At 49.1% G+C, this 286659-nt stretch overlaps 6 protein-coding genes across 9 annotated transcripts; 4 read left to right on the top strand and 2 right to left on the bottom strand.

Annotated features, from left to right (window-relative positions):
* The first annotated feature begins 57390 nt into the window (after positions 1 to 57390).
* Positions 57391 to 85858, top strand: SMU1 (SMU1 DNA replication regulator and spliceosomal factor). Of its 2 annotated transcripts, XM_065406092.1 has the most exons (12): positions 57391 to 57497; positions 57714 to 57924; positions 58515 to 58667; positions 59376 to 59486; positions 62687 to 62815; positions 64568 to 64687; positions 67084 to 67200; positions 75779 to 75906; positions 78644 to 78770; positions 81207 to 81374; positions 81658 to 81810; positions 85454 to 85858. In XM_065406092.1, the coding sequence occupies exons 1-12, from the start codon at positions 57472 to 57474 to the stop codon at positions 85550 to 85552; spliced, it is 1542 nt and encodes a 513-aa protein (XP_065262164.1). In that variant the 5' UTR covers positions 57391 to 57471; the 3' UTR covers positions 85553 to 85858. The 2 variants fall into 2 exon arrangements, with proteins under 2 accessions (XP_065262164.1, XP_065262166.1); XM_065406094.1 differs by lacking the exon at positions 64568 to 64687.
* Positions 85859 to 101333: 15475 nt separating this feature from the next.
* Positions 101334 to 118959, bottom strand: DNAJA1 (DnaJ heat shock protein family (Hsp40) member A1). The gene is made up of 9 exons (XM_065405862.1): positions 118848 to 118959; positions 118317 to 118458; positions 117854 to 118031; positions 117507 to 117611; positions 117070 to 117297; positions 114189 to 114303; positions 104701 to 104816; positions 102586 to 102686; positions 101334 to 101978 (listed from the first exon to the last, which is right to left on the bottom strand). Exons 2-9 carry the CDS (start codon positions 118446 to 118448, stop codon positions 101760 to 101762), a joined length of 1194 nt encoding a protein of 397 aa, XP_065261934.1. The 5' UTR covers positions 118449 to 118458; positions 118848 to 118959; the 3' UTR covers positions 101334 to 101759.
* A 22-nt stretch (positions 118960 to 118981) lies between these two features.
* APTX (aprataxin) lies at positions 118982 to 152681 on the top strand. Of its 3 annotated transcripts, XM_065405859.1 has the most exons (9): positions 119100 to 119172; positions 127222 to 127358; positions 128836 to 128916; positions 129207 to 129253; positions 133236 to 133571; positions 135548 to 135607; positions 145704 to 145930; positions 151873 to 151976; positions 152336 to 152681. In XM_065405859.1, exons 2-9 carry the CDS (start codon positions 127229 to 127231, stop codon positions 152488 to 152490), a joined length of 1140 nt encoding a protein of 379 aa, XP_065261931.1. In that variant the 5' UTR covers positions 119100 to 119172; positions 127222 to 127228; the 3' UTR covers positions 152491 to 152681. The 3 variants fall into 3 exon arrangements, with proteins under 3 accessions (XP_065261930.1, XP_065261931.1, XP_065261932.1); XM_065405858.1 differs by lacking the exon at positions 128836 to 128916 and having other exon boundaries at positions 118982 to 119213; XM_065405860.1 differs by lacking the exons at positions 119100 to 119172; positions 127222 to 127358; positions 128836 to 128916 and adding an exon at positions 128615 to 128648.
* Positions 152682 to 159490: 6809 nt separating this feature from the next.
* ELP1 (elongator acetyltransferase complex subunit 1) lies at positions 159491 to 268312 on the bottom strand. Its single transcript, XM_065407068.1, has 39 exons — positions 268273 to 268312; positions 267564 to 267690; positions 267263 to 267431; positions 260556 to 260708; positions 255065 to 255146; positions 251788 to 251868; positions 251312 to 251397; positions 247886 to 247985; positions 246415 to 246505; positions 245754 to 245877; positions 245379 to 245472; positions 244365 to 244595; positions 243821 to 243991; positions 237849 to 237939; positions 226410 to 226583; positions 222452 to 222558; positions 220675 to 220778; positions 216339 to 216392; positions 216128 to 216233; positions 214846 to 214958; positions 207027 to 207100; positions 205759 to 205837; positions 203631 to 203710; positions 199853 to 199990; positions 198689 to 198774; positions 197768 to 197916; positions 190054 to 190177; positions 187375 to 187472; positions 186427 to 186628; positions 183920 to 183981; positions 183138 to 183200; positions 182983 to 183043; positions 180323 to 180436; positions 171153 to 171264; positions 170372 to 170499; positions 169735 to 169889; positions 167368 to 167446; positions 164021 to 164132; positions 159491 to 159610 (listed from the first exon to the last, which is right to left on the bottom strand). Exons 3-38 carry the CDS (start codon positions 267410 to 267412, stop codon positions 164065 to 164067), a joined length of 3984 nt encoding a protein of 1327 aa, XP_065263140.1. The 5' UTR covers positions 267413 to 267431; positions 267564 to 267690; positions 268273 to 268312; the 3' UTR covers positions 159491 to 159610; positions 164021 to 164064.
* Positions 159632 to 160882, top strand: ACTL7A (actin like 7A). The gene has a single exon (XM_065406856.1). The coding sequence runs from the start codon at positions 159632 to 159634 to the stop codon at positions 160880 to 160882; it is 1251 nt and encodes a 416-aa protein (XP_065262928.1).
* Positions 268313 to 272036: 3724 nt separating the features above from the next.
* On the top strand, positions 272037 to 274801 carry LOC135879903 (zinc finger protein 501-like). Its single transcript, XM_065405934.1, has 2 exons — positions 272037 to 272115; positions 272817 to 274801. The coding sequence occupies exons 1-2, from the start codon at positions 272037 to 272039 to the stop codon at positions 274211 to 274213; spliced, it is 1476 nt and encodes a 491-aa protein (XP_065262006.1). The 3' UTR covers positions 274214 to 274801.
* The last annotated feature ends 11858 nt before the right edge of the window (positions 274802 to 286659 follow it).

Raw genomic sequence — 286659 nt, 5'->3', positions numbered from 1 at the left:
TGGGGGCAGCAGCAGGAGAGCACAAGGGTAGAGCAGCCTGTGGCCTTTCAACCATTGTGCTCAATAACACTGCTCAATATGACTAGACAACTCAGCGGTTAAAGTACTATCAGCCGCTAGGGGCCGGTCTACTTGGGGCTGAGCTGCACCCGCAGTTGCACGGGGGCTTGTCTACATCGATGCTGTGGCGGTCAATTTAGTGGGTCTAGTGAAGCCCTGCTAAATTGACCGCAGATTGCTCTCCCGTCGACTCCTGTACTCCACAGGAGAAGAGTGGGGAGCGTCTCCCGTCGACATCACGTAGCGTGGACCCCACCGTAAGTAGATCTAAGCGATGTCGATTTGAGTTACGCTATTCACGTAACTCAAATGGCGTAGCTTAGATCGACTTTCCCCTGTAGTGTAGACAAAGGAGTGTAGGTAAGGCCTCTGATCATGTCTCATGTAGACAGAAAGCACAGAGCTAGCAATGCTGAGCACCACCAGCCTGGAATGGAAGAAGAGCAGGCAGAATGGACTTCTCCTGACCCCCTCCTGCACAGGATCACACGGGTGTGGGCATGAAGGTAATCCTGCTGTTTGCACAACTACCCATCCAGCACACCGCACACCCAGGCAAGCAGTGCACCTCAAAGGAAAAATCTAGGCTAGTAGGACCACTGGTCAGCAATTCTTCCTAAGACAGCACTAAAGCAGGTGGTGGCAGCATAGCCACACTCCCCCATCGGTGGTCTCTGTTCCTCTTGCCCAGCCTGCAGCTTTCCATGCTGTGTATGCTGTATTCCTGTGGAAAAGCTTGGCTCTCCGATTTACTGATCTCAGAAGGGTCATTTCACAGCCCCATGATTGGCTGCCAGCTGTCTTTCTCAACTTTTGCCCACATTATCATCAGCTTTCTCATTAATTCTGTCTCAATTTGAAGAGTTCTTTCCAACACTGGAACAATAACCATAATTGTCACAGTTCATACTATTTTCCACAGGACACCAGCCTCATTCAGTGCATCTCAGCAAAATAGAAACAAAACCATGGTTTTTTTCTATTCAAAGACCTATGGGATAACCAGGGTTGTCCCAGAACTGGTCTAGGCAAGTGTTTCAAGAATTTGTCCTGTCCAGCTGTGATTGAGGGAAGCTCCCAAGGGGCTCCAGTCTCTCTGTATTTGAATAAAGAGCCTGTGGGTGAAAGCAAATCACTCCATCAATAAATTAACATTTTAAAAAAATTTAAACCATGCAAAGCGCTCATGATCCACCTGCTAGCGAACAGCCGTTACCCTTCCGCCCTCTATTTGCTCCCCATTCTGTCCCCAGCTCTCCTGCTGGCTGCTGCCCCATACAGGTGCCTCTGCCATCTCCCCAGCTAGGGCCTTGCCCTGCCAGCTGACTCTCTGTCGCTGCCCAGAGCAGTCCCTGATGTAGGACAGCTGCCTACGCCAGCAGAAACGGGATGCAGAGTCAGGATCAGCTCCAGTGCGGGACACTAGGAAAGGCAGTGCAGACGAGGAGGTGCTGGGCTCTCTGCAGTGGTCTCAGTGTCTCCTGCAGGCTGGCTCTGAGGAGTGCTGCTCCGGCCCATGCTCTGTGGTTGCAACGCATCTCTGTGCAGGGGCAGCGCAAGGCTTTGGCACTTCATATTCAGGGTTTACATGGGACTTAAAAGGTGCGTAAACCTTGATCCTGATTCTCCATTGCCTGGCACCGTGTGCAGTCATTCATCCCTGTGCACAGGAGAGTGAAAGGCTCCCGCTCTCATTTTGCAGAGGAGTAAATAACGCACAAGATGCAAGGAAGGGGAGAACCAGGCCCTCCACACCCTCATGCGTTCCATCTGCACTCCAGCAGGGAGCACCCTGCTCAAAGGGCTAGCAATTTAACAGAGAGCCCTGCTCACGCCGCAGCCTTTGTCTCTCCCGCTAGACAGACAGACAGATCCTGAGTGAGAGACAAGCCAAATGGGTAGCAAGAAATTGAAATATTCCTTAAAGAACACAGCGGCCTATTGCTGGTCCGCAGGGCAGGAGCTGCACGAAGAGAGAAATCCTGCAGTCTCACTGATGCCCCACCACGCTGGAGCTAATGCACATACTGTCTGCGTCTGAGAACCCCGCCACGTGGATGCTTTTCTTGCCAAGCTGCCCATAAAAATACAGGCTCCAGTATATAAAAACCAAACTATAGATCTATCAAATCATTAAACAACCTAGCGGGGCTTGCTGGCAAACAGTTTATTTTGTTAAAAAGTCATCGGTCCCATTACCACATTACTGCATTGCACTTTCATGGCTGAATGGTAAACTCACGTCTGGGAAATGACTGCATTATTCCTGGGCAATCTCTTCTCCAGAGGCATCAGACAGCACTGTTCTAGGTGAGAAAGCATGCAATCCAGAGTGCCAAGAGCCTCCCCTCGCTCTTTTGCTAACATACTTCAGAAAGCACTGGATAAAGCTGGTGTGGCCTGGTTGAAAATACTTTACTCTTCAGTCCTGTAGCATTTACATTGTTTTATTTTATTTTATATTTAATATAGAATCTATTATGTCAAAGTGTAGACAAGCCCTCGGTTTATAGACTATATGTAGGAATCAATTCTACAGAAATGCAGCCACTTCTTGGGAGGGTGGAATACAGTGGCTATTTAACAGCTCACAGCAATACTACACATCAGCTTAGGAAATTAAATGAAAAATAATATTGTATCGAAATGAACCTGCTTGGGAACTTCCCAAATTAGAATCTGTCCAGGACAACTGAGAACACATCTACTCTGACAAACCAAAAGCCTCCCACTACAGCAGTGCAACATGCTGAGGCCCTGGCCCAGTGCCAGTTCAGAGGGAAAACTGCCACTACTTAATCACTAACCTCACTTCCAGCAACACAATATTTTTTTCTTGGCAGTCTCCCATCTAAGGACTTGCTACACCCAGCTTTACATAGCTTGATAAAGCAAACAATAGCACAGCTCAAGGTTATGACGCTGCAGATATGATGTAGGCTATGAATTATGTTACACACAATAATCTCTAGTAAAAGATAAGTGATTATTCTAATAAATGGGCCCTATTTACACAAAATGCCTTAAATAATTATGTTCTCTGGTTTGTGATGCATAGCAATATTTCAACACCTAATTTATAATTACACATTAAACTTCAAACCTTTATATAATTTTTATAAGATTTACAGTTTTTTAAAGCTACATTAAAAGAATGTTAACAAGGTTGCAAAGTCAAGCCCTCAAAAGCTAGGAAATGCCAGATTTATAGTTGCCTATGCACCGTTAATTCGGCCCCCCCATGTGCATTGGCATTATGTTACAGTCTATTCTGTACTTACATGATCACATGCTATTTCACACAGGAGCCTGCCTCGTTCAGTGCATGAAGATAGTCTGTCTAGGTGCCAAATTGTTTCTGACTTTATAGGTTTAAACCAACCTGCATAGCTGGGTTCAAAAAAGAACTAGATACGTTCATGGAGGACAGGTCCATCAATGGCTATTAGCCAGGACGGGCAGGGATGCAACCTCATGCTCTGGGTGTCCCTAGCCTCTGACTGCCAGGAGCTGGGACTGGATGACAGGGGATGGATCACTCGATAAATTACTGTTCTGTTCATTCCCGCTGAAGCATCTGGCACCAGTCACTGTTGGAAGACAGGATACTGGGCTGGATGGACCATTGAGAGAGAGAGGGCTGTATACTTGGCATGCCACAAAATATACTAAATACTTAGGCCTGGTCTACGCTACAAAGTTAAGTCACCATAAGTCACTTTGCATTGACCTATTTGTGCATGTCTCTATGCCCAAATTTGTCTGCAGCCTACATAAGCATCCATTGCAGCAACACAGTAAAATCACCTTCGAGAGCCAGGGTTGATCTACTGATGTTGATCCAGTGCGAGTGTAAACACGACGTGATCTGTGTCACCCTCCAGTAGCTGTCACCTATGCCCCATTATCGGTGACAGTGACCACTGGGGTCACAACTGTAAACTCCACTGCCCAGGGGTCATGGAGACTAGAAACTTTCCCCCCTTTATTAAAGCCTCCCATGTACTTCTGAAATGCCTTTTCCTGCTTGCTTTCCTAGGCAAGCACACCTAGCAACTTGCCCTTGTTGTGTGCAGCTGCTCAAGCGACCCTGCCAGCTCCAAGCACTAGATGCATTCCTGTGTGAAGTAGACAGGACATATTGGATCTCCTGCATCTGTGGGGTGAAGAGGCTGTGGAAACAGCTATAGATCAGCCATAGAAACGTAGACATCTACAAAAAGATTGCACGGGGGTGCAGGCAAAGGGGTATGACAGGGACCAGCAGCAGTGCTGCGTGGAAGCAAAGGAGCTGCGGCAGGCATACCACAAGACCAGGGAGGCCAACAACTGATCTGGTGCTGAGCCAGAGACCTGCCACTTTCACAATGAGTTGCATGCCGTACTTGGGGGAGACTCCAGCAGCACCCTGCAGCCACTGTGGATCCCTTGGAGCAGTCCAAGACAGAGATCCCTGCCATGAACAGTGAGAAAGTGGAGGAGGAGGAGGAAGAGGGGGAAACATGGCTGGGGAGGAGGGGGAGTCCAGCCAGGTCATGAGCCAGGATCTGTTTGAGACTCCACTGCAGTCTAGCCAGTCCTGCCAGCCAAGCATGGACAAGCCTGAGGAAGGGGAAGGGACCTTGGGTAAGCATGGGCATGCATTTTTCCTTACAAATGATTACATTTTTAAATGTAAAGATGGTACCCTGCCCATCCCCAAATTAACAGGTATCGACTTTTCAATGCTTAACCGAGGTATCTGCTGTTTGACTCTCCCAACCAGCTCCATCTAGCCTGTTGACTTCTTGCTTCAACTTCCTCACCGCTAGGCCACCCGCCAATACCCCGTGGCCAGTGAGCGTCCTCTCACAGTTAACGGAGCCAAGCGATACCCTTTCTCGTAACAGTGCTGGGATGTTAGGCCAGTCTCTGCTTACAATCACGAGCTAGGGGAGGTCTCTTACCATGCTGGCCCTCCGCTTGCTCATCCAACCTCTATCTCTGCTGTTGGATAGACCCGTGTCTCTCCGTGTACACCTGAAACATGCACTGGCAAATGCTGGTCTATTCTCACCATTGGACGGCTACTCCCCTGAACTAGCCTCTGCCCGCACCCACAGTCACTCAGTCTTCTCATTTCCTGTCCAGCCACCTAGGAGTCTGGAGTATGTCCCCTACCAAGGCAACTCCCCAAGCCACTGACTTGGTTGTCGAAGTCGTCCAAATAGCTGCATGCCATGAGCGGTTGACCATACCAGAAACACACAACTGGATTCTTTTGACCAATTCCCAGGTGCCTTTCTCAGATACCCAGTGACAACTAAGGTGTCGCTACCTCCTCTAGTATCTTAGGTACAGAATTTGTCTAAGAAGTTCTCTCTTGCCGTCCCAGAGCCAGGGTTCTGTCACTTTGCTTCCCTTGGAATAGTCCCCTTGACCTAATCCCTCATTAGGGTGGTTCAGCTTCATCCGCTTCCATACAGGCCTCCGCCTTCACTATGGCCTCATCAGTAGAATTGTCTGAAATCTTCAGACCCAACTTTGGGCTCCAGCAGGCAAATCCTTAGGAATTGTTCCTGGCCTATAAGGTCCAGCACCCTGCTCTAATGAGTTTGTGTCAAGGGGCAACGTTCGTGTTGCCAGGTCTCGCAAACATTGTGCTGCCACTCTAGGGGAAAGGCTCTGTCCTAAACTGGTGGCGGTATGCCCTAGGGAAAGGCTGTCTTAAACTGGTGGTGGTATGCTTCTGTGGTCAGGTCCAGGCTCTCCAGAATGGCCTCTTTTACAATTGTGTACGACCTTGCCTACCAGTCGGACAAAACTTGGTAGCCGCCTGAGGTTCTCCCAAGAGGAACGGGCTACACGAGCTGGCAAAAAGGTGTGCAAAAACACCTGGGCCAAATTTTGCCAGGCCTGGCACTGGTTTGGCAGAATTCTCTTCTCCTAAAACTGCCCAGGGCCCTGGGCTCCACTTTTCTAGGTATTGCAGGAAAGGGAATGTTCTGTTGAGTCTCTTGCTGTTGTTGTTGCCCTTGTAGAAGGTGCAACAAAAGAGCAAACATCTGTTTTTGTTGGGCTGCCAGCATGTGGACTATGTCGTCCATCTGCCCCTCACCCTTAAAGGAATTGATCTCTCCCTCCTTCCTCGGGGGGCAGGGGCGTATGTCTCCAAATACCACTTCTGTTACCACCTGAAAGCGTTTACCCTCCCCTCCAGGGTGCCCCCTTGTGCATGGATGCAGTCTTGCAGGGTGTCTTCGTCACTGGTGGCCGTACTTGGTTCTCCCTCAGACCTGTATTTTCTCTCCCCTCCCCTCTGGGTGCTCTAGGGCTTGGCCCTCCAGCCAGGTCACATAAAAGTCTAACCCCTTCCAGAGTAGCACAAACAAGTCCAAATAAATGTCCAAACAAATCTTCAGACTAATAGCCCTTCTGCCGCCTCAGGCTTCAGTGAAGTTCCCTTGTGGTTCTAACCTAACCCTGTGCAATGGTGTTCTTCCTCTGCTGTCACCTGTCTATTTAAACCCTATCTCAGGGCTTCCCTCCACCAGAGACACCCATCGCCTCTGTAGTCTCTCCCCAACTGAGCCCTCTGTTTACTTATAAGGCTGAGTTCTCCATCCTCTGGCCAGACGGCAATGAGTTGATTATCACACCCTAGGTGTGGAGCATGACTAACTGTAGTTCTTTCCCTTGTCTTGCAGGTGATGGGAGTTAAGCCTCATCACTGGCAGCTTTTCCTCCTTTGCCTCACAGATATTATGGAGGACACAGCAGGCAGCTGTAACCATTGGGATATTTTTCCCAATTTTGTGAGTGAACACCACCAGCGTCCCTTCAGTATACCAGAAGCTGTCATTCTGCACCTGCACCTGCTGAGCTGGCGGTTGAAGGTCTCCTTGGTACTGTTGAGGTGGCCAGTGTATGGCTTCATGAACCAGGGGTAGACTGGGTCCCCCAGAATCACTATTGGCATTTCAATATTGTCAATGATAATCCACCAGTTGAGAAAGAATATCCCAGCTTGCAGCTTCCTGAACAGTCCTGTGTTCTTAGCAAAGCGAGTGTCATGCACTGCCTCTGACCAGTCCACATAGATACCAGCGAAGTGTCCCCAGAGACCCACTAGCACAGGGGTGGGCAAACTACGACTCATCCAGCTGCCCTCCCCTCCAGGCACCGCCTCCCGCAGCTCCCATTGGCCAGGAACGGGGAACCGCGGCCAATGGGAGCTTCAGGGGAGATACCAGGAGGCGCAGCAAGGGCAGCGTGTGGAGCCCTCTGCCCCCCCCACCAGGGGCTGCAGGGACTTGGTGCCGGCCGCTTCTGGGAGCGGCGCAGCGTGGGGCCAGGGCAGGCAGGCAGGGAGTCTGCCCTGGCCCCAGTACACGCCGCTGCCAACCCGGAGCTGCTCCAGGTAAGCGGCGCCAGGCCGGAACCCGAACCCTCCTGCACCCTGCCCCGCAACTCCCTGCCCTGAGCCCCTTGCCGCACCCCACACCTCTCCTGCACCCCAACTCCCTGCCCTGAGCCCCTTGCCGCACCCCGCACCGCTCCTGCACCCCCACCCCCTGCCCTGAGCCCCCTGCTGCACTCCGCACCCCTGCTGCACCCCAACCCCCTTCCCTGAGCCCCTTCATATGCCCCGCACCCCTCCTCTGCCCCAACCCCTTGCCCTGAGCCCCTTCCTGCACACCACACCCCCTCCCACATCCTGCACCCCCTACCGCACCCCAACCGCCTGCTCCGGCCCTGCATGCAATTTCCCCACCCGGATGTGGCCTTCGGGCCAAAAAGTTTGCCCACCCCTGCACTAGCATAACCATAGAAAACTAGCCCTTTTCTGTTGATGTACTCTGTGGCAAGGTGGGATGGGGCCAAAATAGGGATATGCATGCTATTGCTCCACCACAGATCAGGAACCCCATTGCTGCAACTCCATCCACTATGTCCTGCACATTGCCAAGAATCATAGTCCTGAGTAGCAAGAGATGATTAATGGCTCCGTATACTTGCATCACACAGTGGATTTCCTACTGACCAATAGCAATCCAGCATTGCAAGCTTCCAGGGTGCAATCAACATTCATTTTTCCACTGTCAATTCAGCTCTCATTCTGGTGACCAACAACCCATGAGGCAGGCCATCAACATCAGTAGTCCTGGAGGGAGAATTCGGAAGATTCATCCAGCAGATGCTGATTGCATTACAATGTGATCCCACCAGGCAGTGCTCTTTTCTCCAGCCCAGAAGCAACACTCCACCATTTGCAGCTGCTCCATGAACACCCACAACAATCCTGACTTGTTTTTTGCTATGTCCCTCAGCAAACTGTTCTTGAAGAAATTGCCCATTGCCACAGTACTCCCTGTGAATCTACACATACAGGAGGATTGTACGTCCTGCAGTTGTAATGTTCACGAGCATAGTGCAGAGCGTTCCACGCTTCTGTCAGAGATGGGGGTCACCAAAAAGTGCTATGCTGTTGGGTAAAATCTGTTTCTGACCTGTTTTATGAAATGTCCATCTTGGAGTTGTGAAAGGACAGCCTAGCCTCCATCTTGGATATCCTTCTCCTCAGATGATTTAGTGCCCTTTCAGCCTTTTTCAAATCAAGGAGGGGAAAGGTCAGGGCAGTTAGAGTCATGTGACAGCCATAATCTGCCTAGCAACCACAGGTTATTTAGTGAGTGGCACACCTGTCACTCAGGGCTGTCCATCTGGGTGGCAGCCAGAGTCCCACACAGTTCAGCTAGCTGCCAGGAGCCCCCAAGGGACCAGGACTCATAGGACTTTGGATTCTTGGTCTCTATTAACGTACTTGCACTCAACTGCTACACACCATTAGTGAGCGCATGCATGCACTGGACTACGAGGTCAAGCAGAGACTGCCTGGGAAAGCACTGAAGACCTACCTGAGTGAGAAGACCTGCCCAGAGGGAGAAGAATACCCAGTCCCTCGGTTCCTGTTTGGTGTCCAGCGCCCCTGATTTTCACCACTATCCCTGTCGGTAGCCTGAGTCTTTGTCATTGTGTCCCTGTCTTCAGGATATGGTATTGTAATACCCATTGCGGTTTTCCTCTGTTTTACATCCATAGGTTAAGGGGGGTTAAGGGCTCTGAGCTTCACGATCTGGTACCTGTTAACAACAGACTGTGTCTTGCTTAGGTTGTTTATTGTCTGAAGGGGTCCTTGTCTGGTTTACTGACTAGTGGCATAATAAATATGTGTGTGTTACATCTTATTCTGCCTCTGTCTTAATAATGCACCCGATGATAGATGCGGGAGGGGGTGGGATCTGCAGACAGCCCATCTTCTGATCTGTGTAGATCATAGTTAAATGGTTTTGGGCTAACAGTTAAATGTTAAATGTTTTGGGCTAACAGTACTGGTGACCACGGCAGGACCCCTGTTTGATTTTATTCTATGATTTGTGTGATTTTTTTTTTAGTTCTCGGCTCTGTTAACAAGCAGCCAGAAGGCTGAGTGGGAGGGTTGCTGGTCCGAGAGTGCCAGACGGTGACCGCAGAGAGGCCGCTATAAGCCAGCGGTTGGTGGGCCGTTGGAATTGCAGGAGTGGCAGTGTGCCACTAGGTCTCTGGCCTGGCCACCGGCTTAGAGCTTAGTACCCTGGGGTCAAGCTTGAGCATGTGCAACGTGCGTCGGAGGTGCATGTGTGTTGGCCCGTGAGCCACAAAGTCTCTGGCTGGCTAGTGACCAGAGAGGGACATTGAGGGCAGCCTTGGTGCTGCAGGAAGAGGATTTTTCCACTTCCGCACGGTGCAAGGTGTGCCGTGAGTGTGAAACTGCTTGCTGGAATCCAGACCCAGTGCATCCAGAGTAAGCAGGCAGACTGCAGTAAAGGAAGCCCGGATCTATGTTGTGGCTGAGGCAGAGGCCCAGTCCCCGTAGAACATGGTTAGCCCAGTCTGTGGTAGGATAGCAGCAGCGGTCATTGGAGTTGAGCAGGAGAGATCCTTTCTCAACTAGTGCAGGCGGAGCCCTTAGCCTGTGCAGAAGCCACGCTGCTATCTGTCGGCAAGACTCAGCCACCACTGATTGCCGATGGTGCTGTAACCAAGCGAGGTTGCGGTAGGGAAACTGTGAGTTTCTCGGCCCATATCTGTTCGAGACTACCTCGTTCGAGATGAGCACTCAGGCCTTTGGAGCGTCTGGTTGGGTTCTGGAGCATAATAAAAATTCACTTGCCTTTTGTGTGGATTTCTTGGGAAAGGGCCAGGATCCCTGGGTAGGGTGGCTGCTCAAGGGAGGCAAGGCTTATTCCACTCTGGTTACCACCTGGGAGAAGTACGTCCAAGAGAAACCTAAGCCCAATAATAAACAGCAGAAACGGACACTGATCTATGGTCTTTACGCAGCATGTAGGGAGCCTCATGAGTTTGGAAAAGCTCAGGAAGCTAAGGTAGCTCAGTTGGAGCAGCAGGTAAAGACCACAGAATCAGAGGTAGAGAAATTGGGCGGACGAGTGGAGGGCCTTGAGGAACAGAATGCCAGCTATATAACCCAGATCAGCAGGCTGGATGGGCAAGTCTGGGACCTAAGCGATCTGGTTGCTAAGAAAGATAAGGAGCTTCACCTTGCAGGTGTGAAGCAAGAGGAGACTCAGGCAGCCATCAGGGAACTAACGAAGGAGCTTCGCTCTAGCCAATCTCAGCAGGCAGAGCACTCCAACTGCCAGGCTGAGCTCCAAAAGCTGCGTTACAAGCTGCAGCAGACTCGGGGTCTCCTACGGGCGGTTAGTAGGGAGGAATCCCTTGAGGAAGAGCTCAGAAGAGGCCAGCAGCTGTAGCTCAGATGATTCTGAGTGCAGTTCAAGCAGTCAGTTGGAGGCGAGGGAGGTAATGCGGAGTAAGCAGCCTTCCGCTCCCCCTGAACTGACAGTCCAGGAGGGGAGTAAGCTACCCATGGCACCGATCACCACCACTGTAATTAGTTACGGTCCTGACTCGTCTCAGCCACTAGAGACGCGGCATGAACTCAAGACATACACCCCGGAACAGGCTCGTGCGTGGGAAAGGCCCTTGGACCACTGAACAGAAAGAATGCTCTGGATTGGCTGGCCAAGGCATATTCCCTACCTGGTATTAGTAAGGAAGACCTAGCCATTCTTATCAGGGAGTGTATGTCTGGAGAGGAATTTGGCGCCCTTACAATTGATTTGCAGGTAGCTGATGTGGAAACCAATCGTCAATTGTTCGAAGGTGTTTTAAGATTTTACTTCCCACATCAGAACTTTATCGGGAGATATTACTCCGAGAGACAACAGCCTTTTGAGAGGCCGGAGAAATATCTTAGCCGTCAAAGACTGCTGTATTGGTTAGCAGGGGCGACCACCTGTGATGTTCCAGAGTTCCGTGAGTCTGTCCTGCAAGGGCTGTCCCCAGTTCTGAAGGTGGCTTTAGGACCAGTGGACTGCACGATTACGACCCTTCGAGAGCTAGAGGACAAGCTGCAAAAAGCACATGAAATCCAAAGAGAAGCTTTTCCAACCTCTGAAGCTAAAAGGAAGGTAACAGTGGTTACCACCAAGAGCCATCGAGGAAAAGAGTTCAATAAGGGAAGCCTGAAGTCACCTCAACCTAACAGGAAGTCTGCTGCATATCTGAGCAAGAACAGCCAGCCAGATGGACTTAGGAGGGTCATTTGGAAGGAGTTGATTCAGCATGAGGCACGAGAAGGCATAGATGGTTTGCCCACTGAGGAGCTTCTAGTGAGATTGGCACGGCATAAGAGCAGAAAGCATCAGCAAAAAGAGTCTGTAGATCTACTATGGTGGGGCCGAGATTCCCCTCTGGCCCCATTAACAGCACCCATAACCAACAACCCATGGGGCAGGCCATCAACATCAGTAGTCCTGGAGGGAGAATTCGGAAGATTCATCCAGCAGATGCTGATTGATACGGGTGCTTCGGTTTCCATTTGGTGTATAGCTGCTGAGCCAAAAGCCAAAAAAATACCCATCAAGGAGACGAAAATTTTGGAAGGCTTCAACGGGGGTGAGAGTGTGGTCCCATTTACACAGCCTGTCATCTGCAAAATCCACACTATTTTAGCCAGAGCTACCTTCGGTCTTCAGGACCTAGGAGGCCAGGGTATCCTGGGCATGGACTTGATCTCTAGTATGAGCCTTATTGTGGACCTGCCTAACAGGAAATTTGTTCAAGACAAAAACAACAGACGTCATGAGATCATACCTTCATTTCACAGGGTGGCCACGGTGAAAGCACCTGAAACCTTGGAACTGCCACGGTGGGAAAAGGATGTAGCTGACGTCGCTCTCAAGCATCAGGAGGTGTTTGCAAGGAACAAACTGCAATGTGGCAAGACATCTGAGGAAGTCAGAGTTGATGGACCTGACCCGAAGCCACAAAGTCAATATCGGTATCCTGTTGCTGCAGAGGAAGGCCTTCTGAGCACCATCAAGGCATTAGTCGAACAGGGAGAGTCCCTGTAATTCACCCATCTGGCCTGTAATGAAAGCTCACGGCAAGATTTGGCGTCTCACGGTGGATTACAGAGAACTGAACAAGGTAACTCCGCGTTTGGCACCTGTAGTTGCCAAATACAACGAGGTAATGGCTACAATTGCATCGGGGCTAAATGGTTTTCCGTATTGGACTTGTCTAATGAGTTCTTCTCCATTCCCCTACACCCCTCCGCCTGGCACAAGTTTGCTTTCACTTATAGGAATAGGCAGTATACATTACATCTGCTATTGTGTGGCCAGGGAGGTTGAAGTGTTCTTCTACAGGTTTTTGTATATTGTCATTCCTGATATCTGACTTGTGTCCATTTATCCTCTTGCGTAGTGACTGTCCAGTTTGGCCAATGTACATAGCAGAGGGGCATTGCTGGCACATGATGGCATATATAACATTGGTGGACGTGCAGGTGAATGAGCCGGTGATGTTGTAGCTGATCTGGTTAGGTCCTGTGATGGTGTTGCTGGTGTAGATATGTGGGCAGAGTTGGCATCGAGGTTTGTTGCATGGGTTGGTTCCTGAGTTAGAGTTGTTATGGTGCGGTGCGTGGTTGCTGGTGAGAATATGCTTAAGGTTGGCAGGTTGTCTGTGGGTGAGGACTGGCCTGCCTCCCAAGGTCTGTGAAAGTGAGGGATCATTGTCCAGGATGGGTTGTAGATCACTGATGATGCTTGAAGAGGTTTAAGCTGAGGACTGTAGGTGATGGCCAGTGGAGTTCTGTTGGTTTCTTTTTTGGGTCTGTCTTGTAGCAGGAGGCTTCTGGGTACACGTCTGGCTCTGTTGATTTGTTTCTTTATTTCCTTGTGTGAGTATCGTAGTTTTGAGAATGCTTGGTGAAGATCTTGTAGGTGTTGGTCTCTGTCTGAGGGGTTGGAGCAGATGCGGTTGTACCTCAGCGCTTGGCTGTAGACGATGGATCGTGTGGTGTGTCCGGGATGGAAGCTGGAGGCATGAAGGTAGGGCCATGCGGGTGCCCATGGCGGTGCCACTGGTCTGGAGGTATATATTGTCACCAAATTTGAAATAATTGTGCGCACATGCCAACTCTGCCCACATATCTACACCAGCAACACCATCACAGGACCTAACCAGATCAGCTACAACATCACCGGCTCATTCACCTGCATGTCCACCAATGTTATATATGCCATCATGTGCCAGTAATGCCCCTCTGCTATGTACATTGGCCAAACTGGACAGTCACTACGCAAGAGGATAAATGGACACAAGTCAGATATCAGGAATGGCAATATACAAAAACCTGTAGGAGAACACTTCAACCTCCCTGGCCACACAATAGCAGATGTAAAGGTAGCCATCTTACAGCAAAAAAACTTCAGGACCAGACTCCGAAGAGAAACTGCTGAGCTCCAGTTCATTTGCAAATTTGACACCATCAGATCAGGATTAAACAAAGACTGTGAATGGCTATCCAACTACAGAAGCAGTTTCTCCTCCCTTGGTGTTCACACCTCAACTGCTAGCAGAGCACCTCACCCTCCCTGATTGAACTAACCTCGTTATCGCCATACTGATTTATACCTGCCTCTGGAAATTTCCATTACTTGCGTCTGATGAAGTGGGCATTCACCCATGAAAGCTTATGCTCCAATACTTCTGTTGGTCTTAAAGGTGCCACAGGACCCTCTGTTGCTTTTTACAGATTCAGACTAACACGGCTACCCCTCTGATACTTGGTAAATCCTGTTAAGGCTCAGCTTGTGTGCTCAGAAGTCACCTACCTGGGCATAACCATTGGAGAGGAAGACAAGCGCCCAGACACTCAGCGTGTCAACCTGATTTGTAAGTTACCTGTACTGCAAGACGTATCAGGACTAAAATCTTTCCTGGGTCTTACCGGGTTCTCAAGGGAATTTATAGAAGGATACGCTGAGATGGCCAGACCATTATGCACCCTGTTGAAGAAAGACCAAGAGTGGCAGTGGAATGAGGAACATCAACATGCTTTCTGTGACCTGAAACAGGCTCTCACCAAGGCACCAGCGTTAGCCTACCCAAAGCCTGAGCAGCCATTCCATCTAAGGCTGGTGATGTCCAACAGGGGCATAAGTACTGTCCTCATGCAGGACCATGGAAATGTCCTTCGACCTGTGGCTTATGGATTGAGGACACTCAGTGAAGTTAAAAGGAGGTTCAACAGCTGCGAAAAGGAGGTCCTGGCATTAGTTTGGGCTATCGGACACTGGGAATACCTTATAGGTATGGCTCCAGTGGTCCTGAAAACCATTCACACTCCACTCAAGTATATCCTCTCAGGGCTCATCAATGATGGGCGAGTATCCAGCCCCAGACTGGCTAGTTGGACGTTAAACCTGCTCAACAGAAACCTGGAGATAGTGAAGACTCCTCAGTTAGCTGTCGTCCCTTATGCACTGCTTAGTGAAGGACAAGATCATGAATGTCCACTTCCCAAGCAAGAGAGTAATCTGTCCAAGTCACCTTTCAAGCTAGAGAAGAACTACCAGGATGCGAAGGACAAGGGTCTCAGAATATGGGTGGTAGATGGTAGCTGTTACCACAAAGACGGAAGACTCTGTGGGATTATGCGGCATTGCAGCCCGAATCCCAATGTGTCTTTCAGGAAACGGTTCATTTGCTCTCGGCTCAGGCAGCTGCATGGAGAAGATTCCGAAGTTGACATCTGTATATGTTCAGATTCCAGCTGGGTGATCCAAGCCTTTAGTGAATGGATGCTGATCTGGATTCATCAAGACATGAAATCTGCGGATGGACGACCCATAGCACATGCAAGATACTTGCTGCACGCATGGGAATTAGCCACTGCAAGAATTGGCGGCACAAACCTGTTAAAGGTGAGGGCTCATCATCGAGACTTCAAGGAAATTTCCAAACTCCATAATAAGGTGGACCAACTGGCAAAAGAAGCAGCCTTATTGGAGGAGGAAGCACTCTGGATCCAATCGGAAGGGAAGGTGGCACAGGTGGGAAGTAAAGCAGAAGATCTTACTGACCAACCAGATCTGAAGGAGATGCAGAAGAAAGATCCAAAAATTCAGCAGGTACTGGAGAAAGGGGATTACAGAAACTATGAAATCTTCCAGGACAAGCATGGTCTGATTCTGGCTCTGAAGAAGGACATACAAGACCTGACACCTGTCTTGATATTACCAACATGCCTATGTCAAGAAATGGTCAGCTTGGCTCATCAGCAAGGCCATTTTGGCATAGAGAAGACAGTGCAGCGAATAGTACAAGTGGCATGATGGCCTAGTGTTGCTCAAGACACAACCAAGTACACCAATGGTTGTTTGGCCTGTGCAAAAAACAACCCCGATGCTAAGGTCACCAAAGGTCCGATGCATCACCAACCTATTGTGGAGGACCCTGGACTCGCCTCCAGGTGGGCTTCATTGGTCCCTTACCTAACACTGGTAGAGGCCACAAGTACTGTCTCGTTGTAACTGATGCCTTTAGGAAGTGGGTGAAGGCCTACCCCACGAGAAACAACACAGCGACAACAACCGTTAGAGTGCTCCTAGAACAGACTTTCTCTAGATTTGGCCAGAGTGTATCGACTCTGACCAGGCACCCCATTTTGTGGGTGAGGTTACTCGGGCAATGTGTCAAGCTTTAGGCATACAGCAAAAGCTACACATTGCTGGCCATCCCCAGAGCTCGGGCCTGGTAGAGCATACAAATCGTACCCTGAAGACAGCGTTGAGAAAGGTTGTCAGCTTACAGGGGAAGGACTGGGATTTGAAGTTGCCATTAATACTCATGGCGCTTAGATCCACAGTAGCATCTCATGGGTTCACACCCCATAAGGTTATGACAGGTAGGCTTATGAAGTCCCCGGAGCACTGGTGGGTAGGTGGGACCCCACCTGATAAGTATCAGCCTAGGCTGAAGGTGGACGGTTTCACGCAGAGGGTGTGGCAGAATATTAGCTCCATACAACGCCAAGTCGCCATCCAGATGAAGTCCAATGTTAAATCTATGGACAAGAGATTGGGCTCCCTTAGACCTATAGAATGGGAAGTCGGGGACAGGGTGTTGTATAGATACTCCTCAGAACAAGGACACACCCTTAGTCCCAGATGGGTTGGACCCGTACATATTGTTAATAAGGCCAGTCCTACTGTGTACGAGGTGGAGCTTAGGGGACCCAAGGGAAGGAAGTCCAAATGGTTCCACTTGAGTCAGCTGAAAGCATGGAAGGGTGGTGGGAGGTAACTCTGCATCGCCTTTGCCTCATGTAACTGTACCCTTTTGTTGTTCATCCCATAGGAGCGAAGATTCCTCCATCGTCTTTTGTGGGTGGCCATTACTGTAACCATGGGAGGAACCTTATAGATGGAGGAGGGAGAGCACTATTTTTGCAGTATCGGAAAAGTAAAGGGTATAAAAGGGTCTGAGTTAACCGATAAAGAACCTATTAAAGGATGGGGTGTTTACCACGGGCCAGTAGTTGAAGAGGATATTGGGCCCATCATGATCTTTTCATACAAGAATGGTCCAAATTGCGTCTTAGTTTGGAAGGAAGAGCTGGGGGATAGATCCAATATGGCCTCAGCCCAGTATAGTGCCCAGATAAATCTTTTGAATAAAGATTCAGAACCCTTGGGCAAAGTAGTGACGTTTAAACAAAGCTGTGTTTGGGACCTGCAAGATCGTAAAGTGGTAAACTGTTCAGGTGGACTTATCACCAAGAGTTCACTTAGATGTGCCTGCATGTCCACCAATCTAAAGTTTAGAATCCAGGAGGGGACATTGCAGTTAGAGACCTTTTTGAGTGCTCAGATCAACATACCCATCCTAGGGTAAGAGTACATACTCCTACCCGAACCATGTTCATCCGTCTAAATTGTACTAGTGCTCATGCACACCGGTGTGACACCTACGGGAATGTAAATTATTTCTGCCCATTGGGCAAGGTTGTATTTGTGACAAGTTGTTACAGTACTACAAACATATCTGTTGCATTTAATGATTCTGGGAGGTGGTATGTCTCAGGAGTATTTGGGGTTAAGCTTCGACAACAAGTGACTGTGATCCCAAAACCATATGGCTGTAAGATAGGCCCAGTAGTAATTAAACAGGACCTAAAGCGTCTACTTATTATCAACCCCCGTTATGCCTTAAAGAAGGTTGTTATTAACATGCAGCTCTCCGCACAAGATATTCAGCCTGAATGTACACCCTTTCTGAAACCATATCTCATGGGATGGGATGCATGGGTAATTAGCAGTAAGCCTACGTACCCCAGAGTGAGAAAAGACTTCACTGCAAAAGTCTTGAGAGGAGTTGGGGCAGGGTTAGGCGTAATCAATGCTATGAGCGCTGGTACCCTAGCCCAACGCACTAGTAATGTAGGCCATGATATAGCAGCATTGGAACAACCCTTGACTACTCCTTTAAATCAGATTAGTGATTTCTCATACAACATAATATTCACTATGCGTAAATGGTTAGATGCACAGAAACTAAGTCAATTCCAAATAGTGCAAGCCATAGGTGTCCTACAAACCAATTTATCATGGGCACTTACCTGTCTACAAGTACAATCGTGACTGCAAACTGTGGCATCGGGCATCCTCAGGGTTGGATACCAAGGAACCATCCCAGTGAAAATTAAGAATCTGATGATGGGTGATGTTACACCTTTTGAGAAGGTGCATCATCAGTGGTGGCGGCTTCTGAATTTTGTTTATAATCCAGACTCAAGAGAAATCACGGCTCACGCCTTAACTATTGCTAATGCCAGCACTAATTGGGTATATCCCCTGATCCCCTTGGGAATAATAGTTAATAATACCATAATGACACCCATAGATATCCCTAAGTGGGCACTCAAAGAGCAAGAGAAATATCACTCTGACAATCTAGATGCATGTGTCTGGAAAAAGGGACATGGATACATATGTTCCACAGAGGTTTAGCATATCTGCCTTAATAGCAATCAGGGCAAGTGTCATAATAATCTGGAACTCCATCAAGGCAACCAGTCTCAGGTCATTGTAATCAACAGTAATTGTTTGTGTATGAGAAGTTTTTGTAGGAAGTTCCTTGTGAACTTCTTTTACCCTGTTAAAAATTATCCAAATGTGCATCTCTGTCTATGTTTTGTACTTGTTCATAGAATCATAGAATCATAGAATATCAGGGTTGGAAGGGACCTCAAGAGGTCATCTAGTCCAACCCCCTGCTCAAAGCAGGACCAATTCCCAACTAAATCATCCCAGCCAGGGCTTTGTCAAGCCGGGCCTTAAAAACCTCCAAGGAAGGAGACTCCACCACCTCCCTAGGTAACGCATTCCAGTGCTTCACCACCCTCCTAGTGAAATAGTGTTTCCTAATATCCAACCTGGACCTCCCCCACTGCAACTTGAGACCATTGCTCCTTGTTCTGTCATCTGCCACCACTGAGAACAGCCGAGCTCCATCCTCTTTGGAACCCCCCTTCAGGTAGTTGAAGGCTGCTATCAAATCCCCCCTCATTCTTCTCTTCTGGAGACTAAACAATCCCAGTTCCCTCAGCCTCTCCTCATAAGTCATGTGCTCCAGACCCCTAATCATTTTTGTTGCCCTCCGCTGGACTCTTTCCAATTTTTCCACATCCTTCTTGTAGTGTGGGGCCCAAAATTGGACACAGTATTCCAGATGAGGCCTCACCAATGTCGAATAAAGGGGAACGATCACGTTCCTCGATCTGCTGGCAATGCCCCTACTTATACAGCCCAAAATGCCGTTAGCCTTCTTGGCAACAAGAGCACACTGTTGACTCATATCCAGCTTCTCGTCCACTGTGACCCCTAGGTCCTTTTCTGCAGAACTGCTACCTAGCCATTCGGTCCCTAGTCTGTAGCAGTGCATGGGATTCTTCCGTCCAAAGTGCAGGACTCTGCACTTATCCTTGTTGAACCTCATCAGGTTTTTTTTGGCCCAATCCTCTAATTTGTCTGGGTCCCTCTGTATCCGATCCCTACCCTCTAGTGTATCTACCACGCCTCCTAGTTTAGTGTCATCTGCAAACTTGCTGAGAGTGCAGTCCACACCATCCTCCAGATCATTAATAAAGATATTAAACAAAACCGGCCCCAGGACCGACCCTTGGGGCACTCCGCTTGAAACCGGCTGCCAACTAGACATGGAGCCATTGATCACTACCCGTTGAGCCCGACGATCTAGCCAGCTTTCTATCCACCTTACAGTCCATTCATCCAGCCCATACTTCTTTAACTTGGCGGCAAGAATACTGTGGGAGACTGTATCAAAAGCTTTGCTAAAGTCAAGGAATAACACATCCACTGCTTTCCCCTCATCCACAGAGCCAGTTATCTCATCATAGAAGGCAATTAGGTTAGTCAGGCACGACTTCCCCTTGGTGAATCCATGCTGACTGTTCCTGATCACTTTCCTCTCCTCTAAGTGTTTCATAATTGATTCCTTGAGGACCTGTTCCATGATTTTTCCAGGGACTGAGGTGAGGCTGACTGGCCTGTAGTTCCCCGGATCCTCCTTCTTCCCTTTTTTAAAGATGGGCACTACATTAGCCTTTTTCCAGTCATCCGGGACCTCCCCCGATCGCCATGAGTTTTCAAAAATAATGGCTAATGGCTCTGCAATCTCATCCGCCAACTCCTTTAGCACCCTCGGATGCAGCACATCCGGCCCCATGGACTTGTGCACGTCCAGTTTTTCTAAATAGTCCCGAACCACTTCTTTCTCCACATAGGGCTGGTCACCTTCTCCCCATATTGTGCTGCCCAGTGCAGCAGTCTGGGAGCTGACCTTGTTTGTGAAGACAGAGGCAAAAAAAGTATTGAGTACATTAGCTTTTTCCACATGCTCGGTCACTAGGTTGCCTCCCTCATTCAGTAAGGGGCCCACACTTTCCTTGACTTTCTTCTTGTTGCTAACATACCTGAAGAAACCTTTCTTGTTACTCTTAACATCTCTTGCTAGCTGCAACTCCAAGTGTGATTTGGCCTTCCTGATTTCATTCCTGCATGCCTGAGCAATAGTTTTATACTCCTCCCTGGTCATTTGTCCAATCTTCCACTTCTTGTAAGCTTCTTTTTTGCGTTTAAGATCAGCAAGGATTTCACTGTTTAGCCAAGCTGGTCGCCTGCCATATTTACTATTCTTTCTACACATTGGGATGGTTTGTTCCTGCAACCGCAATAAGGATTCTTTAAAATACAGCCAGCTCTCCTGGACCCCTTTGCACTTCATGTTATTCTCCCAGGGGATCCTGCCCATCTGTTCCCTGAGGGAGTCAAAGTCTGCTTTTCTGAAGTCCAGGGTCCGTATTCTGCTGCTCTCCTTTCTTCCTTGTGTCAGGATCCTGAACTCGACCATCTCATGGTCACTGCCTCCCAGGTTCCCATCCACTTTTGCTTCCCCTACTAATTCTTCCCTGTTTGTGAGCAGCAGGTCAAGAAAAGCTCTGCCCCTAGTTGGTTCCTCCAGCACTTGCACCAGGAAATTGTCCCCTACACTTTCCAAAAACTTCCTGGATTGTCTGTGCACCGCTGTATTGCTCTCCCAGCAGATATCAGGGTGATTAAAGTCTCCCATGAGAACCAGGGCCTGCGATCTAGCAACTTCTGCTAGTTGCCAGAAGAAAGCCTCATCCACCTCATCCCCCTGGTCTGGTGGTCTATAGCAGACTCCAACCACGACATCACCCTTGTTGCTCACACTTCTCAACTTTATCCAGAGACTCTCAGGTTTTTCTGCAGTTTCATACCGGAGCTCTGAGCAGTCATACTCCTCTCTTACATACAACGCAACTCCCCCACCTTTTCTGCCCTGCCTGTCCTTCCTGAACAGTTTATATCCATCCATGACAGTACTCCAGTCATGTGAGTTATCCCACCAAGTCTCTGTTATTCCAATCGCATCATAGTTCCCTGATTGTGCCAGGACTTCCAGTTCTCCCTGCTTGTTTCCCAGGCTTCTTGCATTTGTGTATAGGCACTTAAGATAACTCATCGATCGTCCCTCTTTCTCAGCATGAGACAGGAGTCCCCCCTCTTGCGCTCTCCTGCTTGTGCTTCCTCCCAGGATCCCATTTCCCCACTTACCTCAGGGCTTAGGTCTCCTTCCCCCGGTGAACCTAGTTTAAAGCCCTCCTCACTAGGTTAGCCAGCCTGCTGGCGAAGATGCTCTTCCCTCTCTTCGTTAGGTGGAGCCCGTCTCTGCCTAGCACTCCTCCTTCTTGGAACACCATCCCATGGTCGAAGAATCCAAAGCCTTCTCTCCGACACCACCTGCGTAGCCATTCATTGACTTCCACGATTCGACGGTCTCTACCCAGGCCTTTTCCTTGCACAGGGAGGATGGACGAGAACACCACTTGCGCCTCAAACTCCTTTATCCTTCTTCCCAGAGCCACGTAGTCTGCAGTGATCCGCTCAAGGTCATTCTTGGCAGTATCATTGGTGCCCACATGGAGAAGCAGGAAGGGGTAGCGATCCGAGGGCTTGATGAGTCTCGGCAGTCTCTCCGTCACATCGTGTATCCTAGCTCCTGGCAAGCAGCAGACCTCTCGGTTTTCCCGGTCGGGGCGGCAGATAGATGACTCAGTCCCCCTGAGGAGGGAGTCCCCGACCACCACCACCCTCCTCCTCCTCTTGGGAGTGGTGGTCGTGGAACCCCCATCCCTAGGACAGTGCATCTTTTGCCTTCCAATCGGTGGAGTCTCCTTCTGCTCCCTTCCCTCAGATGGGTCATTCTTGTTGTACAAGAATGCGACGTTATGTTTACATCTGAAAAGTTAAATGTGCAAACCATCACTAAAGCCTATCAGCTGTATAAACATGTTAATCCTACAAACATAGGGGTCAACATCGATGCACTACAACAATTAATACAGCATCCAGAATTAGAAGCCTTAGTGAAAGACCTGGAAAAGAAGGGCAAGAGTTTAATATCAGTGCATCACTCCACTCCACAAACTGAGCAAGTGTTAAAAAGAGTAATAAAAAGTTCAAATTTTGCCCATTGGTGGGAAACTCTGTTTGCCACTTCCACAGAGTTGTCCCAGGCCTGGCACATTTTGCTGCATCCTTTTGTGGTTATTTTGATTATTCAAGGTCTTACCCTTATCCTTGTTTTTGTGGTGATAGGATGGGTAAAGTTAAAGCTTAGAAAGATGGCTAACAAGTCTAGATACAGGCGAGTCTCATCTTACGCGCATTTAACATGTGCAAATTCAGCTTTGCGCAGTCAGCAAAAACAAAAAAATACAAAAAAAACAAAAAAAGAGAAAAATAACAATTTAAATACCGTACCTTTAGTGCGGGCAATTCCACCCGCCATTACACTCAATGTAATTTTGACTATACGCGATTTTCGCTTTACGCGCTGACAGCGGAACGTAACCCCAGCGTAAGATGAGACTCACCTGTACTCCAGAGTACCTGTCGCTTGAGTGATACAGGTGTGAAGACAGTTATTTGTAAATCAATAACGTCTTCAAGGAGGGGAAATGTTGGATAAAATCTGTTTCTGACCTGTTTTATGTAATGTCCATCTTGGATTTGTAAAAAGACAGCCTAGCCTCCATCTTGGATTTAGTGCCTTTTCAGCCTTTTTCAAATCAAAGAGGGGAAAGGTCAGGGCAGTTAGAGTCATGTGACAGCCATAATCTGCCTAGCAGCCACAGGTTATTTAGTGAGTGGCACACCTGTCACTCAGGGCTGTCCATCTGAGTGGCAGCCAGAGTCCCACACAGTTCAGCTAGCTGCCAGTAGCCCCCGAGGGACCAGGACTTATAGGACTTTGGATTCTTGGTCTCTATTAACGTACTTGCACTCAACTGCTACACACCATTAGTGAGCACATGCATGCACTGGACTACAAGGTAAGGCAGAGACTGCCTGGGCAAGCACTGAAGACCTACCTGAGGGAGAAGATCTGCCCAAGAGGGAGAAGACATGCCCAGAGGACCTGTCCAGAGGGAGAAGAATACCTAGTTCCTGAGTTCCTGTTTGGTGTCCAGCGCCCCTGATTTTCACCACTATCCCTGTCGGTATCCTGAGTCTTTGTCATTGTGTCCCTGTCTTCAGGATATGGTATTGTAATACCCATTGTGGTTTTCCTCTGTTTTACATCCATAGGTTAAGGGGGTTTAAGGGCTCTGAGCTTCATGCTCTGGTAACTGTTAACAACCGCGTGTGTCTTCCTTATGTTGTTTATTGTCTGAAGGGGTCCTTTTCTGGTTTACTGACTAGTGGCATAATAAATATGTGTGTGTTACATCTTATTCTGCCTCTGTCTTACTAAATCACCCGATGATAGATGCGGGAGGGGGTGGGATCTGCAGACAGCTCATATTCTGATCTGTGTAGATCATAGTTAAAATGTTTTGGGCTAACAGTGCGAGTTTGTGAGCTTTTGTATAAAAGGCATGAAAATTATGGCTTTATGAGATGAAGAATGTTGCATACTGGGAACTTGACCCCTAGCTCTCAGATATCCCTGGGTGAGTCAATTCTATCCCACAACACATTGCAGAAATTCCCCAGATGGCATTACACCAGATGACAGAGCATGGCACACTGGGATATCTACCCATAGTGCACTGCACTTTGCATCAACACAAGCACTCCTGGTGAGTACGCGCAGCATTGACGCAAGCAGCCAAGTATGCACACAACCAAGTGATATACAAACATTGGCAGCTCTGTGCCAGTGTAACTTGCGATAACAGGTGTGTGTAGGGGAGCCACATGGGGTCCCCCACCAGATTTCTGCCAGGGTTTGCTGGCCGGGTCCCCTCCCTGTGTGGCAGCTCCTGGAGCTGGGAACCTGCAAGCTGTGGCCATGGGGAGAGACAGCAGCAAACAGCTGGGAGCTACAGGGAGGGGCCACTGAGGGTAAGAGCTTGGGGCATGCCAGGGACGGTCGTGACTCAAGCTGTTTGGGGGGTGAACATTTAAGCTGTGCCCCTCCACTATCAGCAGGTACCAGTCATCTCTGTTGCAGTGTAGACATGGCCTTTTATAACGCTTCTCACCTTCAAAGTCAGGCAATCATCCCCTTTCTACAGAGGAGAAAACGGAAGCGCAAGAGGCAAAGTGACTTGCTTGGTTATGCAGTGGATTATTGGTATAGCCAAGAATGGAATTCACATTTTCTGGCAACCGTACCAGCACCTCTCCCCACCTCAGGCCTACAATGCCTTGTGCTGCTGAGGCTCTAGTTTGGAATGCATACTCAATTCCAAACTGTGCAATTTGCACCTCTTGCTTAGCTTCAGAGGTAACAGACCATATCTTGCAGCTCATGCAACTAAAGAACACTGTGTAATGTGCAGTTTGCAAATGTTTGCAGTTCACAGATGATCTGGGGATGAAGAATTATTCGCTGAAGAAATGTGTGACTAATTCAGAATAATGAGGATTTTGCAATCTGCTTGTGTACAATCTGCAAACAGGAGAAGAGGGGAAGTTTGTCTCATGATTTACTGACTAGGAATGATTTGCTCAGCTCTGATAACAAAGACAGCAGGGCTATGCTAGGAAGGATGGATTAGAGCACTATACTGGGACTCCAGAGATCTGAGTTCAATTTCCAGTTTTGCTACAACCCCCCCGTGTGATCTTGGGTTAGTCACTTAATCTCCCTCAATTCCCCATCTGTCCAATAGGGATAATAACACTTCCCTCCGGGAAAGGGACTGGTTTGTCCTACGTGTGCACAGCAGCTAGCAGAATGGGGCCCTGATATCAACTGGAGCTAAGTGCTGATGTCATAAAAATAATGACAACCTTAGAGGCAGGGCCGGCTCTGGCTTTTTTGCCGCCCCAAGCAAAACAAAAAACAAAAAAAACAACCTGCGGCGCAGCTGGAGCCAGGGTGCAGGGGGACTCCCTGCACTGCAGATGTGTCCCGGCTAGCGGGGGGGAGGAGGAGGGAGCGGGAGGAGAGAGAGAAGGGGGGTGGCCAGGGCTTCAGCGGGGAGGGAAGGACGCATGCTGCCCTGCCGGGCTTGCGCAGGGCGCTCCCATCCTCTGCGCCGCCGCCCCCTACAGGGAGGCCGGAGCGGAACAAAACAAAAAAAAAAAAAGCGGCCGTGCCGCCCTGGGATTGGGCGGAACGCTGCTTCCTACAATCTGCCGCCCCAAGCACCAGCTTGCTCGGTTGGTGCCTGGAGCCGGCCCTGCTTAGAGGGGTTTAGAGATTGCCTCATTTGCAGTTTATCTGAGCTAGAAACATTCAACTTTGCTTTGCTACAGCCTGGGCCAGAGCTAATGGTGGTACCTCCAGCAATGAAAATGCCTGTGTCCCCAGGGTACAACTACACCTGGAGTGACTGACGGATATCAAGGCATTTTACTTGACAGTCGCATAAGAATTATTTGGAATCAGTGAGTTCTGATCATTAAAAGGGAACAGCTATGTGAAAGATGTGATCGCAGCTCAGTGTGTGCTCCAGACACAGAGCCAGCTAGTATAATTTTGTTGATAACTTTCCATTGATTTGGCTCAGCTCAGGGGACAGAGACTTGGAAGAACAGTTTTCATTGGCACAAGCACACCATTTCTCACACAGCGTTCATTTTTTTATAGCAAGTCTAGCAAATCATGCACCCAGCCAATACAAATAGCAAGAGGGACTGTGTGAAGGGGAATTAATGTGCCATTGTGCTGGCAGACAGCTTGGCTCTAGTATGAGTCACTTAATGCAGCGCTTTACTGCTAGCAGCACGCTGGAGAGACAACAGCAGCCAAGAACCATACAGACCATCTGTGCCCCAGGACATTCTCCAGTTGAGGCAGCCTCTTTCCTGGGACTCTGCATACACCTTATTCACCAGCATGAGGGCTTGGCCTCAGCTCAGCCCCAGCATGTTGTCCCTGCCTTGGTGGGTACAGGCGAGTTCAAGAGGAACTGGCCTGTTGCTGCCAGCTGCCCAAGGGTGAACTCACCCCAGAGCCTTCCCAGACTGGCATGGCACCCACCCAGCTTCCAACACCTCTGGTACTTCGTTAAACCACAAGATTTAACATTTTGCTGGAAACTAACCATAAACATAGGCCCCATATTTGGGGTCAGGAAGGAATTTCCAAGTAGGTCAGAATGGCAAAGGCCCTCCAAGGTTTTCGCCTTCCTCTGCAGCATGGGACATGGGTCACTTGCTGGTTTGAACTAGAGTAAATGGTGAATTCTCTGTCACTTGAAGTCTTTAAACTAGGGTTACCATATTTAAACATTAAAAAAAGGGGACACTCCACGGGGCCCTGGCCCCACCCCTTCCCCGGCCCCACCCCAACTCCGCCCCTTCCCCAAAGTCCCCACCCCAACTCCGCCCCCTCCCCTGAGCACCCCGCATTCCCCCTCCTCCCTCCCAGCCACGCGAAATAGCTGCCCGAGCGCTACCGGCTTCACGGTTTGCCAGGCAGCCCCCAGACCTCCAGACCCTGCGCCCCCGGCCAGGCGCTTCCCCAGCGCAGCCGGAGCCCGGGAGGGGAAGCGCCCGGCTGGGGGCGCAGGGTCTGGAGGCTGCCCGGCAAACTGTGAAGCCGGTAGCGCTCGGGCAGCTCCGCTCTTCAGCTACACAGAGCTGAGGTGTCTGGGGGGAGCTGCAAGCGGATTCCCCCACAGCGGTGGCGGTGGCTGCTGCTGCTCCCCCCAGACACCTCAGCTCTGTGCAGCTGAAGAGCGGAGCTGCCCGAGCGCTACCGGCTTCACGGTTTGCCAGGCAGCCCCCAGACCTCCAGACCCTGCGCCCCCAGGCGGGCGCTTCCCCAGCGCAGCCGGAGCCCGGGAGGGGAAGCGCCTGGCCGGGGGCGCAGGGTCTGGAGGTCTGGGGGCTGCCCGGCAAACTGTGAAGCCGGTAGCGCTCGGGCAGCTCGGCTCTTCAGCTACACAGAGCTGAGGTGTCTGGGGGGAGCAGCAGCAGCCGCCGCCGCCACCGCGGGGGAATCCACCTCCAGCTCGCAGCCTGCCGGAGCCGCTCTAAGGTAAGCAGGGGACTGGGGCAAGGATACCGGCAAAACAAAGCTGGGAGTATTTTCCTGGACATGTTCGGCTTTTTGGCAATTCCCCCCGGACGGGGATTTGAGGACCAAAAAGCCGGACATGTCCAGGAAAATCCGGACGTATGGTAACCCTATTTAAACCATGATTTGAGGATTTCAGTAACTCAGCCTGAGATTAGGGGGCTATTGGAGGAGTGGGTGTGTGAGGTTCTGTGGCCTGCAATGTGCAGAAGGTCAGATTAGATGGTCACGATGGTCCCTTCCTGGCCTTGAAGTCTGAGAGCCCCATAAGCTCCCACTGAGGCTATTGTATAGGGAGGGAACACACTGTGTCCAATGGGAATCACAACAGCTCAGCACCCTAGTTATAGTGACTGGCTGCAGAGGACACCAGTGGTAGGTTGCCCCCCCCCTTTCTATTCCCATTGTCCCTCCCCAGCAGGGAGCTCTGTGGGGTGGGGGGTTAGTGGTGTCAGGGATGGGCCCTGGGCAGCCTGTGCGCATCAGTCAGTTACCAAGTTGCAGGTGGGAGGCAAGTAGCAGAGTTGGGGTCGAGCCAGGTCAGGATACCAGGGAGTCGGGTGAGGTACCAGGTTACAGATATCAGGCAAGTAGCAGAGTCGGGGGCAAAACAGGGTCAGAAGCCGGAGTGTGGGGTCCACGACAAGGCAAGGTCTGGAGCAGAGGCAAGCAGCAGCCTGCATCATTGCTCACAGCTCCCCATGATGGGTTACTGGTTTATATACCAGCATGAGCCAATCAGTGGGCTGCAGGAGGCCACCCCTCTGGCCTGCTGGGCAGTACTTCCTGCAGGATCTAGCTTCACAGGGGTGGGTTTTCCCATTGTCCCTCCCTTGCAGGGGTCTCTGTATGTAGTGCCTTGTTGGCAGTCACCTGCCCTGAGTCGCATAGTGCTGAGGGTCAGTTTTTGTTCATCTCTGCACCCCTGTGCTGTTGTCGTGTGTTGTGCTTTGTTTTATAGCAGTGTTTTTCAAAGATTTCAGCTTTGCGAACCCTTATTTGAAATCAAAAAGTTTCAATACCCCTTTCCATTTGCTATAAAAAATCAGAGTAAACATGGATCAACAACAGGGCCAGATTAACTTTTTGTAGGCCTGGCGTAGCCAGGTTCTAACATCAGGGGGAGCGAACACATAAAAAAAGGCGCCACCCATTTTGGAAGGCTAAAAATGCCCCGGATGTGATTAATTAAAAAAAACTGTCCACACGGCAGCCAGGTCATTTTGAAAACAAAATTCAAAATGTCAGAATTTTTGGAAATTCTGAGTTTTCACTAGCTCCAGGTGAAATTCTTCACAGAAAAATAAATTCCCCAAAAAATCTCTATTCAGAGACATCCCAATATTTTGCTTGGGCCTCTTTTCATTGAACAGAAACATTTTAATTTTGGTTTGTGTAGTCAAAATGAAATATTTCATTTTCAGTCAACAATCTTTGTGTCCAACTGAGCAGCCATCGCGCCTCAAGGAAGTTATAATTCCAGTTCCCTCATACTGCCTTTCTCCTTTACGTGCCTTACTCCCCAGCTACACTGTATCTACCATGATGCACCACAGTCTCTCCCTGTGATTGAGCCACCACAGTGCATCGTAAGACTCCCATCAGGCATGGACCATGACAAGATATGTAACTGGCAAAAAAGTTAACCTTCTTCCTAAACAGAGATTAACGTTATTCTTGGCCACTGCTGCTATCTAAATATCCAGATCAAGGTTTCCCAGGTTGTAAACATGAGTAACAAAAGGTAGGCATAGTCCTGCAGGTAAAAGAACTGCTGTAAATCTCGCCACTTCTTCTGGCTGATTCCCCCAGACTACCACTAGTATTTCTTATTCAAATGAAGAATAAGCCAGCTAATTCACATCTAAGTACCCATCTCTGTTAGAGACTGAGAAGGCTCACCTCATGTACTGTATAAGTCACTGTGGCGAGGCGGTGGGATACCCTTGCTCCTGGCTGTCCGTGAAGTACCCCAGGCCTCCACCAAATTCTCTCCCTTCGAGCTGTTGTATGGCCGTCGTCCGAGGGGACTGCTGGATCTCATGAGAGAGACCTGGGAACAAGCCCCGTCACCCATGCAGGGCCTTCTCCAGTATGTCCTCCAGCTTCAGGGACGTCTAGCACAAGCCGGAACTCTAGATCGAGAAAATTTGAAGGCCGCGCAGGAAGCTCAGGCCCAAACATATAACCGAGAGGCCCGAGTCCGCGAGTTCCAACCCGGCGACCGGGTTCTACTTCTTTTACCCTCCTGTGAATCCAAGCTACTGGCTCGGTGGCAGGGGCCATATGAGGTGATCCGGAAGATCGGGCCGGTCACCTATGAGATCAACCAGCCAGACCGCCGAAAAAAAGTCCAGCGGTATCACGTCAACCTCCTGAAACCCTGGCGGAAACGGGAAGGCCTCTTAATTAATCCCTGTCCACCAGAGCCCGAGTTAGGGCCCCGGGTTACACCGACCGAAGACCTCACAACACCTCAGCTCGGAGAGTCCTTGACTGTGGAACAACGGAAACAGACCGGGTGCCTCCTGCAGGCGTTCCGTGGGACGTTCACCGCCCAGCCGGGCTACACGACCCTCGTACACCATACCATTCAGACGGAGCCGGGGGTGGTGATCCGAGAGCCAACTAGACCCCTACCCTATCGTATGTGGAAGGTCGTCGAGGAGGAAGTCCGAGCGATGCTGGAGCTGGGTGTCATTGAACCATCACAAAGCGAGTGGCGCAGCCCAGTAGTCCTGGTTCCCGAACCGGATGGCACGCAACGCTTTTGCATCGATTTCCGCCGTGTTAATTCTATCTCGAAGTTCGACGCCTACCCAATGCCTCGGGTAGATGAGCTGCTGGACCGTTTAGGCAAGGCCCGCTTCCTCACGACCCTCGACCTACGCAAAGGGTACTGGCAGATTCCCCTCGACCCCACGTCACAGGAAAAAACTGCTTTCGCCACCGCCACGGGCCTCTACCAATTCACCCGGATGCCCTTCGTTCTCCATGGTGCCCCCGCGACGTTCCAGCGGCTCATGGACCGCCTCCTTCTTCCTCATCAAGAGTACGCGGCTGCGTACCTGGACGATGTTGTCATTTATAGCGACTGGTGGGAGAACCACCGGAGCGGGTAGCGGCTGTCCTGAGGTCCTTACGAGCCGCAGGGTTAACCGCCAACCCAAAGAAATGCCGTATCGGGTGGCAGGAGACCACCTACCTGGGCTACATGATTGGAGGGGGACAAGTGAAACCGCTTGTGGGAAAGATTCAAGCCCTAGCGGCATGTCCACCACCCACTACGAAGCACCACGTACGCCAATTTCTGGGACTTGTGGGCTATTACCGGAGGTTCATCCCTGATTTTGCCTCCATCGCAGCCCCTTTAACGGAGCTCCTCACCAAAACCAGTCCCAAACGGGTGGAATGGACCCAGGAGTGTGACAGCGCCTTCCGGGCCCTCAAAGACTGTCTCTGCCGCAAACCCGTCCTGTACAGCCCCGACTTTAACCGAGGGTTCGTCCTCCAGACCGACGCCTCGGAGGTAGGACTAGGGGTGGTCCTGTCTCAGGAGGTGGATGGGGAGGAGCACACAGTTATATATCTCAGCCGGAAATTATTCCCGCGAGAGAGGCACTACGCCGTAATAGAGAAGGAGGCCCTGGCAGTAAAATGGGCCTGTGACGCCCTGCGTTATTACATCCTAGGGGCCCCCTTCATACTGGTCGCTGACCAAGCCACGCTTTAGTGGTTAGCCTCATATTATTGTTCTTCATTCGGGCCAACGCGGTGGTACCTGGCACTACAACCCTATGCTTATACCATCCACCATAGGGCCGGTAAGGACCACGCGAACGCGGACTTCTTGTCCCGCCTGGGAGAGTTGGACGGGTCTGGCCCCGAGGGACGGGAGCCAGCCTTGAGGGGGGGTGTGTAGCGAGGTGGTGGGATACCCCACAGCCCCGCTGAGGGCCGAACCTCCCCTAATACCAACGTGGGCGGAGCCACCGTGTCCGGCGCCCGCCCCTCAGAGGGCACGGTGCCGACCCGGAAGTATAAAAGCCCGCCTGCCGAGCTCAGTGGAGAATAAGCCGGCGGAGAGAGCAGACGTCTGTGGCCGGGCTCCCGCTTGGGAGACAGCAGCAGGCCACGACCGGCCTGCTGACTCACCAGGCCAGCCAAGCCTACCCCGCGCCCGTTACCCTGAGGAGGACTGGCCAAGAATGCCCCTTTCCTGCTATCCCGAGGAGGGGCCGAGCCTGCCCCTTTCCTGCTATCCCGAGGAGGAGCCGAACCTGCCCCTTTCCAGCTACCCCGAGGAGGAGCCGAGCCTGCCCCTTTCCTGCTATCCGGAGGAGAAGCCGAACCTACCCTTCGCTGCCTACCCGGAGGAACCGATGCTGGTGGAGAGCACCAAGGACACTAGTACGGCCCAGGTACCATACGAGGGGGAGTGTGGAAGTAGCATAGGGACAGCCGACCCCAGTCTGGCTGCAGCACTGCCAGAGCCTGTGTCGGTGTGTTGCGGCCAGGATCCCCACTGACAGCAACAAGTTTCCGCCGCTGTTAGAGCTCCGGGCTGGGACGCAGTGGAGTGGGAGGGCCTGCGTCCCCCCTGCCACCCACTCCTTGGGTGGCAGACTCCCCCTTTTCCCTGGCCTAGAAAGGCTGGGTTCCTGCTTGCCTATTTGATTGCTGCCCCGCCCTGACCTAGGGCCTGGGTTGCTACAAACATTGGCTCAGCCCCTGCTTAAGGGCCTGAGCCCCTAACCGTGTGTTTGCTGTCCCACACTACCGCTGGACCAGGACTGACGGTGGACCAGAGCGAGGCGGTGGGATACCCCACAGCCCCGCTGAGGGCCGAACCTCGGCCGAGACTACTACAGTCACACAAAATGGAGATGCAGAACTGTGTATCATCTGCATACCGAAGGCTCAACAGCCCACTAATGGTGATATATACACTGAACTAGAGAGGTGAGAGAATAGAACCACCTCGTACCCAGCATGAGAATTCCCTCAGTGCAGATGAACATCTGCCCCAAAGCTGTCTCTTTGACAGGCTAGAATGGAGCTACTTGAGAGACACTCCTTATGTCCCTGCTCCGGTCCTCAACCTGTCAGCAAATGGTGTCTAAAGCTGGTAACATATATAAAAGAATTAGAATGGGCATCTGAGGCCAGATCCTCAGATGATGTGAACTGGTGTAGCTCTATTGACTTTAGTGCAGCTACACTGATTTACACCAGCTGAGTATTTGGCCCATTATTTTAAGCCATTCTTAGAAGGACATCAAACATTCACACCAATGTAGCCTGTGTGTCACATCCAAGCCTAAAAACAGATTGACAGTGACCAAGGAAATCTTTGGACTCTGGATTTGTCAGAGTTGTCCTTTCCACATAACCTTTCCAATTATATTCCCAAGAAAAGGGAGATTAGAGACAGAAGATAATGGGCTGAATTCTGAGAATCAAGGTTTTTTCAGCAAGGGCCAACCAAAGGAAGGGATTGACAGTCTCCTCAAAAAACAGATTCCGTACTTCCCTACTTGATATTACCAGCCTGGCAGGACACGGGTCAAGTCTGCAACTCAGAGCTCAGAGCTCCCCAAGCACTTCTAGCTCCTCCATGTATAACAGAGGCTTATGGTCAAACAGGCAAGATTCACATTTGTCTGTACCAGACATGACTTTGCCTCCACAGAGATCATAAGTCTGGTCAGATCATAAGTCTGGTCTGATGTATTTATCTTTCTCCTCAGGGGATGGAATGGTGCAGTTCACTATTTCAATAAAGAAAATAGACAGCTCCTCACAACAAGAAACATTCAACTGTTTCTGAACAAAGTTCAAGTTTGTTCAAGTTTGTGAACCCCAAGTTCCCTAAGGCTATTCACCAACCTTCATGGGACAGGGACTCAGCAGTGTACTCTGGGATTAGCACCCTCTGGCTAAGTACTCCTTGTGGGACAGCTCAGACATCAGACCACTCACATTTCACCAAAACGGAGATGCTGATGTATTTATCTTTCTCCTCAGGGGATGGAATGGTGCAGTTCACTATTTTATCCCTCTAGATTCAACTGCTGCTTTCACTTACTTCAACCCCTGGTTAATTTGATCACCCATCTAATTCTATAAGCACCTCAGGAGCTCAGTCATATGTGCTAACAGGAAGACAACTTCCACCCTTTCTTTTGATCAATGCCGATCCCTTCAGGAAGCTATTACAGGATAATTTGATCATTGGCCGTAAAAGAAGCAGCCATTTAATTGCTGAGGGTCAGATCCTGTTCTCAGTGACACTAGTGAAAACTTGGAGTATCCCTGCTGTCAAATTCTTTTGTGGCATATCTGGGCAAAGCTCCATTGGCTTCAGTGGTTTTGCACAGCTGAACACGAGAGCAGAATCCAGCCCTAAGGCTGAACCGTAATTCTGCAGTTAAAGAAGAAAGAGACCAAGGAAGCCCCTGAAAATAAAAGACAACAGAATATGACTAACAGGCATTGGAGTCTGGAGGACATTCCCCAGTAGGTCAGGACCTTTTGAAGGTAGAGCCCATTTTGGGGCTCTGCAGTATTGTCTTTAACTTTCTGGGGTTGACATGAGCAGCCTGCCCTATTCGATGAAAGGCCTGATCCTGCAAGATGCTGAGGGAGTAGCAGTTCCCAGGCTCAGCCCCCAGCAGTCTATTCCAAGAGACCCCCCGACTCACTATCCAAAGCCAGTAAAGTCAAGGGGAGTCTTTCAGCTGACCTCAGCGGGCTTTGAGACTCAAACCCTATTATGATGGACTGAGCAGGATCGGGGGATTTTTGCTCTCCCTCCTTCATTCCATGCTGCAATGCTGGCCATGCTGTTAATTATTATTTAGCATTACCTCTCTCCTCCCTATTCCCCCACCCCAAATGTCAGCTGCATCTGAACATTATCCATAGCGGTGAGGCACTCATACCTTCATGTAATAGCCATCAGGCAGGGATGACGACCAGTGTCATTTGTCTGCCACCCTTCCTCCTCAGAGATTGCATCTCCTCTGTCAGACTCACAGCAGGACTCCAGAGCTAGTTGGCTCAGATCCTCAAAGGTTTTTAGGCACCTAAGGCCCATTGGGAATTAGGAGCCTAAATACCTTTAAGGATCTGGGCTGTTGTTCTCAAACCCACCTCTCTCCTGCAGGGGAGAGCAGGAGTTTACTGAAGAATTAAACAAGAAAACGTCCATCCCTAGCTATTTTGGTGCCCTAAGCAGCACCCCTGTGGGGGGGCTGTGTGGGGCCCCAGGTCTCCATGGGGGGCTGGCCCCAGGCCTTCGCAGGTGGGAACAGGGGGGCAGGCTGGCCCCAGGCCTCCGCGGGTGGGAACGGGGGGGCGGGCTGGCCCCAGGCCTTCGTGGAGGGGAACGGGGGGGCTGGTCCCAGGCCTCCGTGGGGGACGGGGGCAAGGGGGGCTGGCCACTTCCTGCAGGAAGTGGAGTGACCCGGCCCCAGCCTGCTCCGCTCCCCTGGCTCCCAGCCGCACCGCCGGCGAGTGCTGCGGGGGCGGTTCCCCCCCCTCCCAAGCCTGGGAGCCAGGGGAACGGAGCAGGCTGGGGCTGGGTCACTCCACTTCCCGCAGGAAGTGGCCAGCCCCCCACGGAGGCCTGGGGCCAGCCCCTCCCTCCGCCCCACGGAGGCCTGGGGGCCAGGGCCTCAGCCTGCTCTGCTCCCCTGGCTCCCAGGCTTGGGGGGAGGAGGGGCGGGAACCGCCCCCCCAGCACTTGCCGGCGGTGCGGCTGGGAGCCAGGGGAGCGGAGCAGGCTGGGGCCGGGTCGCTCCACTTACCATGCTGGCTGCAGTCTTCAGGGGAGTGGGGGCGGGGCGGGGCTGGGGCCATGGGGGAGAGCCGGAGCAGGGGCTGGAGCAGGCACCCAGTGAGACTCGGAAGCAGCGCCGAGTGAGTATGAAAATTAAAAAGGTGCCTGTAGCGAGGCGGTGGGATACCCCACAGCCCCGCTGAGGGCCGAACCTCCCCTAATACCAACGTGGGCGGAGCCACCGGGTTTGGCGCCCGCCCCTCAGAGGTCACAGCACCGACCTGGAAGTATAAAAGCCCACCTGCAGAGCTCTGTGGAGCCCACGCCGGCGGAGAGAGCAGACGTCTCTGGCCGAGCTCCCGCTTGGGAGACAGCCGCAGGCCGCGACCGGCCTGCTGACTTACCAGGCCTGCCGAGCCTACCTCTCGCCCGGTACCCTGAGGAGGACTGGCCAAGCCTGCCCCATGCCAGTTACCCCGAGGAGGAGCCGAGCCTGCCCCGTGCCAGCTACCCCGAGGAGGAGTCGAGCCTGCCCCGTGCCAGCTATCCCGAGGAGGAGCCGAGCCTGCCCTTCGCCACCTTCCCAGAGGAGCTGATGCTGGTGGAGAGCACCGAGGACAGTAGGACGGCCCAGGTACCGTACGAGGGGGAGTGTGGAAGTAGCCTGGGGGCAGCAGACCCTAGTCTGGCTGCTGCACTGCCAGAGCCGATGTCAGTGTGTTGCGGCCAGGATCCCCACTGACAGCAGCGAGTTTCCGCCGCTGCTAGGGCCCCGGGCTACCCACTCCTTGGGTGTCAGACTCCCCCTTTTCCCTGGCCTAGAGAGGCTGGGACCTGTTGCTACAAACCCTGACCCAGCCCCCGCTTAAGGGCCTGGGTACCTGATTGACTATTTGGAGTGTTGCCCCGCCCTGACCTAGGGCCTGGGCTGCTACAAACTGACCCAGCCCCTGCTTAAGGGCCTGGACTTCCGATTGACTATTTGATTGTTGCCCTGCCCTGACCTAGGGCCTGTGTTGCCATAGACATTGCCTCAGCCCCTGCTTAAGGGCCTGGGTCTCCGAGCTACGGGCTCAGCCCCTGCTTACGGGCCTGAGCCCCTAACCGTGTGTCTGCTGTCCCAGACTGTCGCCGGACCAGGACTGACGGCGGACCGGAGCGAGGCAGTGGGATACCCCACAGCCCCGCTGAGGGCCGAACCTCGGCCGACACTACTACACGTGGTACCAGAAGTAGGGACCTCTTGCCCAGAATGTGGGCACGAGCCCTTGACCCCTGTGAGGAAGGGTCTGGGGGGGGAGCGGTCCCCCACAGGAGACATGCATTTAACCAAGCTCTTCACGCTCCTGACGGAGAGCCAGGAGCGACAGCAGGCGGCCCAGCTTCAACAGCAACAGCAGCAGCAGGCCACCCAGCTCCAACAGCACCAGCAGCTCGTCCAGCAGCTGGGAGCCCAGCAGCAGCAGCTGATACAGGACCTGACGGTGCAAAACTGGGAGTGCCAGCAACAATGCTTACAGCAGTTGGCAACAGCCCTGCCCCGGCCCGCGGGGCCCCAGCCGGGAGACCCGGACGGGGCTCCCCGATTCACCTTGCCTGTAAGACTGACCAAGATGGGACCACAGGATGACCCCGAAGCCTTTCTGGTGACCTTCGAAAGAGTTGCGCACGTTGCCGGGTGGGCGCCAGACCAGTGGGCCACCCTCCTGGCACCATACCTGACGGGGACGGCGCAAACGGTCTACCGGGGGTTATCCATGGAGGATGCAAGAGACTATACCCGGGTAAAGGTGGCAATTTTAGACGCCTTAGACATCAGCCCGGAAACCTTCCGGCAGCGGCTCTGTCCTACACCCCAGGTGCCTGACCCCGGTTGGTGGCCCAGGAGCTGAGAGACCTGTGTCGGCGATGGCTACAACCCGACAGGCGGAACCCCGAGGAGCTCACTGAGCAAATCCTGTTGGAGCAGTTCATCCACATCCTCCCGTCACGGGGGAGGGCTTGGGTCCTCCGCCACCGGCCTCCAACTGTAGCGGCTGCCGTCGCCCTCATGGAGGACTTCCTGGCAGCGGAAACCCCAGTCGGGCTGGTTATGCGGGGCCACACTCCAGGGCTCAAGCGCCCCAACCCCGAGAGACGGACGAGCACCCCAGCCGAACCACGGAATCCCCCGTGGAGTCAGGAGCCCCGGTATAGACGTCCCGAGGGTCCCCTTCGGCCTGCCCCCACGGGGCCCGAGACTGGGACTGGCCGTGGCCCGCGGAGTCCCCCTAGGAACCAGGGAGGAGGCTCAGCCCGACCCGGGCAACCCGAAATCGGGCCCTGTTTCTCCTGTGGGAAGCGGGGGCATCTCCAACGCGACTGCAATGAGATGGACTGCAGCTTTGGGCACGTTTGCGCCGGAGAGAACCATGCCCGACCGCCGCAGGCTGCCAAGGTCACCGTGCCCGTTGTTGTCGGAGACTTCCAGACGCGGGCCCTGGTTGACTCTGGCTGTGGACAAACCCTAGTCTGCCAAAGCCTGGGCTTCCCTGAAGACCCCAGCTGGGGAACATCCTATTGCAGTGCATCCATGGTGACATTCAACCTTACGCCAGTGCCTGAGTCCCACTGACCGTCGACAGTGTCACGCGGACCATGGTGGTTGGCCTGGCCCCGTGACTCGCCTACCCCGTGATCTTGGGGCGGGACTGGCCAGAGTTCCCGTGCGTCCTGGGTTCCCATGTGCAGGAGAGCCCTGATATCACTCCAGCCTTGGAGGGGGACTGCTGCGAGGACCCCGCAGAGGAGGCTGAAGGAGCGGGACATCGGAGCCAGGAAGGCGTGCCTAAAGACCTCCCACTAACATCGACAGATGACCCTCAGATCGGCACGGACTTCTGCTGAGACCAGAGGGAGGATCCTACCCTGAGTCGGGCGTATGAACAGTTGGCGGCGGTAGACGACGCTCTGATTGATCCCGCCTGAGCCAAGGTATGGCCCCGGTTCGAGTTATGACGTGACCGCCTCTATCGGGTGGACCAAGATTCCCGCACCGGGGAGGTCCAGAGACAACTGATGGTGCCGCGGTGCCACCAACGAGCGGTGATGAAGCTCGCCCACAACGTCCCTGCGGCCGGGCACCTGGGTCAAGAAAAGACCCTCGCCCGGATTCTGTCCCAGTTTTTCTGGCCTGGGGTGCACCAGGAGGTGCGAAATTATTGTAGCTCCTGTCCGGAGTGCCAGCTCGCCGCTCCCCCACGGACGGCCCCGGCCCCACTAGTCCCCATGCCCATTATGGAGACCCCGTTCGAGCGGGTGGCCATGGATTTGGTGGGACCCCTCCCAAGGAGCCGGGCCAGGTTTCTGTACATCCTGGTCATAGTGGATTACGCTACCCGCTTCCCCGAAGCCGTCCCGCTCCGGAGCATCACCGCCAGGACCATTGCCGACGAGCTCGTCAAGGTCTTTGCCCGCGTGGGCCTGCCCCGGGAGATCCTCACCGACCAGGGCACCAACTTCACCTCCCGCTTGCTGCGGCAGGTCTGCAGACTCCTTGGGATTGAGCAGCTGCGCACCGCTGTGCACCACCCGCAGACCGACGGCCTGGTCGAGCGGCTCAACCGCACCCGGAAAGCCATGCTGCGCAAGTTCTCCCCCGAGGACTGCGCCGATGGGACCGGTTGATCCCACCATTGCTCCTGGCTGTCCGTGAAGAATCCCAGGCCTCCACCAAATTCTCTCCCTTCGAGCTGTTGTATGGCCGTCGTCCGAGGGGACTGCTGGATCTCATGAGAGAGACCTGGGAGCAAGCCCCATCACCCACTCAGGGCCTTCTCCAGTATGTCCTCCAGCTTCAAGGACGCCTAGCACAAGCCGGAACTCTCGCTCAAGAGAATCTGAAGGCCGCGCAGGAAGCTCAGGCCCAAACATATAACCGAGAGGCCCAAGTCCGCGAGTTCCAACCTGGCGACCGGGTTCTACTTCTTTTACCCTCCTGTGAATCCAAGCTACTGGCCCGGTGGCAGGGGCCATATGAGGTGATCCGGAAGATCGGGCCGGTCACCTATGAGATCAACCAGCCAGACCGCCGAAAAAAAGTCCAGCGGTATCACGTCAACCTCCTGAAACCCTGGCGGAAACGGGAAGGCCTCTTAATTAATCCCTGTCCACCAGAGCCCGAGTTAGGGCCCCGGGTTACACCGACCGAAGACCTCACAACACCTCAGCTCGGAGAATCCTTGACTGTGGAACAACGGAAACAGACCGGGTGCCTCCTGCAGGCGTTCCGTGGGACGTTCACCGCCCAGCCGGGCTACACGACCCTCGTACACCATACCACTCAGACGGAGCCGGGGGTGGTGATCCGAGAGCCAACTAGACCCTTACCCTATCGTATGCGGCAGGTCGTCGAGGAGGAAGTCCGAGCGATGCTGGAGCTGGGTGTCATTGAACCATCACAAAGCGAGTGGCGCAGCCCAGTAGTCCTGGTTCCCAAACCGGATGGCACGCAACGCTTTTGCATCGATTTCCGCCGTGTTAATTCTATCTCGAAGTTCGACGCCTACCCAATGCCTCGGGTAGATGAGCTGCTGGACCGTTTAGGCAAGGCCCGCTTCCTCACGACCCTTGACCTACGCAAAGGGTACTGGCAGATTCCCCTCGACCCCACGTCACAGGAAAAAACTGCTTTCGCCACCGCCACGGGCCTCTACCAATTCACCCGGATGCCCTTCAGTCTCCATGGTGCCCCCGCGACGTTCCAGCGGCTCATGGACCGCCTCCTTCTTCCTCATCGAGAGTACGCGGCTGCGTACCTGGACGATGTTGTCATTTATAGCGACCGGTGGGAGAACCACCGGAGCGGGAAGCGGCTGTCCTGAGGTCCTTACGAGCCGCAGGGTTAACCGCCAACCCAAAGAAATGCCGTATCGGGTGGCAGGAGACCACCTACCTGGGCTACATGATTGGAGGGGGACAAGTGAAACCGCTTGTGGGAAAGATTCAAGCCCTAGCGGCATGTCCACCACCCACTACGAAGCACCACGTACGCCAATTTCTGGGACTTGTGGGCTATTACCGGAGGTTCATCCCTGATTTTGCCTCCATCGCAGCCCCTTTAACGGAGCTCCTCACCAAAACCAGTCCCAGACGGGTGGAATGGACCCAGGAGTGTGACAGCGCCTTCCAGGCCCTCAAAGACTGTCTCTGCCGCGAACCCGTCCTGTACAGCCCCGACTTTAACCGAGGGTTCGTCCTCCAGACCGATGCCTCGGAGGTAGGACTAGGGGCGGTCCTGTCTCAGGAGGTGGATGGGGAGGAGCACACAGTTATATATCTCAGCCGGAAATTATTCCCGCGAGAAAGACACTACGCTGTAATAGAGAAGGAGGCCCTGGCAGTAAAATGGGCCTGTGACGCCCTGCGTTATTACATCCTAGGGGCCCCCTTCATACTGGTCGCTGACCACGCCATGCTTTGGTGGTTAACCTCATATTATTGTTCTTCATTCGGGCCAACGCGGTGGTACTTGGCACTAGAAGGCGCCCGCCCCTCAGAGGTCACAGCACCGACCCGGAAGTATAAAAGCCCGCCTGCAGAGCTCTGTGGAGCCCACGCCGGCAGAGAGAGCAGACGTCTCTGGCCGAGCTTCCGCTTGGGAGACGGCCGCAGGCCGCGACCGGCCTGCTGACTTACCAGGCCTGCCGAGCCTACCTCTCGCCCGGTACCCTGAGGAGGACTGGCCAAGCCTGCCCCATGCCAGCTACCCCGAGGAGGAGCCAAGCTTGCCCCGTGCCAGCTACCCCGAGGAGGAGCCAAGCCTGCCCCATGCCAGCTACCCCGAGGAGGAGCCAAGCCTGCCCTTCGCCACCTACCCAGAGGAGCCGATGCTGGTGGAGAGCACCGAGGACAGTAGGACGGCCCAGGTACCATACGAGGGGGAGTGTGGAAGTAGCCTGGGGGCAGCCGACCCCAGTCTGGCTGCAGCACTGCCAGAGCCGATGTCAGTGTGTTGCGGCCAGGATCCCCACTGACAGCAGCGAGTTTCCGCTGCTGCTAGGGCCCCGGGCTGGGACGCAGTGGAGTGGGAGGGCCTGCGTCCCCCCTGCCACCCACTCCTTGGGTGGCAGACTCCCCCTTTTCCCTGGCCTAGAGAGGCTGGGACCTGTTGCTACAAACCCTGACCCAGCCCCCGCTTAAAGGCCTGGGTACCTGATTGACTATTTGAGTGTTGCCCCGCCCTGACCTAGGGCCTGGGCTGCTACAAACTGACCCAGCCCCTGCTTAAGGGCCTGGGTACCTGATTGACTATTTGGAGTGTTGCCCCGCCCTGACCTAGGGCCTGGGCTGCTAGAAACTGACCCAGCCCCTGCTTAAGGGCCTGGGTATCTGATTGACTATTTGATTGTTGCCCCGCCCTGACCTAGGGCCTGGGCTGCCATAGACATTGCCTCAGTCCCTCCTTAAGGGCCTGGGTCTCCGAGCTACGGGCTCAGCCCCTGCTTACGGGCCTGAGCCCCTAACCGTGTGTCTGCTGTCCCAGACTGTCGCCGGACCAGGACTGACGGCGGACCGGAGCGAGGCGGTGGGATACCCCACAGCCCCGCTGAGGGCCGAACCTCGGCCGACACTACTACAGTGCCACTTTTGGGGAATGTGGTCAGGGGGAGCAGCCCTTGCTCCCCCCCAGCTATGCTACTGGGTGTAGTGTGTGGTTGCTGATGAGTATTTGCTTCAGGTTGGGGGGCTGTCTGTAAGCAAGGACTGGCCTGCCGCCCAAGGTCTGTGAGAGTGAGGGATCGTATTCCAGGATAGGTTGAAGATCATTGATGATGCACTGGAGAGGTTTCAGCTGGGGGCTGTATGTGATGGCCAGTGGTGTTCTGTTATTTTCCTTGTTGGGCCTGTTCTGTAGTAGGTGATTTCTGGGTACCCGTCTCACTCTGTCAACCTGTTTCCTCACTTCCACAGGTGGGTATTGTAGTTTTAAGAATGCTTGATAAAGATCTTGTAGGTGTTTGTCTCTATCTGAGGGATTGGAGCAAATGCTGTTGTTTCTTAAGATTTGGCTGTAGACAGTGGATAGTGTGATATGTTCTGGATGGAAGCTGGAGGCATGTAGGTAAGTATAGCAGTCAGTAGGTTTCCGGCATAGGGTGGTGTTTATGTGACCATCACTTATTTGCACTGTAGTGTGCAGGAAATGGATCTCTTGTGTGGACTGGTCCAGGCTGAGGTTGATGGTGGGGTGGAAATTGTTGAAATCCATGTGGAATTCATCAAGGGCATCCTTCTCGTGGGTCCATATGATGAAGATGTGTAGTGAGGCAGTGTGGCTCCCCGGCACCCCAAAGGGGGAAGAGCCCATCCGGAGGCCACAGTGGGCGGAGCCAGGGAGCTCTGAGCCCGCCCCTCCGGGGGTCAGGCAGCGACCCGGAAGTATAAAGGCTGGCCCTCAGAACTCAGTCAGGCCCCAGCCGCCGAAGAGACCAGACGTCTCCAGCCTAGCTCAGGGCTGGGAAACCTCTGCAGCCTGGGGCGGCCGCTGGGAGCCGCCGGGCCCGCCCAGCGCCCGCTACCCAGAGGAGCCGCCGGGCCCGCCCAGCGCCCGCTACCCAGAGGAGCCGCCGGGCCCGCCCAGCGCCCGCTACCCAGAGGAGCCGCCGGGCCCACCCAGCGCCCGCTACCCAGAGGAGCCGCCGGGCCTACCGAACGACGCCTGGCCGGACAAACCCATGGTCCAGGATCCCCCCGAGGCCGACACCGGCCCCCAGGTAGGCCCAGAGGGGGAGTGTGGAAGTAGCCCGGGGGCAGCCGACCCCAGTCTGGCTGCAGCATTGCCAGAGCCTATGTCAGTGTGTTGCGGCCAGGATCCCCACTGACTAAGCAGCGGGCCTTCTGCCGCTGCTAGGGCCCCGGGCTGGGACGCAGTGGAGTGGGAGGGCCTGCGTCCCCCCTGCCACCGAACCCGTGGGTGGCAGTCTCCCCCTCTCCCAGGCCAGTTGAGGCTTAGTTTGTACTGTTGTTCAGCCCTGGCTGAGGGCCTGAGGGCCTGCCCCAGCGTTTGTTGCCCCGCCCTGACCTAGGGCCTGGGCCTAAATACTTTGTACTGTTGCTCAGCCCTGACTGAGGGCCTGAGTGCCTGCCCCAGCGTTTGTTGCCCTGCCCTGACCTAGGGCCTGGGCCTAAATACTTTGAACTGTTGCTCAGCCCTGACTGAGGGCCTGAGTGCCTGCCCCAGCGTTTGTTGCCCCGCCCTGACCTAGGGCCTGGGCCTAAATACTTCATACTGTTGCTCAGCCCGGACTGAGGGTCTGAGCCCTGATATAACATTTGTGTCCGCCCGAAGCTCGGGTCGGGCTTATCGTGTCTCTCAGGGCAGCGCGGACCGACGGGGAACCCGGCCGCCGGACAGAGCGCCCAGCCCCAGTGTGGCTCCCCGTCTCCCGGAGAGGGTCGAGCCCCAGCAAACTCTTGTACAAGATGTCATCAATGTAACGTAAGTAGAGGAGGGGCGCTAGGGGATGAGAGCTGAGGAAGCGTTGTTCTAAGTCAGCCATAAAAATGTTGGCATACTGTGGGGCCATGTGGGTACCCATAGCAGTGCCGCTGACTTGAAGGTATAAGTTGTCCCCAAATCTGAAATGGTTGTGGGTGAGGACAAAGTCACAAAGCTCAGCCACCAAGTGTGCCATGGCCAAAATTTTGTCATAAATGCAGTCTCCAACCAATCCATGGTTTCAACTAATAAGTTTGCCTCTGCTTGTGTGTCACTCTTCAGCAGAGTCTATCTGCATCAAGAGCCTAAAGTACAGATTTGCAGCTTTTGTAGTTGCATGATAAACTGCAAAGTGCATCCACTCGAGCTGACCACCTTGTGTCACTGAGGTGCTTTAGGAAAAGTTTTCTCTTACTGGCCTTAGATGTCTCCTCATTCAGAGAATCTCGCAAGAGGCCCCAGCAATAAGTTGATCCTGAGAAAAACACATACAGATTTTGGACAAATCCAAAAAATGTAATTGCATCAGTGCATGACTCTGCAGCAGCAACACCACATAGGTTAAGTGAGTGGGTCATTCATGGGATGTACACTGCTTTCTCATTGACTGCAATTACCCGAGCTTGCACACCAGAATAAGTGTCAGACATGTTACTAGCATTGTCGTATGTTTGACATCTGCAGTCCTTTAGATTGATATTTAGTTCGTCACTTAGGGTTTCATTGATAACATTAAACAGATGAAGACCTGTATGCGATGCAACTGGAACAAAATTCAAGAAGCATTCCATAGGTGTGCAGTTATTCAGCATGTAGCGCACAGTAAATGTCAGCTGATCAGTATGGCTAATATCCGGTGTGGAATCAATGCTGAAGGAAAAATAATTAGCCATTTTTAGCTCATCCACAATGTCCTGCTTTGCATTGTCAGCCATGAGTTTGATGAACTCTTCACAGATTGTTGATCATAGATATGATATTGTGCCATGACCAGCATTCCCATACTTGTTGTGGTGGTCCAGGAAAGGGTCGTATTCTGCTATGAACTCTAAGCAGCCAACAATGTTGCCATTATTAAGACTGCCAAAGGTTTCATTAGCCCTCTCAGTGCCAGAGCTCGTGTTGTCAGAAATGTTATTGCTGATACGACTCGCTTCAACATTTCTGTCCAGTAATTTCTTTAATATGTCCATCTGTTATATGTTTATCAAGGGTTTGAGTCTTCGATAAACACATTATATAAGCGGTGAGAGCTTGTCAGTGCTCAGTAGAACTTTCATGGTCACCAAGTCTGCCAATGTGATCCTATGAATCAAATCCTCTCTTGGCTAGTGAAGATGTGCTGTTCGGAGAAAACAATTTGCACACAAAACAGAAGACACAGTCAGTTGATGGTGAGTATATGAGCCAGAGCCTTTCAGTAGTTTCACCATTCGAGGACACTTGATTGAAGGCTGTATCACAGAGTTTCCTAAAATAAAAAACCATTTTAATATTAATGTATAATCGCCAACATTTGTGATGAATACAGCTGACCCTCGGCTTGAATCCTGGTTCCTGATTCCAGCTCTGACCTTTGACTCTGATTGCTGGCAGCTGACTCCTGCTCCAACCACTAGGCATGACCACCCACACCCCAGTCATGACACAGGCTTTTGTGAATCCCGTTCTTAGGCACTAACACTCCTCATGCATTGTGTAGGGAGCCTGGGCAACTAATTCAGGGCTCTGAATTCCTCTGGCTGGCAGGGAACCTAAATGTTAGATGCTGCAACACTGAGCCTAAGTCCCTTTGGCAGATCTAATCCCTAGTGCAACTTTCAGAATCTCAGTAAGTGCCTAACTTCCCTGGATTTCAAAATTCCAGTAGGTGCAGTCTATAATTTATTCTGTTAGTGAGGGATACCTGGCTTTTTTGATCAGGTTTATCAGCTGGTCAAATACAGTAATGAATCCACCAAGAGGTACCTCACCTTGGATCAGGATCACAGCATTTTACAGGGCCAAAGGGAAGTGAATGGCTTATACAAATTCTGCAAAACCAGAATGATACTGATGAAAGCTGTTGTTTATCAGTGACATCTAGTGGCCAGTACAGCTAATATAAGTAAATATTGCAGACTGCTGTTCCAGAAACTGTTCTACACTTGGATGGGATGAAGAGAAAGAACAATGCTCCTGTTTTATAATTAACTGAAAAGAAAAACCCTGTCCAGTGATCCTTGGAGCTGCTGTCTGGCATGGTCATTGTTCAAAACCAGGCACTTCACATTCCAGTGTAGGGCTGAAGGCAGCACAGTTTTGAAGACATCTTGGTCTTTGGAGCTTACTGTATGTTCTCTATTGTCTATCTCTATGTTCCAGCAAACACAGAGAGGTCAGAACAAAATATGCCATTTGCTCCAATTGGTCTCAGGTCAGTTTTTCTCAAATCCCCACTTTGCTTTGTCTATGGCCTGGTCTACACTACAGAGTTAGGTCGACGTAAGGCAGCTTACGTTGACCTAACTCTGTAGTGTAGACCAGGCCATACCTAGTGTACCTCTGTAGTGTAGACCAGACCTAACTCTTTATGTGTCTACATTAAAATGTAGCTCCCACCGATGTAACTTGCCCATTCCGCTGACTTAACTCCACCTCCACAAGAGGCGTAGTGCTTAGGCCTATGTAGTTAGGCCAGTGCAGATACTGTATTGCTTACATGGACTGTTGGTGCCTTTCAGAAACCATCCCACAATGCCCCACACTGGCAATTAAATCGGTGCAAGTCCTCCTGGTGAGGACACGCCCCCCCGACACAAAGAGCATAGTGTGGACGTGTAAAAACCAATTCAATGACTGCGGTGGCTGTACGCCGATATAACTTAGGTCAACTTAATTTTAGACTTTCCATATGTGTAGGAGCATAGTTTGCTTGGTTTATTCCTGTGCCATCCCAATGGAATCAGTGGGGTTGCACAGGTGTAACTAACAGCAACATTTGGCCCATTTTATGTATTTATTTCAGTTTCTTTTTTTTTATACAAGTGACAGAACACACACACAATCCAAAAAGGGTGGCTGAAAAGCCACTGTCACCACTGCTGCCTAGGAAGCCTGAACAGCCAGATTGCTGTCATAGGTTATAAAACTAACCCCCTGATCAATTAAGTGCACCTTGCAGACTGTCAAACCCAATCCATTGGGAGAGCAAGTTCAAATGGCAGAAATCTTTGCTCCTGGCCTTGGAAAGGTCAATCCTAGGAACTGGCAGCAGGAGAGTCTCAAAGGATCTTTACTGCTCCATTGGAATAGAAGGGACTCGGACAACTGGGACCCACAGCAGAGCTCAAGAGCCGCTTCTTGTGCTTGAATTTTTCTTTCTGACTGCAATAAGACCAAATTGCCATTACTGACAAGAAGAAAAACATGGATCACAGACCGTCATGCGTCTCCCGTGCACACAGATGTACAGTACTTAATTCTTCATACCTATCAACTCTACTTGAGAAGGTCAGTGTTATTTTAAAAGAGTTTTAGAAAAGATAAGAATGAAACCCTAGGGACCTGGCTAAAAAAATACAACATACAGTTGCTGTCAATTGTTTAAGAACATAAGAACGGCCATACTGAGTCCGACCAAAGGTCCATCTAGCCCAGTAGCCTGTCTTCCGACAGTGGCCAATGCCAGGTGCCCCGGAGGGAATGAACAGAACAGGTAATCATCAAGTGATCCATCCCCTGTCGCCCATTGCCAGCTACTGGCAAACAGAGGCTAGGGACACCATCCCTGTCCATCCTGGCTAATAGCCATGGATGGACCTATCCTCCATTAACTTATCTAGTTCTTTTTTGAACTCTGTTATAGTCTTGGCTTTAACAACATCCTCTGGCAAGGACTTCCACGGGTTCACTGTGCGTTGTGTGAAAAAATCCAAAAGTTTCTGAAGACAAAAGCAATATACGTGGCAAATGCAAAGACTTAATCAAATTGGAACTTGTATTTTAGACACTATAATGCTAAGTAAAGTTTTTTTACTGTCATGTGTCTTCCACTGTGACACACTCTCAAAATAAATGAACAAGCGTGAACAGCAGAATGTAAAATACACAAAATATTGCAGTGACGTTGCACCCCATAATGCTTTATGGAAATATGCTTATGAACGTAAATATGACATAACTGGAATATATTTTATGCTAGATATGCCATGTAACATATCTCTGCAAAGGTTATGATCTACTGGATAGATTCATCCTATTTGTACACGTGTATAATTTTTGTATTCGAAGTTATGAATATTGGTTATGTACTTGTTTAATTTTAAGTAGCCCCAGTGAAGCAGTTGGTCAGCTTCCTGAGAAAAGACTATTCTCACTAAGTGCCCAATAAAGAAACACTTAAGCTAACAATGAACTTGGAGATGCCAATCCACATCTGAGTTTTCCTGGGAATGTGGCCTGGCTGGCAAGGAACTCAGTCATGCATGGACATGTGACTTGCCCATGTGACTCCAAAACTCCATCTTGGAGCTGGATTCTGCATAGGAGAGAGGAGGGGTCTTCACCCACAAGAGAAAGTCTATTTAAGCCCGTGGGAGACCCCTCCATTTTGTCTTCAGCTGGCTCAAGAGATAGCCTCTCCACCCCCAAAGGATACCTGAAAGAAACTGGAACAAAGAACAGTAATCACAGGGGTGTGAGTGATTGCTGGACCCAGACTAGAAGGAGGCTAGTCTGTAAAAGAAACTTACTGGAACATCTCTGAGGCTATTTTCATCTGTAATCACTTTCTTACTGTTTTAGCCATAGACTTGCATGTTTTATTTTATTTTACTTGGTAATTCACTTTGTTCTGTCTGTTATTACTTGGAACCACTAGCCGCCCCGTTCCCATTAAATTAAATTAACCCCCCTGTTTTTAATTTATAAGGGGGGATCACACTTGGAGGCTTGCTGTGTGAAAGGGGTCACCAATACAAAAAGTTTAAAAACCACTGTACTAGATGATCACAGTGGTCCCTTCTAGCCTTACTAACATGTCAGCTACCCACAGGTTTTAATTCAAAGTTTAACACGTTAAAAACAGTATGCTATATCTACACTAGACTTCTAAAATGTCTTAGCTAACATCACACCTTAAAACCTAGTCTAGATAAAGCCTCAATCCCATGTGACAAAGTGGGAATTTTATGTAATATTTTTGTGAGTCCTGTGTGTGCCTCAGTTTCTCCCATATTTTGCATTGCTACCAGTGGGGGGGAAAGGACTGTTTGCAGACTAAGAGACACAGATGTGTGTGGCACATCACTGTCTGGGATGAACAGAGTCATTAAGAAACTGGCTGAAACTAACCCAAAGAAACAGCTGTGTGCTGATTGGGCTGCATGTGGCCCACGGGCCGCAGGTTGAGAACCACTGCTCTGTGCTACCCTAAGGACTTCCAATGCTGTGTTTCGCCACTTGAATAATAAATCTGACTCTGTTTTGAAAACGCTGTTTGGGAGTCACTGCAAGTACTGGCTGGGCTGCATTAGTCCCTGAAGAGTGTACAAGTCTCTACTGGGAGTCCATCTCAGTTGCATTCACTGAACACAGCTCATGATGTGAAGCAGAAGTGCAGAATCCCAGAGGTGGTGAGCTGGTGTGGCCTGCTCTGAAGGAAGAGTAAGACCCCTTGGGGGCCTGGCACACGAAAGGGGCCCCTTCAAGAAACTGTTTAAAAGCTGGTGTGCAGCACAGATCCTGTGGCTCCTTGACACCCCAGCGCAAAATAGGAGTTACCATCTTGATCTGTTTCAGAGGGGTAGCGGTGTTAGTCTGTATCAGTGAGAACAACGAGGAGTCCTTGTGGCACCTTAGAGCCTAACAAATGTATTTGGGCATAAGCTATCGTGGGCTAAAACCCACTTACCAGATGCATGGAGTGGAAAATACAGAGGCAGGTATAAATACACAGCACATGAAAAGATGGGAGTTGCCTGACCAAGTGGGGGGTCAGTGCTAACGAGCCAATTCAATTAAGGTGGAAGTGGGCTATTCTCAACAGTTGACAAGAAGGGGTGAATACCAAGGGAGGAAAAATCACTTTTCTAGTGCTAATGAGGCCAGTGTAATAAAGGTGGCCCATTTCAAACAGCTGACAAGAAGGTGTGAGTATCAGCAGGGGGAAATTAGTTTTTGTAGTGACCCATCCACTCCCAATCTTTATTCAGGCCTAATTTGATGGTGTCCAGTTTGCAAATTAATTCCAGTTCTGCAGTTTCTCATTGGAGTCTATTTCTGAAGTTTTTTTGTTGAAGAATTGCCACTTTTAAGTCTATTGTTGAGTGTCCAGGGAGATTGAAGTGTTCTACTGATTTTTGAATGTTATTATTCTTGATATCTGATTTGTGTTCATTTATTCTTCTGCATAGAGACTGTCCGGTTTGGCCAATGTCCATGGCAGAGGGGCATTGCTGGCAAATATCACATTGGTAGATGTGCAGGTGAACGAGCCCCTGATGGTGTGGCTGATGTGGTTAGGTCCTATGATAAGCAACAGAGAGTCCTGTGGCACCTTTAAGACTAACAGATGTATTGGAGCATAAGCTTTCGTGGGTGAATGCCCACTTCTTCGGATGCATGTAATGGAAATTTTCAGAGCCAGGTATAAATATGCTGGCAAGAATCAGTCTGGGGATAACGAGATTAGTTCAATCAGGGAGGGTGAGGTCCTCTGCTAGCAGTTGAGGTGTGAACACCAAGGGAGGAGAAACTGCTTTTGTAGTTGGCTAACCATTCACAGTCTTTGTTTAATCCTGATCTGATGGTGTCAAATTTGCAAATGAACTGAAGCTCAGTAGTTTCTCTTTGGAGTCTGGTCACGGCTACCCCTCTGATACAGGTCCTACGATAGTGTCCCTTGAATAGATTTGCGGACAGAGTTGGCAATGGGGTCTGTTGCAGGGATTGACTCCAACGAGAAACTGCAGAACTGGAATTAATTTGCAAATTAATCAAATTAGGCCTGAATAAAGACTGGGAGTGGCTGGGTCACTACAAAAAGTAATTTTCCCTCTGTTGATAGTCACACCTTCTTGTCAACTGTTGGGAATGGGCCACTTCCACCTTGATTGAATTGGCCTCATTAGCACTGACCCCTCACTTGATAAGACAACTCCTGTCTTTTCATGTGCTGTGTATTTATACCACCCTACTGTATGTTCCACTCCATGCATCTGATGAAGTGGGTTTTAGCCCACGAAAGCTTAGGGCCAGATAAACGTGTTAGTCTCTAAGGTGCCACAAGGACTCCTCGTTGTTTCATCTTGCTCTGGTACCATTCTCCAGCATTTTGCACGAGTCACCGAGGACACAACGGCGGGGAGACTCGGGCGCATCCTGGGTAGACGAGAGCAGATGTTACCTGTCCTGTTGTGGGCTCTCGGGCAAGCCGGGAGCGTGGCGGGGCTGTGCCCGCCGGCTAGGGTGACCAGACGTCCCGATTTTATCGGGACAGTCCCGATTTTAGGGGACTTGTCCCGCATCCCGATCTTACATGGGTCGGGACGCACTTTGTCCCGATATCGGGGGCACCACGGCAAGCCGGCTCCGCCGGCGCCATCACCTCTCCTCCTGGGGGGGCCCTGGGGCAGCGCAGCTGAGCTCCTGGCGCCACGGCGCCAGCTGGCAGGAGACTGCAGAATGCAGCCCTGCCCCTGCCCCAGGCACACAGAGGCTGTGAGCAGGAGGTCTCCGCTCCGCTGCGTGCTGCAGCGGGACGGGGCTTGTAGACGCGGACAGCAGGAGCCGGGGGGCATAGCCCCTGCCCCTGCCGACCCCCTCAACCCGACCCGCGTGACCCTAGGAGCCAGAGGGACCTGCCTGCTGGATAGTTCCTGGGAGCCGCTCCAGCCTCCTGGTAAGCACTGTGCCTGGGCCTGGGAGTCTGGGACTCACCTGGCTCCCTCTGGCAGGGTCCCTCGGGGGGGCCCGGGCTCCTGGCCAAGCAGGTGTGAAACCTGGCAGCCAAAGGGGGTGACACCCAAGGGGGAAGGGTTCGGGGAGAAGGGAGCGGGGCCGGGAGACCGGGACGCACTTTGTCCCGATATCAGGGGGCGGGGGCCGGGCCAGGGGGACCGCACCATCACCTCTCCTCCTGGGGGGGCCCTGGCTGGGGCAGCGCAGCTGAGCTCCCAGCGCGGCGGCGCTAGCCGGCAGGAGCCTGCAGAATGCAGCCCTGCCCCTGCCCCTGCCCCAGGCACACACAGGCTGCGAGGAGGTCTCCACTCCGCTGCGTGCTGCAGGGGGGCGGGGGGCTTGTAGACGCCGGCAGCGGGCAGCGGGTGCCGGGGGGCAGAGAGTCCCTCCCGCCCCCCCTCAATCCGACCCGACCCGCGTGACCCTAGGAGCCAGAGGGACCTGCCTGCTGGATGCTTCCTGGGAGCCGCTCCAGGTATGCACTGCTGGCAGGTCCCTCGGGGGGGGCTCCTGGCCAAGCAGGGGTGAAACCTGGCGGCCAAAGGGGGGGACTCCAGAGGGGGAGGGTTCGGGGCGAAGCTGCGGCGAAGGGAGCGGGGCCGGGACGCACTTTGTCCCGATATCGACGGGCGGGGGCCGGGCCGGGGGGACCGCACCATAACCTCTCCTCCTGGGGGGGCCCTGGGGCAGCGTAGCTGAGCTCCCGGCGCGGCGGCGCTAGCCTGCAGAATGTAGCCCTGCAGGAGCCTGCAGAATGTAGCCCTGCCCCTGCCCCAGGCACACAGAGGCTGCGAGGAGGTCTCCGCTCCGCTGCGGGAGGGGGGGCTTGTAGACGCCAGCAGCGGGCGCCGGGGGGCAGAGAGCCCCCCGCCCCTCTACAATCCGACCCGACCCGCGTGACCAGACGGACCAGCTGGATGCTTCCTGGCCAAGCAGGTGTGAAACCTGGCGGCCAAAGGGTGGACTCCCGCGGGGGGAGAGTTCGGGGCAAAGCTGCGGAGAAGGGAGCGGGGCGGGCTCGGGGAGGGGAGACCAGCACCAAGCCACTTGCCTTTCTCCCTGTCTGCAACAGATTTGGGTTTATCTTTATATTAAGGGGCGAGTCACACTCCAACTCAATCTGCTTTAGTGGCGAAAGGAGTAGCTATTCTGTCTGTTTTTAGAACGAGAGGTCACCAAATTAAATTAATAGGCAGCAGGTTTAAAACAAACAAAAGGAAGTATTTCTTCACACAATCAATCTGTGGAACTCTTTGCCCTAAGATGTGAAGGTGAAGACTAAAGAAAGGAAAGAATGTGACCAGCAGAATAAGGACAGTGCACTTCAAAAAAAGCAGACTTCAACAAACTCAGAATTTGTAGGGAAGAAAATGGGGTGGGAGGAAATCTTAAGAGAAGTAGGAGTTCAGGAGAGCTGAGGGTTTCTCAAGGAGACAGTATTAAAGGCACAATGGCGAACTATCCTGATGCACACAACACACAGTCAATCTGTGGAACTCTTTGCCAGAGGATGTTGTGAAGGCCAAGACTATAACAGGGTTCAAAAAAGAACTAGATAAATTCATGGAGGATAGGTCCATCAATGGCTATTAGCCAGGATGGGCAGGGATGGTGTCTCTAGACTCTGTTTGCCAGAAGCTGGGAATGGGCAACAGGGAATGGATCACTTGCTGATTACCCGTTCTATTCATTCCCTCTGAAGCACCTGGCATTGGCCACTGTTGGAAGACAGGCTACTGGGCTAGATGGACCTTTGGTCTGATCCAGTATGGTCATTCTTATGTTCTTTTCTCTGGCATAGCCCTGGTCTACATTTAAAATTTAGTTCGACTTAGATCTCTTAGAGGTGTGAATTTTTCACACCACATAGCGCTGTAATTAAGCCAACCTAGACCCTGGTGTAGACACAGCTAGGTCGACAGAAGAATGTTTCCAGTAACCTAGCTGCCACCACACTGGGAGGTGGTTTACTAGAGTGATGGAAAGCCCCCTTCCATTGATGTAGAAAGTGTCTACACTATGGTGCTGCAGCAGCAGAGCTGCAGCTATGTAGCTGTAGCACCACTCCCGGCAGTGCTTACTTGAGGTGGCTCCCAGGAAGCGGCTGGCAAGTCCCTGAGGTAAGTGTCAGAGGCTGCATCCTCCTCCCCAGCAACGTGTGTGCAGACCGGTCCACCTTGCTCATGGCAGAGCCAAGGAAAGGAGGCACCTCTGCACATGCTGATTCTACGCAGGGCAGGCTGGGGCTGAGCACTGCTAGGCTGCTGCCCAGTTCACTTACCCACATTAGCAAGCAGGGATTGCACCTAGCAGCATACATCTGCTTAATGTACAATCGGGCGCCATTGTCCCGATAGTCAGGTAAAATTTTGCATTTGGTAGTGAAATAGAAAATTAGATGATTGGGAATGTCCCATTAAACCCAACTGTGATCGGTTATCTACTGGCATTTTTGTTTTTTCAGGTTGTTTTCCGGTGTAACACAAATTTACAGTAGTTTACAGTTCTGAACCACAGTGCATACCGTAGAACAAACTTCAGTGGGCACGTAATAACACATAAGAAGCACAGAGACTGCGCAGTTCTTTTCAGTGGCTAGCTATCTAGCTAACGGTCTTCAGCCGAAAACCCCACCTGAAATGGCAACGGCAAGGGAGGAGCCAACTACCAAAAAACAAAAAAGACAGTGCAGATATAGGAAAGAATGGGAAGCCACTTACACCTGGATTCGGAAATCCTATGAGTGTGATTCAAAAGCCTTTTGTAAAGCAGGCAGGAAGGAATTTACCATTTGCCATAGTGGTGAGTCTGATGTTAAGCATTATGCTGAATCAAAAAATCATGGACAAAACACCCAGACTCACAAGAGCAATATCCTGGTCTCACATTTTTTCAGCAAGCCAAATGAATCCTTCAATAACAAGGTTATCGCTACTGAGCTAACTCAAGTTTACCACACAGTAGTCCATCAACACTCCTATCGCTCGTGTGACTGTGAACTTAAACTGGCACCTACTTTGTATCCAGATTCAACGATTGCAAAGCACGTCAGCTGTGGCCGGACTAAAGCGGAGGCATTGATCAAAAATGTGCTGTCACCACTCTCAACAGAATTTTTAAAAGACCTCAGCAAGCCAGATGGTCCCTATTTCTCAGTTGCCACAGATGCATCTAACAAGGGCAATGTGAAAACTTTCCCCTTATCACTGAGATACTGGACACCTGAACATGGGGTCCAAGATAAACTGTTAGACTTCTATGAGCAAAGCGAAGAGACCGCAGAGGCAATAAGCAACACATTACTTGAAAAACTTGTGACACACAAACTAGACCTAAACAAAGTGTCTTCCTACTGTGCTGATAATGCAAACGTGAATTATGGAAAGCGACAATCAGTGTACCAGAATTTAAAAAAACAAAATGAAAATATCTTGCCAGCAAACTGCCCTGCCCATGTTGTGCACAACGCCGTGAAACATGGTAGCAATACCCTACAGGTTGACATTGAGACTCTGGTGATTAAGATGTTCAATCATTTCAGCAGTTCTGCTAAGAGAGTAGCAGCATCGAAGGATATGTTTGACTTTGTGGATATGGAGTATGCCACTTTATTGCGCCATGTTCCGACGCGCTGGTTGAGTCTTTTCCCAGCTGTAAACAGGCTTGTAAATACGTGGCAGGCTGTTAAGTGCTACTTTGTTTCTCTGGGCAGTGAGAAGTGCCCAAAATCTCTGTGGATGCTGTTCTCGGACAGGGAAAACGGTGAACAAGGTGAGGGGCCTAGCAAAGTTGGGGTTCATCTGTTTTTCCTCCAGAATGTCCTGAAAATCTTCAATGATACTGTGCTCTGTTTGGAAAATGAGAGTATGACAGCATGTGAAGTGTATGCCATAGTGAGTACTCTGAGAATTAAACTTCAGCAATGGAAAAATGACATATTCTTTGGCTCCAAAGTTGAAAGTGCATTAACTGAGATGTTGCCTGTCACTGCTGCATGTCTCCAGAAAGACTTCCTGAACTTTTACGATGTGTCGATCCTATATTTGGAGAAATGGTTTGATTTTTCACCAGCTGGCTACTTGTTCAAAACCCAGTGCTTGAACACCAAAGTTAATAGGGTATTCGAATTCAAGGAGCTGTCTGCAGCCGTGACAGCTGTAAACCTTCAGAAAAGAGTGGATCTTGATCAGCTCTATGATGAATACTGTATCATCAAAGACATCAACTCCAAGTTGGAGCCTGGAAACTATTCAGTTGGGGAACTCTGGTCTCAAGTGCTGAGAAACAAGGACAGCAGCACTGAATTCCTGAACATGGCAAAGCTGGTGTCATACGTGCTCAGTATACCCGTAAGCAATGCATACTCAGAACATGTATTTTCAATCATGAAAGGTGCATGAACTGATGTCCGGAATCGAAGCAGCATAGACTTGGTGCGGCGTGAAACCCTTGTCAAAATGAATTTCCGGATGAGTTGCAAGGACTTCTACAGCTTTGTGATTGCCCAGAGCAAGTTATGGCTATGGCAAAGTCAGCCAAAAAGTACTAGACTTCTGGCATATCTGAGAGATATGCAAATTGGGAAGTTGATTTATTGACTGAATAAAAAACCCAGCCCTTTACCCCTGTTGTTTGTTTAGTGTACAAATAAATCTGTATGTTTAAATATGTATTACGACTAAGTCTATAATTTAGACTCACTGATTCCAGCCCTCTGTCAGTGGCTGAAGCTGGGGCTGAAGGCAGGACTGGGGGCCTCCCCTCTGTGACTGCGGCTGGAGCCAGAGCTAGAACCAGGACCCTTCACTCCCCTGCCCTGCAACTGGATCTGACTTTGCAACCAGGATCTTGCGCCCCTGTCCTGCAGCTTCAGCCGGGGGCTGGAGCCAGAGCCCTGTGCCCCTGGCTTCTACTGGGGGCTGGAGCTGGGGCCATGAGTCCTTGACCTGTGGTTTGTGGTGTGGGCTGCAGCAGGAGCCGTACAACCCCTCTCACAGCTTCCTAGGGTCCCCTCTCATGGCTCTGTGCACCTGTCTGTCTTCGTCGTCTTCCCCCCCCCCCGCTCGCCCAACATGTCCTGATATTTCACTCTTGCGATCTGGTCACCCTACCGCCGGCAGCCCCAGGCTAGTCCTGCACAGCAGCCGAATGGCAGCTCGACAGGGGGCGAGGAGACACCAGCTCTGCCCCCCACGAGCCGAGGGCCCGCACGAGCCCAGTATTCCCCCCCCCCCGAACTAATGGAGCTGGATGAGAAGCCCCGCCCCTCGCCTTGCCACGCCCCTTTGCCTGGCGGCTCACCTGGGCTCGGGATGCGCTCAGCCGGTCACGTGAGAGTCTCCATTAGGCTTCTTTTTTTCTTTACATCAGATTTAAATGTTTAATAGTCGCTGGTTGCGGGTTTGGGGTTTTTTTTTTAATTTCCCGTCGCCGGCCGTGATTGGTTGACGCTCTCACTGTGCGCATGCGCAGTGAGGAGACCGCCGGCCGGGGCGGATGCACATTGCACTGCACTGACTGCGTCTGTCTTTTGCGCATGCGTGCTGCGCACGGAGCGGGAGAGAGCGCGCTCCGCCTGTCTACCCCCGGCCTCTGTTTTGCGCATGCGTGCTGAGCAGTGAGTGACTCGGTCCTGGCCCACCCACGGAAGTGGGTATGCGCGAGGCCGGAAGTGGCGCCGGTTGTTCTGTCCGGTGGGAGCTGAGGGGATCCTGGGAGGTCCAAGATGTCGATAGAAATCGAGTCCTCGGAGTGAGCGCGGAGCGGGGGGTTCCCGAGTTGGGGGGGTGGCTCCGTTCCCGTTCGTTCCTGGGTTGGGGCGAGGGGTGGCTCCGGCCCCGTTCCCGGGCAGGGGGTGTGATTCTGGGCCCGTTCCTGGGAGGTATCGGGTTGGGGGGTGACCCTGGGGCTGTTCCCTGAGGGAGGCTTGATCCTGACCCCTGTCTGTCCCTGTGCCTCCCCCCGCAGTGTGATCCGGCTCATTATGCAGTACCTGAAGGAGAACAGCCTTCACCGTGCCCTGGCCACCCTCCAGGAGGAGACCACTGTGTCCCTCAACACTGTGGACAGCATTGAGAGCTTCGTGGCTGATATCAACAGTGGACACTGGGACACAGTGCTGCAGGCCATACAGTCCCTCAAGCTGCCGGACAAGACCCTGATCGACCTCTATGAACAGGTGGATGTGTCACCAACACAGTACCAGCCACACATCCCATTGTGCATTTATGAACACCACTCTGCTGCCATTAACCACAAAATCAAATCTATCAGAATGTCACAAGGAAAAATCATGAGCTGGTTTTGGGTGTCCTGGGCCAGAATGCGTGCTCTGCACCATTGGATGAGTGCCACTAAGCGAAAAACTAGGGTTGTGGAAAAGAAACAAATTGCACATCTAATTGTCAAGATCTTTCTTCCCCCTGTGATGTACTGCTCAAATCTTAAAAGCTTTGGTTTGTAGAATTACTTTATAGATAGGAAGTTCAGTTTTGGACGTGTGTCAAATACATACCTTCAGCATCAATAGTGAACAAATGATCCTTGAAGTTTGAGGTGGAAAATATTTCTTGCATCTATATATAAAATCCTATCTCCATTTTAAAAAACAAATTTATTCAAAGCAAGGAGAAATAGTTTGTGAAGAATTTATTTTTTAGATCATATTCACACTTTGCAATAGTAAATACTATCCCATTGTTTAACTTTTAACATAAGAGTTGTATTTTATCTTGTGGATATTAACCATGTTTCTTTATGTTACTCCAGGTTGTTCTTGAATTAATAGAGCTCCGTGAGCTGGGTGCTGCCAGATCCCTCCTAAGGCAAACTGACCCTATGATCATGTTAAAACAGACTCAGCCAGAGAGATACATTCACCTTGAGAATCTCCTGGCTAGGTCCTACTTTGACCCTCGTGAGGTAAGTTGTATTTGTGGAATTTTTTAAAAAAAGTTATAGTTATATGACTTGGAGAATTTGTAACTAGCATAACTGTTTTGCACGGCACACTTACTCTGTTTAGTATTTTTTTCTGTGTAAGCCATCCCCATCTCTCAAATTCTGTATTTGTGGTTTCAGTATTGTTTTTATTCTGTTATGATACTGCAGTTTTTAATATTTTTTGCAATTTTTATTAAGCACTTCATGAATACATCCTTTTTTAAGATTCACAAGTGATTAAAACACTGGACTGAGACTCAGGCAATCATGGTCCAGTTCTCATTTCTGCCACATTGTTCTGGTATGATCTTGGGCAAGTCACTTAACCCCTCGGTGCCTCATTTTCCCATCTTTAAAAAGCTGGAAACAATACTTGTCCACTCCTGTAGATCTGAAGATGCTTTATATATAAAAAAGTTATAAAATTGCCAGGTATTGTCTATAATATATTTGTTTTAGACTGGGTTTGTTTAAATATAAACTTAATCCCTTTATTCAGGTGTGTTTTGCATCTAGAATTTTCTTTGGCCACTCAATATGCTTTTGTCTTTTTTTTTTTTTTTTAATTCTCTTCGCTCCTTGACCCCTTAACGACTTGTAGTCGTATCTTATTTTTGGTCAAAGTGACATTGGTCTATGACAAAATTCTTGCAGGAAATGATAATTTCACATGTATCTTCTTCCTAGGCATACCCAGATGGCAGCAGCAAAGAGAAACGGAGAGCTGCTATTGCACAAGCTTTAGCTGGAGAAGTCAGTGTAGTACCTCCATCGCGTCTTATGGCATTGTTGGGGCAGGTAATTTTTGAAGAAAATATATTTACTAACTATACCAATTTGTTTCTAGACTTGTAATGTATGAGACTGAAATTTGGGTGGCCTATTCCTAAGCTCTGCCACAGTAGAACCACATTAATCTTACACTTTATAAATAGTACACGCAGATAAGTCTCTTCCCTCTTCACATCAAAATTTTTCACTAGGAGGGTGGTGAAGCACTGGAATGGGTTACCTAGGGAGGTGGTGGAATCTCCTTCCTTAGAGGTTTTTTAAGGTTTTTTGACAAAGCCCTGGCTGGGATGATTTAGTTGGGGATGGGTCCTGCTTTGAGCAGGGGCTTGGACTAGATGAGCTCCTGAGGTCCCTTCCAACCCTGATAGTCTATGATTCTATTTAATAGCTATAGTAAGAGGTCATATTCCTAAAATTGATATTTAGGGGTTTTTTTGTGTTTGTTTGTTTGTTTTATAAAATAGGTTGCAAATACTTACTGGTATTAATAGATGATAATAAATAAAGCTAAAATAAACTATTCAAATAAATTATATTTCATGAGATTTTGTCCCTGCTTTTTAAATTGATTATTCCTTTTCAAAACTCAGTGACTTGCAATGGACTTCCTGGTGAGTGTGAACTAATAAAGTTCTACTGTAACTTTTTTCATTGCTTAAATTTTATTTAAAGTAAATTAAAGAAAGAGATCTTGGAATCATTGTAAATAGTTCTCTGAAAATATCCACTCAATGTGCAGCGGCAGTCAATAAAGCTAACAATGTTAGGCATCATTAGGAAAGGGATAGATAATAAGACTGAAAATATCACAATGCCTCTATATAAATCCATGGTATGCCCACATCTTGATTACTGCATGCAGATCTGGTCACCCCATCTCAAAAAAGATATATTGGAAATGGAAAAGGTACAGAGAAGAGCAAAAAAGTGGTTAGGGGTATGGAACAGTTTCTGTATAAAGAGAGATTAATAAGACTGGGATTTTTCAGCTTGGAAAAGAGACAAGTAAGAGGGGATATGATAGAGGTCTATAAAATCTTAACTGGTGTGGAGAAAGTGAATAAGGAAGTGTTATTTACTTCACATAACACAAAAACTAGGGGTCATCCAATTAAATTAATAGGAAGCAGGTTTAAAACAAACAAAAGGAAGTACAGTAACTCCTCACTTAACGTCACCCCGGTTAACCTTGTTTCATTGTTACATTGCTGATCAATTAGAGAACTTGTTCGTTTAAAGTTGTGCCAATGCTCCCTTATAACGTTGTTTGGCAGCCGCCTGCTTTGTCCACTGCTTGCAGAAAGAGCAGCCCGTTGGAGCTAGCTGGTGGGGGCTTGGAACCAGGGTGGACCGGCAGCCCCGCTATCAGCTCCCCTAAGTTCCCTGCGTGGCAGCTGCCCTGCAGGCTATCCCCAGGCAGTTCAGATATCCTTCCCCCCACTGCGGTGTGCTGCTCCTGTCCTCTGCCTTGGAGCTGCTCCCGGAAGCCTCCTGCTTGCTGTGCAGGGGGTCGGGGGAAGAGCGGTGCTAATGTCAGGGTGTCCCGCTCCCCCTGCTCCTGTACCCAATCTCCGTAGAGCGGGGGGGACAGGACAGGGATCAGGACGGAGGGAGCTTGCTGGCAGCAGCTGCTGTCTCAACTTGCTTAAAAAGGCAGTGTACTCAGAGTGGGGTCAGCGTACTTAAAGGGAAAATGAGTCTCTCTCTCACTCACTCACACACACACACACACACACACACACACACACTGCGTGTCTCTCACATACATGCACACACACCTGGCACTTTGGAAAGTGGAGGGAGTGGTGCACTCCAGTGGGATAGCATGGGTTCATCATCACATTCAGTTTCCACAGGGGAATGTTTGCAGCCACTGCCATGCTGTATCTCCTCCCTCCATTCCTGCTGCCTTGTAGAGTGTGAGGCTACATTAGTAACAATGTATTAACCCTTGAGGGCTCAGCCGAGTGCTAGTTCATCATTTAGCAGTGAGGCATTCCCTGGGAAATATCCCACCTCTGACTCCACCACCTCAATCAAACTTCACAAGCATCATTGCTTTAAGTTGTTTGTTTAAAACTTATAGTGTGTGTGTGTGTGTGTGTGTGTGTGTATGTATGTATATATATATAGAGAGAGAGAGAGAGAGAGAATGTCTTTTGTCTGGAGAAAATTTTTTCCCTGGAATCTAACCCCCCCGTCCCTCCCCATTTACATTAATTCTTATGGGGAAATTGGATTCGCGTAACATCGTTTCGCTTAAAGTAGCATTTTTCAGGAACATGACTACACCGTTAAGCGAGGAGTTACAGTATTTCTTCACACAATGCCCAGTCATCCTGTGGAACTCCTTGCCAGAGGATGTTGTGAAAGCCAAAACTATAACAGGGTTCAAAAAAGAACTAGATAAGTTCATGGAGGATTGGTCCATCAATGGCTACTAGCCAGGATGGTCAGGGATGCAACACCATGCTCTGAGTGTCCCTAGCCTCTGTTTGCCAGAAACTGGGAGTGGATTACAGGGGATGGATCACACTCAATGATTGCCTGTTCTGTTCATTCCCTCTGAAGCACCTGGCATTGGCCAGTGTTGGAAGACAGGATAGTGGGTTATATGGACCACTGGTCAGACCCATGTGAGCGTTCTTATGTTCTCATATATATTGATTTGAAGTAAGTATTATGTCCTGTGTTGGGAAAATGATTATTCTACTGTAGTGGCTGTGTAGGACTTCAGAATAAAGTAAATTTTATTCTTCTATCTGTTCACAAAAGGACTATCAAAGCTCCTTTACTTTTATATGTAAATAGTTCTTTGCCAGCTCATTCAGAACTAACTACTAAATGTATACAACTTCATATTTATTTCATCCTTTGTAAATAAAGTACTGAAAGGAAAACAATTAGGGAGGGCCTGCAGCTATTCTCACTTGCTAGGAACACTTTGAAATTACAAAGATATGCTCAAACCTTTGCATTGGTTTCCAGAGTTCTGGCAACAGCATTGCTTTGAGTAACTAATCTGAAAAATCTTAGAGTGGCCACTCAGTTCAAAAGTAGAAGTGCTAAGTTTATTGAAGATTTCTAGGAAAAGCTTGCTATACTAAGGAATTTGGTGTAACACAGCCCCTCCTGAGAGGATTACACTGACTGAACTTACTTCATGAAAAGGATCTCTAACTATAATCATTTTGGCTTCTCATAAGGCACTGAAATGGCAACAGCACCAGGGACTGCTTCCTCCGGGGATGACAATTGATTTGTTCAGAGGTAAAGCAGCCGTGAAAGATGTAGAAGAAGAAAAGTTCCCCACACAGCTGAGCAGACATATTAAGGTAGAATTGTACTAACTTTTTTCTGTATAATGCTTGGTAGTACTTGCTGTAGTTACCTTAAGCCAAGACTTTCATTTTAACTCCCAGTCTTCACATGCTCATAGCTTTTTGAAAATTTATCCTTTTTACTTAAATTTTTCCATGCCTGGTCTTGGCCCAGAAGTACATCTGTGGAAGGTTTGATGAAAACTCCAGTTAAGGGTGGGAGAATGCTAATTACATTTCAGGAAAATATAGATGTTTTTCCAATTTCAGCTGGCTTTGAATTTTAAAAGCTGTTGTGTTCTGGTTGATTAAGGCTCTCATTATCTACAGGAAAAAAATTTGGTTTTGTGCATGCATGTTAGTAACTTCCATTAATCATGGGAACTTTGATACTAAGTGCAGCACTAAGTTAATATTGTTGTAACTAATCTCTTTGTAGAAAGCTTTCAGCAACAAGAACAAAAAGCTTTTCAGACAGATTTCAATACAGAAACAGATTCTGCTCTGAAATGTCTGTGCTCCTGCAAAGCTTGATTTACAGCAGACGGCTTTTCTGTTGTGGAGTTTCCAGGGTTTATAGGTGAACTCCATAAGCCCAGTAGTTCCAGTTCATGCTCATTAGCCCTGCCAGTTTTCTCTGCAAGCTACCTGTTCTGATAATAAACAGAAAATGTGGTTTACAGGCGTCTGTGTGTCAGTGACCTGGACGTGAGCAGTCAGGTCTAGTGGTTGGAGCAGGAATCAATACCCAGAAATCGGAACCCAGGGTCAGAGATAGAGGCCAGAGCCAAGGGTCAGAAGCTGAGCTGAGGATCAGAACCAGGTTACCTGCAGTGAGGCAGGAGCAGGATTAGGAATAAGTAGGTGCAGGAGATATTGCAGCCCTGGGCAAATGCTTTGAGCAGCTGGTGAACTGCTGCTGTGCTTAAGAGCCAGTCTGCTGACTTTGGCTACACCACCTGATTGGTAGGAAATCAGGCAGCCTACTATAGGTAAGCTGCGCTCGTTAGGTTGCCTGGAAACTGGCTCTGCTGCTTGCTTGTGTTGGTATATTTCTACCAGTCACTAAATTCACTTACTTGTAATTGCTAGAATGAATCAAAATTTTCATCAACTTTTTTTGACAAAAACTGCATTTTCAATCATAATGATTATTGTTGTGGAAAAAAATAATTTTGGTTCAAATTTTGTATTATGACAAATTTTGAAATGAAAAATTTTGTTACACTTCTGAGGAGGAGAAAAACTTTCTCACTCTTGTACTTCCCTTACCCCCTTTTTTCTAGTATGGGGGCGGGAGAGGAAGTGAAAAGTGGCTTTTTCTCTCTGAATTTTTTTCATGTAACAAATAGCATTTCAAACAAAACAATTTTTATTTCTTTTGATTTTTTTCAGCTGTATTAAGGTTACTTATGTTTGTTAAATAGACATTGTAAAGGTCTCAATTGACATCCATGATTGCAAAAATTAATGAAAACTAATCTGACTAATTTTGAAAGCATAGACTGGCTGGCATAGAAGTGTAAAGCAGCTGCATAAATAATTCTTGATAAAAAAGGAGTGTGTTTTTTTGTTTGTTTTTGTTTTGTTTTTTTGGTTTTTTTAGTAGGCAGCCCAGTAGAGCTGGCAGCTGTTTTCCACCACTAACTTAAAATAAATTAACCTTTAGCCCTGGAATATATCATATACTGGCACCAAAGAGTTAACTTGATTTAAAATGAAACTGACCTCACATTAAAATCCTATTTTTATTTCATTTGAAAACAGTTTGGCCAGAAGTCACACGTGGAATGTGCTAGGTTTTCTCCAGATGGTCAATATCTGGTAACAGGCTCTGTGGATGGATTCATTGAAGTGTGGAATTTCACTACTGGAAAGATCAGGAAGGTAAATTAGTTCTGGATTCATTTGACTGGGATGTGGATTGATTGGTGGTTAGAGAGTGCATTTTTCAACTCTGAAACCAGGTTTCAAATCCAGATGAATCTAGCTAAAATGAGTTTGGAGAGGAAGGCTAGTCCCAGTGCTGACCTGGGAGGTGCAGATACAGGATCAGTTCTGTGCTGTGCCACAGACACCCTGTGTGACCTTGGACAAGTCACTTAATCTCTCTGTGCCTTAGTTCCCCATCTGCAAAATGGGAATAAAAGCACTGCCCTACTTCACAGAGGTATTTGAGGATGAGAATATTAAATTGTGAAGTGCTCAGATACTATGGTAAAGGGGGCCATATAACGTACCCTTAATAGACATATAGAAATAATTATTGCAAAACCACTACATGGTTTGTTGTAGTTAGCAGTCTCATCTGGAGAAATACTTGGGGTTGAGCTGGTAAGAAGACTAACCAGTTGCCAGAGTGATCAGTCCTGTAGGCTGGTGCCATTGATTGAACAGAGCTGAGCATGTAAGGTGGAAAACTGAGGCATGAGTCCACCCAATTCTTGCTTTTATTTATGAATTTTAAAAAAATTGTCACTTATAGTTTCTGGTCATATACATATGACATCATAAAACAGATAAGATTGAACAGATCGGGGTCCAAGTTATCAAGTTCTGGGGTACCAGGAAGCTTTTCTTCCCTTCTGAGTTTCTGGACTTGGGCCCTTGTTCATTTGGTTTTTGATACCTTCCCATAATACATATTCATTAGCTTTCGTCCAATCAACATTAAGATAATGCTTATATAACCCATACATGGGCAGGCTTCAATTTATCTAATGTTTGCTGTCCCCTCTTTTTCGTGTCTTCATGTCACCTTACCCATGTTTTTCCCAAAATAGGGACTTTTTAGCATTACGTTTTGTATATTTTATTGTATCGATTAACTTTCTCTTATGTACGTCCTCCAATATGATACATTCCATGAACAGAACATCACCTTTGTCTTGTCAGCTGTAAGCCTCATTTAAGCAAATCTACATAAGAGAGAAATTGGAAGACAACACTCTTGTCAAGTAAAGACTAGCAAAAGCCTTAGCATAAGTATTACTGTGGCCTATCCAAACTCATTCACTATACATAGTTTAATGTTAATAATTTAGGATTAATACAATATAGCCCTTATTTTTGCCATTTAACAATTTTTCATCTTTGGATATCATAGTTCACAACATGTGTATCATCCTAAATTATTCATTAACATAACCTTTATTTTTGTTATTTGATTAGGATAGCTATGGAGAACGACATGCCCTGCTATCCGAATATTCTTATCTTTTTCAACTTGGATTTCCAGGGGACTTTTTGCTCAGAGTTTAGCACCACACTTGTAAATCATTAAAAAACCTTGTCAGTAATTTTGCCTGTTGCATTTTGAGGTGCTTTATTCAGTGTAGGGCCTAGGTTTGTGTTTGGTCCTCAATACTCCTCTCTCCGGCGCTCTTGGAAATGCAGTATTCTCAAGGGTGTGACTTATTTTACATGATGGGGTAGAGTGCACATTCCAATGCTGGGTCTTTTTTGCCAGTCTTTAATATATGCTGTATTTTATAACACATTATAAGCAACGAGGTAACTGTTAACACTTTCATCTGAAGAAGTGGGTTTTTGAACCACGAAAGCTTATGCCCAAATAAATCTGTTAGTCTTTAAGGTGTCACCAGACTCCTCGTTGTTTTTGTGGATGCAGACTAACACGGCTACCCCTCTGATACTTATTAACACTTGTGTACATAACAATATTTTAAAACTAAATGCTACAACCAGGTGGTACCCAAATGTGTTTGTTTGATCCCACCATCTGATTGGTTTTAATATTTGTTTTATGTGATTATTTGCTGTATTTAATTTTTTTATATGAACTAAATGCTTTGTATTTTGCAGTGAAGAAGAATTTAGGTATATATTTAATTTAGCAATGGGTACTATAAAGTTAGGAAGCAGCCTCAGAACCAAAGCTTGGTTGACTTGTTATTACTACTGGTTCAACAAATTTGGGTATAGGTATGATTTTGACTGATTCAATCATAGTTTTGAATTTAGAAATAAAACATCTGTTGGACTGATTAATTGGGGATTCTTTCCCTCCATAATTGTATTTTAGTTATTATGTGACCACACAGTATTCTCCATTCCCCACATATGTGGCACAGGTTTGTTGTTCAAATTGCAGGTGCCAGATGGAATGTGGCCTGTTCAATTTTCATGAACATAATATGCCACCTACAGTTGTGAGCTGAATTCTTCCATGAACCGATGGCAATTAGCTATTGCTGTTTAGTTTTAATTCTCTTTTATCCTCCATTGCTGTGACTGACAGATCTTCTTGCTGTTTCATTTAGGATCTGAAATACCAAGCACAAGATAACTTTATGATGATGGATGATGCAGTTCTGTGCATGTGTTTCAGTAGAGACACAGAAATGTTAGCAACTGGAGCACAAGATGGGAAGATCAAGGTACAAGTTTTAGGACATAGAAACTGTTAGGAAGTGCAGAAAGATGAGGCTAAATCAAATGTACGCGTTGCACCCTTTAAATTTGAGGAGCGTGAGGTGGAAGAGGGTCTAATACTCAGTTCCTATGGATAATTTCCCCATGCACTGAAAACAGATTTCTTGCTATAATTCCATACTCTCCAGTCTTAAAGTTGGCCTACAAAGGCACTTTTCAACACACATTTGGATTATAGTATTGTGCCTGTCTTGAGAAAGGAATTGATTTTACACTCAGGGAATTGTGGGTTTCATGCCCTGTGATCTTGTTACACAAGGCTGCTAAATATATAATTATACAAGCTAGCGGTCTGTAAAGGTCCACTTGTCTTGCTAGTTTGGGAAATTTTTCAAATCATATCCTCTAGAAAAGGAGATGAGTATGCATGTTCAATAACTACTGTCCTTTAGACTTGCATAAGGCATTTAGTATGTGCAGTGCATTCTGTATGGTAGCCTCAGATATGAACAAGTATAATGTCTCTATTTGTGTATCTAACACTCTGGTTTTGAGATGCTCCCACTGTGACCCTCTAGAACAGTGGTTCTCAATCTGACACCTCTGGGGAGTTGCCATCTGGAGTTGCAAGCTCACTACTGGAAGACTTGTGTCATGTTTCAGGTCAACTGCACCTCTGTTCGCTCTCTGTGGTTCACCAAGGGCACCCACTGTCAGGGTTCTGGCTCCCCAGCTGTCACTCTTTTGGGTGGAGATCTGTGTCTCACTCCTTCCTGAGCGGGGTATTTCCAGGCTGCACAGGTCCCTGTCTACACTGAATTTTCCAGCAAGTCAGACAGCCTAAGCAGGCCTACTTTTCTTTCTCCTCATAGGCTGTAACAGTGTAATTGCCCATAGTTATAAAGTACCACACAGCTCTTCCTAAGCAAGCACACTTCCAAAGATGAAAGCATTACTGGGAAAACATACTAAAACAGTAAAAGTCACCACAACTCCAACAAGGTCTCTGGTAGGAGTCAGTCCTTCACTACCCACCAAGGGGTTTTACTGTGGTTACCAGTTCGTAATTGTCTTGGCTCAGAACAAGCACGCTCATGAATAAATCAGCCCATCCTTTTTTGGCTGGGGTCTTTGATCTAGAGATTCTGGGAGCAGGTAATCAGTAGCCAATGGAAAAGGCTGAGGCTTTGCATAACTGGTTTGGAGGGGTACATTTGCATTCACCTCCTCCTAGATATTTCCTAGGAAACCCACTTAACCAAAAGTTCATTTGCTTCTGGCACATTCTTTAAACAAGTCCTTTGAAGCTGATACCACTTCCCAGTGTTTACATTAGTCATGTCTGCCCACAGAGAGGTTCCATACAATCCCACAATAATACATGAACATCTGCATTTTGAATACAATGAACTCCTGTGATACTTAAACTTAATTCAAAACGGTTTAACTTAATTCAGTGAGGGTTGTGCAGGACATTGCAGTGTCTGTCACAACTTGTACTCTAGTCTTTCTTTAGTTTATTTCATGACTTTCCCCCCACCCCAGGTCTCTGCCTCTCAATGTGCTAATTAGCAAAACAGTTTAGAGCATCATAAGTAGTTGGGATCCAACATTTAGGTTGTGTGTTAACTTAGAAAAATGACAAACCCTAATGGGAACGTTTTCATGACGTTTGTTAACTGGCAGGGAAAGCAGATGATTGGTTGTATGCCCTGCAGCATTTGAAACCCTGCCATGGCAGAGCATACTGTTAATGCATGAGTACCCGAAAGTAACTAGAAACACAAATGAAATTAGCCTGTCTTCATTGTCTTAATATGAATAGTCCGAAATGTAAACAGCATAAATGATGGAAAACAGAACTCCTCTGTTAATCGGTGTTAATGCAAATGAGGGGTTTTGAGTGACATTTACCCTCTAAAGGGAAAGGAAAGGATAGCTCCAAGGCAAAATTTTATTTTTTGTTCCAAATCAGTGGCCTTTTGTTCCTTTCTGGAGGAGGAGGGGGTGGAAAGTCTTTTACAGCTTTAGGCCAGGCAGCCCTCCGCCCTAGTAGCAGCCCCATTGCTGACAAGTGCAATCCTTCTCGTATAGCTAGGCTCGTATGGCTGATAGGAGTGCTATGGCCATCAGTGTTCCGCACCAGGAAGAGCTGCCAGGACAGATGAGTTCAGGCATCTGTAAAACCAAACCCAGATAACCTAGAGTTCTGCAGTCTCAAGTAGGAAACTGCTCCTAAGTTGGAGATCAGCTTGAGGGCAAGTCACTTATACAAGGAAAGGGGAAACTGATGTGGAATAGATAAGAACATAAGAACAGCCATACTGGGTCAGACCAAAGATCCATCTAGCCCCAGTATCCTGTCTTCCAACAGTGGCCAATGCCAGGTGCTTCAGAGGGAATGAACAGAACAGACAATTATCAAGTGATCCATCCCGTTGCCCATTCCCAGCTTCGGGCAAACAGGCTAGGGACACCATCACTGCCCATCCTGGCTAGTAGCCATTGATGGACCTATCCTTCATTAATTTATTTAGTTCTTTTTTGAAACCTGCTATAGTCTTGGCCTTCACAACATCCTCTGGCAAAGAGTTCCACAGGTTGACTTGGTGTTGTGTGAAGAAATACTTCCTTTTTATTTGTTTTTAACCTGCTGCCTATTAATTTCATTGGGTGACCCCTAGTTCTTGCGTTATGAGAAGGAGTAAATAACACTTACTTATTTACTTTCTCCACACCAGTCATGATTTTTATTGACCGCTATCATATCCCCCCTTAGTCGTCTCTTTTCCAAGCTAAAAAGTCCCAGTCTTATTAATCTCTCCTCACATGGAAGCTGTTCCATATCCTTAATCATTTTTGTTGCCCTTTCCTGAACCTTTTCCAATTCCAATATATCTTTGTTGAGATGGGGCGACCACATCTGCACACAGTATTCAAGATATGGGCGTACCATGGATTTATATAGAGGTAATATGATATTTTCTGTCGTCTTATCTATCCTTTTCTTAATGATTCCCAACATTCTGTTCACTTTTTTGACTGTTGCTGCACTATCCACAATGACTCGAAGATCTCTTTGAGTAGTAACAGCTAATTTAGACCCCATCATTTTATATGTATAGTTCAGATGATGTTTTCCAATGTGCATTACACTGCATTTATCAACATTGAATTTCATCTGCCATTTTGTTGCCCAGTCACCCAATTTTGTCAGATCCCTTTAATTCTTCACCATCTGCTTTGGACTTAACTGTCTTGTGTCATCTGCAAATTTTGCCATGTCACTGTTTACCCTTTTTCCAGATCATTTATGAATATGTTGAATAGTACTGGCCCTTGTACAGACTCCTGGGGGACACCACTATTTACCTCTCTCCATTCTGAAAACTGACCATTTATTCCTACCCTTTGTTTTCTATCTTTTAACCAGTTACTGATCCATGAGAGAACCTTCCCTCTTATCCCATGATGGCTTACTTTGCTTAAGAGCCTTTGGTGAGGGACCTTGTCAAAGGCTTTCTGAAAATCTAAGTACACTATATCCACTGGATCCCTCTTGTCCCTCTTGTCCACATGCTTGTTGACCACCTCTACCAATTCTAGTAGATTGGTGAGGCATTATTTCCCTTTACAAAAACCATGTTGTCTCTTCCCCAACAAATCATGTTCATCTGTGTCTGACAATTCTGTTCTTTACTATAGTTTCAACCAATTTGCCTGGTACTGAAGTCAGACTTACAGGCCTGTAATTGCCGGGATCACCTGTGGAGCCTTTTTAAAAAATTGGCATCACATTAGCTATTGTCCAGTCATCTGGTACAGAAGCTTATTTCAATGATAGATTACGTACCACAGTTAGATGTTTGTAGGGGAAAGTCCTAGTTGCTGGGTTGATTGGAATCTTTCAGATCAGCCAATCACTTTCAAAGGAGGGGTATGGTGAAGATATTTGTAGTTGGGTTGAATCACTGCAATGGACAGTAGCTACCTATGTGATGAGCCTGCAAACTAATGTCCCCATTTCTATTGTCAGTGACCCCCCATAGTTCTGTTTTAACATGGCTTTAAATTAAAATAAAGTTGGGGTATTGGAAGGGTTTGACTTAAACACAGAAAGCCAAAGACATTGAAATTTAAGGCTTGACACTGGGGGCAGAGTGGGGGGGGGGGGGGGAGGGGAGGGCAGAAGTGGGTGGCTAAACTATCTCCTGAACCACATGTAGGTCACCTGCTGTCCTTAGTCTGGCCTGTCTCTATACAGGGTTCTCTGTCCAGCACTTTGATTACCCCAAATGCTACCATATGTAGGAGCAGCAGAACTGAAGATGGTAGTTTGGGGCTAACTGAACCCCCTGTGTGGGTTCAGGTGAGAATCTGTTACTTACATAATCTGCCAAATCAGCCTCGAGACTAAATACTCCCCAAAAACTTTTAGCTTTTTTGAAATCCTTTGCTTTGTCTAGCACAGCCGAAACTCCGCCCTCTCTTCTGTTGCTGAGCAGGACTGGAACAAGCAGATTGCATGTAGGCTGGCTTTCCCCATTAGGATGCATGTTGAATAATACATAAACTGTGTTACGAAGCAATTAGGGCTGCTGTTGGTGTACCTGATACAAACCCACAAAAACAAGGCAGTGAAAAGTTCAACCACCTAACAGTCTAGACCAGGGGTCGGCAACCTTTCAGAAGTGGGGTGCCGAGTCTTCATTTATTCACTTTAATTTTAAGGTTTTGTGTGCTGGTAATACATTTTAACGTTTTTTAGAGGGTCTCTCTCTAGAAGTCTATATTATATAACTAAACTATTGTTGTATGTAAAGTAAACAAGGTTTTCAAAATGTTTAAGAAGCTTCATTTAAAATTAAATTAAAATGCTGATCTTACGCCACCAGCCTGCTCAGCCCGCTTCCAGCCTGAGGTTCTGTTCACCTAGGCTGGCAGTGGGCTGAGCGGGGCCTGTGGCCGGGATGCCGGCTGGCAAGGGGCCGGCAGCCGGGACCCCAGACCTAGGGGTGTGGGGGGGTGTTCAGGGGTCAGGGCAGAGGGCTAGGGGTGTGTGTGGGGGGGTGCAGGGCAGAAGGCTGGGTGTGTGGGGGGTTCAGGGGTGATGGCAGAGGGATGGGGGCTGTGGGGGTGCAGGGCAGAAGACTGGGTGTGTGTGGGGGGTCAGGGCAGAGGGCAGTGGGGCTGGGGGGGTTCAGAGGTCAGGGCTGGGGGTGTGTGGGGGTACAGGGCTGAAGGATGGGTGGTACAGGGCTGAAGGGGCCGGCAGCTGGGACCCCAGACCTAGGGGTGTGGGGGGGTGTTCAGGGGTCAGGGCAGAGGGCTGGGGTGTGTGTGGAGGTGCAGGGCAGAAGGCTGGGTGTGTGGGGGGGGTTCAGGGGTCAGGGCAGAGGGCTGGGGTGCTCGGCTCGTGGGGGTGCTCCCAGCCCCCTGCCCTGAGCGGCTCATGGCAGGGGGCTGGAAGGGATATGCCCTGTTCCACCCCCTTCCCCAAGGTCCCGTCCCTACCTCTTCTCTGCCTCCTCTACGGAGCGCGGCTCTGCTCCGCTCCCCCTCGCAAGGGCCATCAGCTGATCGGCGCAGGGAGGGGGGTAGGAGGAGGGGCAGGAAAGCACCACGCTGGGGGAAGAAGCGGGGGAGGGGGGAAGCTTGGCTGCTGCAGGACCAAGCTTCTGTCTCCTGCCCCTGCAAGGGAGAGCGGTGGGCAGGGGGGCTGAGTGGGGCTGGGGGCCGGGACCGAGGTAGGCAGCAGCGTGCCGTAGGTTGCTTACCCCTGGTCTAGACCCTCTATTCCTCCACTCACAGGCACCAGGGTGGATTTGATTTAAATCACTAGTCAGGAAGACTCGATTTAATCGGGGTTTTCTACATAAAAGTACATTCTTGTTGGTTGTTATAACCTTACATATTCTTCACAACTCAGAGATAGATGTAGGTTTCATTTTTAGAAGGTACACACTATACATTTTTAAACAGTGATTTATTTTTTAAACTTTTCAGATTAGTTTTACAGCTATATCAGGAAATGAATGATTGTTTGGTTATTTCATTTACCAAAGGTAATTGAAGCAGATATTTATGAAGTCATTGGGAAGTGAACTATCTCCAGTTCAACAGGTTAATCATTAATATTTGGAGGATTTTCTTGCCATGCTGTATTAGGAGGAGAACATCTCCAGACAAACATTTAAATTGCTTTATTTAACTAAAACAACAATGTTAAATATTCTGGATTTTTTTCTTCAACAGCAAACATATAATATTTTAACAAAACAAGCATATGTCCTTCGCTTTTCACATTTATCTCCAGACTTCTTCTCCTTGTCCAGATCCATTCCGCCCCCAATTCTATTCACTGAATTTTTTGAAACTTTGCACTTTTAGAGAGAGGTAAGGGATTGACTCTGTGTACACAAATTTGCAGAGGGACAATAGAGTTGAGGTCTGTTATTTCTCACCTCTATATATTATTTATTTGTTTAAAAACATTTTTGCTGTTAACAAGCATGTTACCTTTGGAGACACAAATCCACAGTTTGAGAACTGCAAAACTAAGCATCTCTGATGGTATCTTCTAGACTGAGCACTGAGTCCCATCGGGTAGATAGAAAGATTAACCTAAATAATCTATACAGAAGCCTGTGGAACTCCATAAGATTGGGTCCCTAATCCATCAACTGTTGGAACTCATTTTATAAAACTTTTCTTAAACATTACATGAATATATTGTCTCATACTATAGAATTAGAATTTATAATCCCTATTCCATGATGAGATATCTTTGAGCTATAATGTATCTTGATTTAGATAGGTTTTTATAAAAAAGCAGATTTTTTTTTTTTTTTTAATCACTGATTTTTATCCACCCTGACAGGCACACACCTTACCATACCACAACAACCACCTACTGCAACCGTAGCTCTGCCCCCTTTGCTCTTGTGCACACACCCCTTTACCTGATTAGTTTTAACCCTCCCCAAAACACTAGTACTTGGATGTTTGGTGTAATAGTGTTGGGAGAGGGTAGTTTACTAAAGGGCTGTGTGCAGAAGGATGGTTGAAGGGGGTGCTGGAAGGCTGGCGTTACTAGGAGATAGAGCTACATGCATGGTGTACAGTAGCTGTGGTATGGTAAGGTGTGGGCGTGTGGCAGGAAGAGCAGAGGGTATGTACTGCTAGGTGGCTTAACTTTTCATTGTCTTACTTTTGTAGGTTTGTGTCTGGCATGGGGTTGGTGGGTGTGTATGTAGCAAGCATGGCTGCTACACAGCAAAGTTTTTTTGAATGTTTCCTAGGTTTTTTAAATAGTTAATTAGGGAGGAGGGTTGGACTAGAGGTAGGATCAGCGGGGTGAGGCAAGTGCAACTACAGACAGCCTGTTTATCTGTCATTTCTTGTGTCTCACATGCCAACAGCTGGGCACCAGCCCTGCTGTAGGATCACATCTGACAGAAGTGTAACTCCTAACAGAGAAGGCCTTGTGTGCCCATGCTGGCTGCCTCCAATCGGGCTTGTGTCTGCAGTGCATAAACTTCCAATTAGAACAAGAATAAAAGCTAAACATTTTTATTGGAAAAAACCCCCACCACCCTACTTGTTGCACAAGTTCTAGTCAGAATCCACTGCCTTTGCCAAATATGGAGTAGATGCCGTGTGTAAGAGAGAGTGGTCAGCAGCTAAAAGTAGGACAGGAAAGGAAAACCTTACCCAGAGCCCAAATTTAAAGAAATCCTATGAAGAGAATTTCAGAAATCAGATTAATTCAGTGACACTGCACACTGCCTGGTAATCTGCTTGCAGAAAACAAGGAATTTATGCTCCATTTTTAACCCATCCCTAACTGTGGAGTGCTCTCAGGTAATTCCAGAATTTGTGTATTTTAGGGTATGAAATAATATTGAAAATTTGACAGAATTGGTCAGCCCTGGAATGGGGAGGGAAATGCAGCCTGTTTCATGATAGATCTGTCACAGCAGAGTGCAAGGAGAAAAAGTTCTAATGGCAGCTACTGTGCTGGGACGATTCTGAATCTGAACCTGAAGTTGTAATAGTTATTCACAAATATGAAATTAATCTGAAATTTCAACAGAAACGTCATCTTCCTGACTCAGACTGGTGCAGTGGTGTAATGCCACAGTGACCGGCTCACTATATGGGGTTTGTTCTGGTTTTATATTAACCTTTGGATGTAGCCAAACATGAAGCTGCTTTTTGTGTCCAGTAACAGAGAAGGGAGAAAGCAGGCATACCACACAACATAACTATTCTTGTGTGTAGCATCCATACAGTGGACCCCTCAAATCAAGACCATCCCCTCTCCCACATCAGCTAGAAACTTCAGCACTCCATTTGCCAAAGTCTTGTTTGAATGCAAACTGAGTAGAGTCATGCAGGTGCCTCTTAGATACATGTCCCACAGCGTTAAATATTTCATGGGGGGTAAAAACACCACCTCCAGTGCTATTCTAGCTTAGCTTTTGATCCTGGATACTCTTCAACTTAGTCCTGGCTATCCTGTTAATTTCACTTGATTTAAGGGGAGTACTTTTTCTAACTAGTATTTTGGATGTCCCTCAGGTGTGGAAGATTCAGAGTGGGCAGTGTCTGAGGAGATTTGAACGAGCACACAGTAAAGGTGTCACCTGCCTCAGTTTCTCTAAAGACAGCAGTCAGATTCTTAGTGCTTCTTTTGATCAGACAATCAGGTAAGTTATACATTTGAGGGCTGTAATGTACAAGAAGCTCTAATAGAAGTTCCAAGTATTGTTTCTTCAGTCCACTTGCCTTAAACTCTTGGATGTTTTTAGCTTACATGAAAGCTAGTCCTTAATGTTTTTAACATTAATAAAATTACTTGGCTCTTTCCTCTTGAACAAATAGTTTAAATTTTTGCCCTTTCAATTTTTGTAACTTATTTTTGTGTGACCCTATTTTCATTCCAGTGTTCGCAGCAGGTGCTAGCCACGATGTATTGTTTGATGTTTGTTTAAAAGCATTTCTGTCCTCCGATTCAGCAGCAGCCATTTCAGTACTTTTACACCTGTCCCACATCCCAGCAAGAGAGGCCGGCTGAGCAGCGCTCACTGGCTTACATTCAAACTTTAGAACAACTGTTTCTGAAACTGGCTACAAGGCCAGTACTGCGACCTGATGGTCCCTGCAGATAATGGGATATGGGGCCGTTCTTGAGCACCACTTCTGATTGAACCCAGTCACTACCATTTGACAGCTGCCGGTGGGTTATATGCAACAGTGGTCATCTCAGTTCATTTTCCTTGTGGATAAATGTAAAGTAATGCACATTGGAAAAAATAACCCCAACTATACATACAATATGATGGGGGCTAATTTAGCTACAACGAGTCAGGAAAAAGATCTTGGAGTCATCGTGGATAGTTCTCTAAAGATGTCCACGCAGTGTGCAGAGGCGGTCGAAAAAGCAAACAGGATGTTAGGAATCATTAAAAAGGGGATAGAGAATAAGACTGAGAATATATTATTGCCCTTATATAAATCGATGGTTCGCCCACATCTCGAATACTGTGTACAGATGTGGTCTCCTCACCTCAAAAAAGATATACTGGCACTAAAAAAGGTTCAGAAAAGGGCAACTAAAATGATTAAGGGTTTGGAACGGGTCCCATATGAGGAGAGATTAAAGAGGCTAGGACTCTTCAGTTTGGAAAAGAGGAGACTAAGGGGGGATATGATAGAGGTATATAAAATCATGAGTGATGTGGAGAAAGTGGATAAGGAAAAGTTATTTACTTATTCCCATAATACAAGAACTAGGGGTCATCAAATGAAATTAATAGGCAGCAGGTTTAAAACAAATAAAAGGAAGTTCTTCTTCACGGCAGCGCACGGTCAACTTGTGGAACTCCTTACCTGAGGAGGTTGTGAAGGCTCGGACTATAACAGAGTTTAAAAGAGAACTGGATAAATTCATGGTGGTTAAGTCCATTAATGGCTATTAGCCGGGACGGGTAAGGAATGGTGTCCCTAGCCTCTGTCTGTCAGAGGGTGGAGATGGATGGCAGGAGAGAGATCACTTGATCATTGCCTGTTAGGTTCACTCCCTCTGGGGCACCTGGCATTGGCCACTGTCAGTAGACAGGATACTGGGCTAGATGGACCTTTGGTCTGACCCGGTACGGCCTTTCTTATGTTCCTTCTCCACAAAAGAGGGCTCCAGGTAGCTGCAGCCTGAGGAGAGTTTAAAAGGTTCTGTAGGGTCACTTGTGTCTGTCCTCCCAGGAGCAACTGCACAGAAGAAAGGCTGTGGCCATCGCGAACATGTGACATCACACCTGCCACAACTTTCTATAACCTCCCTCAGTCAGTGAGAAGCACCTTGCCAACAGAGTTCCATCCTCTCTGCTTCCAGCAGGAAGCGTTGTGAGACCCCCCCACAGAGACACACACCTCCAGGAAGCAGCTCAGACTTTAACACCCTGGCCCAAGAAGCAGCTCCTCACTTACACCTTCTAGGAATAAGTGGAGTGGAGACCTTCCCCTACTGCAGGAAGGGCTGCACCTCTCTTACCCAATCCCAGACAGCCCAATGCCCCCATGACTGCTCTTGTTCTTGGAGCAGTGAAACTGTCCTCTTCGGAGAAGGCTTGTGCATGCTGGGCCTACTAGACTATGGGAACTCACCCTCGTAAGGAAGAAGTGACCACAAAACCAACCTTTTTCAAAAGTAAATGGCAAATTCCCTCCTTCAGCTTAGCCTTCTCTCAAAGCATCTACCACATGTGCGTGCTTTCACACCTCATAACTGCTCTATAAATTAGTCAAGCTAGTTTTTCTAGAGCCTGGGAATGAAAAGAGTTTTGATTTTTTAAGTAGTTGTTGGTTGCTTAGATGCTAATGTGACTGGGGCCATGTAAGTACCTAGATTAGGGGCTGGTGTCCATGTTACCAAAAACCTTAAGCATCAGTGGAATTCTCTTGGCAGTGTTAGCTGAGAGGTTAGGCATGAACTGTCCTTTTCATGCTCAGATTACTCCCTTCAGAACAGAGTTCTAGCACATTGTACTGCTTCTGCTGCCTAGGATAAACAAGACTCCAGGGTTCTCAGACTGGTGCTTTTCATGATCGCTAAATTCACCTTAAAACTAAAACAAAAATCTGTATTCCCCTGCCCATTCTTGGGGTTTTGTGTATACCTGAAACTACCTTTAACTAACTTTTTTTTTTAATTGATTAGATTTCAAGTTGCTGATGTCCCTTTACATTTTTCATGGTCAGATATTATATTTGGGGAAAGGGGTTTGTGATGACAAATGTATTATTCTAGATGCAGCCGTGTTAGCCTGTTTTATTACTTGCTCTGTACATCAGACAACAAACTAAATTCTTCCTTTATTTTACATCTCTGAATTGTACCTCTCTAGATTAATTATTGTATTACCATGTTTTTTTTAAATATTGTAACAGGATTCATGGCTTAAAATCGGGAAAAACTCTGAAGGAATTCCGTGGTCATTCTTCATTTGTTAATGAAGCTACTTTTACACAGGATGGTCACTATATTATCAGTGCGTCCTCTGACGGAACAGTGAAGGTAAAATGGCCACTTGCTTCTACGAGCCATGTATGGGATTGTGTTGTTCTGTTCTGTGTGTTGTAGCAAACTGGGGCATTTATTCTTAGAGATAATTTCCCTTAAAGGTACTTTTATCATAGCCAGGGCTCAGGCTTTGTCATTGGGCCCATGATATGTAGATTCCTGGATGCTACAAGGTGGTGTAGGGTCTAATGTATGCATTTCCCCTCGTTCAGAGAGTGATAAACACAATAAGACAAGTCTGGGTGATTTTAATAGCACCAGCATGGCCCAGACAGCAATGGAATCTGGATTTGATTACATGTCACAAGGATTAGTGGAACCTCTACTGCTGAGACTGGACTTGTTGACACAGCAAAGAGGGAAGGTTTGTCACCCGGACCTTAGGTCCTTCTCTGGGCTGCATGACCTTTAGCTTTGGTAGAAGAAAGACTTTTGAAGTACAGAATGTACTGTCGTATTGTAGAAAAGAATTCACATGGATGTGCTATAGTCTTAAATGGAAAAGGTTTTTATTGTGGATTTTCTGGTATAATGTGGATTCTTATATGGCTCCAATTAAATATTAGAGTATTTATTGTATGTTAAGAAGACACCTCTTTCATTATCTTCAGTTAAGTTTCATCTCTCAGCCTTATCAGAATGTCATGTACCTGTAGAGGGGAAAATCCATTTTCCTAATGATATGGTTAAGAAGTTTTTAAAAGACCCTAATAATTTATATCCTCAAGTAAGAACTCCTGTGTCCTCCTGGGATTTGAATGTAGCACTAGCAAAATTAATGAGACCTCCCTTTGACCCTTTGGGGAGCTGTTCTTCATGTCATCTATCTGTAAAAACAGTGTTTTCAATACAGTCACTGCAGTGAAATGCATAAGTGACTTGCATGCATTAATGGCTGATCCACCATTCAGTGTTTCATAAGGATAAAGTTAATCTTCACATTCATCCTAAGTTTTTACCAAAAATAGTCTCTTGATTTTCACATAAATTAATTGTAATTTTACCCGAAACCCTATACTCATAATGGGGAAACTAAATTACATGTTAGATGCGAGGAGAGTGTTATGTTTTTATTTCGACAAGACTAAATAGTTTAGACAGTCTTCAAGGCTGTTTATAACTTATGGACCAAAAAACAAGGGAAAAGCTGTTTCTGAACAGACTCTTTCTAGATGAGTTAGGTATTTATGACATTTAAAAATTGAAAAGATTATCCATTCCTCAAGGCATCAGAACTCTTTCAAATAGATCGAAGGCAGCTTGCATGACTTTATTTGGACGTATTCCTCTGGTAGAAATATGTAGAGCAGCAACCTGGAGTTCTGCCCACAGCTTTACTAAACATTAGACTTTAGATTTGAAATCAAAATCAGATGGAAAGTTTGGTAGGGCAGTCCTGCCCTCCTTATTTGACAAGAACTCCAAGTCCCACCATCCTCGGGCTAGGTCTACACTGCAGCGGGGGTCCGACCTAAGATACGCAACTTCAGCTACGTGAATACCGTAGCTGAAGTTGCGTATTTTAGGTCGGCTTACCTAGCGGTGAGGACGCGGGAAAGTCGACCGCTGCCGCGCTGCCGCCGACTCCGCTGCCGCCTCCTGCCGAGACTTCACTAGACGCGGTAAGTCGATCCCCGAAAAACCGATTGCTACCCGCCGGATCGGCGGGTAGTGAAGACAAAGCCTCGATCAGAGTACTGCTTATTAATCTAGCTCGTGAGCGGGAATATGCAGAGGACGCTTAAAGGAAGAAACGAAGATTGCTTACCTATAATTGATATTCTTCAAGATAGACTCTGCATATTGACACTCCCCCCCCCCCCCCCCCCCGGCCCCCTTTCCCCACTACCTTGGAGTTAGTCCTGCTTACCGAAGGGCTTGGGGTTGGAACTGAGGCAATAGAGTGCCAGTCTCCTTTTAAACCCTGGCCCTAGAATGTCTGGAGTTCAGTGAAGGGAGGCAAGGGAGGTATGTGGATGTGCCAACTGCTACCATGAGTAGAATTTTACCATTCAGGCTGCACTGGTCAAAGCACCCCCTGAGTGGGACTGTTCAGAGTCCATCTCAAAGAACCTCAGCTACAGGTAAGTAACCTTCATATTTGGATATCTTTCTAAATAAACCTGTTCTTGTTCACCCCGTAGTTATTAGGCTTGATTCAGGAATTGCTGGGTAAAATTTTCAGGCCAGCGCTATACAAGCAATTGGCCTAGATGATCATAATGGTCTTTTCTGGCCTAAAAATCTTTGAACCTATTGAATTACTGTTTTTAGGGTTCATTACTCTTTTCCCTCTAGTTTCAATAGACATTTTTTAAATGCTGAAAGCTACGTCCATAGTATCTCCTCCAAAAGCGTGGTGTCTTTTTAATTAAAATGCAGAAATGTGCCTGATCATAAAGTGCTTTCATTTTGTATTCTGCTCAATAGATTTGGAATATGAAGACAACCGAGTGCTCCAACACCTTCAAATCTCTTGGCAGCACTGCAGGAACAGACATCACCGTGAATAGCGTGGTTCTGCTGCCTAAAAATCCAGAACACTTCGTCGTTTGCAACAGATCAAACACAGTGGTCATCATGAACATGCAAGGACAAGTATGTGATCCCAGGCATGTCCCTTTGAAGCAGCTAGGAAAGAGCTTAACAAGTATTAGAATCAGGAAAAGATTTGTGACCCTTCCAAGCAGTGTAGTGGGTGAAATCCTGATCTCTCCTTTCAGTGGTAACTGCTGGGTACTCACTCTGCCCTTCTGAAAATCAGGCTGATTATTTAGGCAACTAAATTCATGACCCCAGTATCTAATCGAAGCTAACTTTGTTAGAGTAGCGCTGTTGCTGTCACATGTGAATCCAGTTAACCTTTCTTTGGGTTTTATAGATTGTAAGAAGCTTCAGCTCTGGTAAGAGAGAAGGAGGTGACTTTGTTTGCTGTGCTCTTTCACCACGTGGTGAATGGATCTACTGTGTGGGTGAAGACTTTGTGCTGTACTGTTTCAGCACAGTGACTGGCAAGCTGGAGAGAACTCTGACAGTGAGTACTTAGCACAAGCTATTTGAAAGTAAACATGAAGTAGAATCTGTGTTCTGATCAGTTCTAGAATATTCATGCAAACATAAATTCCATAGTGACCACTTAAAGTAACTCCTCACTTAACGTCGTCCCAGTTAACTTTGTTTCGTTATGTTGCTGATCAATTAGGGAACATGCTTGTTTAAAGTTGTGCCAATGCTCCCTTATAACGTCGTTTGGCAGCCGCCTGCTTTGTCCACAGCTTGCAGAAAGAGCAGCCTGTTGGAGCTAGCTGGTGGGGGCTTGGAACCAGGGTGGACTGGCAGCCCCCCTATCAGCTCCCCTAAGTTCCCTGTGTGGCAGACGCCCAGCAGGCTATCAATTGCTGGGCAGTTCAGCTGTCCCTCCCCGCACTGCCCTGTGCTGCTCCTGCCCTCTGCCTTGGAGGTGCTCCCGGGAGCCTCCTGCTTGCTGTGCAGAGGGCGGGGAAGAGGGGTGCTAATGTCAGGGTGTCTCCCTGCTCCTGCACCCCATCTCCATAGCGTGGGGGGAACATGACAGGGCTCAGGACGGAGGGAGCTTGCTGGCAGCAGCTGCTGTCTCAACTTGCTGATCTACTTAAAAAGGCAGTGTACTTAGAGTGGAGTCAGCATACTTAAAGGGGCAATGTGCGTCCCTCTCACACACGGTGTGCGTCTGTCTCTCTTACACACACACACACACACACACACATATATATATATATGTGTATATATATATATATATATACACACACACACACCTCTCTCTCTCTCTCTCTCTCTGCCATGCTGTGTCTCCTCCCTCCATTCCTGCTGCCTTGTAGAGTGTGAGGCTGTCTTAACAACATGTTAACCCTTGAGGGCTCAGCCGAGTGCTAGTTCATCATTTAGCAGTGAGGCATTCCCTGGGTAATATCCCACCTCTGACTCCACCACCTCAATCAAGCTTCAAAAAAATGTCACTGGAACCTTAACACTCCCCCCCCCCCTTCCCCATTTACATCAATTTTTATGGGGGAATTGGATTCGCTCAACATCGTTTTGCTTAAAGTAGCATTTTTCAGGAACATAAGTACAATGTTAAATGAGGAGTTACTGTACTCCCATGACAAGCGCCCTCAGGTGGTGGTTGTAAGGTTAGTCCTGAGTGCTTAGCTAAAGGTCTGGGTTATTTTGAGAAAAATGCATTTAAAAATAAAAATAGATAGGTTTAGCTAGAATGTAGCCACAAACTCCTTAAAAGATTTTTGAAGTAGTTGTGATTATATACTGTGATTTAACCCTGCACTTTCCACAAGTTAGTGGGAGTGAAAGTGCACACACTTCTATTACAGTTTGTGTTTGCACCCACATTAGGGGTGTGACTCTTCCACTTTGCATTCTGAGTGGCTGGGTTCCATAGACTGGCTCTTGTTGTGGGTGGGCGCTCAGATGTAACCCGGAGAGCGCTAGCTGCTCTAGAGCCACACCTGGAGTGGAGAGGGGAATCGGGCCAAACAAGGTCCTTGACTGGGCTGGAGACTAGGCACAGAGCACAAGCTGTGGCAGAACAGAGCAGGACCGTTCCCCACCATACCCTAAGAGTAGTTTGGGATAGCTCTGGAAAAACAATCAGTTAGAGTCTAAAGTCAGAAGGGACCATTAAGATCCGCCAGTTTGCTCACCTGCATAACATAGGCCAGAGAATTGTACCAAGTGATTCCTGCACCAAGCCTTTCATTGCTGGTTGATCTAGAGTAGCTCTCTTAAAAAGATCCAGTCTTGATTTGGAGAGTCCCTCACACCCAGCTAAACTGCTCCACTGGTTAGTTACCCTCCAAAACAAATTGTGCTTCACTTCCTGTTTGAATGTGTCCTGCTTCAGCTTCCCGTCTGCAGTGTTACTCCTCTACTGTCAGAAAGTTTACCCACCCTGTTCTAAACCATGATCAAGTTATCTCATAACCTTCTCTTGGGCCTGGTCTACACTAACCCCCAAATTCGAACTAAGGTACGCAACTTCAGCTACGTGAATAACGTAGCTGAAGTCGACATACCTTAGTTCGAACTTACCGCGGTTCAGACGCGGTCCACACGCGGCAGGCAGGCTCCCCGTCGACTCCGCGGTACTCCTCTCGCCGAGCTGGAGTACCGCAGTCGACGGCGAGCGCTTCCGGGATCGATATATCGCGTCCAGACCAGACGCGATAAATCGAACCCGGAACTTCGATTCCCAGTCGCCGAACTAGCGGCTGGGTGTAGACATACCTTTGGATGAGCGAAAGAAATTGAGCTACTTAAATGTCAGACCATTTTTGCCCAGAATAATCTTGATCTTAATAATGGAATGATTTGGACTCCTCAGACTTTCCAGAGACACTGAAATATTGTGCATTTTAAGAAACTATTTTTGGATGAATAGTAACTTTTTTTTTTTAATTTCCAGACAAATACAGTAAAATGGATTTAAGGTTGAGAGTACATGTAATGTAGTGTAAAATACATTATACGAATGGTGTAATGGTCCCCAGACAAGCCTTATAAACCCAGAGGTTACAATTTGTATTAAGGTTCAATTTATAAATAGTTTATAAAGGATTAATAAATGATAGTTGCTATAAGCACATTACAGCTATGAATAGTTATAAGCACACCATCAGAAGAACAGATTTAAAGATTATTATTAAAGCTAACAGTTAAATCATATAATACACAGGTTAAGGAAAGAGTGTCTGTACATCTGGGTATAGTGCATAAATTATCCAAAAGTACAAAGTTTGGTTTAAAACTCATAAAATACATGTTGTACATAATCTGCAATAACCCAAATTTAGGCTAATAAATTTAATGATACAGTTTAGATATTAATATCCAAATGTTTAGGTACATCACTCATAAATGTTTATACTAAGAGTTGGTTGTGGAAAGCAAATATAGTAGATTGTCCCTCAGTAATCGAGCATTTAGAGAAGTATTCCAGTTACTTTCCTGACTTTGCTTCTCCACGGCATTCCAGCTCCTCTCTCCTGGTATTGCCAATGTCCAGTGATGTATTCTAAATACATGTCCCTCGACTACCTGATGGCATCCAATACCATGAGTTGCCACATCAGCCAAGCGTAGCGCTGACAGATTCCGCATTTCCGCAACACTCGCTCATTACTGGGGTCCCATGTGCCCAGGGCTCCGACAGTCAGTGTGTGTGTTTGAACCTCGTAACCCCTAGCTCTAAAGGCGTTGGCGAGAGTGGCGTATTTCTCCACCTTTCGAGCTCGGGCGTTGCAGAAGGCCAGGGTCCTGTTCTCAATGGCCACGGTGATGTCCACACCATGACTATCTGGTCGCAGTTGGCTGTCCATTCCAGGGATGGCTGAGTTCACGGCCACCTTCCCCAGAGGTGGTGGGATGGCTCTGACTAGGCAGTCTTGGATGGCGTTGTGTCACAGCTGCCTGTCATTGGTCTGGAATGGGGCTTGCAGCTACACAAGATGTGGGGTGGGGTCTCGTTGGCATAGCCACACTTCCTGCGTCGCTTGGCCCTAAATTACTGACATGCACTCTGAACCTTTACTCAACTTACTGTTGCTTTTGCCTGAGAATATTATTTGGTTTGAGGCGATGTGTAGAGAAGACTTGCATCAATTTTTTTTCTGTTCATCCTGTAGGTTCATGAAAAGGATGTAATTGGCATCGCTCACCATCCCCATCAGAACTTGATCGCTACCTACAGTGAAGACGGCCTCTTGAAACTTTGGAAACCATAACTGTTTTTAACTAGCTTTGGAGCATGCTTCTTAAATGAAGGGCTGAATGTGTTTGTTCATGCTTTTATGAGTCCAAATATGCTGAGTATAATTTTCAGTTCAGGAGCCCAGAACTGTTTTTCAGTACTTGGTCTAAATTAGCAGTACAATGTCAGTGGATAGAACACTTTCATTAACCCTGTATCTGGGTAGTTAAAGCAGTTTAATTGCTGTAGAAGTGATTATTCTGTCTTGTGAAGTCTGTACCTTTCCTTTGTGCTGTTTATAGATGGAAAAACAACCATCAATTTATAAATGATTGACTTTCTAAAATGTGTAGCAGATGGCTCATTTCTTTCTTTCAGGGAATGAGAATGGAATAAAGAGGAGGAGAGAGTCTCCACCTTAGCAAAGATGGATTCTATTGATCCTAAGCTACCTTGCTTTTTCAGGACAAAAGTCTTCTAATACAGTGGGGTTTTCTGCTGCATTTATATTATACCAACTATCTAACTTTGATCCTCATTTAACAAAGTATCCTTCTGGCTTCTATGCAGCAGAACCACCCACTTTGGAAACCATAACTTACATGACAGCTTACATGACAAGAAGCTGCACACGTGGGCTTTGCTCCCAGCAGAGAGGTGCATAACTGCATTCTGACTACCTTAGAAAACAGGTTGAAGCCACCCTGAAGAAAGGATCAATACAGGCTTCTGTGTGCATCTTTAATAAATTACTTCCAGCTGTCCCATCACTGTATTACTAGGTCTAGCAGCAGCAGCACTCCAGCTTCACACCCCCCGCCCTCCTCCTTTTCTCTTCTCTCCCCCCCCACCCTCCCAAGCTAGCTAGTTTGAGCTTAAAGCACCACTTAATTCAAGCTAGATATTTGTGTATGGGATAGGATTCAGGTTGGGGCAACATTCAAGATCTACTTCAAGCTAACACTGCAGTGAAAACAAGCCTTTAGACCTGTCAATGGGTACGTCCAGACTACCTGCCGGATTGGCGGGTAGCAATCGATTTATCGGGGATCGATATATCGCATCTCATCGATGTGATATATCGATCCCCGAATGTGCTCCCATCGACTCCGGAACTCCACCAGGGCGAGCGGCGGTAGCGGAGTCGACGGGGGAGCCGCAGCCGTCGATCCCGTGCCGTGAGGACGGGAGGGAAGTCAAAATAAGATAAGTTGACTTCAGCTACGTTATTCCCATAGCTGAATTTGTGTATCTTACATCGACGCCCCCCCCAGTGTAGACCAGGCCAATGTAACAAACTGTGCGCTGTTTTCATTTGAGATAACGCAGTTTCCTGCAAACAATCACCAATGTCTTTAAAAGCGGTCTACAGTTCTTTGTTTTCATGGCAGTCTTTTCTATGCACTTGTTCCAAAATATAGATTTAATTTTGTTTTCACACACAAACATTTGCTTGGATCTCTAGTACACTATTTCCTGTCTTCATCTTTGTATTGAATGCTTTATTCCTAAAGGAGTCTTTGGAACCACAATAACTTCCCTATAACTAATAGACAGTAGGTCCAGTTCAGACTGTCATCTGCTGGGTGGTATTATTAAGAAGGCAACTGAATTATCAACTTCTGATGGACCCCTTTGAGTTGTTACATCCCCAGCGGCTTTGTCTTTTGGTTCATACTGAGCTACAAGAAGATGCACCAGAAGTACTTCATCATAAAGAAACTATCCCCGTTGGAATAGGCCCTGTTCATTAAAACTGTAGTGTTCAGTTCCTGTTCGTTTGTATGGTTCTGGTTTAAAAGGAGTTTTTACTTCATCAGACATAGCAATATTTTAGAGAGCAGAGTGGTTACTTTCCTACCTCTATAATTGGTAATTTAGACGTTTCTGGGGATATTTATGCTCTTTTACATCAGCCAGTCATGGAGCTGAAAATGAAAATATTTAAGGATCATCTGTACCTCATGTGTCCTTACTATGCTTTAACACAGGGACCTGCAAGCCCTTAGCCTTCTTTTTGGAGAAAGCCCCCTAACACACTGTAAAGTGCCCTTTCTCTTCACCCCTCCCCTGGTTCTTGTCACGCAGACAGCAGAAGTCCAAAGTGCATCTGGTCACCACCTGTCAAAAAGGGTAGTGCAGAATTAGAGGAGTGATGAGAGAGGAGGCAAGAATGATCAGGACAGTGGTTCTCCCCAGAGCTTGTCTTGATGGCCATGTAATAAAAAAAATCTCCTGGGTTTGTGAAACCATCAACTTGAAGAATTCATTGAGTTCTTTGGTACAGACGGATGCTTGATCTCCAAGTAGCTCAGTGGTCCTTCCTTTACTGGCTGTGCCTGTAGCTGAATCGTGCCAGCTACTGCCACAGCCCCTTTGGATTACTGCAGTAGCTGACAAGCAGTTGGAGGGGGTGCTTTGCAATGAGTGCTGGAAAGGAAATTCAGGCTGCAGGTGAAAGATACATAGAAGGGTGACGTTCCCCTCTGATGTTATCCGGTGATCTGCTAGGTCACTCCAATCCTTGACTCTGGGAGCCAGCCTTACCCTGCTCTGCTGTGAGAACCCCACTCCTGGGCTGGTCACGCACAGCCTCTGGCATGTAACTGCTCCTTGGATTGTGCAACCGAATGACATCAGCCAATATCTCCAGTCCCAGACACAACCCTAGGAAACTCTGTCTTGCAGTGTCCAGTTATCCCTGCTGGACACTGCAAGCTTATATGAGTTCATCAATTTACCAAAGAAATGTATATGTACCAGGCTTGTTATCCCAAGGGGAGTCTCTGACACGCTTTAAACCAAACGCACTGCTTCAGGTAGAACAAACAAACAGATTTATTAGCTATAAAGAGATTTTAAGTGATTATAAGTCAAAGCACAAGAAGTTGGATGTGGTCAAATGAAATAAAAGCAAAACACATTCTAAGCTGCTCTTAATACTTTCAATGCCCTTACAAACTTAGATGCTTCTCACCACAGGCTGGCTGGTTGCTCTTCAGCCAGGAGATCCCCTTTGATCAGCTCTTGGTGGGGGTGTCTGTAGATGTAGGTGGGAGAGAGCATGGCAAACGTCTCTCCCTTTTACCATGTCCTTTCTTCCCTCTTGGCTTTGCGCCCTCCCTCCCCCCTTCAGGGTCAGGTGAGCATTACCTCATCGCAGTCCCTGACTGACCAAAAGAAGGGGGGTGACTCACTTGAGAGTCCAACAGATCCTTTTGTTGCTGCCTAGGCCAGCGTCCTTTGTTCCCCTGAGGCTGGGCTGGCTTTGTCCCATACATGCCCTGATGAGGTGTGAACTGCCTCTCTGCTATATACATGAAATTACAACCTGTAACATCACTGTAACAACAATGCTCAGTGCGTCATGAGTCTTCCAAAGACACCTGACATGACAAACTTTGCATTGGATACCACACAATCATTTTACAAGGATGAACATGGGGGTGTAGGGTGTTCCCCTGAGGTACAGAGCGTCACACCTCCCCCCTTTGTTTACTGCAAGAGGGTTAGTCACTGACTAGCTTGAAAGCAGTTTATGTTACAGTTCTCTTGGCACCCAGCCATCAAGGCCATGAGACAGCATGCCTCAGTTTCCCCATTCACACACAGCAAGCCAGGTTTTTAATGGTTTCTCTGTTGTGATAAGCTTTAAGCCTGTTTACAGATATTAATTGAAAAGTAGCATTAGCATAAGGTTTAACATCCATGTCAAAATTCTTATCCCCAGAACTTAACATTAATACCAAAATTTTTATCACAGATGGGTATTTACAAGCATCTTTATGATGCCACGCCCTCTGTTCAGATACTGTAGTTTGAGGCTATTTTGTTCATTACCCAGGGTGTCCTTCGATGCTTTCCCATGTAATCAGTCACTGGCTTTTCTTTCCCTCCAGTGTTCCCTTCTGTGTGGGCTCGTCATTTAATCATATTTCTGGCAGTTTGATATCGCAGGGTCTGGCAAGGTAAGGGTCCAGGGGGAGCCTGCACATTGACTGGCCCTTTGGGGAGCAGTCTCCCAACCCCAGGACCGTATATATACAGAAAATCCAGCTCCCTTTTGGGGGTTCCCTGCCCCCTAGAGGGCTGTGATCTGTGCTCTCTGGGCTAGGTGTGTTTACCCTTCAATCAGATGCACCTTTTCCCAGCAGCTTTCCCATAACTGCTCTCTGTGTCTCATCAGCCTGGGGGAAAACACCCCCCTCTCTGTCAGTTGGGTCATTTGTATTCTGGCAAACTACCACCTGGCAATTTCCTGGTCCCAACTCCTCTGTTATCACAGGCATTGGAGCTGCATCTTGATTTAAAGAAACACTTTCCAAAAACTTTTCAGAAATAGCATCCTGAAAAATGAGGACCTGGATTGGGGTACCCTCTGCCACCCACTTCTCTGTCCCTGAGAAGTGTGACTGCTCCCCTCCAGGAGGTCAGGTACACGGTTCCTTCTCAAAACCTGGGTCACAGGCTGAGTGCCTGGATGCACAGATCCTGACCCAGCCATACTCCTAGTGTCCTGGGCACCCTGCCCCAAGTGACTAGTGAGGAGACATTCTTGTACCCCCACTATTCCTTCCCCAGTTTCCTCCTCTGGGGCCCCTCCTAAGGAACTTTCTCTGTGCTCCCTAGGAAGGGTTCTGTCTCTTGTTCAGCAGCCAAACTGCCAGCTAACAACTGGGACAGTTTCCTTAATCACTGACAGCACCTCTCCTGCCCCTGTGCCTGAGGAGATGTTGTCTTCTGCGGGAAAGGAGCTAGTCTCAGCCTCTCCCATACTTGGAAGAGCCCTGCTTCCCTGTGTTAGAGTCACAGGCCTTGGCTACACTTGCAAGTTACAGCGCTGTAAAGCCACCCCCAGCGCTGTAACTCACTCCCCGTCCACACTGGCAAGGCATTTGCAGCGCTGTATCTCCGTGGTTGCAGCGCTGCATGTACTCCACCTCCCCGAGAGGAATAGCGAGTATTGCGCTGCCACTGCAGCGCTGCGGCGCCAGTGTGAACGCCCAATGCGCTGTGAATGGCCTCCAGAATTATTCGGCAGTATCCCACAATGCCTGTTCTAGCCACTCTGGTCATCAGTTCAAACTCTACTGCCCTGGCCTCAGGTAACCAACCATGTGACCCGCCCTTTACATTCCCCGTGAATTTTAAAAATCCCCTTCCTGTTTGCTCAGCCCAGCATGGTGTGGAGTGCTATCAGCGAATCTTTCCAGGTGACCATGCCTCCATGCGCCAAGTGAGCCCCAGCATGGAGCAGTGGCAAGTTGCTGGACCTCATCGGTGTTTGGAGGGAGGAAGCTGTACAGTCCCAGCTGCGCTCCAGCCGTAGGAATTACAATACCTTCGGGAAGGTATCAAAGGACACGAGGGAAAGGGGCCATGACCGGGACACCCTGCAGTGCAGGATTAAAGTGAAGGCGCTGCGGAGTGCCTACCGCAAAGCCCACGATGCAAACGGCCGCTCGGGTGCTCCCCCCAGGACCTGCTGATTCTACAAAGAGCTGGATGCGATACTTGGGGTTAACCCCACCTCCACTCCGTGCACCACCATGGACACTTCAGAGCCGGGGGGGAGGAAGAGGAGGAAAACAGAAGTGATGGTGGTGGGCCGGATGGAGCCATGCAGCCAGGAGCTCTTCTCGAGCCAGGAGGAAGGTAGCCAGTCGCAGCAGCCAGTACTTGGTGGAGGACAAACAGAAGAGCAGGTTCCCGGTAAGTGGTTTTTTTTTTCCAGGAAGGAATTTTTTCAGTGCAGGCTCTTTGGGAGAGGAGGGTTAGGCATGCATGCCTAGATGCGGAATAGTGCATTGATGTGGTTTATCACATCGCGGTAATCGGCCTTGGTAATCTCCTCGAATGTCTCATCCAGAACGTGTGCAATGCGCTTGCGCAGGTTTATCGGGAGAGCCACCGTGGTCCTTGTCCCAGCCAGGCTAAGGTGTCCGCGCCACTGTGCCGCGGGGGTACCATTGCTGCACACAGGCAAGCTGCATATGGGACACGGCGGAAGCCGCATTGCAGTAGAAAACCCTCCCTTGCTTCCCAGGTCACCCTCAGCAGCGAGATATCATCCAGGACGAACTCCTGTGGAAAATGTTGGGACAGTGTTCAGTGTAGGTGCCCCCTGAAGCTGTTGGCTCTCCCCAAGGCACAGAAACCCAGAGGACAGTGCAGCCCTGAAACAATCAGTCCCCCTTACTCACCATTTTGAGGCTCCCGTGGGATATGTGTGCTCTGTTTCGGACGGGAAAATTATGCTATTGTGTAGACCCTGTGTGTTTTCTACTCCTTAAGTGCGGAGGGAATCATTACTTTGTCTGGTATAAATTAGGCTGCCTCTGTTAAATGTTGCATTTTGCCTATACAGCAGCATCAACCTTGAGACCTCAGCCATCCCTCTTATCGCCTGCTCAGAGACTGCAAAGACTCAGGAAGAGACCGCGAAAAAGCAAAGAAGACATGCTGCAAGAAGTGATGCGGCAATCTATTAAAGAGAATGAGAAAGCACAGAACTGGAGGGAGAGAGAAAGCAGGATCCGCCAGGAAAACGCAGCACACCGGCGGCAAAGCACGGAGCACCGGCAGCAAAGCACGGATCGGCTCAAACATCCTGGAGTGCGAAGCAGATGCTATCCAGGAGCTCGTAGCCATGCAGAAAGAGGAGCAGTAACGCAAACGCCACCCCCTCCCTACAGCCCTTGTCCCAAAACTCTTTCCGTTGTGCCCCACTGTCACCTCCAACCCACTTTCCCCAACTTCCGTGTTCTTCACACCACCCGCTGCCTCCAACACCAGTATCTTCACCACCCAGCCCTGAAAACCACGACCCTTACCCTCTGCACTCAACCCCCATCACCATGCAGTATAGCTGTGCAGTGAGTGCTGTGCAGCACTCACTGCACAGCACACCAAACAGGACATACGCGAATCTGTGATTGTACCGTTCCCCACTCCACCCCCTTGTTTCTTTTCAATAAATGGATTCTTTGGCTTTGAAAACATTCTTTATTATTGCATAAAGTAAAAGACTCCTTAGCCCAGGAAATAAACAGGCACTGGGCAAGTCTGCTTAGCAGACACTGATTCCTAAAGATTGGAACTACTGCACTTCACTCCCGTGCAGGGCACCAGATATCACTGCTGGTTTTCAGCCTCAAATTGCTCCCTCAAGGCATCCCTAATCCTTGCAGCCCCGGGCTGGGCCCCTGTAATAGCCCTGCTCTCTGGCTGTGCAAATTCAGCCTCCAGGTGTTGAACCTCGGAGGTCCATGCCTGAGTGAAGCTTTCACCCTTCCCTTCACAAATATTATGGAGGGCACAGCACGCGGATATAACCGCGGGGATGCTGTTTTCGGCCAAGTCCAGCTTCCCATACAGAGATCGCCAGCGGCCCTTTAAACAGCCAAAGGCACTCTCCACAGTCATTCGGCACCGGCTCAGCCTGTAGTTGAACCGTTCCTTGCTGCTGTCAAGGCTCCCTGTGTAGGGTTTCATGAGCCACGGCATTAACGGGTAAGCGGGATCTCCAAGGATCACAATGGGCATTTCAACTTCCCCTACCGTGATCTTCCGCTCTGGGAAAAAAGTCCCGGCCTGCATCTTCCTGAACAGCCAAGTGTTCCCAAAGATGCGTGTGTCATGCACCTTTCCGGGCCAGCCTGTGTTAATGTCAATGAAACACCCACGGTGATCCACAAGCGCCTGGAGAACCATAGAGAAATACCCCTTCCGATTAACGTACTCGGATGCTAGGTGGGGTGGTGCCAGAATAGGAATGTGCGTCCCATCTATCGCCCCTCCACAGTTAGGGAACCCCATTTGTGCAAAGCCACCCACTATTTCCTGCACGTTACCCAGAGTCACGGTTCTGAGTAGGATGCGATTAATGGCCTTGCAAACTTGCATCAACATGATTCCAACGGTCGACTTTCCCACTCCAAACTGGTTTTGCGACTGACCGGTAGCTGTCTGGAGTTGCCAGCTTCCAGATTGCAATAGCCACCCGCTTCTCCACTGGCAGGGCAGGTCTCAATCTCGTGTCCTTGCGCCGCAGGGTGGGGGCAAGCTCCTCACACAGTCCCATGAAAGTGGCTTTTCTCATCCGAAAGTTCTGCAGCCACTGCTCATCATCCCAGACTTCCATGCCGATGTGATCCCACCACTCGGTGCTTGTTTCCCGAGCCCAAAAGCAGCGTTCCACGGTGCTGAGCATGTCCGTGAATGCCACAAGCAATTTCGTGTCGTACGCGTTACGCGGCTCGATAGCATCGTCGGACTCCTCACCCTCACCCTCACTGTCACTTTGGATCTTAAGGAATAGTTCGACAGTCAAACGTGACGTGCTGGCGAGACTCGTCAGCATACGCCTCAGCAGTTCGGGCTCCATTTCCCGCACACAGATCACGCTGCACAGAAACTGTTGAAAGATGGCGCCAAAGGTGAACGGAAACAAAGGGATTTCTGGGATGCGAAGCGATGCATCACGGGGCATTGGGACAGGACCCAGAATGCCCTGCACCCACGCCCCCTTCCCACAACCCACGGCGCCAGATGGGAAAAGGTGCTCTGTGGGATAGCTGCCCATAATGCACCGCTCCCAACGGCGCTGCAATTGCCGCAAGTGTGGCCACGCCAGTGCGCTGGGCAGCTGTCAGTGTGGACAGACTGCAGCGCTTTCCCTACTCGGCTGCACGAAGTCGGGTTTAACTCACAGCGCTGTACATCTGCAAGTGTAGCCAAGGCCACAGGAATCCTCACCCACCTCAGTGGTTTGTGAGATCCCCTGTCCCTTCTCTGGGCTCTCCTCTGGGACACGTTGCTCTCTGCTCCCTAGAGCTGGTTTTGCCTCTGGTTCAGCTGCGACCTGCTGGCAGCTAACAGCCTGGGCAGTTCTCTCCCTGGCCGGCATCACACCCCCATCCCTTCCGGAGGTGGTGCTGCCTCCAGGTGCAGTGCAGGAGTTGGTCTCTCCCACCTGGAAGCATGTGGCTTCCCCCTGCTGCAGACTCTCCCATTCTCTCAGCAGTTCCTGAGACCCACCTTCCCCTTCCCCTCGGGGGTCCCAGCAGAACACTCCCTCCTGCTGCAGGCAAATACTTTAACCTGAGCTACACAGAAGAAATCATTACCAAGAAGCAGATCGCCTAGGAGGTGTTCCATTACCCCCCCAGTCAAAACACTTTCCAAACCTTCCCACACCACATGGATTTTAGCTAGTGATATGAGGAATCTGCTTTCGCCCACCCCCACAATCTCTGCCATTTGGCCAGGCAACATACTGGCCTTTGGGACCACACTCTGCTTAACCAGAGAGATCTGGGCCCCTGTATCCCTCTGCCCCAAGCATTTCCTGCCATCAGTTTGGCCAGCCTTAACATGCTCCATATCTGGTTCTGCAGAGGCTAACCTCACAGAACCAATGTGATAGGTTTCAATTCCCTGGGGGGTTTCTGTGTTGAGGACAGCAGAACTAACATGAGCTATTGGTTGCCTGCTTCCTCCTAGCACAGGGCATTTATTCCTCAGGTGATCAGTGGAATTACACTGATGGCACCTTTTGGGCTCTTCTGCTTTTACAGGAGATTTGGGATAGGAATTACCAGTAGAGGAATGTTTTTGGGTAAGAGAATGTTTAGCTCCCAACCCCCTCCCCTCTTCCCAGGGGCAAAATGGGATCCTCCCTTCCCACCAGTTTTAAACCCCTCTTTCGGTGGCCTGCCCTCAATAGATGCCTGATTCTGTTCGATGGCATCCGCTAAAAAAAGCCATCTCCTCCACAGACTTTACATCTTTGTCCCATAGACACTGCTTCACATCAGCCTTACACATGCTTAGGAAATGCTCTTGAGCAACAAGATCCAACATCAGGGCCGGCTCTAGGCACCAGCAAATCAAGCAGGTGCTTGGGGCAGCACATTTGCAGGGGGCGGCATTCTGGTCATCCTTTTTAAAAAAACAAAAAAACAAACAAAAAAACCTCACTTCCTCCCCTCTCGCAATGCTGCAGAAGTGGAGAACCCATGGGATCCTGGGAGCTGTAGTTCCTTGCCTAGCTCCCTGCCTATAGAGCCAGCCCTGGAGCAGGGAAAGAACTACATTTCCCAGCATTCCCTTGGCAGCTATCAACAGGAAAGGGAGGGGGAGGGAGTGAGGTAGCTGAGCCATGCTGCAGCTTGCTGTGAATGGAGAGCTGGCTGCTAGAACGGGGTGGCACTGTGAGTGGGGGACAAGTGTGCCCAGCCCAAGGAGTAGAAGGCTTTGCCCCAGATATCCCCTTCAGAAGGCTTCCCCAGACTGGATTAGGGACACTGGTGTGACCTCACCTTGCAGCCCCCAAAGAAGGAATTGGGTGGACTAAAGGGACAGTGCACCTCTCTATCTGAAGCCTAGCAAGGGAGGTACGTGGATCCCACTAGAATTTAAAATGAAAAGTAAGGGAGGGGAGGCTCTGGACCTGGGCAGCTTTAGATACAGTACCAGGCACATAGGATGATTTACACTTCTGAGCCATGGAAGCAGAAATTGACTTTTCCTTTCCAGATATAGCTAATATTCAGAAAGGGAATCTAGCACCTGCCTTCCAGTTTGAACACCCTCAAAATTCAGGAGTGCTCAAGCTCAATTTGGGCAGCTGTTACTTCATTTCTCCCAAATCAAATATACTGATCCACTGTAACTTGCTGTAGAAAAGGTAGAATAAATTGAGCAAGAAATGCTTCCCAGTGGTTATTAGGACTGGAATTGCTATTTTCAACAGCCATTGCTTTTTTTTAAATAGTTTTATTTGTTTAAAAGGAAGACAGTGATATTGCATTGGCAAATTCCCCATCGAAACAAAGAATGGAACAAAAGAATAATAAAGGCACCTCAACTTTTCCTCATTTATATAGGACAGTCTTATAATATGCATCCAGACATCCTCCAATCACACAAGCTGAAAGTTGTTCCACTTTACTGCAGTTCTGTAACCATATGGGAACCAATCCTGTCTGTGTTCTGTGCACATCCAAAATTCCTGCTGAATGAGCCGCCCTGGGAGCGAGTTACCAGTGACCCAGGGCTGGGATAGCAGGAGGGTGCAGGTTGGGGGGGGGGGGGGGGGGAAGAGCCCAGGGCTGGGGCAGCAAGGAGTGGGGGAGGGGGAGCCCAGGGCTGGGGTGGGGCAGCCAAAAATTTTTTTGCCTGGGGCGGCAAAAAACCTAGAGCTGGCCCTGTCCAACATTCCCTCAAAACTTTCCACCTGTTTATCCCTCACCCATTTTCCCAACTAATCTTTCATTTTGTTTACATATCCCCCATTACTCGTACCAATATCCCTCTTAAGAATCCTAAATTTAACTTTCTCTGTTTCAGGGTGTGATAAAGTTCCTCCTCTGCCTTGGTGGGTTCTGCGCTTTCTGGCGGATTTGCTCAACTCAGAGGTTCACAGCAGTCCTCAGTTTGGCTCCTTTCGTTACTGGCACAAACCTGCCGTTCACTTGGCTAACCTCATCACTGGCCCGCGTGGGGAAAAGGAGAACAATCCCCAGAGTCTCTGCTGGCCCACCTAATAGGTCAGGGGACAGGCCAGAGACCTTCCCCTCTGGTTGGACCCACAGTCCATATCAACTCCTCTTATATCAAATAGGGAGTTGGGGGGGGAACCCAGGCCTGCCCTCTACTCCGGGTTCCAGCCCAGGTCCCTGTGGATTGCAGAGGTCTATAGTGTCTCCTGTAACAGCTGTGTGACAGCTACAACTCCCTGGGCTACTTCCCCATGGGCTCCTCCCAACACCTTCTTTGTCCTCACCACCGGACCTTCCTCCTGATGTCTGGTAATGCTTGTACTTCTCAGTCCTCCAGCAGTACACCTACTCACTCTCAGCTCCTTGCGCCTCTTACTCCCAGCTCCTCACATGCACCCCTCACTGACTGAAGTGAGGTCCTTTTTAAACCAGGTGCCCTGATTAGCCTGCCTGTCTTAATTGATTCCAGCAGCTTAATTGGCTCCAGGTGTCCTAATTAGCCTGTCTGCCTTAGTTTGTTCCAGCAAGTTCCTGATTGTTCTGGAACTGCCCCTTACCTTATACAGGGAAAAGGGACCTGCTTAACCTGGGGCTCTTTCTATCACTCTCCTGTAGCCACCTGGCCCGACCCTGTCACAAGGGGTAATCTGAAAACTTCCCAAAACAGTATCTTTAAATTTACAATAGTCTAAAGCCTCTTCAATGGGCATTCCATTGAATACATTTTGAGCTTTACCAGTTCATTTCACAATGAGGATAAGAACTCTCTCATCGTCAGGGATTTCATGTATTACACACAGCCTTTCGAAGGTAGTCAGATATTCAGCAATATCCTCTTCACTGTATTCAGGACATAATTATTCCCATTTGTGGATTTTTGGAGTGACGAGAGTCATGGGGGGGGGGTGTTGGTTCAGCTTCTCTTAGGGTTACCATATTTAAAAAATAAAAAAAGAGGACACTCCACAGGGCCCTGGCCCCGCCCCTTTCCCACCCCCGGCCCCGCCCCAACTCCGCCCATTCCCCAAAGTCCCCGCCCTAACTCCCCCTCCTCCCTCCCAGCCACGCGAAAAGGGCTGCCCGAGCGCTACCGGCTTCACGGTTTGCCGGGCAGCCCCCAGACCCTGCCCCCCGGCCGGCGCTTCCCCAGCGCAGCTGGAGCCCGGGAGGGGAAGCGCCCAGCCAAAAATTGCTTTTTGGCAATTTCCCCCGGACGGGGGTTTGACTGCCGAAAAGCCGGACATGTCCGGGAAAAACCGGACGTATGGTAACCCTAGCTTCTCTAGCAGGTCCAGTTGGTGTTTTTGCTCTTCTACACGCTCTCTTACTTTCTTCTCTCTCTCTTTTTCTTCCATAGCCCTTCTGTGTGCAGCCTCCTCTCTGGCTGCCTCTGCTGCCATAGTTTCCCTAGCTGCAGCTGCTTCTTTGAGCCTCATTTCTGCCTGCCACATTTGAAACTCGCAGTCCTTTTCCTTCTCTGCAGCTTCTAGTCTGGCCAGCAGTGGCGGGTTTACAATGGCTCCATGGAGCCGGGCCTATGCTCAGAAGGGACCCCGGCCTGCTCCGTTTGCACTGCACCCCGAGATGCCACTGGCTCCCCCCGCCCACCACTTGCTCCTCTCGGCCTGCCTGCCGGCTGGCTGAGGGCTCCTCTACGCCCCCGGACCTCACCCCCTGCTCAGACCCGTGCTCCTCTGGCTCTGGGCAGTCTCTGCTTCCCACCACCTGTGGTGCCCCACCTGTCTCCCTGGAGCTGAGCCACCTGGGACTGGTGCAGAAGCCTGGCCAGTCTGAGCCAGGGGAGCAGAAAGACAATATAGGGGAGCTTGACTGGGCCCATCCAGTCAAGTGCATCTTGAGGGAGCCTGGCTGATCACGCCACTCCCGAGGGGTCAGAGCGATTTCCGGCCCTGGGACCAGCCCAGGCTGCGCTGCCGGCTCAGCCCGGCCGACAGTCACCTCCCAGCAGGAGCGGTGAGCGTGGCTGGGAGGCAGGGTGTGCGGGAGTGGGTCTCTTGGGGAACTGGGGGGGAGGGAAGGTGTGTGTGTTGGGGCATTAGGAAATGGGGGTTCTGTGTGGCAGGTGCTGGGCAGTTGTAGTGGGGCTGTGGGCAGGGGTGGTGCTGTGCAGGGTGCTGTGCATTTGTGGGTGGGTCAGGGGGGCCACTGGGCATAGTGGGTCCAGGGGGCTCTGGCCATAGGGAGTTGGGCATAGGCCTGCCTCTAAGGGGAAGGGGCATGCTGGCTGCACAGGGCCAGGCAGGCCACTGTGTGTCTGGCAACTGCCAGTTTGTAAATAGTACCCTCACATTGGGCAGAATGGGGCTGCCCCTGCCATGGCCCATAGCCTCTGGCTCACCCCTCACTCTGGGAACTGACCTCCCCGCACCATGCTCCACTGCCTCCATAGTGGCCCACGAGTATGTTTGGCACTAGGCCCACAAAAGGTTAATCGGCCCTGCTGGCCAGCTGTAGTTTTGTAGCTGCCTCACTGGTAGTCATTTTTCTGCTTTCTTGTGATCATTTCCCTCACCTACAATAAACAGAAAACAAAACTGTGACCGCCTCCTGACTGTTCTTAGCCACTGCACTTAAGACTCACTTAAAAATCACAGATATCAGTGCTTAAAGTGTGAACTTCACTTGGTAACAAGCTGCACATAGACCCTGCTCACTGCACCACTGTGATGTTCCCCTCTGGTGTTATCTGGACCAATGAGCTGCTAGGTGACTCCAATCCTTGACTCTGGGAGCCAGCCTGACCCTGCTCTGCTGTGAGAACCCCACTCCTGGGCTGTAAACTAAGCTACTAAACAGAGAATGTATCATAGCATGTAACTGTTTCCATTACCAGAAAGCATTAAAGATGAAAATGTTCCTGTGAACTATGTAGTTAAGCCAACAAGTGATGGATACACTATCGTACAGGAGAAATGGCTGTGGAGCAAACTAACAACGTTTAGATTCACCTATGGAACAAACAAGTACATTATTTTCTCCAGGTTATTGCATGGCAGCTGGTTTACAGTCCTACTCCACAGCAAACCTCTTGCTACTGCCTTTCTTATGCTCTTAGAGCTACTGCAACGATCATTTTTTTCTACTTCGGGCTGAATACCATCCAAAGCGTAAGGACCCTCCCTCAACCAGCTTGTGTGATGTGGCTACAGTGCCCTCTCCTCACTCCTTGGAATTACACTGCTCACTTAACTAGCAGGGAATGGCTTTCCCATGCAGTGGCAAGGAAATTTTTCAAGGTGTATGGTTGTCAGACAAACATACAAACACACCTCTCCATTAACTTTAACTGAATTCATCTATAACAGAGTGGGTCTACAGTTACTGGACCGCTACAATGAGAAAGCCACTATCAGTAAATCTGCTAGATTTGTGAAAATATACAAATCTGAAGACAACAGGGGGCAACACCACCAAAAGTTGGTACAATAAAATACATTACTTCACCCACCTTGTGTGTCTAGTGTATTTTAAGTAGGTAGTTTGACTAAAATGTGCCACTTCCTATTTCAATACGTGTGACCTGAGTTGAACACAGCCCTCTTCAGAAACTTTGTGCATTCCCCTCCAGCCTGAAAGTAGACCATTCTACCCCAAAATAGGCTCAGGAGCCATTGAATAGTTTTGTAATTATATTGGGAAAGTTTTGCCTACAATAACTGGAACAATACAGAGTCTTTCAAGAATTAGATTAAGATTATGCACATAGAAAGAGGAGAATTTTGATAAAAATACTGGACTCTCAATTGGTCATCCACTCTTCTGGTTAATATTGAATTCCAGATACAGGGTCATGCATCTTCCACCTTCACTCCCCAGTATTGAGTCTGTGCTACTTCCTCTAACTTAATGCATCAAGTTGGAGGTCAAACTTCACATCAGTAGGCAGAGGCTACTTTAGGGATTTAGAATAGCAAGTTCAGTTGTTCTGCTTGCCTCACTCACAAATAAGGACTATAGGATTAAAATTCTAGCTCTCCTTAATTAGGCAGGTTAATGCAGTCCCACTGTTCACTAGTGCCTGACAAGTTGCCTGTGCTTATAACAGCAGGAAGCTTCACTTTTCATCCACTAGTGGGTCACAAAAGAATGAAGCTGGCAAGCAAAAGGATCAGTAAAACCTCAAATCCAGAAGGCTGAGGGAGCTGGTGCATCTGCCAGGCATTTAAGTGGGCATGTGAAGATTACCTCACTCTGACAAGGATGCTGTCAATCAGTACAGTACTGGGCAGCTGCATTAGAGTAAGTCCTGATTTGATGAATAGCAGTACAAATCCAAGACAGTCACAGGTTATAGTCTACAGTCTGATTAGAACAAACTTTAATTGATCTTAACATGAATTATAAATAAATACATGGGTATACTTCATTAACAGGGCATAGAATCTAAAAGACCACCACTCAATCTTAATCTAAGCCAGTGCATTTGCACACAATTAAAATACAAGAATTACAAGGCCTGAAATAAAGACAAGCAGCCAGGGGTCAACTTCATGGTCAACTTCAGCTGAGCTTGCAACCTGAACTTTACATAAATTGCAAAGTCAGTGTGTGGTTTTCTAATATTATTGATTTTATTCATTAACTTGTTTTAAAAAACACAACTATGGTTGAATATTAAAACAAAACAATAGCAAGGAGTGAGCGTGAGCTGCTTGTAGTTCACTCATCCACTAATGCATACAAAACAATCACCACAATAGGTATTCACTGGCCATTTTAAGATGTCTGACACTGAACACCACCTCTAGGATGATGCTCATCGTCTTCATAGGCTTCTCCATTGTAATGCTGTCTTCTTTCTTGAGATGGGTCAAAGTCCACCAGCTCTACCTGATCCATTTCTTCAGTTTCTTCCACTTCCTTCCTTGCAGGTAGCAGTTTTTCCAACAGACAGAGCTTATCAGAGGAGAGGAAGCCACACTCTGGGAAGTTTACCTGAAAATCAGTAAGAATGGCCATTCGTGAACTTTGCTTGTACAGTCTTTTCTCCACCACAGTGTATTATTACTGCTTTGAGAGGTGTGTGCTACCTTGCTCCTACAAGCATCAGTTCCTGGCAGAGTCCTAGGGCTCTTGATAGCTCTAGGCTCCCAAGCAGAAACAGATAAAACAAAAAACCAAGCTAGCAAGTAGAATGCATTTTTACTTCATTGTCCAACCTCTCATACAGTCTGGCTGCCTTCCATTATCAGGTTTTCCAGATCTCCATCTATGCACTATGTTTTGCCTACAAGATGACCGTTCCAATAAAGTAGTTTCCAAAGAAAAAAGTGTCCACATCCAAGATCCTCTCCATGCTATTTTAGGCACAAAGTTATTTTTAAAAGGTCAGTATTTCAGCTTTATTCTAAGCAGTATAACCCTGTCTATTGGATTAGCTTACACAGCCTTTTGCAGAACTGAATGCAGAAACGAGTAAAGATTGAGTGCCTCACTGTCTTCTTGCCCCCATTAGAAACAGAAGTCAACTTTAACCAGACAAGTTTCCACCATGTTCAATGTTAAGCCATATTTAACTATACAAAGCTGACTGAACTTTTACCTTGAACTCAATGATCAGGCGCCCTTTTTCATATGGTCTGCGATAAATTGGCATCCCCTCGTTCAGCACACATTTAATATCTCCATGCTTGACGATCTGACCTAAAGCAAAAACCAAGGCACAGAAGATAAGCTGTTATAGTTGCTACGTTTGTGTGATCTCCCCTCAACTCCCTTTCACACGGTGTTTTCTGGGCTAAGATTTATGAAACTATACTGATCCAGATCCCACTTCATTAAGGCTGCTAAAAACCTGGTTGCCTGTAAATGGTAGTGCCAACTCTCCTCTATCCAGAAGTGGTCTTAAAAGGCTATATAATGTGAATGGAGAGACAAGATGGGTGAGGTAATATCTTTTATTGGACCAACTTCTGTTCATAGAATATCAGGGTTGGAAGGGACCTCAGGAGGTCATCTAGTCCAACCCCCTGCCCTTCTGTTGGTAAGAGACAAGCTTTCAAATCACACAGATCTCTTCTTCAGATCAGGGAAAGGTACTCTTAGTGTCACAGCTAAATATAAACAGATAGCACATATTCTAAGGGACCATTCAAGGTGAAGTGGCCCGTTAACACCCCTGTAGTCATAGGGTAAAAAGAGTTGGTGGGTTACAGATTGGTTAGATACTGTATTTGTGGCTTATTAAAACAATCTATGATTTTCAGTATCTAGCAAAGTTATGAATTTAAGCTCCCAGGCTCATCTTTTGAAGTGTTGTGCAGGTGTCCTTTGTGGACGACAACTAATGGTCAGAAAGTGATCGCTTTGTAAAAAGCGTTCACTCACAGGTGACTCTTTTTGACTTTATCATTTTACGGTGAGAGTTCATTTGAGTGTAGCGATTGTTTGGTTTCATCTACATAAAAGTAATTGGAGCAGTTAGTGCACTGAATGAGGTACACCGCATGTGTAGGACCCCTATATCTTGAAAGGGGTGTTGTGGGAGCTGTTATATGTCTGTTCTGGTTGTATCTGGTGTTGCTTTAAGTTGGTGTCCTGGTCTGTGGGGTGCTTGCTTCTGTTGAGCTTGGGGGGGTTGCTTGAAGGCCAGAAGTAGGGGTTCAGGAAAAGCTTTTTCAGGATGGGGTCCTGATCAAGCATGGGTTGTAGCAGTTTGATGATATCACCCCACACTGGAACCCGCATGGGGTAAGTGACAACTAGGGGTGTGTGGTCGATCCATGGCAGCTGGAAGCTGGGGGCACTGCGGTGCTCTGGGGCAGTGGCGTGTGGCCCGGGACTGCCACTGGTGCTCTGGTGGTGGTATGAGACTATCCCAGCAGCCCTGGGGTCAGTCACACCAGCCACTGCAGAAGTCCCAGAAAGTTACAGAATCCGTGACAGACTTACCTATGACTACAAGGGTGTTAACAGGCCACGTCATCTTCCCTTAGTTTTAGCACAAGTAGTTACAAAATTGAACAGATAGCATCACAGCTAAATAGAATATGTCCTGAGTAGATTTCCGAGACCTGAAGAGCTCTGTGTAGATCAAAAGCTCTCTCTCACCAACAAGTTGATCCAATATAACATTACCTCACACACCATGTCTCTAATATCCTGGGGCCAACACAGCTACATCACCACTGCATACATATGCAATTGTTTGTTCATGCATCCTGAAAGAAGCGCTCTTATGCAGTATGTTCTGACTGAACAGACACTATTCCATGAATTCTGAGCTCAAGAATTCCAGTTTTCACAGGAGTTGGGGCCTTCATAAATTCCCCCCACATATCTAGTCAAGTTAAGTTAGAAACAGCCGTGCATGTAATAGGGTCTTATCTGTTGTGGAGTGGAGTGAAGTTAGTTATGAAAGTTGTACATCATGGTGTACAAGTTGCATCTTTCATTAGTTTGAGTTATTAATCCAATGCTTCATCCACCAGAACATACTAGTTAAAACTTAAAAAGATTAAGTAGAGTGTTTTTACAGTACAAGACTTTGAACAAGAGATTTACACTTTCTGGCCCAAATTAATATTTTTTTAGATACTTTAAACCCTAATACTCTTACTTGAAATGCTCTTTTGGTCCCTTTACTATACAACTGGAGAACTCAAGGATAATTTGCTAGCTGCACAAGTTTAACAGCAATACTTTTAAACACACTTACCAGGATGAGAGGTAATAATTATAGTTCTGTTATCCAGCGTTGCAATAGGTTTCTGAAAGCCACACAGTGCCTCAACCAGCTGTATGTCCATGCACATGAACAGGTCTTCACCTCGCCTACAGAACAGTTTATATTTGAATAAATACATCACATGCAAGAGCTCTGAAAATTTTGGGAAAATCTTTGCTAACACTAGAACTGCCTAGTATGTCTTTGCAGAAATCTGATTTTATTCCAGAAGTTAGTCCACCCTTTCCTCCCCACACAGATTAGTTAATTACAGGAAGATTATACAGAAGCTGTATACCACCCAAGAGACTTTAACCTGGCTTTGGCCAGTACAACAGACCCAATTAGCCCTACTCCCACATAATGAGTGACTAGATTGCATACACTATTGTCTGCCCTATGCCAAATTTGGGGAAAGCCAAGTATGCTCCTAGTGCCACAACTGGCTAAACTGTTAAAGAGCTGTGGATGATTTCAACAAGCTTACAGCAGTGTGGTGCTGGTTCTCTTTAATTTAAAGGACAGACACTGCTGTTCTTTTTGTTCCACTTGCACTAAAGGCTAGTGCTAAGGGGAGACAAAACAGTTACCTTACAGAAACTGCTTCTTTAGAGGTTTTGTCTGTAGATCCCACTTGGTGTGCATGCACCTCAGGCATGCGAGATCAGAATCTTTTGGCTAGCAGTGTCTGCTGGAGCCACACCTACACACCCTTTGTGCTTGTGCTCCCTCACCCAAGGGGGCAGCGAGAATAGCAGCCCAGCCACCTCAGTTCTCTTGCTAATCCAGAGTCTCAAAGCAGAGATGGACTCTGAAGGAGCTGGGATGGAGGGTGGGACATAAGATCCATATGGAGAATTCCTGAATCAGTTATTGTCAGATCAGTAAGTTCTGAGTCTGTCAGGGGGGATTCTGCTCCATCAGTCCCCAAATAAATAGAAAGAGCATCTGAGCAGTCCTAGCTATAACTAGACAGACTGCAGAACTCTTCCAAGTTTGGACTGATCTAGTCACCAAATCCAGGGTGTAACTGGTAAAGGAATGGGCTGAGCTCAGGGGACTACTCAACAGATTCCTTCCTACAGCAGTATTTCTTAGGCATATGAGGAAGCTGCCTGGGTTTAGTTGACTTGGCCCTAATGCCTGAAGAAAGAAGTTTAGCTACTAGTTGGTAAATTGGGATGCACTGAGTGATCCACTTGAATAGTCTATGGTAAGAGATGGCCAGACCTTCAGCCTTCCTTAGTGCTACAAACAGGGCAGTTTCCTGAATGGCTTAGTTCTGTCTAAAGAATTAAAAAAAAAAAAAAAAAAAAAAAAAAAAAGACAGTTACGTTTTTCTGTAACTGGTGTTCGAGATGTGTTGCTCATGTCCATTCAACTTAGGTGTGTGCGCGCTCGCCGCATGCACTGGTGCCGGAAGTTTTTCCCCCTCAGCAGGATCCCTATGGGACCGGCCCCCATATGCCACAGCATATAGGGCACCGCTGGCCCCCTCCACCCTCAGTTCCTTCTTGCCAGAAACTGACAGTGGGGAAGGAGGGTGGGTTATGCAATGGACATAAGAAACATCTCGAAGAACACCAGTTACCTTTTTCTGTAACTGTCTTTAGTTCCAGTGATTGCTCATGTCCATTCAACTTGGGTGACTCCAAGCAGTACCCATGGAGGTGGGTACGGAGTTCACGGACATGTAGATTGAAACAGGTCTGCTGAACCCAGCATCGTCCCTGGCCTGCTGCGTGCTGGCAGAGTGAGTTGTGAAAGTGTGTACCAAGGACCACATCACAGCTTTACAGATATCCTGGATTGGAACATGTGCCAGAAGTCGCCAAGGATTCCTGTGCTCTAGTTGAGTGGGCTCGGACAATCGGTGGCGGTGGGGCCCCTGCCAGCTTGTAACAAGCCTTTATGCAAGAGGTAATCTAGTTAGAAATCCTCTGCGTGCACACCGGGAGGCCCTTCATCCTATCCGCTGTAGAGATGAAAAGCTAAGTCGATCTATGGAAAGGCTTTGTCCCATCTAGGTAGAAAGCCAGGGCCCTTCTTATGTTCAGCATGGAGGTGCCTCTCTTCACTAGTCTCATGGGGCTTGGAGCAGAAGACTGAAAGGAAGATGTCGTCAGGAAAGTGGACATCACCTTGGGGAAGGCAGGCCAGGTGGGGCCAGAGCTGGACTATGTCCTTATAGAAGACCGTGTACGGCAGTTCCGAGGTCAGGGCACGCAGCTTGGAAACACCTTGCTGACATCACCGCCACCAGGAAAGCTACCTTCCATGATAGGTGAGACAGGGAGCATGAGGCCAAAGGCTCAAAGGGCAGGCTCATGAGCCTGGACAGAACCAAACTGAGATCCCACTGAGGGACTGGGAACTGAACTTTAGGGAAAAAATCTTGAGACCTCTGAGGAACTTGGCTGTCATGTCATGGGAGAACACAATCTTCCCCTGGACAGGCAGATTAAAGGTGGAGATCGACTGCACCGAGAACGCGAAGGGGAGATGCCCTGTTCGGCCACCCAGTGGAAAAACCTTGTCCACTTTGCCAGGAAGGTCTGTCTAGTCCAGGGTTTTCTACTCCCCAGCAGGATCTGCTGGACTCCCTCTGAACAGATCCATTCTTCAGGGTTCAGCAATGCAGCATCCACGCCACAAGGTGGAGAGACGTGAGGTAGGGGCGCAAGAGGCAACCATGGTCTTGTGACAGCGGGTCCGCTCAGTTCGGCAGGGGCCACGGGGGGGGCCGGGGGGGGACTGCTACCAAGCTCAACAGTGTGCCAAACCAATGTTGGCGCATCCACGCTGGGGCAATAACTTGGGCCCCGTCTCTCTTGACTTTTGCCAGGACGCTGCTCACAAGTAGGATCGGGGGAACGCATACATCAGGCTTTCTGCCCAGGACAGGAAGCCCTTGCCCAAATCCCATTTGGGCAGAAGTCGTGGCACTTCCCATTCTGCCTGATGGTGAACAGATCCACTTGGGGATATCCTCACTTCTCGAAGACCAAGCAGGCTACCTCTGGGTGGAGTGCAAACTCGTGGTGAGAGAAGTCCCTGCTTAGGTGATCCGCTAATGTGTTCTTGACCCCCCCGGGAGGTGACACGCTTCTAGACTGATTCCGTGGTCAATGCGGAAATCCCAAAGATTAAGTGCCTCTTGGCATAGGTCCGAGGATCAAGCTCCTCCCTGTCTGTTGATATAGGCCATCGAGGCTGTCTTGTCCGTCAAGATTGACTACTCTGCCAGACAGGTGAGGAAGGAAGACCATGCATGCCCTGCAGACTGCCCTGAGGTCCTTGACGTTTATGGGAACTACCTCTACCGCACCCAGCTGCAGTAGACCCACTACCTCCTGCGTGAGAAGACTCATGAGAAGGGTCCCCGAAGAGGGACAGGGTGTGAAGGAGGAGTGGAGGGGGGGTGGGTAGAAAGTAACTGAAGGGTGTAACCCTGCGCCACTGTATTGAGGACCCATCGGTCCGATGTTATAGATGCCCACACAGGGAGGAAGGAAGAAAGGCGGTTGGCAAACAGATGGGAGGAAGGATCCAGGGAACAGCCTGGTAGGTCACCCTTGTGCGTACCCTCAAAACGGGCGCTTGCCTGTCTGCTTACTGCAGGTTGAGCCCACCTGGGATGTAGATGGGGGTTGGTGGCCAGGGCGCCTCTTGTAGTCCCTAAAAAGAACAGGAGTACTTGTGGCACCTTAGAGACTAACAAAATTTATTTGAGCATAAGCTTTCGTGGGCTACAGCCCACTTCATCAGATGCATCTTGTAGTCCCTGGATTTTTTAATGGGGAGGCTCCTGCCAAGGGTGGCTCCCCTGGCTCCAAGGTGGCTGCAGCTTAAACCGCTCACAGGAAGGGCCAGGGACGTACAGGTCCAGTGTTTTCAGGGTCCTGCGGGAATCTTTCAGGCCACTGAGTTTATTGTCCGTCTGTTCTGCAAACAGAGCGTGCCTGTTGAAAAGGAGGTCTTGCATTGACTGCCGAGCCTCCGAGGAAAGACCGCAAAGGAGCAGCCACGAAGCCCTGAATGAGATACTGATGCCACGGTACAGGCGGCAGTGTTCGCCACGTCTAACGCCGCCTGGAGAGTTGCTCTGGCCACAGTCTAGCCCTCATCCAGGATAGTCTGGAACTCCTTCCTAGAAGCCTCAGGAAGGGCACTGTTGAACTTGGTCATGGCCTGCCACATATTAAAATCATAGCTGCTTAGGAGGGCCTGATGGTTGGCCCACCGCAACTGTAGACTGGAGGCCAAATAAACTTGATGCCCAAACAAGTCTAGTCTCCTTGAGTCTTTATTCTTAGGGGTAATCCCTGGTTGACCCTGTCTCTCCCTGTGGTTGACCGCCTCTACCACTAGGGAATTGGGAACAGGATGGGTATAAAAAGGTACTTGACACCCTTGGATGGCACAGAGTTCTTGCACGCCACCCTCTTGGAGATCGCAGGCAAGGAGGAGGGGGCTTGCCAGAGAGCATTTGTAATTTTCACAACCCCCTCATGTAGGGGCAAAGCTACCCTAGCTGGGACTACGGGGCAGAGAACATCAAAGGAGTCTGCAGGCTGGCGGTAAGGGCAGACTCTATAAGGAGTGCTTTCAAGTGAACGTCATGCTCCTTCATCCTGGGCTTGAAGGACTTGCAGATTCTGCACTTAATATGACCTTCACCCAATCACCGTAAACTGTTATGTGGATTGCTAATGGGCATGGGGGCCTTTTACAGCGATCACAGGGCTTCAAGTCTCTAACGAATAAGGAAACTAAAACTAGAGGGAAACTACACACACCCACACACACATACACACGAGGTAAATGGGTTCGAACGAACGAGAAGCAACAGCGCTAGCTGAAGCAGCAACAGTTACATGCGCTGCCACTGGCGGCAAGAAGGAACTGAGGGTGGATGGGGCTGGTGGCGCCCTATATGCTGTGGCATATGTGCGCCACTCCAGGGGCGCAAGAGCTAGTCCCCTATGTATACTGCTGAGGGAAAAACTGGTACCGGTGCATGTACCAAACATACACCTAAATTGAATGGACATGAGCAATCACTCGAAGAAGAAAGAAGGGCTCTGGAAACAGCTACATGTTCAGCCTGTCTCATCTGAGGACAGCAAGGAGTCTGACAGTTTGATTTAAGTGAAAATCTGACAGCATGCTGGTGAGGAACTTCAGGGATCTCAGCATCACCATATCCCTATTGAAAACAACGTAAGAGGGTCTGCCAACAGTGCTTGAATACAACTAACTCCTCTGTTAGACAGGGCAGCCACCAAAAAGGTGGTTTTGAATGCAAGATAGTGGAGAGAGCAGTTCAATAAAAGTTCAAAGGGGGTTCCATAAGAACTACATATAGGTCCCAGGAAGTGGCACACAAATGAGTGGATGGGTCAGAACCAGTCACCATATAAGCTTGAAAAGGAATAGGGGCTTTTAAAGCATGAGTGCTGTGAAGCCCAGACAGAAACTTTTCTCCTTTGATCTGCAGAGGGCTTCCTGCTCTATGTAAGTATTTACTGGACCTCTGTAGAGCAGTCCCTGTCTGTAGGGCTTAGGGAGCCAATTTCCAAGCAGTCAGATGTAAAGATGGGCCTAGATGGAGAATGTCCCCCAGTTTCCTAGAATAAGTCTGGCAGACTGGGGAGAGAAGTTGGTGGCTGTGTGGATGGATACAGTAGGCCCACGAGTTGCTGTCTGGCCCAACAAGATGCTAGGATAATTACTCTGCTAGCAAGTCTGATAGATCTTCCTTCTGAGCTATGGCAGTGGAGGGGGAAAAAAAAGGAACAAAAAAACCAAACCAAACACACAAAAGATAGAGAAGACCTTGAGACCAAGGAACGAGGAAGGCATCGTTGAGGGAGCCTTAGCTGTCACCTGCCCTGGAGCAAAACTGTGGGCATTGCCACAAACAGGTCTATCAGGGATGGTCTAGGTCAGTGTTTCTCAACCTTTTTGAGACCAAGGACTGGCTTGCCACCTTCCTAAACCTATTTTATCACAGGGAGTCATCTGCTAGGCTTGAGAACAAGTCTCCAGTGACCATTAATGGTTGGCTGAGTAGTGTCTGGTGAAGAAATCTGTTCTATTGTTTGTTCCTGGTAGGTGAAGTGCCATGGAGCCAAGATGTGGAAGTGGTTCCACCTTCACAGGACAATTGCTTCCTGACAAGTTGGGGAGGAGGGGGTGAGTTGGCACCCCCACCTGTGGATATACATTGTAGAGGTGCTGTCTGTCAGATCTGTACAGTAGTTCCTTCCAGTAGCAGTACAAAGGCTCTGGAGGGTAGTCCACTTGTCTGGAGTTATAGCACACTGAAGTGGACTGAGGATTCTTTCCAAAATTACATGTATTGAACTTGCAGGTGGTTTAGATGGGCCTCTCCAACTTGCCATGGATGCATCTGTAATCAGTGTTGCAGTGTGAGGTAAGGTACAGATTACAGAATGGTACCCCTTGCACACTATCAAGGTCATCATCCAGTTTAGGGAAGCTAGTAATCCTACTCCTATTAGGACCATGAAGTGTGTCCCCATATGCTGTTTGATGGGGTCGTAAACAGACCTCAACCAGCCTTGGAGAGAGTGGAGGTGAGGTCTGTCAAAAGTCATCATGTAAGTGCTGTGTATGTTTGTCTAGTCATCTCAGGTCCAGCACAAGATGCATCCCTTGTTCTTTGGGGATATGGAAGTATCAGGAATAGAAACCTTTCCCTCTGAACTCCTGAGTACTTATGATGCAAGGATTCCACATCAACAATCCCTCAGGTTGTCATGTAAGGTGGGTCCCTTAAGAGGAGCAGGGAAGTGGGGAGGTGAGGGGCCAGGACTGGAATTGTAGATTAAGAGATGTATGTTTTCCACTGGTCTGTAGCAATCCCAGCCCATGCCTGAGAAAAATAGGAAATGCAGGAACCAAAAATGGGGTAGACATAAGGATGCTCTAGTGGGACTGATACATGGCCCTGAACCCAATTGAGAAACCAGCTGTTGGGAAGGGAGGTGGCTCTCTGAGGGAAAAAATGAGACATGGAATAATCAGCACCTTCCGGTGCCAATGGGAGAAAGGTCTGTGTGAACTAGCCTGGATACATTACATGTTTTCTCCTGACAGCAGGTCCTGTGCCCCTTTAGGGTACGTAACTCATCCTTGCAGGAGCTAACAGATTATCAGTCAATGGAGAGCTCTTTGATAGTTGTTTGGACTTCTCTAGAATCCCTGTGGATTGTAAGCAGAATGCCCTTATTGTGTTGATGGCTGGAGTCATGGAATGGGCTGTCTTAATCTGAGACATGCATGGCTAGAGCCAGGCAAACAACCAAACAGGCTGCATCACCAGCAACTCCATGAAAAAGGTTTTGTTCAGATCAAGCCAAATTCACTGTCCTGATGGGGCCCCCAGAATGTCCAATAAGGCAAGGGCGGGAAGCTGAAGGGATCAGATCCCCAAAGTGATGTCTGCTAAGGGATGTCAACATGTTCTGGGGGATTTAGGAGCCTGAGTTAACCCCTGAAGTTGGTTGGCGTGATTGAGGGGGAGCTGTAAATTACTTTACATCATGAATCCCTGGCTGGAGGGGGATGTCTGGTGAAGGGTCTGATTCGGCAGAAAGTGTGCAGGGGAAGATGAACAGCAAATCTGTTCTAGGGGTTAGTGCTGACCTCAGTGGTAGGATAGGGGGAAATACTGGTACCAAAGGATTAATTTTGGTGGCATACTGGGGTTGGTGCTAGGGGTGAAGTATCAATAGTCAGTAAGAAGTCTGCCAGTAGCATAAGGAGTCTGGTACTGGTTCCAGAGTCAACATGAGGGAGTCTGACCCACTGAGAATTCTGCCAGTACCGGAGTAGACTTAGTTCCACAGGCTGCTTGCAGAGTAAGGTAAAGAACCCTAGGCTAGGAAGCTGATTATCAGGCTCTGTGCTCAGTTTAGAATAATATCAGCATTGAGTTGCCCTTAGAGCACTACTCAGCTCTGTCCTGCCTTGATGCAGTAGCAGACTTTGGTGCCAAGTGTCCAGCTGGTGCTGTTTGGAAGACAAAGGATGGCTGACTGAAGGGGTTGCAGCCCCTCCCTCAATAACTTGAGTCTTTAGGGTAGAGTCCCTACTTACTGGGCACTGAGGAAGTGGGATCTCTGGGAGAGAAGTCCCTTTTGCAGCCAGAGGCAGGTCTTTCCAAATTAGGTGTTCCCCTCAAGCTGCTCCACCACATAGCACATTAGCCAAGTATCTCTGAAGCAATAAGTTCTGTTGGGGAAAGAACGGCCCATAAGAGTAATGGTTCAGAACATGGCTCTTGCCCAAACAGAAGAGACCAAATGTGATTCAGATAGTGGGATAAGTCCATCCCACAATAGGTGTGGACTGAGACTAGAGGGCTTAGGCTTTGCCATTAGATAGGAGGGTGCCTTGGTGCCAAGCAGTTCAAAAGAAAACAAAGGGACTGTCAACAGGGTAAAGAAGATCCCTTAACTAACAGTGCTAGTATTTACAAAATGGATTTTAAAAAGGTACTACAGGGTACCAGGCAGACACCACTGAGTTCCAGCTCCCTGCCACTGGTAAGAGCAACTGAAAGATAGTTGTGGCTGCTCTGCTTAATATGCCCTCCAGCTGGGGGGGGGGGGGGGAAGAAGAGAAGAAAGAAGAGGAGGGAGAAGAGAGACATGCAGTACATAGGCACCACCTCAGACAATGCTGGTCAAAAGATTCTAATTTTGCAAGTTTGATGAGCACAGGCACCATAAGCAGGATCCACATGGACAAAGACTCAGACCTGAGGTTTAGTTTCATTTTTCTTGAAACCAGGCTTGGTTGTCTGTCTAACAGCTATGGCTTAGCAAAGAAGTAGCTTGAAAAGACAGCTAATGGAGTAGATTGATATTTGGTAACATCTTGCAATAATCGCTGCAGATATTCAGAGCAAGTCAGCATGAAGGCACGTGCTGAACACTCATGGAAACTCATGATTCTGACCCTGATTTCTGTAATAGCCTACTCCCAACTACCCACTCTTTGGTTGGTCTATAAGCCATTTGGAGAGATCTTACATCTGCAAAGCAACAAGTGCAATGACAGCTATAAGACTAATTGAACAAGTATCTGCAAATATTCTGAAACTCAGTGGTGCCCAAACTCTTCCTGTTGAGCTCCCCACCCCACCGTAATAGAATCTGTCTGTGCCCCCCCTTTACTGCACAGTTGGCTCAGCAGCAGCTGGGACCCCACTGCATACCCTGTCCCGCAGTGTTTCTCCACCGTTCGGGGACCACTGCTCTAAGGAATAAGCCAAGTATTCATCTGACTCTATAAACCAGCTTACAACAATTGAACTCTAAACTCAACCAGCTCTATCCAACTAAAAACCTATTGGAAGTAATCACACATTAGGACTGGGTTAAGTTTCTGGACAACACAGAAGCATCTCAAGCATGTGAGCTTAGGACTTTCAGCTAGATCTTTACCTTGTAAATGTTGAATGGTCTTTTTGATCCAAGACAATAATGATGTCTCCTGGCTCTAGTCCTGGTTCTTGGTCCCCTTCCCCATGGAATGTTATCTTCTGACCATCCTTCATTCCTATTGCAAAGGCACATGCAATTAGAATTTAAATATCTACAATACAAAAATAGCATCACTTTAGCAGGCTCTAACCTGTGCTACAAAACAGATGCAATATCAGAACCTACCAATTACAACTACTTCTCCCCCCCAAAGCACTACACATGACTAACCAGCTACATTTCCAGAGCCTTGCATGAAGGCAAACTGCTGGGCACACTCTCAGCTTAGTTGTCAAGCAGCCCAAGTCTAGTCAGGATTGCCACCTATAAAGGTCACTCCTCAATGAAAGCAGAACAGCGGAGATGACTACTTACAACCATCACAGTCCCAAGTGGTTTGCTTAAAGCCTCCCTGTATTTCCACCTACTGGCTGTTTTGTACATAGCTGCTGCAGAGCTACTAGGATTAAGCATGATTTTGACGCTGTAAGTGTGTGAATAGGAAGCCCTCTTCATAAGACCTCCAGTTCTCTCACACATCAAAAAGCCACTGCTACACAACCAGGCAGGTCTTTCCTTTTGGGGTAACACCCTGCTTTTCTGATTTAGCACATCTAAGTCCCTTCATTTCAACTCTGGTGGAATAGTCTACTGATCATAGAGAACCCACGGGGGGGGGGGGGGAGGGGGGGGAGGAGAAGATTAGCAGGTGCTCAGCACCCACCAGCAGCCAGATCCCCTCCCTCCCACCCACCATGCACCAGCTTTTGACAATAAGGAGCACTGGAGGGAGGGGAGGAGCGGGCAGAACAGGGTGGGAAGAGGTGGGGAATACACGGGGTGAGGGCAGGGCACAAGCACCTCCCCCCCCAGGAAACCATGCTTTTGATATCTGCTTGTCCAGATGCTATCGGGGTGGGCAAACTACGGCCCCTCGGGGCTTTGGATCCGGCCCCTCGGGCCGCTGGCATCAAGTCCCTGCCGCCCCCAGGAGGGGGGGCAGAGGGCTCTGTGCCTGGCCTCCAGGCACCGCCCCCCCCAGCAGCTCCCATTGGCCAGGAATGGGGAACTGTGGCCAATGGGAGCTTTGGGGGAGGTACCTGGAGGTGCAGCAAGGGCAGCACACGCAGAGCCCTCCGCCCCCCCAGGGGCTGCAGAGCTTCTGGGAGTGGCACGGGGCCGGCAGGCAGGGAGCCTGCCCTGGCCCCGGTGCGTGGCGGTGCTGCGCCAGAGCCATCCTACACTCGCACCCCAACCCCCTGCCCTGAGCCTCCTCCTGCAGTCCACACCCCTCCTGCACCCCTGCTCTGAGCCCCCTCGTACAGCCCGCACCCCTTCCTGCACACCACACCCCCTTCCCTGAGCCCCTTCCTGCACACCACACCCCCTCTCACACCCCGCACGCACCCCAGCCCTGCATACAATTTCCCCACCCAGATATGGCCCTCGGCCCAAAAAGTTTGCCCACCCGTGCTCAGACTTTGAAGTAGTCTACAAAACAATGCATAGAGATGTATACGCCTGAAAAAAAGCTCTGTGTAAACTTGAAAGCCTGTCTCCCACCCTCCCAGAAGTTGGTTCATTAAGATATTACCTCACTCACCTTGTCTCAGTGTATGGACAATCAGTCTAGAAACAGTCAAGCACAGAAATGAACTGTAATCAAGTGCAAGAAAGTGGAATCCTACAGTAATTTAAGCTTGTGTTTTAGGATTTCATACTATATGCTGAAGTTCTCTATTCATACATGAAGTGACCATACAGGCAGTAGTGTAGTCTTTGCCATACTGTATTACCAGTATTCAATCCTGACTGGATGCTCAAGTCAGAACTCAGACCCTGGCTTCAGAGACTGCCAGGAGTGTTAAGCACAGTAATTTGTGATGTGGCTACTTGTCCAGAAAGGTTTACTCAACACCAGCTGAGTTGACAGCAAACAGCCAAATTGTAAAGATATGGCAACAGTGTAGAGATTCAGGGTGGTATTGTCAAAAGGCATGCAACTCCCTTAGGCACTAAGGAAAAGCCCTCTGCACCCTGGAGGCCCGCATGCTTCAACCATGTTAATAAGAACAAATTTAGGTCTGAATTGTTCAAGATGAAGATACTAGATCCTGGAAGTGTTGCATGTATCTTAGTGCCAATTTCTGCACTTCCTGTCCCCCGAAACTGTTGCTTCAATGTTCTCCCTCCTTTAAAATTCTGGGCATATTACAGAGAGAAGAAATGGGGACTGCAGGATGATCTCCCACCTCCATGCAGCCAGGGGCCTGTGCTCCCCACTGCCATGCTGGAGCCTCTGTATTTATTTATTGACAAATAAAGTTTGCAGAATTTTAAAAATATTGGGCACAGAATTTTTGGGCACAGAATTCCTAAAGGAGTAATACTAAAGCAACTTAATTCATCACCAAGTGTTCCACTTGCTTGTTTTATTTTAAAAAATGTCAGTAATTAGTCAGCATTCTGGCATTAGTCTGCTCATCAGTTTCTCTTCACTGTGAATCAATCCACTGTTTGCATATCCAGTAATCAATATGCAACTAACATGACACTAGGTGTAGTAAGTTAATGCTTACTAAACAAGTGAGCAGTAATTTGCACTGACATTAGCCATGAAGATGTATGTATTTGAAGCCAAATCTACCCTTTAGAGCTCTGCACAGGTTTTACCATTTAACAGTAAGCAATACTATTGCTACGCATTTTAATGTGCATGTAACACTGCCACTGGGTAATAGCTCTTTTTCAATTACTGAAATTTGTATAATGCAAATCCAAGGTTAATACAAATCTATTAAGATATTACAAAACTCAGCCAAGTTCTCCTTGAAGGCTTTACCTTTATCAATATGAACTTCTAGAATCTTCTTCTCTCGAACAATCTTCCTTCCAATGCAGCTTTTACACCTGTCCTTAGGACTGATACGCTCCCCATGTCCCTGGCATTCCATGCACACAGACTGGATTTGCTGAACCATTCCTGGTCCTATCTGGTGAATTCGTATTTGCATGCCTGTACCTCTGCAATTGGGACAGCATTCTACTGCACCTTTCTTACCACCTCGGCCTGATGACAAGACAGCAAAGTCTAATTAGAATTGATTTTGGTTTTATCTCTAAAAGGAACTTAAAACTAGAAGTACATTTACAATTTACCTAGAACAAAGTTACCCTGGATTTAGATGGTTTCTTTAAACCCGAATGAACAGATTTTAATTCCAATATTCAGTTATTTGAAAAAACATCATAAAAATCCAACAGTAAACATTAACGTACCTTCACATTTGTCACAGATCACATTCTTCTGCAGAGCCAGTTTTCTTGTTGCACCATTATACAAGTCTTCCAAAGTTACTGACAACTGATGAACAACATTTTTACCTGTAAAGAGCATAACGTTTTACTTAAAATGTCATTCGCTTGAAACCAGATACGGTTTCTAACCATTTTAGACACTGTTGCACAGCATTAACAACAACAACACTGTTTAGATTGTAAAAAGTATTTTACAGCAGTCAGTGTCCATAATCTTACACCATACTCTGAACAGTTACATATTCTACAGTAAATACTTCAATAGTAAATGGTCACTTTAGGTAGTATCACAGAAATGGTCAAATTACCTCTCCTCTCTCTCTGCATTCTTCCACCTCCTCCAAAGAACATATCAAAAATATCCATGGGTGACCCAAAACTACTGCCAGTACCACCCTCTTTAATAGCCTGTTCACCACCTTTGTCATACAACTCTCTTTTCTTGGGATCAGAAAGTACTTCATATGCTTGAGAAATCTGCTTGAACTGTAAGAAACAGATCAGAATAAGTGTTAAGCGATAGTGACTACATTGCAACTCACCAGTATCCCGCCAATAACTACTAGGAATAAACTGCTTAACACTAAACCTCTTTTGAGACTTGTAAGTGCACTGGAAACTCCACACACCTCGATGTTAGGCAGTTCCAGCTACATGCACATGACCTACATTTCTACAGCCTGTAAAAGGGAGCCCGGTCGGGAACCCAATCCCACGTGCAGGGGCCAAGCTCCCCCCTCCCGCCGCCTCGGGGCCGGCAGGGCCACTTGCCTTCTCGCCCTCGTTGGGGTTCTTGTCGGGGTGGTATTTCAGCGCCAGCTTGCGGTAGGCCTTCTTCAGCTCCTCCTGCGACGCGCCGGGCTTCACCCCCAGCACATCGTAGTACGTGGTCTCCTTCACCATGGCGGCCGGCCTGCGAGAACCGACCGTGAGCCCCGAGACACGGACCTCGGCGCGGGGGCGGGCGGGCAAGAGAAAGGGCGGCGGCGGGGGGCTGGACGGAAGGGGAGCGGCGGGGACCGGAGGGACGGACCGGCGGATGGGAGGGACGGGCCGGGAGGCGCGGGCGGGGAGCGGGGCGGCGGCCGGGAGGGGACCGGGGCGGCGGGGGCCGGGAGGCGCGGGCGGGGAGCGGGGCGGTGGCCGCCGGGAGGGGAACGGAGCGGCGGGGGACGGGCGGGACGGGCCGGGAGGCGCGGGCGGGGACCGGGGCGGCGGGGGACGGGCGGGACGGGCCGGGAGGCGCGGGAGGGGAGCGGCGGTGGGGCACGGGCCGGGAGGGGAGCGGCGGCGGCCACTCACCAGGCAGGCGGGGGCTAGGCGGCTCCGGGAGTCTGTCTCGGCTACTCGAGCTGCTCCTGACTTTTCTAGAAAGTTCTTTCCGAGCCGGTCTCTGCTGCAGTGCATCCGGGGAGTTTTGTAGCCGGCGAAGCCTCGCCCCGGAAGTCCCGCCCCTCTGTTGCCAAGACGAATCAACGCTGGGAAAGGAATGCGGGGAGGAGAGAGGAGAGGAGAGCCAATGACAGCCCGTGACCTCTTCTCGTCCCTCCGGGGCCGGCCTGCGAGACTACAGCTCCCAGCGTGCCCTGCGAGGCACGCACCGGCGTCTGACGATAGCACCGAGAGGGTGACTGGCTCTTCCTCGTGGGGAGGGGCGGGGGTGAGGAGGTTTGTGAAGGGGGAGTTGGAGCGTGGGGAGGTTTGTAAATGGGGGGGGGGCTGGTGGAGGAGGGGAGAAGAGGGGGGGCTGGTGGAGGAGGGGGGGAGAAGGGGGCTGGTGGAAGGGGGGGCTGGGGCTGGTGGAGGAGGGGAGAAGAGGGGGGGTTGGGGTATGTGAGGAGGGGCTGGTTCTGTTTTAGTACAAGGTGGAGTGTAATGTGCTGTGATTGAGGCCTGGCCTGTACAGAGCTGCCCCATTCTAAGGCCTTGACCAGGTGGGACAGTTCTACTAAATTCTTTGGTGTAGTTATATAATTTAGGTTAAGCTGAATAGGAACAGGTTTAAACTAAACCAAGTTTAAAGTGTCCAAGCAGAGGTTTGCACCAGTTTAACTGCATCACTAAGGGCACGTCTTCACTAGCAATGTTAAAGTGCTGCCGCGGAAGTGCTTTAACGTGGCTGTGTAATCGTGGCACAAAACCACCTCCATGAGGGGAATAGCTACCAGCACTGGTGCACTGTCTAGACTGGCACTTTACAGCACTGAAACTTGCAGTACTCAGGGGGCTGTTTTTTCACATCCCTGAGCGAGAAAGTTGCAGCGCTGTAAAGTACCAGTGTGGACAAGCCCTAAATCTGTTTTAAAAACAAATGATCTAAATTGCTTACATTGGCAAGCTATAGCAGTGTAAGTTGAGGTGTGAATTTAAACTGATATAAACAGTTATCCTGTTATAACCCCTCCCCCTGTTTGGACAGTCTCATTCTGGCTTTTTTTCAGTTTAGCTTAAATTTCATAAGTTAACCCCAAAAAGGTGTTTCTGTAAGTGTGTCCCCCGTTGGGTTTTATCAGTATAACTGGATCAGTGTAACTTGGGAGGAGCCCTGACGCTGCTGTCCTGTGCTGTGTGAGAGAGAGAGCACCATTAACCCTCCAAAAGACCCATTGCATTCATGTTAGCTACGTCTTCACTGCTAAAAGAAGTGGGGTTCTCAGGGATCAGTGCTAGGCCCAATGCCATTCAATACTTTCAGTATTGATCTGGAAGTAAATAGAAAATCAATACTGATAAATTTTGCAGTTGACAAAAATTGGCAAAGTAGTAAATAATTCTAAGGACAGGCCTGTCACACAGAGCCATCTGGATCACTTGGTAAGCTGGGCCCATTCAAACAAAACATGTTTTAATGCAGCCAAATGCAAAGGTATACATCTAGGATCAAAGACTACAGGTCAACCCTATAGAATGCGGACCTATATCCTGGAAAGCAGTTTTCCTGAAAAGGAAGTAGGGGCTATTGGAAAGTGTAGGGGACAATTTCCTGGTGCAAGTGCTGGAGGAACCAACTAGGGGCAGAGCTTTTCTTGACCTGCTGCTCACAAACAGGGAAGAATTAGTAGGGGAAGCAAAAGTGGATGGGAACCTGGGAGGCAGTGACCATGAGGTGGTCGAGTTCAGGATCCTGACACAAGGAAGAAAGGAGAGCAGCAGAATACGGACCCTGGACTTCAGAAAAGCAGACTTTGACTCCCTCAGGGAACAGATGGGCAGGATCCCCTGGGAGAATAACATGAAGGGCAAAGGGGTCCAGGAGAGCTGGCTGTATTTTAAAGAATCCTTATTGCGATTGCAGGAACAAACCATCCCGATGTGTAGAAAGAATAGTAAATATGGCAGGCGACCAGCTTGGCTAAACAGTGAAATCCTTGCTGATCTTAAACGCAAAAAAGAAGCTTACAAGAAGTGGAAGATTGGACAAATGACCAGGGAGGAGTATAAAAATATTGCTCAGGCATGCAGGAGTGAAATCAGGAAGGCCAAATCACACTTGGAGTTGCAGCTAGCAAGAGATGTTAAGAGTAACAAGAAGGGTTTCTTCAGGTATGTTAGCAACAAGAAGAAAGTCAAGGAAAGTGTGGGCCCCTTACTGAATGAGGGAGGCAACCTAGTGACCGAGGATGTGGAAAAAGCTAATGTACTCAATGCTTTTTTTGCCTCTGTCTTCACGAACAAGGTCAGCTCCCAGACTGCTGCACTGGGCAGCACAGTATGGGGAGAAGGTGACCAGCCCTCTGTGGAGAAAGAAGTGGTTCGGGACTATTTAGAAAAACTGGACGTGCACAAGTCCATGGGGCCGGATGCACTGCATCCGAGGGTGCTAAAGGAGTTGGCGGATGAGATTGCAGAGCCATTAGCCATTATTTTTGAAAACTCATGGCGATCGGGGGAGGTCCCAGATGACTGGAAAAAGGCTAATGTAGTGCCCATCTTTAAAAAAGGGAAGGAGGAGGATCAGGGGAACTACAGGCCAGTCAGCCTCACCTCAGTCCCTGGAAAAATCATGGAGCAGGTCCTCAAGGAATCAATTATGAAACACTTAGAGGAGAGGAAAGTGATCAGGAACAGTCAGCATGGACTCACCAAGGGGAAGTTGTGCCTGACTAACCTAATTGCCTTCTATGATGAGATAACTGGCTCTGTGGATGAGGGGAAAGCAGTGGATGTGTTATTCCTTGACTTTAGCAAAGCTTTTGATACGGTCTCCCACAGTATTCTTGCCGGCAAGTTAAAGAAGTATGGGCTGGATGAATGGACTGTAAGGTGGATAGAAAGCTGGCTAGATCGTCGGGCTCAACGGGTAGTGATCAATGGCTCCATGTCTAGTTGGCAGCCGGTTTCAAGCGGAGTGCCCCAAGGGTCGGTCCTGGGGCCAGTTTTGTTTAATATCTTTATTAATGATCTGGAGGATGGTGTGGACTGCACTCAGGGCCGGCTCCAGGCACCAGCCCACCAAGCTTGTGCTTGGGGCGGCACCTGGAGGGGGGCGGCGCGGCGCTCCGGCCGCCGGGGAGAGCGGGGCCACAGCCGGGCTCGCCGCCCTCCCCCCCGGCGCTCTGGCCGCCCTCCCCCCCGCGCCCTCCCCCCGGCCGGGGCTCGCCGCCCTCTCGCCGCCCTGCCCCCTGCGTTCTGGCCGCCGGGGGGAGAGCGGAGCCCCGGCTGGGGCTCGCTGCCCTCCTCCCAGGGCTCCGGCCCGCCCCCCCCCCCCCCCCCCCCCCCCCCCGCAGGGCCGGCCCTGACTGCACTCTCAGCAAGTTTGCAGATGACACTAAACTGGGAGGCGTGGTAGATCCACTAGAGGGTAGGGATCGGATACAGAGGGACCTAGACAAATTAGAGGATTGGGCCAAAAAAAAACCTGATGAGGTTCAACAAGGACAAGTGCAGAGTCCTGCACTTAGGACGGAAGAATCCCATGCACTGCTACAGACTAGGGACCGAATGGCTAGGTAGCAGTTCTGCAGAAAAGGACCTAGGGGTCACAGTGGACGAGAAGCTGGATATGAGTCAACAGTGTGCTCTTGTTGCCAAGAAGGCTAACGGCATTTTGGGCTGTATAAGTAGGGGCATTGCCAGCAGATCGAGGAACGTGATCGTTCCCCTTTATTCGACATTGGTGAGGCCTCATCTGGAGTACTGTGTCCAGTTTTGGGCCCCACACTACAAGAAGGATGTGGAAAAATTGGAAAAGTCCAGCGGAGGGCAACAAAAATGATTAGGGGTCTGGAGCACATGACTTATGAGGAGAGGATGAGGGAACTGGGCCTGTTTAGTCTCCAGAAGAGAAGAATGAGGGGGGATTTGATAGCTGCTTTCAACTACCTGAGGGGAGGTTCCAAAGAGGATGGAGCTCGGCTGTTCTCAGTGGTGGCAGATGACAGAACAAGTAGCAATGGTCTCAAGTTGCAGTGGGGGAGGTCTAGGATGGATATTCGGAAACACTATTTCACTAGGAGGGTGGTGAAGCACTGGAATGCGTTACCTAGGGAGGTGGTGGAGTCTCCTTCCTTGGAGGTTTTTAAGGCCCGGCTTGACAAAGCCCTGGCTGGGATGATTTAGTTGGGAATTGGTCCTGCTTTGAGCAGGGGGTTGGACTAGATGACCTCCTGAGGTCCCTTTCAACCCTGATATTCTATGATTCTATATAGTGGACAAGCAACTGAATGTGAGATCTCAGTGTGATGTTGGGAATAGTGAATAGGAGTAAGGGAATCATTTTACTTCTGTATACAGCACTGGTGAGACCAATACTGGAATACTGCATCCAGGTCTGGTGTCCACATTTTAAAAAGGATGTTGAAAAATTGGAGAGGGTGCAGAAAAAAGCCAGTAACAAAGCTTTGAGGTCTGGAGAAAATGCCTTACAATGAGAGACATAAATAGCTCAGGCTCTTTAATTTAACAATAAGAAGATAGAAAGGTGACTTTATTAGTGTATAAGTACCTTAATGGGGAGAAAATACCTGGTACTAAAGGACTCTAATCTAGCAGAGAGAGGCTGGAAACTGACACCTGACTAATTTAAAATAAATATTAAGACACAAATTTAGAATAACTATTGGAACAAACACCAATGGAAATGGTGAATTCTCCCTCTCTTGATGTCTGCAGATCAAGATTGTGGATCCCTTTCTGGAAGATATGCATTAGCCAAACACAAGTTAATGGTCTCAAGACTGCAGCAACACGGTGAAATTTAATAGCCTATGCTATATAGGAGGTCAAACTAAATGTCATTTATGGCCTTAGATTCTATGAAAGCTATCTCAATGTGAAAACACTATCTCAGTGTACAATCCTAGTAGATTTCAGAGTGGCAGCCGTGTTAGTCTGTATCCGCAAAAACCACGAGGAGTCCTTGAGCTACCTTAGAGACTAACATTTATTTGGGCGTAAGCTTTCGTGGGCTATAACCCACTTCATCAGATGCATGGAGTGGAAGATACAGTAGCAGGTATAAATCCTAGTAGAGACAAAGCACAGGTAGCTTTTTCTCAATGTAGCTAGTGTTGAGGACAACCTTATTACCCCCCCCCCTTTTTCTCTACCCTCCCCACACCTCTGGTTTACCTCAGTTAGCTACATCGAGATGAAAACTACAGTGCCTTGTTTCCCCTAGGATTTTACATGGAGATAGCCACTGTCTCTGAATCAGGAAGACGGTGTGTCAACATACCCCACTTGAAGTGATTCATACCCACCGAGGAGGTACTGATCCCTTAACTTTTGCAGTCCCCCCCCATTCCTATCAGTACAATAAATAGGTAATATATAGTGTAGAAACACCACCTAGTGCTGTAAAATATAAACTAACATAACTTCTCTCTGCCCCTAACTCTTTGGTCTAGTCAACATATCTTGGGGCTGAACAGAGCCCTTCTTTCATGCTTGTTACCCAAATGAAATTTCAATTGACGTTAATCAAAGTTCTGCTTGAGTAGAGCATGCTGAATTAAGACCTTTACTCTATTTTGTAAAATGCAATAGTAAATGATTAAAACTAACAGTGATCTGCTTTGTGTGTCACCAGATGAGCTGTACAAACCAAGTATTACTCAGCACTGTGATGATCTCTCTTCCAGTTTTATATCTCTGACAGCAGTGCTGCATATTATGTCCCTTCCTTGTAGGTTGAAAGCTATTGGAATAGACATTCTTCTAGCGCAGCAGTTCTCAAACTTTAGCAACCTGAGGACCCCCATTTTGATTTAGAATTTTTCAGGGACCCCTAAGCTCCCCCGCTCAGCCCCTGCCCTGCCCCCTTCCTGAGGCCATGCCCCCACTCACTCCATCCCCCCTCCCTCTGTCTCTCACTCTCCCCCACCTTCACCAAGTTGGGGCAGGGGGTTGAGGGGCTGGAGGGGGTATGAGCTCTGGGAGGGAGTTTGGGTGCAGGAGGGAGTGAGAGGTGTGGGTTCTGGGCTGGCAGTTTGGGTGTGGGAGGGAGTTTGGGTACTGGAGGGGGCTCAGGACTGGGGCAGGGGGTGGGGTATGGGAGGGGGTGAGGGGTGTGGGCTCTGGGAGGGAGTTTGGGTGCAGGCTCTGGGTAGCGGTGTGGGATGGGGTGAGGGGGGCGGGTGCTTACTTACCTCTTGCGGTTCCCAAAAGCGACCGGCACATCTCTGGCAGCAACTCCTAGGTAGGGGGTCTCCACATGCTGCTCCTGCCTGCAGGCACCGCACCCACAGCTCCCACTGACCGCAGTTCGTGGCCAATGGGGGTGCAGAGTCGGCAGTCAGCCAGGGGCAGCATGCGGAGACCCTCTGCCCCTGGCCACAGGGACGTGCTGACCGCTTCCGGAAGCGGCGCAGACGGTACCTGCTCCTCCCCCTCCCTCCCAGCACCTCCTTCACGCCGGGGAACTGTTCCCCAGCATAAAGGAGGCAGTGGGAGGGAGAAGGAGTAGTTGATCAGCGGGGCCCACAGACCCCCTGGAGTACCCCCAGTTTCAGAAATGCTGTTCTAGTGCACCATCAGCTGGCAAGGTCTTCCCTGTCTTAGTCACTTGAGTTCATTTTTATTCATGAAAATTTTTTCTTTACTCAATATAGACACTGAAGTACCATGAAGTACATCATTATGCCTGGATAATTAAAAAAAGGTTTCTAACTATCAGAGGAGTGAGGTTCTGGGACATGCTCCCAATAGTAGTGGGGGCAAATAACCTAAGTAGTTTTAAGAGGGAGCTTGATAAGTTTGTAAATAGGATTATATGACAGGGTTGCTTGCAATTGCAGAGGACTGGATTCAGTGACTCAGAAGGCCACTTGCAATCCTATGTTCGTCTGATAATGGCACTTCTTTGGTACTTGATCCATATGACATGGTAACTGATTAATGTTAAAATTAACTGCTCTGTTTTGAATTTTGATACAAAATCATCTGTAAAATAACAGCTATCCAGTAATCTGTGCCACGTTAAGATGCCACCAGACTCCTTGTTGTTTTTGTAGCTATCCAGTAAGGTATGTCAAGTAAAAATGAAATGGTTACCGGTAATTTATGTGAGGTTTTCCAGAGAGAGAACTTTCCATGCTGGATAGTAGTACAGACATAATTAGCTGTTTGGGAGGTACTTTCTATAGTCTGTCAAACTTTGTCCCTTTTAGATTTCAACATGATTAGGGTTTTTTCGAGTAGGAAAATTAATGCACATCATAATTTGAGTGAGATGATTTAAGATGTGCTTATATGTGTAGTTTAAAAAAAACCCACTCACAATACAAATATGTAATTATATTTAGTCGCTTGACTTATTCAGCATAATAGGTAGCAGTTGTCCTGCAGCCATGCAGATGGATCAAAAATGTGGTGGTGGGGGGGGGAGAGGATGACAAAAAGAACCTTTAATCTATAGTTCAGGTTGTAAATATGCCCCAGTAATTTCAGGATGACCCCATCCTGGGAAAATTGCATCAGAGTCTTGCATGACTTAATCAGGGTCATCCAATGAGTGATTTAGTGGAGTGGTTCTCAATCAGAGGTCTAGGGGCCCTTGGGGGGGCTGCAAACAGGTTTCAGGGGGTCTGCCAAGCAGGGCCGGCATTAGACTTGCTGTGGCTCAGGGCGGAAAACTGAAGCCCCATTGCATGGGGCTGAGGCCCTGAGCCCTGCCACCCAGGCCTGAAGTCAAAGTCTGAGCAATTTAGCTTCCTGGGGCCCCCTGTGGCATGGGGCCCCGGGCAGTTGCCCTTCTTGCTACACCATAATACTGGCCCTGGCTTTTATATGCAGAAAAAACAGTTATTGTGGCACGAGTGGTCCATGGAGTTTTTATAGCGGGGGGGAAGGGCTCTGAAAGAAAAAGGTTGAGAATCCCTGGTTTAGTGGGAATAGAACCCAGGAATTCCAAGTCTCCTGTCGTGGTCCCTAGTGGAGATGCAGCTTACATTGGCATAAGGAGATATTTTGTTAATATAGTAAACCACTTCTAAGAATGACACAGGTTATATCAGCAAAGGGGCTGTTTTGCCATATAGCTGCCTCTTCAATGTGTATTGTGTGTTTTGTTTTTTCTATGTTGAAACAGGGGGCCAACAAAACTCTGTAGTGTAGACCTGGCCCAAGAGGGGCTTTTTCCCCCCTATCTGATGTAAGCTAAACCTGAAAAATTCTCATAATCCCTATCTGAATGTAATCCTGTCAGACAATCTCCTCTTGTTTTTTTTCCCCACAGTGCAATAATGCAGGTGTGCTGGCTAGTGAGGAAAGATAAATGCTGTCAGCGAATCAAACTGCCACACTTAAAAACAGTAGTGATAGGGCGTGGCCCAGAGACAGAGATAACAGACAAGAAGTGTTCACGGCAACAAGGTAAGTTACAGCTTCAGTTTACGTGCAACTGCTGGCTTGATGACAATCCAGCAGTTCCAAAAAAAGTGTAAGAAACCTGTGAGGTACAAGTATAGAAATTCTGTGATGGTGTCATGTCAGATTGTGAGATTCATTTCGGTTTCATTGTTCTTATGTTTGGTTACATTATTTTGATAGACTGTAAACTCTAAAGCCCAGCTGGGGTTTAATCTTACATTTAAGGGATGGGCAGTTCAGGTGGGAACTACAGCTTCTCTCTGAAAACCAAAGCAGGCATCTCTCTGGCTTGCTGTGTAATGATCAGTCTTGGGGCTCCAATCCAGTGGGTCTTTTAGCCACAGAAGATCTCTGCTCTCTAGGTAGAGCTGCTTACCTGTTATAGCTATTCTGTTTATAGGAGCTCGCAAAGGGCTGGATAATCTGACAGACATGAGGGAACATGGCCTTTCTGTCACCAGGAGGAGTAGAAATTGATCTTTATAAAACAGTCTTATACATAGTCTGTTGAAAACCTGTAAACTCATATAGAGAAGAGTGTTTTGAGTTTGACATTCTCTCCAGGTTCCAGTGAATTTGATTTTTATGTATTGTTCATGTTCCTAGAAGTACCAGTAGGTGCATTTCATATATTGAAAAGTAACTATATGCATTTTGTAGTAAGGGTAGCAGTCTCTGTTAAATTCTATAGAACAGTGGTTCTCAAACTAGGTCCGCCGCTTGTTCAGGGAAAGCCCCTGGCGGGCCGGGCCGGTTTGTTTACCTGCCGCTTCCGCAGGTTCTGCCGATCGCGGCTCCCACTGGCCGCGGTTCGCTGCTCCAGGCCAATGGGGGCTGCAGGAAGGGCAGCCAGCACGTCCCTCGGCCCGTGCCGCTTCCTGCAGCCCCCATTGGCCTGGAGCGGCGAACCGCGGCCAGTGGGAGCCGCGATCGGCAGAACCTGCGGAAGCGGCAGGTAAACAAACCGGCCCGGCCCGCCAGGGGCTTTCCCTGAACAAGCAGCGGACCTAGTTTGAGAACCACTGCTATAGAACTCTATAAAAGGTTCTGTAGCAAGGATATGATTTAGTCATAGTTTCCTTGGTATCATATCTTCAAGTACAACTATAAAATACCAAGTGGTGCTAGCTGCAAATTTTTTAAAGAAGCTCTGTTGAATATGTTACAACCAAGCTTAGCTCTTTGAAAAATCTGTAAAAGCTTATAAGAGTGGACGCGTGGGATGACTCTAATCTATTTCCTCCTTTGCTCAGGCACATCAGTCAGTTGCTTATGACTGGAATCATTATACAGGTGCGAGTCAAAAAGCCATATGGTTTATAAGCCACATGTGACCTCTGGAACTTTAGAAAGGCCAGTGCTGGGAAACTTTATTTCATGTACATTAATAGAAATCCCATTGATAAGGCAGGACAGTCGTTAAGTAGTGTCATTGTAATTTCTAGCAATCTGCTGTGTAGATGCTTGTAATTTTGTCTAGGGAGAAGAATATTAGCAACACCTGTTGACACAACTTTAATACAGAAATCTGGGATTTCAGAAAATGTGAACTCAAAACAAGGTCGGTGCTATGTTTGAGCTGCATACAGTTTAATGTACCTGTCAAGGCTTCTAAATAGATGTGTTGACTCTCAGTATTATTTATTAATTGTAAATTAACTGAATAAACTGAACCAGTGAGTTCAATTAGGATTTATATTTCTATCTTCACCCATTTGATGAAAGCTAATAGGAACATACATTGTGGGCCAGATCCCCAGCTGAATTTGGCTTCAGTAGAGCTGTGCCAATTTACTCCAGCAGCCTGACTCCTATGTTTAAGTAATTCTCTGATGCTTTGTTTCTTTTCAGTGCAGCTAAAAGCGGACTGTAATAAAGGGTATGTCAAGATCAAACAGGTATGTTCATTTATGGATGTCCAGTATTACTTAGGGTTGTCATTGTGCTTGTCGCTTTACAAAACATGGCAGATGACACAATCCCATCACAGAGCTTGCAATCTAAAATGTCCAGACACTGGAGAAGGGGTCAATCAGGGAGTTTAGTGGATAAGCTAATGCCGTAATACTACTTCTGTATGCTGCAGTGGGAGGGCTGTTTCACTCCTCTTCCCTGCACCGGGTAACATCCTGGAAGGTGGCTAAGATTTATGTCTGGTCCAGATTTAAAATTTAGGTGGTTGTGGCTACGTCGCTTGGGGTGTGAAGAATCCACACCCCTGAGAGCTGTAGCTATGCCAACGTAACTGCTGGTGTAGATGCAGCTAGGTCAACAGAAGAATGCTTCCATCGACCTAGCTACTGTTGCTCAGGGAGACGGTGCTAATACAGTGATGGGAAAAACCCCATCTGTCACTAAAGGGCTGTGTCTACATTATGGCATTGCTATGGTGCTATAGTCCTGTGGTGTAGACATGGCCTAAGATTTCTGCTGCTGCTCGTGTTGCTTTCCCCCCCCCCCCTCCCAATTGCTGGGGCCTGGGGGTGGCCTCTCTCTGGGCTGTCTAGATTTGGAGAATAGGTAGTGTTTTAATTAACACAATTTTAAATGCTACTTAGCATGCAGGGTAGACAGGGTTTAACACCTTTACTAGGTTCCTCCCCCAGGGTTAGCCGATATATTTAATAAAACAACCTGTTTTCCTAGTCTTGACAAGGCCTCTGTTTGTTTGTCTGGGTTTCTGGGTGTGTTAATCATCTTGGGAGTTATCCTTGCAGTCCCGTCTAACACTTGACTGCTAGGGGTAGAGTTGAGATCAAAAAACTTATTTTATTCAGGCCATCTAATGGTAATTAACTTTGTCACAACTAATTTGGGTCCAAATTAGACTGGTCCCCTACCAGAGAGAGAGACTGGCTTTTCGCAGAAATCGTTACACTACTGTACTACAAATACCCTACTCTGGATGCAGTGGCCTACAGGTCCAAAAAGCACCACTGCAGTTTCACTGAGCTTGGTTAGAAACAAATCTTTCTTCCAAAGACCCCAGCTGCTTGATAAATGTTTTACACTTGGCTGCAAACTATATTCAGTGAAACCCCTAAGGGATCAGCAATCGCTGGTTGCCTGGTGAGTAAGCTTTAATTACAATTTGAATATAACTGTACAAGAAACATTGGGAACACGGTGACTGTATTCAGATAGGCAGTTGCCGCTGAAGATGGCGCTTAGTGCAAGTTTCACTGTATACGAGGATTGCTTCTGGCCTGAAGGAAGTGCAGTGCTAGGGTGTCAGGGAATAGCCTTTAAACAGCACATGGTTCAGGATGGAAAGTGAAGAAAATTTTATTCAGCTGAAAATTTAGGGCATTATAATTCAGCAGAATATCCTGGGATTCCAGCTGAAATTTGAGAAGGGCTAAAACCTCTACTCATGCAGACTGCTCCAAGTCATAGTGCCATTGTGTGGACCTTGCAGGTATCCAACAGGAACTCTGCTAAAGAGAAACCTGGAGGCAGTGTTTAGAGGCTGAATCTGGTTTTGTCCAGTGTTGATTGTATAATTAACTAAAAGCATTTCATGGAAGTAGGGAATCCAGTTCCTCAAGAATACAAGTAGCTCAACCTCAAGTGAACTTGACTGTAGTATAGTCTTCTCCAAGAGCTGACCCCTCTCTGTTTTGTCCCCCTCTCCCCCAGCAATGCTGGGGTATTGGTTATAACTAAGGCTATGATTATGTCATGGAGGTCACGGAACCCGTGACTTCCATTGACCTCTGACATTTTCTGTCCCAGGACTGGAGCTCCCAGCCAGCCCCGCCCCTGCAGCTCCCAGTCCCTGCCCTGGTGGGGGAACCCCACAGCTGCCCAGCCGTGGCAGGGGCTGGGGGACCCCGCAGCTGCCCCGCTGTGGCAGGCAGTGGGGTTACCCTGGAGCTCCCACACAACACCGCAGTGGGTACTGAACCCGCCTACCCCTTTTGTCAGGGCTATTTTTAGTGAAAGTCAGGGACAGGTCATGGGCTTCTGTGAATTTTTATTTATTGCCTGTGACCTGTCCATGACTTTTTTACTAAAAATATCCATGACAAACTTAGCCTTAGTTATAACTGACTTAGAGAGGACAATGCTACCTCTAGAGCCACCAGCAGAGCTTCTGGAAGCACTTGAGTTTTCAAAACACTTTTTTGGGGAAGAAACACACAAGGATTATATAGATTTGTAAATAGCTATGAAAGAAAAGGTAGGTCAAAGTTTCAGTTTAACTCACCTTGTGAGTGTACCTTTAATAGGGCAGCTGTGAAGAGCATTGCTGAGTTTGCTGATATATGCCAGCAATGCCCCTCTGCTATGTACATTGGCCAAACCGGACAGTCTATACACACAAGAATAAATGGACACAAATCTGACATCAGGAATTATTCAAAAACCAGTAGGAGAACACTTCAACTTCCCTGGTCACTCAATAACAGACTTAAAAGTGGCAATTCTTCAACAACAAGAACTTCAAAAACAAACTCCAACATGAAACTGCAGAACTGGAATTAATTTGCAAACTGGACACCATCAAATTAGGCCTGAATAAAGACTGGGAGTGGATGGGTCATTACAAAAACTAATTTTACCATACTAATTTCCCCCTACTGTTACTCATACCTTCTTGTCAACTGTTTGAAATGGGCCACCCTCATTACCACTACAAAAGTGATTTTTCCTCCCTTGGTATTCTACTGTTAATTGAATTGCCTTGTTAGACTGACCCCCCCCCACTTGGTAAGGCAAGTCCCATCTTTTCATGTACTATACACCTGCTACTGTATTTTCCACTCCATGCATTGGATGAAGTGGGTTATAGCCCACGAAAGCTTATGCCCAAATAAATTTGTTAGTCTCTAAGGTGCCACAAGTACTCCTTGTTATATTTTTTCATTGTTTTTTTTTATTTGAAATATTTGTAACATGGGGCTCAGTTCTGCCCATGGCATTACTCCTGTGTAACTGAGGGCAGCATTAGGCCTGTCATAGTTGTTCTCACACATATTTGGAATGGCAAAATCTTCTCACAGAGCTAGTCACCAATGAAATAAACCAGCTTATGCTAAGAATCTTCCAAAGATGCCATGCAGTTGGAGCACAGTAAGACAAATATCACTATAAAGGAGACTGATCAGAAAGTACAATTGTTTGGAACCAAGGTGCTGGTTTCTGATGCTGAATATCGGAGTCAGACTTGATGCAGCTGCTATTTATTTATTTTCCAAGCACCTAAAAGTATGCCAAAGGCCTTAAAACCCAGGTGAAGACACATCTCGATCCTGCAGCCAATATCGCTAACATGGACCCTGTACCCATGTGGAACTGACCTCATGGGGGTCATGGGCTCCATGGCAGTGTGAGGTCACAGCCAGCACAATTAATGTGGACCCTGTACCAATGTGGGACCAGCTCCATTGAGGTTACAGGGGCTTCATGGCAAGGCAGGGTCACAACCAGCTCCACCAACCTGTACCCATGTAGGATCCCAGTGTGGCTGCATGCTTTGGTGGGGTCACAGCCAGTGCCACCAACCCAGACCCCAGTGGGGTGCAGGGCTTCATGGTGGTATGCGTCCCAGCCAGCTCTGCTAACACAGACGCTGTTCCCATGTGGGATCCCATTAGGCTCATTAGGGCTTCATGCTGGTGCAGGGTTTGTTCTAGCGGTTCTGATTGCAGGATGAGGCTCTAAATCTATACCTCCAACTCCAATTTTTGATTTGCATTAAAATGGGCCAGTATGTGGAGCGGGGTGGAGGAAATGCCATGTACTCTTCTCTCTCTGCGTTGCAGGGACAGGGGTGTCTTAGAACAGTTTGGAGTAGTTGGGTTTTAGTATATCTGTATTTAGGGTCTATACTTGTATGCCAATTCCTACATTGTGCTTTTTTCTGATTATCCAAAGATGGGAGTTAACCCAGCCAGTGTTGATTTGGTGGATATTGGGAAGGATGAAGAAGTGAAGCTGAAGCCAGGACAGGTTCTACATCTTGTGAATAAACGTTACCCCTATACTATACAATTCTTGGAAGTCACAGGGGTGCCTGGCGCACAAGCAGAAGGGAAGACAAAAGCAAACAAGAGGCCATACGTAGACTCTGGGAATAGTAACATGAAAAACATGTCTGAAAAAAGTATGAAAATGGAGCAATCAGACTTGCAAGATGGTAGTTCAAGCTGCAAGCCAAACCATACCAGCAGTTCTTCCTCCTCTCCCCATGACGGCTCTTCCAGCCACAAGGTGAGCCGTCGAATACCCTGCCCTAGCACGCCCATCATTGCCAGCACTGGTGGAGCTGCACTGGTGCTACGGCAATGGTGGGAGAACATCAAAAGCTCTTCCATGTAGACTGAGCCTCAGTGTAGTCAGTCAAATCAGCTGACTGTAGAGCAGAAACCAGTTCTACTTGAGTGACTCCTGTTCGCATGGAAAACCCAACATAGCTTTGGGGGAGGAAGCTGAATTCCCTTCTGGCTTGTACATCAGCCACAGAATTGCTAACTAAGGCTTCGATCCTGCAGTCTGATCTACATGGGCGGACCCCTACTGAAATCAGTGGGGCTTCACATGGGTGCACACAGCTGCCTGCAGCAGACTGCGGGATCAGGGCTTTGGTTCCAGCTGCAAAGAACCTTGTTGGTGGGTGATGATGTGAGCCAGAAGAGCTCAGCTTGACTCTGATTTTATGGTGGGTTTGCGGGGTTGGCAGCTAGGAAATCCATTGTTTCTCTTGGAAATAGAGGAGATTTGACCTGGAAATAGTGAGTGGGAACCAATGAAACCCCTTGATCTTTTCCCAGTCACTTTTCAGAGTAGCACACTTAAATTAAGCGTCCATCACATACCAAAAAACTACGTTAAAAGAATGGGAGTTTGTCCCTGCCTCTGCCCACTCACTGAAACCAAACTTTCCAGAAGTCGCCACTAACTCTGTGTTCCTCGTTTTCTGGGTGCCATACTTGGGGCCTGGTTTTTTCCCCCCACAAGACCTGAGCACTTCTGCTGGCAGGAGCACAGGGCTGGGAGACAGGGAGACCTGTGTTCTTCTAATCCTGGCTTTGATACTCATTCACTGTGTGGCCTTGGGCTACTCACTTTGCCTTTGTTTCAGTTTCTCCATCCATAAAATCGACACAGTGGTTCTCAAACTGTGGGTTGGGACCCCAAAGTGGGTCCTGAACTAATTTTAATGGGGTCACCAGGTCTGGCATTAGACTTGCTGAAGCCTGCGCCCCACCGCCTGGGGCAGCTAGGCTCGGGCTTTGGCTTTTTCCCCCTGCCCAGGGCAGCGGGACTCTGGTGGGCTCAGGCTTCTGTCCCCCATCCTGGGGTCGTGTAGTAACTTTTGTTGTAAGAAGGGGGTTGTGATGCAATTAAGTTTGAGAACCTCTGAAAGAGCAGTAATGCTTACACACTTGCCTCATGAGGGGGTTATGAGGGTTAACTTGATGATATCTGTGCCATGTTTTGAATATATAGAGTGCTATAAAATGCTACATATTCGGAAAAAAATCAGGCCCAAGTGTCTCAAACCGGGCACCCAGTCATTGAGAGACCCAAAGTTAGTAGAGGTTTTTGCTAACATTGGCGTAATCTCTCAGTGCCTGAGCACCGTCTGTTTAAAAAAACACAACTCACCCACCCTAGCCCATATTGTTGTTGAAGCTACATATTAATGTGTGTGAGGTTAAGATGTTATGGTAATGGGTGCAATAGAAATGAAATTAAAGTGTTGCATTCAGTAGAGGGTTTGAATGGTGGCATAGAGCAAGGCCTGGGGCCATCCACTGAATGACAAAGATACAAAGAAATATTAATGGCTGCCTTGTTCCCAGAGCACCGTCTATCCTGTGCATTGAATGTTGCAGAGTCCTGTAGAAAAATGGCCTGTGATCATGTAATTAAGGGCTGTGTCATAATGCAGATGTATAAGAGGGCCAAACTAAAGTTGCCTGGGTAACTCTAATTCTGGAATTTCCCAACTGAAAATGTTTTACTTTGCAAACTTTACTTAAAAAAAAGGTTTAAAAAATATTTCCTAGTTTTTAAAAAAAGAAAATACATATACATACCTGTGTTTAAAATGGTATCAGCAAAGCAATATTGGAGTTATAATAAAAAATATTTAATTGAAGACTTTGGATTCTGCTTAAATATCATTAGATTTTTTTTTTTTTTAATTTCTTCTGAAAGTGCCTATTCTATTTATACTCTAGGAACATTTAGGACATTGGAGTCAAGGACTGAAGATCTCTATGCAAGACCCAAAAATGCAGGTGGGAATGATCCACACTATACTTGGAATAATTTACCAGTCCACATTCAATGAGCATCCCATTCAGAATGCTGTTGAGCCAACTGCATGTTAAAATTACCAAATGTGCATGTACTGTATGTATATCAACCTGTTTTCTAGATGCATTAGTCCTTTTCCATGAGGCCAGCAGGAGACCTCTATAACCTTGGAGAGCCATTGTTAATATGATGCTCCCCAATTGCTTTTCTTAACACCTGTGGTTAAGGAGAGGTAGATTCTGTGACCCAATTAACAAAAGAGAGTGTGGGTGGAATTTCATGGAATCCAAGAACGCTGTGACAGTCGTGTCCTCTAGCACTAGAGTTTCCTCTGTTATGGTCACTTGGTTTCATTTATAGCTTTGTGCATAAAGCATGTATCACTTGCTTCAACATCTGGATCCAAAAAAATAAATCTGAAATGCAATCACAATACCATGCTTAGAGCAGGCACTTATGAGACCCAGGGACTAATTAGGAGAGGTCATCGGGCTGTTAAGTTGACCAGTTGTGTCCCCTGGGTCCTCCAAGGTTCTGGACCCACATTGGCTGGTGAAGAAATGAGACACTGTATTAGTGCCGTACATTTTATTAAAACACAAAAACTAACAAAAATAAAACCAAGAAAGCTTAGCTTCGGTGATAGGTTATCATCAGTAACTAGAAACAAAGCATTACCACTATCCAATCAAGATTAAACCAAATTAGTCTAAATACTAAGTATCAGAGGGGTAGCCGTGTTAGTCTGAATCTGTAAAAAGCAACCGAGGGTCCTGTGGCACCTTTAAGACTAACAGAAGAATTGGGAGCATAAGCTTTCGTGGGTAAGAACCTCACTTCTTCACTTGCATCTGAAGAAGTGAGGTTCTTACCCACGAAAGCTTATGCTCCCAATTCTTCTGTTAGTCTTAAAGGTGCCACAGGACCCTCGGTTGCTTTTTTCTAAATACTAAATTAGAGTTAACTAATCAAATTAGCACCAAAAATAATCAGACTTTATAGTCTAAAAAGGTGGATCTCATTTTTGTTATAAATCAAAATCCAATCAAATTGATAACTGGAGTGTTTAAGTATCATAATACTGAACCTGTTGCCTAACCAGTGTCTCTTCAAACTTCAACTCTTATGTGGTGGTGGCTACCCTCCCTCCCTCCCCTCCACCTCCCGAGATATTATCATGCAGACTATAGCAGAGTGCTTTTGATAAGCAGAAGTTTGACTACTCTTATTAGCTGAAACAACAGATGATGATCTTGAGTCTCAAGACTTTGTCACAGATCACACTTTGAGTAATTACACAATAAGTAATTTTATGAGATGGAGACTGGAATCTCCATCTTGATGGAGGAAAATTACTCTAGCAAGATGAAACCTAGGTAGCCCCCTGGCCTCTAGGTGTGCAAGAGGGTGAAGATCCAGTATTTCTGAGCCCATTCTTAGACAAGAATTTGCTCACATCCCAGCCAACCATAAACAAATGCCTGAGTGGGTGAATAGTTGGACTTTGCACTAGGTCCTGAAGTTCAACCATCTTGGGAACGCCAGCAAGGTGGGTGCGATCAGGTGAAAGACAATCTTGGTGGAAGGTCCTTGGAAGACAGTGGCTTCCTGCTCCTTCTGAGACCTTCCCAGCTGAATTACCTGGAGTTGCCCCTACCATTAGACCAGGGAAGGAAAGGGCTGGCTGGCACTGACTGGTGCCTTTCTGCTAAAAGGAGTTGCAGGTGGGTGTTTCCCAAAATATTATGGAATACAGCATAGGAGAGCGCTGCTAGGATCATAGCTGCTTTAGTTTGGACTCACTTATTCTAGTATTTGGCCCTCTTGACATCACATAAGTTTCCCCTCACTTTGCTGTTCTCAGCCAGAGGAAGATTTGCCAAACTCACTTGGATTTTGACCCCCTTCGGTTATATGATTCTACTGCATCAAGAGAATGAGTTCTAGCAGAAGCCTGGATAGTTTGTTCGTGGATCGCTTACCTCACAAATGCAAGTCTTTCTCCATATGGAAGAAAACAGCTATTTCAGTGCTGATTCATACCCTAAGCAAGTGGCTGAGAATATTGTATTGATAATCAGGATACCTTACCCAGAAAAGGATAAAGTGTTGTTAAAACTGCTACACAATTAAACAGCTAATTGTTGTTTGAGGTTTTACATCCGATTATTGCTGGTTCACTTGCTTTGTAACCACAATTAAAACCACTTAACTTTTTTATTAAATTCAGCCCATGTCTATGCTACTAACTCAAGTTACGTCGACATACAGCCGCCACAGTCAGTACATCATTTGTGCGTGTGCATACTTGGCTCCTTGTGTTCATAGGCACCAACTTCCCTTCTGCCCCATGTGCGCTTGACCCCTGGCCCTACCCTCACTCCACCCCCTTTCCCCAAGTCCCTGTCCCACCTCTTTACCGCCTCCTCCCCGGAGTGTGCCGCGTCCCCACTCCTCCCACTCCGTCCCGGAAAGTCCTAAGCGCTGCCAAACAGCTGTTAGGCGACGGGCAGGAAGCCCTGGGACGGGGAGAAGCGGGGACGCGGTGCGCTCGGGGGAGGAGGTGGGGGTGGAGCACCCGCTAATTTTCCCTGTGGGTGCTCCAGCCGTGCAGCACCCATGGAGTCGGCGCCTATGCTTGTGTTAATGGTGTGTATATTCACCAGGAGCACTTGTATCGATGCAGGATGAGGTGCACTATGGGTGAGTATCCCACTATGCAACTTGCCACCGTCCAGTGCACTGTCTTTTGGCAATGCATGATGGGGCCAAAGCAAGTCAATTGGGATGACTGGAAGCATGGGGTCAACTTTTCAGTTTGCAGCTGTCTCCATCCCTTAATGTGATCTATATCCCATGATTTTTGCGCCTTTTTTCAAAATCCCACAAACCCATGTGGCATGGAGCCTGCGTAGCTCTGCACTACTGTCATGACCGTTGCAAGAACAGGGTGCAACATCCTGCAGTATTTGCAGAGCTGAAAGAAGAGATGCGGGGAACATGATGATTCCTTGGAGGACAGATTGCTGTGGGACATAGCAAGACCCGATTCAAGGTGGTGGTTGGTGGTCACGGAGCAGCTGCAAGATGGTGGAGCGCTGGTTCTGGGCCTCAAAAACAAGCACTAACTGGTGGGATCACATTATTATGTAGGTTTGCATTAACACACACAGAATTTACCACATGATTCTGTATATACAGGAATATAACAGGAATATAACATTGTTAATGCATCCTTTGATTTTGTTTGTGAATGAAAGCTGCAAGCAAGGACTTTCCTTCCCAACAGGTAGATTACCATTGGTGATGATGAAATGCTGAGAGTGATCCTGAGCAACTCAGCCTACCCCTTCTTCCCATGGTTCATGAAGCCGTACAATGGGTACCAAGGAGCACTTCAACTACTGGCTCAGGAGGTGCAGAAAGACAGTCAAATGAGCGTTTGGTTGCTGGCATTGTTTACTCACAAGATTGGACCTCAATGAGAAAAATATCCCAATGGTCATAACTGCCTGCAGTGTCCTGCATAATATCTGTGAAGCAAAGAGGGAAAACTTTCCATGGGGTGGAGGGCAGAGGTGGAGCATCTGTCTGCTGAATCTGAACAGCCAGATACAAGGCCATTAAAAGAGCTCAACGTGGAGCTGTACAGTTCAGGGAAGCTATGAAAGAGCATTGTAACTGTGAGCCAGAGTAGTGTACAGTATAGTGGTGTGCTCCACCTGGCTCTGCTCTTTTGCAGCCCACTATGAATCATGTGGTAAATTCTGTGTGTGTATATACAGGAATATAACATTGTTAATGCATCCTTTGATTTTGTTTGTGAATGATCTTCTGCACAGTAACAAGTAATTGGACGCTTTCAGAACTGCTGAGTGCCAGCCACTATATGTTGAGAACTAATAAAGAAGAATTTTGTTCTGAGTAATAGAATTTTATTCTGTAACAGAATCTGCTTTGGTTCAGGACAGCGTTTAAGACTTTGCTGTCTGGACAGGCTGCTGAATAAAGGACCAGCAGCCTGACTTCTCCAAAGCTATGTCATCCACAGCTTAGTTCTCAGTGGTAGCAGATGACAGAACAAGGAGTAATGGTCTCAAGTTGCAGTGGGGGAGGTTTAGGTTGGATATTAGGAAAAACTTTTTCACTAGGAGGTTGGTGAAGCACTGGAATGGGTTACGTAGGGAGGTGGTGGAATCTCCATCCTTAAAGGTTTTTAAGGTCAGGCTTGACAAAGCCCTGGCTGGGATGATTTAGTTGGGGATTGGTCCTGCTTTGAGCAGGGGATTGGACTAGATGACTTCCTGAGGTCTCTTCCAACCCTAATATTCTATGATTCTGACTGATTGGACTATGCTGGAGTTAAAAACAGGTCCTGGCTTGCTGCGTAGCTGGATCCCCTGGTTGTCTGTCCCCCATCCTCCTTTTCCTCACAGTTTATGGCAGGGGCCTGTGACTTTGGCTTCTCGGATGAATCCCTGGTGCTGTTGGGAGTGGTGGAGTCTCCACTGAATAGGGCATTCAGCTCTTTGTAAAAGCGGCAGGTCTGTAGCTTGGCACCAACTTGATTGTTGAAGGCCTTTCTGGCCTTCTGATGTGCCTGCCGCAGCAACTTGGCTTTCACACAACACTGCTGCTGGTCCCTGTTGTAGCCCTTCTGCATCCCCTGAGACATCTGCTTGTAAATAGCCACGTTTCTAGGGCAGGTTCTGAGCTGTACCCTGCACAGCCTCCTTTCCCCACAGGCCCAGGAGATCCAATATCTCCTGTCTACTCCAGTCAGGAGTGTGTCTGAAGCATGTAGCTGGCATGGTCAGCTGGACAGTTGCACTCAACAATGGAGAGATGCTAGGTGTGCTCACCAAGCCAGGCAACCAGGAAAGGGAAGTTCAAAAATTTGCAGGGCTTTAAAGGGGAGGGTTCTTCTGGTCTCCATGACGGCTTGCCAGTGGAGTTCACAATGATGACCAGAGTGTTCAGTGTGGGGCATTGTGGGACAGCTGTTGGAGGACAGCTACAGTCGCCCTAAGTAATGCAGCGTCTGCACTCACACTGTCGACCCAAGAAGATCAACTTTGGCTCTATGCCGCTCTTGGAGGTGGTGTTAAGTCCGGGTAAAAGGGCACTTACATCCACAGGAGCCATATTTAAATGTAGACATGTGCAAACAAGCTGACGCAAGGCAGGTTTCGTTGACCTTGTTAACTTTGTAGTATAGACCAGGCCTCCCCGATAAAGAAGGGAAACAGTTAAAGTACTTGAAACTTAAAAAGTTGAGTAAAAGTTTATTTTTAACAATTTTTCTGATTCCTTTTTTCATTTGTTGTATAGAATTTTTATTGGGCGAAATCTCTGCTAGCCAGCTTTGGGTGGTGTTAAAGATGGCATTATCTGTCCTAGCTGCAGGAAGGAGAGTCAGTTTTGTACAGTCTTGAGTTGTTGAACTTTGATTCTGTTTCCTTTAACCCAAAGCCAGGAAGATGTACACACAAGTATAAGAGGAGGATAGCAGGGATGGAAAACCAAGCCTGTCTCCTTGGCAGCCTCCCTGCAGGGAGGGCAAAGACACAGCATGCAATCTTACTAGCCACTTCAAGACCTGGCAAGCTCTTACCAGGGTCGGGCTGGCTGGCCTCTGTTCACAGCAGGGTTGTAAAAGGTGGCTTTGTCTTGGTTGGCCAAGCCAGACTCTGCTTGGGCAGAAGGCAAAGATAGGCAAGAGGAGAAATTAGATGGGGGAGGAAAATGCCATAATAGGGAAGGGGCAACAGTAGGAACTTGAATTTTACATCTCCCCAGGAATTGTGGAGGATTTAGCTGAAGCTGGTGGAGGTGGTGATGTCATTTGTTTCCCCCTTTCTAGTTGGTATGGCTTTAAAGTTCAGGCCAACAAAGAACCGGTGGTATGATGGTAGTTCCCAGGGTCCCAGTCAAGGGAGGAGTCAGTCAGGATGGTGAAACTCACTCCCTCAAGCTGTTGGGTCCACAAGTCTTAGTTATTCAATCCAGCAGCTGCCAATAAGTGATCTCTCCTTCCCACACTAGAAAAGCAATGCCCAAAAGGGGATTGGAACCTCCTCCTACTGGAATTGCCTAGTGAAGACATGAATATAATTGGAATTGGAGTAGACCTCTCCTTTTGTTTCTAGAATCCCTTGGCTCATTGGTATGACAATCTGTGACCTCACCAGGAGCCCTGAGTCACAGGTCTCCCAGCCTGAATGTGCTTCCTTCTCTTTGTACTACAGTCAGTCTACAGCTTCTGCCTGTTTTATTTAACAGGCTGACTATTCTTTTTAATGACAGGTTTCAGAGTAGCAGCCATGTTAGTCTGTATCCGCAAAAAAGAACAGGAGTACTTGCCATACTCTATCAAAGAAACTGAAGAACCACCTGATCAGCATCCTATACAGCAAACAGAAAAACATCAAAAAAGAGCTCTCCAACCTGGAGACTCTCATAAATAACCAAACTTCCACACAAATGGACTTCGCTAAAATAAGAGAGGAGATCTACATTACACACTTCACCTCTCTACAAAGGAAAAAGGACTGTAAGCTGTCTAAAATCCTACCTGCCACATGGGGCCACAACAGTGGTACCCCTAACCCACCCAGCAATATCGTCAATCTATCCAACTACACACTCAGCCCAGCAGAAGAGTCTGTCCTATCTCGGGGACTCTTTTTCTGCCCTGCCACCCCCACAAACATGATACAGTTCTGCGGCGATCTGGAAGCCTACTTTCGCCGTCTCCGACTCAAAGAATACTTTCAAGATAACACTGAACAGCACACTGATACACAGATACCCTCCCACCAACAGCACAAGAAGAAGAACTCCACATGGACTCCTCCTGAGGGTCGAAATGACAGTTTGGACCTATACATAGAATGCTTCCGCTGACGTGCACAGGCAGAAATTGTGAAAAAACAACATCGCTTGCCTCATAACCTAAGTCATGCAGAATGCAATGCCATCTACAGCCTCAGAAACCACCCTGACATTATCATCAAAGAGGCTGATAAAGGAGGTGCTGTTGTCATCATGAACAGGTCTGACTACCAGAAGGAGGCTGCCAGACAACTCTCCAATATCAAATTCTACAGGCCACTTTCCTCAGATCCCACTGAGGAATACACTAAGAAACTGCACCATCTACTCAGGACACTCCCTACACTAACACAGGAACAAATCAACATACCCTTAGAGCCCCGACCGGGGTTATTCTATCTACTACCCAAGATCCACAAACCCGGAAATCCTGGACGCCCTATCATCTCTTGGCACCCTCACTGAAGGACTGTCTGGATATGTGGACTCCCTACTCAGACCCTATGCCACCAGCACTCCCAGCTATCTCTGTGACACCACTGATTTCCTGAGAAAACTTCAATGCATTGGTGATCTTCCAGAAAACACCATCCTAGCCACCATGGATGTAGAGGCTCTCTACACAAACATCGCACACACAGATGGAATACAAGCTGTCAGGAACAGTATACCTGATGATGCCACAGTGCAACTGGCTGCTGAGCTCTGTGACTTTATCCTCACAAACAACTATTTCAAATTTGATGACAACATATACCTCCAGACCAGTGGCACCGCTATGGGCACCCGCATGGCCCCACAATATGCCAACATTTTTATGGCTGACCTGGAACAACGCTTTCTCAGCTCTCGTCCGCTCATACCCCTTCTCTACCTACGCTACATTGATGACATCTTCATCATCTGGACCCATGGGACGGAGACTGGAAAAATTTCACCACGATTTCAACGGCTTCCACCCCACCATCAACCTCAGCCTGGACCAATCTACCCGGGAGGTCCACTTCCTAGACACCACGGTGCAAGTAAGTGATGGTGACGTTAACACCACCCTATACCGAAAACCCACCGACCGCTACGCCTACCTTCATGCCTCCAGCTTCCATCCCGGACACACCACACGATCCATTGTCTACAGCCAAGTACTGAGATACAACCGTATCTGCTCCAACCCCTCAGACAGAGACCAACACCTACAAAATCTTCACCAAGCATTCTCAAAACTACGATACCCGCATGAGGAAATAAGGAAACAGATCAACAGAGCCAGACGTGTACCCAGAAGCCTGCTACTGCAAGACAAGCCCAAGAAAGAAACCAATAGAACTCCACTGGCCATCACATACAGTCCCCAGCTAAAACCTCTCCAACGTATCATCAGTGATCTACAACCCATCCTGGACAATGATCCCTCTCTTTCACAGACCTTGGGAGGCAGGCCAGTCCTCGCCCACAGACAACCTGCCAACCTTAAGCATATTCTCACCAGCAACCACACACTGCACCATAACAACTCTAACTCAGGAACCAATCCATGCAACAAACCTCGATGCCAACTCTGCCCACATATCTACACCAACACCACCATCACAGGACCTAACCTGATCAGCTACAATATCACCGGTTCAGTTCATCTGCAAATTTGACACCATCAGCTCAGGATTAAACAAAGACTGTGAATGGCTAGCCAACTACAAAAGCAGTTTCTCCTCCCTTGGTGTTCACACCTCAACTGCTAGAAGAGGGCCTCATCCTCCCTGATTGAACTAACTTTATTATCTCTAGCCTTACTCACTCTTGCTTGCATATTTATACCTGCCCCTGGAAATTTCCACTACATGCATCCGAAGAAGTGGGTATTCACCCACGAAAGCTCATGCTCCTATACGTCTGTTAGTCTATAAGGTGCCATAGGACTCTTTTGCTGCTTTTACAGATCCAGACTAACACGGCTACCCCTTTGATACAGGAGTACTTGTGGCACCTTAGAGACTAACACATTTATTTGAGCATAAGCTTTCGTGGGCTACAGCTCACTTCTTCGGATGCATCTTTTTAAATCTCTCACCTGCTTTGGACAACTAAAAATACAAGCCTCTGCACAACATTGTGGTGCTTGCTTTCTGTTTGACAAGCAATAAATGGCAAATTTCTGTTGGAGCATCCTCTGCTGAAATGTTTGATGAAAGGATTCCTTCACCCTCCAGAAGTGTGTCCTACGCAGCCAAGCGATCTCAGTCTGACCTCAGGAAATATAGAGACTTCAGGGAGTTAGGGATGTGTTTTCTACATCCTCTCCTTGCAAGTGGCTTTCTGGGTGAAATCACCTTAGCTGGGTAAGTGAGCACCAAAGGCTTTGACAGCTTTTTGCCTCTTCATTATTTCTGTTAAAGCAAGGTGGTCATTAGTCTCCTCCTAGAACGTTTGCTGAATGCAGTCTCTGAGCGTGTCTGCTGCAGCCTAGTGGCTCCTTACCTTAGGCGGCCAGTCTGCATAAATCAAGATTGGATGTTTCTCTAAAAGATCCGTTCTAGTTCAAAGGAATTATTGTGGGGCAGTTCTCTGGCCTGTGTTATACAGGAGGTCAGACTAGATGCTCATAGTGCTCCCTTCGGGCCTTGGCATTTATAGATCTATAAACCAGATGTGGAAAGGCCTGTTTGTTATCTCACTGCAAATGCAAGTTTTTGTAAATTATCTTGGTTATGCTGCCTGCAGAGAAGTGCCCAGAGGGTGGGATATATTGATCCAAATACTTCACAGGTGGTAGTAAAATGTGTTGAGTATGGCTTATAGGTGACTTATATAGTCAAATAGAAAATCTCAAGACTCTTTCCACCACTGTCTCTCAGATAAGTGTTTATTGCTTGGTAATCAGTCAATGTCGATCTCTGGAGGTATGTTTATGATGGGGGAAAAAATAGTGTACTTAACAGTCACTGGAGAGCTCCAAATGTATTTTCTCCACAGATCCGTACTCACCCTTCCTACATCCCTGCTTTGGAAATAAGGAGTAAGTTTAGCCCTGCCTTGTTTCAGAGGTGCACTCTGTACATCTGTATGTACATTGGCCCCATACCACACTAACTGCTTTTGAATGGTTCTGCGACACTAGCATGGAGCATATAAGTGTGGATTAGTGAAGCCAAATATTTAGATAATTCAAGTTGATTATTTTTATTAATGATGTTCCAGGAAACCCCAGTCAATGGTAAATAACCTTGATTTCTCTCTCTCTACTAGGTTTACAAAGATGAAAGGGTTGTAATCATTAAGGATAAATATCCCAAAGCTCGTTACCACTGGCTAATCTTACCCTGGGACTCCATCTCCAGTCTAAAATCAGTAACAAAAGAGCATCTTGAATTACTAGAACACATGCATGCTGTTGGGGAAAAGCTGATCCAACAATGCCTGGATAAAGATCGCTTGGAGTTCAGATTGGGTTACCATGCAGTTCCCAGCATGAGGTAAGGCTAGATTGTTCAGCCAGTTTTATTTCTGTCATCTGCTGGAGGTGGTCTAGATTTCATGCCTATATAGCCAGGTTGTGTACTGGACTCGAGCCTTTTTGATTTACTGAGATAAGGCCTTATTTTGAAAATTTGCAAAATGAAATTCTCTTGATTTATGATGTGTTTGTGTCTCGAGAAACAGGAATGTTGGATGTCATTAAGAGGTGTAGAGTCCAGACCATTTAAACCAGGGGGTCTCAAACTGGGGGTTGAGACCCCTCAGGGGGTCGCAAGGTTATTACATGGGGGGTCACGAGCTGTCAGCCTCCACCCCAAACCCCACTTTGCCTCCAGCATTTATAATGGTGTTAAATATATTAAAAAGTGTTTTTAATTTATTAGGGGGGGGTCGCACTCATAGGTTTGCTATGTGAAAGGGGTCACCAGTATAAAAGTTTGAGAACCACTGATTTAAACCATATAAAAGTTAAACAGGTGGTATTAGCTATCCTTTATTATTCTCAAGATTTTTTTTTTTGCTTACTCAAAAATATATAATCACATTTTTAAAAGTAAGTAGAAAATTTTTATAAGAAAATGGCAACTTTTTATTAATCTTCTAGAAGTCAGAAGTAGACTTTTCTTTGAAACCTACATGAAGGCTTGCTCTCCTAACACTGGTAAAAATTGGAGCAGAGTGGTGAATGTTCCAGTTTATGGTGCAGACTGGTTCTTTGAGTAGATTTAGCCGTGTATGCATCTAGCACGTCCGAGCTGGAGAATTTTGCCTAGCAGTACTAATAAGGGGGCAGCACTTGCACCTTGTGGCCATAGCCCTTCCCCATGCTACATGATGTGGCACTATCTCGACCCCCCCTTAGTTCGTTCTTACCGTCCGTCCCTGGCTGGAATGGGAGTGCTGTGTAGTTCTTAACCTCACAATTCCCCATCCTTTGACTTAGTTGCATATAGTTAGCTGGTACCCTTAGTATTAGTGTTAGCTGGCTTAGTAAAGTGTTTTCCCTGGTGATACCCTCACCAGGATTTAAACATCTGTTGTGTGTGGGGGGGGAATCCCCAACAACGACCCTCACACAAGGTGCTTGCTCTGCTTAGGCGAGGCTCACGTCAAAGAGTGGTTTTCAATTTTGTAAATTGTTCACAAAATGGACTCAAGTGGCTAGAGACTTTTGCGTGAAGCAGAGCCTTCTCAAGCAGGCCACGAGGCCTGTTTCAGTACCAAGGCCTACGTCAGATCAGAGGTTGCCATCAGTGAGTGGTACTGGCTCATGCTCTGGAGCCACTGCCTCTCCAAAGAGGTGTAGAAACCACTCTCCTTTGAACGCGCCAAAGAAAAGATCTCAAGACCAAGCATGACCACTCCAGACCTCAAGGAGACTCTTCTTACTCCTCCAGGAAAAGTATGGCTACTGCTGGCACGCGGGATGGAGCATCTGTTCAACCACTCCCTAGTACCACATAGGGATGTGAGAGGCCCCGTATCGCTGACTCTGGTTCCAGCACCAGGGCGTCCGTTGAGTCCGGTGCTGACATTGACGGTGTCCACATCAGCAGCATATCAGGTGGCAGCGATGGTGGACCTCCTCTGCCTTTCCATCCCGAGCTCTGCTTTGGTTCAGGACTTCTCCAAGGCTATGTCATCCGCAGCTTCGCTGTCCGGACAGGCTGCTGAACCTTTGGGTCTGTTGGTACTGCATCCTGATGTTGCCTTACCACCAACTGTGGAACTGAGTCTGGTGCCGGGCTCAGCACAATGGATCTCGTTGGCACCAGAAAACTCCTTAGCACCGCTGCATGTCATGCTACTGATATTATTGTGGTGGCACTCCCTGCCCTCCACCTCTGCACTGTCTGCTGCTTTGGTACTGCTGCTGATTTTGGGACTGATGTCACTCCCAGCACTGGAGACAATGGAGGCATACTGACTGCTGGCTGTGCCGTTTTCACTGTTGGCACAGGTTCCTCCCTTGCTTTGGATGATGGATGATTGGACCGGTTGCTTGCACTTTGGGTCTGGCTCCAATCACTTGGCCTACACCGGGAACTGTTCTGTTCATGTAGCAGCATGGATACAGAGATAGGCACTCTTCCTGCAGTCAGGACAGGGGCCCCTGGCCTGGTGCCCACTGGTCACCCATGCCTTACCCTTATGCCCAGTGACCCCCATGGAACCTGTGGGACACTCCTCGTTCAGAAGTTGCGCTTCTATTCTCACTCCTAGGCAAGATCACCAGGCATGCTGTTGGCTGAGACTGTTGACCCACTGCAAGTTCAGGCACCAGTTGTCCTCCCCTTGTGGAGCCTCTGGAATTGTCCCATCCAGGTCCGCCAGTTCATCAACGGGACCTGTCATTCGCTCAGTTAACTGCCTTTTCATCATCCCTGAACAATTCAGCCGTGCCTGGCTCTTCCTCCCCTTCAATGCCTGAGGACTTCAAGGACTACCGGGACTCTCTGCAGCATCTGGCTGCTTCCCTGGGCATCCAGGTGGAGTTCCTGCAGGAGAACACCCATTAGTTGCTGGACATCCTGCAGCCATCTGCCCTAGGGAGAGTGTCCCTCCCCATTAACGATGCACTCTTAGAGCCTGCAAAGGTTCTTTGGAGCAAACCGGCTTCAATGCTGCCTACAGCGAAGTATTTGGAGAAATGCTACTTTGTCCTGATGCAGGGGTTTGACTCCCGCCCAGATCCTAATTCTTTGGTTGTAACTGCAGTGAATGACAAAGCTTGGCAGGGCAGATTTAAGTCTGCTCCTAAGAATAAGGACTCTAATAGAGTGGACTTAGTGGGTAGAAAGAACTACACCACCTCTTCCCTACAAATGCGGATTGTCAACCAACAGGTATTGTTGTTCAAATACTATTTTGTAAATTGGATGACTGTCTAAATTTACAGACCAGCTGCCTGAAACTCCAGGGAGGAATTTCGGGCATTTATTGCCGAGGGCTTCTTGGTGCCCAGAACGTTGCTACACTTTGTACTAGATGTAGTGAATACTTCAGCCAGAGTGATGGCCTCAGTGGTAACCATGAGGAGGGCACCCCGGCTGCAAAATTTGGGTATTGCTCCAGATGTGCAGCAGGCTATATAGGACTTGCCCTTCAATGGTCAGGTCCTCTTTTCAAATAAAACTGAAATCCTTGGAGGATTCTAGGGCTACTGTATGTTCCTTGGGGGAGTATACACAGGCAGTGCAAAATTGCCAGTATGGTGGTCAGCAGCAACAATCCTGCCTGCAATGCCTCTTTGGGCAATCTTTTCCTCCCCTGAGAAAGTGGAACTACCCCAGAAAGGGGCCTAGGTCCAGGGGCAGAGACATTCAGGTTCTGGGTTCAGCCAGTTGACATGCTGTCCCCAAGCACCCGTTTTGACTCGTTTGTCCAGAGCAGCGGTCCAGTCGTGACTTCCACTGCTCTGGTCCCTGCCATTTGGGGACAGGCTAGCTCACTTTCACAATGTTTGGTGCTCAGTTACCACCGACCGCTGGGCCCTAAACACCATCACATTGGGCTATGCTATCCAATTCTCCTGCACCCTGCCTCCCCACTCTCTCTCTCTCTTCCTCCTCAGGGACCCCTCTCATGAGATACTGCTCCTCGAGCAGGTCTGGTCGCTACTGGCTTTGGGAGTTGTGGATGAGGTCCCTCTGGAGTGTCAGTGTTAAGGTTTTTATTCATGGTACTTTCTGGTTCCCAAATCTGGTTCCCTATCCTCAATCTCTACAACCTCAACAAATCTATCAGATACCTCAGGTTCTGTATGGTCCCCCTCAGCATCCCTCCCCATGTTGACTCAAAACAACTGGTTTGCTGCTCTGGACCTTCAGGACACTTACTTCCATGTGGCGATTCTCCCAAGCTACTGAAGATTTTTCCAATTTGTCATGGTGAACCACCATTTTCAGTGCATATCCTTCCTTTCAGTCTGTCTTCTGCTCCTCCCAGGTTTTTACCCAATGTATGGTCGTGGTGACAGCGTACCTCAGGAAGAAGGGGGGGTATCCTTGACTTCCCGTATCTGGACAACTGGCTACTAAGGGGCAGGTCCAGAGAAGAAATTTTTTCTCACATACACGTTATGCTGTGCTTACTCAACCCTCTGGATCTAATCCTAAACACTGAAAAGTCAACATTGGTCTCCACTCAGAAAATTGAGTTCATTGGGGCCCTAATAGACTGAGAGTTCGAGAGCATTTTTGCTGACTGACCATTTTCAGATGATTTGGTGCCTTTGTCTCAGTCTGCAGTCTCAACCTTCCATGACAGTTCGGAAGTGCCCGAAGCTCTTGGGCCACGTCTGCATTCACTCAGGTGGTTGCGTCTTCGCCACCTTCAAATGTAGCTCAAGAGCAGCCTACCGTCCAACCCTTCACCCTTTGGGCAGTTTGCTCTGCCTCCCTCCATTGATCCTAGACTCCATCCTGGCAGATGGTTCAGGACGTTCCCTTCATCTGGCCCTTACCGAGGGGTGAAGGTAACATAGAAGACTTACCGGTGTGGGGGCCTGGCTCCAGCCGCTTTTAAATTGCTGGGTCCGGGGCAGCTGCCCGTCCCCCGTTGGGGGGGGGAGGGCAAAAGGCAGCGCTTTAACGTTGGCTGCATATGGGACGGTACCAGCAGCCACTTCTTACCTGTACTGGCCCACTTTCACCCCTGCCCTTACCCACTAGGATTGTTGTCACTGATGCCTCCCTCTGGGGTTGCTGAGAGTCCACGGTCTGTGGTCGGGGCAGGAAGCTTCGCTCCTGCATATCGATGTGCTGGAGCTTTGGGCCATCACGATACCTGTTACACTTTGCTAGACTGCATCAGGGGCTCAGTGGTTCATGTATTTACTTACCATACAACTGCGATGTATTATTATATAGGCAAGGAGTGTGCTGTGCCAGGAGGCAATCAGGCTGTGGCTGTTCTGCATCGCAGAGTACCACTCTGATAGTCGATCCCTTACCCCACTTCCTGAGAGTGGTGCTTGCGAGTCACTAAGTGGAATGCATGGCTGTATCTACTCAAAGAAGAAGAAATGTTTACTCGTGTAACTGTTGTTGTTTGAGATGTGATGCAGACGTGTATTCTACGACCCAGCCTCCATCCCCTCTGCATCTATGGGCATTCGGTGTGAAGGAAGGGTCAAGGCAGCACCACTTCATATAGCCAGAGGAGGGGGTATAGTCGTAAGGCGCAAGTGCCGCCCCCTATGGGTACTGTTAGGCAAAATTTGCTGGCTCCTGTGCACTGGGCATGCACACACCTAAGTGGAATACATGTCTGTATCACATCTCGAAGAACTACATTTTGTCTTGAGCCTTGACCAAGTCTTTAACCCGGTTACAAAGCACAGTTATGGTCCAGGCTCTGTACTACAAATTACAGCTGGTTTATGGGATGACCATGTTGCAACCAGGTTGTCAGAGGTGGTTGAATTTGTAGTACAGATAGAGCCAAAGGCTCCGACTCAAATATAAACTTGGGCTAAAGTGCTTTCCTAAGTCCCCCGACGTAATGTTTCCAGCAAAGACGTGTGTGTGTGTGTGTGTGTGTGTGTGTGTGCGCACACACACACACCCCCACACACCCTCCCCGCTGAGTGTGTGGCATTCATTGGAGTTGCACTATTAGTAATTCTGGACTGCACTCCTTTCTGCCTCCGAATCACCTTGTTTTATCCTACACCACCTTGTGAGTTGCCTTCCTTGCTAACGCCATCTTCATCAGTGCCTAAGTTAACTCCCGGTGAGTTACCATTTACAGCTGTTTGATCCCCACATGTAACTAACATCCCTGACGAATATGTCCCCGAGACATCCCGAGGAGCTGGATCTGTTTAGGGCAGGTGTGAACTTGTGCCACAGTGCTTAGTAGGGAAACACTCTTATCTAGCTAACGTTGGTGTAATTCTTTTGTAAATGTAAAATCATGATTACTTGTGTTTCAGTCACGTACATCTCCATGTAATCAGCCAGGATTTTGATTCCCCTTGCCTTAAAAACAAAAAGCACTGGAATTCTTTTACTACAGAATACTTCTTAAACTCTCAAGGTAAAGACTTTATAAAATTTACTCCATGATGTATAATTTTATCATTTTCATGTATTTTCAAAGCTAATGTAAATCTTAAACAGTGTGTTAGAAAAAGTGGAAGGTCCTGCTTAGTTTTGGATATTGGGTAACATTGGTTTTCTGATAAAACTAACACAGCATTTGATTGGCTTATGTTTAATAATGGGACAGGCTCTTCTAATTCCAGGTGGAATATCTGAAGAAAGAATGTGGAATGTTGGGGTAGAATAATCCTATTCTGCAGTGATAAAATGCTGTATAGGTAAAGCAGTGTGCACACTCTTCATAGTGCTGAGAGTGCACTTTGTTCTGATACCAAATGTCTTTGTTTCTTTCAGATGTGATAGAGATGGTAAAGACCAAAGAAAAAGTTCTGGTTAAAGATGGGACTTCTGAGCTCCTCAAGTTGCCCCTCAGATGTCATGTGTGCAAGCAACACCAGTCTACCATCCCACAGCTAAAGGAACATCTCAAGAAACATTGGCCAAAGTAACTGTAAAAATCACTCTGAAATCTGATCAGTCTAAGGCTAAAAACAATCCCCCAAAACTTTTTGTCAAGTTGCATAGACTTTTGTGTTAGCTGAATTACAAATTCAACACTGGAAAGGTTCCTCGCTAGTACAAACGGCATACGACTGACACTTTTGTAACAACTTTTCAGAAGACAAATAAAGCAGCCTCAAGTTCAGTATTTTGTAGATTCGTTGTGAACTATCAGTCCTGCAGTGTATCTGACTGGGAAGTCTCTCAAGGGTTTTCTGGGGGTAAATGTGGCGGCTTCTTATGCAAAATTCTGCTAAGCACCTGATACAGATTTAATAGATTCCAAGGCCAGAAGGGACCCTTGGGATCATCTAGGCTGACCTCCTGTATAGCCTGGGCCAGAGACCTGCCCCACAATAATGCTTAGAGCCGAGCTTTTAGAAAAAATATCGCACCTTGATTTAGAAATTGTCAATGATGAAGAATCCACCACAACCCTTGGTAGGATGTTCCAATAGTTAATTATGCTCACCGTTAAAAATGTATGCCTTATTTCCCATCTGAATTTGTCTAGCTTCAACTTCCAGCCTTTGGATTGTGTTACAAGTAGGGCTGCCAAGCGATTAAACAACAAGAGAATACCATTTGTTTTAAATATTTTTGGATGCTTACTACATCTTGAAATATATTAATTTCAGTTACAACACAGAATACAAAGTGTACAGTGCTCATTTTATATTTATTTTTCATTACAAATATTTGCAATGTAAAAAACAGAAATTGTATTTTTCAATTCACCTCATACAAGTACTGTAGTGCAATCTCTTTATCATGAAAGTTGAACTTACAAATGTAGAATTTTGTACCAAAAAAACTGTATTCAAAAACAAAACAATGTAAAACTTTTTAGCCCCTACAAGTCCACTCAGTCCTACTTCTTGGTCAGCCAATCACTCAGACAAACAAGGTTGGTTGTAATTTGCAGGAGATAATGCTGCCTGCTTCTTGTTTGCAATGTCACATGAAAGTGAGAACAGGCGTTCTCATGGCACTGTTGTAGCCGGCGTTGCAAGATATTTACGTGCCAGATGCACTGAAGATTCGTATGTCCCTTCATGCTTCAACCACCATTCCAGGGGACATGCGTCCATGCTGATGATGGGTTCTGCTTGATAATGATCCAAAGCAGTACAGACCGACGCATGTTCATTTTCATCATCTGAGTCAGATGCCACCAGCAGAAGGTTGATTTTCTTTTTTGGTGGTTCGGGTTGTGTAGTTTCTGCATCAGAGTGTTGCTCTTTTAAGATTTCTGAAAGCATGCTCCACACCTCGTCCCTCTCCGATTTTGGAAGGCACTTCAGATTCTTAAACCTTGGGTCAAGTGCTATAGCTATCTTTACAAATCTCATGTTGGTACCTTCTTCGCATTTTTGAAATCTGCAGTGAAAGTGTTCTTAAAATGAACAACATGTGCTGGGTCATCATCCGAGACTGCTATAACATGAAATATATGGCAGAATGTGGGTAAAACAGAGCAGGAGACCTACAATTCTCCCCAAAGGAGTACAATCACAAATTTAATTGACACATTATTTTTTTTAACGAGTATCATCAGCATGGAAGCATGTCCTCTGGAACGATGGCCGAAGCACGAAGAGGCGCATGAATCGTTAGCGCATCTGGCACATAAATATCTTGCGACGCCAGCTACAACAGTGCCATGAGAATGCCTGTTCCCACTTTCAAGTGACGTAATTAAGAAGCAGGCAGCAGTATCTCCCGTCAATGTCTTAGCGATTGGCAGAATAAGAAGTAGGACTGAGCGGACTTGTAGGCTCTAAAGTTTTACACTGTTTTGTTTTTGAGCGTAGTTATGTAACCAAAAAAAAAAAAATCTGCATTTGTAAGTTACACTTTCATGATAAAGAGATTGCACTTCAGTACTTGTATGAGGTGAACTGAAAAATACTATTTCTTTTCTTTATCATTTTTACAGTGCATATATTTGTAATAAAAAATAATATAAAGTGAGCACTGTGCACTTTGTATTTTGTGTTGTAATTGAAATCAATACTGAAAATATAGAAAAACATCCAAAAATGTTATAAATTTCAATTGGTATTCTATTGTTATAAGTGCAATTAATTGCGATTAATTTTTTTGAGTTAATCGCGTGAGTTAACTGCGATTAATTGACAGCCCTACTTGCAACCTTTCTCTGCTAGATTGAAAAGCCCATTATTAAGTATTTGTTCCTGGAAACGGACTCCCCTTTCCTCTCCAGGGAGACCCCGTGTGGTAAGCCCGCTTGGTGAAGTAAGCAGCATGCGCATCCACCAAGGTACTTTCACCATGTGTGTTTCTTTGTCTCCTCTTACGTTCCAGGTACAATACAACCATAGAGCAGCAGTAATGAGGAGCCTCTTCCTGCTCACTGGGTTAGCCTTTTATACTGCTTGGGTTCTTCAGTGGCTAAGCCAGTTACTTGTGAACATGTCAGGCTGTTAACAATGCCCTGTCATCCACCTCCTTCATTTTGTTTCCTCAGCTTGGTTAGGGCCCCTCTTTTCCACTAGGGCTCAGTTTTCTGTCTGACTGAGCTCTACCTTCCTTATGGAGGCGGCGATCTCTCACCGCCCCTGCAGTTCTCTAGTCTGCTTTTTCATGGGCCACCCATGGGGGCTTCCATCCTCCAGCCACAGAATAAGCACTCCTTAGGTGGGGGTTTACCCCACAACTCAATTTCCTCCCATGGGTCATCACACCAGGGACAGCCTACAGATCCTGGCTCTGGATTTGCTCCTTCCTTTGTAGAGCACACTGGGGTTTCTTCCCCAACAGACCCCTCCCACTCCAAGGGTCTCTGAGCCCCCTTAAGAGGCTTTGGGGGGTCACTCCCTCCTACAGTCCCCCTAACTGGGGTATCTGGGTTCACTTCCTGCCCTTTCTTCAGATTGTCCTTTATTTGGGTGACCCCTACTCCTTCATCCCCTTTTCCAGCTTCTTTGCCTGGTATTCCCCACCTAGGCCTTGCTTTCTTAGCTTGTTGGTATTTTTCTAGGGTTTTCGCTTTCCTGCTTCTCCTTTGCCCAGCCTTTCTGACCCACTTTCTTGTTATCTGTTTAGGGTTTTCTCAGATCGCACCTCGTGGGCTCTGGGTCCATGTTTAATCCCAGCCCCTCTTTTCCTCACTCCCCATTGAGGTTCCTTTCCCCAGGCCTCCTTTCTTCTCCTTAAAGGGAATGTGTTCCACACAGTCCCCATGACCACAGGATGGGGCAAGGTTTCCACTACCCTGACCCCTTTCTATTGGAACCTCCCACGTACCTTCCATGGGACTACTGCCACTGGATGATATTTTTTCTCCCTGTGTATGCATTCCACATATAGGGTTTCGCCCTCCCCAAACCACTGTGCTTTAATCAGCCTGAGTGAACAACCAGCTGCTAGGTCAATATCCTATAGCCTACGGCCCACCCTTACGGGGATTGTTTTCACACACTTCCTAGATGTCTCCATCACCCCAGTCTAGCTGCAAAATTCCCCCAGTCCACATTACATATAAGGGCAGTCCCACTTAATGTAGCATTTCCCCCCAGCAGTGGTAGCAAGTAATATCCCTGCTGGTTGACATGGCCTTTTTCTCCTCCTGTCTCTCACACCCAGACCTTCCTGCTTGAGGGATCTAGTCTCTCCCCCCTCACATTCCCTTCTTGTGGGGGGCGAGCCACTTTCCTGGGAAATTCTGCTTCAGCACACTTGGCCAGTTTTACTGCTGCATCCATTCTCTGGTTGGCCTCCTCATCCAGACCTTAGTGGTATCTGGGAGGCTCTGCATAAATTGGTCTAATATAACGGTATCCATGACCTCTTCCAAATCTTGCCCCTGTGGACTCAGCCGTTGGTTGGCCCAATCTCTCAACTTCTGTACGAAAGCTTTGGGCCCAACCCCGTAAGTCCATGTGGCTTCCCTAAATTTCTGTCTGTACCTTTTGTCCACAAGCCTACATAGTCCAGTATAGCACCCTTTAACGCTTCGTGATTTGTGGCCTGCTCTTCACTCAATGCCATGTAAGCAGATTGCGTTTCTCCCACCAGATAAGAGGCTAACCCCATAATACTTTATCTCAGCTTGCACTAGCAGTGATTCTCTCGAACATCCATAGGAACACTGGATTATCCCCAGGGCTCATTTAAAAGTTCAAGGCCTGCTCCCCCTTGGCAGGAATTGTTATGTTTTGTAATAACTGCTGCTGTACCTGGGTCTGCTCCTTCATGAACTCCTGAAACACATGCTGTTGCTCTGCCTGCCATCCCAGCAGATTGTCACTTGGTCTGTTGGAATGTCTGCAATGTCCTCCGCATCCCCTTCTGAGCATGAACTCCTCCATCTTTTCCAGATTGAGCCTGTCCTGTCACAGGCCACCTCTCAAGCCTTCCTGGTTGTGGCTGACAGATGGATCCTGGACAAGCCCACACTTGTGAACGGGCTTCCCCCTTCCTCTCCAAGAAAACCCTGGCTGGTCAGCCCACTTTGTGAATGAAGCAGTGCACAGGTCCACCAAGGTACCTTCACCTTGTGTGCTTGTTTGCCTCCTCTTACGCTCCAGGTACATTTCAACCACATAGCAGCAGTTCTAAGAAGCCCTTTCCTGCTCCCTGGATTAGCCTTTTTTATAGTGTCTGTTTTCCTTCCTGGGTTCTTCAGACGGTGGGCTAATTACTCATTAACTTGTCAGGCTACCAGCAGGTGTAAGTGCGCTCGTCTATTTCAACCGCACCCAGTACCCTAGGTGGTGTTGGTGATCAGGGTGCTGGCTTCCATAGAGCTTTGATCAGCACCATTACAGTTCCCCAGGTAGGTATTTATAGATTTGCGTGTATGGTGTGAGGGCACTTCCCTGTGGCTCCCAGTGATGTGTAAGTTGACTTCTCTCTTGGCTGTGTTCCTCTTACTGGGTCTGGCATGGTGATTGCCAAAATATTGTTAGAAAGTGATGTCCATTCAATCAAATGAAATCTCGGCTAAAAAGCCTCTGTGCCACCATACAAAATACCTAATGTAGCTCACTAAGATCATGCATGCTTAACTCTCACATTTAGCTGGGCAGCGGGCCTGAAAGTTTAACCCCTGCAGCGGTCTCTAGCCACAAGACCTAATTCTGAGAGGTGTTGAACACCCACAACGCTAGGCTTTAAAATCTGCCTGTCTTGCGTTTGATGTAGTTTATAACCCTGTTGTTTAACAAAGCATACCTTCTGCTGTAATAAGGGGGTCTGGTCTCTTCCTTTAGAGGGGCTCAATTCTGCAGTATTTTGTCAGAATCCAGGGCATTTATCCTCGTAGGACTCCTGCCGGAAGCCATGTATAGAACTTGTCTACATTAGACTGAGCAGGATGAATTGGTAACGCTATTGGCTTTGCCATTCACAGCAAAAGATTGCTTAAAATAACACTAGCTAAGACTAAGATACTGTTCTTCTGCTTCTTGTGAACACTGCAGAGGAATCATCCAGCCCAAGGGACCGATATTCTTGCACTTCTCATCAAGGACTGCTCTAGCCACGCACTGGCACTAATGGACTCTGAAGAGAGCCCCATCCTCCTTAGACAGCAGTCCCATGTCCCCTTCCCCTTTTAGACTGTGTAGAAACCAGTACTGGATCTTGCTGAAGGTATGTTTCATATTGATGTTGTGATGGACAATGGTGCTGTTCAGTAGGAGGCCGCCTCATTTTGGTGGTTTACAACAGTGTCCCTGTTGTACCTCACTGCATGCCAAACCTCTTCATTAACTCTGGCTGTTCGGGCTCTGTAGTTCTTAGTGGCAAACACGTAGCTGGCAGGAATGGGGTGATAAGGCTACAAAGGGCTATACAGCACAAGTCTGACTTTCTGTATTTCAGCATGTTCTTAAGCAAATCAGCCATGCCCCATCAATGTGACAGGGTCCAGCAACACATGGGCTGTCTCTCACCATTGTTTTTTTTTTTTTTTAAATTACCACAGTCACACAGTTCGAGAGATGGAAACTTGTTGAATATTAAACAAATCAGGCCCAAAAGGAATAGTTGTTAGTGAAACACTTAAAAATTACTTTAAAAAGATCTAGACCTTCTCAGGAGGAGGCTGGGGAGGAAGTAATTTCCTTGGAAAAAAATGTAGTGCTAGACATGTCCTAGAACAATCCCGGTTTTATGTGCATTGCAGACATGCCTACTTGCTGTATCTGCACCCATCATCGCTCCACAGCCAGTAGCAGCAGGGGGGAATGTTGGCATAGACCAGCTCCCTTGTCACCTACTACTACTACTCAGAGCCGCTTTAGGATATATGGTGGTAGAAACAGCTGCAGCCAGACCCCAGTAGCTCTCTGGTATGCTAAACAAGCAGTGTATTTCCCCCAAAAGTCCTCAAGTAGAGAAGAGTTCTGAAATACTAAGCCCGGGATCGGCAGCCTTTCAGAAGTGGTGTGCCGAGTCTTCATTTATTCCTTCTAAGTTAAGGTTCACGTGCCGGTAATACATTTTAACATTTTGAGAAGGTCTCTTTCTATAAGTCTATAATATATAACTAAACTATTGTATGTAAAGTAAATAAGGTTTTTAAAATGTTTAAGAAGCTTCATTTAAAATTAAATTAAAATGCAGAGCCCCCCCGGACCTGTGGCCAGGACCTGGGCAGTGTGAGTGCCACTGAAAATCAGCTTGCGTGCTGCAGGTTGCCTACTCCTGTACTAAGCTGTAGCCCCCAAAGGGCAGCAGACAGCTGATGGTCTCAAGTTGCAGTGGGGGAGGTCTAGGTTGGATATTAGGAAAAACTTTTTCACTAGGAGGGTGGTGAAGCACTGGAATGCGTTACCTAGGGAGGTGGTGGAATCTCCTTCCTTAGAGGTTTTTAAGGTCAGGCTTGACAAAGCCCTGGCTGGGATGATTTAGTTGGGAATTGGTCCTGCTTTGAGCAGGGGGTTGGACTAGATGACCTCCTGAGGTCCCTTCCAACCCTGATAGTCTATGATTCTATGTCACAATCAGTGATGTCAGTGGCATGAAAGTTCCAAAATTACCCCTGGTATTTCTCGGCTTGCCATGGCTTCTGCCAGCACAGTCAAAGGGAATCAACATCTATGACAAAAGAAAAAGGAAATGTCAGTCAAAGGAAGCACCAGTTCTGTAGCAGTAGCAACAATCCAGGAAGGTCCTGCAAAACGGGCGGTACTAGTTAGGGCCAGTAAAAAGCCTAAAGAGGATAGCGCTTCATCAACTCAGAGAAGCCCCAAGATTGTGAAGGAGACTAGAGCAGTGATCATAGACATTGGCACAGGTTACTGTAAGTGTGGATTTGCTGGAGAGCCTCGTCCCTCCCATGTTATTTCATCTACAGTGGGCAAGCATTTCCAGCAGACTGCTAAAACTGGGGACAATCGCAAAGAAACCTTTGTTGGAAAAGAACTTCAGGATGTGAAAATACCCCTAAAACTTGTCAATCCCTTGAGACATGGCATAGTGGTCGATTGGGATTGTGTCCAAGACATTTGGGAATACATTTTCCACAAAGAGATGAAGATTCAGCCAGAGGAGCATGCTGTCCTGGTATCAGACCCTCCACTGAGTCCTACCACCAACAGGGAGAAATATGCCGAGATGCTGTTTGAAACGTTCTGCACTCCTGCCATGCATATCGCCTACCAGTCCAGATTATCTATGTATTCATATGGAAAGACCTCCGCTCTTGTGGTAGAAAGTGGCCATGGTGTTTCATATGTGGTCCCTATCTATGAAGGTTATACTATGCCAAGCATTACTGGACGAGTAGACTATGCTGGATCAGACCTCACCCATTACCTCATGAAGTTATTAAATGAGGCTGGGAAAACATTTACTGGGGAACAACTAAGTATGATAGAGGACATTAAGGAAAAGTGTTGCTATACGTCTCTGGACCTTCAGCATGACATGAGTTTGCCTCTCCGGAAACAGCAGGTTGATTATGAACTTCCAGATGGGCACCTAATTCCCATTGGCAAAGAGAGATTCCTGTGTGCTGAAATGCTCTTCAAACCATCCTTGATAGGATCACAGCAGCCAGCACTTCCATTGCTGACAATGACCTGCCTCAGTAAATGTGATGCTGATCTCAAGAAGAAGCTGATGGGCAATATCTTGCTGTGTGGAGGCTGTACCATGCTGAAGGGTTTCCCTGACCGTTTCCAGAGAGACCTGACCAAGATGTGCCCCAATGATGACCCCATTGCAGCAGCATCCCCTGACAGAAAGTTTTCTGTCTGGACTGGAGGGTCAATTTTGGCATCACTCAATGCCTTTCAGAAGCTCTGGGTTTACAGAAGAGAATATGAAGAACGGGGTCCTTTCTTCATCTACAGGAAATGTTTCTGAGTACAAAGTGGACAAGATTGAGCTTAGAATCAATACTGCCACCCTGAGGGGACTGTAGATGTCTAAGAACCTCTGTTTCTTTCTCAGATACTGGTAACAAACCGAGCTGCTAAAATGAAGTTTGGATCTGTGTTCCACTGTGGCTGTATTAAATGCTCATAGCATTCTGTGTTGCACATTAACAGCTTTTTCTCTCATCTGTTTCATAAGAATTTTCACTGTAGCCTATTTGACAAAAGGATTTACCAGTGTAAAAGGGATATAGCAGCTGGTACAGACCCACTGTCTATTGCAGTGGTTTTCAGCCTGTGGTCCAGGGACACGGGGGGGCCACAGACTAGAATCATAGACTATCAGGGTTAGAAGGGACCTCAGGAGGTCATCTAGTCCAACCCCCTGCTCAAAGCAGGACCAATTCCCAACTAAATCATCCCAGCCAGGGCTTTGTCAAGCCGGGCCTTAAAAACCTCCAAAGGAGACTCCACCACCTCCCTAGGTAACGCATTCCAGTGCTTCACCACCCTCCTAGTGAAAAAGTTTTTCCTAATATCCAACCTAGACCTCCCCCACTGCAACTTGAGACCATTGCTCCTTGTTCTGTCATCTGCCACCACTGAGAACAGCCGAGCTCCATCCTCTTTGGAACCCCCACTCAGGTAGTTGAAAGCAGCTATCAAATCCCCCCTCATTCTTCTCTTCTGGAGACTAAACAATCCCAGTTCCCTCAGCCTCTCCTCATAAGTCATGTGCTCCAGCCCCCTAATCATTTTTGTTGCCCTCCGCTGGACTCTTTCCAATTTTTCCACATCCTTCTTGTAGTGTGGGGCCCAAAACTGGACACAGTACTCCAGATGAGGCCTCACCAATGTCGAATAAAGGGGAACGATCACGTTCCTCGATCTGCTGGCAATGCCCCTACTTATACAGCCCAAAATGCCATTAGCCTTCTTGGCAACAAGAGCACACTGTTGACTCATAGGTCCTTTTCTGCAGAACTGCTACCCAGCCATTCGGTCCCTAGTCTGTAGCAGTGCATGGGATTCTTCCGTCCTAAGTGCAGGACTCTGCACTTGTCCTTGTTGAACCTCATCAGGTTTTTTTTGGCCCAATCCTCTAATTTGTCTAGGTCCCTCTGTATCCGATCCCTACCCTCTAGTGTATCTACCACGCCTCCCAGTTTAGTGTCATCTGCAAACTTGCTGAGAGTGCAGTCCACACCATCCTCCAGATCATTAATAAAGATATTAAACAAAACTAAGATTTTCAAAGGGCTCCCCAACTCTACTTGAAATTTTTTATAGATCTGCAAATGAAAAAAGGTTAAACTCCTGATTAAGTGATATAGAAAAACAGCACCACTTCCAGCATCTACAGTGAGTCTGCTGCTGACCACCAGCTATGGTCACAATGGAATTTTTCTGACTAATAGGTTACCCCTTAGTGCCCCAAATGGGTCCGGGCTGGTAGACTAGAGTTTCAGATTAACTGAACATGTAGCTCCATGGTCCACTCTAGGTGTGCTCACCAGGTCTCCAGCAATCACCTGGCTCTGGGCAGGGACCTTTGTCCTACTCCTTTTGAGTGGGGGGTTAAGGGTGCACAGCCCCTGTTTTATGTTGTGATATCCTCAACAAGCCAGTCTGCCTACGGGCCTGCACCCCGGCACTGCTTTCTTTGAGGCCTATGAACAGGGTATAGCCAGCACTTACAAGTCACCACACAGCTCCTTCAGAGCAAGCACATTTACAATTACAGCTGAAACATCATAAAAAACAATAGCTGGATTTAAACACACACTATAGGGCCCTAGTACACTGAAGTCTTTCCAACCCTTCCACGAGGGTTGAGGCCCCTTGGACAGAAGGTCTTGTCCATTTGCTGGATTACAAAGAAGGCCCTGTGGCAGTTTAGATGCATCCCTTTTACACCAAAAGCCCCTTTCTTTGTCTGCTGGTCTCAGGAAAACCCAGTAGCTGCAAGCTGTCTCAGTTACGGGGGGGGTGGTATGGCTTGAGGGGGGAGGGGGCTGTTTACAGCTTGAGTGAGTCACAAAAATCACCCTCCCATTTGTAGAGCCTTGCAGAGCTGTGGCAACCCTTCCCTGTGGAGTGGCACACAATCTCTGGCCCAGTAGTCCATAAACCATTCATAACCTACATGCAATTGCAATATCTGTCACCCTCAGACTGTGGAGTCCTGCTAGCCAAGTGTGTGAAGTGTACAGGAGATTTGTTAGCTGTCGATTTATTCTGTCAGCCTGATAAAAATGGTAAGTCCGTCCCTCTTTTAGCACATCACTTGTACCTGGAGATGGCTTGTGTGCGCCAACCCTTTCCCCAGGATGCCAGGGGAGAACATTCATAGACCGCAGCCATGTGACAGCTCATTCCTGTATCCAGGAGGCTGGGGACAGTCTGATTTGAAGTGCTCATGCAAAACATTTGTCCAACAAACAGACTCAGGGCAGTTTGGAGATACAGTTTAAGCAATATCATCTTTATTCTGCTATGTTTTGGTAAGAGGAGAAGTTGTGTACAATAATCACTCTGCCACAGCGCAATGTGCCATAGTCTGCTCTAATGTACAGCAGTGTAAGCCTAGGGCCATATTTGCTGCTGGTGTAAACTGGCAAAGATGCGCTGAGGACCTAGCTGCGTAGAGTACAGGAGCTCTACTGCAGTCAGTGGTGTGACCTGAGATTGACTCTGGTGTAACAAGACAGAATTTGGCTAATGTCTTGTAACAGCCATCCAGCTTTAAACAGTAAAACAAAGCTCAGGGCAGCAGGGAGACTGGTGCTCTGTTTAACATTCTTAAAAAATGCATCAGCTGGACTGTTAGGGATACAGGATCCAAAGAGTAAAACCGGGCTATTTAAAATGACTGAAATGTCATGGCAGCAGTGATGTACTGCAGCCAGGAAGGCTGGCTTGGAAACTGTCTTAGGGACAATGCACCAGAGCTGCCAAAGGACAGAGGAAGAGAGTTGGCAGATGTCCAACTCAGACAGCACCAGTAAGGGCTTCTCTATGGGGACTACCTCTCTTGTTCTTTAAAGTGAGAGAGAGAGCGAGAGAGAGAGTGTGAGTGAGTGAGTGAGAGTGAGAGAACAAAATGAAGGGGACATAATGAGCTTACAATAAACTACACTTGAGTGTCCAGCAGGATTTCTTGGCCTCAGGTTACTGTAAGAGATTCAGTTTCCACTGGATGTTTTTATTGAGTTTTGGAGGAATAAGAAGTTCTGCATCTGAAAAGCAAGAGAAGAGAAGGTTATCTGAAGTTCCCTTAGGAGCTGAACACTGGAAAGCCTCCATGACTCCTCTTTCGCTGCCCATCAATGGTTGCTGACAGATGAGAGTTTCTCTTTTAGGAGACTGGCCTAAGGGGGTTGAAGGGAAGTATGTCTAAGTGGGGCTCAGCAGGACCACTCCAGTTAGAGGGCCTCCAGGGGCACGTGACACATGTATCAATTTACAACTTGGCCAATCTAACTCTTTTGGGACTGAGGTGGGTTTGCCAGATTTCACCCCAAGCAAAAGCATTTCTACAGATCCCATTGTGACGCTAGTAGAGCAGGTGCCAGTTGAGCTCTGAAATGTAGCTGGAAACCAGACCAGCTCACGTGTTCGTATTGTTCAAGCCTTGGATGGGTGTGTTTGGACTATACAATGCTTGTAAGTTGCTGCATGCAACTTGTAATGCTTGTATCCCAGGCTATAAGGTAATATGTACGTTTTGCTTTATAACTGTAAAAATGCCTGCTCTGAACTTGTGAACCGAGGTAGGAGGAGTGGCTCCCCCACCCCTCAAGGAGGACTACCAAGATAATGGGTTCCTGTGAAACAAAGACTGGGTTGATGGCCCTCTTACACCCATGAAGGTGCTATGTGCAAGAAAACTCATCCCATCAGCTTGAATTCTGGAAGGGAGGGAAAAAAAGATAGCTGACATGAAAATTCTTCATCTCTTGCTGTTTAGACTGTCACAGGGCTGGAGCTAGGAAACAAAAGCAGAGATCTCCAAGCTCAACCTGCATTAGCCCTAAAAGACAATCAGTGCTGACCGATTAATGCAACTTGTCACCTTTTGGAACCACAGTCTAACTCATTTGTGTATATATGTTGCCTTCTTTAACCTGTAAATAACTCATTTCTTTTTCCTAGTTAATAAACCCTTAGTTTACTATAGAGTTGGCTATGAACGTTGTCCTTGGTGTGAAATACAAACTGACCTGGGGGTAAGTGACTGGTCTCTTGGGACTGGGACCAATCTGAATCTTTTGTGATTCTTGGTGTAAGTGACCATTTATCACTTTAGTCCAGCTTGCCTGGGCGGCAAGATAGACTGGAGTGCCCAAGAGGACCCTCTGTGACTCCATGGTAAGACTACTGTAGTGCTGCAGGAGTTCACATTTGTTACTGGGTTGGTGAAATCTAATTCTAGAACATACCACCAGTTTGGGGTGTCTGCCCTGCTTTTGACAGTCTGCCCTGAATAGGCACACACAGTCATGAACAGCTCCGGATAGTGCGACAACCATCACCACCAGTAAACCCTCTTTGTTGCAAGGTAAAGAAATGCTTTCTAACAAAGCCCATAAAATATCCCTGCCCCTGACATTTTAGTTTTTCATTTTCCTCTTGAACGTGCACTGCTGCTCTGAAGAGGAAATCCAAACATGGCATTGTGGAGTTCTAAGTTCACCAGCTCAATTATTCCACCTCAAACGTGTCCACTTACACAAGGAAAACATTTCTGTTGACAGTAAGTCTGCAAACCCAATGTGGGACCTAGTCAAGTTGGATTCTTTCCTTCTTGTAGATCTCGCTAGCAATACATGCTCTTCAGGCCAAAGCAAATTCTTCAGGACCCCAGTGCAAACCAACACTGCAACAGGTTAATACAGGTGTAACCAGTAGTGGGAGGATGGAAGAACCCAGCTCACCCTCCTCCATTGTGTGGGTTCTGCAATGCTAACACCCAATAGTTAGCGCAGAGGAGTAGGAAAAGCATTACACAGCCTTTCCGTGCGAGTAATGATGAAAGGGGTCCTGGCTAGTGGTCTTTACAGGCCTATTACTCTAGCTGTGGTAGATAAGGTCTCAGTGGAGAAGCAACACATCATAGCACACGTTAACACAACCAGCTTCTTGTTGGACGTCTCCAGTGAGGATGTCATGCAGCTAGTTGGCATGAAGACACAGCTATCCTCTCACCTGAAGCCCTTCCAGAAGAGGGGTGCGCAGCATGGAGGGGGTGCTATGTCTGCCCTATAGGTAGAGGACTCCACTGATCATCATCTAACACCTTCCATAGCATTGATGATCATTTGGATAATGTTCTGAAGGAGCAGAATGATGCGGTGGAATGGGCTGGGTTCTTTTGAGCCAATGCTTATTCTAGTAGAGATCTCCCCTGGCAGCAGAAGGCTCAGGAATAAAGTTGAGCGAATAATGGATTTTTTGGTGCAGGGATCAAATAAAAAAAAAAATATCCAGTTTAATATGACACCAAACCAACTTTTTCATTCTCTCTCTCTTTCCCCCCCCCCATCAAATGAAAGACTCAAATTTTGTTTTCAATCGACTGAAATGTTTTGGGTCAATTTGAAACTAGATTTGGGGGGTTGGGGTGTTTCAGTTAGTTTGTTTCAAGTCAACCAAAACATTTTAGATGACTAAAAATAATTTCCCCCCCAACCTTTTTGTTTTGATCACTTATGGGTGTTTTTCTACTCTTTTTTAAACAGGTCACATTTGAATTTGACACAAAACATTTAGACTTTTTTTTTTTTAATTGTGTTTTTTCTTGGCCAAAACAATTATTCATCAGCCCAAATTTACAGATAGCTTTGGGGCACCATATGCATTTTTTGACTAAAAATCTTGTGTGTCAAAAAAACATCACCCAGCTGTGCTCAGGAAGCCTATAGTTCTGATTTCTCAAGGTCCTGACCCAGCAACGGCCAACACTGGTAAACATTCACCCAGGAGTGCATGGGCAGTGTCTTCTTTTTTCAGCATTTCACAAGCTACTTTTGGGTTTCTTTAACTTGGTTGCATTTCATCTTAAAACAACATTAGACAGGTTGTGGGGGGAACTCTACCAGGTGAGTTTTTATTAGTGAAAAAGAGCAGGTATAAATGATTTATGATTTAAGTCAGACCACAGAAATAATCTCCCTTCTCTTTAGATTTCCAACTCCTGTGAAGCAGGAACATGGTCTGTCTAGTCAGGCGTAAGTGCCATGCACTCCTAGCACCACAACATTGCCACAGGAATTCATAAAGGGAGAAGTGTAACCCTTACAAGAGACACATCTGTTTAATGCCAAGAGGGAACATCAGAAACACGACTGACCTACCAAATCAATCTCCAAACTGCATCACCAGGCCATATCTCTGTAACATTGCTAGCCCTAGTGACGTTACCATTGGAGATATCCTGCACCTATGATTAGTATGCCGTATGCTTCAACTAACCTTGTACTGCAGGAGCTGCAATTCTTTGCTGTTGATAGGCGGCCATAATGCTATTTGCAGTTGAATTGGGGCCCAGGACCTGTAGAATAGGCAATACTGGCACATCAGCAATATTCAAGTCCTTATAACAATGAAGTAGAAGATTCCAAAACCAAGCTCCCCAAGCTCCACCCAACTGGCAGTTCTGCCTGTTGCCACTGAAGTAGTTAGTGCTCCCTTTGCAGGATGGGAGCTTGCTTGATATTGCCATTGGATTCTAAGGGAGATCTGCGCTCCTGCTCCTCCCCCCATGACAATGCTTGGCATTTTCGGCAGATGATGCTAATAGCACGTATCCATCCATCTGCAGCTGAGCTCATGGCTGCCCAGACAGCTGCTATCAGATTCAGAACCAGTGCAGGGCTCTGTGACAAACTGTGTGATGGGACTGTTGCAGAGAGGCTAGTGCAGGGAGGTAAAGCTGCACGACACTGCTGCAATCTGAGGGCACCACTAGAGGAGACAGAGCACCCTGGGAGCCACACAGATCACTGACAGAAAGAGCTGGTGGTTAACATTGAAAGAGCCTACTGAAGCCCTGTGCAAAGACAGCAGTAGGGACTGGCAGGAATGGCATCTTTGGAGCACCTGGACTTCAGGACCATGCGTGAGATCTTTTCCACACCCCCGTGCCAGCCCCCTTTGCTGTGGCAGTGTTGCCAATTCTTGAGATTTTATCACAAGTCTTGTGATATGTGTCTCTGTCTTAAAGACCCAGCTCTTAGAGGCAGGTGACTGCAGGAGAACCTCAACTTGCATTAAAAATAAGTTTCTAGCCCTGGTGCTCAGGGAGAAAAGTTTCAAAATGTGACCTGAGTTAACCCTAAAGGCTGGGAAACCAGAAAGCATGGGAAAAAATTTCATATTTTTAAAGAGTTTTGTGATTTTTTAAGCTTGTCATGATATTGACCACGTGGGGCTGCCAATACTGTAGAAAGTCTGATTTAATTCTCCATCTCCTCCTCTTTCTGTCCCATTCATCATGGGGCATGTATATATTGTACAAGAGCAAGGGCACTACGGAGACTAAAGTGATTGTATTGGTAACTGTAGCGAGGCGGTGGGATACCCCACAGCCCCGCTGAAGGACAAGCCTCCCCTAGCACCAACGTGGGCGGAGCCAGTGGATCCTGCGCCCGCCCCCCAGAGGTCGCAGGACAGGAAGTAGAAAAGCCCAACTGCAGAGCTCACTTGAAAGCCAGCCCCCGGAGAGGCCAGATGCCTGTGGCCTAGCTCTGGGTTGGGAAACGCCAGCAGGCTGCGGCCGACCCAAGGACTGGCCGGGCCAGCCAAGCCTGCCTCTCGCCAGCTACCCTGAGGAGCAGCCGAGCCTACCCCTCGCCAGCTACCCCGAGGAGCAGCCGAGCCTACCCCTCGCCAGCTACCCCGAGGAACCGATGGTGCTGGAGACCTCCGAGGACACCGCCCTAACCCAGGTACCGTACGAGGGGGAGTCCGGAAGTAGCCCGGGGGCAGCCGACCCTGGTCTGGCCGCAGCACTGCCAGAACCAATGTCAGTGTGTTGCGGTCAGGATCCCCACTGACACAGCAGCGAGTCTTCTGCCGCTGCTAGGGCCCCGGGCTGGGATGCAGTGGAGTGGGTGGGCCTGCGTCCCCCCTGCCACCCCACTCACGGGTGGCCGTCTCCCCCTCGCACCAGACGCTAAAAAGCCTGAGCTCCTGACTGTTTGCTGTCCCGCCCTGACCGAGGACCTGGGCCCATAGCGAACTATTGCGAGGCGGTGGGACACCCCACAGCCCCGCGGAGGGACGAGCCTCGGCCGAGCCCTTCTATAGTAACGTTAACATTTGAAGTGCAGTGGAGGTAAGACATGTTAGCGGTTAATTCAGGATGTTAACAGTTCAACCATTATAAAGATTTCTTTGCTCAATTATAAACATATAAAGGAAGAGTATATTGCACTGAACTCTGCAAATTGCTTCACTTAACACAAAGTTTTAATATGAAGTCAGTGCATTGAATATGGAAGGAACACACAAGCCATCGAAGTCCCCTAGCTCTATCGAGACAGTCGGATCACTCCTAACCAGCACCGGAGATAGCAGGCAGTGCACATGCTGGCTGGCAGCCAAGGGTCTGAGCAGTGGGAAGATGCAGCACCCCCCCAGAAATACACTGTCTAAAAGGTTTATCTGACATACTGCAAAAGGGGCAGATCTGGAGGCCTACACTGCCACCGACTCCAGTCAGAGTTTGTCTGAGTTAAAGACTCCAAGGTTTGTCTCTATAAATGATACCACAGCACCACAAATACGTAAGTTGCAAACAGCGACTCAGGTCACAGCCATCAGGGAGCAAGCACCTACTGGGCTAGCAGGATTCTGTTGCAGGTCTCTGGTCCAGATTTCCGGGAGTGACCTCTCTATCAACTGCAAAGCCTCTTCCAGGGCCTGCTGCAGCTCCCTGGCCAGCTCATCGTAGCCAAAGAGCACAAGCCCCTTTAATAAGCTATGCACTTCACCTGCAAGGAAGAGATCAGAGCAAGCTCCATCACAGCAATCAACCAGATTCACTAAGCAAGCCGTGGTGCTGTTCTAGCACTGGGGACGGGGCGAAAGGAGCAGCAGAACATAGCTGCTGTTTTCCTGCTGTTACCCCTGGTGCCAGGTGGGCTCAGCATGAGGGGAGCTCTCTTCACATTAGCACAGCCCAGCTCATCTCACTCTGATTCTTTACACCTGGGGCTGGGACTATTTTTTACTCATTAGAGCAGTGACAGCTCAGAGGTTTGGACTAGCAAAGCCAATCAGTAGTCCTGATCCTGGCTCCTTGCCAAGGTGTCTCTGGGGAAGAGGCTGCTCTCTTCAGCGACCCCCTCCCCCACTCTCGAGGCTTGGGCAGTAGCTACTCTTTGCATCCCAACCTTCAAGATCAGAAGGTGGCATCTGGCCTCAGACAGCTGCACAAGCCGGACGCTGGCTTGGCTCAGTCAGGGGGTCTTACCCTTCATGTTCTCAGTAGTGCGGATATTTTCTCCCAAGGCCTCTAGAAGGGCCAGGTCCTCCAGAGGGCTCCCTTCCTTCAGACTGTGCCGCTTGCGCTCTGCCTTGCGACGGTTCTTGGAGGATCGGCTAGAAGAAAGGAATGTCCAATATCACCATGGGCAACAGAACAGGACAGAGCAACCAGCATTTCTTTTTCCTCTTACAAGAGGAAGTCATAATCCCCAGCCGCCCCCCGGTACCTGTCCCGCCCCCCCCCATAAAGCCTGCAAACAAATGCATCTTAACGCGGTACGTACACCTCTTGCTAAAACATGCCAAAGACAGGTGGGCTGCCAGCCAAGGCACAGAGGGCTGGCTTCCCACTGCCCCCACTGCCCGCTGGGGGTGGCTGCCAAGGAGCTGGTCCTGAGGATGGTCTGTGTTTGCTGTGGTGCTCCCTAGAGTAGCTGAGCAGCTGCTGTACAGGAGCTCTACCAGCTTCTATGGCAGCTGGACAGATCCAGCGGCTTGCGTCACTGGAGTGGCACTAAGGGGCTGGACTGCAGCAGAAACTCTGACCCAGCCTGCAGGACCAGCTTTGTCTGCAGCACATTTCTTCTTTTTAAACCAAGTTCTACAACTGCTGGTGCACTCTCACGTCTGCACCCATAGCCCCGTAGTAGCGAGAGTCCACCGCTGCGTAAGTGTGCAGATGGAGTTAGATCCAGCCGTGCACTCCACCTCTCGTCCCCCCAGTACAGCATGAACAGCTGCAATCTGGTTTGAGGGCAGGGACATACGCAGATATCCTCGAGTTACTGTGCGAGTATTTGCCACTCATGTCACTGGCTGTCACGATGCTGCTGGTTTCGGAAAGAAGGTCTGCCTCCAGACAGTTGGGTGTCTCATCGTCTGCAACACAAATTAGCAACAAGTTAGACTTTCCCCCGATCCCCAATGAAGGTGGAGGTTATTTTACAAGCACCAGAGTTAAAAACAACAGCACATGGTGACACTGAGAGCAGGCGATGCCAAGGGGCAGTCCAGGGGAGGGACACAGGACATCCTAGTTCCAAGCAGGGTCTGTCTGGAGAAGTCGAAGTACCATGGAAATATGGAGAATGGGACCATTCTCCATTTATCTCCAACTTTCCCTCCACAAGAAACAGTCTTACCTGGGACCTCTACTGCTGGACCAGTCCCCTGGTGGCACTGGGAGAGCCTCTGTCCCACCGTCAGGCTCCCCCAGGACATGGCAGAGGTGAAGAGAACAGGCGCGGTAAAGGGCAGGTGTAAGATATGGCCCTCATCCCCCTACCCTTGGTGGTGATCATGATCTTTCAACAGCGAAGTCAGAGGGAACAGAGACTTAGCTGGGCTACGTTTACCCCTGCAGCAGGACGAGGAGGTTAGTTACCTGTACAGTACCTTGAATTCAAAATGTTTTGCTGGTATGAGTGTTCCCCAGAAGGATGTGCACGCACCTATACACTCTTGACGGGAGACTGTAAAGCAGTGCGGGCCTGGCAGAGCCGCTCCTCGTGGTCCCAGAGAAGGGCACATAGGGAGGTGCAGACCCACTGCCACTCAGTTCCTTCTCAACCACGAAGTCAGACACACCACAGCAGAGGGGAAGGAGGGCAGGAGGCGGAGCACCCATTGGGATAAAACACCTTGGAGAACTCATTCCCGTGCATGTAAGTAATCTCTCCTTCGAGTACGTGTCCTTCTGGGTGCTCCATCGTAGCAGACCCCCAAACAGTAACTCAAGGTGGAGGTGGGTGGTGAAGAGGCAAATCCAAGGCAGACTGGAGGACTCACCAAGTGACATGTCAGCTCTGAAAACTGGTAAAATAGCGCAATGCTTGGCAAATGTATGGATGAGGACCAAGTTGCAATCCTGCAGATTTCCTCAACTGCAACATCTTTCAGAGAGGCTATAAATGTGGACTGAGCTACCAGGGAGTGTGCTGTCACTTTATGAGGGGGCTGTATTCTGGCAGTCTCGTAGCATGTTAAAATGCAACCCGAGACCCACGTTGATAATCTTTGCATTGAAATGGGCTGTCCTTTCATCCTTCCACAAAGGATACAAAGAGTCTGGGAGAGGTACTGAAGGCCTTGGGTCTGTGTAAGTAGAAGGCAAGAGTCCTTCTGACATGTAGTGTGTGCATGTCTGGAGGCATAAGGCTTTGGATAAACACTGGTAGACTAATTTCCTGATTAACATGGCATTCCAAAGAAACCTTAGGGAGAAAATGAGGATAGGACACAGATTGACCATATCCTTGTAGAAAGTAGTCAATGGTGTGTCTGCCATGAGTGCACCAAGTTCTCCCATTCGTCTAGCTAAAATGAGAGCTATAAGGAATGAGGTGCAGGAGAGTACAGATAGTTACTGGTTTCCTTAAAGTGCTGAGTATGAAATTAAGGTCCTATGGGGTAGCAGGTTCCATACAGAGGGAAACGAGATGTATAAGCCCTTAAGGAACCTGGTCGTAATAGGAAGGGCAAACACTGAAAAGCCCTCAATGGCCAAGTGGAAGGATGAATCTGACTGAGCTCACTGACAAAACTGGTGTCTAAGTCCAACAGATAGTCTAGGATCTCGGAGAGAACTTCTGAGGCTTGACAAGAGTTAAGAGAACATCAGGGATGGAAATGTTTCTGATTCTGCAGGTAAGTTTTGCAAGTAGTAGGTTTACAGGACACCCTTCTTGAGGGGAAGGCAGAGAGGTGTTGTTACTGAAAGGTGAAGGAGGTTCGAGAACCACACCTGGCGCAGCCATGACAATGCTATGAGAATAAGCCTTGCTCTTTCCTGTCTCAGTTTGATCAAGGTCTTGAGAATTATAGGTGGAGGCAAGTAAATGTACAGCAGAATATGGTTCCACGGTGTTATCAGGGCATCTCCCAATTAATTGCAGTCGTGTCCTCCCTTGGAGCAAAGCTGGTTGGGGGAGCAAAGATGTCCGCTCCGGGGAGACCCCACTTTTGGTAAATGCTCTGGAAGACAGAATTGTTGAGTTCTCACTAATGGTGCTGATGCAAGTTCCTGCTTAGGGAGTCTGCAATTGTATTCTGGAGGCCTGGTAGAACTCTCGATGGCTTATCTATCTGATGGGAAAAGCACCAGTTCCAATTTTAGCAATTCTACACCTAAGGAATGGGAACTTGCTCTTGCTGTGTTGGTTGATATGACACATTTCTGCCCTGTTGTCCAGCATTATCCTGACAGAGTGGCCCTGTATGTCGTGAAGGAAGTGTTCGTGAGCATAGCAGATGGCTCTCGGTTCAAAGGGTGTTGATGTGAAGCATAATCTCTTGTGAGGACCACCTGCCCTGAGTTGTGGCCCCTGAAGGTGGCCTCCCAACCCAAGAGAGGAATCCATTGTGAGGATTTTTGATGGTGGAGAGTGTGAAAATGGGGTTACTTGCAGCCTTGCAATGGGTCCCTCCACCAGCTGAAAGCCCAGAATTCAGGGGTACGGTTAAGCACGTGGAGAGACTGTGCCTGTCCACATCTGACGGCAGCTGAGGCACGGTCTTGCAGAAGATGCGACGAACATGGATGCTAACACATGGCCTAGGAGCTGTAAGGAGGCCCTTGTAGTTGTTTGCAGACTGCCTTGTACAGTTTAAACCTGGACATGGTGGAGAACCTTTCTTTGGATGGGCAGGCTCTGGCAGTTAGGGAGTCTGGCTCCAATGCAGTGTATCCTCTAGACTGGAGTCGGTGTCGATTTCTTCAGACGGATACAAAGACCCAGGGAATGAAATAGGGCTAGTGCCTTTGAGGTTGCTGATTGGCCCTCTACAACTGATGGACCCCGAGGAGCGAGTCATCCAAGTATGGGACTTCTGTGATGATCCCCTGACGTAGATGGGCTGCTGCCACCGAGAGGACTTTGTAAAGGCCCCTGTGAGGGTTTACGCCCCTCGTTACAGGGCAGCACGGCCTAGTGGCCAGAGTCCATATAACCGCCCCTGGTTGCAGGGCAGCACGGCCTAGTGGCCAGAGTCCATAGGATAAACCCTGGTCACAGGGTAGCACGGCCTAGTGGCCAGAGTCCATATAACCGCCCCTGGTTGCAGGGCAGCACGGCCTAGTGGCCAGAGTCCATATAACCGCCCCTGGTTGCAGGGCAGCACGGCCTAGTGGCCAGAGTCCATATAACCGCCCCTGGTTGCAGGGCAGCACGGCCTAGTGGCCGGAGTCCATATAACCGCCCCTCGTCACAGGGTAGCACGGCCTAGTGGCCAGAGTCCATATAACCGCCCCTGGTTGCAGGGCAGCACGGCCTAGTGGCCGGAGTCCATATAACCGCCCCTGGTTGCAGGGCAGCACGGCCTAGTGGCCAGAGTCCATGGAACAAGCCCTCGTTACAGGGCCGTAGGACCTTACTACTGGCTCAGCGGGGGGGTCCTACCGAAACACGCTGAGGCTTACCGGGGTCAAGGTACCAGTCCGTCACCTCCCCCGGGTCGCTTCCTACCGGCTTGGGAGTTGGGGTCTCCCACGGATCCCAGGGTTCTCCGTGGGTCTCCGGGTCCGTCGCCTCCCCTGGTTCCTCCCGCAGTAGGGGTCCGTGCCGGCCTGTAGAAGCCTCTGTTCCTGGCAGCTTCAAGGGCATCGGCTGGTCCTCTGCAGGAGCTTCCCAGTTGGGTCCTTCCCCTGCGGCCGCCAGCCCAGATTGAGCTGAATTCCCTCCCCTTATACTCCCTGAGCACTTGGAGCATGCCCAGTACGAACAGGGCGGGACTTCCTCCGTCAGAGCTACCGGCCTGACGTCGCTGGGGCTAGTGCGGGGCGGGGCTGCCCCGTCACAGCCCCAAAGGGGAGGACTCAGCACTGGTAATGATCTGAGCCTATTTGGAAATGTAGAAAACGCTTGTGGAAGGGGAGGATCACTACAAGAAAGTAGGTGTCCTAGAGATTGAGGATGACGAACCAGTCCTCCAGACCTAGGGATAGAATTATGGTGGCTGGCGTCACCACCCTGAAGTATTATGAAAGGACACGGTATTCAATTTTCTGAGATCAAGTATTAGGCTTGACCATCTGCCCCATTGGGAACTAGGAAATAGTTGGAATAGAAGCATTGGAATAGAACTGAAACTCAGGGGGAACTGGCTTGATTGCCCCCAAGAACAGGAGAGATTGGACCTCCTGCTCTAAGAACTCCTCATGAGAAGGGTTCCTGAAGAGGGACGGGGCAGTGGATCGAACATTCCACATCAACCAGCTCTAGATTCCATTTTTCTGAAGTGATGTGCTTCCAGGCAGACAGGAAGTGGGATAATCAGTCTCCGAAAGGGGGGTGGATGGTAGAGAGCAGAGGATCTGGGGAAATAGGCTGCTCAATTCTCTTGACCACATTGTCAAAACTGTCTGTTAGAAGGAGGTGCTGACTGGGTAGTGGTAGGGGGGTGAGGTTTGGATCTCCCCCTCAAAGGCTCCGAAGGCCTAGGAAAGGCCTGCTGTGGGTGGTACTGGAACCGTCTGGAAGGCTGTGTGTTTGAGATCTGCTAAAATGTCTTTTTGTCATAAATTCCCAGTGACTTGAATCCTTAAGGGTACGCAGTGAGGAGTCTGTATCCGCGCTGAAGAGCTTGGGCTGTTCTAATGGAAGGTCTTCAACAGGGCTATGACCAGTACTGTCTGCTCGGAGTGTAAACGGATGCCAGCCACATCTGCAGGGGTCTGAGGCGTGGGTGTGTGTGCTGGGCCACGTCAGTACACGCTGCAATGTGGCCTAGCAGCTTGAGGCATACCCAGGCGGTTGTGAGCGAGTTTGCCCTGACGTGCACAATGAGGTCCAACATGGCTCAGAATTGGGACTCTGGCAGGAAGGCCCTGGCCAGGGTGGAGTCGAGTACTGCTCCTCTAAACTCTATCCACTGAACAGGGGTCAGAGTTCATTTCTGCTCGTTTATAAGCAGGCCCAGATACTGATAGGTGGACCGCACTAAATAGAGGCTGTGCTGAACCCCGGCTTGTGACCTGCCTCTAACAAGCCCGTCGTCGAGGTATGGGTAGATCTGCCTCAACGTCTCAGGAAAGCGGCCACTACTGCCATACACTTCGTGAAGCCCCTCGGAGCATATGAAAGGCTGAGGGGCAGTGCCGTGAATTGTTAATGGCGTTGGCCCACTACAAATCAGAGGAATCTCCTGTGCCCATGGGCCCGGACAATAGAAATATAGAAGTAGGCATCCTTTACGTCGAGGGCAGCGTACCAGTCCCCTGGATCCAGAGAGCAGATGGAGGCCAAGGAGACCATGTGGAACTTCAACTCCTTGAGATATTTGTTGAGGCCACGCTGGTCTAGGATGGATCTGAGGCCCTCTTTGGCCTTCGGGATAGGAAATATCAGGAATAAAACCCCTTTCCCCTCATATCTTGAGGAACTTCCCCTATGGCCCCTACACGTAGGAGGGTTTCCACCTCCTGGATGAGGAGATGCTTATGAGAAGGGTCCCTGAAGAGGGACTGGGGAAGGGAGTGGGAGGGAGGGAGGGAGTGAGGAAAACTGCAGGGTGTAACCAGTGTTACAGTGTTGGGCACCCAACGGTCCAAGGTCACCTGGGTCTATGCAGTGAGGAAAGGAGACAAATGGTTCAGAAACGAATGGGGGAATGGATCCTGAGGCCAGACTGGAAGACTGTCCTCGGGCATACCCTCAAAATACCTGCCATGGGCCATCTGGGTGATGTGTGGGGCCTGACAGGGCAGCCGAGGAGGACGGGGTGGGTCAGTAGGGTTTAAAGCCTCTGTCTCTTTTCTTGTAGGAGCTCTGCCACGGTGGACCCAAAAATCTAGGCGGTGGAAGTCGCCGGAAATGTTTCCTAGAGGCCTTCGGCGGGTACAGGCTCAAGGAGCAAGGTGTGGCACGGGAATCTTTCAAGCCATGCAGCTTGGTATGTCTTCTCTGAAAGCAGAGCATTGCCCTCAAATGGGAGGTCCTGAATAGACTGCTGCACCTTCTGAGATGGCATGGACACAGTGGAGGCCATAGAGCTGGCCACTGAATTGGCCACATCCAATGCTATCTAGAGAGGGGCTCTGGCCACTGGCTTGCTCTCCTCCAAGATGGATGCAAACTCTTGTCTGAGCTCCTGTGGCAGGGAGTCCTTACATTTAGCCATGGAGTCCCAGATATTATAACTAAGGCTGCGAATCAGTCACGGAGATCACGGAAAGTCACAGCTTCCATGACTTTCCGTGACCTCCGTGAATCTTGCAATGCTGACCCCAGGACCAGCCCAGCAGCTGGGGAAGCCTAGGGCCCAGCCGCACCGGCCGCTGCTCCGGCAGCCCCAGGCAGCCGGTCCCTGGCACTGCCCTGGAGCAGCAATCCAGGACCACCAGTGGTAGCGGGGGGGCCCCGGGCATCACCTCCATATTGGTGCACATAACAAAATTCATGTGGCGGGGGTGGGGACGAGGGATTTGGAGAGTGGGAGGGGGCTTAGTGCTGGGGCAGAGGGTTGGGGTGCAGGGGGTGAGGGCTCTAGCTGGGGGTGCAGGCTCTGGGGTGGGGCCGGGGATGAGGGATTTCTGGTGCAGGCTGCCCCGGGGCTGCAGAGGGGAAAGAGGACTCCCCACAGCCCTCTCTCACCACAGCAGCTCGGGGCCCCTGTGCAGAGCTTAATAGGCAGCTGCATGGCCACGCAGCTTAGAGGGAACTTAAGTCGGAGCCTCCCACTGTCGGCTATGAGCGGGGCCGGGGAGCAGTGCCGGGTGGAAGAGATCAGTGCTGAGACAGCGGAGAGTGACACGGAGTCAGGGATCAAGGCGTTGGAAACCGGTGCCGAAGGGTTGGTGATTGGCGCTGTAGCGTCAGCGACCGCTGCCGAGAGGAGGACGACCAGTACCAGAGAGACTGAGACAAACGTCGCTGGGGCTGCGGTGTTGAAAGCACCACCAGGTGCAAGGGTCCCCTACCGCTCCTGGGAGTCAGAGGTGGTTCCCTTACTGGGCTTGGAGCCCTGGTGGAGAGGCTGCCTCTTGCCACTCTAAAGAGAGCAAATGGCCTGACATGGGTCCTTTGCCTGCCACCCCTTCTTTGTCTTTCTTTAGCGCAGGGAAGCGCCCTCCATCTGTGCGCTGCTTCCTGGGCTGCTTGCTCGGCAACAGTGATGGTGAATGGTGCCGAGGTGAGCCTGGTGCCAGTGGAGCACTCTGTACCGACATCGACGTGCTCGGTGCCGAGTCAGAGTGGGATGGTTCTGAGGATGGTCTACGGTCATCAGCAAGGCTTTTGGATGTATCTCTGTGTCCTTGGCCTGAAGCCCTTACAAATTCTGCACTTGTCTTTGATGTGCGTCTTCCCCAGACACTTTAAACAGCTTGCGTGGGAGTTGCTGACTGGCATAGGTTTGTGACAGGCGGAACACAGTTTGAAGCCAGGGGAACGGAGCATGCCCCATCCCTGGGACAATGTCCCTGAATGGACTACTAACTATCTGAACTTAACTAACTACTAACACTAAGAACTGTAGAAGAAAAACCACTAGGCACACTTGCTGTCATAAAGGAGAAAGGCGTTCCAGCAACCGTCATGGGCAGTAAGAAGGAATTGAGAGAGCGCACGGATAGCAAGAAGGAACTGAGAGGAACTGGGGGAGCCTCATATAACGACACATGAGTGCGGGGCTCCAGGGGGCGCCAGAGCTGGCCCTACAGATTCTTTAAGGCAAAAAATCTCTGGCAGCCACGCACGCACACACCTAACATGGAATTGACATAAGCAAGCACTGGAAGAAGAATAAATGGACATGCAATCGGTCTGCCTCAATCTTTGAGAAGGTTTTAAGAGGCAGCTGGGCCACACTTCCTTATCTGCCCTCGTCTGGGAGCACCAGGAGCTGCACTGCACAGATGTGGGCCAGCGGACACCACTTTACAGTCTCCAGTTCATAGGTGCGTGCACATAGGGACACAAACTCGAAGAAAGAGGAGTAGCTTTCTTTTAAAATAATCCCCATGGGCTTCCCTGAACTGGCAAAAGGGGAGTGAACCAGAAACCTCACCTCTAACAGGTGCTCTACAATGCAGCATGTGTCCGGATCATGACTAAACCCCAACTGGCCAGTGTGGAAAGGAAAACATGGTCCTTTCTTGTGGGGCTTTTACATGTATGTGGAAGTGTTTAACTCAGGAAAGCTGCCACACTGACAGCTCTGTAGAAGAAAAAATTTAAATTGTAAAGCAGGAAATGCAAAGATTTCACACAAGGTGAATGAAATCAACAGGTCACATTCTAATTCTCTGACTCTTGAAAAAAATTTGTTATAAGAAATATCAAACCAGGCGGCCACTTTCACAAGCTACAGCAGACCCCCAGCACAGCCATTGACATTAGGGCCTAAGGAGAGCATAGGAAGACTGTTTGGCTTAGAAAAGAGACAACTAAGGGGGATAGAATAGAGGTCTACAAAATCATGAATGATGAAGACAAAGCAAACAAGGAAGTGTTATTTACTCCTTCACATAACACAAGAGTCACGAGTCACCCGATGAAATTAATAGGCAGCAGGTTTAAAACAAAAGGAAGTATTTCTTCACACAACGCACAGTTGACCTGTGAACTCGCTGGCAGGGGGTGTTGTGAAGGCCAAAAAACTAGGTTCAAAAAGAATTAGATAAGGTCATGGAGGATAAGTCCATCAATGGCTATTAGCCAAGATGGTCAGGGACACAGCCCCTTGTTCTGGGTGTCTAAGCCTCTGACTGCCAGAAGCCAGGAATCGATGATCGCCCTGTTCTGTTCACTCCCTCTGAAGCACCTGGCACTGGCCACTGTCAGAAGACGGGATACTGGGCTAGAGGGACCATTGGTCTGACCCACTATGGCCATTCTTATGCTCCTATGGGGAAACCACTTCATTGGTGTTTTCAGGAATTCATTAAGACATCGTTAGTTATTGACACTAGTTATTGACCTGCATTGGTTCAAAAACATACCCAGTAGCCCTTGGCGGGCTTGCTCCTTCAGCTCTCGAACCACCAGGAGGCGCTTTCTGTGGCGAGTGAACGTTGTTTTCTGAGAATCCAGAAACACCAAATAATTTCTCTGAGCTGCAGAGAGAGCAGATGGTGCCAAGGGGCCAGGAAGGTGTTAGGTTCAGGCCAAAGATAAATAAGCACATTCTAAACTTTAAAACCCTTTTTCAATTCCCTTTGGAAGCAGAGCTAGGCTAGGTCTACACTACAGCGGGGGTCCGACCTAAGATACGCAACTTCAGCTACGTGAATACCGTAGCTGAAGTTGCGTATTTTAGGTCGGCTTACCTAGCGGTGAGGACGCGGGAAAGTCGACCGCTGCCGCGCTGCCGCCGACTCCGCTGCCGCCTCCTGCCGAGGTGGATTTCCGGAGTCGACGGCAGAGCGATCAGGGATCGATTTTACCGCGTCTTCACTAGACGCGGTAAGCCGATCCCCGATAAACCGATTGCTACCCGCCGGATCGGCGGGTAGTGAAGACAAAGCCCTAGAGTCAACACGTGTTCGTATTGTTAACATGTGCTGTGTTCGTTTTCTGAAGCCTAGGAGCCCAGCACAGTGGGGGCAGAACTGTTCAGAAATCACATAGGATGGATGGAAATTCAAAGCTTAAAAAAAGCCAACAGGAGCTTAAAGGTAGTTTGCTAAACCCAGAGTGCCAAAGGCATCCATGTGCCTAGCCTGGGGTTTAGAAGCCTAACTTGAGGATCCTGTTTGTAAGGCTCGTGGCCACAGTAGTACTGACCCTTCTTCTATTCCCCTTTCATTAAGATGGTCCAGGAGAACAGAGCACCCAACTCCAACACCAAGAGAAGGAGAATTCTCCAGCAATATCAGCCCAGCCTTCCTTTAGCCCTCAAAGCAGGAGAGGGAAGGCTAAGCCACCTTGAAACTCCTCCACAGAGGAGCTCCATATACATACACTTTCCCTGCACACAGCTCTGTCAATGCGCTTCCTTTACTAACCAACAATATTCCTACTTTTCCAGCCTGACTCTCCCCCATGCACATAAATCCCATCACACAGCACTGTTGTGGTCAAAGACACCCACGCAGTGATTTTAGTTCAAAGACTCAAGCCTGAGGCCAGTTTATTGACATACATACCAGTGCACTGGGGTGCAGTCCGAAGACTGACACACTGAGGACTGCTCGCAGGCGGCTTTTATTTCATTAAACCACAAGCAAAGTACAAACAATACGTCATGAGTTAAGAAATTAGGGTTGGGGTCAGTCCCTCCCCTAAACCGCGAGTTAAGAAACTAGGGTCGGGGTCAGTCCCCCCTCCCCCTTCTCCCCTGGTACCTTCCTCATTATTTTCCGAGAATTGGGTGTTTATTTGGGTAGAGGGGCGCTTGGTGGTTTTCCCCAGGGGTGGTACTTGGCACCAGTTTGGGTACATTTCTCAAGAAACGTTATTTTCTTTTGGTTAAAGATTGGGGGGGGGGTTTTCCATGGGACGCCTAAAGAGGATCTATGATTGGCTATTTTTGCAGATAGCTGGAATCACGGCGTGGGTCACAGATCACCCAAAGGAGAAGCTGCATGAGTTAAGAAATTGCATTTAGCTAAAATTCCCTATTGCTTCACACAAGTGGTTATTATATTTCATTAGTCATGAACATATTTCATTAGTGCTGCTGCTGGGGCTTTTTTTTATTCTTTTATTCTTTCCCTCCTTGCCCCCCCCTCCTCTGGTCATGACCCTTGACCGAGTTTGGCAGGGAATTGTGCAGTCTAGTCTAGTTCAGGCCCTGGCCTGGGCCCTGGCCTGTACTGCTTTGTGTAAGGGTAGTTAGCATAACAGATCTCTGTTGGAGGGTTTATTTCGGGGCCTTCAGATTCACAGCTCTGGCTATTAAAAAGAAGGCCCCCCTGTTCTATTTCCCCACAGCACTGATGTCTGGGCAAATTTTGCCACTGATCTCAAGGAGGGCAAGATTGAGTCAAAAGTGCTTGTCACGTTGCTGCATGCTAAGCCGTGCTGAGCAGAGTCAGATGTGAATATGTAACCCCCACACCTCCTGGGGTGGTGCTCTGTCCTATCTAGTGGCACCGACACCACTTAGCGAGAGATTAATGAGTCTGCTACAGCCTTAGCTAGCGGCCATGTGGCTTTTAGCTCTGGCAGTAGAGGCTCATGTATTTAGCTCTAGATGTCCCAGGTTCAATCCCGTCTGCCGATGAACGGGGTCTGTCGGTGTTACAAGTGGGGGCTCATCCAGGATTTCAACTGGGAAGTCTCTGAAGCTCAGGATACACTTCCTCATCTAGGGGAAGTATGTAACCCACACATCTCCTGGGTGTGGTGTCCTGTCCCATCTAGTGGCACCAAGACCACTTAGAGAGAGAGAATGAGTCTGCTCTACAGCCTTAGCTAAAGGCCACGTGGCTTTTAGCTCATGCAGTAGAGGCTCATGTGTTTAGCTCCAGAAGTCCCATGTTCAATCCTGCCCGCTGTCGGTGTTACAAATAGCCATCCACTTGTAACTAGGCAGAGCCAATGAAACATCTTCCAAACATCTTCCGATGCCAGGTCTCATCACATTCCCTAGGACTCCATTACAAACAAGCAGAGAGCCCTCTGCATGGAGGACTCCTCACAATAATAAGAGACTCACCTTCTAGGATAGCAGGTTTGAAGTTGGTCTCCAGAATGTCTAGTCTGCTGTATTTGTGAATCTGGGGAGAGAGCAAGGTGAGGAAGGGGAGAGTTCTCTCAGGAGATAGACACACTAGGAACTCTCTAGGAGTTAGTACTTTGGAATGCCCTTACTAGTCTTAAGGCTTCTTCCCAGACGGTCCCTTCCAAGAGCAGGAGCACAGCCTCTTCGTAGTCCTGGGGAAAGGAGACCAAGGACGCAATGATTACTGTCCTACAATCAGGCGTTACTTCTGGCATGGGGCATTGGGCTCCTGGATTGCAACTGCTCAAGCACAGCTCCCATCACAACTGTACTGCAGTCAGTGCCAGGAAATCCTGCCTGAAGCCAATCTACATATTTTCAGCATAAGGACATCTTAACTCCAAGTTTTGTTGATTTTCTCCTCCACTATCCTACCTGCCATCCCAAAACCTAGCCCGGCAATGCCAGGGCCAGCACCACTCCTGGGCACTCGCTCACTCCACAGGCATGTGAGAACAGAGACTGGCTTCAAGTTCCTGACAGCAGAGGGCAAAAATCAAGTCTACTTAAGTGTCTGTACAAGTGTGATTTAAACTGCAACACATCCAGTGCCAGTATTCTTCAATAGCTATTGCAGCAGCAGACACGGATGTGTTCCTTTCAGGACTCCTGGCAGCCAACTGAAATTTATTACACCCAGCTCAACCATACCACTGATAAGTCCCCCCCATAAACACTTGGGAGCACACCACAGGCTTTGCTGTCCTGTCCTATAGCTTCTGCTTAGCTCCTATTCAGCCCCAGGCTGGTTAATCTTTTTGTCAGAGGTGCCCAAACAGAGAGTCTATATGACAGTGAGGGGACATAAGCCCTGGGTCGAGAGATCAGAACGAGGGCAGGCAAAAGGGAGGTGCACCAGGGTGCACGGTACCTGTGCATACTGCTCCAGGAGTATGGCTGCCTCAGCATGTTTCCTCTGTTCAACTAGTTTTCCTAGAAAAGAAGGACAGAATTAAGCATTTCAGGAATAGCTGGAGTTTGGGTCCAGACAAGAGACCTGATCTAAAAGTGGAGGATGCCCATCATTGGGGCTAATGAACCCGCAGTGTCAGTCTGTAGCATCCATGAGCCCACTAATACTAATTCTTCTGGCTGGCTGAAGGAAGCCTGTTTGCATCCATTTTCCCTATGCCCAGGGGAGAGAGAGACAGGAGAGAGAGAGAGAGAGAACATGAACATGTTTGCGTGTAAGTAATAGCAAATGGAGGTTTCCTTTATTTAAACTTGAGCCAGACCTTACAGATCTTCCTCATGCAGAACTTGCCCCAGCCTTCCCACTGCCAGCACGAGGTCTGCAGGAACAGTCATCCCTTCTCTGCTCAATGAGCGCTCATCTCTCAGACCAGAAATGGGTGTCAAGGAGAGAGAGGAAAGGCAGCTGTGCCGTGAAAATTCCCCAGCAGCTTTGCCATCTAATCCTCATCAGTAATAATCACGTACATGACAAGAGCACCCAGAGAGCCCAACTGAGACTGGGGCCCCATGATGTCTGGTGCGTCACAACCAGCCTGCGGTCTGCACACAAAGAGAGGGAAAGGAAAGGGAAGAGATGAGAAATGACTTCCCCAGGCTCACCCAACAGGTCAGGGGCAGGGCAGGGACCAGAACCCAGGTCTCCTGACTCCCAGCCCACTGCCCTGCCCTCTGGGTCCCAGTGCTGCACTGTCCAGTTAAGCTTTTTAGAAAGCTGTTTTAAAACCAACAGCTTCTAATAAGAGTCAAATTTTTAAAGTCTGAAGGGGCCACTGTGATCATCTTGCCTGCCCTTCCGTGTAACGCAGGCCATAGGACTTCCCTGAATTAATTCCTAGCCGAACTAGAGCATCTCTTTCAGAAAAGCTCTTGGTTTAAAGCTGCCAGTGATGGAACACTCAGCGTGACTCTTCGTAAGGAGGTCAAATTAGATGACGACAATGGTCCTGTTTGGCACTGAATCTATGAAAAAAAATGGTTCCAATGGTGAACTCCCCTCACGGCTCACAATTTACGCCTTACTTCCCACCACTGGATCTGTCAGACCTCTGTCTGCTGGACTGAACAGCCCGCCACTGTCACAATCCCGTTCCCTACGCGGGGAGCTGCATTAAGTCACCATTTAAGTAACAGGAATAACAACCAATGAGAGAGCGGGCACACAGGAGCCAAGGGTTTCCGGCAAACCAGCAGGGAGGAGGGTGCACTAGAGCCATGCCACCCTGCTGGGGCCAGCCCCACTGTATCACAACACACAGTTACATTTACCGGCCCTGGAGGAGGGTGGGGTCTGCAAAGGAGTCATTTTGGTCACATTGTGAGTGGGGAATGGGGGAGCAGATTGTACAGGGACCATTAGACCCACTGATGTGTTATTGGGGCAATTTCTAGAACTGTGGTCCCAAACTTTTGAGGGTCACCTCCACCTTACCCCGTCCACACCCCCCTCTAACCCCACGAGCCAGGAACAGGGCCACAGCTGGGGGCGGGGACATGGACAGGGGTAAGGGGCCGAGGCTGGGGCCACAGCTGGGAGCGGGGCCGCGGCTGGGGTCAGAGCTGCGGCCAGGCTGCGGTGGGGGCCTGCAGCCAGGCCCACGGCCAGGTGCGCCTCCTCTCCCAACCTTGCCCCCAGCTTCAGTTCTAGGCCAGGAACAGAGTGGCACAGGCTGGGGGCTGGTGTGGGGCCGGGAGTGGAGTCATGCCGAGGCTGGGAATGGGGCCAGGAGCTGGGGAGGCAGCTGGGGGCAGGACCAGAGCAGGGCTGGGGGGGCTCTGTCCCCTCCCGTGGGGTTGGCCCAGGTGTTCTTCTGCACCCCGCTAGGGAGGCATGCCCCACACTTTGGGGACCTCTGTTCTAGAACAAGCGAGTACGCTTCCTTCCACAGCCTTTCCTCTCACAAGCAGTCCTGTACGTGGGGATAGCGCTGAGCCGCGCACGAGCTCTACCCATTCTCATTAGGCCTGGACGAGACATGGGGCTTCGCTGCTGCAGAACTGTGTGAAAACTAAGTGGTTTTGGCAAAGTGTGTCAGAAGAGAAGTTCAGCACACCTCCACCAGAGGAGGATGCAGAAGACAGCTCGCTGGGATTGTTTGCTCCAGGCTAGTGGTGCATCCAAGGGTATTCCCCCATGATGGTCCTGGCTCCTGCAATGAATTACATGCCTCCCCAGCAGCTAAACACACCAAGCCTGGGTAAGAATGCTGTGGCATGGCATGGCACACCTCTTAGCAATATTTCAGCTCTATGCTCAGCCCTTTTTCCCTGAAGGTCTTGGCCTCTGAAAAATCTACCCTTTTGCTCCAAAAAGAATCTGACATTCCCAGTGAAGTGCAGAAAGTTCCACACTGAACCAGTGACTCCAGATGGCCACCTGTGCTCTGTGCACCCAACGACTCTTACCTGCCAGGCTCCTTGCAAGACCAGCCAGCTGATCCACCGTATAACCAAGCCGAGAGGCCATGCAGAGGGCCTGCTGCCAGCTGCCACTGCTCAGAAAGGCATCGAGGGCTCTCTCAAATGCACCGCAGCGGGCAAAGATCAGTCCAGCCTGCTCATACAGATGCTTCTGGTTCAAGTGCTCGCCAAAGGCACTGCCGACAGCCTGCAAGAGTCAGACCAAACAACGAGAATGGAATCACCAACAGGCCTGAAGAAAGAGGAGCCAAGGAAATTGGTCCTGGTTTAGCTCACAGTAGCCAGCTGGCTCAGGGCTCGGAGCTTACCCTGGCCAACGTCCCAGGGCACAAGAATGCACACGCGCTCTCTGTCACACGTGACAAGAGCGCACGGGCATGCACACGTGCATACTGCTCTGCACCTCCTGGGGCTGGGTAGGTTCTCAGGGCAGCTGTCATGCAGGCAGTGTGAAGCCCAACGGCAAGATCCCATGAGGCCAAGGCCTGGGTTTGGTTGCGGGGCAGCAGTTCTCTGGCTGCTCAGGATTCCTGCCCATAACAGGTCAGTTATTGCACAAGCTGCAGGGTGACTTCAGAAGGGCAAGGGGGGGAGGGGGGGAGGGAGGCAGGTCTCTCAGGGAAAACATTGGGGGGGGGGCAGGAACAGCAATGCTGCAAAGGATTGGGATCTGAGCAGCAGCCCCCCAAATGAGGGAGACGGGGAGCATCGCAGACACTTCTCATTATTAACATCCCCTCCCCCACCTACCAAGGGGCAGTAAGAGCAGCTGCAGTTCACCATTAAACAAAACAAAACAGTTTGGAAGTGCAGTGCAGAGAACAGGAGTTCCTGGTTTCAAGCATTCCATATTAACCCCTTGCAACCAGCAGGGGCCAGCATTCCATGAGCACAGCAGAACCACTCCCTAGGTTCACAGCACAGGTCACGCACCTGGTGTTCTGGAGTATCAGGTGGATACAACTTCAGGGCTTCGTTATACAAATTCTGATCCTTCACCAAGTTCAGAAATTCAGAGAAGTGCTCTGTACCTGAGGAAACAATTCACTGTCCTCCAGTGGTACAGACACAGCATGGCAGGGTACACGACTCTCACCAGTTCACTTGCACTGCGGGAAAGGCTGGCTGAGCTTTGGGGCCATAGCACAACTTACCAGCTACCCCAGTGATGCTCAGACTGAGGCTCGCGAGCCACAAGGGGCTCTTTGCAGCACATGATATTAAAACACTGTGATTTTAATTATTAACCAATCAGGAGGCTTTTACTATGGTATTAACTAGGGCTGTCAAGCCATTAAAAAAATTAATCGCACAATTAAAAAAATTAATCGCGATTAATCGCACTTTTAAACAATAATAGAATACCATGCATTTAAATATTTTTGGATGTTTTCTACATTTTCAAATATACTGATTTCAATGACAACACAGAATACAAAGTGCACAGTGTTCACTTTACATTTATTTTTGATTACAAGTATTAGCACTGTAAAAAAACAAAAGAAATAGTGATTCAATTCACCTCATACAAGTACTGTAGTGCAATCTCTTGATCATGAAAATTTTACATTGGTAAGTTCAACTATGTTAAAAAAATGCATTAAAAATGTAAAATTTTAGAGCCTGCAAGTCCACTCAGTCCTACTTCTTGTTCAGCCAATCGCTCAGACAAATGGGTTTGTTTACATTTGCAGGAGATAATGCTGCCCGCTTCTTGTTTACATCATCTGAAGTGAGAACAGGCATTCTCACGGCACTGTTGTAGCCGGCGTCGCAAGATATTTATGTGCCAGATGTGCTAAAGATTCATATGTCCTTTCATGCTTCAACCACCATTCCAGGGGACATGCGTCCATGCTGATGACAGGTTCTACTCGATAACAATCCAAAGCAGTGTGGACCGACCCATGTTCATTTTCATTATCTGAGTCAGATGCCACAAGGAGAAGGTCAATTTTCTTTTTTGGTGGTTCGGGCCCTGCAGTTTCTGCATTGGAGTGTTGCTCTTTTAAGCCTTCTGAAAGCATGCTCCACACCTTGTCCCTCTCAGATTTTGGAAGGCACTTCACATTCTTAAACCTTGGGTCGAGTGCTGTAGTTATCTTTAGAAATCTCACATTGGTACCTTCTTTGTGTTTTGTGAAATCTGCAGTGAAAGTGTTCTTAAAATGAACAACATGTGCTGGGTCATCATCCAAGACTGCTATAACATGAAATATATGGCAGAATGCGGGTAAAACAGAGCAGGGGACATACAATTTTCTCCCAAGGAGTTCAGTCACAAATTTAATTTAATCATTTTTTTAATGAGCGTCATCAGCATGGAAACATGTCCTCTGGAATGGGGGCCGAAGCATGAAGGGGCATATGAATGTTTAGCATCTCTGGCACGTAAACACCTTGCAATGCCAGTTACAAAAGTGTCATGCGAACACCTGTCCTCACTTTCAGGTAACACTGTAAATAAGAAGAGGGCAGCATTATCTCCTGCAAATGTAAACAAACTTGTTTGTCTTAGTGATTGGCTGAAGAAGAAGTAGGACTGAGTGGACTTGTAGGCTCTGAAGTTGTACATTGTTTTGTTTTTGAGTGCAGTTATGTAACAAAACAAAACAAAAATCTATATTTGTAAGTTGCACTTTTAGAACAAAGATTGCACTACAGTACTTTTATGAGGTGAACTGAAAAATACTATTTCTTTTATCATTTTTGCAGTGCAAATATTTGTAATAAAAAATAATATACACTTTGATTTCAAGTACAACACAGAATACAATGTATATGAGAAAATGTAGAAAAAATCCAAACTATTTAATACATTTCAATTGGTATTCTATTGTTTAACAGCACGATTAATATTTTTAATCAAGATTAATTTTTTTGAGTTAATTTCGTGAGTTAACTGCGATTAATTGACAGCCCTAGTATTAACCAATTGTAGTTGATAAAATAATAATACTTCGTCAGTCATTTTGCTGTAAGAATTGATTGTGTGTGTGTGTGTGTAAGTTAAATATGTCCTCTGTCATACTGTTTAAATATGAATCTTTAGTACTACAGTAAATGAAACAAGGAGTTCACACTCCTGTGCGGATCGCTAATTTGGCTCCTGAACCACTGAGATCTGAGTATCACCGAGCTACACCTTAGCTTCTGTAGGACATGGGATGCAGGCCTGGCCCCACCACAGCCCATAGGAGCTTTGTCGTAGGAGCCAGGATTGTTTCCTGGCCACAACCTGAACAATAATAAAGTGATCTGAGCCATTCAGGACACAGGAACTAATGACTGTGCCATTATTTCAGCCACACAACGCCATCTCTGCATGCCCACAACAAACAGAGCCTAATGATCAATGTGCTTCCTTTACAAGCCACTTTTACGACAGAACTTGTGCTTCAGCAAAAGAACCCTCCATAAAAAGTATCTTTCCAAAGCAAGGTATAAAATCAAGTAACAAAGTTAATCTGTGCAACAGCAACAAAGCCAAACAAGGATCCCACACTGGCTTCCTGTGACACTCATTTTCTTTTTATCCTATTCTGTAGAAGGTGGTGAAATGCTACAACAGAGAATCATGTCCCAGAGACACAATACATGCAGGGCACTTACCACATTTGCTGAGGTGGCAGAGTGCCTTCTTGTATCTTTTCAGGTATTTGTCTATAGTGTAGTGTTGATAGTTGGTTTCCATTTTCTGGAGGGTGTTTAAGAACGGCAGGTACTCCTTAGGGTCCTGCAAAGCACATCAGATAACTGTGTTGCCGCTTATATGTCAAACTGCTCAGTCAAATAATACCCTGGCAACTGCATCTCCCGCAACATGCAGCCCATAATCAGCAAGAAAAGCTGGAACTATCAATCAAATCTGCTAGCTTGAGAGTTACTAAATATCACTCCCTCTGGATGGTTTACGGCAGTGGCTCTCAACCTTTCCAGACTACTGTAGTCCTTTCAGGAGTCTGATTTGTCATGCATACCCCCAAGTTTCAGCTCAACTTAAAAACTACTTGCTTACAAGATCAGACATAAAAATACAAAAGTGTCACAGCACTAGTACTGAAAAATTGCTTACTTTCTCATTTTTACCATATTATAAAATAAATTGATTGGAATATAAATATTGTACTTACATTTCAGTATATAGAGCCGTATAAACAAGTCATTGTCTGCATGAAATGTTAGTTTGTACTGACTTCGCTAATGCTTTTTATGTAGCCTGTTGTAAAACTAGGCAAATATCTAGATGAGTTGATGTATCCTCTGGAAGACCTCTGCATACCCCCAAGGGTACACGTACCCCTGGTTCAGAACCACTGGTTTATGGTTTTAGGCCCTTCTAGCTAGTTCATTACTGAGATTTGAAAATCAACTCCCATTTGGATTTTAGCAGCATGTCATGGGCAGACAGAGGACGGCTCTATTTTCAGTTTATAATTGTGTTAATTTTTGACGTCCTGATTCATCAAAACTGTTTCCTTCTCTGTCTCGTCTGACTTTTTGCCAGCGAGTGGATATTCCAGAATCTCACATTTCATTTTAAAAAAGTGTTTCCAGCCTTAATGGTTGGGAAGAAACCCCTAACACTATAAACAGTGTTTTTACTTGAGGGCCAGCAGCAGCTCCTTCCCTGAAGTTGGGGATCTCTGTGACGTACCAGCCAGTTCCGAAACAGAGTGCCATGGAGAGCCTCTCCAAAACGAAACCCAACTGGAAAATTCACATGCACACATGCTGTCACTCAGCTGAGGTCACAGTACACCATGTACCTGATCACCTCAAAAGCACAGAAGTGGAAAAAGACGGTTACTCACCTTTGTAACTGTTGTTCTTCGAGATGTGTTGCTCATATCCATTCCAATTAGGTGTGTGCGTGCCGCGTGCACGATCGTCGGAGAAATTTTTCTACCCTAGCAACACCCGGTGGGTCGGCTGTGGAGCCCCCTGGAGTGGCACCTTCATAGCGCTGGATATATACCCCAGCCGATCCAGTGCCCCCTCAGTTCCTTCTTGCCGGCTACTCCGACAGTGGGGAAGGAGGGCGGGTTTGGAATGGATATGAGCAACACATCTCGAAGAACAACAGTTACAAAGGTGAGTAACCGTCTTTTCTTCTTCGAGTGCTTGCTCATATCGATTCCAATTAGGTGACTCCCAAGCCCCACCTAGGCGGTGGGGTCGGAGTGAGACATTGCCGTGTGCAAAACCGCTGATCCGAATGCAGCATCGTCTCTGGATTGCTGTACAAGTGCATAGTGAGTGGCGAATGTGTGGACTGACGACCAAACTGCAGCTCTACAAATGTCCTGGATCGGAACTTGAGCCAGGAAGGCAGTCGAGGAGGCCTGGGCCCTCGTGGAGTGAGCGGTGAGGCGCGGCGTCGGGGCGCCGGCCAGGTCGTAGCAAGCACAAATACAGGACCTGATCCAAGAGGACAGGCACTGTGAGGAGACCGGTAGGCCCTTCATCCTGTTGGCTACTGCAACGAAAAGTTGCGTCGTCTTTCGAAATGGTTTCGTACGTTCAATATAGAAAGCAAGGGCCCTGCGCACGTCCAAGGAGTGCATACGCTGGTCTTGATGCGTGGCGTGCGGCTTAGGATGGAAGACCGGGAGGAATATATCCTGGTTCACATGAAAAGCTGATACCACCTTGGGAAGGAAGGCAGGGTGGGGGCGAAGCTGCACCTTGTCTTTATGGAAGACTGTATACGGAGGCTCAGACGTGAGCGCCCTGAGTACAGAAACACGCCTTGCTGAAGTGATGGCTACAAGGAAGACTGTCTTCCAAGATAGGTAAAGGAGTGAGCAGGTAGCCAACGGCTCAAACGGGGGTCCTGTGAGCTTGGAGAGGACCAGATTAAGATCCCACGCCGGAACAGGTTGGCGTTGCTGCGGGTAAAGGCGGTCTAAGTCCTTGAGGAATCGGACAACCATCGGGTTAGAGAAGACCGAGGAAGCGTGTTCTCCTGGGTGGAACGCCGATATAGCGGCCAGGTGAACTCTGACTGAAGATATCGCCAAGCCCTGCTGTCTCAGGGACAGGAGATACTCGAGTATGAGGGGAATAGATGCCTGCAAGGGGGGCGTAGCCCGCTGTTCGCACCAACAGGAGAACCACTTCCACTTGGCTAAGTAGGTGGTCCGTGTAGAGGGCTTTCTACTTCCCAGCAGAATCTGTTGCACAGGATGTGAGCATTGCAGTTCTGTCCGATTCAGCCATGGAGCATCCACGCTGTAAGGTGGAGCGATTGCAGGTCGGGGTGACACAATCGACCGTGGTCCTGGGAGATCAAGTCTGGGCACAAGGGGAGCGTGATCGGAGTTTGAATCGATAGCTCCAGAAGCGTGGTGTACCAGTGCTGTCTTGGCCAAGCTGGAGCGACTAGAATCATACGCGCCTGGTCTCTGCGTAGTTTGAGAAGTACCCTGTGGACCAGTGGGAATGGAGGGAAAGCGTAGAACAGCTGGTCCTTCCACGTTAGAAGGAAGGTGTCGGACAGGGAGCCCGGAGATCGCCCTTGTAGGGAGCAGAACGCGTGGCACTTCCTGTTGGCTCGAGATGCGAACAGGTCGACCTGGGGAAATCCCCACCTCTGGAAGATGGAATAGATGATGTCTGGGCGAATCGACCACTCGTGCATCTGGAAGGATCTGCTGAGACGGTCCACCAGAGTGTTCTGGACTCCAGGGAGGAACGATGCCATGAGATGTATCGAGTGGGCAATGCAGAACTCCCACAGGCGAATGGCCTCTTGGCATAGGGGAGACGACCGGGCTCCTCCTTGCTTGTTGATGTAGAACATGGCCGTGGTGTTGTCTGTGAGGACTAATACGCAGCGGCCATGTAGGAGACCGAGAAATGCCTGACAGGCTAGGCGCACCGCCATCAGCTCTCGAACATTGATGTGCAGAGCTAGTTGGGATGCGGTCCACAGGCCTTGGGTATGGTGCTCCCCGAGGTGAGCCCCCCAACCTAGAGATGAGGCATCCGTGACTAGGTGCAGGGAGGGTTGTGGGGCGTGAAACGGCACTCCTGCACAAACCGCCTTGTGATCCAGCCACCAGGTGAGAGAGGTCAAGACCGAGCTCGGAATCGTGACCACCACGTTCAGGCTGTCCCGAGAAGGGCGGTACACTGACGACAGCCAGGCCTGAAGTTGACGAAGCCGAAGTCTGGCATGTCTGGTTATGTAAGTACAAGAGGCCATGTGACCCAACAGACCGAGACACGTCCTTACAGTGGTAATCGGGAAGGCCTGGAGTCCGTGGATGATGTTCGCGATGGTGCGAAACTGAATGTCTGTCAGAAGAGCTCGGGCGAGTGTGGAGTCTAGGACTGCCCCGATAAACTCTATTCTCTGGGTTGGCTCCAGAGTGGACTTCTCTTTGTTGAGTAGAATGCCTAAGTCGTGGAATGTTTGTAGTATTATGTGAACGTGCGCCCGAACTTGCTTCCTGGTACGGCCGCGGACCAGCCAGTCGTCTAGATACGGGAACACCTGTATCCTTTGTCGACGAAGGTATGCTGCCACGACGGCCATACATTTGGTGAACACTCTCGGAGCCGCGACAGTCCGAAGGGAAGGACGGCAAATTGGTAGTGTACCTTGTTTACTACAAAACGAAGGAAGCGCCTGTGAGGGGGGTAGATCGCTATATGAAAATAAGCGTCCTTCATGTCGAGGGCGGCGTACCAGTCCCCAGGATCCAGGGAAGGGATGATGGTCCCCAAGGAGACCATGCGGAACTTCAACTTTACTATGAATTTGTTGAGTCCGCGTAAGTCTAAGATGGGTCGCAGACCTCCTTTTGCTTTGGGGATCAGGAAGTAGCAGGAGTAAAACCCCTTGCCCCTTAACTCTGGGGGAACCTCCTCTATGGCCCCCATAGAGAGGAGCCCCAAAACCTCCTGTATAAGGAGATGCTCGTGAGAGGGGTCCCTGAAGAGGGACGGGGAGGGGGGGAACGAAGAAAACTGGAGAGCGTATCCCCTCTCCACCGTGCGAAGGACCCAACAGTCCGAAGTTATAAGGGACCAAGCACGGTGGAAACGGGAGAGGCGATCCCGAAAGGAAGGAAATGGATCCTGGGTAGTGGCTGGTGTGCCGTCCTCGGGCGCAGCTTCAAAAGTTTTGCCTAGGGCCTGAAGGCGGCCTAGGCGGGCCCTGATTCTGACCCTGTTGAGGGCCGGTCGACCTCCGTCTAGCACCTCGTCCCCGCCTTCTGGGGAAGTCCTGTCTCAGACGAGGAGGGTAGAACCTTTGTGGCTGGGGCCTAAATGGCCTGCGTTGGGGTCCTGGGACATGCATCCCCAGGGAGCGCATCATGGTTCTCGAGTCCTTGAGGCTCTGTAACCTAGAGTCCGTCTTGTCCGAGAACAAGCCTTGGCCGTCAAACGGCAGATCCTGCAGGGTCTGCTGCAGTTCTGGCGGCAACCCCGAAACCTGGAGCCAGGAGACACGTCGCATGGCTATCCCCGATGCTAGTGTCCTGGCGGCCGAGTCCGCAATGTCGAGGGAGGCCTGTAAGGAGGTTCTAGCCACCTTTTTGCCCTCCTCCACCAGGGCCCCGAACTCCTCCCTCGAGTCCTGGGGGACCAACTCTTTAAATTTCCCCATGGAGTTCCATGAGTTATAGTTATATCGACTTAAGAGCGCCTGTTGGTTTGCGGCCCTGAGCTGCAGACCCTCCGCCGAATAAACCTTGCGTCCAAACAAATTAAAGCGCTTAGCGTCCTTTGATTTGGGCGCTGCCGCCTGCTGGCCATGGCGCTCTCTGGCGTTCACTGATGAGACTACCAGTGAACACGGTGGGGGATGTGTGTAGAGGTACTCATAGTCTTTAGAAGGAACAAAGTACTTCCTCTCTACACCCCTGGCAGTGGGAGGGATGAGGCCGGGGTTTGCCATAGGGCCGTAGCGTTAGCCTGAATTGTTCTGATAATGGGTAACGCCACCCGGGTTGGGGCATCAGATGAAAGGATGCTCACCACCGGGTCCTGCACCTCCACTATCTCCTCAGCCTGTAAGTCCATATTTCGTGCCACCCTACGTAACAAGTCTTGGTGGGCACGAAGATCTATAGGAGGTGGGCCTGCGGGTGTTGTACCTGCCACTGCCTCATCTGGGGAAGATGAGGAGGACGCCTCAGGGGGTAAAGGACCTGTGTGGGGGTCCGGCTCCATAGGACTCGGAGGTGCAGGATCCCCTGCACCAGGGTCTGGCTCCTGCGTGGGCGTCGGGGCCAGAGCCTCCATACCCCCTGGGGGAGGATGGGAGATGGTGGCCTCAGGAGCCCTGGGCTCAGAGTGAGCTGAGCGAGAGGTTGCTAGTGGAGCCCCTTGAGCCTGGTGATACGCCCAAGGGGTCCAGAAAGACCAATGCGTAGGGTCTTGTCGCAGGTTTTCTGCCCCCTCCTGCCAATGACCCAAGTCGTCTGCAGCTTGACCCTGAGCAGGGTACGCTGAACGGGGGGCCCCTTCAGACGAGTGAGACGCCGATCTCAAGGGCCAGGGCGGTGCCGAGCGTGGGTGCAGAGAATCGTCCTGGTACGGTGCTGAGCAGTGCCGATCCAACGGCGAGAGACCTCTGCGTGGTGCCGGTGAACGGTACCGGGATTGAGAATGGTGCCGATGTCCATGTCGGTACCGGGACCCGGATCTGGATGACGAAGACCGTCTGTAACCTCGGTGCCGGGAGCGGCCTCGCGAATGTGAGCGGCGCTCATACCGGTGCCGGGAGCTGCGCCTTGACTCCGACCGGTACCGATGCTCGGGTCGGTGCCGAGAAGGAGACCGGTGCCGGGAGGTAGATCTGTGCTGCGAGTACGACTGGTGCCGAGATGGAGATCGGTGCCGGGACTGCGAGCGGCGTCGAGACCTGCTCCGAGACCGGGAGCGGTGCCGCAAGTCCACGCCCGGAGACGGTGGGCGTATCAGGGCAGGCTTGCCCCTGGACTGCACTGTACGAAGGGCATGCGGTGCCGCAGGTTGAGAAGGCGCCGGCTCCGTGAGGGCGATGAGGTCTCTCGCCGTGGCAAACGTCTCCGGTGTGGAAGGGAGACAGGGCTCCACCACTTGACAAGGCGGTGAGCCAGTCCGCGCCGGACTCAACGGCTCCACACCCGGTGCCGGAGTCAACGGTGCTGATGTTACTTGCACCCTCTGGCGTTCGGAAGCCGGGCGCGGCTCTACCACCGGTGTGGGGGGAGCTGGTGCCTGTTGGGCGGCAGCGTCCTGAGTCTTACGGGGCCTTTTATGTCCCAGAGACAGGGATCGGCGCCGAGGGGCTTGCGGTGGATGCGGTGCCGAGGCAGGACGGTGCCGTGGCGCCTTTTCCGCGTGCAGTACCGGAAGGTGCCGCTGGGGCGCTACGCACCGAGACGCTCGGTGCCGGAACCTGGCGCGCCGAAGGAGGATCCGGGCTAAGTGCCACCTCCATGAGGAGCTGCTTAAGCCTGAAGTCCCGCTCCTTTTTCGTCCTTGGCCTGAAAGCCTTGCAAATCTTGCACTTGTCCGTTTGGTGAGACTCCCCTAAGCACTTTAGACAGGAGTCATGGGGGTCTCCCGTTGGCATAGGCCTAGCACATGTCACGCACGGCTTAAAGCCGGGAGCCTTGGGCATGAGCCCGGCTGTGCGCCAGGGGGGAAAGGGGGGAATAAGAGCCCCCTTAACCCCCGCTAACTACGAAAACTATTTATAACTATTAACAACTACTAATCTAAAGAACACAATTAACAACTATCTACAAAAAACAACGGGTAAAGCTAGGAGAGTGGAGAACAGCTATGCCGCGCTCCAGTTCCAACGACCGTCACGGGCAGTAAGAAGGAACTGAGGGGGCGCTGGGTCGGGTACGGTATATATCCAGCGCCATGAAGGCGCCACTCCAGGGGGCTCCACAGCCGACCCACCGGGTGTTGCTAGGGTAGAAAAATTTCTCCGACGATCGTGCACGCGGCGCGCACACACCTAATTGGAATCGATATGAGCAAGCACTCGAAGAAGAAGCCAAGATTTCTACACCTCTCCTCACTAGTGGCACAAAGTCAGCACCCCATTAACTCTGCACTCCAAGGACAGAGAACCCTTGCCCCAGGGAGGGTGTATTCCCCAAACCTGAGCGGGTGGTTTCCCAAACAGTGCTGAGGAGACAGTCAGGGGCTGGCCTGTGAGGGCGCTTGGACTTTAGGGCTGGAAGATGGGTGTCTGGACTGGTACAGAGTTATGGTTCGGAAACAATGTGTCAACTGATCCACCTTTGAAACTTTGGTAATTTTGTTTTGAAAATTAGAAAACGGTAAGAACAAGTAGTGTCACAATGACCTTCTGAGACTTCTCTGCCACCATGACAACCAAATCAAAGTCGTATGTGCCCAGGGAGTGATCGTACAGTTCATTGACGTCAACCAGGAAGAGCAGATACTTCAACGCTGCTTCTGCAGTCACCCCCTCAGCTGCTGGTGAAACAGTCTCTGTAATCGTGGGAAACAGAGCCATCAAAAATCACTTGTACCTTGCACCAATCAAAGGCTGTTCCCGTGAGCTCCAGGCACACCATGAGAACGCACGCTCACTTAGCTCATTAGAAACAGCACGGTCTGATTTCAGAGACAGACTGGCAGTCCCCCTGCTCTAACGATTCATAGAACCTCAGGAGATCATCTAGTCCAACCCCCTGCTCAAAGCAGGACCAACCCCAACTAAATCATCCCATTCAGTCTTGTGCTTGAAAGAGGGGATGCTGGGGATGCCTGCCTCAGCTATTCACGTAGTAACCTGAACAGCAGCATGGCAGTCTTCAGGGCCTGGCCTAAAGCAAGGGACAACACAACTTGCATCCTGCTTATATCACTGCAGAATGACATCAAGTGTGCCACGCTGAGGGACCAGCGACAGGCATGGGGCACACAGAACACCCATGCAAAAAACAGGGGTCGAAGAAGGCAGCTAAAACACCCAGGCTCATTCACAGATATGATTAACCAATCCCTGACTACAGACTAATGATCACAACACCAGGCAACAGTAACCATATGAGACTCTGTCTCTTCTGTGCTATCCAATGCTATTTCATTGTGACAGCTAACTTCATAGACTCTGAACTGAACTTTGTGAGGCCTGGACAAATTTCTGTTATTCAGAGTCAAAAATCAGGGGTAAATAATGCTAATAATCAGAGCTACTCTCTGAACTCTCCCCAGATGTGCAGCCCTTTCCTTGCCATCTGAACTAGGAGCACTGTACCTCGCAGCTCATGCACTTTTTGAAGGGCAATTTCCAGTTCTGGGGTGCTTTTCTTCACATGGGATGTCAGTATTGAAAGACAGTATCTGAGGGAAACAGACAACAAGAAACAAAGCAAGAAACCAATCAGAAGGAGAAGATCAACAATCTACAGTAGAACCTCAGAGTTATGAACACCAGAATTACCAGTCAACCACACACCTCATTTGAAACCGGAAGAACACAATCAGGCAGCAGCAAAGACAAAGGGGGGGGGGGGGGGGGAGACGAATACAGTACATTACTATGTTAAACATAACCTACTAAAAAAATAAAGGGAAAGTTTAACCTTGTCAAATCTTTTTTTAAGGAAACTGTTTCTGTGCTTGTTTCATTTAAAGTAAGGTTAAAAGCAGCACTTTTCTTCTGCATAGTAAAGTTTCAAAGCTCTATTAATTCAATGTTCAACTTCTGAAAGAACAACCATAACGTTTTGTTCAGAGTTACAAACATTTCAGAGTTATGAACAACCTCCATTCCCAAGGTGTTCTCAACTCTGAGGTTCTACTGTATTTTTTAAGTTCTATTATTGACTATTTTAGTGTAGTCTTTGCTTTAATGGAAGGGTTGGGATTTGGGGATTTTGTTTTTTATTTGAAAAGAATAAAGGGTGAAGAACATACCAAGGAGGAACATTTTGCCCAGGATGATCCCTGGGATACAGTACATATATAAACTCTGATGATGCCTTAATTAAAACAGAAAACTAGCTTCCTCACCACATCAGCCTTTACCTCTGGACAACAGAGCTGAGTGCAAGTTACTAAAGCTAGTCAACTTTTTTTTTTTTTTTTTTTTTAAAACAAAGTTTATTGTTGAAAAATGGCCTTTTTTCTGAAGTAAAATTTTTCACCAAAACATTTTCCCCACTGTCAAAAATTGATTTTTTGTTAAAAGTTTTAAATAAAATTTCTAAAAAAATTCAGTTTTTCACTTATCAAAAGCTAGTTGTCAATAAGTGAAGAGAGTCTTACGTTTTCAGATTTAAAAAAAAAAAAAAAGAAAAGAAAAATAGGGCTTCACTTCAACCCCTCTGAAATTAAAATTTTTCTTACTTTTTAGCCAGCTCTAAAAATGACTTTCTATTACTGTTCTGTTCTAAACTGCAGATGGCATTTCACTTACTTTTGAGGATTGATGTTTTCCATGGCAGCTCTCATTGCATCACAGATAAGGTCTACTTTTTTCTGATCAGGACACTGTTGTAGCGGGACGTTGCTGCTATCTGGAGATGGGTACATAGTCTTTGTGAAGTCTTCTTCTCTAAGAAGAAACATGCACTATAAATACCAGTTGGGCCCCAAGTCACAGCCCAGCACAAATACTCGTGCCAGAAGACATATACAGTAACTCCTCATTTAACAGTGTAGTTCTGTTCCTGAAAAATGCAACTTTATGCGAAATGATGTTAAGCAAATCCAATTTCCCCATAAGAATGAATGTAAATAGGGGGGGGTTAGGTTCCAGGGATATTTTTTTCACCAGACAAAAGACATTATGTACATATACAATATAAGTTTTAAACAATTTTAAACAAACAGTTTAATATTGTACACAGCAATGAATGACTGTGAAGCTTGGTTGAGGTGGTGGAGTCAGAGGGTGGGATATTTCCCAGGGAATGCCTTGCTGCTAAATGATGAACTAGCACTCGGCTGAGCCCTCAAGGGTTAATCCGCTGTTGTTAATGTAGCCTCACACTCTGCAAGGCAGCATGGACTGAGGCAGGAGGGAGGAAACACAATAGATGCAGGGCAGTAGCTGCAAACACTTCCCTGCAAAAACTGAACATGATGTTGAGCCCACGCTATCCAGCTGGAGCGCAGCACTCCCTCCTCCTGACAGCACATGCACGGCTGCACAGGTGCTGACTTTCCAAAGTGCTGGGGTGTGCGTGCATGCATGAGTGTGAGATAGCAACGTGCATTGCCCCTTTAAGTACGCTGGCCCCACTTCAAGTACGCTGCCCTTTTAAGCAGATCAGCCAGTTCAGACAGGAAGCAACAGCTTCCAGCAAGCTCCCTACTTTCTGTCCCTGAGCCCTGTCCCCAACCTCTGCTTTGTGGAGAGGGGGTACAGAGTGAGGGAGCAGGAGGACATCCTGATATCAGCACCCCTCTCCCCCCCTTCCCCAGCAAGCAGGAAGCTCCAGGAGCAGCTCCAAGGCAGAGGGCAGGGGGGGAGGGACAGCTGAACTGCTGCTGGGCAGCTGCCGAGCTGAGCCACATACCTTACAGAGAATTTAGGGGAGCCTCCCCGCAAGGAGGGGCTGCTCTTCCAGAGAATCCTGCAAGCAGTGGACAAAGCAGGCAGCTGCCAAACGACGTTATAATGGAGCATTGCACAACTTTAAACGAGCTCGTTCCCTAATAGATCAGCAACGTAACAACGAAACGTTAACCTGGACAACGTTAAATGAGGAGTACTGTACAATACTGTACAATGCACTTTAAGATTACTAGTACTCTCTCTTCTATGTAGTTCCTTATCCTGTCATTATCTGGCACAACTGGAAAGGACTCATGAAGTGGATTAATATCCATCATGCATGGTTTGTTCTCTTATCCTTTCCCCAGGGAAACATAAAACTTCTACTCTACAAGTGATACAGGGCAATAGGCAGACTCCATTTCAAGATGATTTTTTCTTTGTCAGACAACTGGAACGCCTCAGGCAGGAGGAGGGCTCAGACACTTCTGACATGAAGATGATTGGCACTTTTGAAAATTAAGCCATTTGTTTAGGTTCCCAAACAAAGATTTAAGGCTGAGATTTTCAAAATGAGACTCCACACTCTATGTTTAGGTATCTAAAGAAGTGGCCTGATTCTCAGAAGTGCTGAGCAAACCAGCAGCTCCCAGTGCCTTTAAAGGGAGCAAATCATACTCAGCCTTTTGAAAAATCACTTAGTCAGGAGCCTGAACAATAATAGCCTTAGAAAAAAAGGGTTTCTTTATTCCCCTCTGCAATTCCCACAGGAGACCCCTAAATCAGAGGATGTCAACTACTGAAGCAACTGGTGAGATTTTCTCAAACATTCACATGGCAAACCAGAAAAAAATACAAACTAGGGCTGTCAAGCGATTAAAAACAGTGCGATTAATCACACTGTTAAATAATAATAGAATACCATTTATTTAAATATTTTGGATGTTTTCTACATATTCAAATATATTGATTTCAATGACAACACAGAACACAAAGCGTACAGTGCTCACTTTATATTGATTTTTGATTACAAGTATTTGCACTGTAAAAAAACCAAAAGAAATAGTGATTCAATTCACCTCATACAAGTACTGTAGTGCAATCTCTTTATCATAAAAGTTGAACTTACAAATGCAGAATTATGTACAAACAAGTTTGTTTACATTTGCAGGAGATAATGCTGCCCACTTCTTGTTTACCATGTCACCTGAAAGTGAAAACAGGCATTCTCATGGCACTGTTGTAGCTGGCATCGCAAGATATTTACGTGCCAGATGCGCTAAAGATTCATATGTCCCTTCATGCTTCAACCACCATTCCAGGGGACATGCGTCCATGCTGATGATGGGTTCTGCTCGATAACAATCCAAAGCAGTGTGGACCGACGCATGTTCATTTTCATTATCTGAGTCAGAGGCCACCAGCAGAAGATTGATTTTCTTTTTTAGTGGTTCGGGTCCTGCAGTTTCCGCATCAGAATGTTGCTCTTTTAAGACTTCTGAAAGCATGCTCCACACCTCGTCCCTCTCAGATTTTGGAAGGCACTTCAGATTCTTAAACCTTGGGTCGGGTGCTGTAGCTCTCTTTAGAAATCTCATATTGGTACTTTCTTTGCATTTTGTCAAATCTGCAGTGAAATTGTTCTGAAAATGAACATGTGCTGGGTCATCATCCGAGACTGCTATAACATGAAATATATGGCAGAATGTGGGTAAAACAGAGAAGGAGACATACAATTCTCCCCCAAGGAGTTCAGTCACAAATTTAATTAACGCATTATTTTTTTAATGAGTGTCATCACCATGGAAACATGTCTTCTGGAATGGTGGCCAACGCATGAAGGGGCATACGAATGTTAAGCATATCTGGCATGTAAATACCTTGCAATGGCAGCTATTAAAGTGCCATGCAAATGCCTGTTCTCACTTTCAGGTGACATTTTAAATAAGAAGAGGGCAGCATTATCTCCTGTCAATGTAAACAAACTTGTTTGTCTTAGCAATTGGCTGAAGAAGAAGTAGGACTGAGTGGAACTGTAGGCTCTGAAGTTTTACATTGTTTTGTTTTTGAGTGCAGTTATGTAACAACAAAAAAATCTACATTTGTAAGTTGCACTTTCATGATAAAGAGATTGCACTACAGTACTTGTATGCGGTGAATTGAAAAATACTATTTCTTTTGTTTATATCATTTTTACAGTGCAAATATTTGTAATCAAAAATAATATACACTTTGATTTCAATTACAACACAGAATACAATGTATATGAAAATGTAGAAAAACATCCAAAGTATTTAATAAATTTCAATTGGTATTCTATTATTTAACAGTGCGATTAAAACTGCAATGAATCGTGATTAATTTTTTTAATTGTGATTAATTTTTTTGAGTTAATGGCTTGAGTTAACTGTGATTAATCGACAGCCCTACTACAAAGTGCTACAGCCAAACAAAATGTAAGTCCCCAGTTGGCCAAATCAAACCAATAGTCACAAGTGAGTCCATCTTGCATCCCTCTGCCTGGATGGACCAGGCCCACAGCCAGCTAGCCTGGCAGTTGGAAGCAGTCACCATCCACTTGGTCAGACTGAATCCTCTGGTTCTTTGAGACCCAGCCCCCATTCTCCAGCTTCCAGAACAATGAAACTGCAGCTTTATTTACCAGGTGTTCTTTTATCAGAAGAATAATACTTACTTTAACTCGGTGAAAAATAAGTTGATGTAATTCACAGAATCTATTTGTTTTATGAAGGTTTCCACATTTTCCAGAAAAACCTGAAGTGAACAAAACCCTTTCAGTGCTGATGCTGTTATTTACAGGCACATTAACACAAAACACACAGAGCGACTTCAAAGGGTCATTTAAATGTGCACATGGGCATATCCAACTCTAAACCCGAGTTACCCTACTCTTGCCATTTGCACACGCTATAGTTCTTTGCATGCAGACGGTATGAGCTGTACAGCACTGGGTACCATCCTTAAGAACCTGTGTACCCACCATGCCCCAAGCTCTCATGCCAGCTGTTCAGTACAAGGCAATGCCAGCTCAGGGGAGATAATTCTGTTCCATGTCACACTTGGAAGGTTATCTTCACAGCCCTAGGAGCTCTACCCTTCACTCAGATCTGTGCCCCTCTGCTGAGAATCCATCCACATGGATCCACTTGCAGGATCAAGGCCTTAGTAGATACAAGCAGCACAGGCTCCACTAACATTGCTGCCTTCGGCCTCCTCTGTTGCCAGGAAAAGCTTCCTCCCCTCATTGGCCAGTGGGATTCTGATGTGGTGTTGACAGAGCTTTATAAACCCTGATTACATAAGAACGGCCATGCTGTGTCAGACCAATGGTCCATCTAGCCCAGTATCCTGTCTTCCGGCAGTGGCCAATGCCAGGTGCCCCAGAGGGAATGAACAGAACAGAGAATCAAGTGCTCCATCCCCTGTCGCCCATTCCTAGCTTCTGGCAGACAGGCTAGGGACACCATCTCTGCCCATCCTGGCTAATCATAGAATCACAGAATATCAGGGTTGAAAGAGACCTCAGGAGGTCATCTAGTCCAACCCCCTGCTCAAAGCAGGACCAATTCCCAACTAAATCATCCCACCCAGGGCTTTGTCAAGCTTGACCTTAAAAACATCTAAGGAAGGAGATTCCACCACCTCCCTAGGTAACGCATTCCAGTGCTTCACCACCCTCCTAGTGAAAAAGTTTTTCCTAATATCCAACCTAAACCTCTCCCACTGCAACTTGAGACCATTACTCCTTGTTCTGTCATCTGCTACCACTGAGAACAGTCTAGATCCATCCTCTTTGGAACCCCCCTTCAGGTAGTTGAACGCAACTATCAAATCCCCCCTCATTCTTCTCTTCTGCAGACTAAACAATCCCAGTTCCCTCAGCCTCTCCTCATAAGTCATGTGCTCCAGCCCCCTAATCATTTTTGTTGCCCTCCGCTGGACTCTTTCCAATTTTTCCACATCCTTCTACAGTGGGGCCCAAAACTGGACACAGTACTCCAGATGAGGCCTCACCAATGCCGAATAGAGGGGAATGATCACGTCCCTCGATCTGCTGGCAATGCCCCTACTTATACAGCCCAAAATGCCATTAGCCTTCTTGGCAACAAGGGCACACTGTCGACTCGTATCCAGCTTCTCGTCCACTGTAAACTCTAGGTCCTTTTCTGCAGAACTGCTGCCTAGCCATTCGGTCCCTAGTCTGTAGCAGTGCATGTGATTCTTCCGTCCTAAGTGCAGGACTCTGCACTTGTCCTTGTTGAACCTCATCAGGTTTCTTTTGGCCCAGTCCTCTAATTTGTCTAGGTCCCTCTGTATCTGATCCCTACCCTCCAGCGTATCTACCATTCCTCCCAGTTTAGTGTCATCTGCAAATTTGCTGAGGGTGCAGTCCACGCCATTCTCCAGATCATTAATGAAGATATTGAACAAAACTGGCCCCAGGACCGACCCTTGGGGCACACAGCTTGATACTGGCTGCCAACTAGACATGGAGCCATTGATCACTACCTGTTGAGCCCGACGATCTAGCCAGCTTTCTATCCACCTTATAGTCCATTCATCCAGCCCATACTTCTTTAACTTGCTGGCAAGAATACTGTGGGAAACTGTATCGAAAGCTTTGCTAAAGTCAAGGAATAACACATCCACTGCTTTTGATGGACCTATCCTCCATGAACTTATCTAGTTCTTTTTTGAACCTTGTTAAAGTCTTGGCCTTCACAACATCCTCTGGCAAATCCCACACTCCCTGGGAGGCAAAAAAACATGCAAGGGGAGGTACAAGCGCGACTCAAACTTGCCTTGGGATTGTGATCATAAAGAAGGTTGAGGTTGATTCTCAGCTTCCTCATACATTCAAATGCTTCTTTAAACATGAGCCTGTTGGAATGGGTCAAATACAGCAGGTTTTTAGAGGAGTGTGCACTATAATCTAATATACACAGGGAGGGAGGGGAACAGTTGCCAGACACTAAATAAACCTCTATGGCTTAATTTTCACTGCCTTCCCTCTGCAAAGCAGGCTGGCTGTGCCCATGCCTAGTTCCTGTCCTGGCCCAGACAGACATCACACTGGGGTAGCATTTAACCAGGTGTGGGCCAGTTTTGAAGAGAGTTACATTTGGGTTTAAATATAACAGTGTATTGGTCACAGATAGAGCTGGGCAGATTTTTCCCCCCGTGAATAGTTTATTTGCCCAAAATTCGTTTTTCAGATGAAAAAAATATTTTCAGAAATTCAGCAGTTTCAGACACCTAAATGAAAAAAACTAGAAAAAGTCCAAACAGTTCATTGACATTCTTGAAGTGAAACTTCTCAAAACTATATTTCACTTTGAAATTTAGCCAGGAGTTGTTAAAAATTTTAAAAAGTAAAACACACCCAGAAGCATAACAAAAAAATAAAATCATTTCATTTTGGAGAGGAAAAAGTGAAAAATTTCAGTTCCAGGTTTAACCCGAAATCATTCCCCCTCCGCCCCGATTTTTTGGTTCAATGGCTGAAAAAAAACAACTATCCATTCAGCTCTAGTCTCGGGCACTTTTCTATTCCATTAGAACAGTGACATTTAGCAAGGTTTTATTCCATGGGACAGTCTTGTCTTCTAGGATAAGTTATAATTATGGGGAGGGGAAGAGATGGCATTTCTCCCAGCTTGTTCTGCAGTGCTGCTCACAGTGAATCCAGATGACCTACACGTAATTTGCCTATTGTTGTTCCTGTCCCCTAACCTCTACCTACTTGTCTGTCCTTTTGATTAACAAGCTCCTTGCAGCAGGGACTAAAGCACGTAGCACGAGCTGTACATCAATAAGAGAAATGTTGAGATGGCTCTGCTTGCAGGTGGCAGTTACCTGGAGTTCCCAACTGCCAGAACTGGTTTGTTTCCACTTGCTAAGTCATAACTATTTGTGAACTCTCCTGAAGCAGTCCCCCTTTCACTCTAGCTTAATGCCCTCATTCTGCAGGTCCCGGTCAATATCCCACCAGGACAGTGCGACCCTCCTCCAGCTGCTCACCCCACAAGAGCCTGGGGGATGCACGCTGATACACATTAGTGACACTCACCTGTCCAGCCACTTCCGAATCTGGGCCAGAACGAGGGCTCGGTGGTGAACAGTCTCCAAGTTTCCTCTTGGCATCTAAAAAATTAATCCCAACAACAATTTCTCCTAAGTATGCTAAGAGCTCTGCACCTCAAATCCTGGTCAGCCACGGCCAGGCCAGCAATTCCCAACTCCCCCTCACCCCCAATGAGGAAACGGGGGCTTCATTTTGACTGCCTGGAAGGGGAGGCAGGACCTTCACTTTGAAGAAAGAGTTTTACTCAATCTAAGAGATGGTTTCAATGTCTTTACAGTTCAGTAAGACATCCCCCTCCCCACAATGGCTGCAGAGGGAGAAGGAATGGGATGGAGCCAAACATCACAGTGCTGTGCTAGTGCAAGAGACCCCCAGAAGAAGAGCAACCCTAAGAGGAGGTTGAATCCCAAGAGAAGACTCAGTGCAAGCAGAGAAATGCAGGAAGCAGACCGTGTCAATGGCCAGGAGGGAGTCCAATCTCTGACGGGTTCGGTGTCTATGATGTAAAGTGCTATCTACCCTAACAGCAGGACTGCAACAGGCAGACAATGTTTTCCTGGAACACCCCACACTACTACTGTTGGCAAAGGCTGGAGCAGGCTCTGCCGACTCTCTGAGGCAGGCAGCTCCTTACTCTGCCCAGACAGACAGGAGCTGGGAGTGAGTCTGTAATGAGAAGATCTAGGGCATGGGCTGAGCAGGGTCTGAGACAGGAATCCTCCAGCAGCCCAGCCCGGGGAGAAGGCCTGGGCTAGCTTTGTTCTCCTACTGGCAATGAAACCAAGCCCCAGGAAGGGGCAAGCTGCACAGGCATTTGAGCAAGCAGGTTCCCTCGACTTTACAGAAGGCTTTATCATGTGTCTGACGCACGCTCCACGGCTTTTTCATAAAACTCAGAAGAGATTTAAGGGGGAAATGTGACACCTTCTAATCAAGCCAGGAACCGCTTCAGGGAGCAACTTTCTCGGGCCCTGGGTTCCAGCAGCTCATTCCGATTGCTGCCAGTCTGGTCTTTAGTGTACCTCTTACTGGACACTAACAGAAGCCTTTGGGACAAAGCATCATAAGAACAGCCATAGTGGGTCAGACCAATGGTCCCTCTAGCCCAGTATCCTGTCTGTATTCCACATGTGGGTACGCATACATGCCATGAGTCTGAGTCTGGAAATTCTTTCAAGCAGTGTCCGTTGGCCCACACGTGTGCAGTAGAGCTCCTCGTGCTTCTGACAGAGAGCCAGAGGGTGCAGGACGACACCTCTTCAGTTCCTCCTCTTACCATAAATACAACAGGAACCAGAGCAGCGGGGACGGAAGACAGGTAGTGGAATACAGATAGGGACCACACCCCTCAAACAACTTTCAGTTACTGTAAGTAACCACTACTACTTCGAGTGCTGGTCCCTATGTATATTCCACACGTGGGCGATTGGCAAGCAGTGCTCTGACTGTAGGTGGTGCGAGGAAGCCATCAGCAAAGATGCTTGCAATACTGCTGATCCCACAGTTGCATTTGCAGCTGAGGCATGAACTAAAGCGTAACATGTAGCGAACGTGTGGCTAGAACTCCAGGTGGTTGCCCTGAAAAGGTCTTGTAACAGGATGTCATATGGGGATGCTGTGAAGGTGGCCTGGGCTCTCGTGGAGTGAGCTGTGACACCCTGCAGGGGGAGGGATGTGTGCTAACCTGTAGCACTCTAGGATGAATCCCCAAACCCACTTAGAAATCCTTTGGGAGAATATGGCTTGCCCACGCAATCTCTCTGCCATGGGGATAAAAAGACTTGGAGACTTTCTAATTGGTTTGGTTTGCTGCAGATGGAATATCAGGGCACGCCAGACATCAAGAGTGAAGTATCCTGTTTTCAGCAGAAGTGTGGGATTTTGGAAAAAATACAAGTAAATGAATACTTTGATGTGGAATTCAGAAACAATCTTGGGTAGAAACATGGGATGTAGATGAAGGGAAACCTTTTCCTTGTGGAAAAACTGTATACAGAGGGTCTGCTGTGATGGCTCTGAACTCGCTGACCCTTCTGGCCGAAGCGATAGCCACTAAAAATGCAACCTTCGTGGACAGGAGGGTCATGGAACACACCAAACCAACCTTTGAGCCCTTGGTGACAAGTGTTGACAAGATGAGATTAAGGTCCCATTGAGGTGCAGGTTTGATCACCGGTGGGAAGGACCTGACTAGGCCTTTCATAAATTGTACTGTAGTTGGAAGAGGGAAGGCAGGCACTAACCGCTGCAAGGTAGACTTGCAATGAACTAATGGCAAGACCTGAGGTCTTCAAGGACAGGAGATAACCTAAAATGATGGGAATATTTGCAGCGGCTGGAGAATGTTGACTGAGCTGTGCCCAGGCCGACATGCCTCATTTGGCCACATAGCAAGTTCTAGTCACATCCTTCCTATTTTGGGTAACGATAGCCTGAACAGGAGCCAAGCAGGAATGTTCTATTTCTGATGCCCATCCCAACACCAGGCCATGAGATGGAGTGAACATGGATTAGGGTGCTTGATTCTTCCCTTGTCCTGGGTCAGGAGGTTCAGGAAGGGGCTGATCTTGATTGGGGGGCAGGCAGATATTGGCAGAAGCTCCAGGAACCAGAACTGCCTGAGCCAGTAGGGTGCTAGAAGAATGACACTGGCCCCATACACTGACATATTTTCCATATGACCTGTGGAAGCCGGGGAACAGGCAAAAAAAACCTATCTGAGATAATTTTTCCATGATAGCAGGAGGGCGTCGCCCTGGGAACTGCGACCCACTACTACCCTGGAGCAATACAGTGGAAATTTTCCATTAATTTGGGACACAAAGAGGTCCCATTGAGATGCACCCCACTGTATGGCTATCTCACTTAGGATGGAATTGTGGCTCTCCTATTCGTGGTCTGCCGAGAAGCGTCTGTTTAGTTTGTCTGCTAGGGAGTTGTGGTACCTCCTGAGAGGTAAGCAGCCTGGATTGTGATGTGGTTCCTGATGCACCTGCTCCAGAGTCTGACTGCTCCCAGGCAGAGGGGACGAGCTCTCACTCTGCCCTGTTGGTTTATGTAAACCACAGTGGTGACATTGTCAGACAACACCTGGACATGGAGTGAGCGTATGATTGGATTGCATGCGAGGTGGACTGCTCTCAGTTCTAGTATGCTGATGTGTAGTCTGGCCTCCTGTGGGGTTCAGGGACCTTGCACTGTGTGGTTGTTCAGGTGAGCACCCTACCCCAGGAGAGAGAGGTCTGTCACAACGGTGGCACTGGAGTGGGAGTACTGAAGTGAAAGCCCACCCTCACCTTTTCCAGGTTCAACCAGCTGGCAAGGGACCCAATGACTCTGGTGGGAATGGTCACTGCGAAGCTGATGTGGTCCTTGTCCGGTAGGTAGATTGAGTGGACCCAGGCCTGCAAACATCGCAAATGAAGCCTGGCAAACAGCATCACGTAGGTGCACACAGCCCTTTGGCTTAACAATGTAAGGCACTTTCGCACTGTAGTTCTTGCTCTGTGGGTAATGCACGCAACCAGGATGTTCGTCATCTGAAATCTGTCTGCAGGGAGCAATGCTCTTGCAGAAACAGAGTCCAATGTCGCTCCGATAAAGTTTATCATCCTTATGGGCGACAAAATGGACTTCTCTCTGTTTATGCCAATACCTGGGGCTGCAAGGAGCTGTATGAGAAAAAATGGTTACTCACCTTTGTAACTGTTGTTCTTCGACATGTGTTGCTCATATCCATTCCAATTAGGTGTGCGCGCGCCGCGTGCACGATCGTCGGAGAATTTTCTACCCTAGCAACACCCGGTGGGTCGGCTGTGGAGCCCCCTGGAGTGGCGCCTTCATGGCGCTGGATATATACCCCAGCCGACCTAGCGCCCCCTCAGTTCCTTCTTGCCGGCTACTCTGACAGTGGGGAAGGAGGGCGGGTTTGGAATGGATATGAGCAATACATCTCGAAGAACAACAGTTACAAAAGTGAGTAACCGTTTTTTCTTCTTCGAGTGCTTGCTCATATCGATTCCAATTAGGTGACTACCAAGCCTTACCTAGGCGGTGGGGTTGGAGTAAGACATCGCTGTGTGCAAAACCGCTGATCCGAATGCAGCATCGTCTCTGGACTGCTGTACAAGCGCATAGTGAGCGGCGAAGGTGTGGACCGATGACCATACCGCAGCTCTACAAATGTCCTGGATCGGGACATGAGCCAGGAAGGCAGTCGAGGAGGCTTGGGCCCTTAGGGAGAGTGGAGAACAGCTATGCCGCGCTCCACAGTTCCAACGACCGTCACGGGCGGTAAGAAGGAACTGAAGGGGCGCTGGGTCGGCTGGGGTATATATCCAGCGCCATGAAGGCGCCACTCCAGGGGGCTCCACAGCCGACCCACCGGGTGTTGCTAGGGTAGAAAATTCTCCGACGATCGTGCACGTGGCGCGTGCACACCTAATTGGAATCGATATGAGCAAGCACTCGAAGAAGAAACTCTGTTGTCAATCTGACCTCCTAGTGGGAGCGGCCTACCAGGAGCCAGTTGTCTAGATATGGGAAAACTGTGAAGCCCTGGTGTCTCATCTGGGCTGCCACCACAGAGAGGACTTTTGTGAATACTCTGGGTGCTGTCACTAGTCCAAAAGGGGGATTTGAAACTGGAAATGTTCCTGGCCTACCATAAAACACAGGAATCTCCTGTATGAGGAGTAAACGTCTATGCGGAAGCATCCATACTTCATGTCAAGAGCTGCAAACCACATCATCTTCTGAAGGCAGAGAATTATTGATGCCAATGTAATCATGTGGAATTTTGACTTTCGAATAAAGATGTTGAGTTGCCGAAAGTCCAGGATGGATCTCCATCCTCCATCTCTTTTGGGAATTAGGAAATATGGAGAGTAGAACCCCCTCTCATAATACTGAGATGGGACATGTTCTGTGTAGGAGGGATTCTGCTGCCTGTTGAAAAATCATGAGAGAGGTCCCTGAAAGGGGACTGGAAGGGGGCATGAGAGGAGGGAAGGAGGGGAACACTATGGATTATCCCTGATGAATAATCTCCAAGACCCAACTTGCCTGTCGTGATCATCCTCCATCCGTGAGTGAATAGCATGACACAGCCCCCAAAAACGATGGGAGAAGAGGTGGGTGGCATCAGTGGTGGCAGGTTGGTCTTGACCAGTATGTTGAAAGTGGCCCTTAGCAAGTGCCTGGGAATGGGTAGAGGTCATGGCAGAAGAGGGGTCTGAGAAGCGAGGCCTCTGAATGCCCTGCCATTTTTGTGTAGGCTCAGCTGAGCCTATACAATAAGATGCATGAGGAGGGGATAGCCTTGGTCTATAGGACGGTCTCTGGTGTTTCCTCTTGGGGTCTGGAGTCTAAATCCCCAGTCAATCTCGAATCCTTTACTGAATACATGAACTCGTCTGTTCTTTCATTAAAACAATTCGACTCCTCAGAGCAGAGGTCCTGCAGGTGTTCTGTACCTCCCTAGGAAATCCTGACAATTGTAGCCAAGAATCCGTTCTCATGAGGTTCTGCAAGCTGTGTCTACTGCTGTGTCTACTGCATCCACTATGGCCTGGAGAGCGTTTTTTGCCACTAGCTTTCCCTCCTCTTTGAAGGTCTTAAATTGGGCTCTGTCCTCCAGGGAAGCCTGCCCATAAAGTCTGCAAGCTTGCACTAAGTCCTGACTTAGGACGGAAGAATCCCATGCACTGCTACAGACTAGGGACCGAGTGGCTAGGCAGCAGTTCTGCAGAAAAGGACCTAGGGGTTACAGTGGATGAGAAGCTGGATATGCATCGAAAGAGTGCCCTTGTTGCCAAGAAGGCTAATGGCATTTTGGGCTGTATAAGTAGGGGCATTGCCAGTAGATCGAAGGATGTGATCATTCCCCTCTATTCGACTTTGGTGAAGCCTCATCTGGAGTACTGTGTCCAGTTTTGGGCCCCACTGTAGAAGAAGGATGTGGAAAAATTGGAAAGAGTCCAGCTGAGGGCAACAAAAATGATTAGGGGGCTGGAGCACATGACTTATGAGGAGAGGCTGAGGGAACTGGGATTGTTTAGTCTGCAGAAGAGAAGAATGAGGTGGGATTTGATAGCAGCCTTCAACTACCTGAAGGGGGGTTCCAAAGAGGATGGAGCTAGGCTGTTTTCAGTGGTAGCAGGCTTTCTGAAAGTCCAAGTACACCATGTCCACTGCATCACCCTTGTCCACATTTGTTAACCTTCTCAAAGAATTCTAATACATCGGTGAGGCATGATTTCCCTTTACAAAAGCAGCTTTGACTCTTCCACAACATACTGTGTTCATCTATGGGTCTGATAATTCCATTCTTTACTATAGTTTCAAGTAATTGCCCAATACCGAAGTTAGGCTTACCATCCTGTAATTGCTAGTATTGCCACTGGAGCTTCTTTTAAAAATCTGTGTTACATTAGCTATCCTCCAGTCATCCGGTACAGAAGCCGATTTAAGCAACAGGTTACATATCACACTTAGTAGTTCTGCAATTTTATATTTGAGTTCCTTCAGAACTCTTGGGTGAATATTACTTTTTATCGATTTGTTCCAAAACCTTCTTTACTGACACCTCAATCTGAAAAAGTTTCTCAGATTTGACACCTAAGAAGAATGGCTCAGGTGTGAGACTGTTCCTTGAATTTTCTGCAGTGAAGATGGATGCAAAGAATTCATTTTGTCTTTTGGCTTCCTTGAGTGCTCCTTTAGCATCTTTATCAGCCAGTGGCCCTAGCTGATTGTTTGGCAGGCTTCCTGCTTTTGATGTACTTAAAAAAAAATTCCTATTAGATTTTGTGTCTTTTGCAAGTTGTTCTTTGAATACTTTTGTGGCCTACCTAATTATACTTTTACACTTGACTTGCCAGAGTTTATGCTCCTCTCTATTTTCCTCAGTAGGATTTGACTTCTAATTTTTGAAAGATGCCTTTTTGTCTCTAACCACTGCATTTACCCAGTTTAGCCATGGCAGCTTTTTTGGTCCTTGACACTTCTTTATTTGGGGTATACATATAGTTTGAACCTCTATTATGTGGTTGTTTTTTTTAAAAAGTTTCCATGCAGTTTGCAGGCATTTCACTCGTGACTGTTCCTTTTAATTTCCATTTAACTATCCTCCTAATTTTTGTGTACTTCCCCTTTTTGAAGTATCAAAACAGGTGGGCAGGGGCAAGAGCATATGAAACACACACAACAGATGGTATCAAAGCAGGTGGGCAGGGCGAGAGCATGAAGCACACAGGACAGTTTCATTTTCATGCAAATGAAGCCAAGAGGCCATCTACCTCCCATTCACATGGGGCTGGAGTTCAAGAGTGCTCAGCAGAATGGCAGAGGTTTGGGGGGAGGAGGGGGGGAATTCACCATCCTCAATGGGTGAAAATCTGGCCCTAAGTGTGGATGTTCAGCCCTCTTGAAGCAGGGCCTTTACTACAGACAATAAGCACCAAGAGCTCACCCTCTGACCCTGTGATTTACTGAGGTGCTTCAGTATCACCAAGAGCAGCCACTGAAGACTTATTTATTTGAAAAGCCCTCTCCTGCCAGGGGCTCCCAGAGAGGCAGCATGAGCTGTAATAATTAGGATCCAGTAGGATCAGGATCTACAGTTCAGCAGGTTTGTGAGTGATGATCCCATAGCCTGGAAAGCAAGAGCAGCTGTTACACGGTATTTGACAATATATAGCTCAGCTAGCTACTACCCTCTCCAACCAGCTGGGTGCTGCGTTATGGTGGTGCTTCCCTAGCGTGGGCTAACACATGGTGCTGCAGCAATACCATGAGAGCTGACCTGCAGGATGAGCTTGGTGTCCTGGGGTACAACGGTGACGATGCGGGAGCCCCGCTCCACCTTGCGTAGTGTCTCGTTGGGAGTAGAGGAGCTGCTGAAGCCTGCCTGCAGAACTGAGAATGGCAGAGGTATCAGCAAGGGTATGATAAGTCCCTACATACAGCGCAACTTCCCCAGTCCAGCCACAGGGTGTCTGCTGAGTTTCTGCTGGGAACCCACCCATTGTTAGCAACGTTCTAGTAGCGCCCCCAGGTATCAGTCAGGTTCAGAGTCCCATTGTGCCAAGCACCATCACACACAGACTAGAGGAGACAGCCACTGCCTGAGGAGCTGAGTCTAGACACCAGGCAGACACAGACACACACAGACACACACACGCAGCTGCCAGAAGCACAGAACATGTACATTGCCATTCCTCCTCATCCTTTTGCCCCTCCATGACACCCCCAAGCTTCCCATGTCCAGGTGCCAGTCAGATGCTGCCCAGCATGGTTCACCCGGCATCCCTTCCATCCTACCTGCCCCCCACCGGGAGCACTCACCCTTGTTCTGGGAGGTGAAGGCAAAGCCTGTCAAAGAGGACAAGAGGTGGCTCCCACCAACTGACTGCCAGTCTGTCCCCAGCTGCTTCTCCTCCTGGGGGCACCCTGCACAGCCAGTCCTGTCCCCAGCCGCTTCTCCTCCTGGGGGCCAGACAGGCAGGTGGCCTGCACAGCCAATCCTGTCCCCAGCCACTTCTCCTCCTGGGGGCCAGACAGGCAGGTGGCCTGCACAGCCAATCCTGTCCCCAGCCGCTTCTCCTCCTGGGGGCCAGGCAGGCAGGTGGCCTGCACAGCCAATCCTGTCCCCAGCCACTTCTCCTCCTGGGGGCCAGGCAGGCAGGTGGCCTGCATGCCCAGTCTTGCCCCCAGCTGCTCCCCCTCTCTCTGCAGGCCAAGGCACAGTGATTTCAAGTGTCCTTTGGTCACTCCTGTTGTATCACAGATCAATGATGGTTTGTGGAGAGTAAGCTACTCCTCCCTGTGCTAGGGAGAGCTGGGAAGTGAGAAAGGGAGCTCCCAGAAGTGGATGAAGAGCCCCCACAGTCACAGCCCATGAGAGGATATAGGGAACTCACTGGCACCAATCAGGAGCAGCCACTCTGGACAATCAAGAAGTGGCACCATGGCCATGACATGGGGCCTTGGAAGCGAGCTTGTCTAGGTTCCATCATGAGGGCAAAGGGCCCAGGAAGCAAACAGTAAGGCCTATTACATACCAAAGGCCATATCTGAACGTTTACCTTTCAACGATGTGTCCCTCAAAGATACACACTGGCAGGTGTGGGAGTGGGTGGTCACCAGCAGAAACTCATCATATCTGGCAAATGAGGTAACGTTGGAAGCCACCTGTGGAAAGTGAATCCAATGAAATTGATAAGCACAAGCAGCAGCAGATGAAATCTAATAATCACACACAAACAAGTGAAACCGCATCAAAACAAACTTTGGTACCTCCACATCATTTATGAAAAAACGGCATCTATCAGTCAGACCCAGGATGGCTTCCTATAATGAAAAGGATGGACAATTACAATATGTTACAGCACTGGTTTAGCAGCACCATTGTTACAACTGAGATGGGCCTTTGCTATATGCCCATTACCTTTAGACTGTCATATTTCCAAGTGGACTGGAATGCATCATGCTTATTTTCAACATAGCAGTGAAGTATTGAAGGAAGTTGGATAGGAATTTGTTTGATCACCGAGGTCTCAATGTAAAAAGTGTTTACTTGCTTTAAAAAAAAAAAAAAAGGTCTCCAGACCCTTGCAGTTGGAAACTCAATAATATCTTTCTACTGAAAGCTTCAAACGTCCTTGATAAGGAACAGCACACTTGCCATCTCTGAATAACTCTGGTCGGGCAACAAGAGCTAATGGCTTGAAAGCCATCAGACCCAGCTGTGCAATGCGCATTGTTTTACTTAGCTTGTAAGCACCCCAAGGGCCTCCATGTGGCAGCATGGAAACAGGACGTTAGGAACCCACTATAGTAGAGGCCAGTGTGTGGATTTGGATATGTGATTAACATCCAGTTTCTAAAAAGGAAGTGAACTGGAAAAATAAAACCAAACCATAATAATGATTTAATGCAACAATTAGTGACAGCCCTGACAGGAAGTGTAAGAAAGACAAGTTGGATGAGGTAATATCTTTTATTGGACCGACTTCTGTTGGTGAGACAAGCTTTTGAGCCACACAGAGCTCTTCTTCAGGTCAGGGAAAGGTACTCTGAACATCACACCTAAATGCAAGGCGGAGGGGAGGGATAGCTCAGTGGTTTGAGCATTGGCCTGCTAAACCCAGGGTTGTGAGTTCAATCCTTGAGGGGGCCACTTAGGGATCTGGGGCAAAAATCAGTACTTGGTCCTGCTAGTGAAGGCAGGGGGCTGGACTCGATGACCTTTCAAGGTCCCTTCCAGTTCTAGGAGATGGGATATCTCCATTTATTTTATTTATTTAACAGATTGTTTAGCATCAGTAGTTAGCACATGTTCTAAGGGACCATTCAAGGTGAAGTGACCCATTAACACCTCTGCAGTCATATGACAAAAAGAGTGGTGTCAGTGCATTACAGATTGAAAGGTCGGCAACCTTTCAGAAGTGGTGTGCCAAGTCTTCATTTATTCACTCTAATTTAACGTTTCACGTGCTGGTAATACATTTTAACATTTTTAGAAGGTCTCTTTCTATAAGTCTATAATATATAACTAAACTATTGTATATAAAGTAAATAAGGTTTTTAAAATGTTTAAGAAGCTTCATTTAAAATTAAATTAAAATGCAGAGCCCCCCGGACCAGTGGCCAGGACCTGGGCAGTGTGAGTGCCACTGAAAATCAGCTCGTGTGCCGCCTTTGGCACGCATGCCATAGGTTGCCTATCCCTGTAATAAACCATTAATCCAGTCTCTCTCTTCAGGCCATGACTTTTAGTGTCTAGCAAAGAAATGAATTTAAGCTCCCAGGCTTGTCTTTAGAAAGTGTTGTGCAGGTTTCCTTTGAGGATGAGGGTTGGTAAATCAGACAGAGTGATCGCTTTCTGTCCCAATATTCCTTCAGTAAGAGTGCTGTGGCCTGATATGAGGGGTCTGCCTGGGTGCTTTTGTTCGTGTATTTTGGGTTGGGTTAGGTTCAGGTCCAACTGCGATGACTACTTTAACGAGGCAAACCGACCCCTCTCCAACACCACCTACAGTACTATAAAGAACTCAAAGACCACCCCACATCACAAATTTACCTTGGAACTCAAGGATATCATCAAATCCTTCCCCAAACAACTCCAAGAGAAGCTTTACAAACCCATCCTCCATGAATCCACACCAGGGACCTTCTACATGCTTCCCAAGATACACAAATAAAGGAACCCAGCCAGTCCCATCATATCTGACCACGGCACTCTTACTGAATGAATGTCGGGACTCCTAGAAACCATCCTCAAACCACTCACCACACAAAGGGCAGGCTTCCTCCAGGACACAACTGACTTCCTCCACAAACTCTGCAATATTAAACTCCTTCAGAACACCATCCTCAACACCACAGATGTCACCTCCCTATATACCAATATCCCTTACGACAGCACAGCTGCCTGCCTCAAATATTTACAAGACAACGGACAACCCTCAGATATCCACCCCAACCACATCCATTTCATCCTCACCCACAAGAACAAACACTTTGTCCAAACCATGGGAGCAGCCATGGGTAGTAGGATGGCTCCCCAATATGCCAATATCCTCTTCATGGCCACTTTGAAGAAGATTTTCTGGATAAATGCATCACAAAACCAATGATATACCTGAGATACATCCATGATATTTTCATCCTCTGGACAGATGGCTTAAACTCCCCCATACATTTCCACCACAACTACCCCGCATCCATTAAACTCTCTGGAACACTCCCACACCAGCACCAGCTTCCTGGACACCATGATCAGCTTCAACAATGGAACCCTACAGACAACCATATGCAAGAAACCCATGGATCAACACACATGCCTTCATAGTCAACACACAGTCCACCACACCAAGAAATTGGTTATCGATAGCCAGCCATTTAGATTCTGCAGAATATGCTCCAGGGAGAAAGTTCAGGATATACACCTTACTACCACCTTCACCAAACAAGGACACTCCACCAGAGAAGTAGATTGCATCATGGAATGGGCCACCCAGATACCCTGAGAGAACCTGCTTCAGTACAGAAATAAAAACCTCTCTGACTGCTGTTTGCTTTCAGTGAGTGACAGAGGGGTGGAGGAGGAAGAGGGGTTGGAACTTGCAAGGCAGGGTGTGTGTCCACACTCCAAAAACCCACTCTCTCTCCCCGCATGCTCCCTGTCACACTCCACCCCACCCCCCCTTTTGAAAAGCATGTTGCAGCCACTTGAACGCTGGGATAGCTGCCCATAATGCACCGCTCCCAATGCCGCTGCAAATGCTGCAAATGTGGCCACGACAGTGCGCTGTCAGTGTGGACAGACTGCAGCGCTTTCCCTACTCAGCTGTACGAAGACAGGTTTAACTCACAGCGCTGTACAGCTGCAAGTGTAGCCAAGGCCTAAAAATCATGGCCTGAACAGAGACACTGGATTTATGGCTTATTACAACAACCTGTAACCCACTACCCCCGCCTTTTTGTCCTATGGCTGCAGAGGTGTTAACGGGCCACTCTACCTTGAATGGTCCCTTAGAATTTGTGCTAACTACTTATGCTAAACAACCTGTTCCACCTGGCATTTAGCTGTGACCCTCGGAGTACCTTTCCCAGACCTGAAGAATAGCTCTTTGTGGCTTGAAAGTTTGTCTCTCTCACCAACAAAAGTTTGTCCAACAAAAGATATTACCTCATCCACCATGTCTCTCAAATATCCAGGGACTGACACAACTACACTGCATACAGAAAGTGTAACAAGATCCCACAATAACTTAATTTGGCTATGACAGGTTTCAGAGTAGCAGCCATGTTAGGGCTGGTCTACATGGGGCGGGGGGGGGGAAATCGATCTAAGATACGCAACTTCAGCTACGTGAATAGTGTAGCTGAAGTCGAAGTATCTTAGATCGATTTACCTCGGGTCCTCCCGGCACAGGATCGACGGCCGCGGCTCCCCCGTCGACTCCGCTACCGCCTCTCGCTCTGGTGGAGTTCCGGAGTCGATGGGGAGCGCGTTCGGGGATTGATTTATCGCGTCTAGATAAGACACGATAAATCGATCCCCAATAGATCGATTACTACCCGCCGATCCAGTAGGTAGTGAAGACGTACCCTTAGTCTGTATCCGCAAAAAGAACAGGAGTACTTGTGGCACCTTAGAGACTAACAAATTTATGCTCAAATAAATTTGTTAGTCTCTAAGGTGCCACAAGTACTCCTGTTCTTTTAATTTGGCTGTACAGTTCAGCTGTATTAAGCGTTTAATGCCATATAAAATATTGACAAGTACTGCATGTGCACATGGTGCAGAGCTACAGTTGCCATGGGGACCTACCATCTGAACATCCCTACATTTACGTCTCCAAATTAATGCAGGGTTTTCCATAATAATGCTGGATTTTGTGCATTATAAACCACCAGACATTCTCTGGGCAAGGCATGTGTAGGTGGCTATGCTGGTCACACACAGCTCATCCTGCAGGCACTAATGAGGAGAGAGCAATGTTAAGGAACGTTTCTAGACCTTGTCCTCCCGATGCTCAGTCCTACTGGCCCACATGAACACATGGTAGGTGTTTGGGGCTAATTTTCCAGACCTAGGCGCTGAACCCACTAGCTGTTCACTTACTTCTCCACCAATCATGGCCAGCGCAATCTGCACACAAGGAGAAGGGAACCGAACAGCAGAGCCAGTGCTGCTCCTCCAAGGTTCGAGGGCTGGAGTGGGAGCCTCTGAAGATTAACAGAGATTAACAGAGAAGATTAAGGCTATTTTCCAACTCAGCTGATAAAACAAACATCCCATTACACCTACACCCTTTGCCACACACGCCTCATAAAAACAACATAGGTGTGTTCTACAAGTACATTCTGTTGTAAGAGTACAAGTGCATGATATGAAACAGAACTGAGCTTGGAGACCATTTGAATCCAGCATATAGGAAATGTCACAAAACGGTAATTTTCAGTAATATGTATATGAATCCTATGTGTGCCTCAGTTTCCCTCTGTACTTTGCACTGCTACCCACTGGGGGTAAAAGGCTTGTGTCGCCTCTTGGCGAAGAATAGTAGACACGAGGTGTGTACGTCACCTTGCCATCTGGGGTGCAATGAATGGGTCAACAAGTAACTGCCTGGAACCTGCTGAAACTGACCCACATCAATGGAGAATCCAAGAGGGAAGCCCCAATTACCAGAATGTTCACACCTAGCAAACAACCAGAAAGGAGATTTTCCCTCACCTCTCAGCAGGGAAGCCAAGCCAAGGCCCCAACTTGAGAACAAAGGGAAAGGTGCTGGATGGCGGAGTTAAGTGCTCCCTTTGAAGAGACACAGGGCTCTCACCTGGGACTAAGAAAGGGGCAGAGAGAGAGCGAACGTGCACAAGCAAGCCTGGAATGGAGGCCATAGCAGCTTGGCTGGCTGATCGCACTGTTTTAGCCAGATGGACTATGTCTTAACTTTTATTTCTCTATGCTAATCTAAGGACTTCCGATGCCGTGTTTCAGTTGAATACCAAACACTACTCTGTTTGCAGGGCCGGCTTTGGTGAAAATGGTGCCCTGGGTGAACTTGTATTTTGGCGCCACCCCTCCCACCATCACCCCTGGCTCCTAGGGGCTCCTCCCACCCCCACCCCATCACCATTCAATGTAGATTGACGTCTCCCATGGTCCATTGTGATTTAAGTGTCCCTTGATGAACCACTTACTTTGACTAGTCCCTTCAAAATGTACTGGCTAACTACCTTGTGGGCATTACTCCAGGAGCAGAAGAAAGGGTGGTACGGTATATGGTGTATTGCCACAGTTACTTCTGTGCTGCTGCGGTGGCTTGTGGTGCCTGGCGCTTGGCCTGCGCGTCAAGGCAGGCTTCACGCTGTCACATGGGGGCTGCATCTTGCTAGAGCCCACGGCCCTCCTGCAGCCCCTAGCCACTCCTGGCTCATCACAAGCATTTTGACAGGAAGTACCAAGCAGTAATAATACTACTATACTACTACTACTACTACTACTCTGTGTCTGTGAGAGAGAGAGAGAGAGAGAGAGAGAGAGAGCGCGCGCGCCAGTGTGTCTGTGTGAGAGACTGTGTCAGAGACAGTGTGTGTGTTGGGGAGTATGAGACTGTGTGGGTGTATGACAATCTGTCTTTCAAAAGCCACTGAACTTGGCCTTTCATTTCAAAACACAGTTACGGCCATTCTTTTCTTTAAAAATTAGATACGTTCAGATACAAATCAGTACTTTAACAAAGTCCAAAGAGCCAAGTAATGTGAAAAGCAACATCATCAACTTACAAGGTCCATGCACATTCTTATACTCCAACTGGCTAGTTAAACTGCATGACAGTTCCGTGACTAAGCCGTTTCTAAGCCAGCCATCTTGACGGGGATCTTACACTCACCCCAGAGGTACTTCAGTATCTGCCCATCAGCCAGCTGCAGAGCTATTGCTCTGGTCTTCGGATTACAGCACAGGCTGATCACATCCCCATCCACAGGCATAGACAAACTAGAAAAAGTACAAGAGAGAATGTTACAATGCTACAGTGGATATGCATCCAGTGCACTGGACATGGCTCTACATTTAATGGGGTGGGAAGGGAGAGGCTAGCAGACACCGTTTCTGGTAGTACTAGCTGGAGGTGAATGGATAGACAACACATTAGTCTCCATAACAGCTCTCTGCAGAGTGATGTTAAACTTGCACCAATTCAATTAATACTGTGAAGAAGTATTAAAGTCCTGGCCCCAGTCCCTCACTGGCCTCCACTGGCTTGGAACATGTGCCTGCCAGCAACACTTCACTGATCATGGGGCACTAAATTACTCACTCTCATCATGAGTCTTGGGATGTACAGATGGGCATGTTTTAACCCCCCTTCCCAGATGGCCAGAGAGCCTGCAAAGCTCACAGCTGTTGCACATTCAGACACAACTCAAACATGGTTCAAACCTGCCTACATCACAGGACCGCAACATGGGCACTGCCAGGTTTTAGTGGGCCCCCAAAGAAATGGATTTCTACAACATACATGGGCAACCCAACACCCTTTGAATCTAGGAGCTTTAGTAGAAAGAACTCAGGCTAAACCCATCAGTAGGCAATGGGCACCACTACAAAACATGGAGCTTTCCCAGCAAGATACCTGGCTGTGGGGCTCACTGAGAGGTGCCTGGAGCATGCTGGGGAAGCAGAGGGGGTTGCAGCTATAGTCCTCTCATTGGTCAAAAGGAGCCATTACTAACTTTTATAGTAACTTGAGTTTTTTGAGATGTTTTGTCCCTACAGGTGCTCAACCATAGGATGCATGCGCTTGTGTGCTCTCAAATGGAGAATGCAAAGCAGCGTCCATGGTCCCGCGCTTGTGCAAAGCAGCACCTCGTGTCCCAGCACGAGGGCATGTAAGGAGGACATGTAACCTGCTACCAATTGGTTCCTTCTTGACTGTGAAGCACAGCTGAGGGGGAAGATGACAGGAGGTGGAGCACTCGCAGGGACAAAACACCTTGAAAAACTCAAGATACTGTAAGTTAAGTAAGCTCTCTTGTGTATATGTCCCTATGAGTGCTCCCCCTTCAGAGACTCCCAAGAAGTAATTCAGTGAGAGATGGATGCTCAGGAGGTAAGTCTAAGATGGTTTGGAGGACTGTGTCACCAAAGGCAGTATCATCCCTGGAAGGAGGAACAGCAGCATGATGCTTGACAAAAGGTATGGCTGGAAGACCAAGTCTCAGCACTACACATTTCTTATACAGGAATACCCTTTAGTAGAGCTATAGAAGTAGACCGAGCTCTGGCGGAGTGTGCTGTCACGCTGCAGGGGGGTGGCATCCCAGTCTCTCTGTTCAGGCCATGATTTGTAGCAAATGTAACAGGAGGAAGCAGACCCCACTGGGGCTAGAGACACTGCTTTAGAAGGACCTTGAATCGAGCTCCTCTATCATTCCATGGTCTGCCTGTACACACCTTACCTGCAGACAGGATGTGGGTGCCTCCAAGGCAGCAGAGGCAGTTCGAATGCATGTCACTATGGGGAAAAGACCTGTGGCAGGTCTGGCAGGGTTTAAACCCCAAGGTCTTTGGCATAACCCAGGAGGTGGCAAGCCCAAGTAAAAGAAGAGAGAAGGGATTAGCTCCCTTCTAATCACAACTATAAAATAAACTAATTAGAACAAAAGAACTTAGAAATGGAGAAGGTGAAAGACTAATGGAATATCGAGAGAAGGCTGGAAGCCGTAGAATCAGCTGGATGCACAACTGCTCTGTCTTGAGCTGCAGGCAGTTGAGAAGGAACCGCATGGCGGCTGGTCCTTATATGCCCTTGTTAGGAGGCACAAGGCACTGCTTTGTGCAAGCATAGGCCCACAGACACTGCTTTGCATTCTCTGGTTGAGCGTGCACAGGCACTCCTATGGTGGAGCACCCACAGGTGCAGATACTCAGAAAAGAAGCAGATATTCGGATCAAGCAACCATTCCATTTTACTGCCCCCAAGTGGTAAAGTTAATTCTGGTGGCTCAGCTGCCCCCCGGCATGAGCAGTGGGGACCCTCAAGTTGCTTGGATAGGCCACAGAATCCATTACAAACTACCAGCCGGGTGTGGCAGCAGTGGAAGATTCTTGGCTATTCCCAGAGTGGGGTGAAGCTCAGGGCTGAGAGGAAATGCTGGACTGGCATCCCTGAAGAGCCAAGTCCCCTATTTAGCTTCTTGTCTCCATGCCCTGAACGTGTCTGGCCATGACCCAGTGGGAGCTCCCCTGGGAGAAGCATGGCACCACCTTGTGCCCCATACTCATTCAACAGCATCTCTGCCAAGACCCCAGTAATGTGCTGGCCCTAGGGGCAGAGGCCCCACATGGACTCTTGTATTACGGAGCCATTTCCAGCATCCCCGTCGCTGCAGCACACAGGTATCCAATCTGATGCGATACCTTTTGCCAAGAAATCCCCTCGATGAGCCACAACATGTCAATGGTAGGGAGGAGCCTGATAGCACCCAGAGTTTACGGGGTGCACTGGCTCACCAGCAGGAGCCAGCCAGCACGTGTGCCACAAGCCCATCCCAGACCCCTGGAGCATAAGAACATAAAGAATGGCCATCCTGGGTCAGACTGAAGGTACGTCTAGCCCAGTATCCTGTCCTCCAACAGTGTACAACGCCAGGTGCCCCAGAAGGAATGAACAGAATAGACAATCATCAAGTGATCCATCCCATCGCCCATTCCCAGCTTCTGGCAAACAGAAGCTAGGGACACCATCCCTGCCCATCCTGGCTAATAGCCATCGATGGACCTGTCCTCCATGAACTTATCTAGTTTTTTTTTTAACCCTGTTATAGTCTTGGCCTTCACAACATCTTCTGGCAAGGTGTTCAACAGGTTGACTATGCGTTGTGTGAAAAAATACTTCCTTTTGTTTGTTTTAAACCTGATGCCTATTAATTTCATTTGGTGACCCCTAGTTCTTGTGTTATGAGAAGGAGTAAATAACACTTCCTTATTTACTTTCTCCACACCAGTCAAGATTTTATAGACCTCTATCATATCCCCCCTTAGTCGTCTCTTTTCCAAGCTGAAAAGTCCCAGTCTTATTACTCTTTCGTCATATGGCAGCCGTTTCATACCCCTAATGATTTTTGTTGCCCTTTTCTGAAACTTTTCCAATTCCAATATATCTTTTTTGAGATGGGTCGAACACATCTTCACACAGTATTCAAGATGTGGGTGTACCATGGATTTATATAGAAGCAATATTATATTTTATAGCTTATTATCTATAACTTTCTTAATGTTTTCCAACATTCTGTTAGCTTTTTTGAATGCCGCTGCACATTGAGTGGTTTTCAGAGAACTATCCACAATGACTCCAAGATCTCTTTCTTGAGCCAATTTGGACCCCATCACTGTAGATGTATAGTTGGGATTATGTTTTCCAATGTGCATTACTTTGCATTTATCAACATTGAATTTCATCTGCTAGTTTGTTGCCCAGTCACCCAGTTTTGTGAGATCCTTTTGTAGCTCTTTGCAGTCTGCTTGGGATTTAACTATCTTGAGTAGTTTTGTATCATCTGCAAATCTTGCTGCTTCACTGTTACCCCTTTTTCAAGATCATTTATGAATATGTTGAATAGGACTGGTGCCAATACAGACCCCTGGGGGACACCACTATTTACCTCTCTCCATTCTGAAAACTGACCATTTATTCCTACCCTTTGTTTCCTATCTTTTACCAGTTACCAACCCATGAGAGGACCTTCCCTCTTATCCCAGGACAGCTTAGAGGCCTTTATTCATTTCTAGGATCGCTTGCAAGTTTTCATAAGCAGCACAAGGAGTGTAAAGCTCCTTTCCAGTACCGGAGATGTAGGTACCCTCCCTCTGCCTCAGGACCTCCAGTCAGATGGTGGATGACAGAGTGCGTGGCAAGCTGCCCCTGGCTGACTGCCAAGAAGGTGTCATCCTGCAGCCAGGTGAAAAGCCGGAACGCCAGAGGATTCACCTGCTTGCCCTCACCACAGCACACCTCGACTCTGTACGATTGAAAGAGAGAGATTGAGAGTCAGTGTCAATGTGCCAGTCACACCCACCATCACTACCTGGAGAAGAGGGCCATCCCTGGCACTCCAGTCAGCAAGGGGATAGAAAAGGTTACTAACCTGTTCTGTAACTGTTGTTTTTCCAGACATGTTGCACATGTTCATTCTGCTTCAGGCTTTGGTGTGCCCAGCGTGCAGCGTTGGAGATTTTTCCCTTAGCAGTACCTGCTGGAACAATGCATGTGCCCTCTGCCCCTTGTGCTGCTGAGCGATGGTATAAAGGGCAGAGTCACCCCCGACTCCTCATAGCGCCTTCTTAGTTGACAGACGGTGCTATAGAGGGGTAGGGGGATGGGACATGCAATGGACATGTGCAACACATCTCAAACAAGAGTTACAGAACAGGTTATTAACCATTTTTCTTCTCCGAGTGATTGTGCATAACCACTCCACTTCAAGTGATGCACACTTGGTGAATTCAAGTGATGAATTCAGAGGTGGGATTGGAGTCTATCTGAACAGTCAGGAGTCTGGTGGCACCTTAAAGACTAACAGATTTATTTGGGCATAAGCTTTCGTGAGTAAAAACCTCACTTCTTCGGATGCATAGAGTGAAAGTTACAGATGCAGGCATTATATACTGACACATGGAGAGCAGGGAGTTACTTCTGAACAGTGATTGTACAACTACATGTCCAAACCTGGCATTGTCTCTAGAATGTTGAGATATGGCATAATGAGATGCAAATATATGTACTGATGACCAAGTTGCAGTTCTACAAATGTCCTGTAGAGGCACTTGAGTTAGATAAGCTTCAGAAGCTGTGCGCCATTTCATCAAGTGTGCTACCATGCTACTTGGCAGAGTCACATTGGCAATGTGATAGCACAAACAGGAAATCCATGACAAGATTCTCTGAGTCGAGACTGGAGTACCCTTCATCCTGTCCATGACTGCCATAAACAGCTATGAGAATGATCTAGTTCTGTCCAAGTGAAAAGCTAATGCTCTCCTGACATCCAATATATGGGCACAAGGCTTAGAAAAGAAGGCTGGTAAGTATATTGCCTGATTAGTTTCTCACTTGATGTCACTTTGGTCAGAAACTTAAGATACGGGCATAAGTATACTTTTAATAGTGTCCTTTTAAAAAATGTATATGGTGGGTCAGATACCAGGGCTTGTAATTTTCCTACTCACCTTGCAGAGGTAATTGCCACCAAAAAAGGCTACTTTAATTGAAAGATGAAGCAACAAACAGGTAGCCAGTGGTTCAAAGGGCAGACCCATCAGCCTTGTTAACATCTGATTTAAATCTAAAGGAGCGATACAATCCTCTACTTGGGAATGATAACCAGGCCAGACTCTTCAAGAATTTGAGTGACATCAGACTAGAAAAAACGGAGTGATTAGCAATTGGAGGGTAGAAAGCAGAGATAGCTGCTAGGTGAGCCCTGATGGAACTAACAGAAAGACTTTGTTGTTTCAGGTAGAAGAAATAGTCCAGAATATGCTGTATAGGAACCAGGCCTGGAGAAACCCCTTTTGTTGAGACCACAGGGAGAATCATTTCAACTTTAACAGGTAAATATACCAAGATGATCATTTTCGGCTATTCGAGAGGTTGTTTTGCACATCCCTTGAAGAGACTTCCTCCTAGGGTGTTACAGCCTGCACGCTCCATGGTTACGATGAAGAGCAACTGGCACGGGATGAAGGTGGTGACCATGGTCCTGTGAAACAGGTCTGCTTCTGGAGGCAATGTCAATGGAGTCCTGATTGAGAGACTCAGTAGAGCGGAAAACCAATGCTGGCAAGGCCACGCCAGTGCTAGGAGGATCATGCGAGTATAATGTTGCTTGACTTTTAACACCCTGGGGAGGAGTGGAACCAGAGGGGAACCATAGATGAATTTTGTCTTTCCAAGGCAACAGGAAAGCGTCTGTCAGAGACACTGGACTGTGACCTACTCTTGAACAAAACTGCTGACGCTTTATGAGTTGAGTTACAAAGAGGTCTATGTGGGGAAACCCCAGGCTTAACATAGGACTCTGACTATATCAGGCTGGAGAGACCACTTGTGATGACTAACTAGCAAAGATCTGCTCAAGCGGTCTGGTGGAATGTTCCGGACAACCGGATGGCAGGAGACTTTGAGGTGAATCTCTGTGTTCCAAACGCCCAAAGGTGTATCTCCTCTTGGCATAAAAGGCACGATATGGCCCCTCCATGTCTGTTCATGTAGAACATCTCTACTAGTTCTTACAGACAACACAGAAAATTCCTTCCCTTGATGTGGGGCAGGAAAGTGTGACAAGCTAGATCAGAGGTGGGCAAACTATGGCCCAGGGGCCGCATCTGGCCCTTCAGACATTGTAATCCGGCCCTCGAGCTCCCGTTGGGGAGCGGGGTCCAGGGCTTGCCCCACTCCGGCGCTCCAGCCGGGAAGCAATATCAAGGGCTTTTCCCACTCTGCGTGGCTCCTGCAAGCAGCAGTATGTCCGCCCCCCTCCAGCTCCTACGCGTAGGGGCAGCCAGGGGGCTCTGCACGCTGCCCCTGCCCCAAGCACCACCCCTGCAGCTCCCATTGGCCAGGAACCACAGCTATAAGGGCGGCACCTGCAGATGGGGCAGCGTAAAGAACTGCCTGGCCGTCCTTCCGTGTAGGAGCTGGAGGGGGGACATGCTGCTGCTTCCGGGAGCTGCTTGAGGTAAGCACCGCCCAGAGCCTGCACCCCTGACCCCTCCTTGCCTCAACCCCTGCTCCAGCCCTGATCCCCCCGGTCCCAGCCCGGAGCATCTTCCTGCATCCCCAAACACTCATGCCCATTCCCACCCCAGAGCCCACACCCCCAGCCAGAGCCCTCACCCCCTCCCGCACCCCAATCCGCAATTTTGTGAGCATTCATGGCCCACAATACGATTTCCATACCCAGATGTGGCCCTCAGGCCAAAAAGTTTGCTCACCCCTGAGCTAGATGAATGGCTCTCAACTCCCTCATGTTTATGTAGAGAGCTAAATCTTGGCCATACCAGGGACTGTTAGTCTGTAGATTCCCCAGGTGGGCTCCCCAATCTAGGGCAGAAGCGTCTGTAACCAGAGTCAGTATGGGTTGTGGGAGAACGAAGGTGAACTCCCACACATATGTTGGCTGGGTCCATCCATGAGTCCAAAGAGGCTAAGACTGCCGTGGGCACTCGGACCAACATGTCCAGTCACATATCGGGGAGTACACTGAGCTCAGTCAGCCCTGCAACTTCCTTAGATAAAGACTGGCATGCTGAACCACATACATACACGAGGCCACATACAGAAGTCTGAAGCAGCTCCTTACAGCCATGGTTGGATGGGCCTTTACATCTAATGAGATGGCTGACAGTCTGGACTCTGGTTTACAGGAAGAAAGCCCCGGCTACAATAGGATACAGGACCACACCTATAAACTCTATTCTTTGAGCGAGGAGAAGACTGACTTTTCCTCATTGATCAACTGTCCCAGCACTCTGAATACAAACTTGACCACACTGAATTCTACCTGGCTCTTAGACTGACCTCTCACCAACCAGTGGTCCAGGTATGGAAAACAGCAGAACTCCTGTTTTCCTTAGGAACGCAGACCACCATGCATTTTGTGAACACTCACAGGGCCGCGGACAGGCCAACAGTCAGGAATGTAAACTGACCATAAATCTGAGGAATCTCCTGTGGCTTTGATGGATTGACACATGGAAATACGAATCCCTCAAGTCAAGGGCAGCATACTAGTCACTGGGATCCAAGGAGGGAATAATGGATGCTAGGGTGACCATGCAAAATTCCTTGCATATTTGATCAGCTTTCTCAGGTGGGTTTGAGCCTTCCTTTTGCCTTTGGAATTAGGAAGCAGCATGAATAAAATCCTTTCCCTCTGTGGAGATAAGGGATCTTCTCTATGGTTCCCAATAGCAAGAGAGACTGGACTTCCCAAAGGAGGACGTCCTGTGAGAGTGGCCTCTCAAATAACTGATTGGAAACAACAGGAACAGGAGAAGCTGCTGCAAGGCAAACTGGTAAGCTGTCTTCAACAAAAGAATCAGACTGCTTTGCATTTCCACGCTGTCTGGACAAGCAGATGAGAAGTGAGGAGGTGGAGGTCTCCTCCTATGACTCTTCCTTTTCCTCCTAGTCTGGACAGGTTGCTACGGTGTAAAGGGCTGGTAACAGTGGAATGACTGATGGCAGAATTGCTTTTTAGAGAGTGGAGTATAAACCGCAAAAACTTCAGCATAGCCTTGGAGTCCTTGCAACTGTGATGCTTATCAGTCTGCTGGGAAAATAGGGTCAGTCCCTCAATGGAGAGATACCCAATAGTCTGCTGGACCTCCAGAGGAAGACCTGATGACTGAAGCCATGAACACGTACACATTGTGACAGCAGAGGCCCATGGCCCTGGCCGCAGTCTGTCCCATGCAAAGCAGCCTGGAGAAAGGTCCAAGGAAACAGTTTCCCCTTGTCCACTACTGCCAGAAACTCTTGTCTGGCATCTCAAGTAACTTGTCTACAAACTTAAGATTTCTTCCACTGGGGCAATGTTCTCATCTCCCCAGCAAGGCTTGCTGGTTTGAAATACGAAACTGCAGCCTAGCAACAGAATAAATTTTTCTAGTGAAGAGAGAGTTTCTTTGCCTCTCTCGACTTTGGGGTAGAAACAGGTTGCCCGATGCGCTCTTGATCACAGCTGAGACCACAAAAACCCTAAGGGGGCGTTGGAGTTGTACAAACGCTCAATTTCCCACGAGGGGACATGAGACCTCCTCCTCAGTCCTTTGGGCCATCGGTGGTAGAGAAGGCGGTGTTTGCCTCAAAACCTCTGTGGACTCCAGAATGGCCTCGTTAATGAGGAGGGCTCATCAAGAGGGCTCTATTGAACCCAAAATATCCACCAATCAATGTGAGCTCTCCTAAACTACCTCCACTTGTATGTCCAGAGAGGAAACCACCTTCTGCAACAGGTCCTGATATGCCCTGTAATCATCCTGAAGAGGTGAGGACACACTGGACACCACCAGGGAGGAGGAGGAGGAACACAGAGCAAGTTGAGATGGTACCTTCCTTAACTTCTCTGATAGAGATCCTGCTGGGGCACCCTTCCTGCTGGGGCTGCTGCTCGGCACCCAACCCCGTACCGAGGGTGGCCTCACATGCCATCTCACAGACTATCCTGGTGTCTACTTGGGGACCTGGAGGGAGGAGCTAGTGGTGGGAGGAAACCCTCAGAGGCTCCAGTATGGCCACTGGTAGGGCATTAGACCCCAACCTCTTCCAGACCAAGGATCCACGTCCCTCGACCAATGTGGAATCTCTGCTGTATACCAAGGGCGAAAACGCCTAGATGGAGAGTGACGTCACCTCTCTCTAGATCGAGACACATATGAGCCAATCTCTGATTCTGAAAATGAGTCCAAGTCACCTGACCAGGAGGACACAGTACTTCTCGGTGCCAAGGACCGCCATCAAGACTCAAGAGATGACAATACCGAAGAAAGCATCTTAGGCTTGCCTCTTGATGGCACCAGATAAGGAGGTGCAAGACTGTCCATTATCAGCACAGAGAGATTCCCCGATGCTTCTGTCCTTGTGTCTAAGGGTTCAGTGCCGCAGAGTGGGATGGTACTCCAGCAGTGGTTGGTTTCAGAGGCACAGGGCTTGGTGCTGGAGTTGACAACCCCGCTTGAGGTGCAATTGGCACCAACAAGTACTTCCTCTCCGAGGACACCCTCCCTTGTATCCTGGTCGAAGGAGCTGGGAACCTCAATCTCTTGCAAGATGAGTACTTCGAAGCACCATGCCAGTGTTTTTTTCCTCGGTACTGGGAGAGTAGTATCAAGACCCTACAATGTCTGGAGGAGCGCTCCTAACAGAAGTAGACTCTGTGCCTGCCCTGAGCGAGCAGGCTCCGAACACGGACGCAGGGCTGCCTCCGCAAAGAGGTGACCCATCCCTATCCTTTCTAGTTTGGGGCACCTGTTACAGACATGACCCTCGCCAAGGCACTTTAAACACTGAGAATGAGGGTCACTCACTGGCCTGGATTTCCTGCCAACAGTGCAAGGACTAAAGCCCCAAGAATGAGGCATTCCCTGGTACTGGGCGTCAGCACCCACAAGTGAGGACTGACCATTCTAGTAGACTACAAAGCAATTAAGAAAATGAAACCTAACTAAATCAACTATAAATTTACAAAAACGAGTACCAACTATATGCAAGAGAGACAACCCATGGGAATCAAGACTGAGGGGAAAAACAACTGAGGAGAGTTGGCAGTTTTTCAAAGGGACACTATTAAGGGCCCAAAAGCAAGCTATTCCGCTGGTTAGGAAAGATAGAAAATGTGGCAAAAGACCACCTTGGCTTAACCACGAGATCTTGCATGATCTAAAAAATAAAAAGGAGTCATACAAAAAATGGAAACTAGGACAGATTACAAAGGATGAATATAGGCAAACAACACAGGAATGCAGGGGCAAGATTAGAAAGGCAAAGGCACAAAATGAGCTCAAACTAGCTACGGGAATAAAGGGGAACAAGAAGACTTTTTATCAATACATTAGAAGCAAGAGGAAGACCAAAGACAGGGTAGGCCCACTGCTTAGTGAAGAGGGAGAAACAGTAACAGGAAACTTGGAAATGGCAGAGATGCTTAATGACTTCTTTGTTTCGGTCTTCACCGAGAAGTCTGAAGGAATGCCTAACAGTGAATGCTAATGGGAAGGGGGTAGGTTTAGCAGATAAAATAAAAAAAGAACAAGTTAAAAATCACTTAGAAAAGTTAGATGCCTGCAAGTCACCAGGGCCTGATGAAATGCATCCTAGAATACTCAAGGAGCTAATAGAGGAGGTATCTGAGCCTCTAGCTATTATCTTTGGAAAATCATGGGAGACGGGAGAGATTCCAGAAGACTGGAAAAGGGCAAATATAGTGCCCATCTATAAAAAGGGAAATAAAAACAACCCAGGAAACTACAGACCAGTTAGTTTAACTTCTGTGCCAGGGAAGATAATGGAGCAAGTAATTAAGGAAATCATCTGCAAACACTTGGAAGGTGGTAAGGTGATAGGGAACAGCCAGCATGGATTTGTAAAGAACAAATCATGTCAAACCAATCTGATAGCTTTCTTTGATAGGATAACAAGTCTTGTGGATAAGGGAGAAGCTGTGGATGTGGTATACCTAGACTTTAGTAAGGCATTTGATACGGTCTCGCATGATATTCTTATCGACAAACTAGGCAAATACAATTTAGATGGGGCTACTATAAGGTGGGTGCATAACTGGCTGGATAACCGTACTCAGAGAGTTGTTATTAATAGTTCCCAATCCTGCTGGAAAGGCATAACGAGTGGGGTTCCGCAGGGGTCTGTTTTGGGACCGGCTCTGTTCAATATCTTCATTAACGACTTAGATATTGGCATAGAAAGTACGCTTATTAAGTTTGCGGATGACACCAAACTGGGAGGGATTGCAACTGCTTTGGAGGACAGGGTCATAATTCAAAATGATCTGGACAAATTGGAGAAATGGTCTGAGTTAAACAGGATGAAGTTTAACAAAGACAATGCAAAGTGCTCCACTTAGGAAGAAAAAATCAGTTTCACACATACAGAATGGGAAGAGACTGTCTAGGAAGGAGTACGGCAGAAAGGGATCTAGGGGTTATAGTGGACCACAAGCTAAATATGAGTCAACAGTGTGATGCTGTTGCAAAAAAAGCAAACATGATTCTGGGATGTATTAACAGGTGTGTTGTGAGCAAGAACCGAGAAGTCATTCTTCCGTTCTACTCTGCTCTGGTTAGGCCTCAGCTGGAGTATTGTGTCCAGTTCTGGGCACCGCATTTCAAGAAAGATGTGGAGAAATTGGAAAGGGTCCAGAGAAGAGCAACAAGAATGATTAAAGGTCTTGAGAACATGACCTATGAAGGAAGGCTGAAAGAATTGGGTTTGTTTAGTTTGGAAAAGAGAAGACTGAGAGGGGACATGATAGCAGTTTTCAGGTATCTAAAAGGGTGTCATAAGGAGGAGGGAGAAAACTTGTTCACCTTAGCCTCTGAGGATAGAACAAGAAGCAATGGGCTTAAACTGCAGCAAGGGAGGTCTAGGTTGGACATTAGGAAAAAGTTCCTAACTGTCAGGGTGGTTAAACACTGGAATAAATTGCCTAGGGAGGTTGTGGAATCTCCATCTCTGGAGATATTTAAGAGTAGGTTAGATAAATGTCTGTCAGGGATGGTCTAGACAGTATTTGGTCCTGCCATGCGGGCAGGGGACTGGACTCAATGACCTCTCGAGGTCCCTTCCAGTCCTAGAATCTATGAATCTATGAATAAAACTTGTATATGGGGGGGAGGGATAGCTCAGTGGTTTGAGCATTGGCCTGCTAAACCCAGGGTTGTGAGTTAAATCCTTGAGGGGGCCACTTAGGGATCTGGGGCAAAATCAGTACTTGGTCCTGCTAGTGAAGACAGGGGGCTGGACTCGATGACCTTTCAGGGTTCCTTCCAGTTCTACGAGATAGGTGTATCTCCATATATTAACTCCATGAAAGGGAAAAATTCTCATTGAAAAAAATGGTTATCACCTTCTCGTAACTGTAACCATTTTTTCTTCTTAGAGTGCTTGTTCGTGTCCATTCCAAACAGGTGACTCACAAGCCCAAGTTCAGGAGGTGGGGTTGGAGTCATCCACTGATTGGAGCACTGCCCTTCCAAAGGCCGCATCGTTTCTGGCCTGCTGGGTGATCGCATAGTGCATGGTGAAAGTGTGTATGGAGGACCATGTCGCTGCTCTGCAGATTTCCTGGGTGGGAACCTGCGCCAGGAACGCTGTTGAAGAGGCCTGGGCCCTGGTGCGCAGTGATCAGAGGAGCAGGCACCTTCGTCAGGTTGTAGCACTCATGGATGCAGAGCGTGATCCATGACGAGATACGTTGAGAGGAGACAGGAAGACCTTTCATTCTGTCCGCCACTGCCACGAATAACTGGACAGACTTTCAGAACGGCTTCATTCTCTGGATGTAGAAGGCTAGTGCCCTGCGGACAACCAACGAGTGAAGCCTCTGCTCTCTGCCGCTTGAGTGTGGCTTAGGATAGAACACTGGGAGGAAGATGTCCTGGTTGATGTGAAACTGGGAGACAGCTCTGGGAGGAAGGCTGGGTGAGGCCTGAGCTGAACCTTGTCCTTATAGAGCACCATGTAAGGGGGCTCTAATGTCAGTGCCTTGAGCTCAGACACCCTTCTGGCTGAGGTTATCGCTACCAGAAACGCTACCTTGCATGAGAGAGAGAGCAGGGAGCATGTCGCCAAAGGTTCAAAGGGGGGTCCCATAAGTCTGGAAAGGACCAGATTGCAGTCCCAAGCCAGGATAGGCTGTCGAGACCTTTAAGGAAGCGGCTGATCATAGGGTTAGTAAAGACCGAGCGGCCCTCTGCACCTGGGTGGAAGGCCGAGATGGTGGCCAAGTGAACCCTTATTGATGACATGGACAGCCCCTGCTGCTTGAGATGGTCTAATAAATGGCACAGAGGCGAGCGTTGGGGATGAACGGTGCTGCACCGACCAGATTGAAAATATCTTCCACTTGGCAAGGTAGGTGGCTCTCGTGGAGGGTTTCCTACAAGACTCCTTCTTAGTCTGGGCCCAATCCTTTCCCTTGGTACAGTTCTTGTTAGTTCCAGCTCAGGTGGTAACTAGGGGTTTTCTCATGACTGCAGCCCCCTTTGTTCTGTTCCATCCCCTTTTATAGCTTTGACCCAAGGCAGGAATCCTTTGTCTCTCTGGGTCCCCACCCCTCCTAAATGGAAAAGCACCAGATTTAAAATGGATTCCAGTATCATGTGACATGGTCACGTGTCCTGTGAGACCCCTAGTCTCCATTCTTCCAGGGCTGGTCGGCAACTACCCCAGAAGATTTGCAAGTAAACAGAGCCATTTACAGGTGATTGATTTTGAAGCACCCTTAATGGCTTCCACTTAACATGTTTACCTCAGTAATACAAGTGTATATATCTTATTCTCCTAACTCCAGACATAGAAATAATACATGCAAACAAATGGGATGAACACACAAATGGGTAGATCCTAAGCTTTGCAATTATACCTTACAAGAGACCTTTTGCATAAAGCATATTCCAGTTCCATCATATTCACACTTATAAACATATTTCCATAAACTCCATGTATGGAGTGCAAAGTCACAGTTCCAGCGTACCGTCACTGGCGGTAAGAAGCAACTGAGGGGGTGGCAGGTTGGCAGGGCTCTACAGTGGGCGCCATGAGGGCAAGACTCCAGGGGGTGCCCAGGCCGACCCAACGGAGGCTGCTATGGGAAAAAAATCCTGCTACCCTGCACATGCGCGCACACACAGCTGGATGGAATGGACATGAACAAGCGCTCGAAGAAGAAGCTAACATGCGCAGACAACCAACCATGGACAGTAAGAAGGAACTGAGGGGAATCAGGTCCACCTTTTATATGACTGCACAGCAGCACGAGGCAGCAGAGGGCACATGCATCACCTCAATGGGTACTGCTAAAGGACAAATCTCTGACACTGGTGTCCTGAGTGCACACACACCAGAAGCGGAATGGACACATGCAGTCACTCGAAGAACGGCACATGCGGGCGATCAGAGTAAAGGATATAGTCATACTCCAGGCTGACTGATCTGTAGCACACACTTTTAACCTAAGGTGGTGCATCTGGCATCCATGCCATGTGCCTAGGGAGCTGTCTGCCTCCCCAAAGTGGGACTCACCTGCCCAGTCGGCTGGGCTTGGTGTGTGAGAGCACGGGGGGGAGGGCTGAAGCACTCACTGGCCTTCCAGCACAAGCAGCCTTTCACTAGTGCACCTCATTCCTCCACTGCCCGCATCCCTGGGGAGGCAAGCACGGCCTGTGGCATGACAAAGTCTGTTGCTAGGGGTGCCAGAACGTGGTGTTTCTTCCCGTGCTAAAAGCTAAGACCCTGGAGATGGTCACAGCCCCTGCTAGCCGGCAGAGCTCCGTCCCAAACCAGCCACCCCGGGAGAGAGGGTGCCACACTGCCCGGCCAGGGCTTCGTTTGTGCTTCCTTACTGTCAGTTGAGGCCAAGAGTCCCTGTATAGCAGGAACAAGGGCCCTTAAGCTAAGCAGGAGGCACCTCTCACCCAGCAGTCAGCCACTGCCTATATACAGCCCCGGGCCCTGTTTCCCAGAACGCACAATAGGCCTGCAGTACCTGTAGGTTTTTTCCAGATGAGGTGTTTCCACAGAAGCTTTAAATCCACTTCCTCCCAATGTAACAGTGGGGTCTTTCACAGTGCCGTCACCTGGCAAATGGAGCATACAGGCATGTTAGCGCACCCTTCAAGCACAACCACGAAAGACTTGCAAAATACATTGCTTCCAATCTAATCATTACTGAGGGCAATTCAACGTGCAGTGGCCTTTTCATGATGCTTTCTCGTCTACATCAACTGCCTCTGTAACTCTCACTTGTGCACAGCAAGAGTCATACTCTTAAGTGTGCAGCATGAAACCGAAAACAGGTGACAGCCTTCCTGGAGGAGTGGGGGGAGCCCTCCTATCGCTCAGCAGACTGACAGCTGTGCTGTTCAATGGGCTGTCCACGAGGGACCGATCCTACATTGAACTAGGGCTGAGGGGCCTTTGCCATGGGATCCCAGCCATCTTCAGGACAAGGATGCCAAACCAATCCTGGCAGCCATGCATTCTGCCTCACAGCATTCTGCAAGAAAAGGGGGAACAGGCCACACAACAAACTCACGTGCAGATGCTATTGCTTCAGCAAGGAGTCACCAGAGATGGCATCCAGCTAGAATGGTGTTAAACACAGGGTTTGCTTGTCATGCAAGCCTCCCATCAACTACGAGGCCATAGGTACAAGGCTGGGGCCGCGTCTGAGGCCTCGGCATTTGAGAGTGAAAGTTCTGTGCGTCAGGCTGATCTGCAAGCACCAGCGTCACTCCGCACAGCTCACACAGAGGGAGGAGCATGCCTAGGGCCAGGCATGGAGTACGATATGCAGAAGGTGGCAGATATGAGACCCTGGAAGTATGGAAACTTCAAAAGACAATTATTGTGAGATGTGCCGGATGCTGTGGGCATAGGAGATATTCATTAACTTGTGTATCTAGAAATGTGATCTGTATTCTTGTGAGCTGGGGATTGTATTCTAGCTACATGAGGCACCATTGCCAAGCTTCCTCCAGGAGCTAAAAATCAGTGGAGAGTAATTATTGGGAGCATGTGAAATTCCATGGGTGAGTTAGCGATAGAAAGGTAAGAGAGGTGTCATTTGATTCGTAACAATCTACAGAATCATAATTCCAATGGTGTCGTCCTCCGTAGTATGGCACCAGAGACTTGGTGCCGTCTGGCTCCCAGCTCCAGGTCCTTGGACTGGTGGAAATTTTGATAATACAGTGTAATCAGAAATGGGTTGACTTGGTATCATTCAAAAGCCCTTTCTCGCTCAAATACTATGGTACCAAACATGACAAACCTAGAACAATTATGCAGATATATATGCATGAAAACATTAAAGAATAATTAAAAATTGGATTTTTAAACACAGGCCTAACACACAGCACTCAAAGCTAAATTGTGGCCTTCGACTGACAGTACAGTGTTATCAGCTAAACGCTCAAAACATGATACCTGATTAATTTTTTTAATGTTACAGATTACTATAAATGAAAGGAGTGCTTCAGGTTGATTTGCCATCATCGCCAAAAATGAAGCAGGTCAGTGGTACTGATTATCAGTTTTGTTTATCTATTATGAATGGCAATGAGGCATTGGTTAAGATGTCAGTATCCAGGCAATAATTACTGGCCTGCATCTGCAAACAGTACCCACATAAAGCAACAAAGAGTCCTGTGGCACCTTAAAGACTAACAGATGTATTGGAGCATAAGCTTTCGTGGGTGAATGTCCACTTCGTCAGACACATGTTTGTTGCTTTTTACAGATCCAGACTAACACGGCTACCCCTCTGATACTTAGTACCCACATAGTTACATCACATAATTCATTACAATTCCAAAGCAATTTATTACAAAATACTTGTTTTTACTTTGGTCTTGATCATTTTTAGGCATCAATGGGGAGAGTAGCTGAATCTTTGGAGAATACCTAAACACAATGCTTGCAGGGACCATACACGCTATCGGAAGTGCACTTAAACTGAATTTGGCAAGATTGGAGAGGAAGTACAGGACAAGGGCCAACTGTAGGTGAGACTTGCCTTATACTAGCCATGGAATGTGTTTTGAGAACAACACTTGCTGCTTCTGCCATAAGCCTGAAAGCATCCATTAAGCAGAGTTACAATATGTGCGACAGGTGAGAAACCGCATGAAGCAGTCAGCGAGAAAGTCCCACGGAAAGTAAAGTTAAATGAGTGCAATGACCCAAAAGACACCCACACACGACATTGCATATCACATACAGTGATGCACCAAGAATATGTGTCATGTGCTGCATCTAAAGGGAATAGCAACAGAAGCAAATAGGATTTTACTCCTGCAAACTGTGCAGTTCAAATTGTTCATGAATTGCCTTGCAGAAGCTGTAATGGGTAGGAAAATAGTGGCGATGGCCAATCTAGAGGCTAAGTACAGAGAAACAGTTGCTCTGAATGGGACTGAAGAGGAACAAACACTTAGCCAAAAGGCTCTGGAAGCACTTCTTGAAGATGAACTGTGGGATATGGACATGGTTTGTAGTAATCCTTCACATAGATGTGAATCATAGCGCATATCCTTAAAAGCTGCAAAAGTTGTGGCGCTATCCAAAGAAAAAAGGCTGATGTCAACAGTAATATGAAGACTGCAACTGCTAAATTTTTACAGAAAAGCATTTTGTCCTGCAGTACATAGGAGTTTCATGGATACACAATGGATGACCTACAGGAGCTCATTAATATCATAACGAAAACAGTCCTCAGGGATGAGGTTGTTAAGATGTCAGCTGAATGGATACTTTGGGACATGACTAAGACAACGATTATGTCACAGAGGTCACGCAAGTCACAGAATCCGTGACTTCCATTGACCTCAGTGACATTTTCTGCCCCGGGGCTGGAGCTCCAAGCCAGCCCTCCACCTCCACCCTAGTGGGGGGACCCCACAGCTGCCCAGCCACAGCTGGGGGACCACCAGAGCTCCCTGATGCCATGGGGGTGTGTGAGGGGACCCTGCAGTAGCCCAGCTTCCAGAGGAGGTGGGGGACCACAGAGCTCCCAATTGCTGCAGGTGGGAGGGAACCCCCAGAGCTCCCTGCTGCCACAGGTGGTGGGGCCCCCCCAGAGCTGCTCAGCTGACGCGTGGGGAGGGGGACCCTGGAGCTCCCACTCACCAAGCGGCGGGAGACACCAGAGCCCCAGCAACAGTGGGTGCTGAGCTGAACCCACCTCCCCATTTTGTCAGGGCTATTTTTAGTGAAAGTCAGACACAGGTCATGGGCTTTCGTGAATTTTTGTTTATTGCCATGACTTTTACTAAAAACATCCGTGACAAAATCTTAGCCTTAGCCATGACTTGTATGAAACCTTCAAAACCAAAAGAATTATCCCAGGCTCCATCAATCTATGGAATCCAAACAAGAAGAACAGATGAAACCTGTGCTCAAATGCAAAGAAAAAAGTCAGAGTGAAGGTGGCAGGGATCAGTACAGAGCTAATCTCAGACAGATCATGGATTGTTCGTCTCCTGGTTGTGTCCAGATCTCAGTATGATGTTGATCTATGTGAGATTTTGGGAAAGTCTGAGTTCTTCATGGTAGCACTATCGATGTTCGAATGCGACGGAACAATGCATATGTGCCAGGCAAAAAGCAAACTTATGGTCATTTTGCATGGTCTTCCTAATCCAGCACCTACTGACAAAGGGACCGGAACCTTACGCCAATAGAGACTTTACAACACAGCAAACATAGATGGTGTGGCTGAGGTAAAAACTCGCAAACTAGAAACATAACACCTGCCAAGATTTGGCTGAACACTTCATTATGAGACTACAGGGAAAATACTGGACCTATAACGAAGTCCATCTCCTGTTTGATGAGTATGCAAAGGAATTAATTACAAATATCACCAGAAAGTAGACTCCGTGGCATTGCACCTGTCCAATGCAAAAATCACTGACTCCAAGAACATCTCCAATGTCACAATGTACCATCTCATACTCACAAGAAGGATGAGTTAACAGCATACCTTGCAGGAAAAATGCTTCAGCATGTGAAGAATTGCTCCAAGAATTTTGTTGTTGCGTGGCATAACGAAGCTGCTGCCTCGCCTCACACTGTTCAGTGGAGTTTCTTCATAGTTCCCATGAGGAGGCTGACACAAAGTTTCTTGCATGCCATCAGTGCCACCAAACTCCATATTTTTCAATAAGAGACAGATGCTCTAGTACTCTCTCTGAGACGCTACTCAAGACTTCCACAAGATTCTGGTTTTGTGCCTGCTGCTGGGGAACAGAATCGCTGTATATCCATCAGAGACATGTTCCTATCACTCGGACCGTTAAACCCTGCTACACTGCAAGGTTTCTATGCCAAGATTTCTAGTGACACTACTGGAAGATTGGCTGGAAAGACCAAATTATCTTACTGGAAGCCATTTGATTCAGTATCTGAAGACTCTTTCCTCACTTTGAAGGTGCTCGGTACAGCTAAGACAGTCGCTGATGAAGTCATAAATGCACTGGAGAAGTTCATATGCTGAGTTTACCATTTGAGGATCAACATTACAACACTTGCAGAGCTACACTGGTAGATGTTTTCCAAGAAACAAAAAGAGAAAAATTGCCCCAGACAAGGGGGTGCATTTATACCTGCTATCAAGAGAGCAAACTCCAGGATGACTGAGCAAATCCAGAACTACCCTCCCCGATCAGGCCTGGATGGATCTTTGAGGATGGATTCATTACACCAGTTGTGTGTGAAATAGCACATACTCCTACATCAATCCTTCAGCTAATCAAATGTGTGCAAAGACCAGATGCTCACCACCCTGCAAATGTTTGGAGAGCAACCCGCTTTACACGGACATGTGCAAGCGCAGCGCAGATGAGGATCAATGTGACAATGTGTCTAGCAGTGGTGCCCTAGAGGAGACAACATGGATGAAGACTGATGAATAAAGGTTAACTTCCCTAGAATTACTAAGGGTTGCTTTTTTTTTTTTTTTTTAAAACATAAGCAATGGATCCTTGTGTTAATGTAGAATTAAAATAAGTTTATTTGTAAACATTTTCTGAAATATGTATCTATATGATTGTTCTAGGTTTGTCATGCTTGGTACCATTGCATGGTGGGAGAAAGCTTTCGAAAGATACCCAACTTGACCCATATCCAATGACACTATTATCAAAATTTCCAACTGAAAGACATGAAGCTGGGAGTGGGGGTGGGTGGGATGTCAGCGAGTCCCCTCTGCCACACCACAGAGGTAGACACCACTGAAATTATGATTCTGTAGGTTTTTACAAATCAAATGACACCTCCCTGACCCTTCTGTTACTGACTCACCCACGGCATGAGATTTTGCTACAATATATTCCCAGACTAAAATCCTGGGACAAGCAAACAACTCCAGAGAAGTACCATCCCCTGGGAGGAACTGCATAGGCTGGATCAGACCCGGATCAAGAAGCCCAGATGACAAAGAAAGAGCTTGTGTTCTAAAATGTCAGCCTGAAGTAACTGAGTGTCCCTCATTTAATCCTTGAGCTGACCTGAGACTGTAACCAAGAGGGTAAACCCTGCTGGAAGAGCGTAAAGCCCTGGAACCTGTCAGGGTCTCCACGGGGGGAAAGAAGGGGAAGATAGGGGACACCTGGTAGGCCCAGCATGTGGGTAGACTGATGGTTGCTTTAGTATTGTTTGCCCTGTAATTCTTCTGTTCTAAATACAATAAATGCTCTGTGAAAGCTGGCTGCTCACTGTGCCGAGAGAGTGTGAATCACAGGTGCTGCACTCATGTCAGACTTGCTGGGATAGTAAGAGTGAACTGCAGGGGACAGCAAGCCTAGATCCCTTATCTGGAGGGAGAGGAACATGGGTCCCTGCTCATACAGACATGTCACTTGGAGGTCTGAGACCTGAAAGGGCACCCTTGAGAAGACCACAGAGGGAGCAGAGATCCAGCAAACCCAGGAACTGAGAGAAAGAGAAAACACACACCAACTCTGTAAACGGAGATCCTGTTGCTGGCGTCGAGGACAGCAAGGTCTGCGCTCTTTGTGGGGTCTGTGTGGAATGCGACCTGGTTCACCGCCTGCTGGAGCTGGAGCTGGAAGGTACACATGGGCGGAGGCACCACAGAATGCTGGAAGGCCGTTACCAGCACCTTATCTGAGGAAACAGAAAAATCAGGCTGTGCACCATCCCCCAACTGCAACTCCAGCTCTGACTCAGACTGTAACAGACACAGCAACACTACCAGAGGAAGAGGGGGCTTGGAGGGTGGGGAGGGGTACAATGAAGGGCTGCTCTGCCCACTGAGGCCCTTATTGAAAGCCCATTAATTCAACTCCTGTGGACTCTGAGGGGCTTTGGATTTAGCCCTGAAGGAGGGAGCTCTCCCACACACTGGTGTCTTTTATCATGTCCCTAAGTGAGAGAAGTAGCACTCAAGCATTGCAATGCCCCAGACAGACACCTGCTAAACACCAGACACACAAACGTTTAACACATTCCCCCTCCAATCTTGGCCTCCAACCATCACCTCCATCGATAACGGCCACGTTGGCCACAAGGTGGCTCTCGTCCCCAGTGCTGCAGTCGGTGCTCCAGTGCCAGTCATAGCAGAGGGCGTGCCATCCTCTGCAGAGAGCGTGCAGTCGATATGGGATCTCAGGGTCCCACAGCAGTGACACAAGCCGGCTTTTCTCAGCGCTGCCAAAATGCAGGCTCTGCTTCAGGTACCAGTGATAGTTCCCTACTGTCCAGAGCTGAACTACACAGAGAAATGTAGTCATTACACACTGCATGGGGGCTGGGGCAGTAAGGTCACAGCTAGCACCCAGCCGCACCCTCCCCATTCACAGCTTGCGGGGATCCAGCAGTTTTAGCTGAATGTTGTGGCTCAGGCCCTATCTCTGTCATGGCCGCCACCAAAGATTATTTCAGCAGCCCTTCAGCCACCCTCTGCTCCAGGGAGGAAGACTAGCTTTGGGGTTAACACACTACACTTGTCACAAGAGATCCAGGTTCAATCCCTGCCCCACCAGACTCCCTATGTGACTAGGGCCCAGTCACTTTGCTATCTGTACAGGGGGGATAACCACCCTTCCTGTCTCCCAACCTCTATCTTGCCTATTAAAATGGTGAGCTCCTTGGGGCAGGAGCTGTCTCTTTCTGTGTCTGTGCAGCACCCAGAACAAAGCAACCCTGACCTCAAAATTTGCCAAAAAGAACCTAAAACTTCTGTGCCCCTCCTCTTCCCCACAAAAGACCTTTCCCCAAGGGGACATTAGCATGAAGGGCTGGGATCTTCAGTCACTGGTGTAGCTGTTTCAGAAGCCCACTGATGGGCAGTGAGCTTTGGTATTGCTTCCACAGCAGCTGGCCTGGACAATGCCTGAGCAAAATCTAGTGAACTAGTGCAGTTTCTCCTGACCTTGCACAGGCATCTCAGAACACTGAGCAGAATCTCTCCATGTCTTCTGGCATATCGCCTCTCCACACCTCCTAATTAACGTGCACTTGGGGGCAGCCAGGACACTGCAAGTATTCTTACCATAGGTGTTTGTCTTGGAGTTCTTTTCTTTCTTAAGATCTTCCAACCAAACTGCCAGGATCGTAGAGTCTAAGTTCCAAAGCAGCTCGTTAACCTGATGGGACAGAGTCTCTCATTGGTGTTTCTGTCCATATACGAGGCAGACCACCATGTCAGAATCATTTACTCAAGCTTAAAAATGTTGGTTGGCTCCCTCCTTGCCCAGACAGCATACAAGTGAGCACGCCATCGCAGGGAATAGAAAGCAGTAACATATTACAAAGCTTATGCAAGGAAATCCCCCAGGCATGAATTTAAGACGGCAGACAGGTCTCCACATCAAGTAGCAGCAAGCACTGCATACACAGAGGGCGACAGCCTGGACCCCTCACCTACCTTGGCTTGGCCTTTCTGAAACGGGAGGGTGAATTCCCCGTGAAGGAGACCATTTTTCTCAAAGAAGACAACATCATGTTTGTTGGGCTTCTCCTGTGTGGAGGCTACCAGGCTTCCAGAGGGCCTTAAAACAAATGTAAGGGTAATGCATGAGTGACCACAACTGATTGCAAATTTAAGGCAAGGAACACATCTAGCTGCTTGCCCTTGCCCAGTAGCACACAACCAAAGGAGCAGCCGAGCATGTGCTCTTATCAGGCCTCCAGCCAAGGCTCTTGCACCGCCACGCAGACCTTACTCAGGGTTCACAACACCACTGCAGAAATAATATTAGTACAGGAGAGGATAAGTGCTGCTGTCCCTCCCAAAACTGAGCCAGCCTGGTATGGTGTTGCTATAAGACCATACATAGGGCCTAACCTCTCCTGCCAGCTCTGGTCTCACCTCCTGAGCAGAAGGGGGAGCGGTCCTGGGAAATAGGAATGACTGGCTCTAAACGGCTCTTCCTCCTTACATGTTTGACCAGAAGGAGGGCAGCTCAAAGCAGGAAAACAAAGGAGGGAAAGGATCCTTCAGGCTCTGACAGACGCTGAGGAAACCCCACAGCCAGTGAACAAAACCCAACCCCATCCACCAGGAATGCAGGCTGCTCATTACTCACTTCCAGGCCAGTGCTTGTTCTAGTCCTGGGATAGGCTCACTTGTCGACTGTAAGACCAGCTCTCTGCTCCACACTCTGACCTTCCGGGCCCCTACACGAGACAAGGGTAAGGGGGGGAAACAGGAAACTCAGGAGAAGCGTCCTCTGCTTTTGGTGGGGTGAGGTGGGGGTGGAAAGGGACAACTTCCTCATGAAGGCCCAGAGCACAAATGTGAAGTATGGGCACCCCTCGCAGATAATGGCAGCTGCAGACAGGGTCACTGGAATTGTTGTGCAGCTCACAATTATGACACAGCTGTGAGTGACTATGCACAAGGTTGGACAATCTGATTGTGACCATTCTCCTGCTTAAAGCGTCAGAAAATAACTCTTTTCTGCTTGGAGTTTCTCATGTGTATTCTATACTCAAACTTCCCAAATAACTCTGAGTTTCACATTTCCTTGCATTTCTGAGAGTTCCGATTCCAAAAACGACTTCTTTTGCATTCTGAGATGCACTGAATAGTTTTGGTCCAGTCACAATTAAAAGACAGCTTGATGTGCGACATTAACTCCTTGTGTGCAAGGTCCTGAATGAGAACAGGGGCCAGCTGACTTTTGAAATAAATGACGGTCAAAATCCAAACTGTTTGGAAGACCAACTTCTCTGGTAGCAGTTCCATGTTCTGACAGAATGCACAACCCTGCCCCAGATAACAAACGGGGGAGGCTGGGGTCTGGCCCTGCAGAGGGCAGCCTAACTTGCATACTTTGGTTGTATAAGCTATGACATTCTGTTGGCACCGCAATTGTGTAGGGACATAGCTGTAACTCAGTGTTATCAGCCAGAACCCAGCACCCAAGGTTTTGATCCAAACAAGTGAAGTATCAGTTAGTGATAGCCAGTAGTGATACTCCCCAATATGTTTACAAACCAAGCCAAAAGCCACATAAACTGGGTGTTTCTAATGGGCAAGAGGAGCAGTTTGGGAAGGTTTGCTTTCAGAAGAGCATGGTTTCAAAAGTTTGCTCCTAACCTGTGACAGGGAGGAGTGAGAGGGAGAAATAAAACACACCAGCAATTCTAGCCACTGCTTTGCTTTCCAGGATGCAGCAGAAAACACCCCCCCTCTTGTGGAATAGCCATCACACCATTTCTGACCTTGGCTAATCTCTGAATACGGGCCTGAGACAGACAATTAGGTCAATGGAAAGTGAGAAAGAGCAGAGCTGTGAAGTCAGAATCTGGGCCTGTTTCCCTGCACAGGGGGCGTTTTAGGTCCAGAGTTTGACTCAGACCCATCTATACTGAAAACCAGGCCCAAAATGGAAGGAAAAACCTTCAGCTTTTTTCTTTAATTGCCAGTTACTAAATATGACAAAGTAAGGCGGCTTTGCCATCTTGATAAACTGATAGCAGCCTCCCACGCCAGCATAGGTAAATACTTCAATTTGGGGCTGGGCAGGTTTTCTAGATCAGTTAATCCCATACCTGTCTGTGGACAAATAGCGCTCACTGCTACAAACTGCCCATCTCCTCTCCAGGTGACTCGGGGTCGGCCATCATCAGAGGATGAAGCAGGTGGCACTTCCTGAAGTTATACAAGAAAAACCAAAGGATCAGGTGCAAGTCTGAAATGGCTGCCGCTGGAATGGCCTTTGGCTACAGAAAGCTATTGGCTGCTCCTGCCCTTTGCAAGTCCATTATGTAGTTTATTACATCCACAACAACAAAAACAGGTGTTAAAAGAATGTTAAGGTGGCAAAGTTAAGCACTCAACAGTTAGGAAATGCCAGTAATAAGACTCAGGGGGTAGCCGTGTTAGTCTATATCCACAAAAACAACAAGGAGTCTGGTGGCACCTTAAAGACTAAGATTTATTTGGGCATAAGCTTTCGTGGGTAAAAAACCCACTTCTTCAGATGCATCTGAAGACTGTCCATGCAACCTTAATTTGCCCCCCTTGTGCGCCTGCATTATGATACAGCCTTTAATGACAATCACATCCATTTTAGCCACAGCTCTCCTCACTTTTTCAGTGCACAGGACAGACTGTGCTCTAGGGATGAACCAGGGCTGTGTAGTGAAGGGGGCTGTTGTCTGTGGGACCCTGTCTGATGGGCTGCAGAAGTTTGAAGGTGTGAAGCGAACGGGGCAGGGAACTGCAGAAAGAGAAAGGCTGGTCTTCTGGTTAGAACAGTTGAATGCCACTCTGGAGAAGAGGATTCTATCCCTCCCTCTGCCACAGGGTTCTTGTGCGATGCCGGGCAAGGCACTGACATCAAAACATTAAGAGGTGATCAATCACTAACTGTGTGCTCCTCATTTTCTGGGACCCTGAACTTGAGACCCTGGGGTCTGATCTGCAGAAGTGCTGAGCACTCACAGCTGCTACTCAGGTCAACGGGAGCTGTGCTGTGAACATATGAAGCACTATACAATAGTATGTACGCTGAAAAGTCATGCCCCAAGCGTCTCAAACTGGGCATCCAAAATTAGTGGAATCTTTTGAATATTTTGGCTTTAATCTGTGCCTCAATTGCCAATAATACTGCACATCTCACAGGGGTGCTGTGAAGATACATTTGTTAATGTTTGGGAAGCACTCCCTTTGCTGATGAAGTGCCAAAGAAGAATTCTGAATTTCCTCCTGGGCTGTATCTTCATAGCAGAGTTCAAACAGTGTGAAAAAAAATAAGGCCTGGGACACGCATTGAATTATGTGGCTAAAATAAAATATTGACTAGCTCTCATTAAGTCACCACTGTCCATCCTGTACGCTGAACAAGGCAGGGGTCCTGTGGAAAAACCTGTATGTGATCATGTAATTAAAGACAGTATCATAATGTAGACACACAAGGGAGCAGAGTTAAGGCTGTACAGGTATCCTTCATTCTGGCTTTTCATCACTTTTGAGTGCTTTGCCATCTTAATGTTTCTTTAACTTGGTTTTGTTTGTGTTATTTCCTAGTATTTAAAAAAGTAAATGGAAAAAAAAAATTCCACCATGTGACATTGCACTGAATTTGACACTCACACAGGCCATCAGCAGGGCTGGAACCATAGACCCACAGCATAGACCTCTGCCACGTAAGCTGAGTAACTCTTAGCAGTAGAGTACAACCTCAGAGTTATGAACACCAGAGTTACGAACTGACCAGTCAACCACACACTTCATTTGGAACCAGAAGTACGCAATCAGACAGCAGCAGACACACACACACAGCAAATACAGTACAGTACTGTGTTAAACATAAACTACTAAAAAAATAAAGGGAAAGCAGCATTTTTCTTCTGCATAATAAACTTTCAAAGCTGTATTAAGTTAATGTTCAGTGGTAAACTCTTGAAAGAACAACCATAAACTTTTGTTCAGAGTTACGAACATTTCAGAGTTACAAACAACCTCCATTCCCGAGGTGTTCGTAACTCTGAGCTTCTACTGTAGTAGGTTGTCATCCTCCACTGGGACCAGCCACTAGAGGGGGATGAGACACTTTGCCAGTGGGTTTCACAGATATTTGCTGACAACAGAGAAATGATGAGACTCAGGGACCCTGGGCTCCATTCCGGGCTCAGGAGGGGAGCATGCTCTCTAGTGGGCAAAGTCCTTTCTGCCCATTTCCCCCAAAGCCTGACCCCCTTCCTGCCCTGTATTTTCCAATCTGTGCCAATTTGTCTCCTAGTCCCAGTGCCAGTCTCCACTGCTCCCCACATTCCAGGCCCAGTCTCCTTGCCCAGCCAGCCCTCACCTCCCCCTGGGGGCACCTCAAACCAGTCGCAGACTTCCCCTCACGCTAGCTCCAGTCTATTCTCCCAGGCACCTTGTCTCAGTCTCCTTGCCCAGCCAGTTTAAGACACTCCCAACTCCTTGTCCTATGTCAGTCTCCCCCACCTCCCCATCCTCGCATTGGCTTCTTGTCCCAATCTACCCCATCCCCACCCAGCTCTTGTCCCTCTGCGCTCAAGTCAGGTTGCTTCCTCCTCCACACTCCCTGGGCCCCAGCAAAGGGTCACTGAGCGCACAGGACACAATATCCCTGCTCTCAGCTCTGGTGCCACAGCAGCCCCATTCAGCCAGGGACAGCAATTGTAGGGAAAGTCCTGCTCAGCCCCTGCAGCCTGGGATGGTGTATGTGCAGTCCAGCTGCCATGTAGGAGCTATGGGGGGATAGAGGATGCTCAAAGCAAACAGGATCTTCAGAGAATTTAGCCATTGCATTTTAACAAGTGTGAAATAAGATTTTGTGAAGGCTTGTAACTTGACCAATGTTGGCGAATTTTCATGGAAACAGCAAAAGGCACATCCCTGACACAAATGCCTTGCCAAATTTCAAGTTTGTGCCCCAAAGTTTGGGGGTGCTATAGTTTGTCAATGAAACAGCAGTAAGTACTTTTTAAAAACTTGGGTTAAATAAAATACTCTTCCCCAATCTCGCTCTCAGAAAAACAATTGAACCTTTTTAGGTGAAACTTTAAAAAAAAAATCCTGTGGCAGACACCTGGCATGGAAGTTTCGATGCAAACAGTTAAAGTCTGGCAAAGATAGAAGCAACTGAAAACAGGGTCTTATAACGGGAAGCATTGGGCAAGCTGAACTCCGGGCAGCACTATCTGTGCTGCCTATTGTGTTTGAAAACCACTCCTAACCTGTCAGGTGCTAAGTGAGCATTACAGGCATTCAACACTGCATTACTGAAGTAGAGAGAGGGGGAAAGTATTTGACTTAAAGCAAGTGAACAGTGAACAAATTAGGTGATAAAAAAGAAATGGGTAGAAATAGGGACAGAATGCCAGGGAAGAAGCAGGAGCGTGTGAGCGTCATCTCTCTGCATAGCACGGAGAGAAAGACAATAGCTCTCTCTGTATAGCTGTCCCATCTGGGCAGCATGGAGATCTCATATGTCAGTGCAGTACCATTTGCTTGCGATGAGCTGCCTGTTTGCCCTCTGATCCATGGAACTGTGTCTCCTTTTTACCCCAACCAACAGTGATGAACTTTCCTACAGGAGAGACAATTGCAATATCTGAGACTTACAAAATGACACCATGCAGTTTGACAGACAAATAGAACCCCAAGGCAGCATTGCCTTCCTAGCCTATTGTGCAGGCTTTTACAGGACAAGCTCTTAGAGCTATTCTGCGGGATGCATTTCCTAGTGATACATGTAGCTAACAGCACTGCAGCAGCTGGGTAACTTTGCAGCAGGTTTGACACATTTAGAGCCTCTGCTGCCAAGAAAATATTTCACTCAGCTGCAATTTACTAACCTGACAGTAGTATCCTGCTGCCTCCTGGGCAGAGTTCATGCAGGTTTGTTTGTTCATTTCTTTCATTTTTATGAGATAACAATGAAATACTTTTGAGTGTCTGTGTCACTGCAACAACTCACCTTCCCCAAAGTCATCCTGGTGGATCTCCCTTTCAGTAATTGGTTCAAAGTCCTTTGTCATCATTATAAGAGTTTGCTGACCTGCATGGTAAACATACGAGCCAGGATTAAAAATTGTGTGGTATTCTCCAGTGCCAGAGAATTCAGTTTCCCTGTTTGTCACATAGCAAAAGCAGAGGGGAAAAAAATCACTCCCAACAACAAGAAAATATGATTGTAAAGCCATAAAAATTGGCAGGGAGACTCAGAGGCATGCAGTTCTTGAACATTACTTCGAATTCAACTTTGAAACTGACTAGATTTTAAGCTGACACTAGTTCCTATAAGTAGAGAAGGTCTTAAAGCAGCGCCACAAATCCAATGCAGTAACATCCAAAAATCTAGTGAAAAACACAACATTTCTTACCTCTACAATTACAATTGTAAAATCTCAGTGTTATTTCACCTCCGCATGAAGTCATGGTTATCTTTTTAATGAGTCCTATCCATTACCAAGAAAAGCAAGCAGCATATGGAATGTTAACTCTGCAGCTGCTTTGGTTTAGTGCTGTAAGTATTCTGAATGTAATTTGTATCAAAGACAACACAGAAATTAAGTTGCACTGCATTGCACGTCTGTCCTGCAGACATGTGTAGCATTTTGTATACAGCACTCGATGCCAAAGCAATCAAAATTAATAATGGTAAATACAGTCACGATAACTTCCTATGGGAGAACAGGTGCTATAAGTATTTTACAAAGAACACAATGCTACTACTCAAACCAGTTGGAGTTGAGGACATTTAGTGCTTTACAGGTAATGTTTAGCACCTTGTAGGATTGGGTCTTCATATGTACAGCACCACTGCAATGCAGCCACTTCTGGGGTAAAGGCCAATAAGCACGCTGCACAATAATGGGGGTCACTTGCCAGGGTTATCTTGGTGTATGTCACTAATCAATTCCCTGCCATTCCAGGGACCTTGGGCACCGGGGCACCTCAGGCCCTCCTGTTCTGTCTGTGGAACACAATAGTTTAGACTAGAGCTGTTGATTAATTGTGATTAACTCACACAATTAACTCAAAAAAATTAATCGCACTCTTAAACAATAGAATACCAACTGAAATGTATTAAATATTTTGGATGTTTTTCTACATTTTCATGTACATTATATTCTGTATTGTAATTGAAATCAAAGTGCATATTTTTATTACAAATATTTGTACTGTAAAAATGATAAGGAAATAGTATTTTTCAATTCACCTCATACAAGTGCTGTAATGCAAACTCTTTATTGTGAAGGTGCAACTTACACATTTAGAATTTTGTTACATAACTGTACTCAAAACCAAAACAATGTAAAACTTCAGAGCCTACAAGTCCACTCAATCTTACTTCTTGTTCAGCCAAATGCTAAGACAAACAAGTTTGTTTACATTTGCAGGAGGTACTGCTGCCCTCTTCTTATTTACAATGTCACCAGAAAGTGAGAACAGGGGGAGGGATAGCTCAGTGGTTTGAGCATTGGCCTGCTAAACCCAGGGTTGTGAGTTCAATCCTTGAGGGGGCCATTTAGGGATCTGGGGCAAAAATCTGTCTGGGGATTGGTCCTACTTTGAGCAGGGGGTTGGACTAGATGACCTCCTGAGGCCCCTTCCAACCTTGATAGTCTATGATTCTATGATTTGCATAGCACTTTTGTAGCTGGCATTGCAAGGTATTTACCTACAAGATATGCTAAACATTCGTATGCCTCTTAATGCTTCGGTCACCATTCCAGAGGACAAGCTTCCATGCTGATAACGCTCGTTAAAAAAATAATATGTTAATTAAATTTGTGACTGAACTCCTTGGGGAAGAATTGTATGTCCCCAGCTATTTTACCCACATTCTGCCATATATTTCATGTTATAGCATGACCCAGCACATGTTCATTTTAAGAACACTTTCACTGCAGATTTCACAAAACGCAAAGAAGGTACCAGTGTGAGATTTCTAAAGATAACTACAGCACTCGACCCAAGGTTTAAGAATCTGAAGTGCCTTCCAAAATCTGAGAGGGACGAGGTGTGGAGCATGCTTTCAGAAGTCTTAAAAAAGCAACACTCCGAAGTGGAAACTACACAACCCGAACCACCAAAAAAGAAAATTAACCTTCTGCTGGTGGCATCTGACTCAGATAATGAAAATGAACATGCGGCAGTCCATACTGCTTTGGATTGTTATCGAGCAGAACCCATCATCAGCATGGACGCATGTCCCCTGGAATGGTGGTTGAAGCATGAAGGGACATATGAATCTTTAGCACATCTGGCACGTAAATATCTTGCGACGCCGGCTACAACAGTGCCATGAGAACGCCTGTTCTCATTTTCAGGTGACATTGTAAACAAAAAGCGGGCAGCATTATCTCCTGCAAATGTAAACAAACTTGTTTGGCTGAAGTAAGACTGAGTGGACTTGCAGGCTCTACAATTTTACATTGTTTTATTTTTGAATGCGGGGGAGGGGGGGTTGTACATAATTCTACATTTGTAAGTTCAACTTTCATGATAAAGAGATTTCACCTAAGTACTGTAGTGCATTGAAAAATACTATTTCTTTTGTTTTTTTTACAGTACAAATACTTGTAATAAAAATAAATATAAAGTGAGCACTGTGCACTTTGTATTCTGTGTTAATTGAAATCAATGTATTTGAAAATGTAGAAAACATCCACAAATATTTAAGTAAATGGTATTCTATTATTATTTAACAGTGCAATTTATCACGATTAATTTTTTTTAATCGCGTGATTAATCGCAATTAATTTTTTTAATTGCTTGAGAGCCCTAGTTTAGACCAATGTATTACAGCCCTCAGGAGACTAATTTCAGTTGTCACGTTTTCGTGTGTGGGTGCTGGATGATGTTAATGGCCTGTGCTACATAGGAGGACAAACTAGATCTGGTGATCCCTTCTGGCCTTCAGCTTTATGACTATCCTTTGCTGTTGCTTCTATTACAAAGGATTAGAAGCAATTTCTGCTATGAAGAATGTCACAAGGAATTTAACACAACTATCCCAGCTTTTCTGAATGCAGCACCAGATTTTATTTCCTTGAGAGAGATCTGTAAAGCTGCTGAACCAGAACCTGTGTGTGTCATAATTGTTCAGGGCCAGGTAACTGGATTACACGAGCATAGTTCAGGGTGAACAAAGGGGCAGAATTTGGCCCTATGAAAACTGATGCAAGGCTGTACTAAACTATCTTGTATTTGCTCAACAGAGTTTACAGACAGACTATAATCTATACCTGTAACCAGCAGGACAAGCTCCTGGTCAGGACTCCAGCTCATGGTGGTCAGACCACTGTCCACACTCCCAACACATTCGAGCTGTAAGAGAGCAATGAGCAGCATGAGGTATGTGTGTATGTACAGGTGCGACATATACAACAGCAAGAAAGGCTGAGTGTCTCTCCAATGTATTGTTCTGATTTACAAGGAGCTGGGGGAGATGACAATTGCACCAGCTGTGGCTGCTCACGATTGCTAGAGCTGTGCTCTGGTAACAGGCCACAATCCCTTTTGGTGAAGAGAAGGGAAACTCCAGATACCTGCAAAATGACTCCGTCTTATACACAAGGAGTCTCAGTACACACACAGTGAATTGCAAGACACCAAAATATATTCCAAGCAAAAACAGTAAGCATTAAAACGTTAGTTAAACCTGAGAAATCAATTTGTAAAGCCAAGACATCTAAGATTAGACGCTAAACCTTAACTCTGACCCTAGTGTTCATGCCAGAAAGTATCATCTCTGACTCATTAGACAAGTTGTTAATACATACTATAGGACATGATCTTTCATACACTAAATGACAATACTTTAAGCAGTCTTCAGACTAAGCTTGATTTTTTTTAGTCTGAGTGACATTTGCAAAATATGCCACATGTGAACAGTGTTGGCTGAGATGGCAATAGCAGCTATCCAAGCCCTGGTCTACACTACGGGGTTAGGTCGATTTTATAATGAATGCATCTACACAACCAACCCAGTTCCGTCGACCTAAAGGGCTCTTAAAATCGACTTCTGTACTCCTCCCCAGCGAGGGGAGTAGCGCTAAAATCGACCTTGCTGTGTCGAATTTGGGGTAGTGCAGGCGCAATTTGACGGTATTGGCCTCCAGGAGCTATCCCAGAGTGCTCCAATGTGACCGCTCTGGACAGCACTTTCAACTCTGATGCACTAGCCAGGTACACAGGAAAAGCCCCGGGAAATTTTGAATTTCATTTCCTGTTTGGTCAGCGTGGTGAGCTCAGCAGCACAGGTGACCATGCAGTCCCCCCAGAATTGCAAACGAGCTCCAGCATGGACCGAACGGGAGACACTGGATCTGATTGCTGTATGGGGAGAAGAATCTGTGCAGGCAGAATTCCAATCAAAAAGAAGAAATGCTAATATATATGCCAAAATCACACAGGGCATGATGGACAGAGGCTACAACGGGGACACACAGCAGTGCTGCGTGAAAGTTAAGGAGCTCAGGCAAGCCTACCAAAAGACAAAGGAGGCAAACGGTCGCTCCGGGTCAGAGCCCCATATATGCCGCTTCTATGATCAGCTGCATGGCATTCTAGGGGGAATACCTACCACTACCCCACCACTGTCCGTGGACACCTGAAAGGGGGGAGTCTCACGTAACAGGGAGGAGGATTTTGCGGATGAGGAAGAGGAGGAGGAGGAGAAGAAGAATGCGCAGCAGGCAAGCGGTGAATCCGTTCTCCCCGGCAGGCAGGACCTTTTCACCACCCTGGAGCCAATACCCTCCCAAGGCGGGATCCCTGAAGGCGGAGAAGGCACCTCTGGTGAGTGCACATTTGTAACTACAGTACAGGGTTTAAAAGCAATAGTGTTTAATGTTTGATTTGCCCTGAAGACTTGGGATGCATTCATGGCCAGTACAGCTAATGGAAAAGTCTGTTAACGTGCCTGGGGATGGAGCAGGAATCCTCCAGGGACATTTCCATGAAGCTCTCCTGGAGGTACTCTGAAAGGCTGTGCAGAAGGTTTCTGGGGAGGGCTGCCTTATTTCATCTCTCAACGGTAGGACACTTTACCGCGCCAAGCCAGTAGTCTGGAATCATTGCAGCACAAAGCATGGCAGCGAATGGTCCTGGGTTTTGGTCGCATTCAAGCAACAGTCGGTCTATATCTTTCTGTGTTAGCCTCAGGAGAGTGATATCATTCATGGTCACCTGGTTGAAATAGGGGAATTTTTGTAAGGGAACAGTAAAAGGACCCCGTTCATGCTGGGCTGTTTGCACTTGGCTAAAAGGGCTCATCCCTGAGAATAGCCATGCGGTGGAGGAAGGGGTGAAGGGATCATCCCAGAGAATAGCCACGCGGTGGGGTGGGGAGAGGTGCATGCTACACATCCACCCGAAAACTGCTGTCCCTCCTTTTAAATGTGAAACCCAATAGGCATTGCTTGCTATGGGAAAGGAGGGTGCTGCAGTTTGAAAACATTCCCACGTGTTATGAAGGCGGAAGAAGCCAACCCCGCATACCACGTGGCTTACCATGGCTTCCTGGAAACCAAATACTGTTGCCCAGCCGTGTGTGATGTGTCACCATACCGGCAGGCGCTCAATATAAAAGGCAAAATGTGACCTTGTACCTAAAGCACATGTGCTGTCTGCTGTGAATTGCTTGATTCATTGTGAAAATCTCTCCCTTTTGTTCTCAGAAATGTATCATCTTAAATTTTACTCTCCCTTTTTATCCCCCCCGCAGGTGCAAATGTTTCTATGCTCCCCCTACCATCTCCATCCCTGAGGTTATCGCAGATTAGAAGGTGAAAAAGATGCACTCGCGATGACATGTTTTCCAAGCTCATGCAGTCCTTCCGCACTGATAGGGCACAGCTGAATGCATGGAGGCATTCAGTGGCAGAGTCCAGGAAAGCATTAAGTGACTGCGATGAGAAGAGGCAGGATGCGATGCTGAGGCTAATGGGGGCGCAAACGGACATGCTCAGGCATCTGGTGGAGCTGCAGGAAAGCCAAGAGCACAGACCACCGCTGCATCCACTGTATAACCGCCTGCCCTCCACCCCAAGTTCCATAACCTCCTCACCCAGATGTCCAAGAACGCGGGGGGAGGCTCCGGGCACCCAGACACTCCACTCCAGAGGATGGCCCAAGCAACAGAAGGTTGTTATTCAAACAGTTTTGATTTGTAGTGTGGCAACAATGAGCAATGTGGCCTTGTCCTTCCCTCCTCCCCCACCCTACCCGGGCTACCTTGTCAGTTATCTCACTTTTTTTTTTAATTAATAAAGAAAGAATGCATGGTTTCAAAACAATAGTGACATTATTTCCTTTGCCAGCTGTGATCGAAGGGGGGAAGGCGGTTGGCTTACAGGGAATTAAAATCAACAAAGAGGGCGGGTTTGCACCAAGGAGAAACATACACAACTCTCACACGGTAGCCTGGCCAGTCATGAAACTGGTTTTCAAAGCCTCTCTGATGTGCAGCGCGCATAGCTGTGCTCTTCTAATCGCCCTGGTGTCTGGCTGCTCAAAATCGGCCGCTGGGCGATTTGCCCCAACCTCCCACCCCGCCATAAACATCTCCCCCTTACTCTCACAGATATTATGGAGCACACAGCAATCAGCAATAACAATGGGAATATTGGTTTGGCTGAGATCTAACCTAGTCAGCCAACAGCGCCAGCGAGGTTTTAAACGTCCCAAGGCACATTCTACCACCATTCTGCACTTGCTCAGCCTATAGTTGAACTGCTCCTTACTACTGTCCAGGGTGCCTGTGTAAGGCTTCAGGAGCCATGGGAGCAAGGGGTAGGCTGGGTCTCCAAGGATAGCGATAGGCATTTCAACATCCCCAACAGTAACTTTCTGGTCTGGGAAATAAGTCCCTTCTTGCAGCTGTTCAAACAGCCAGGAGTTCCTAAAGATGCGAGCGTCATGCACCTTTCCCGGCCATCCCACGTTGATGTCGGTGAAATGTCCCTTGTGATCCACCAGTGCTTGCAGCACCATTGAGAAGTACCCCTTGCGGTTTATGTACTGGTTGGCAAGGTGGTCCGGTGCCAAGATAGGGATATGGGTTCCGTCTATCGCCCCACCACAGTTAGGGAATCCCATTGCAACAAAGCCATCCACTATGACCTGCACATTTCCCAGAGTCGCTACCCTTGATAGCAGAACGTCAGTCATTGCATTGGCTACTTGAATCACAGCAGTCCCCACAGTAGATTTGCCCAATCCAAATTGATTCCCGACTGACCGGTAGCAGTCAGGCGTTGCAAGCTTCCACAGAGCTATTGCCACTCGCTTCTCAACTGTCGGGGCAGCTCTCATCTTGGTATTCCTGCGCTTCAGGGTGGGGGAGAGCAACTCACAGAGTTCCAGGAATGGGCCCTTACGCATGCGAAAGTTTCACAGACCTGCAACACTATGCAGTCCCACCAGTCTGTGCTTGTTTGCCGGGCCCAGAATCGGCATTCCACTGTATCAACCTGCCTCACTGCCGCCATGATGTCCCAATTGCCACAGCCCGTGCTTTCAGGAACGCCTGTGTCCATGTCCTCCTCACAATCGTCCTCATGCTGCCGTCTCTTAGCCAGGTTCTGCACATACTGCAGTATAATGCGCGAGGTGTTTACAATGCTCAAAACAGCAGCGGTGAGCTGAGTGGGCTCCATGCTTGCCGTGCTATGGCGTCTGCACGGGTAACCCAGGAAAAAAGGCATGAAATGATTGTCTGCAGTTGCTTTCATAGAGGGAGGGGAGACTGACGACATGTACCCAAAACCATCCACGACAATGTTTTTGCCCCATCAGGCATTAGGAGCTTAACCCAGAATTCCAATAGGCAGCAGAGACTGCAGGAACTGTGGGATAGCTGCCCACAGTGCACCGTTCTGTGAGTCGATGCTAGCCATGGTACTGAGGACGCACTCCGCCGACTTAATGCACTTAGTGGGGACACAATCGACTGTATAAAATCTATTTCTAAAGATCGACTTCTATAAAATCGACCTAATTTCGTAGTGTAGACATATCTCAAGTGTCAGCACAGACTGGCTGCCAGGATCATGCCCTGCCTACTCTAGAACTCCCCTTCGCTACTACTTCCTTTGCAGCTGCACCAGTTGGAGTACAATAGCAGATCTTCAGGAAGTGTCATTGTAGATAGGACCCTAGTGAATTTAAGCAACTTGCCCAAGATTGAACACAAATCCATAGCAGAGCATGGACTCTTACCCCACCCCAAACGAAGTCTCAAGTCCCAGTCCCCTGCGCTATTCCCTGGGCTAAACGGTTCTGGTTTCTCATTAATGTTGCCTGGCAGTTATGCTTCATGACCTTTAATCATGGAATGTAAAGCTTCTATTCTTTAAATGAGATTGATACATCAGAAACATGATTCTATGATTCTAATATACATTAGTTTTCTCTGAAGATGTTCTGCACTATCTGATAAGTATGTTATGTTTATAATTCAGCTTTTTTTTTAAATAATATTCTGCTCTGCGGTTAACAAATTAACTGATTTCAGTAGGACTCCCTGTGCAGGCACTCGGGTGGGTTGGAGGGGGGCATAGTTCCCAATGCTTCATTACTTTTCATTGTCAAGGAATTAAGCAGATGACCAACACTTCCAAGTTATATACATTCTGCCCTCAGTTACTCCCAAGAAACCCCAGAGAAGTCAGTAAGTCTGCATGGGTAAGAATGGAGGCAGGCTATGACTTCTCCTTTTACCTTCCAGCTTACCTGCTTTGTGCTGAGGTTGCACAGTATAACATCTCCAGCTGCTGTAGCAACACACACACACTCCTGATCTGGCAGCTCTTCAATGCCCACAATGTGGCCACTTCCATCTTCTGGCAGAAAACCATCCACAGTCAAGGAAATGTCATTCGTCACCTAGACAGAGAGAACAGACAATCAGAAAATGACTACATATTGCTTTGTTTAGATTTATACGAATCCAGAGGGGGCAACTATCTATACACTCTAGGCTCCCAACACCTCCAAGAAATACAGCACAAATATTACCTCACATGGAGCAGTAAGATTTAATGGAACTCACCACCACTGAGCCAGGCAACTCAGACATCAGACAGAGAAATACCTGGCTTTATTCTCAGCTACATGGAAATATTTCATTGCTTTTCAAACTGATTATTTAAGTGAAAGATCAATCAACAAATGGCAATGCTCCTGCACAGAATGTGTCCCATTAAGTATCATTTTATGGCCCCTATGCCCCCCCACCTCAAAGGGACTATAAGAAGGTGCAAGTTCCTGCTGAATTTGCTCCAATATTTCTGAAGGATCATATAGACAGTAGAGGGATAGCATCACCTTAAATACACATGACTGAAATTTTTTCACATGCTGGTTTTTACAAACTACACATCAGAATACTACAGCTAGAAGATTAGAGGAAATTGGTCTCTCCTCTCCTTTAGCTTCTTTACTAGGTACACCGGAGAGCACATGTTTTAGAGCCAGTTTGACTCTACAAATACAAATACATCAGTTTCACCCCACCTGTGTGGGCCACTCACACAGCAACTGAGGAGAGAAAAGCAATTATAAAACCCAAAGCTGTGATTGTAAATCCATACATACTGGCTAGTGGTATGTGTGTGCATGTCGGGAGCAGGATGAGCCTATTTAATGACTTAACTCAATCTTTGTATTCACTAGTTTTCAAGTTGACAGTGTCACTAGAATCAGTATGGAGATTCTATAGAAGTGTCTTTCCTCATCACGTGACAGCAGGAAACTAAGAGAACTCTTCCATCCACACAGTTACAGAATAGAGTACAGGGGAGCAAGCTGGCTGCAGGGCAGTAGCACAGCATACTCTTACGCAAAATGGGAGGGATCGAGCTGTCAGAGTAATTCAGTCACTTGTTCAAAAGCTGCAGCCTGGGACTGCTGCAGACAGAGTGCACTCAGCAAGGGAGAGAAGTGCTGAGTAAGAATGGTGTCCCTAGCCTCTGTTCGTCAGAGGATGGAGATGGATGGCAGGAGAGAGATCACTTGATCATTGCCTGTTAGGTTCACTCCCTCTGGGGCACCTGGCATTGGCCACTGTCGGTAGACAGATACTGGGCTAGATGGACCTTTGGTCTGACCCAGTACGGCCTTTCTTATGTTCTTATGCCTCATGCTGCTCTGCAGCACGTCTGCCAGAGCAATCTGTGCAGTACTAACAGATTCCAGAGACAACTGGGCCCAGACCCACCCAGAAGAAGCACTGCCACAAAGCGAGGGCTGGTAAGGAAGACAGAAAAACTTCTCTTCCCTTGTGTTCTGAGTGGAACTGAAATTTACACCATATTCGGGTTACATCTTCATCTGCAAGGCAACTTCTGTACCTTTTCAAACCCTACCTATGAGTTCACAGCTGCTGTAGCCAGAAGGAAGAGCACTCAACACTGCTTGTACAAGTTTTGCAAAATATTGGCCAAATACATCCCTGGGTAAAACCACCCACGACAATGCAGTTACAATTTCTTTCCTGCTGTAACCCTGATCTTAAAAGCAGGGTGGATAAAAATCAATTTTTTTTTAAATCAGATTTTTGTGATAAAATGCTTTTGGAGGAAAAAAATCTATCTAAAGACACATTATAACTCATCATGGAATGGGGATTATAAATTCTATGGTATAAGACAATATATTCATGTAATGTTTAAGAAAAGTTTTGTAAATAAGTTCCAATCGTTCATGGATTAGGGACCCAATCTTCTGGGGTTCCAGGGGCTTCTATATAGATTATTTAGGCTGATCTTTCTATTTACCCAATGGGACTCAGTGCTCAGTCTAGAATATACCATCAGAGATGCTTAGTTTTGCAGTTCTCAAACTGTGGATTTGTGTCTCCAGAGATAACATGCTTGTTAACGACAAAAATGTTTTTAAATAAATAATATATAGAGGTGAGATATAACAGACCTCAACCCTACTGTCCCTCTGCAAATTTGTGTACACAGAGTCAATCCCTTACCTCTCTCTAAAAGGGCAAAGTTTCAAAAAGTTCAATGAATAAAAGATTGTTGGGGCGGAATAGATCTGGACAAGGAGAAGAAGTCTGGAGATAAATGTGAGAAGGGAGGGACAGGCAGTAGAAACAAAAGTGAAACTGTTTGAGCAGCATATTCCATAAGTCTTGAGATCTTTTTGAGTGTAGCCTTCATTGATTTGAGATCTAGCATACCATTCTCTCACTAGAAGGGAAAACCTATAATGGCAGCAGGCCGTAAAAGAGACCCAGTTTGGGAATATTTTAATGAAGTTCCTCTACCTGTGCGTAAGACAGGCATGTGTGCAAAATGCCAACAGTGCAACAAAGAGGCCTGGTTGCCCGAATGAAACAATATCATGAGAAGTGTTCCTTCTTAGGAGGAAGCTGCGTTGAAGATGAGGAAAGGAACATGTCTGAACATGCAGGATCTTCAGGTTGGTAAACTTTTTTATTCCATGCTTCTTTCTTAAGGACTGCCTGTGTTCCTTCTGGACTATTCTTGAATTCTCATGTTTGAGCAAAAAATATAGTTGTTACTCTATGGCTCTATCATTTCAGATGCAGTTGTGATAAAAAATAAGTAGCTGAAATAGGCAGATCTTCCTTTTACAATTTCACCTTTAAAGTAGTACTGAGTGTCAGTGACTGCAATGAGTAATACTAAATGAGCAGTATGGTGGTAATAATTAAATAACTGCATTGACTTATTTTGTTTAGGAGAAGCCATCCTCAACATACAGGATTCTGAAGACTATCCACCTTCAAGGTCACCATCATTTTCTATAGTTTCAGAGTTATCTGCCAATGATAGTGTTTCAGTCTCATCATGTATGTCACATAGCCATAGTATATCACGTATAGCAAAAAGAAAAAAAAAATCTCCATGATCCAGAAACAACCATAGATAAATTTGTGACAAAAGCTGATTACAAAAAGAGGTAACTGATTAAATTTTTTTTAAACAAAAACAAACCTGAATTCAAAAATTCATATGCTTGTTTTGTTAAAATATTATGTTTGCTGTTGAAGAAAAAAAATCCAGAATATGTAAAGTTGTTGTTTTAGTTAAATAAAAAATTTTTAATGTCTGTCTGGCGATGTTCTCCTCCTAATGGCAAGAAAACCCTCCAAATATTAATGATTAACCTGTTGAATTGGAGATAGTTCACCTCCCAATGACTTCATAAATATCTGCTTCAATTACCCTTGGTAAATAAAATAACCAAACAATCATTCATTTTCTGATATAGCTGTAAAACTAATCGAAAAGTTTTAAAAATAAATCACTGTTTAAAAATGTATAGTGTGTACCTTCTAAAAATGAAACCTACATCTGAGTTGCAAAGAATATGCATTAATATTAGAACAACCAACAAGAATGTACTTTTATGTAGAAATCCATGATTAAATTGAGTCTTCCTGACTAGTGATTTAAATCAAATCCACCCTGCTTAAAAGGAAGTTTGAGGGTTGAAATGACAACATTAAATACCTGAGATCATCTGTCCCCCTGTTGCGGGGCAAGCACACCCTGTCCCCCTTTGAGGCAGGGAAACGGGTGTTATAGCCCCATAATTGAGTCCACCTGCCCACCCTTAGCCTAGTGACCAGAATCAATATGGTGGCCCTCCCTCGAAGACTGTGTGGCCTAGTGGCCAGAGTCAATATAACTGCCCTTCCTCACAGGGCTGTATGGGCCAGAGACCAGAGTCAATATGGCTGTCCTCCTTAGCCAGGCTGTGTGGCCTAGTGGCCAGCGGTAATATGGCTGTCCTCGTTAGCCAGGTAGTGTGGCCTGATGGCTGGAGATGGTGGCCGGTGGTAGGGGGACCCAGGCCCTTTCCTAGTCCACCAGGTCCCAGCTCAGGGCCTTGTCAGCGGCGAGTGTATTCGTCACTGGGTCAGCGGGGATCTGACCGAAACACACTGACTTATTGCTCAGTTCTACAACCGGATCAACAGCTAATCTCTCCAGGCTGCTTCCGACTCAGTCTTCCAGTGACTTGGTCCATGGGTGTCCGGGGTCTTTGGCCTGTGAAGCTCCCAACGGTTCCAACATCTCTCGGGCATCTGCAGGTAGCCAAGTATCTGCCCGTGTATCGGCGTGGCTGGCTTCCACAATCTGGGGCTCCCAGGCAGGAGCCTGCAACGTGCATCCTCTCTCCTCTGTGGTCCACCCTGACTGAGCAGGGCTGCTCCTTTTTATATTGATGCTCCAGTTGGAGAATGCACAGCGGGGTGAAGGGGGCGTGGCTTCCTCTGCCCAGAGTCACGGTTAACACCTCCTTGTCCAGTGCAGGGCAAGTTCACTCCATCACACGTCCATAATGAAATGGCTCCAAACTAGATTCAATGTCAGAATTTAAGTACTCAGCTATGTCCCTTTATCATAGAATATCAGGGTTGGAAGGGACCTCAGGAGGTCATCTAGTCCAACCCCCTGCTCAAAGCAGGACCAACCCCCAACTAAATTATCCCAGCCAGGGCTTTGTCAAGCCTGACCTTAAAAACCTCTAAGGAAGGAGATTCCACCACCTCCCTAGGTAACCCATTCCAGTGCTTTACCACCCTCCTAGTGACATAGTGTTTCCTAATATCCAACCTAAACCTCCCCCACTGCAACTTGAGAGCATTACTCCTTGTTTTGTCATCTGGTACCACTGAGAACAGTCTAGATCCATCCTCTTTGGAACCCCCTTTCAGGTAGTTGAAGGCTGCTATCAAATCCCCCCTCATTCTTCTCTTCTGTAGACTAAACAATCCCAGTTCCCTCAGCTTCTCCTCATAAGTCATGTGCTCCAGCCCCCTAATCATTTTTGTTGCCCTCCGCTGGACTCTTTCCAATTTTTCCACATCCTTCTCGTAGTGTGGGGCCCAAAACTGGACGCAGTACTCCAGATGAGGCCTCACCAATGTCGAATAGAGGGGAATAATCATGTCCCTCGATCTGCTAGCAATGCCCCTACTTATACAGCCCAAAATGCCGTTAGCCTTCTTGGCAACAAGGGAACACTGTTGACTCATATCCAGCTTCTCGTCCACTGTAACCCCCAGGTACTTTTCTGCAGAAATGCTGCTTATCCAGTCGGTCCCCAGCCTGTAGTGGTGCATGGGATTCTTCCTTCCTAAGTGCAGGACTCTGTACTTGTCCTTGTTGAACCTCATCAGGTTTCTTCTGGCCCAATCCTCTAATTTGTCTATATAATTAAGGCTCCTCCTGTCCTTGAGAACTATGAAAAAATGGGAGAGGGAAGGCATATCTGCCTGTGGCAGAACCAAGAAGCTGAGCAGAAGTGTCGGAAACAAGGGGCGAGAACGAAGCAGCATCCAAACAAAGCCTGACCGAACCTGATAACACACCTCAGATGCTTTACCCCTTGGGCATCAAAGTGCTTTAAAAGCCAAGAGAACTTGATGCGCTGGTTACAAGACAACGTGTCTAATGGTTACAGTCAGAGTTCTGGGTCTGACCTCGGCTCTTGCACCGACTCACTGTGTCTGTGGGCAAGGTACTTGGTCTCTCTGGGCCTCTGTTTACAGACTCTTAGTATAGCCCCTTTTTAATGAAGATCCAGCCTTCTGAGGAGCAACTGAGCTGTGCAGGCTTAGAGTGGAGCTTTTGAGGAGCTCCTGCACACTGCAGAACAGGGCTACAGAGGAGTTCACTCATGGATAAGCTCATGTCTATGACAGTTCTTTGCTTATGAACCTCAACTAAACAGTCAAAAATAATGGCTCATAACATTCTTTGTATTGATGTCTATTCAGCTCGGTTGACTCCTATCATTCCTGTACAGAAGAAGGGAACTTCACCAGGCACCAATCTAAAGGCCTCTTTTATGAATTCAGTGAGAGTTCGACTTTCCTGTTTTAGCACCTTCAGAATGCAGTGGCAGAAAGAACTGAATTGGACAGGGCATGTCACTTTACCAGGACATATGCATAATAATGAAAGTATAGATTTGTCTGCCTTCTAGACTGCAAGCTTTCTTCAGAGCAGAGACTTTTGCAGGTGTACCCTACCGTGCTGCAGACATAATGTCGGCACTAAACAGAGTCCATGTGAAGGCCTAGAGTGTGCTCACTGCTGTATAGAACCTGGTGGGGACAAGGACTGAAACTAAGGAGTTTACAATCCAAAGAGATGATTTGATCTTTATAGGTGCATGGAACACAAGACACTGCAGCTGCAACACAACAAGACTATTGGCAGCAGAACGCATTTCCAACTATGCATAGCCAACCTACTGCGTGCGTGCGTGTGTGAGTGATCACAAAGTATTGTCACCAGGTCCAATCCAGTAACACTCAGAGTGCTCTGAATGCCCAGTAAAGTCAATGGGCATGAAAACATTTACCATCCTGCAAGTATGAACCCACAATTAGCATCAGGAAAACAGCCCTAAACAAAGCTTTGGAACTTCCACCAGTAACTCACCCCTCGAATGGCTGGGTCGAGCTCCAGGATCCCATATTCTGAACCAATGAGCAGCGTCCCTTGGTCTGCACGGAGGCAGAAACACTGAGGACTCCCCAAAGCCTGGACAGGCCCATGCTCTCCAGTGTGCAGTAACTTCAAATTTCTCATTGTATCAGCAACACAGGAACTGGAGAAATACAATCCCCCAAAGAGCTATTAAACAAATGCATAGAGGGAGCTGTAAACTGAGCCTGAGAAAGGATTTATGTGACTGCCTTCAGAGGAAAAAAGAGTCCGAGGCAGGATGGCGATTACTTACTTTAGGGAGAAGGTGAGCAGGCCAGCAACTGATGACAGCACACAAGATAATCAATGGGCTAAAGAAGGCAAGGCAGCCACTGCTATTCACCCTGACGCTGACACAAGAGCAAGGGCACACCGGGAAGCTGAAAAGGGAAGATTACACCAAGAGCAAGAGTTTTATTTATTCTCTTTTTGTCTCCAGCGGGTAACTCGTGGCCACGACGATAGCACCGAGCCCGGCCGACCCAAGCAGGGCAGCAGGATTCTCCGTGAGGCGCGAGCGCGCCCGGGATTACGATGCTCCGCTCGCCTGCCAGAGCGGCTGGTTTGCTGGCAGTGTGCGGGCGATGTGGTCACTGGAGCGGCCCCCGCCTGTCAGGCCAGGCCCGAGGGGGGGGGGGGGCAGGGCAGCGCAGCTGGGGCTCTCCGGGGAGGTTTTATCAGCCCCCCCCCCCCAAGGTTTGCAGGCACCGCGGAGGGTTAAAACTCTGCCTGGAAACAAGCGGCGAGAGGCCCGGGCCCCGCAGCGGCCCAGGCTGCACGTCCCGCCCAGACAAGGCGAGAGACCCCCGGGCGGGCGGGCAGACAGACACAGCGCGGCCCGTCCCGGCCCAGCCAGCGGCCCGCGCCCCCGGGCAGGGCCAGGAGCTGCCGCAGCAGAGCGAAGACAGGCCACGGGGACGCGCGCGCACCCCCTCCACACCCGGGCCCGGGGCGCTCCTCACCGCGCGCGTGCACCACGCCTCAGGAGACGGGCGCTGCCATATTGAAACCGCTAGCAGCGCGCGACCAGCAGTTCTGGGAGGAGCATGCGCAGTAGAGACCCTGACGCCCAAGCAGGGCAGCGGCGGGGCGCATGCTCAGGCGCGTCTCGCTTTTCCCTGTCTAGGGTTCAAGCTGCCCCAACCCGCTCAGTCTTTGCTCGTGCGAGAGGCTCAGTTCCACTGTCCCGTTGTAGTCCCGGGACAGGACTCGCTACAGCGTCCGAGGCCTGGCGGGACGGGTTCTCAGCGCGGCCACCGCCGCGAACCTGCGCAGGGGAGCGACGGCGGCTCGCGGTTTAACCCAGGTCCCTGGAAACCTGCGTGTAACCGGGTCCGAGCCCGGGCTGGAGCCAGCAGCGCTGTGGCGCATTTCCCCCCACGCAGCGAGGCCGGCGAACGACGCTGGACACGGAGTTGTGCCCACAGAGTATTTCCTGGGCACCCCCCCCCGTCCCGTTCGGGGCTCCCGAGCTCAGCCACCGGGCAGCGGGGTCTCGGGGTCGGACCTCCGGCCGCACGGGGCTCGCCAGGGCTTCTGCCCAGTGGGGCGCGCTGCGGGAGGCGCTGGGGCTCGCCAGGGCTCGGGGCTTTAGCCCGGTGGGTTTGAAAGCATTGACCAGAGCCCCCCTCCGGCCAACCCCGATGACACGGAAGCCCTGGCGAGACCCATGTTCTTTCACCAGCGCAGCTCTCGCCGCCGGGGGCGGGGGGGATCATGTCACCTGCGTGCCCGGGCGGGAGTGGCAGGTGTGGCTGGGCCTGGCTCTCCCGGCAAAGCCTCGCTAAGGCAGACCAGCCCCTCGGGACGCAGGAGCCCGGCGCTGCGGGGGAAGCGCCGACAAGGCAGAGCCGAGCGGTGTCTGCGTGGGGCGGCGAGGTGGGCTTTAGCTGCCCAGACACACCGGACAATCGCCGCAGACCGTGGAGCTCACCCCGCCTCGGGGGCCGGCTCCTGCAGCGAGCGGCGGGGCAGGTGGGGGGCACTGCGCACTCACGGTCCCTGGCACTGCGCGCCCCGCCTCTCACGCCCACCGGCCGGTGTGTGACGACACGTATAGAAACCCTCCCGTTTTGCAACTGGGTGCGGTTTCTACCAGCAACGTGACCATCTGGGCTACTTGCTACTGCCTGCCTTTTAAACCCCTCCAAAGAGGAGGCAGCAAATCGTAAGCAGAAGTGAGGGCAGAGGCGACAGCGAAGGTTACTGGGCATGCTCAGTTCGGGTGAGCATGCTCAGTACACCCAAAGCAGCACAGCGGCCCCGAGCCTGCTCCAGGGCCGCTCTGGGCACGCTGCAGCCAGCCCGGTCCGCTCCCCGGCCCCAGCTGGCTCAGCGTGTGGGGCGGACAGCAGCCCTCCATCAGCCAGGCCGCTACACAGGGGGGGGTGCAGAGCTGCAGCCCGCGGATCTGCCCCGCCCCCCAGCCAGCTCTGGGACAGCTGGTATGGTGTGCGGGGGGGCGGTGACCGGGGTCTGTGCAGGGGTGTGTGTGTGCGGGGGAGGGGGGGAGAGGAGGTTGGTTGCTCTCTGTGCAGGGCTCTGTGTGTGTGCGTGGGGCGGGGAGGGGTGACCTGTGCCTGTGCAAGGGTGTATGTGTGGGGGGGGGGTTGGCTGCTCTCTGTGCAGGGCTCTGTGTGTGCATGGGGTGGGGAGGGGTGACCGGTGTCTGTGCAGGGGTGTGGGCAGGCGGGGAGTGACCGGTGTCTGTGCAGGGGTGTGGGCAGGCGGGGAGTGACCGGTGTCTGTGCAGGGGTGTGGGCAGGCGGGGAGTGACCGGTGTCTGTGCAGGGGTGTGTGTGTTAGTGGGGGCGGGGAATCAGTTCTGGGTTAGGGTTCTGTCTGGTTCTGTTCAGTATGTTCATCAATGATTTAGATAATGGCAGAGAGAGTACACTTATAAAGTTTGTGAACGATACCAAGCTGGGAGGGGTTGCAAGTGCGTTGGAGGATAGGATTAAAATTCAAAATGATCTGGACAAACTGGAGAAATGGTCTAAAGTAAATAGGATGAAATTCAATACAGACAAATGCAAAGTGCTCCACTTAGGAAGGAACAATCATTTGCACACATACAAACTGGGAAATGACTGCCTAGAAGGAGTACTGCGGAAAGGGATCTGGGGGTCAGAGTGGATCACAAGCTAAATATGAGTCAACAATGTAACACTGTTGCAAAAAAAGCAAATATCATTCCGGATGTATTAGCAGGAGTGTTGTAAGCAAGACTCGAGAAGTAATTCTTCTGCTCTACTTCACATTGATATGCCCTCAACTGGAGTATTGTGTCCAGTTCTGAGCACCACCTTTCAGGAAAGATGTGGACAAATTGGAGAAAATCCAGAGAGGAGCAACAAAAATGATTAAAGGTCTAGAAAACATGACCTATGAGGGACGATTGAAAAAACTGGGTTTGTTTAGTCTGGAGAAGAAAAGGCTGAGGGGGGACATGCTACCATTTTTCGAGTACATAAAAGGCTGTTACCAGGAGGAGGGAGGTAAATTGTTCTCTTTAACTTCTGAGGATAAAGACGCCATGGGCTTAAATTGCAGCAAGGGCAGTTTAGGTTGGACATTAGGAAAATCTTCCTGTCAGGGTGGTGAAGCACTGGAATAAATTGCCTAGGGAGGTTGTGGAATCTCCATCATTGGAGGTTTTTAAGAGCAGGTTGGACAAACACCTGTCAGGGGTGGTAGCTAATGCTCAGTCCTGCCATGAGTGCAGGGGACTGGGCTAGATGGCCTCCCGAGGTCCCTTCCAATTCTATGATTGGGGGAGTCGGGAGAGGGGCTGCTTTGCAATGGCAGCACCAGCTGGCGATTGCTCTTTGGCCAGTGGTAGCATTCAGAGCCACTTGGAGATCAGGCCTTATGGCGCCGGGCCCTGCACAAGCACAGAACGAAGCTGCTCCTTGTGCCAAGGAGTTGGGGCCCTGTCCCAGCGGCAGGGGTCCCTGGGCATGCTGTGGAGTGAGGGGGGTTTCCTCATTAGTGTGAGGCGCTTCCTCCCTAGGTCGAGTCCAGTGGGGTGATGCTGTCAAGTGTTTCCAGCAGGAGCACGCTCAGGGCTCTGTGGCTCAGAAGACCACAGAGCGGTTCCCTGTAGAGCTCTGATAGCCAGGCTGTGCGCTCTGAGCTGCTCTGGCGCTCTTTCGGGAAGGCCGTGGTCGCTTTCCCCTGCAGGGTCTGTGTACGCGGTCTGCTCTGGAAAGTGCAGGAGTCTCTGCCAGCCCCTTGTGACCGAGGGGATCGCTGGCTCTCTGCCCCATGCAGTGGGGTCCCCGGTGGGGCCGTTGGCTCACGGGATGTGGGCTGAGGTAACTGGCGCTTCCCGGGCTTGCTCCTTTGCACGGAGTTGTTGTTCACCACACAGGGTGGCATTAGCCAGGCCAGCTGTTTCCCACCAGTCCCGTTCAGAGGCTCAGTCCTGGCGCTGCACGGAGCCAGTTTGGTTCAAGTCTGAAGCCGGCAGGGGGCTTTTATACCCCTGTGTTAGTGAGCGGCTGTGGGGCCACACTTGCACTATGGCTCGGGGAGCCCGTGGGGTCGTCTCCCCTCCACTCTGATTGTTTGTGTCTGAATTGACCCTCTTGTGTTTCCAGGGGCATTTCCTGGCTGTCCCGTCCATGCCAGCCCCGAGTAGCAGATGAACGCCGAGCTCGGCGGGTATTTACCTGGATCCCACCTGCTCTGTTCTCACCCAGCAGGGCCCCAATCCCAATACTGGATGGAGCGAGGGGAAGAGCTGCACGTCCCAGATCTCAGCAAAGGCGAGGACGATGAGAGCTGGCCGGGCCCCCAAACAGGTGAGGGATAAATAAGTCCAGCTGAGAGGGGTGGGGGCAGCGGCAGGGCCGGCGCAACCACTAGATGACCTAGGCGGTCGCCTAGGGTGCCAGGATTTGTGGGGGCGGCATTTCGGGTCCCTTGGCGGCATTTTGGCGGCGACGCTTCAGCCGCCGTGGAATTCGGTGGCATTTCAGCGGCAGCTTCTCGCGGAACCGCCCCTCTCCTGTCCTCTTCCATCCTTTTTTGCCGCCTGGGCCAGCAAAAAAGCTGACATTGGTCCTGGGCAGCGGGGAGCCCCCACATCCACCCCTGCAAGCCCTCCTGGCCCAGCTCCTCTCAGAGGTTGTCACCACCCTCTCCCTGATCTGTCTGCACCACTGCACCCATCGCACCACCTGCGCCAGGGTCCCCAGAACCATATGAGAGCCATGTCTTGGTTCTCACTGAAAAAGCAAATAATATTTCCAGCCCACACAGAGGCAAAGAAAGGCTTGTGAACCTGAGCTGGGTGGTGCTGACACCTGCCTGAGTCTGCAGCAGCCTGAAAAAGCTGCAAGAGGTGTGACTGCCTCCTTTAATCCCAGCTCGGAAACCGGCTCCGGGGAGGGGCGGGGCCACTTGAGTGGTGCCTCGGACTCTGACTGCCGTAGTTGGGGCCCTGTCCTAGCCGGCCTCCTGTGGGGACGGCTCATGCCTGATTGCCCGTTTGTTCCTGCAGGTGAGAGGCTGGCGAGCGTGGCTGGGGCAGAGGATGCTGCACCGGGAAGAGGCGGCACCAGCACTGATGTGGAGCTGGTGGGAACGTGGCAAAAAGTCCCTGCTGCGGGAGCAGAGGAAGTTGTGCGAGGAGGCAGTGCCAGGGTGGAGGAGGCTGTACCAGGAGGTAGCGCTGATGCAGAGCCAGCGCGGCACAGAGGCCCCACCATCAGGTGGCCCTTTAAATGCAGTGAGTGTGGGAAGAGCTTCCGGCAGAGTGCCACGCTGACAAGGCACCAGCTCCTCCATGCGAGCGAGAGGCCTTACATCTGCACCACCTGCAGCAAAGGCTTTTGCGACCACGCGGCACTGGCCACGCACCAGCGGGCGCACACAGGTGAGCGCCCCTTCCCCTGCCTGGCGTGTGGCAAGGCCTTTGCTGGCAGCTCGGCGCTGCTGGTTCATCAGCGAGTGCACACCAGTGAGCGTCCCTACCGCTGTGGGGAGTGCGGGCAGAGCTTCCGGCAGAGTGCCCACCTGGCACAGCACCAACAGGGCGCCCACGCCAGCCAGCGCCCCCACGCCTGCGCTCACTGCGGCAAGAGCTTTGGGCTGCGCTCCACGCTGGCACGGCACTTGCAGACACACAGTGTCGAACGCCCCCACGCCTGCCCTGACTGCCCCCGCCGCTTCCGCCAGCGAGCCCACCTGCTCCGGCACCGGCTAGCGCACACAGGTGAACGTCCCTTCCCCTGCCCGGTCTGCGGCAAAGCCTTTGCCCTGAGTGCCACGTTGCTGCGGCACCAGCTGGTGCACACGGGTGAGCGCCCCTACCGCTGTGGGGAGTGCGGGCGCAGCTATACACAGAGCTCCTACCTGCGCCAGCACCAGCGCAGTGCCCACGCTGGCCAGCGCCCCCACACCTGCCCTGACTGCGGCCGTGCCTTTGCTGACCGTGCCAACCTCCTGCGGCACCAGCGGGGCCACACAAGCGCCCGACCCCACACCTGTGCTGAGTGTGGGCGGTGCTTTGCCCAGCTGGCACACCTACGGGAGCACGGGCGCACACACAGCAGGGAGCAGCCATTCCGCTGCAGCCAGTGTGGCCAAGCCTTTGGGCACCGCTCAGCCCTGGCTGCGCACCAGCGCGCACACAGTGGGGAGCGCCCCTACCCCTGTACCCAGTGTGGGTGCCACTTTGCCCAGCTTGCCAGCCTGGTGGAGCACCACCGGCGGCACACGGGTGAGAAACCTCACGAGTGCTCCCACTGTGGGCGCCGCTTCCGCCACCGCTCTGCCCTGCTTCGCCACCAGCGCTCCCATGCTGGGGAGCGCCCCTTCCGCTGCGGGCAGTGCGGTCGTGGCTACACCCGCAGCTCCAACCTCCTGCTGCACCAGCGGGTGCATGCTGCTGAGTGACATCCCAGCCCCCAGGACATCACCGGCATCTGGTGACTCCCACACCCCTCACGCTGGGATGGTCCTGGCCTGGCCCTGACCAGAGTCCACACTGTTGCATGGCCACTCCCCCGCCCACTGCCCAGGAATGGGGGTGGCTGGGCCAGGCCTGTGTTGCCTGGCCAGGTACTGAGTGTGAGTGAAGCTGCTGCCACCAGTCATGGTTTCTCCAGCCCCAGGTAGCAAACATGGGGGCAGAGCTTCCTGCAGGGTGGGACCCTGCTCAGGGGTGGGGCTCAGGGAATGGGGGCTGTGCCCAGGCAGTGCCAGACCCCATTTTTCTCCCCTTTTGCTGGCTGGTGCTGCCTGGGCTGCTGCTCCAACACCCTGGGCCCTGCCGTGTGGCCCAGCCAAGCCAAAACCCGCCCTGCAGCTGCCCAGATGTGTGCGGGGCGGGGGAACAGAAGCAGGGGGATGCCAGTACTCAATGCAGGCTTGTGGGAAACGGGAGGGGCTGGGTGGAGGGATGGGGGCCTGGGCTGTGGGAGCAGCTTCTAATGAATTTTCTAAAATGTTTTGTTACAAAGTGAAAATAAACCTGTGACATTCCCAGGGGCGCTGTGTCGTGTCTGCAGTGGGCAGGCACTGGGCCCCATGGCCTGACTGCACCAAGCGCCCCGGAGGGGAATGCCAGCTGGGCACAGGCACCTGGTGTTGCTATGGCTTCATTTGTGCCGCGGCATCCTGGCTCCATTTTGGAGACATGTCTCTTTGGGGGCTTATGTTGCCACCACATTGTGTGTGAACATGGGCAGTGCCACCTCCCTGGTCTGCGCCAGTCACTCTGAGAGGAGCCAGCTGCCTCCCTCATCTCAGCGGAGCACGATCCTTTGCACTGTCAGTAACTGTTTCACTTCCCAGCCTCTCAGCACCGCAGCTGGAGGTTTCTGTTCAGCGTGCAGTCCCAAAGCGTGCCCTCTCTTCCAGCCCAGTTTCTCCGGCCGCCAGGTGGGACGGGGCTAGGCTGGCTCTGGTCACAATCCTGCTGTGCTGCGAGACCAGCCTGCATGAGGACACCATCGTCAGCTGCCTCTGGAAATCACTAGCACGCTGTGGCCCTGAGCAGGCTCTGCCTGGAAGTGTCTAAAGGTGCTGCAGAATGGCCTGCAGCAGGCCTGGGTACTCAGGGCCTTGCTTATGGGCCCAGAGCTCCAGATCAGCTTTACGCCTCATCTTCCCCTGTGGGGTGGGACATGGCTGCAGCAGCATGGCCGGGCAGCCAGTGCTGAGGGGCAGATACAGCCTGGCGTCAGCAATGCGGGCCGACAATGAGCAGAGGGGAGACGGCTTCAGGCCAGGGGGGTCTGTGCCCGGGTCTGGTGGAGAGGGGCAGCGACTGGGTCTTGGCTTTCCTAAGAGCCCCAGCTCCTCATAGTTCCAGCTCCCTAGACCTGAACACTCCCTGCTAGGCAGCAGGCTGAGGGGCACCAGCTCTGCTGCATGCTACTGTGGGCCTGGTCACTGGCAGCCGGCACCCTGGCCGTTAACCCCTGGAGCATCGATTCCCGGTAATAGGGCCTGCATGCTGCATGGTGCCTTGGCCCTGGATTTAGTGTAAGCATCACGGGTGCCCAGCTGAGGGGTGTCTCTCTGCTAGGGGGCTGGTACCTGGGGGAGGGGGCTCTTGGGGGTTGCAGTAAGGGGGGGGCCCTGCAGTTTGGGACTCTGGGCAGGCCTGAGCTTTGCCATATAGTGGAGGCTTCCTAGAGCAAAGCCGGGGGGCAGCTCCTGGACTCCCGCTGGCCCCTGCTGGGAGCCAGACTGGGCCGCATTTCCTGGGTGGCTGGAGTCACTGGTGCAGTGGTCCGGGCCAGAGGGAAGCCCTTAGAGCAGGTGGGAGGTGCTGCTGCAAAGGCGGGAGGCCACCAGTGCAGTGATCCATGGGGAGTAGCTGACAGGAGAGCCAGGCCAAGCAGCAGCCATGGCCAACTCCTTGCTGCTACTAGACCAAGGTTAATTGCAGAAGCTGGGGCCACATGGGTCCTGGTCCTTCGGTTGGGAAGTGACAGTGACTGCTGGCCAGCAGATCTCATCGAAGAGCCTGGGCCGATGTGCACCCCCTGAGCTGCAGCCAGGCCCAGGCCAGGGCGTCCTGCAGCTAGAGCTGGCACCAGGGCCAAAGCCACCTACAGGAGCAGCCCCCAGGGCTTCGCTGGGAATTCAGTCCTGGGGGTTGGGCTGCCCAGCTGGGAGCAGTTGCAGTGCTGGGAGGGGGGTAGATTCACCTTCCCAGCTGCTGGATGCAGGCTGCAGGGCCCATGGGGGATGCAGCCAGGTGGGCACAGCGGAAGGGAAAGAGTCCCACACAGCACGGATCTGCTGGGAGCTGATCCTGCACCACATGGCGGGGGGTGGGGGGGGGGAGAAGGGCATGAGCAGGCACAGAGCCTGCCGAGCACAGGAGCTAGGCCCCAGTGCAGCACAGAGGATGGAGTTGGAGCCTCCTCTGACCTACCAGGCACCTCCCCCTGCAGTGAGTTGGGGGGCCAGGCCCAACCCCAGTTTCCTACATGCTGGAGCCCACGAGGGGAAGGGAACCATGCAGGGCTCAGTGGGCGCACAGCTTGGCAGGGGCTGCACCCACCTTTGGTGGGACACGACTCATGGTCTGAGGGAAAACAAGCCAACCCCTGCCCCAGCAGCGGCGGCTCCACAGGCTGCCCAGAGCAGGGGCAGCAGCTCCTGAGCACCTTGCTTTCTCCTGCAGGAGCCAGCCTGGGCTGAGCTGGGGCCAGGGGAGCCACAGGCCCACTCTTGTTATTCCCAAACACCTCCCCGGGAGGAGGCTGAGCCGGGGGCTGCCCCAGGCGCCCCGGGGGCTGATCAGAGCGTTGGCCGAAAGTGACCGTCAGCCCGGCCAGTGGAAGCTTTTGTTCTGGCAGGATGGGCAGACCCCGCCCCAGCCGGGCAGCCACAAGCAGGTTTCTTTTAAATAAAAAATAAATAACAAAATCCCAGTGCCCAGGTCTCTCTGTGCCAGCCCCTCCCCCCCCTGCAGCTCCCACCCTCAGCAATAACTTAACAATCAGTGGCATCTAGGGTTATATTGCTCCCACCCTGGCCGCAGCTGGGATGTGGGCGCTCTATGACAGTGATGGGGTGCCTGGAGGGAGGTGCAAACAGCAGCTCAGCCAGGAATGGGGGGGTGCCCAGGAGCTGGGGGGATGGGAGGTGTCCATGCCTGCTGAGCCCAGGATTTGCTTCCCTGGGGAAAGGGGCTGCCCCAGGAATAGCAGCCTGAGCTGGTAGAGTTACACGCAGCCAAGGCGCGAGGCTCTGGCCTAAATCACCCACCACCCCCTGGCTGTGGGTCCCCTGGCTTCCCCTACAGGCCAGGCAAGCTGGGGCTATAGCAGGCCCTACTGATCCCTGATCCTGAGTGCAGGGCCCAGCCCTGCCGCCCATGGCCCCAGGAAGCCCAGGCCCTCTCTAGGGGTGGCAGGTGGGGCTGGGAAGGAGAAGCAGCTGCAGGAGAGATGCTGAGGGGCATGTCCCACAGCAGCAATGTGGAGGAGGGCAAGAGGGAAATGACACTGCCCCTATACACAGTGCATGTAGGGGAGGAGGGAGAGGCAGTGTTTTCACCAAAGCTCTCAGCCTGGGTGGGGGGATACAGGACTCCCAGGTTCTGGACTCAGTGCAGTGTTCAGGACCCCAGGTGGCGATCCAGGGGAAGAGAAGCTGGCAGAAGCTGGGGCTGGACCTAGAAGGGCTTGGGGCATTTACCTCACCCCTCAGGCACCTCCTCTTGGGAACCCCACCTCACCTGAATGGGTCATGTTCGAAAGGGGTCACCAATACAAAAAGTTTGAGAACCACTGATCTAGGGCAACATCTGGGTCCAGACAAGCCCCATGTTGCGGTGGGTGGTGCTGGTTCCCCCCCTCAAGAGGGGAAGGTCCATTTCCCACCCTCTCCCACACGACTCTTAGCCCCACCCCCAGGATCTGGCCTCTCTGGACTCCGGAGTTGGGCAATGCCAGCCTGTGATGAACTGGGACTGTTCTTAATGTGGTCTTTGAATGCTGAGTGGGGAGTGTTGGCTGGGAAGGCAGGGGAGTGTGGCTAGGATGGTCTGCATGGGGGGATGGGAGACTGGCCGAGGGAAGATACCTGAGCATGTAACATGAGAACCCAGGAAGGGGTTAGAGGCCAGGTGACACCTTTGCCCGGGAAACTGAACAAAGGGTGGGGGGAGAGTTTCAGAGCTAGCTGGTGGAATGGCTGGGAGGCAGACGGGGCTCTGATCTCCCAAGGGGGCTGGGGTGCCCTGGGACCCCAAGATGGACCTAACTGAGGGGGTCCTGTTGTCTGTGCCTGCAAGACCTGTCTTGGACTGTGTCCCTGTTGTCTAAATAAACCTTCTGCTTTACTGGCTGGCTGAGAGTCATGGTGAATCGCAGGAAGCCGGGGGTGCCGGGCCCTGTGTCCCCCCACACTCCGTGACACAGCCTGAGAGCAAGGAGCCCAGGAGCTGGCATGGAGAGTGTGAACGGGAACCCCCCCCCCCCGAGGAGTGGGGGAGTGTGGAGAGCACCCCGTGGGGAGCCTGCAATATTTGTGCAGGGAAGGGGGGCATGGTCCCAGGGGCTGGGGAATCCAGGCCCACCCTTGCTCCCTGGAGCATGGGCAGCAGCATCGGAGACCAGCGCTCCCTACAGCTGCCAGAACAGTGACACAGACGGAGCCCCACCTCGGCCAGCTCCCCCATCTGGAGAGGGCCCCAGGAGAAGCAGCTGGGCCCAGCACACGCCATCCCCAGGGAGCAGAGGCCAGAGCTTACAGTCTCAAATGCCTCAGTGTGGGTCCACTCAGCCGGCGCTAACAGCTCCTCCTCTCCCCGCGCGGGGTCCAGCCCTTCCTCCTCGTACTCCGTCAGGTAGTCAGATTCCTCACCTGGGATGGGAGCACACATGGGGCTGGCAGTTGCTCCTGGCCTGGCCCTGGTGCCCCTCAATCCCGACCTGCAGTCCCCCTTCTATCCCAGCCCTAGCCCCCCTCCCCCAGCCTTGCTGGGGCCCCAGAATCCTACTGGAGTGACATGGGCAGAGAGCCCTGCGTCGCACCCCCTGCCCCCACTCACCATCAGCATAGCCATCGGACAGGTAGCTCTTGGCCGGCTCGATGCAAGACACGATCTCAGCCAGATCAGTGAACCCCGCGCTGGGGCAAGTCAGCACCTGGGGGGTGAGAGCCAGGCTAGAGATGCCCCCGTCAGGTAGCCGGGGGGGCTGGGACACAGGGAGGAAGTGCTATGTGGGCCGAGCTAGAGAGCGGGTGGTTCAGGAGGGCTCCAGTGGGTGAGAACAAGGAGTGGGGGGCATTGTGGCAAAGGGTGTGGGTCAGGCTCTCACCCCATGCAGGTGGCTCTGAGTCCAGCCCCGAGGGGATCCCCCACTTCGCCAAGGGGCTCGGCCTAAGGACAAAGGGACCAGAGCCACACGGCGGCCCCTGCTGGAACTGGGGTCTGCACTGATGAGGGAGGGCACTTCCTTGCCAAGCCCCCCCACTCCCCTTGGAGCCCCCAGCCCTACTGCTTGGGGCGCCAGGGCTGAGCTGGTTGTTCCCCTGCCCCAGGCACTGGCGCTGTGCCATGGGGCTGCTACAGCCAGGACCCTGTAGGAACGTCAGCTTGGCACAAAAGGGAGCTAAGTGGCTGGAGTGTGACGAGGCACAAACTGTAGCTACCCATCCCCTGCTGGCCCATGCCCCACTGTTGCCCCCTCACTCACATCCATGCGCTTGCTCTCGTAGAAGTCGGCCGAGCGCCGGTCCTTCACCATCTTCTCAATGATGTCGCCGCGGCTCCAGCCGCTGGACATCACCTTGCCGTGCTGGTAGCCCACGTCCTGCATGAGATGGATGGGCAGGATGAGGGGCCCACTCCTTCCAGCCAGCTGCGGGGGGACTGGCCAGGCCAGGCATCACCTGCTGCAGAGCAAGACATGGATTTGCCCTGGGTGCTCCAACGCAGCTGGGGGGCTGCTCCCCACAAGGGTGGCCATCAGATTTCCAACCCATCCCCTCAAGCAGGGCCTCTCCCTCCCCAACCTGAGCACAGCCAGTGGCCCAGATCGGGACCTCCCACCCAGCCCCCAGTCTCCCACACCCTGCTGAGCACTGACCCCCCCCTCCCAAGATCAGGGCCTCCCACCCACCCCCGTCTGAGCACAGACCCTCCCTCGGCCCCCCCAGATTGGGGCCTCCCACCCTCCCCACCGCTGCCCGAGCACAGACTCCTCTCCCCCTCTAGATCACGGCCTCTCACCCCCAGCCCAGTGCAGCCCAGGGCCCAGATCAGGGCTTCCCACCTCCCCGTCCCCAGCCGAGCACAGACACTCCCCCCACCCCCTAATCAGGGCCTCCCACATTCCCCAGCCCCGTGGCCCAGGCCATCTGGACTCACGTAGATCTCGTCGAACTTGCCAAAGTCCATGGTTTTGAAGTGGTCGATGGGCAGGCAAATGTATTCGCAGTAGGAGCTCGACTTTACCACCTCCAGCTGGCGCACACACGACACATAGGCCAGACGCGACTGGATCTCCGTCATGTTGGGCACCTGTATGTGTGTGGGGAAAAACAGGATGCTGGGACAGCATCCTGGGGCAGGGGGCTGCAAGGGACAGTCTCTCCTATGTTCTGCAGGTCTGACCCCCTCCCCCCCCAGCTGGCTCAGTCCAGCTGAGTGGCTGGAGCCGGATCCCAGCAACTGCCACTGGGGCATCAGGAGTGACTGTGCCCAGCCAGCCTGAGGGAAATCACTTGGCTGCCAAGACAGGCCCGCATGCTCAGGCAGGAGCAGCCCTGGGAGGCAGGGGCTGTGGCGGAAGGGACCCTGCCAGCACCTAGGGCTGTCGCTGCCCTTGGGGTAGGGGGCAGAGGAATGGCAGGGGAGAGGGATGGTGAAGAGCCCCAGCCCTGGGTGGGTGGGGCTCGCCCGCCTGCCTCCCCTCACATGGCTCCCTGGCCTGCAGCATGGGACGGGTGCAGCAGCAAGCTTTTTACAAAATGGAGTAAGCCTTTTAAAATGGGGTTGAATGACAATCTGGCAAACAGTGAACAGAAGTTACAATGTAGGCAAGTGTAATGAATGGTGAACAGAAGTTACAATACTGAGATACTGAAAGAGTGCAAGTCTCAGTGACCTAAACAGGAATTGGATTGATATTGAAACTTACAAAGGCAGCTGGCTGAACAACTGTAGCTCTTAACAAGCAGCTTAATTGAGCTAAGCAGCAGCGGACTTAACCGCGGGAGCTCACCAAGCGGCTTAAAAATCAATTAGCCAGTTATTGGGGTAACCGGTTTTATGAATGAATGTGGTTCATTCATAAAATGAATGTGGTTTCATTCTTAAAACTTGACTTATGAAGTTACATTGATAAAGTGAACAATTAAAAACAATTTCATTTATCACTTCTACACAGGTGGCCGGGGTGAGGTGCCCGGAGGCAGCAGGAGAGATGGGGCAGGTTCCCGTTGGAGGGGGCTCTCGGGCACGGAAGCCCCCAGGGCAGGGCAGGGCAGAGCAGGGCTCACCGTAACCTTCTGGGCCCAGGGATTGAGGCGTTTCCACAGCAGCCACCAGCCTGAGAGGCTGTCCCCATAGTCGCAGAGGTCAGTCTCGTCCTGGCTGCCCATGTCGATGGCGACCACTGATTTGGGGCCCAGGTTCCGGGCAATGTCCACTAGTGTCAGAGAGAGCGCGTCAGGCCAACCATACGCTGAACTGCGTGGGCTGAAGGCTTCCCTGTAAGTTTTTGTAATATTTTTTGGAACGTGTGTGACTCAGTTTCCCTATTGTGTAATGCCACCCCCTGGGTATGAAGGGGTTAATCACTCCTCAGGGACAGGGAGATGAGAGATGGGGTGTGGGTGTTACGCAGGCAGGTCTGGGGTGGTTTGAATGAACTATCAAGAACTGTCCCCACATGGACAAAGTTGCCTCGGAGACACAATGACCGGACAGTGACTGTTACAGACTGGGAGCTGAGGGGAGCACAGCAGGATAGTAGCTGAGAAAGAGAGCAGGTGTATGTGAGTGGAGGGTGTTAAGATGGCTGCTGCCAGGGCCGGCTCTAGGCACCAGCCCTCCAAGCATGTGCTTGGGGTGGCACTTTCTAAGGGGCGGCACTCCGGCCCCCCTTTTTTATTTTTATTTTTTTGCTTGGGGCGGCATTGCCGGAAGCTGGCCTTGGCCCAGCCACTCACCCTGTCAGCGCGAGCTGGGATCCGCGCCCCCTGCCCAGCCCGGCGATGCCCTGCACAGCCCACTCGGGAAACGCCGCGCCGCCCTGGGGAGACTCGGAGCGGCAGCAGCAGCGGCAGCAGGACCCCATCTCCCGCCCTGCATCCCGGCCCCCCCCAGCTCCTCACACACTCAGGGAGCCTCTCTCGCCGCCGCTGCAGCCCGGGCTCGGGGCTGCGGCGGCGGCGAGAGGGGCTCCCTGAGTGTGTGAGGAGCGGGGAGGGAGGGAAGCGGAGTCCCCTGGAGCCGAGCCCGGGCTGCGGCAGCGGCGAGAGGGGCACCCAGAGTCAGGGCTGCCCGGGGGGGGGGGGGGGAGAGGAAGTGGGGCAATTTGCCCCGGACCCCGCAGGGGCCCCACGAATATGTCCGAGGCTCCCCCCGCCTCCGTCTTCCCCCATCCCTCGGCATCTCAGCCGGTAAGGGGGCGGGGCTGAGAGCTGCGGCCGAGCGGCGGGAACTCAGGCCCCGCTGGAGACACCATGCGGCTGCTGCACTGTCCGGGAGAGGGGGTAAGCGGCATGGTAAGGGGACGGGGACGGGCACCGCCCCGACCCCATCCCCCTCACAGCCCTGACCCCCAGCTCCGAGCTCAGCCCCTCTGAGCCTGCAAGAGGCCGAGCACCCCGGCCCCCGGCCAAGCACCGCCAGCCCCTGGCCCCCGACCGAGCACCGCGGGAAGTAGGGGAGGGGGAGGGGCAGGGGGCTGGGGCGGAGGGGGAGGGGGCGGGGCTGGGGCGGAGTTGGGGCGAGGCCGGGGCCCCGTGCAGGGTCATCTTTTTGGACACTTAAAATATGGTATCCCTATATGGTATCCGGCCCCGCCCCAACTCCGCCCCCTCCCCTGCTTCCCGCGAACATATGATTCGCGGGAAGCCTGAAGCAGGCACGTAGCAGGTAAACTGGGGATGGGGATGGGGCTGGGGGGCGCGGCTCAGTCCGGCCCCCCCAGCCGAGTGGCTCCCTCCGGCAGTCGGTGTACACCCAAAGTAGGGAAACGGGAGCAGGGTCTGTTTGTGTCACTACACCGACCAGCCGGCCCATGCCAAGAGGCTCTGGCCCCGGCGTCTCCCGCCCGGCTCGGCTCAGGCTCTGGGGCCCCGGCCCAGCACCCCCGGCCCCCGGCCCAGCACCGCCGGCCCCCGGCGTCTCCCGCCCGTCTCGGCTCGGGCCCTGGGGCCCCGGCCGAGCACCCCCGGCCCTGGGGCCCCGGCCCAGCACCCCTGGCCCCCGGCCCAGCGGCTCCGGCCCCCGGCCCAGCACCCCCGGCCTCTGGCCCCCGGCCCAGCGCCCCCGGCCCAGCACCCGCTGCCCCTGGCCGCGGCCCCCGGCCCCGCACTGCCGGTCCCTGGCCGCCCCACTCCCATGGCTCTTAATGGGAGGCAGTGTTCGTGTACCAGTAGGGACATGGGGCTGGGAGCCAGGACTCCTGGGTTCTATTCCTGGGTTTGTCCCCCCTGCCCACTGTAAAGCTGGGGTTGTGGATGCCTATGGCCCCCCATTGGGACTGGTTTGCGCCTGGGTGCAAAGGAGTGCCATGGGAATTCAGTGCCCCAGCCAGGCCCTGTCTGAGCCCCTACCTGGCCCCTCCTCCTCCCAGCACCCGGGCAATGCTGTTGCCAGCCAGGACCCGTGCCAGTCACTGTGCCGGTCAGCGTCCTTCTCAAAGACCTTTGCGTACATCTCCCTCTGCAGGGCCAGGAGCGAGAGTCAGACAGGCTGCCACCCCCCAAAGCAACCCCTATACAGCACGCATGCACCCCCAGAGCCCACTCCCCACCCCACAGCAACTCCTTCCCACACACACAGCACCCTCCCACCCCCTTATAACAGGGAACCCCCTGGCTCTGCACCCCGCACTCCACAGAGGTCTGATGCCATCACAGACCTAGGCCAGGCTGGCATCAGGCTCTGCCCAGGTTAATGCCATGGAAGGCAGCAGAGGCACCACAGGGACCAGACTGGCCTGGGGGTCTTTTCTGAGACAACAGCTCTGTGCCCACCCCCATGGGGTCTTGTCTTCCTTAGCACAGACAGCTTCACCGTGTGGCACCATGCTGCACCAGCCCAGAGGGTCCTGGGGACGAGAGGGACAGTACCAGCTTGTTGGGGCTCCGGCGGGAGAAGACACGGCGTGGGCACTTGATGTGAAGGTGTCCTGAGCACCAGCTGCGCATGTTGAGCCACTCAACAGTACGGGAGGGGCTGGTGCCGTCCTCCCGGTGCAGCAGAATCAGCTGCTTCAGGGCACGCACGGCTGTGTTCTCCAGCATCTGCTCCAGCTGCAAGGGCAGAACAGGGGCCCCTAGAATGAGCCAACTCCCCGGTGGAATGATCCCCGCCCCGGCACAGCACACACAGCCCCATCCCAATGCACAGATGCCTTCCCCGTCCCCCACGAGCCTCCATCCCTGCACGACATACACAGCCCCCTCAGCGGGCAATTCCCCCCCACCCCACCCAGCATGAGCCGCTGCAGCCCAGCCCAGCCCAGCTCCCCCCTCAGGATGAGCCCCGACCCCTGCATGGCACGCACAGCCCTCCCCAGCAGGAGTCTGGAGGGAAGTTGCAGAAGGGACTTGGAAGCTGGTCACAGATTCCCACCCCAGAAAGGCCCTGTGGGATGTGTGTGCTAAGCCCACCTGCCCCCTCATCCCGTGATGGGTTTGCAGCCTGGGTCCCAGGTGGTGACATGCCACCATCACTCTGCCCTGTGCTTGCCACCTTGCCCCACACGAAGTCTAGAGGAGATGAACCTTTCCTCCACAGGGCCTGGATCTCGGCCTTGGCTGGCTGCTGGGCTCGGGTGAACGTGGCTGTAGGCTGCTCTCTGGACCTTTTGGCCTGAAGCCGTGGGGTACCCCCCGGATCCCTGGCTGTCCTTGGCAGTGCCCGCCACTGGTAGGATGCTCTACCCGAAGGAGGAGGCGAGGGCACCCCAGCCTTGGTGCAGGGACCCATGGGCACTCGGGTTCTCACACAGGAGCACCAGCGGCCGTACCGGACAGTGTCTGCGTGGGTGGGCGAGGACTCCACAATGCTGCGGCTGCCAGTCGAGGCCTTCTCTGCCGTCTTCGAGAAGTACCCCGAGAGCCTGGTGCAGGTGAGTGTGGCCTCGGCCCCCGTCCCATGTGCTGATGCCCTCCCCTCCCCTGCATTGTGCCGCATGCTCAGACTCTCCCCTTCCCTTCCAGATCATCGTGGTGCGTCTGCAGCGGGTCACCTTCCTGGCCCTGCACAATTACCTGAGGCTGACTAATGAACTCTTCAGCCACGGGAGTGATGGGCCCGGCCCTGGAGCTCCTCCCACGGGAGTGGTGGGTCCTGCTCCCTGCACCAGAACCTTCGTCCTTCCCATCCCCGGTCCCTCCTGCCCTTGGCAGTTTGGGCCAGATTTGGGCCAGTGTCCAAACCCTGGTCCCACTAGCGGGGCTGGAGGCCGGCACCTGGCTGGGGAGGGGACAGAAAGAGCTAGAAACCCCCGAGCAAAGCCCCTGTGTCTGCAAGGGGGGGATCCCTGTGCAGCAGGGATGGAGCAGGGCCTGGCAGGGTGCCCCCTGCTGGCAGCAAGTCACAGTGAGAGGCCTTAACACCCAGCCTGGTGGCTCTGGAGAGGTGGAGAATCCTGCACCCAAGCAGCCCCTCCCCCAGCACAGCCCTGCTCTGCTGTCAGACTTGGCTGCTGGAGCAGCGTTCCCTGCCTTGCTGGGTGGAGCACCTGGCTCAGGGTGGAGCCAAGGCCTGTGGGAACAGCCGGGTCCATCCTCTGATGCCAGAGGAACCAGCCCAGCGTTCAGATGGGTCACTGGGCCAGTGCTGTGACCCCCTCGCCCCAGCTGCCAGGGAGCCAGCAGCCGAGAGCAAGCTTTGCGGGGCTGTCGTGTGGCGGCAGCACCTGGCGCTCTGGGCTCAGCTGGGCTCTGCGCTCTCCTTGTCTACAGTGGCACATCTGGCCCCTCCCACATTACGCAGCTCCGTGGACACGGGTCTCCCTCACACAAGCCATGCGGCTGCTGGCGTGGAGCATGTTCCCTCCTGGGCCATCAGCCAAGTGAGGGGAGCCAAGCCGTCCCTGTGCCCGTCCCCGTCCCTGTGCCCGTCCCCGTCCCCGTCCCTCTGCCTCAGCTCTGCTCTAGGGTGGGGGCAGGACTCGCTGCGGGAG

Source organism: Emys orbicularis, chromosome 6, assembly GCF_028017835.1.
Source record: "Emys orbicularis isolate rEmyOrb1 chromosome 6, rEmyOrb1.hap1, whole genome shotgun sequence".
NCBI lineage: Eukaryota > Metazoa > Chordata > Testudines > Emydidae > Emys > Emys orbicularis.
This window is presented reverse-complemented; position numbering and strand designations above follow the sequence as displayed.

Coding starts and splice junctions, on each gene's coding strand:
- SMU1 (XM_065406092.1), top strand. CDS start 57,472: ATGTCGATAGAAATCGAGTCCTCGGA. Junction 62,816..64,567: donor AGCTGAGCAGACATATTAAG/GTAGAATTGTAC, acceptor ATTTGAAAACAG/TTTGGCCAGAAGTCACACGT. Junction 75,907..78,643: donor TCTTTTGATCAGACAATCAG/GTAAGTTATACA, acceptor ATATTGTAACAG/GATTCATGGCTTAAAATCGG.
- ELP1 (XM_065407068.1), bottom strand. CDS start 267,412: ATGAGAAATTTGAAGTTACTGCACACTGGAGAGCATGGGCCTGTCCAG. Junction 246,506..247,885: donor CGCTATTTGTCCACAGACAG/GTATGGGATTAA, acceptor TGTCTCGTGTAG/GGGCCCGGAAGGTCAGAGTG. Junction 205,838..207,026: donor ATTCGGAAGTGGCTGGACAG/GTGAGTGTCACT, acceptor CCATTCCAACAG/GCTCATGTTTAAAGAAGCAT.
- DNAJA1 (XM_065405862.1), bottom strand. CDS start 118,448: ATGGTGAAGGAGACCACGTACTACGATGTGCTGGGGGTGAAGCCCGGC. Junction 118,032..118,316: donor ACCCCAACGAGGGCGAGAAG/GCAAGTGGCCCT, acceptor TGTTTCTTACAG/TTCAAGCAGATTTCTCAAGC. Junction 117,612..117,853: donor AATGCAGAGAGAGAGGAGAG/GTAATTTGACCA, acceptor TGCTCTTTACAG/GTAAAAATGTTGTTCATCAG.
- ACTL7A (XM_065406856.1), top strand. CDS start 159,632: ATGTCAGTCAAAGGAAGCACCAGTTCTGTAGCAGTAGCAACAATCCAG.
- APTX (XM_065405858.1), top strand. CDS start 119,035: ATGCGGGGAGGAGAGAGGAGAGGAGAGCCAATGACAGCCCGTGACCTC. Junction 129,254..133,235: donor GGTATGTCAAGATCAAACAG/GTATGTTCATTT, acceptor GATTATCCAAAG/ATGGGAGTTAACCCAGCCAG. Junction 145,931..151,872: donor CATGCAGTTCCCAGCATGAG/GTAAGGCTAGAT, acceptor CTTGTGTTTCAG/TCACGTACATCTCCATGTAA.
- LOC135879903 (XM_065405934.1), top strand. CDS start 272,037: ATGGAGCGAGGGGAAGAGCTGCACGTCCCAGATCTCAGCAAAGGCGAG. Junction 272,116..272,816: donor CTGGCCGGGCCCCCAAACAG/GTGAGGGATAAA, acceptor TTGTTCCTGCAG/GTGAGAGGCTGGCGAGCGTG.